The 217,792-nt window shown below is 53.5% G+C and overlaps 3 protein-coding genes and 2 long non-coding RNA genes across 23 annotated transcripts; 3 read left to right on the forward strand and 2 right to left on the reverse strand.

Annotated features, from left to right (window-relative positions):
* Positions 1-30,229: 30,229 nt before the first annotated feature.
* Positions 30,230-66,689, reverse strand: CLEC18C (C-type lectin domain family 18 member C). 2 transcript variants are annotated; one of them, XM_038368931.2, is made up of 12 exons: positions 66,234-66,683; positions 64,808-64,899; positions 56,534-56,767; positions 55,176-55,273; positions 45,733-45,854; positions 45,473-45,580; positions 42,031-42,123; positions 40,136-40,242; positions 38,119-38,248; positions 36,584-36,680; positions 33,733-33,824; positions 30,230-31,691 (listed from the first exon to the last, which is right to left on the reverse strand). In XM_038368931.2, exons 1-12 carry the CDS (start codon positions 66,361-66,363, stop codon positions 31,654-31,656), a joined length of 1,341 nt encoding a protein of 446 aa, XP_038224859.1. In that variant the 5' UTR covers positions 66,364-66,683; the 3' UTR covers positions 30,230-31,653. The 2 variants fall into 2 exon arrangements, with proteins under 2 accessions (XP_038224859.1, XP_043351132.1); XM_043495197.1 differs by lacking the exon at positions 45,473-45,580 and having other exon boundaries at positions 66,234-66,689.
* On the forward strand, positions 66,477-71,000 carry LOC122456333. The gene is made up of 3 exons (XR_006275197.1): positions 66,477-66,557; positions 67,645-68,005; positions 69,843-71,000. It is a non-coding gene; the product is annotated as an uncharacterized LOC122456333 (long non-coding RNA).
* Positions 71,001-92,426: 21,426 nt separating this feature from the next.
* LOC119841377 (fibulin-7-like) lies at positions 92,427-101,603 on the forward strand. The gene is given in 8 exon segments (XM_043495244.1): positions 92,427-92,601; positions 94,143-94,244; positions 94,247-94,324; positions 95,341-95,466; positions 97,023-97,145; positions 97,507-97,644; positions 98,253-98,391; positions 100,659-101,603. Coding segments are annotated over 8 exon segments (1,242 nt in total). The 3' UTR covers positions 101,020-101,603.
* Positions 101,604-124,275: 22,672 nt separating this feature from the next.
* Positions 124,276-217,538, reverse strand: MTSS2 (MTSS I-BAR domain containing 2). 17 transcript variants are annotated; one of them, XM_038367955.2, is made up of 16 exons: positions 216,942-217,520; positions 197,954-198,015; positions 196,384-196,457; positions 158,406-158,490; positions 157,972-158,063; positions 156,827-156,901; positions 155,300-155,308; positions 151,700-151,857; positions 150,050-150,157; positions 149,331-149,428; positions 147,264-147,474; positions 134,847-134,921; positions 134,384-134,449; positions 132,172-132,348; positions 131,612-131,777; positions 124,276-129,837 (listed from the first exon to the last, which is right to left on the reverse strand). In XM_038367955.2, the coding sequence occupies exons 1-16, from the start codon at positions 217,008-217,010 to the stop codon at positions 129,059-129,061; spliced, it is 2,304 nt and encodes a 767-aa protein (XP_038223883.1). In that variant the 5' UTR covers positions 217,011-217,520; the 3' UTR covers positions 124,276-129,058. The 17 variants fall into 17 exon arrangements, with proteins under 17 accessions (XP_038223883.1, XP_043351143.1, XP_038223884.1 ...); XM_043495208.1 differs by lacking the exon at positions 155,300-155,308 and having other exon boundaries at positions 147,264-147,390; positions 216,942-217,538; XM_038367956.2 differs by lacking the exon at positions 134,384-134,449 and having other exon boundaries at positions 134,802-134,921.
* On the forward strand, positions 146,460-167,912 carry LOC122456334. 2 transcript variants are annotated; one of them, XR_006275202.1, is made up of 3 exons: positions 146,460-146,593; positions 147,199-147,415; positions 167,812-167,912. It is a non-coding gene; the product is annotated as an uncharacterized LOC122456334 (long non-coding RNA). The 2 variants fall into 2 exon arrangements; XR_006275201.1 differs by lacking the exon at positions 167,812-167,912 and adding an exon at positions 158,353-158,486.
* Positions 217,539-217,792: the final 254 nt, after the last annotated feature.

The raw sequence follows: 217,792 nt of genomic DNA on the forward strand, positions 1-217,792 counted from the left end.
GCGAGTCAGCTGCTTGCTGAATCCAGCGTAAACCTTGTGGGGTACATGATGCAGCTCGTCTCCCTTTTACATTTTCCTACTCAGCATTTCTAAGCTGATTTATAGTTTAAGTTTCAGAGTAAGCAGCCGTGTTAGTCTGTATTCGCCAAAAGAAAAGGGGGACTTGTGGCACCTTAGAGACTAACACATTTATTTGAGCATAAGCTTCCGATGAAGTGAGCTGTAGCTCACGAAAGCTGATGCTCTAATAAATTTGTTAGTCTCTAAGGTGCCACAAGTCCCCTTTTCTTTATAGTTTAGTGTACGCTTAAGCCTTCATAAGGAATCATTCCAGATGACTTCCTATTTAACTCACTGAAACAAAGACATTATCTTACATGAATCAGTCGCAGAGGTTGAAAAGGTTCATAACAATGTTCACTGCTTTTAGAAAAAGGGCACACAAATTTACTTTGGGTGATCGCCATAGCAATAGACATGTTTATGAGAGTTCACCAACTTTGAAAAATGTTTCCAAAGATTTTACGCATAACAAAGGATTTTATGGCACCTTAGAGACTAACAAATTTATAGAGCATAGCTTTCGTGAGCTACAGCTCACTTCATCGGATGCATTTGGTGGAAAAAAACAAATAAATTGTTAGTCTCTAAGGTGCCACAAGTCCTCCTTTTCTTTTTGCGAATACAGACTAACACGGCTGCTACTCTGAAACCTGTCAAAGGATTTATAATCTTTCGAAGGTACTGATTTTGCTGGAGGGTTCTCTTAAAACCGTTCATCAGATAGAGTAAAGAAAGGGAAACTCTTTGTCCAGCTATCTGGAAGGAAAGGGACCTCTTCAACCTGGGGGGGCGGGAGGGGCGGAAAGGGATGGACAGGAAGACTTTGGAAGCAAGTTTTTTTACTATAGTAATTCAAGTGTGTATTTTAGATAATGGTAGTCTTTTGAAGGATTTATTTTAAAAACTCTATGTCTGAAGATCCAAGCAGTTAAGGCTAAAGATGATTGGGCATCTAAAAATCTATGCAAGGATTTTTTAGAGATGTGATTTTATATCTTCACCAACACACTACTAAATATTTTTAAAGCAAATTTTAAACTAAGGTCCTGTAGACCGATATGTTCTGAGTAAATATTACAGTAATGCACAACTGTTTTTGTCAGTAAATTCAGAACTGACAGTATATACCTGGGGTTTGGCAAATGCCTGTTAAGTGGCTTTCTTTACCCCTTGACTGCTCTTTAACAATTTCAATGTTGTGCTAAAAGAAAAGGAGTACTTGTGGCACCTTAGAGACTAACAAATTTATTAGAGCATAAGCTTTCGTGAGCTACAGCTCACTTCATCGGATGCATTTTGTTGTGCTAATAGGTCTGGCAGGCTGGAATGCTTTTTCACTTTTAACTACTAGATCCCCCTCCGAGGAAGACTCTGAGCCTGCAGGAAGGTTCAGAACAGGGATAGGAGCTGGATGGGTGGACACTAAGACTCAGTGGTGCCCCAAATTTTCAGGTGCCTATGCAGCTGCCTATATTGCCTATGCCTAAGAATGGCCCTGCCCCGCGGCTCCCCACAGCCGGTTGGATGGCTCCCCTGCCTAGAAGCCGACCTGGGGCTGACCGCTTCCAGGGCGCAGCCCGGTGTCAGAACAAGTAGGCCTGGTAGGCGTTGCAGATCAGAGCTGCTAAGGTTCACCTGGGTGCTGACCAAGTGCCTTCCACGCTACGACCTAGTCACTGGGTCGTGACCCAAACTTTGAAAACACTGCCCTACTGTCCCTCACCCGTGGTCCGTCTGGGAGAACTCCGGAAAACTGGGAATCGACGAGCTGCTGCTTGAGCCCATCCTCGGTGACTCGAACACCCCTAGCCAGGTCTCTGGGGTGGAAGGCTCATGAGCCAGGCCTGCCCACTAGGCCTGCTGGCCCCAAGTGCAACCTGCTACAGATTGCAGAAAAATTGCTCTTCAGTTGGACTAAAAAGTTACTGCAGCTAGTGGAAACCGCCATGCCCAGACACAGACACTCACGCATATCCCAAAACATCCACAGACACCAACCCACTCACAAAACACCAACAGCCACTCACACACCAGCTCTGGCAGACACATTCGCTCTGACACATACACAGCCCTTGGCAGATAAGCTGAGGTACAAGTGGGCCATGGAGACAGAGCTCCCCTCTGGTTCTGAAGGGCTGAGTCTGGCTGGGGCAGATTTGTCAGACTGGGCAAGGAACCTTGCCCTGTCCCTGCCATGCTGTACCTCTCCTGTGGTTAATGCAGCACCTTTCCCCAGCATTAAATCCACCTATTTAAATTAGAGCTGTCAAGTGATTAAAAAAATTAATCACGATTAATGGCACTGTTCACAATAATAGAATATCATTTATTTAAATATTTTTTGATACTTTCTACATTTTCAAATATATTGATTTCAATTACAGAATACAAAGTGTACAAATGCTCACTTTATATTTATTTTTATTACAAATTAGCCAGATGCGCTAAACATTCATGTGTCCTTCATGCTTCAACCAACATTCCAGAGACATAACATCCATGCTGATAACGGGTTCTGCTCGAAAACAATCCAAAGCAGAACGGACTGGCACATGTTCACTTTCATCATCTGAGTCAGATGCCACCAGCAGAGGCTGGTTTTTTTTGATGGTTTGGGTTCTGTAGTTTCCGCATCAGAGTGTTGCTCCTTTAAGATAATCTGAAACCATTCTCCACACCTTGTTCCTCTCAGATTTTGGAAGGTACTTCAGATTCTTAAACCTTAAATCAGTACTGTAGCTATCCTTAGAAATCTTCTTTGCGTTTTATCAACTCTGCTGTGAAAGTGTTCTTAAACAAAACATGTCCTGGGTCATCATCCGACACTGCTATCATTAAAATATGGCAGAATGCAGGTAAAACAGAACAGGAGACACACAATTCTCCCCCAAGGAGTTCCGTCACAAATTTAATAACACACTTGTTTTAACGAGCATCATCAGCATGGAAGCATGTCCTCTGGAATGGTGGCCAAAGCATTAAGGGGCATATGAATGCTTTGCATATCTGGCACGTAAATATCTTGCAACACTGGCTCACAAAGTGCACAAATGCAAATGTCCGTTCTCACTTTCAGGTGACATTGTAAATAAGCAGCAGGCAGCAGTACTCCCGTCAATGTAACAAACTTGTTTGTCTTAGTGATTGTGAACAAGAAGTAGGACTGAGTGGACTTGTAGGCTCTAAAGTTTTACATTGTTTATTTTTGAGTGCAGTAATGTAACAAAAATATGTACATTTGTAAGTTACACTTTCACGAAAGAGATTGCACTACAGTACTTGTATGAGGGCATTGAAAAATACTGTTTCTTTTGTTTATATTTTTTACAGCACAAATATTTGTAATCAAAATAATATAAAGCATAGACTTCTACTGTGGCCAGTGGGTGCTCAACCCCACTCTGCACCTGGCCCCACCCCAACTCCACCCATGCCCCTCCCCTTCCACCCTCATTCCAATCCCTTCCCCAAAGTCCACACCCCAACTCCACCCCTTCCCTGCCCCTATTCCGAATCCTTGCCCAAATCCCCACCCGGGGCCCCGCCTCTTCCCTGAGCGTATCATGTTCCCGCTCCTCCACCCTCCCTCCGGAGCTTGCACAGACTGTTTGGCGGCGGCAAGCGCTGGGAAATAGGTGGAGAAGGGGACGTGTGCGCGCTCAGGGAGGAGGTGGAGGAGCAGGTAAGGTGGGGTGGGGCGAGGAGCATGGCTGCCGGTGGGTGCAGAGCACCCACTAATTTTTCCCCGTGGCATGCTCCAGACCCAGAGCACCACATAGAATTGTTGCCTATTATATAAAGTGCAGTACGTCACTTTGTATTCTGTGTTGTAATAGAAATCAATATATTTGAAAATGTAGAAAAACATCCAAAATATTTAATAAATTTCAATTGGCATTCTGTTGTTAACCGTGCGATTACTGGCGATTCCTTTTTTTAATCACAGTTAATTTTTTTTTAGTTACTTGCATGAGATAACTGCGATTATCAACAGCCCTAATTTAATATATAAAGTACAAGGTTGGCCCCCAAGGGATTTCGAATCTTTGGGTCAGGGCAGTGAAGAAATCAGGGAATCTCCTATTCTTAGAGGAGGGAAGGAGAGTGCAGCAAACAATGGGACAATATGTGTCTTAGGCCTGTAGTGCTCCTCTGGGCAGAGCCAGCTGAGGTTCACCCTTCAGAGTAGGCCTCATGTAACAAGAGCATCAGTTTGGAGGCCCTTGGAGTTCCAACCTGGCAACTCAGAGCATGCACTGGGCCAGCCAGAACGCAGGTGATTTGGAGATCACATTCTTAATGAGCCCACCATGAGAATCAGCCACATCATGCAAAATTCCACAGAACCAACTAACAGGGGAACATCATTACAAACATTTGAGAGCCCGCTGCTTTTCTTGGGAAGCACAAGAGGACATGAGTGAGGGGAAGAGCTGGAGTTGACATCTTTTTTGCAGAATATCCGTTTTTAGGGGGATGGTCCTGTTATTATAATTATGACAGGAGCATGCCATAGTCAGGATCGGGGCCCTATCGTGCTAGGTGCTGTACAAACATAGGACAGTCCCTACCCTAAAGAGACCACAGTCTAATTTTCAAGCTAGGCGAAGGATTGGTTTGTAGGGCCCAGGATAGTCCCTTCTTCAGACCAGGCTTGCCGGGACATTGTAGTGTCTTGGAAATGATTTGGGATCAGTGCAGTATCCATGTGTTGTGGCATAAGAATCCAAATGAAACAGAGCACGGTAGTATGGAACATTGGTTCAATATATCACAATGTGAGAGATTCTGTGACCCTTTAGGAATTCACAGTTGTCACCATGCTGCACACAATGGCCCCTGAGAATGTCAGGATGCCTGTACTCTGGGGACAGAACTCTACACCTCCTGATCCATGCCATCTGAGCAGAAAAGGGGTGGGGGTCCTCTCTCTTTCCCTCTTTCTCAGACATCCACCCCCACAGTGGAATTCTGATTCCACCCAGTAAAGGGCACTGGAACATATATACACTAACCCAGTGGTTTCTCAAACTTTTTTTTTCGCAAACCACCGTGAAATTGCTGAGGGTCTCGGTTGGAGCACTTAATGATTTTTCACAATATTGTTTGTACCATTAGCTAATTATTGTAAAGCACTTTGGATAAAAGCACTATATTAAAAAAAAAGTAATTAAAAAAATGTTGTTCTACAAATAAAAGCACCCAACTCATATTTAATATCAGTAGTCTTACCTTTCTAATTGTGATGGATGTGCCCCCTCTCCCCGCCATGTCAGCCCCCGAGTTGGGGCTGGGAAGGAGGGGGGGTCTGTCCTGCACTGCAGCAAGCCACAGAGCTGAGGCTGGGAAGGAGGGCTGTCTCTCCTTGGCAGCCGCAGCCCTGGAGCAGGGGCAAGTCACCTCCTTCTCTGGCCGCCGCAGCGCTGCATGTCCCAAATTCCCCTCACCCCTCTTCTCACCCTACTGCCCCCTACCACCTACCCCCTATTTCCCCAAGGCCGCCACCTCACCTTACATGTGCGTCTTCTCCAGGGTCCAGGCACTTCATTAGTGGAGGCCACACCTGCGGGCCCTTCATTCTCTCATGTGTGGCCGCGCAGGTGCACGCCCTTAGAGGGAACTATCCATGGACCACCTGAATGGAGCTCGTGGACCACTGGTGGTCCGTGGACTACAGTTTGAGAACCTGTGCACTAACCAGAACTATACAAATAATGGTACAACATCATGACATTTTGATTATCTTGTAGAGTAAGCTGGCGGCCTAAGCATTCAGATCAAAGAGTGCAGGGTCCTGTCACTAGTATGTTGACTATACAGCCAAGCATGTGGATAGTGTAATGCAAAGAATTGACCAAAGTAGCTATGACAATTGGGGAGGCTAGGCAATACATGAGTTAGAAAACAGGGGGAAAGGAAGGAGTAATAAAGAAGAAGGCCGACTCATCATGAATTTGTTCTGCGATTGATATTACACTTTCCCGAGCGCTGCATGGCAGAGGGGTAATTTAGGAAGCATTATTGTTAACTGTTTAAGCAGAGCAGTGGAATTGATGAGCCACTAATCAGATATGTACACCCACATTTTGTTCTATTTAAGATGAACTGCAAAGCAAACTCGTGTTGTTTGTGCCTGTGATGGAGCGCACCTGGCCTTTGTGGTCCTGGGCTTGAGGCCTTGCAATGCTCCTGTACCATGCCCCAGGAAAGGAGCAGCAAAGGTAGGTCCTCCAGATATGCATGGATGTAGTCAATCAGAGCCCAGCAGGCTCAGAACAGGCGCTGCAGGGGCTAAGCAGGGTAAACCCTGGCTGGGACTGGAGCAGGAGGAAGGGAGCTCTGCTTGAGTGGTGTGCAATGATTAAAAACTGGGAGGGGGGGTGGAGCTGGGAGGGGGTGGACCTGAGAACTGCAACCTTAAGGTAATGGGTGAAGGTAAAGGAACCAGGTGGGACGAGGCCTAGGGAAAACAGTACAATTATTTAAACTAGGTGATACATGGGTGCTGGGTGTAGGGTCCCAGGGTTGGGATCCAGAGTAGGGGGTGGGCCCGGGTTCCCCCAGCAGCCGTGGGTAAAGTGGTCTAAGTCCCCAGAAGGGGCCAAGGTTCCTTTAGAAGCCTGAGCTGGACTTAAAGGGCTCAGAGAGAGGGCTGAAGACCTGGTGAGAGCTGGCAGTTTGGTGAACTCTCTGCTACCCTGGAAGGGGACTGCTCTGAATGTGTGACTTGGCCAGAGGGCTGAACCACTGAAGACCTGCCTAGCAAGTTGGCAACCTACAGTGGGTGCCAGAAATGGGGAAAAGGTTGCAGTACCACACCCAACCACTGGGAGGCACTCAGGAGGGGAGTGCCCCCAGTCATAGTGCCTTTTGCTGGTTTGTGTGATGTACAAAGACAATTTTTTGAGGGGGTTACATTTGTTTTCTGCTTGGTTTTTACATTAGAAATATCAGGGTTGATTTAGCATTGTCTCCTGGAGGGCTTTGGCAAACTGGGGAATCAGGAATAGGACTGTGACGGGATACCCGGGGTGCAGCCTGGGACTGTGGGACCGCTGTGCCCCCTGAACTTCTCCAGCCTGGGCTGTCTCTCACGGTGCCCTGCTAGTGACCCGCAGCAACAGCCAGGCGCTGTTACCACTTAGCACAACAGCATGTGGAGCTAGATACATGAGTGCTCCCAGAGCCACTCATGAATCACACAGAGAAAAGCACCATCCAAATTCCCCCAGTTTCCAGCACTGCACCTCAGGAATATAGCATCTAAACAAAATGAGCCATGCAAATATATTAATTGGTTCACCACTTCATCACTGAAAAGTGGATATACACCAGCCTTTGCAGCCCTGAGCAGATTTACCACACACTTCAGGCAAACTCACTGGTAAAGATAAACATTAAAAGAAGTTTATTGATAACAAAAGAGGCTTTTAAGTGACTATAAGTGACAGGCAAAAAGTCAGAAGTTACCAAAATAAAATAAAATATAAGCATGCAATTTAAACTCTCAACCTATTAGACTGGGCAAACATTTAAGGTAGTAAGCAGTTTTCTCACCCCACTGGATTTGCAGTCTTTAATATACAGGTTTGTCCAATAAACCTGGGCCAGTCTTCTCTGTTGGAGTCTCAGTCTTCGTCTCTGAGTGTCTTTGTTGCTTAAAGCATAAGTGGGGGCAGGAGAAAGACCAAGCATGAGGCCCCTGTGTTCGTTTTATACCCTCAGTCCCTTGTGCTTGGAGAACACAAGTCCAGGCATGTCTCGTGGGTATTGCTGAGTCCCCAGGCAAGGGTTGAGCAATTCCCTGGGCCTGGTGTGGCCTCATGCAGGTGAGTCATTGAATGTAGCTCCCTTGCTAGACAATGGCTGTTGATGGTTGTTTGACACCTGCTCTGGTGTTGGTTACTTTTCTTGCTGTTGTCTTGGGGAGCTAATATCTTCCCGATTCTCCAACTTACAGCATGTTTTACTGACAACCATACACACAATCTCATAACTTCATATGCACTAATGATACACATATTTAGATAGAACTGTGGATTTCAGCAGTTCATAACCTTCCCCTGATACCTCAACATGGCCTGCTGTATATGCAAGATCACAATCATATATAAATGAGAAATATGGGGGTTACAGGATGCTCCCCCAAGATATAGAATGTCACAGGGTCACTACAGAAGAACGTTGAAACTTGAACTGCATCTGTCCAAGGGAAGGAGGACACTGATTCTTTGGATTGTCTACACTACAGATACAACTATGACAAGGGACCCAGCTAGAGTCAGGCTGTTTCTTGACAATGCTAAGGAGTTGCTTCTTCTCCCAAAGTACCTCTCACCTTTGCTTCCATTTGTAAAGGCCATGAGCTTTCTCCAGTCCCCGTTGTTGGAGTCAATGGATGCTGTGTATTTTAGTGAGCACTTCTTTTCTTAGCGGTGCTGGAATGATCAATCTCTCGTTGAAGTACAAGTGGCCTCTTTATTAATTACTTCCCCAGATAGCCAACATGATCTCAATCTGTTGTCTCACTCTGCTGTCTCTGTGGGCAAACTGGGTCTCCATGTCTGTATGAATTGCTGCAAACTAGCCTTCAGGTCCCTCGGCAAGCTCCACTGCTTCCATGAGGTCTACAAGAAATTAGCCAGATAACAATAAATAGCTGGAGGGGCAGGATATGGAATATGATTTATTTAATAGTATTTTTTTTTAAAGCACAGTATATAAAAATTGTACATTTTTGGCCAGATCGTGCAAACACTTACACACATGCTTAACTTTATGTAGGTGAGCAGTCCAATAACGTTGGTGGGTTTTTTTTCCACCAAATGCATCCGATGAAGTGAGCTGTAGCTCACGAAGCTTATGCTCTAATAAATTTGTTAGTCTCTAAGGTGCCACAAGTACTCCTTTTCTTTTTGCCAATAAAGTCAATGGCACTACTCATATAAGTAAATGTAAGCACCTGTGTGTCTGCAGCATTGGGTTGTATCTCTTCCCCCACCCATTATAAGTTGCCTGTTTTCATAGGCACTGATCCTGCAATGGATGAAGTATGGGCAGACTGTTGTGCCATTGTGCTATCTGTTGTAGGATTGATACCTTTGGAGGTAAGCTCTTTGGATTGGGGAATGTCTCTTCCTCGGTGTGTCTGGCTGGTGTCTAGTACGTTGTGGGTGCTGCCAGAATTTATTTATTACCATTATCAAGAAAAGTCAGATATGTCACAATCACTTTGCGGTCATGTTGGTCTGACTGTCATGCCAAGGGCATTTTACTGTACCTTCATATTGAGATGTACTGGCTAAACAGCAAACTACTGTTCCCATCCAACCCTCTCTCTGCTGTGCTCTAACCCTCCAGGATGGATATGCTGAAACATGCCCTTTCCCTGACCAATAGGTGGAATGGGTAGAAATTCTGTGGAGGACCCAGACCCAGGAAATAACTTGGCACTTGGGGAAGCAGCAGCCCCATGGAAACCAGGAGCAACGGAGGAAGCTGAATGCAGGGGAGAGTGTGGGGAGGAAACCTGTTCAGAGCTGGCAGGAGCTGGGGAACAGACTGTGACTGGTGGTCACTGCAACCAGGCTGAGGTCCGGGCAGAATCTGTGGGGAAGCAGCACAGAGGGACCCAAAGGAGATATAACACAAGCCAAGTTTGGCCAAATTCCATTGTTATTCAGGAAAAATTCTTATTCTGGACTACGAGTGTTCACACTGAATTATTCTGGAATAGCAATTCCAGAATAACTCAGTGTAGACAAGCCCTACGTCTGTGTGAAGCAGCCAGACTCCGTTGCCAGCCTCTCTTTTATAATCTGGGCATGGTGTCACAGTGGGCATTTGGTAACTGGTTAAGTGAAATCATAATATTTAAAAATCGGTGATTACTGTTTTTATTAACTGCTCAAATGCAAGTCTGCACCTAGCTTCCCAGTGCCAGACAAGGTCATTTCCCAGCAATACCCTCTGGGAGGTGGGCCCTGATCCCACAAACACTTACACAAGTGCTGAACATTAAGCCTGTGAGGTGTCCTGTTGACTTCAGTGGGCTACTACAGGCTTAGAGGTAAGCATGTGCCCAAGTACTTGCAGGAGAAGAGACTCAAGTGACCACAGAGAATTGAAATGCATTTTGCCAAATAGCGTCTCTCCCTTAGAGCTCTGCAGTTCGGCTTTACATTGTGGAATGGGCATTTCAACAATGGTTTTCTATCTGGGTTGGCAATTAAACCATCTTTGTTCAATCTATTTCCCATGTAGATTATCAGCTCTTCAAGGCAGATCTTTAGTTGGTGTCAACTGTCATAGCGCCATCATGGATATAATCTGCCACTAGTCAGGAAGCTCTTTGGGGCCTGGGCCATATCTGGTGTGTGTGTACAGTGCCTGGTATAATGGAGCTAGAGCCCTCGGTGCTACCACAATAATAACAAGACCATAATATTTATTGTGCCAATATTTAACTAATTGAATGTTACGTCTCTTTCTCTTCTTTACACAATGTGCCTAAGTCTTTGACCGTGCTCTGTAATGTTCATAGTTAAAATTAAAATGTCGTCGGTTATAACTTCACAAGCTTGTAACCCATTCCAGATCTGTGCATCTACTCTTTCAAATACCTCCGGCTCAAAGCTAATGCCAAAAGGCATTCCTTTACATTTCTAACAACCCAGTGGTGGTGGGGTAAAAGTCATCAGCTTAGTGTTTGACTCCTCTCATTTAACTTAGTGTCAAAATGCACTAATACCAAAAATGTTTTGCCTCTGAGAGTTTAGCTGCCACTTCAAGAGTTTCCATGGGATAAAGTTCCTATTTGATGGCTTTACTGAAATCACATGGATCAATGACTCTCTGTCCTGTATTTGGCCCTTTGGTCATGAATGCTCCAAGATCCACTCATGAATCACACAGAGAAAGGCACCAGCCAAATCCCCCCAGCTCCGAGCACTCTACCTTGGGAATATGCTGTCTTGCAGTGCTCAAGATGAGCAATGCAAATTTATTAATTGGTTCACCACTTCATCAATGAAAAGTGGACATACACCTGCCTTTGCAAAGCATGAGCAGATTTGCCCCACACTTCATAGAAACTTACTGGTAAAGGATAAACAGTAAAACAAAGTTACTGACTACAAAAGATTTTAAGTGGCTATAAGTGATAGGCAAAAAGTCAGAGTTAGGTACCAACAGAAATAAAATATAAGCGCGCAGTCTAAACTCTCAACTCTATTAGACTGGGCAATAACTAGACTTAGCAGTTTTTCTCACCCCACTGGATATTGCAGTTCATAGTACACATATTTCACCCCTGACGCCAGTCCCCTCAATTCAGGTTTTATATCCTCAGTCCATGTGCTTAGAAAACACAAGTCCAGGCATGTCTGGGTGGGCATTGCTGAGTCTCCAGGCAAGGATGACCAATTCCCGTGGTGTGGCCTCTTGCAGGTGAGTCATTGCATTATAGCTCCCTTGCTGGACAATGATTGTTGATGGGTTGATTGACACCTTACCCGGGTGTTGGTTACTTTCCTTGCTGTTGCCTCTGGGGAACAAACATCTGGCTGGCCCAATTTACAGCATGATTTAGTGAATCATACAACATAATTCTCATAACTCCATATGCATTAATGGTACACATATATGAATAGAGAAATGACTTTCAGCAGGCCATAACCTTTCCCTGATATCTTACAAGGCATGCTTTATATGTAAGATCATGATTATATGAAAATGAGGAATATGGGAGTTACAGTATGTTCCCCAAAGGATAGAATGTCACACCTACCCCCTTAGTCTACTGCAAGACAGTTAGTGACTAACTTGAAGGCAGTCTGTGTAATAGTTCTCTTGGCATCCAGCCATCAAGGCCATGAGGCAGCGTGCCTCAGTTTCCCCCTTCACACACAGCAAACCAAGTTTGTTATGGTGTGATAAGCTTTAAATCTGTTTACATTTATTAACTGAGAAGTAGCATTATCACAAGGTTTAACATCAGTATCAAAATTCTTATCCCAAAACTTAACATTAATACCAAATTTTTTTTATCACAGATGGGTGTTTACAAGTAACTTTATGTTACGACGCCCTCTGTTCAGATAGTTTAGCTTTTGGTAGTTTGTTCATTACCCATGGTGTCCTTTGACTCTCTCCCATGAAATCAGTCACTGGCTTTTCTTTCCCTCCAGTGTTACCTTCTGTGTGGACTCTTAATTTAATCATGTTTCTGGCATTTTGGTACCTCAGTGTCTGGCAAGATAGGGGTCCAGGTGCACATTAGCTGGCTCCTTGGGAAGCTGTCACCCCACCCCAGGACTCTACATATGCAAAAAATCCAGCTCCCTTTTTGAGGTTACCTTGTGTTCCCCCTCCTGCACTGAGTCCTTCCTTGCCCCCTAGAGGGCTGTGATCTGTGCTCTCTGGGCTAGCTGTGTCTACCCTTTATCAGATGCACCTTTTCTAGCAGCTTTCCCATAACTGCTCTCTGTGTCTCACCAGCCTGGGAAGACACCCCCTCCCCCGTCAGTTGGGTCATTTGCACTCTCACAAACAACCACCTGGCACTTTTCTGATCCCAACTCCTCTGCTATCACAGGCGTTGGAGCTGCATCTTGATTTAAAGAGATACAGTTTCCAAAAACCTATCAGAAATAGCATCCTGAAAAACTGGGACCTGGATTGGGGTACCCTCCGCCACCCCCTTCTCTGTCGCTGAGAAGTCAGTGGTGTGTCGGCTCCCCTTCAGGAGGTCAGTTACACCATTCCTTCTCAAAACCTGGGTCACTGGCTGAGTCCCTGAGTGCACAGATGCTGACTCAGCCATTCTGTCCTGGGCATCCTACCCCAAGTGACTAGTGAGGAGACATTCTTGTACCCCCACTGTTCCTTCCCCAGTTCCCTCCTCTGGGCCCCCTCCTATACACATTTCTCTGTGCTCCCTAGGAAGGGTTCTTTCCCTTGTTCATCTCAAAAGCTCTGCCAGCTAGCAACTGGGACAGTTTCCTTGGTCACTGACTACACCTCTTCTGCCCCCAATCCCGAGGGCATGTTGCCTTCTGTGGGAAAGGATCTAGTCTCAGTCCCTCCAATACTTGGAAGCACCCTGCTTCCCTGTGTTACAGAGTCACAGGAACCCTCACCCACCTCAGTGGTTTCTGAGATCCCATCACCCTTCTCTGGGCTCCCCTCTGGGACACATCTCCCTATGCTCCTTAGAGCGGAGTCTGAGTCTCGTTCATTCGCAACTTGCTGGCAGCTAACAACTGGGACAATTCTCTCCCTGGCAGGCATTACACCCCCATCCCTTTCTGATGTGCTGTTGCCTCCAGCTGCAATGCAGGAGCTGGTCTCAACCAACGTCCCACCTGGAAGCATGTGGCTCCTCCCTGCTGCAGAAGAATCAAGGAGACTCTCCCATTCTCTCAGCAGTTCCTGAAACCTTACCTTTTCCCTTGGGGGTCCCAGCATAAAACTCCCCCCAGCTGCAGGCAAATACTTTAACCTGAGCTACACGGAAAAAAATCATTACCAAGAAGTAGGGCAGCTAGGAGGTGTTCCATTATTCCCACAGTCAAAACACTTTCCAAATCTTCCCATACCACATGGATTTTAGCTAGTGGTATGAGGAAGCTGCTTTCTCCCACCCCCACAATCTCTGCCATTTGGCCAGGTAACATACTGGCCTTTTCAGAGTAGCAGCCGTGTTAGTCTGTATTCACAAAAAGAAAAGGAGTACTTGTGGCACCTTTGGGATCACACTCTGCTTAACAGACAACCTTAACATGCTCCATATCTGGTTCTGCAGAGGCTAATCTCACAAAATCAATATGATAGGTTTTGATTGCCTGGGAGGGATAGGGGGGTTCTGTGTTGAGGACAGCAGAACTAACATGAGCTATTGATTGCCTGTTTCCTTCTAGCACGGGGCATCTATTTCTCAGGTGATCAATGGAATTACACTGATAGCACCTTTGGGGCTCTTCTGTTTTTACAGGAGGTTTGAGATGAGGGTTAGAGGAATGGTTTTGGGGAGATGAGTACTTGGCTTCCCAGCCACCCTCCTTCTTGAGAGGGATAAAATCACCAACTTTAAACCCCTGTTTTGGAGGTTTGCTTTCAATAGATACCTGGGTCTGTTCAAAGGTATCAGCTAGAGATGTCATCTCATCCCCAGACTTTACATCTTTGTCCCATAGACACTGCTTTACGTCAGCCTTACATACACCTAGGAAATGCTCTTGAGCCACAAGATCCAACATTCCCTCAAAGTTTCACCCATTTTCTGCCCCTCACCCATTTTTTCCATCAAATCTTTCATTTTATTCACATACTCATACCAATATCCCTTTTAAGATTCCTAATTTAACTCTATATGTTTCAGGAGTAATCTGAAACCTTTGTAAAACAGTGTTTTTGAATTTATAATAGTCTAAAGCATCCTCAATGGGTATTTCATTGAATACATTCAGAGCTTTACCAGTCAATTTTGCAATCAGGGTAGGAACTCTCTTGGCAGCAACTCTTTCAGCAGATCATAACCTTTCCCGATACCTTACAAGGCATGCTTTATATGTAAGATCACAATTACATGAAAATGAGGAATATGGGGGTTACAGTACGCTCCCCCAAGGTAGAGAATGTCACAGCCATTCTTGGCTGTAACTGGGCAATGCACCTTCTGCACACACCATTGTGTGTATGGCATATTTGACACAATGCTGGGCAGTTCCTCAGCTTGTGTCCTCAAGTACATTGGGGTCTAAGAGTCTTTGCCTCTCTTTTGTTTCCCCTCATTTCTAGTGTTCTGTTTTTTAACTGGTACCACATGGACTGGCTGCTCGCTCTGTCCCTGGTCACTTGGGGCCCAAATCTTCATCTCACCAATTGCACTGGCTCTGGCTCTGGTGCAGGTAATGGCTTAAATCAGCTTCCTGCAGCAGTCTGTCCCTTGCTTGGGCCCCAAATGATTCTGTTCAAGTTTTTATTCCGGGCACCATGATATGTGGGCACCTTCCAGGTGTGCATGAAGCAATGTGCTTAACACCTGTCATATATTGTTCTCTCTTTTCTCCCATCCTCTCCCCAGAGGGAAATTTATCTGATACATATTGTCAGGATAGTGGCCACCAGATGGTGCTGTCTTACAGTTCTTTTTCTTTACATAATAACAGGTTACAGAGTAGCAGCCGTGTTAGTCTGTATTCGCAAAAAGAAAAGGAGGACTTGTGGCACCTTAGAGACTAACAAATTTATTTGAGCATAAGCTTTCGTGAGCTACAGCTCACTTCATTGGATGCATTCATCGGATGCACCTGGTGAAGTGAGCTGTAGCACACGAAAGCTTATGCTCAAATAAATTTGTTAGTCTTTAGGGTGCCACAAGTCCTCCTTTTCTTTTTTTCTTTACATGTGAGATGTGAATAAGTTTTAGTCTTGGACAGAATACTGTGCTATTGTTAGTTTTGTGATGGGGCTTTTTTGGGGGGAGCTGTGGCAAGCAGCAGGGCAACTTGCTCTCTGCCTTAAGTGGACTAGAGTCAGTTCTTGAGACAGCGTTGCTCCCTGCTGACTAAGCACAGGTGTTATCATAGCTACATTCATGCCAGTATTGCATCATCTCATTTGCATAGCCTCTCCCATCCTGTTGATATGACACCAATTCTTACAAGCAACAGGAGAAGTGGGGGGCTATGAGCCATAGACCTGGGGTGGGGAGCTACTCTTGTTTTCCTGCCTCAGTAATAAATGCTCCTTGTGCAAGGAGCACATTGACCCTGAGGATCTTGCCCCCCCAGCTATCTGCCTGGATCTTGGCTTGCTGATTCCCAGGGAACCTGGTGACTCTGACACAGATAACTGCCCCAAGTCAGTTGTGTAGAGCCAGGGGATTGGATGGCAACAAATGAAACCATGCTGGGGTGGGGGGGAGGGGTTTCACACTCTGTGCATAGAAGGCTCAACTGAGCAAGACACAAAAAATAATACTGAAAAGGAAAAAGAAGAATAAATGAAAAGCTACTGGGGCTTTGTGAGGAAGAGGAGGGGCGGCGGCTGGGGGCCCATGCATCCTTCTTCATCAGGCGCAATCTGGGTTAATAATGCAAAGAGCTCTCAGCTGGCTTTTCAGGGCTAGCTTTCGGCAGCAGCATTCCTGGCTGGGTAGATGGGGCAGGGAAGGAACTGAATACTAAATGCAGCCAGAGAACTCTTGCTCTGCTAGGGAACTCTCAGGATCTCCCCCGCCAGATTTTCCAAGGTGAAAAGTTTATCAAGTTTGGAGAGCCACGAGAAGAAGGGGTGAGCAAAGAGGTCAGGGAGGCTGTGGGCAGGGACAGGCTGCCATGAAACTGGCCTGGTTTTGTTATCAGAAAAAAGATGGCTGTATCCCCTGGAAATCCACAGCCGTGAGACAAGCAGCGCGTGAAATGCTGCCTGGGTAGAAGGCTGGGTGCTGCGTCAGGCGATGGAAACTCCCCGCTCTAGGTCACCAGTTCCAAGTCAGCCTGCGCCAACCTCCCTGGAAACTGCTCATCATGTGATCACTACTTAATGACAAGAAGTTGCTGCCCTCAGTGCCGTTCTGGCTAAGTGAGACTGCAGGACAGGATTGGGACCGTGCCTTGTGTGGATCAAGGCTGAGAAAGCCAAATTCAGGACAGCCTGATAACACAAAGCAGGGCAGTTACCCCCAAAACTGGCAGTTATTCTATTCTAAGCCAGTAACAAAAGTGAACTCCTGTAGCACCACACTGGTTAACAAGGAGCTAAACCACAGTCTTCTTAGGCATTCCAGCCCCTGTCACCACCCAGAAAGCTGGTCTTTATGATGAGAGGTTAGTGAAAACCAGATTCATCATCCATAAAGTCCTTCTAATCCCAAAGGATCAGCCACTCCCCTAGGTCAATATATATACTTTAGATCAGCAGTTCTCAAGCCGTGGGTTGGGACCCCATTTTAATGGAGTCGCCAGGGCTGGCTTAGACTTGCTGGGGCTCAGGGCTGGGGCCAAAGCTGAAGCCCGAGCCCCACTGCCTGGGGCCAAAGACAAAACCCAAGGGCTTCAGCCCTGGGTGGTGGGGCTCAGATTACAGGCTCCCAGCCTGGGGCTGAAAACTTTGGGCTTTGGCTTTGCCTCCCCCACCCCCACACATCTGGGGTGGCAGGGCTCAGGCAAGCTTGGGTTTCATCCCCACTCCTGGGGTCGTGTAGTAATTTTTATTGTCAGAAGGGGGTTGTGGTGCAATGAAGTTTGGGACCCCTGCTTTAGATCTTACCAAATCCCAGGCTGCAGCCAATTCCTTTAGTAAAACTGTAACTAAAGGGTTATTAATAAAAAGAGAGTTATTAAATGGCTAAAGAAATCATGTATACTACAAGAGATTTCAGAGTCTGTAGGTCGGATAATAGCGGTAATGGTAAGTCTGCTAGCTTGTAACACGTCTCTCTGGTTCACCGATTAGATTGGGGGTCATCAGTGTTTTGTTCAAAGCTCTCCTTTGTTAGAAATTCTGTCCAGATATGTGGAGCAGGAATGAAGACAAAGCAGTGATGTCATAGTCTCCTTTTATACTTTCAGCCCAAGTGCCTGGAAAGTTACTGGCAAAAAGATCCCATGTCCTTACATGCCTCTGAGTCACGGGGCAGCCATTGGCTCTGTCTGTCTCCATGGGGGGCTCATGGGGTGAGCTGATTGTCCCTGATGGGCCAGCAAGCAAGCTGGCTAGTCTTGATGCAATTCTGTCCTGGGACATCACTCAAGAAAACAACACAGCCATATACACATATATACATAGCCAATATTCATTATGTCAGATTCAATGGTGATACATGAATATAAACAGGATAATCACTCTTAACAGACTATAACTTTTCCACCAAACCCTTTCATGATGCACTTTGTACAAGACTTACTGCAATTTTGTAACGAGGGTGATTGCATTAGTGTAACTAGTTCTTTTCCTTTGTATACAGCATGACAAGGTACCTGAGACACTTGTTTTGCTGCTGTCCTGGGATAGAAACTTTCACTCGTCCTCCCGGTTAGACTCACTCCGAGATGGTTAGAAAATAAATTGCTTGATGATCTGTGACTTCGTCATTAGAGCCAAAATGGGGTGGTGTGGCCTGGGGATCTGAGTGTGTTTTTCCCTGTCTCTGTATTCAGCGCCTCTGCCAGGGAAGTTGCTGAGGTGTGCCAGGTTTGATTGCAGCAGGTGGAAGCACCCGTCTGCAGCTGTCTCTTCTGCTGGCATGTGGTGCTTCCGAGGAGACAGCCAACTCTGGAAACAAGTTACAGCCTCTCTCTGAGCTCAGCAATTTGTTATTCCACTGAGGGAAAGTTGCTCAGTCACCTCTGAAGCCAGAGAGAAAACAGAAACAGAGCGGAATGGAAGCTGTGACTTGCAACACCGTTTTGCACCAAAATCCATTCTCCTAGGCACCTGGATGCTCCTTCGTGCAAGTCACTATCACAGGCACCATGGCGTGTGTGTGTGTGTGAGAGAGAGAGAGTTGTCTATATTCCTCTGATAAATACCACCTGTATAGTGTCACCTGCTGTTCAGCGTGTACTAACCCTCGACTGCCCATGGCTGATCTACAATGGGTATGAGTCTTCTAGATTTCCAAAGCACTGCACAATCACTAACTCCTTCGCCCTATCAGCCATTCCAGTGCGGTTGGTAAGGATCATTCTCACCATTTTACAGAAGGAGGAAACTGAGGCATGGAGGTGAAATGACTTGCTCAAGGCAGCCAGGAATGGAACCCTGGAGTCCTTGCTGCCAGGTCATGCTGATCTCCTTGCGTTAGGTTCAGCTGCACTTAGACTGAGGGGTGGGACAGGTCTCACCTTCACTCCAGCTCTACTTGGGGTCATTAAACCTTCCTGATTTCATGAAACCTTTCTTATTTTGACAGGACATCTAAAGACATGATGGTAAAAGCCACAGGGCCAAATCATATGGTCTTTGCTCAGGCAAAACCCCCATTCCCTGCCTTGTGATGCCCCCTCCATATGGCTGAGGGACTGGAATCTATCGCTGGTTTTATAGGGAGCCCAGTACCTGATTGGGCAGGACTCTGGGAGTCCAGACAGTGCTATGTGGATACCCAGGCCGTGCAGACATGGTGAAAGCCCGAAGCTCGGTGACCTGCTCCAGAGTCTCACTGCTTGGAATGAAGGAGCTCACGCTAATTGGATCCCAATGCAGTGAACTTCTTTCACAGAGGGGCAGGTGTGTTACAGAGCTAATCCTATAGACAGGGTGTTTATCTAGACGAGGGCAGTTTCCTACATCAGTGGAGTTACATAGCTGTAAACCCTTAATGTAGATGCTGTAGACCAGTGGTCCCCAACCTTTTTAAGCACAAGATCACTTTTTGAATTTAAATGCAACCCAGGATCTACCTCAAAGAAAATGTAGAAATAACAATAATCACACATACCCAAACACCCTTGCCCTGTCCCTGCCCGGGGGACATGCCCTGCCCTGCCCCTTCTCTGCAGCCCCACCCCACTCACTACATTCCCCCCACCTTCCCTCACTTTTACTGGGCTGGGGCAGGGGGTTGGGGTTCGGGAGGGGGTTTGGGCTCTGGGCTGGGGCTGAGGCATTTGGAGTGTGGGAGGGGCTCCAGGCTGAACCTGGGATAGGAGGCTGGGGTGCAGGAGGCGTTTCAGGGTGTGGGCTCTGGGAGAGAGTTTGGATGCAGGAGGGTGCTCACTCTGGGTGGGGGCTCAGGACTCTGACAATGGGTTGGGGTGCAGGCTGCAGGCTCTGGGAAGGGGCTGGGGCAGGGGGTTGGGATGCAGGAGAGGGTGCAGGATGCAGGCTCTGGGAGGGGGTGAGGTGAGGGAGGGGCTGTGGGGTGCAGGAAGGGGCTCAGGACTGAGGCTGGAAGTTGGGGTGCAGGAGGGGGTGCAGGTTCTGGGAGGGAGTTTGGGTGCAGGGGGACAGGGAGTTGGGGTGCAGGAGAGGGTTCAGGGCTGGGGCAGGGGTTGGGGTGCAGGAGGGGTTTGGGGTGTGGGCTCTGGCCAGGTGCCACTTACCTCAGGTGGCTCCTGGGAGGTGGTGTAGCTGGGCTAAGGCAGGCTCCCTGCCTGCCCTGACCCCATCCCGCTCCCAGAAGCAGCCGGCATGTCCAGCTGCAGCTCCTAGTGGGGGAGAGGCAGGTGGTTCCACATGCTGCCCCCATCCGCAGGCACCACCCCTGCAGCTCCCGTTGGCTGCAGTTCCCCATTCCCAGCCAATGGGAGCTGCAGAGGTGGTGCCTGTAGGCGAGGACAGCCCAGGAGGAGACCCCCTGCTGCCCCCCACTAGGAGCCAGATTGGCTGGGAAGATAGGACTCACTTTACACTTCCCTCTTCGGCAGTAATTTTGCAGGCTCTTTTTGCCTTGTGCACTGCTATAGGGGATGTGCAGGGAGGCAGACTCTGGGAACCTGCCTGTGGGCTCAGGTGATTCATCCTGTTATCAGGTGCTCAGGTGGCATGACGGTGCAGTATACTCATTGCTGAGATGGAGCCATTAGTATACTGCTAGCAAGCTCCATCCAAGATACAAGAGGGCCTGGAACTTCTCTCAGGGGCAGAGGGAACAAAGGTCTTGGACAGAGAGGTCCTGTAGGAGAACTGTATGATCAGCCAAGTTTTGGTGAATTTCATATGATGATATTATTATGTTATTATTACAGAGACTCTATGGATATGGGGAAAGCGATGGACGTGATATTCCTTGACTGTAGCAAAACTTTTGATACCGTCTCCCACAGTATTCTTGCCAGCAAGTTAAAGAAGTATGGGCTGGATGAATGGACTATACGGTGAATAGAAAGCTGACTAGATCGTCAGGCTCAAAGGCTAGTGATCAACGGCTCCATGTCTAGTTGGCAGCTGGTATGAAGCGAGTGCCCCAAGGGTCAGTCCTGGGGCCAGTTTTGTTCAACATCTTCATTAATGATCTGGAGGATGGTGTGGATTGCTCCCTCAACAAGTTTGCTGATGACACTCTACTGGGGGAAGAGGTAGATACGCTGGAGGGTAGGGATAGGGTCCAGAGTGACCTAGACAAATTGGAGGGTTGGGTTAAAAGAAATCTGATGAGGTTCAACAAGGGCAAGTGCACAGTTCTGCACTTAGGAAGGAAGAATCCCATGCACCGCTACAGGCTGGGGACCGACTGGCTAAGCAGCAGTTCTGCAGAAAAGGACCTGGGGTTACAATGGAGGAGAAGCTGGATATGAGTCAGCAGTGTGCCCTTGTTGCCAAGAAGGCTAACGGCATATTGGGCTGTATTAGTAGGAGCATTGCCAGCAGATCGAGGGAAGTGATTATTCCCCTCTATTCAGCACTCATGAGGCCACATCTGGAGTATTGTGCCCAGTTTTGGGTCCCCCTCCTCTGACTCTGAGCCAGTAACAGCGAGCAGGATACAGGCATCGTCATGATGCAGGGCCTAGTGGGTGAGAAGGAGCAAACATCCTGGAGAACAAGGGTGGGGAAAGTGATTGGTCATGGCAGGTTTCTTGATGGATCTTCCCAATGAGTGGCATGAATTATTTATTATTACTAGTTACAGTAGTGCCTGGAGCCCTGACCAGGCTCAAGGCCCGTAGTGCCAGGTGCTGCACAAAGAGACACACCCTGCCCTGAAGGGCTTAAAACTTAAATAGAGCAGTAGTGGGAGGGGATACTGAGGTATCGAGTGGGGCAGCGACTTGCCCAAGGTCACCCAGCAGATCAGTGACAAAGCTGGTCTCCTGTGTCCCAGTCCAGTGCCTTAATCACTAGCCAGCAGCTGTGTGGACTCTTGCACCAGCATGGCTGGTGAGGATGTCATTGAGTGTGGCTGGCGCTGCACGTGGCAGGCTGACTGTGCCTTCAGGTACTGCAGGATCATAGAATCATAGAATATCAGGGTTGGAAGGGACCTCAGGTGGTCATCTAATCCAACCCCCTGCTCAAAGCAGGACCAATCCCAACTAAATCATCCCAGCCAGGGCTTGGTCAAGCCAGGCCTTAAAAACCTCTAAGGATGGAGATTCCACCACCTCCCTAGGTAACCCATTGCAGTGCTTCACCACCCTCCTAGTGAAAAAGTTTTTCCTAATATCCAACCTAGACCTCCCCCACTGCAACTTGAGACCATTACTCCTTGTTCTCTCATCTGCCAGCACTGAGGACAGTCTAGACCCCTTGGTTAGTAATGTCAAGTCCTTCCCTACTGCCTCTTGCTAGACTTGCAGCTCAGATGCTGCTGCTGTAGTGCTGATGGAAGAGGCCTCTGGTAAGGGCAGAAGCCTGCTCACACTGGCCCTGGCTGTGCATGGAAATCACTAGACAAGCTCTAACCCACTAGCTCCTCTGCAAGGCCCCAGTGTGTGAAAGCGGAGGCCAGGCCAGGCATAACCAATGCAACAAACCCTTCCCTGCTCATGCACAGGAGTTGCAAGGACACAGAAGGAAGATAGGTTTCAGAGTAGCAGCCGTGTTAGTCTGTATTCGCAAAAAGAAAAGGAGTACCCGTGGCACCTTAGAGACTAACAAATTTATTAGAGCATAAGCTTTCGTGAGCTACAGCTCACTTCATCTTTGCTTTGGTCTGTCTCCAAGCCTAGGCAGCCAGCGTCTGAGCTGTCAGTCAGCCGCTGCTTGTTTCTACTGCATGTCCTTTCTACTACCGCCACAGGATAACTGAGCTGCCCCATGGCTGACAGTGGCAGCAGTGATCACCCGTCTAACCAGCTCCAGGCTGAACTCATTGGAGTGGCAGCAGGATTGCCCATCACCAGGGCCTCCAAGCATCCTGCCAACAGCAGATTGCCCCATGGCCCGCTTGCTATTTATTTCTGATTATAGAGCACCAAGGCTGCTCAGGGATCTTTATGACAGAGAGTCAGATACATCCCGTGCCCTGAAGATTTTATAGTCTCAGTGAAAATGAGAACAGCTGGAGCAGATAATAGTGCAGCAAGGCTGTGTGGGGGTGGGGGAAGGGCTGGGCTAAAGGACAGTGGGATTATTGTGCAGTTATTTGGGAGGCTAAATCACATGTCAAGAGAGTAACAAAGGTGGCGGTTGTTTGTTGCACAACTGTTTTAAATTATTTTGGGGGGGGGGTGTGCGTGTGCGCCCAGTTCCCTTGTAATGAATAGATTATTACTCAAGCCACATTTGAACTTAAATGGATAAATCTCCAAAACCCATGGCCTGAAAGCCAGCTGATTCCAACAGAATTCTCCTGGAGGAGAAAGTGTGTTCTGAGGGTCAGGCAGAGAGTTGGGAGCCTTGACTGGGAGGAACACCTCAGTGGTTTGAGCATTGGCCTGCTAAACCCAGGGTTGTCAGTTCAATCCTTGAGGGGGCCATTTAGGGATTTGGGGCAAAAATTGGGGATTGGTCCTGCTTTGAGCAAGGGGTTGGACTAGATGACCTCCCAAGGTCCCTTCCAACCCTCATATGATTCTATGACTTCTGTCACAGGCTTCCCGGTGACCCTGGCAAGTCACTGAATCTTCCTCCGTCTCAGTTTTGCCTTTGTAAATTGGAAGTGATAAAGCTGATGTGCTTTGCAGGAGTGCTGGCAATGAATGCCTGTAAAGAAATGCTTCTGGGCCCCATTTGTGCCTTGCTACCATAAGTAAGGTGCACACATGAGTTGGAATGTTTTCCCAAATTGAAATTAGGGAACTACAAAAGGTTTTTGAGGCCACTCCCTGCAGTGAGATCGTATGTTGCCCCTCACCATTCTAGAGATGCACACAATCTTTTAAACAAAGAGAATCTTATTTCCTTATCTTCTGTCCTCAGATCTGGAGGACCCTAGGCTCATGAGGGTTGGAAGATCCCTCTGACTTCCACAGCAGGATCTGGACATCTTGTTTCAGAGCCTGAAGCTGTGCCTATGAACAGCCTCAGGAGGGAAGAGATGACAGCACAGGAGGGAACGCTTCACAACCACTGCAGAACAAAGGACTGGAAAACAGTTGCCTGCACAGAGCATGATGCAAGGAGGAGCTAGAAGTACAAATGTACACAGTAAAGCTGGAGGTGGAGAATCAAGCCTTCTCCTGCAGGGCCCCAGCAGAGGTGTTTTCTCCAGACCCAAAGAGCAGCCATGTGCTTTCAGTCTGAATGACAGTTGTCACTGATAGGAAAGTCTCACTGAGAGAGCACAGTGTGTACATCTCCACTACCATGCTGCATTAACTCTGCCTCACTATATGGCAGGGAGGCAGACCCCCCCCCCCTTCCCACAGCAGATCAATGCAGTGAAAACAAAACCAGGACAGTTCCATGTGCTGCCATTAATGCTTTCACGGGCCTCAGCTTAGCCACTGTCCCAGGCAGGGCCTTGCTACGGCACCAGGGCCTGTCACTGCTCTTCACTACCACCCCTACCCCAGTCACATCCAGTGACTCTGCTTCCCTTCTATCTTCTCCACCCAGCTCCAATGACTCCCCCTCTGGTACTTTCCCAGCACACAGCTTCTTTCTCCTGCTGCCTTTCTGACCTTCCAGCGCTGAGCTGTATTCTTGTGCCTGGCTAATAAACATGCATGTTCCTAAAAGCAAGGGCTGGTGCCCTAGCTCATCCTTGTGCTACTGCTGACGTCCCAACGGGCCACGAGACAAGTAGGCCATGCTGGCTCGGCATGGCAGTATTCTTTTACTGACAAGACTCTAAAATAAGTAGAAATTTCTCAAGCCACAAACGCCTTTAATTCAGCTGCTTCTGCAAAAGGCAGAACAAAGCCATTCAGCCCATACTTACCATGTATTGACTGAGACAATGTCCCACCAATAGAAATGACCTGAGATTCATTAGCTACCCCCTCCAGCCTATAAAAATAACCCATAGATGTGATGAAACAGACTCTCCACTGCATAAAGCATGTCTGACTCTCTGGAGCAATGATGGGAGAGATGTACCGGGGCATCCCGTAGCACAGTGACTCAGTTTTCCCGTCTGCAAAAGGGAGATAATGAGATGCACCCTCCCTAATAAAGTGCTCAGGAATTTTCTGCTGCAAAGTGGTTGGTAATTCTTCCTGCCATGGCAGCTCCTGTCCATGCAGAGCCATGTCAGGCAATGGGCCTGCAGTCACCCTCATTCCCACAGCCTGCCCCCCGGGGAGCAGCCCCCTGGCTTGCACACATGCTGTGCTCCGTGCTACAGTCTCCTTGGAGATGGCCCTAATGTCATTGGCTTTGTGCCTCAGTAGACTGCGCCCCTCCCCCTCGCACCTTCCTCCCCCGTTTGCCTCCAAGTGAGATAGTTGAAATGTTGCCTCTTCTGTGACGAAGTTGAACAGTTCTTAATGTTTCCTCTGAATACTGTAGGGGTGCCTCAGTTTCCCCTATGCAGTTCTTAAGTCTCTAGGTGGTAGGATAAGGGGGTGTAATTGTTGCAGAGCAAAGGGCCAGGGTACATAAATGGCCGACACTCTGTCTCCTGGCAACTGATGGCCTGGGCCCTTCCCCCCTGCAAGGTGAGAGCTAAAGGGTTGGAGAACAAAAGGATCCGGTGCCCTCCTGGCCCGGGAGAGGGACAAAGCCCAGAGAAGGAGGGGGTGGAGGGTGAGTCAGTCTGGGGGCTGGCTGGGGATGTGGAGTGATGTGCAGACGTGGTTGTCTGGCTCACTGCCCCCCAGAATGCACCCGGCTGAGAGGTCCTGTTCTCTGCACCTACAAGCTCTGGTTTAGACCATGTTCCTGTCATCTAATAAACCTCTGTTTTACTGGCTGGCTGAGAGTCACGTCTGACTGTGAAGTTGGGGTGCAAGACCCTCTGGCTTCCCCAGGACCCCGCCTGGGTGGACTCGCTGTGGGAAGCGCACGGAGGGGCAGAGGATGCTGAATGCTCCAAGGTCAGACCCAGGAAGGTGGAAGCACAGGAAGGTGGGGGGTGGGATAGCTCAGTGGTTTGAGCATTGGCCTGCTAAACCCTGGGTTGTGAGTTCAATCCTTGAGGGGGGGCCATTTAGGGATCTGGGGCAAAAATTGGGGATTGGTCCTGCTTTGAGCAGGGGGTTGGACTAGATGACCTCCTGAGGTCCCTTCCAACCCTGATATTCTATGATTCTGTGAGCATCTTGCCCTGCAGACAGTCTGCTCACAATACTCCTTTTCTTTTTGCTCACAGAGAGGAGACTTCACCAAAAAGAAAAGGAGTACTTGTGGCACTTTAGAGACTAACAAATTTATTTGAGCATAAGCTTTCGTGAGCTACAGCTCACTTCATCGGATGCATTCGGTGGAAAATACAGTGGGGAGATTGATATACACACACAGAGAACATGAAACAATGGGTTTGTCATACACACTGTAAGGAGAGTGATTACTTAAGATGAGCTATTACCAGCAGCAGGGGGGGAAAGGAGGAAAACCTTTCATGGTGACAAGCAAGGTAGGCTATTTCCAGCAGTTAACAAGAACATCTGAGGAACAGTGGAGGGTGGGGCGGGGGGGGGGGGGAAGAAATAACATGGGGAAATAGTTTTACTTTGTGTAATGACTCATCCATTCCCAGTCTCTATTCAAGCCTAAATTAATTATATCCAGTTTGCAAATTAATTCCAATTCGGCAGTCTCTCGTTGGAGTCTGTTTTTGAAGTTTTTTTCTTGAAGGATAGCCACCCTCAGGTCTGTAATCGAGTGACCAGAGAGATTGAAGTGTTCTCCAACTGGTTTTTGAATGTTATAATTCTTGACGTCTGATTTGTGTCCATTTATTCTTTTACGTAGAGACTGTCCGGTTTGACCAATGTACATGGCAGAGGGGCATTGCTGGCACATGATGGCATATATCACACTTCACCAGAGTCCTGACTGGCTTCATAGGGAGCAGTTCCAGATCATCGCCCAGGGACTCCATGACATCTTCCCATCAGAGTTGGGTTTAATTACCCAGGGGAGCCGGGGTAAGCAGGGCCCCAGGAATCCCAGTGACCCCATCAACTTCTGGGGATTTGGAGAGTGGAAAGCATCCCATCCTTCCCATCACAGGGCAGAGGACTCCTGAAATGTCCTGACCTTGTGGCCAGCGCCCAGGGGGCTGACGTGAACATCTGGGCTCTGACATCAGCCCCTGGCCTGCAGGGCCATGGAGTGGCTATGTCTGTGAGTGTCAGATCAGGGAATGTGCTCCATCCTCAGGGCTACTGCACCATGACCTCCCTGCCCCCCAAGATGGACCTGACTAAGGGGTCCTGTTCTCTGTTCTCCTGTACCTACAAGCTGTGTTTTAGACCATGTTCCTGTCATCTAATAAACCTTCTGTTTTACTGGCTGACTAAGTCATGTCTGACTGCAGAATTGGGGTGCAGGACCCTCTGGCTTCCCCAGGACCCTGCCTGGGTGGACTCGCTGCAGGAAGCACATGGTGTGGAAGGGGATGCCGAATACTCCGAGGTTAGACCCAGGAAGGTCAAAGCTGTGGAAGCTTCTGCCCTGGAGACAGTCTGCTCAGAGAGAGGAGGCTCCCCCAGAGTCCTGATTGGCTTTGTAGGGAGTAGTTCCAGAGCATCACCCCGGGGACTCCATGACAGGGCCCAAGGATCTGGGAATGCAGCGTGGCTGTGAACACTGGGGAGCAGAGGTGCTGGCCCTGAAGAGGGGAATGGGAAGAACGGTTGTACCTTTATATGGTTACTGTGGGTTTGTTGAGAATGGTTTTACTGCCCAGGTTTGGGGAGATTCCTGCACTGGTGCATGTGAATAGATTATACCCCAAGGTGGGCTTTATATCCGGCACTGTGGACAGCCTGGGTGGCTGCACTGGGCCTCATGAATCCTTCCATAGCACCGGGAGTGTCAGCCAGGGGTGCGGGGAGAGAGGAAGAAGGCAGGGAGGAATGTGGATCAGGTTCACGGGTGACCCTGCCCCAGCCACACCCCCTCGGCATCCTGTGGTGTTTGGAGAGCCCAGGCTGTGCCGTGGGCAGTTGGGAGGGGGCAGCCTACGGCAGCCTCTGATGCTCAGTGTAGAAGAAGGACAAACAAGCTGGGCTGTTTCCATGATCCGGTGGCCCAGCTTCTCCTCGGGCAGCAGCTCCCACCCCAAACTACCCATAGCTTGTCAGAGCAGCGGTGGGCATAACCTCCCTGGGGCATCCCCCCACCTTGGGGCGCTCTGGGTGTTGCCCCCAGGCCATCGGTATGTCGCGCTCACACCGTCAGCCACTCCCTGCCCCTCCAGCTCAGTCGTGACCCCAGCTGGGCGAGGCCATGTCCCTGCCTGGAGAATCACTTCAGTTCTCATCATGGGGGCCAGGGGAACTGACAGCAAGGGCTATGGGAGGTTGAAGGTTGGCCATGCCAGCCCTTGTTCTCAATCTCCAAGGGCAGGGAGGAGCCTCTCCTCCCCCAAGCGTTCCCCAGAGATCCAGCGCCTGGGCCCAGCACTGCCTAGCTCCCTGCCCAGATGATGCAGCTTCATGGAAATGACAGAGAATGAATTGGTTAACGTTTGTGCGGCGCGTTCTGAATGGGGAAGTGCTGGTGTTCGCACCGAGTCCTTGCAGAGATGCAGGGGGCAGCCTGGTGCAGGGGGGGCTGGCACCTGCTGGAAGGGAGAAGAGCTGAGGGGCAGCCGCTGGCAATGAAGAAGGGGAAGAGCAGTACGGAAATGGTTCCTAAGTACTGGAGTGGGGGGCAGGTTGGGACTCCAGAGGCTGTCAGAGCCAGCCTCACAACTCCAGCTGTGCAAATAACTGATTTTCCTCTTTGCTGGCTGTCCCAAAAACTGGGGGGAGGGGGACCCAAAATGGAAAGTTTGGGAGGAGCAGCAGTTGTTTCAGACCAAACAAAATGTTTCATTTATTTCATGAACCTTTTCAAAGATTTTTAATTTTTTGTAATAACATTGAAGGAAATTTCATCTAAAAATCATGTTGACGTGGGGGAAATGCTGTGATGTTTTGGCAATCTTTGCCAAGGGCTTGGGGATTTTCCCCTGACTGATTCAGCAAGTTCACTGGGTATTTGCCAAATAGTTCGGTTGGCCTGAAGCTGCATTTTTCAGAGGGGGAAAAAGTTTCAGATGAAAAAAATTTCCCCTGACTCTATCCACAACATCATCATATACATGACCACCCCCCCCGGGATCCTAGCCCCGGGCAGTGAGCCAGGCACTGGACTGGCCTAATGCTGATGTCACAGTTAGCTCCCTTCACAGGGCCTGTAGCAGATGTTCTAACCCAGGGCTGGTGGCTCTTCGGTGCTTAGTTAGGCTAGAGAACGGGCTAGAGGGTTTAGTTTGGGGTTTTTTAATTGAGCTTTCGGCCCTTTCCTGCTTAGAAATAGCAGGGTGACAGGGTTAGCTTGGCTGGAGGAGCTGCTGGCTGTCCCTGGGGATATGCAGTGTGTGTGGGGCATCTCTCCCAAAACAGCTTCTCCAAAACGTTCCCGAGGCAGTGAGTGCAGTGGCTGGTGGCAAACACCAGTGGTTTTAAATCCTTCAACCATGAGCTCCTGGGGCTGAGGCTGTCTCAGTTGTGTGTATGTACAGCACCTTGCACCATGGCCGGATCCTAGACACCCCCACCCAGTGCTAATAATTAAAACTCGTCTCTCCCTCCCTCCCTCGTTTACACTAGTTGCCAGTTTACACTAGTTGCCAGTTGCCCGCGAGTCTTCCTGGCCAGACAGGCTCTGAATTTCCAGTACAGAACCCAAGTAGAGCCCCTCCATCCCACAGCAGCAGAAAATGGCCCAAGCCCCCTTGCTTTCTTTTACTTTGCAGGGCACTAACAATCTCCCAGCTGGACTGTTGAGCTGAGGTCTGCTGCGCTCTGGAGCCCTCCCATTCATCGGGGAGGCCCAGTTCTTACCCAAATATTCCCTGGGGCCCTGGCCACACACAGCTCTTTGCAGAGCGGTTCCTTGCCCATCTAGGACAGACATGGTACAGGACAGCAGCTTAGGGGGAAGGAGAGTGGACTGGGATGGCAGGCAGGAGAGGGAGCCCTGTCCCAGAGTAGGATGCCAGTGGGAAGTAGTAGGAGAGATGACTGCAGCAGGGAGGAGGCGACAGGCTGAGGAGGGCCCTTGGGTTTTGCTTTCACCACTCCCCATTTTTCTCCTCCTTTTGCCCCATGCCCAGGAGGGTGGCTCCTAGCCACTCACCCAGGACAGCCCCGCAGCTGGAGAAAGGGACATGAGCAGCAGGAGGGACAGACAGCTTTATTAGAACAGCCCCAGGTCTCAAACTGAGGGAAGAGTTCGTGTCACTGTCCTAGACAGAGCCCCGGGCCGGAGCGCATGCTACACAGGGTGAAAGGGGGTAGAGATAGCTCAGTGGTTTGAGCATTGGCCTGCTAAACCCTGGGTTGTGAGTTCAATCCTTGAGGGGGCCATTTAGGGATCTGGGACAAAAATTGGGGATTGGTCCTGCTTTGAGCAGGGGTTGGACTAGATGACCTCCTGAGGTCCCTTCCAACCCTGACATTCTATGATTCTATAAAAGAACAGGCCTGAACACTAGGCCTACAGGCGCTCAGAGCCCTGCTCTGCTAGGTTCACGGGTTGTTCCCAGAGCTAGACAGCTTCTTTAGTGCTGAGCCGTGGTGGCACTGACTGGCACAGCAAAGGGGCATGGGGCCGAGAACGACGCATGCTGCACCTGCCTGCCTGGGGAAGGCTGCCTCCTACAGCCAAGCCGCAGCGGGACAGCCCTGGCTAGCAACTGGACATCGAGTCCTAGACTAGGCAGTCACATCTGCCTTCTTCGCAGGGCATGTCTCAGTTGTGATTCCTGGGGCCCCAGCACCCCCCTTGTACCCCGCAACCCTGGCCGAGCACCGCCAGCTCTAGGTGGGACAGTCACCCTCTTGCTGTGCACCACTCAGCTCCCCAGCCCATGCCTGCCAGCGTGGATGCAGAGTCCACTAAGCAGGCCCTATTCCGTGTCAGGGCCGCAGAGCTACAGACTGGGGTTAACCACTGGGTGGGCCCTGCTACCTCTGGCACAGCCGGGAGAAGCGAGGGGCTCCCCGCGCTGATGTGCCATCCCACCCTGGAGGAAGGGAGTGGGGACATGAAGCAGCTGCCCCTGCCCCAGCGGTCACATGTGAGGGAGGGGCTATTTTACAGGAGCTTGGGGCTGTTCCGTGGACAAGGGGCTAGGATGCACCCCAGAGACCCCCACCTCGCTTGACTGCGATGGCTGTGGTGGAGTCAGGCCCTGGGGCAGCTGTGCAGGTTGATCTGGCCCTGCCACCCCCTGGCTCCAGCCTGGAAGGGCAGCCTAGGAAGTGCTCTCTCCCTGCGTGCTCAGCAGGTCCTGGTACCACCTCTGGGCCCCAGCCCTCAGGGAGGGGTGTCAGCGTGGCTGGGATGGGCAGAGCGCCCGGGGGTCCTGTAGAGCAGTGCTACTCAAAGTGGCGGTCCGTGGACTAGTGTTGGTCTGCAAGCCATCGGCTGCCGATGGGAAATGGGAAAAAATTGCCGGTCCCCCCCATCAGATAGCTTGAGAAGCTCTGGGCTAGAGGACCTGGCAGAACAGTAGCAGCAGATCTTTCTCTCAAGCCATATGTGGGCTGGAGGTGATGCTGCCCCCACAACTCAGCAGCAGGAAGTTGTGCAGGCTCAGGGCTCTGGCTGCCACAGGGAGATGTGCTTCTGAGCTGCAAAGGATCACAGCCAGCATTAGTGCTATCCAGACAGGCTCGGGCACCACAGCCCACTGCCAGCCAGCCAGGCCCCATAGGGACAAAATCCCCAGAGCAATACAGGGTGATCCACCCCGGCAGGTCATAAGCACCAAAACACAGATCCTTACTAGGTGAGCCAGAGGGCTAACTCCATGAGCTAACTGCAATAGTAAGCTGTTATCCTTTATGTGCACTAGCCACTAGAGGAGGCACAATGCACACATTACCTCTAGATCGGGGATTCTCAAACTTCATTGCACCATGACTCCCGTCTGACAACAAAAATTACTCATGACCCCAGGATGGGGGACCGAAGCCTAAGCCTGCCCGAGCCCTGCCGTGTCATCTGTGTGTGTGGGGGGGGGGACAAAGCCAAAGCCCGAGCCCCACCACCGCAGGGGGAAGGGGGATATAGCGGGGTGGTCACCCACTCCTCCCTAAAAGGGCTTAAAACAGCGCTAGGAGAGGGCTGGGGCAGGGGAAAAGCTGGGCTGATTGGGGGAGCAGCCTCAGCTGGGGCCACGCCCCAGACAGACCCAGTGGGCCCTATAAAAGCCAGAGAAGCCAGGAGCTGAGAGGACTCTCCCTCTGGCTTGCTGAGGAAGAAGGGCCTGGTTGCTTGGAAGCTGAGAGAGTACCTGACATGGAGCAGGGCTTGGGGAAGGCCAGAGGAACTGGGGAGCTCTGGCCTGGAAACCCCCCAGGCTGCAGGCCTAGTGGAAGGCCAAATAGGTACTGGGGGCAGCCCAAGGGGTAGGCAGAGGCAGCAGGTCCAAACCCCTCTTGCCTGTGATGAGTGGCGCTTACACTGCAGTTGGCCTCAGGGAATGGGAACTAGGGGTCAAGAAGGGACTTGGGGCCCAGCGGCAAGCGGGACACTGGCCTGCAGAGGGCACTCTGGAGGCTGGAACACTAATTCCCTGGACGACCAGCAGGAGGTGCCGTAGGGGTGAGTCTCGCACTGCTACAGGGGAAAAGCCAAAACTCAAGGGCTGCAGCCCCAGGCAGGGGGTCTGTAACCTGCGCCCCGCTGCCCAGGCCTGAAGCCCTCAAGCTTCGGTCCTGGGGAGCGGGGCTCAGGCTTTGGCCCTGGGCCCCAGCAAGTCTAAGTCAGCCCTGGTGATCCCATTACAATGGGGTCCCGACTCACAGTTTGAGAACCTCTGCCCTAGATAAAATGGCAATTGGGCACTATGTAGCTAGCGCACACAGGGTATGTAATGGGGACAGACCGGGTAGGTGTGTGCCAGCCGGCACCCGGCCATGCTCGCCCTCCTGTGAACCAGCCTTAGACCTGGGCAACATGCATCAGTTCCCATGGCACAAGTCAGATTCAGAAAAGGGTTGTTTTAAAACTTTGAAATGAATTGTTGGTGAATAAGGTTTTGGGCAGAGAGGCCCGGTGCCAGCCCCAGTGGGCCTGTTAACCAGACTGGGCACAGGAAGGGCAACAGCCATGCAAACTACTTCCATGCTGCCTGACCACCATGCCTCACCCTTATCGTGCAGGGACCAACTTTAAGGGTAAGAGACGGCTCATTCTCTGCTGAGATCACTAACCAGAGTGTAGCCCTTGGTTACCCAGGCCTCGAATAGCTGGGGGCTGCAGGTCAGGGATGAGGGGCATCAGCAGATCTGTGTGGGCTGGGAGCCCAGGATAGGGCCTGCATGTTGGGATGGGGGGCATCGGCGGAGCTGTGTGTGGGGAGCCCACGGCTGGCATTGCACAGTCTGTGCTTTCAGGCGGAAGGGCATCGGCAGAGCGGTATGTGTGGGAAGCCCAGCACAGGAACAGCAGGGGCTATATGTTGGGACTGAGGGGCATCGGTGGAGCTGCAGGTCAGGGCTAAAGTGCACTAGGAGAGCTCGCGCAGCACCTGCCCACACTAGGCCTGGCACCCTAGCACTAGCCAGCAGCTGGCCCAATGCCTGCATGCCCCTCCCCACACAGAGCAGGCATGAGGACTTCCCAGGTCACAGGGCGAGCAGAGAGGAGTGAAGCTGTGCCACTCACCAAACTGGCAAATGTAGCGGTTTCGGGTCTTGCAGCGCTGGTCATTCCAGTTGAAGGCGGCTGACGCCTGAAGCTCAACGCAGTTCCCAAACCTGAGACACAGAGCAGTGAGTACAGTGGTACCAGGCCTGGGAGGGGAGCAGGTGGTGCAGGAGTCCCAAAGCAGAGAGCAGTCCCAGGGCCAGTAGGGGAGTGTGACGTAGTGGGGATTTCCTGTTATGTTGTATGTGAATCTTACTGTTTTGCATGAATGCTTTGTGTGCCTCAGTTTCCCTGTGTATTGCACCAATGTCTAGGTGGTGGGAATAGGGGTGTGTGACTTTTGTGGGGGTTTCTCCAGCTGCCTCCACGGATGCTATGGCCACCTCTTTGTAACCTGAGACCCAGGAGGGGGATGTGACCAGGTGACTCTTGGCCCTAGAAGTGAGACAAAGGCTGGAGGAGGAGCAACGGGCAGAGCAGGGGCCAGGTGGCTGGCTGACTCGGCTGGCTTGGGGAAAAGGGGGAGGACCAGAGCCCTGGCTCTGGGCTCCCCTCCTCCAAGATGGACTTAGCTGAAAGTCACTGATGTCTATAATAGCAAGCTCTGTTCTACACTGTGTTCCTGTCGACTAATAAACCTTCTGTTTTACCGGCTGGCTGAGAGTCCCGTCTGACTGCGGAGTTGGGGTGCAGGGCCCTCTGGCTTCCCCAGGAGCCCCACCTGTGCGGACTGGCTGTGGGAAGTGCACGGAGGGGCAGAGGATGCTGAATGCTCCGAGGTCAGACCCAGGAAGGTGGAAGCTGTGGAAGCTTCTGCCCTGGTGACAGTCTGCTCAGAGAGAGGAGGCTCCCCCAGAGTCCTGCCTGGCTTCCTATGGAGCAGTTCCAGAGCATTGCCCGGGGACTCCGTGACAACAGGCAGGGGTTGCAGGAGTCCCAGAGCAGAAGACAGAGGCCCAAGGCCCAGTAGGGGTGCACGTAATGCAGGAATCCCCGAGGAGAGGAGAGCAGTTCCTGACCCAGAACAGGAGTATGGGGTGCAGGAGTCCCAGAGCAAAGTGGAAAGCGTTCCCAGGCCCGGGAGGGGTGTATGGGGAGTAGGAGTCCCAGAGCAGAGGACAGCTATCCCAAGCCTGGGGGGGGTGCAAGAGCCTAGAGCAGAGAAGCACAGCCCAAGAAGGGTGCAGAGGCAGAGCAGAGCGGAGAGTGGTTCCAGGCCTGGGAGGGAAGTATGGGGTGCAGAAGTCCCAGCGGAGAACAGCTCCAAGCCTGGGAGGGGAGTACAGGGTGCAGGAGTCCCAGAGCAGAGAGAGCAGTCTCTGGCCTGGGAACAATTGATAAAGTCGGGTATTTTCTTACGAGTTTTGCATGAATACTGTGTGGGTCTGTTTTCCCATGTGCTGCTTGTTTAACACGGTGGTGGGAGAGGGGTGGTTGTTACAGAGGAGCAGGTGTGACCTTGCCTAGCAGCCAGAACCCTGGACAACTGCCTGGAGATGGGGGACCCTAGCAACTGGTGACGTGGAGATCAGGAGGCCCACCACAGCTTGGCAGTCAGCCAGTTCTGGCCAGTGGAAGGACAAAGGGCTGAGGAGAGAGGACCCGGTGACCTGACCAGCCAGTGGGAACAAAGGACGGAGGAGAGAGGGCCCCAGTGACGGGAGACAAAGGAGGGGGGAGGAGCTGTTGAGGGAGATGATATAGGATGATCAGCTGGAAGGAGAGGGCTGCTGGACTGGGGAGAGAGGGCAGCTGAGCCCACCTGGATGCAGGATAGACTTAGATGTACTGTGCAGAAGGAGGCCAGGCCTGAGGCCTGGAGAGTTTCCTGTGCTGGGTTCAGATGCTCCATAAACCCTCCTGTTTTACGCTGGCTGAGATTGGGGTTGCATTATTCCCTCTGGGTGTGAAGGCCCTGGGGGTCCACAGTGAGTGCACTCTCTGAGGAGGTGCGCAGCGAGAGACAGGCGTGCTGAAGGCTCAGAGAGGTGAGGTTCCAGGAGACGGTTAACCCCCAAGAGAGACTGGACCCCTGAGAAGGGCTGTCGCACTGAAGCGGGTTCCTCCCAGGGAACATAGGAAGCCAAGAGAGAGCATGAGTCCTGTGAGTCTGTTATAGGGGTGCATGGGGTACAGGAGATGTGAGTTTTGAGGTAGGGGAACAGCCCTGGGCTGGAGGGCCTCACAACCAGGTTATGTCTACGTCTTGCAGATTCTTTCTGCATCACTTCTCCACAGCCCTTCCTTGACATTGCCAGTGCAACCTGCTATCCACGCTCGCACCATCTTTCGTCTGGATCACTGCGACCTCCTTTCTCTGGCTCTGACCAATGCAATCTTCCCTATTCAGATCCATTCCCAATGTGCTACAAAGATCCTTCTCCTAGCCCGGCGCTTAGCCCCTATCATCACGTCCCTCCCCTAGCTCCCCCTTCTCAAGCACATCCAATGTCAACTGCTTGTCTTCACTCTCAGGGCCCCTCCCGGCCTGGCCCCTCCCGCCCTGTCCTCTCTCATTTGCTGTAGAGCTGTCCATGCCTGCCTCTGATCAGACCGTGACACCAGCCTCCATTGCCCACCCGTGACAAACAAGCCCCTTTGTGCTTTCCCCAGGCTGCCCTGCCCCCTTGGGATGAGCTCCCTATACAAAGATGGTAAATCTGGGGGCAGGGACCAGCTGTTTGTTCTGTGTTCATACAGTACTTGGCACACTGGGGTCTTGGGCAATGACTGGCGCTTCTAGGTGCTCCTGCACTACAGCTAATCAATACTGACGGGTGCCACTGGTAGGCTCTGTGGTCTTTGGGCCTCGGGACCAAGCAGGAGTGGCATAACCAAGGGTCTCCATGCCACTGCCCTTGTCACTTACCGCTGGCTGTCTGGCTGGCCGAACGCGAAGCTGGTGAAGGAGCACTGGGCGCCTGTGTCCCAGCGGAACAAATCCTTGGACGTTTTATAGGTCAGACCTAAATGAGAGAGCATGGGTGATGTTCTGGGGCTCCAGTCCACATGGGCACAGCGGATGCCGCACACCACCACAGCGCTGGGTCTGAGTCTCATCACACAGGTCCTCATTGGCTGCATCTCTGCCAAGGAGCAGGGCTGGCCTTCCATGTGAGTCAGTGGCCACAGCAACTGCTGGGCCATAAACAGCAAGGGATCTGGGCCCCTGCTGCTGAGCTGTGTGTCATGAGCCTCATGCTGCTAGCAGCCATTCTCCATTAGCTCAGGTGACTTTGGAGCAGTGGGATCAGTTCTTTCCCTGTTGCCATCAGCAAGTTAAGATTGTATCACACGCCCAGTTCTGAACTTGCCCGCATTGCGAAGCTGCACGTGGGCTCCCCTGACTCAAACAGCTTGGGCCGCACGCTCAATGCCTCTTAGCGAGCGAAACACCTCGCTGTACATGGCAGCCTCTGAGCTAGGTACCAATGCCCTGTGTCCAGCCCCTAGAGAGATGGGGCCCATCCCCCCCATCTCGAGCCCCGACACAGTCCCGTTCCCTCACGCTCAGATGACTTTGCACTGTGAATGCCCCATAGGCCAGCCCCCACAGAGGGCACATTGTGGCAGCTGTAACTGGGTGGGCGTTCCCAGCCTCCCACCTGAGCCAAATTCCTGCAGCTGTCCCTGCTGCTCACACACCCTTTCCAATCCACCACCCCACTTCCCACTGAGTCACCATCTCCCTAGGCAGTCTGCGAGTAACTTCGACCCAGTCCCAAACAGCGAGGCAGCATAGTCTGGCCAGTGACTACAGGCTGAGGTGTCAAGATGTCCTGAGTTCTAATCCCAACTCCCGGTGTGACCCTTGGCAAGTCATGGCCCCGTTGTGCCTTGGTTTCCCCAATTGTGAAACACAGATACCTCCCTCCTGGGGGGATGGGGAGGGTTAAAGCTCTGCAAAAGAACTAAGTATTATCAGAACAGCAGCACTTCCATTAGCAGCCTGAGGAAGAACATTACTCTGCAGTACCCCGTGAGCAGCCCTGCACCTAGGAAACAACAGCAACCGAGTTCATTAATTAGCTCCTGTCTGCAGAGTACTTTGAAGATGACAAGCTCTATGGAAATGCCAGGACTGTGATCCTGAAAGCAGGGCTGAATTTTACTGTAACCTAGGTGCTGCTCTACAATCGGAGTGAGGACTTTTCAAAGCTGGAATGATGGGACCCCAGCACAGATCTCTGCGCCTGCCTCGCAACCCTGGGGCTGGCTGGGGAGTGCCAGGAGGACCTTACACTCTCTGCCGGCAGCACTAGGACAGACTGCATCGTCCTCCGGCTGGGACCCAGCCTGCAAGGTCTCTAGAGCCACGATCGCCTCCTCCTTGCCTCTGGAAAGTCCTGTACTGAGCCCTGGGGCTCCAGCTGTCCTTTGGCAGCAAAAACTGCAGTCACTCACCGATCCAGAAGTTCCGGGTCTCGAAATCCGGCTCTGTCACCTCATTGGTGGGTTCCAAATGCCCCAGGTAAAAGGCCAGAATATCCTGCACTTTCTGATTTGTGATCTGGGCCAGCATGGCTCCTTTCTCCTGCGGGGGATCAGAGCCAGACAGCCCAAATCAAGAAATCCAGCCAGCCAGCACAACAGGCTAACCCTTCCTTTCATCCACAATTTAATCCCTGCAACCCAGACGGGCCAGTCCCCCATCTGAGCACTTTCCCCATCCCCACCAAGATGTATCCTGAATCCATTCCAGGCAGGCAGAGGAGTCCAGTTCCCTGGCATCTTCTCTTCCACAGGGAACAAAGGGACTGAAAGCTCCCACCAGCTGCATGGGCATGAAAACGATGGGGCCCGTGTGACCCATGGGAGCCCAGAGCCTTTGTTCTTATGGAACGGACACTCGACTGAGTGACGCTTGCTATTCCAGTTGATCATCACCCTTGTGGGCAGATTAACTGCCCGGGGCTCCGAGCCAGTGCAGTCAGTCTGTCGCCTGCATCAGGTGCGCACGAATCGCTCTGGACATTGGCCTCAGGGATCAAAGCCAGGACCCAGCCTGCAAACGGAGAGGAAATTTCCAGCCACATACGAGGTGGCTTTCGGCTTCCAATGCTGTGGCAGGAGCTGGCCTGGGCTGTTTGCTCCCAAACCCCTGCCATGGAAGAGGGCTCAGGCTGCGACACATGGCATCCAAACAGGACTAGATGCTCCCCCTGGGGTGACTCGGGAGTGGAATGGCCCGCGGGGGCAAGGGCCTGAGGGGCGGGAAAGGGCTGGCATGTTGCGTCTTGCTGTGTGCTGCACCTGGCCGCCCTCACAGATCTTCTTTCCTACAGCCTGTCCCCTTGGTTTGCCAGGGTCGATGATCAGCTCTGAAATGCCAGGGGGCTCGTGACACCCAGACCTGCCTCCGGGGTGTGCTGTCCCCCCCACAGAAAGCCATTAACAAGCCAGCTCAAGGGGGGCTCTTTTAGCTACAGTGCAGAGGCTGTTTGAGCCAGAGGCCCCCGGTTCAAGCCCACGGGACTAGCACCAGGGTCTACAGAACCTGGGCCGGCTGCCACTCCCACACCAGTGGCAGGCCAGCCTGAGCCCAGTCCCAGAGCACTGCCGAGAGTAGGCACTGCAGGAAGTACCACCCAAGTGAGAGCACCCTGCAGCCTCTGATTGGCCCATGTGCACTGTGTAACCCGGGAGCGTGCCCCACAGGCCATCTGGCCTGCTGTGACTCCAGACCCCATCTCATTGCCTGCTCTCCAGTCTCTGACCCAGCTTCGCTCCGACCCTCGCTCTTACTGACCTTGGTGATTACTCCGATCCCTGCTTGCTGACTAGCGCCTTGTGACTGTCCTTAGCGTGTGGACACAGCCCAGCTGTGACCAGCAGGCCACACTGCCTGCACCCCAGTCTCTTTCATCCGCCCCGGAGCATCATGTAACATTTGCTCACAATTCGGCACTTCAGAAACCACAGTTTGTATCGTGCTCACCACGTGCTCGGCCCGTGCCATGCAGTGGTTCCGAGGAGCCGCTGGAGACCACCCGGGGTCCCAAGTGAATCCAGATCCCTGCGTTCCTTATAAAACGTGGGGCCTTGGGGACTGAAGAGACCCCAGGGCTGGTGGGAAAGAGGGAAACCCCCTCCCCAGAGGGTTTTAGCACACGCTCCAGTGCAGGGCAAGTGAATCCCAGCCTGGATTTCATTCCCCTGTCCCCAGACTGAAATATTATTAAATGTGGCTTCCTAAGCAATACACTGGCTCTGTGTGCATAAGTGAGTGAGGCTGCCCTCTACTGGACGCCCCACAGAAAAGGTAAGAGACCTACTCTCCTAGCAGCTCAGGAGCTCTCCTTTAGTTCAAGCAGTTACAGCCTGTGTTTTGGGACTGGAAAGAGTAGGGTCTAGCCCTGGTTTCTGGCTCTCTCTGTGAACTGGGTCTGTTGACTGCAGCACAAGGGCTGATGGGGGTTACCTGGCATTTTATTTTGGCTTCATAATACGTGTCTGCCTCAGAGGAAATCATGAAGCAGTCCCCGTCTATCCTCAGGTCGCAGGTGTGGAAAGGGAACTGAACCTTCGCTGTGAGAGGAGAGAGAGGGAAGGATCAGTCCCTGCTTTAGCCCCAGGGACTCTCTGCCTGCAGGAGAGGAAGCAGAGCCCTCTACACGCACGAGTCCAGTCACTCACCAGGCAGCCTATCACCTGTAACTAGGGTTGCCAACCCTCCAGGACTGGCCTGCAGTCCCCAGGAATTACAGATGAATCTTTAATGAAAGATGAAACCTACAGGAACATGTCCAACCAAAACTGGCCACCCTCCCTGTAACTCTCCTCAGCCCAGCAACCCAGGGGTGCAGGAAATGGAACCTGAAGGATTAAGATCATGCACTGCTTTGCTCTCCCCCCAGGGTGTCACTGTTACACCAGGCATTACTCCGGCTCAGCAGCCTTTGAGCCTCAGGCAGGTCAGCAACTCTTAAAGGAGCCCACACTGGCATTCACACGTTTGGGGGAAGTTTGTTTGGACGCCCCATAAGTGTGGCACCATTCAGTCCCTCCCCTTGGGCAGCCAGGGGGGTTCATTTAACAGCAGCACGTATCCCCTGGACTATTTTGTTCAGTTCTGCCCTCATCCCCAGTGCACAGAGGCCTGGGGTTTCCACAGGGCACTGCCCCAGTCTCGCTGGTTCCAAACATGCATTGAATGGCATCAAGATCTTCCGCCTCTGACCCAGCCAGTGATGGGCCAACTAGCCTGAGCAGATCCAGCCACAGCTGGAAAGCATCACATCTGCAACTTGGTCTCATTTCTAGCCAGTAGCTGGGACCGGGAAGGAGGCAGGAGGCGACACTGAGCAGCCGTCTCCAGAACTGGGAGGGATGGGTAGAAGAGCAACAGATTACAACCAACCAGCCCACCTTGTCATTTACACCTTTGCAAAGTGAGGGGCGAACCGGGCAAACCCCTGCCCCCAAGGGCATTTAACACTCACCCATGCAGCCATGCAAACTGGGACACAAGGTGCTGACCAGGGTGATCGGGCCCCAGGAGGGGCCCAAGCCTGGCAGTGCATTGATGCCAACAAGACAAGAGCAGCAAGGGCCCCTCCCTGGAGTAATTCTGTGCTCACCTGGCCACGCACTGGAGAGCACATGGCAATCCTGGGCTACGCCTCCCCACCAGCACCAGTGGGCTCCAACCAGGCCTTCCCCATTCTAGGGTCTGTTATCCTCGTAACCCTAGCCACGTAGGGAACCCATTGGAACCTCTCTCGCCTGGGCTGGGGGACTTCTGCCAGGATCCATGTCTGGCCCTGGCAGCTCTTGGGGCAGGGGCTGATTATAAACAGCAGCTGAAAATGAGTTTGAATTTGGGGGCAAAACAATGGCTAAAGCTGTATTTACCCGAAGTTGAATCTTGGCAGGCCCCCCACACCCTGCCAGCCCCGGACTCTGCCCAGCAGCCAGACAAAGGGTGCAATGGACTGTGGTGCCCCTTACTCAGGCTAGGATTAAAGAAGTATAAAGAACCACGCAGGGGCACAACTGATGCCACGACAAAGCTGCCTGGAGTCCCGGGCCCCTGGAGAGCTTGGGAGTCCCAGCAAAGGAGCTGAATGCTGAAAGCAGAGGCTGGGCTGAACTGCAGCCTCCCTTAGTGACCAGCTTGTGAAACAGGGTCAGCAACCACCTCTGAGGCCCCATGAGCGGCCTGTGCCCAGCTGGAAATGGCCTCTGAGCGCAGCCTGGGAGGAGAGGAGCCAAGCTGGCTTCCTGTGCCTGTTGGCAGGAAGTGTGGGGCTGCAGCTGTCCCTTTCCGGAGGCCATAGGGGGGAACCATCCACCCCCTGCAGAAGCTGAACTCACTGCCGCACTCTGCTCCGCCATAGCCGATGTCACAGAGGCAGGAACATTCCTCCGCCCTGAACCTCCCGTGGAGACACTGGATGCTGCACTTCACTGCAAGAAATCCAGGCAGTTAGTCTGCATCCTGGCCTGGCGCTGGCTCCCCAGTCCCTGCCAGCTTCCCAGTGGAGCCAACACAAGCTCTTAAACACCTCGGCAAGTACCACAGACACATAACTGCAGGGCTCCGCAATGCAGACAGGTGCATTATACTGACACCGCATGGGACATACACCCTGAAGGGGTCATGTCCGTGTACACATCCTGCATGGGTCACGCACGTCTGCACACATACACACACACACATTGTATGGGACACACAAGCACACTCTGCATGGTGGGAGGGACGGATAAACACACCTTCTGCATGGGTTACATGCGCACACACATTTCATGGGACACACACACACTGCATGAGCCATGTGCACATTCATACATACATACACACATGCGCCCTGCATGGGCCATGCACACACACACACACTGCAAGGGGGCACTCACACATACACACACACTGCAAGGGGGACACACGCAAACACACTGCAAGGGACACGTACACACACACTGCATGGGCCATGCACACACACAGCACTATGGAGGCAGTGGTGGCCACTCCATAGTCAAGGCTGAGCCTGGACTTCCATCCCAAGCCATATTTCCGTCCTTTGTGCCCACCGTGGATGGAAGCTGAGCCGATAGGTTTGCACACTGGGAAGCTTCAAACAGGGCCTGGGTGGGATTTTCTCTGGGAATTTGGGAGCTGCTGGGATCTAGGCGTGTATTTGCTGTGCATTCCTATGTTCCAGTGCAAATGCTATATTAGCCCTCATGTGGCCAGTGATGATGGCTCCCTGGGACCCAGCCCTCATGCTCAGATGCAGCCACTGGCATGGTGCGGTGTCACATTCCGAGCCATTCCAGGGGAGGGTTATTTAGGACTTGTCACCCACGTGCCGGGAGCCGCAGAGGGTAGATCTACACTGCAAGACAAGACCCAGAGCCACGAGTCCCAAGCCTGGGTCAACTGACTCAGGTTTGTGGGGCTCAGGCTGAAGGGCTAATAGCAGTATAGACGTGAGATGAAATTGGGGATTTTTGTAATGTTTTAGATGAATAGTGTGTGCGCACCTCCGTTTCCCTGTGTGCTGCATGTTTAGTGAGGTGGTGGGAGAGGGGTTGTTGTTACAGGGGACCAGGTGTGACCTCGTCTAGCAACTGGGACCCCTGGGCAACGGTCTGGAGATGGGGTACCCTAGCAACTGGTGACCTGGTGACCAAGAGATTCAGCCCATCTTGGGCCATAGGAGGACAAAGGGCTGAGGAGAGAGGACCCTTGTGTCCTGTTTACCTGGGACGGGAGACAAAGGAGGGGGGAGGAGCTGTTGGGGGAGATGATATTGGATGATCCGCTGGAAGGAGAGGGCTGCTGGACTGGGGAGAGAGAGCAGCTGAGCCCACTTGGATGCAGGGGAGACTTAAAGAAAAGGAGGACTTGTGGCACCTTAGAGACTAACAAATTTATTTGAGCATAAGCTTTCGTGAGTTACAGCTATATACTGTGCAGAATGAGGCCAAGCCAGAGGCCCTGAGAGTTTCCTGTGCTGGATTCAGAAGCTCAATAAACCCTCCTATTTTATGCTGGCTGAGAGTCGCTCCAGTCTAGAGATTGGGATTGAATTATTCCCTCTGGGTGTGGAGGCTCCAGGGGTCCAGAGTGAGTGGACTCCCTGAGGGAGCCCACAGCGAGAGACAGGTGTGCTGAGGGCTCAGAGAGGTACGGTTTCAGGAGAGGGAGGGGCCTATGGCTTAACCCCTGAGAAGGGCAGTCGCAGTGAAGCGGGTTCCTCCCAGGGACTGTACAGAGCCGAGAGACAGCACGAGTCCTGGGAGTCTGTGACAGGACGTGCCTGGCTGGACTGGAGCCTGGACTCACTTGGGGAGGATCTTGGAGCCTGGGCTCCAACCTGCATGGGGACAGCTACACTGCTGTTTTATCCCCCGCAGCCCAATCAGCTGACCCAGGCTTTGAGACTTGCTGCCGTGGGGTTTGTACTGCGGCAGGGACGTACCCAGAGAGCAGGAAGGGACTGGCCAGATAAGCCAGTTCCACAATTCCTGGGACGCCTTGGGCCTGATTGCTACTGCTCTCAAGGCTCCCTGCAGAAATCCTCAGGATGAGAAAACCTGGGCAATGTCCCAGGGTGACTGGCCCCTTTAAGAGGGAGCTGGTAAACCTGTGACTGGCCAGCTGCCTCCCAGTTGGGCTAGAGAGAAGAGGCCATAGCAAGGAGAAACTGAGGCAGCTGGTTGTCCGGGAAGGACAGGGGGCAGAAGCAGCAGAGAGATGCCGGAGGGAGGAAGCAGCAGGAGATCAGTAGCTGCGCGCTGCTGGCGATGAGAGCTGGGAAGGCCAGTGAGGTCTGGCTTGAGCTGGGAGCCTGGCCCAGTTGCAGGAAAGCTTGTGCAGTGGCCCCTATGAACAAGTGGAGGCTCCAGCTTGGTGAGGGTAAGCCGGATCCAGAAGCCAGGGGCTGCCTCTGCAGAAGGGTGCCCAGGAGCAGGGAGGGAGACTGGGCAGTAGGGTGCTCCAGGGAGCCTCTCCCAGGAACACTGACTTGGGGCTGGAGGAGAGACGTGGGGCTTGGGTGGGGCCCTGGAATGGGAGCTAAGGAACTGGGGCAGGGGGCTTGTGACTGTTGGGTGGGTGACCTTGGACAGCAACCCCTGAATGGGAGTGAAGGCTGCTGCATGGTAACCCTGGTCAGCACTGGGGTTGGGGAGGGCCTGTCTGTACCACGAGGGATCTGTGGACTGGCTCTGTATATGAATTAAAGGGGCTCAGTTTGCTGCTGAGAGACACAATATTTCTTTGCATGGCTGGATGAAGGGGAAACTGAGGCAGGCCCCTCCGCCATGCTGCAGCTTGTTGCTGCAGGGTGCTCAAGAGGCCACCTGACACAAGGGGAAGAGGCGAGACTGTAGCGGGTTCTTGGGCTGGCAAAGGATGAGGAGGCTAATAGGGCTTTTGGGTACAGGGGAGTGGGGCAGGAGTGTCTCCCTTCACCACATCAGGCTCTTCTGCTGGCCCCACGCAGAGGTTCCCTGCCCCATTCTCCCTGCAACATGGAAATAAGCCCTACAAGGATGTTGTTGCAGTTCTCAAGGCAAAGCCAATGTTAGCTACCCCCTGATACTTCTCAGGGGATGGTAAACTTAGAAGAAAGAAAACCAGTGGGAAGGAGCGAACTGAACAGATAGGGCAGGCAAAAGCCCCACAGCACTCCACATACAAGACCGTAATGCAACACAACAACCATGCAATGCAGGCGTCTCACCTTGCGTGCCGATGGCAAGAGGCATCCCTGTGCACCCTGCACACACCCATGCCAGCCAGCTGTCTCACCTTGGCAGTACCGGCCTGTATACCCGGGCAGGCAGTCACAGTGGCAGCTGCTCATGTTCAACCGCCCATCATTCCTGCAGCTCATCCGACAGGGGTTCCTGGGGACCTCTGATCAAACAAAAGACACAAGGCGGCTATAAGATGGCAGGTACCCAGGTGTGCCAGCCAGTGCTCAGGGCCCCACTGTGCCAGCAGGGCAGGGTGACTAGCATAATCTAAGTTAAGTGAAGGAGCAGGGCAGGGGGAGAACTGGCACTCACCACACAGTCCCCCGCTGTGATCCCATGACTTGAAGCATCCGGAGCATCCTGAGGTGCAGAGCGAACACCAGGCTCCTTTCTTGTAAGGGATGATCATCTTCCCATTCATCTCCCAGTTCCCCCTGGGGGCGGAACAGACAGGCCTGGAGCCGCAGGGCCAGGGCCCCCAGCGACTGTCACAGGTAGGCCCCGGGGCACTCTGCCTTTCCAGCCCTGCCCAGGGGCCATGTGGGTTATCCCCAGGCAGCTGGCCCTATGATATGCAAGGGCCCACATTGCAGTTGGAGGTTCAGCCACAATTTCCCACCTCCTCTGCTTCACCACTGGAGCTGGGCGACCAGCTTGTGAGCTGCAACCAGCCCCTAATGCTTAACAGAAGGGCGTATAGCATCTTCTGCCCAGGCAAGGCTGGACAGCTGATTAGCCCCACCTACTTTCTGCTCCCAAGGCCCGCCTACTTTAATTATAAGCCACACCCACCATCCTCTTCCCGGGGACCAAGTTTTATCTTCTTTCATTGTAAGCCCCACCCATCTTTTACTTCCTGAGTGCCATGCCCCACCTAGTATTATTTTAAGCCCCACCTATTTTCTACTTCCATTGACAGACCCTTCCACCCACCTTCTACTTCTGTAGGACAAAGCTCTGCCTATTATTATAAGCCCCACCCACTCTCTACTTCCATTGACAGATCCACCCACCTCTTTCATTGTAAACCCCACCCATCTTTTATTCCCTGGGACCAAGGTCCTCCCACTTTCTGGTGCAAAAGTTGCAGATCTCTCAAGACATCCAGATAGACTTATGTGTAGTGCTGGAGAAGAGCCGGCGGTTGTGGTACATGTAGGTACCAATGACATGGGAAAGATAGGAGAGAGGTCCTGGAGGCCAAATTTTAGCTTCTAGGTAAGAGATTAAAGTCCAGGACCTTCATGGTAGCATTCTCTGAGATGTTCCCAGTTCCACGTGCTGAGCCAGTTAGAGAGGCAGAACTGCAGAGTCTCAATGCATGGATGAGACGATGGTGTAGGGAGGAAGGGTTTAGATTTATTAGGAACTGGGAAACTTTTGGGAAAGGGGGAGCCTATACAGGAAGGATGGGCTCCATCTAAACCAAAATGGAACCAGATTGCTGGCACTTAACATTAAAAAGTTCATAGAGCAGTTTTTAAACTAAGAGCTGGGGGAAAGTCGATAGATGTGGAGGAGCATGTGGTTCAGTTAGAAACATCCCTTAGGGGAGGATCTACTAATGGAGATTCTCTATGTCCTAGTAAGGAGGAGAGGATGGAAGATGATAAATACAGGTAGGATCTGATAAGAAAGTCAAATGAAAAAAAATCCCATTCAATTACACCATGTAATGGCAGACAGCTAAAAAGGGACTTTTTAAAGTGCTTATATACCAATGCTAGAAGTCTAAATAATAAGATGGGTGAACTAGAGTGCCTCGTATTAAATGAGCATATTGATATGATAGGCATCACAGAAACTTGGTGGAGAGAGGATAATCAATGGCACACAGTAATATCAGGGTACAAAATATATTGGAAGGACAGAACAGGTCATGCTGGTGCGGGAGAGGCACTAAATGTGAAAGGAAGCTTAGAATCAAATGAAGTAAAAATCTTAAATGAACCAACCTGTACCACAGAATCTCTATGGATAGTAATTCCATGCTCTAATAATAAGAATATAGAGGTAGGGATATATTATTGACCACCTGACCAGGATGGTGATAGTGACTGGGAAATGCTCAGGGAGATTAGAGAGGCTATTAACATAAAAAACTCAATAATAATAATAATGGGGGATTTCAACTATCCCCATATTGACTGGGTACATGTTACCTCAGGGTGGGATGCAGAGATAAAAGTTTCTTGATACCTTAAATGACTGCTTCTTGGAGCAGCCAGTCCTGGAACCCACAAGGGAAGAGGCAATTCTTGATTTAGTCCTAAGTGGAGCATAGGATCTGGTCCAAGAGGTGAATAAAGCTGGATCCCTTGGTAATAGTGACCATAATATAATTAAATGTAACATCTTTGTGGTGGGGAAAACACCACAGTGGCCCAACACTGTAGCATTTAATTTCAGAAAGGGGAACTACACAAAAGTGAGGAGGTTAGTGAAACAGAAATTAAAAGGTACAGCGCCAAAAGTGAAATCCCTGCAAGCTGAATGGAAACCTTTTAAAGACACCATAATAGAGGCTCAACTTAAATATATACCCCAAATTTAAAAACACAGTAAGAAAACCAAAAAAGTGCCACTGTGGCTAAACAACAAAGTAAAAGAAGCAGTGAGAGGCAAAAAGGCATCCTTTAAAAAGTGGAAGTTAAACTAAATCAGAAAATGATTCCGGGGTGTACGCAAGACCCCAGGTGTCACTTACAAGGAGGTCACCAACCTGCTGGGGGAATATCTCCGTAAGTGGTGGAAGGGCACAGGGACATGCAGAGGACATGTATAACCTGGTGGGGTTGGAGCAGTTGTTTGACATCTGCCCTCCAGACCTTAAGATGTGGTTAGTGGACCGGAAGCCTAAAGATGTGCGCAGTGCAGGTGCACTGGCGGATGAATTTGTGGACAGCAGATTGGGGGGAGGAGGGAGATCCACATCAGGGACTCAGAAGGGGAGTCACCCAGAGACTTCTCAAAGGTGGGACTCCAGGAAGCCCAACTCAGGGGTGCCCATGAAGGCTGGGGCAGGCCCCCCTTGTGGGATTTGCGAGACCTGAAATGTAATCACTGTGACCAAAAAGGACACAAGGTGGCACAATGCCTGAAGATGAAGGAAATGTTGGCCAAGCCTGGGAGTGTCAACTGGTTGGTAGCGCACCCAGAGGGGGCACCACTAGTTCAGGGGACTGCAGTCGACATGGCAGGGCCAGGGGGAGGGGACCACCAGGCCAGGCCAGCAGGAGAAGGTGGGGCTCCAGTTTCAGGGCGTCGGTTCTCAATCCACCAGGTGAGTGTGGGACAGGCCCTGGGGGACAATTGCCACATCATCCCCATTGAGGTGGGAGGAAGGAGTGTCCAGGGGTTCTGGGACATGGGCCCAGAGGTGACACTGGCTCCGCCGGAGGTGGTGGACCCAGACCAGCTAGTGCCTGATTCATACCTGATCCTAAGGGGGGTATCGGGCCCCCCATCAAGGTGCCTGTATCAAGAATACATCTGAAATGGGGGGCTAAAGAGGGCCCCAATGAAGCTGGGGTGCACGATCAGCTACCCATGGAGGTACTAATGAGTAATGACTTGGAGGATTGGCCAGATGGCTCTCAGAGAGCCCTGGTCCTTACCTGGAGCCAGAGCCAGCAAGGGACACCCTGTCCCAATCCAGCAGTGTAGGGCTGAGGGAAGCGAAGCACTGAGGGTAGGGCTCGACAGGGCTGGGCCTGAACCTCTGTCCCAAGGTGGGGAAACTGAGGCACAGCCAGCCAGAGCTGTGGCCCCCAACCCTGCAGCAGAATTCCAGACGGAGCTGTAGGAGGATTCCTCCTTAGAGAAGCTGAGGGCCCTGGCTGGCCACAGCGCTGCCGGATCCCAGGGGGAGGACCACTGGGAGAGATTCCTGTGGGAGAAGGGATTCCTGTATGGGGAATGGGCTGTCCCAGGGCAAACTGAACCTTGGAAAGCCAGGAGACAGTTAGTGGTTTCCCAGAGGTACTGCCACAGGTTGTTGTATTTGGCCCATGATATTCCCCTTTCGGGGCATCAGGACATCCAGTGCACCAGGCAGAGGCTGCTGCAGAACTTTTACTGGTTTGGGGGTCTTTGGCGCAGTCTAACAGCATTGCAGGTCCTGTGACTCCTGCCAGAGGATGGGGAAGGTCCGGGATAAGTGTAAAGCAGCTCTGAGACCATTGCCCATCACAGAGGAGCCTTTTCAGAAGGTGGCCATGGACATAGTGGGGCTTCTCAGCAAGGCAACCTGGGCTGGGAAGAAATACATTCTGGTGCTGATGGATTTCGCTACGCACTACCCTGAGGCGGTGGCTCTGTCCTCGATCAAGGTTGTTTTTCGCAGGAGTGGGTGGATGAGATTCTGTGGCCTGCGCTGTGCAGGAGGTCGGACTAGATGATCAGAATGGTCCCTTCTAACCTTAGTATCTATGAATCTATGAATCTAAGGTAGCCACTGTGGCAGATGCGCTGCTGACCATTTTCAGCAGAGTGGGATTCCCCAAGGAAGTCCTTACAGATCAGGGGTCCAACTTCATGGCAGCCTTGCTCCAGTGCTTATGGGAGAAGTGTGGGGTCCAGCACACCTGGGCCTCAGTGTATCACCCTCAGTCCAATGGGCTGGTGGAGAGGTTCAATGGAACTCTAAAGATGATGCTGAAAACATTTATGGACCAGCACCCACAGGATTGAGACAAGTATTTACTCTACCTGCTGTTCTCATACAGGGAAGTGCCTCAGGAATCCAAAGAGTTCTCCTTGTTCGAGTTGAGAGGAGAGTGAGGGGACCCCTGGACTTGATGAGGGACGAATGGGAGGGGAAGGCCTCTCCCGATGGAGAATCGGTGTTGAAATATATTCTGACTTTCCGGGACAAGCTCACTGAGTTCATGGGCTTGACCAGGGGAAACCTAACCAGAGCCCATGGGAAGCAGAAGATCCGATATGACTGCTCAGAGCAGGCCCGCTCCTATGCCACCAGGGACCAGGTGATTCTTCTCATCCCCATGAGGAAGAACAAGCTGCAAGCTGCCTGGGACAGGCTCGTCAAGGTCATCAGACAGATAAATGAGGTGAACTATATGGTGGAACTGTCCAACCAGGCACACAGCCACCGGGTGTACCATGTCAACATGATGAAGCCGTACTGGGACAGGGAGAAGTTGGTACTGGTCATGTGTGGGCAGTGGGAGGAGAAGGGAGAAGATCGCCTGGTGGGCCTCTTCCCTGAGATGGGTGCCAGCCCCTCACTGGAATCAATTCCCCTCTCTGACCAGCTAACCCCTGCCGAGCAGGCTGAGATCAGAGAAGTGCTGCATTCATACCGGCAGCTATTCTCCAACAGGCCTGGGCTCACTAAACTCGCTGTTCACTGGCTGGAGACAGGAGCCAACCTTCCCATCAGGTGTTCACCATTCAGGGTCACTGGAAAAACAGCCCAGGACCTGGAGACAGAGGTCGGAGACATGTTGGCTTTAGGGGTGATCCAGCCGTCCTTCAGCCCCTGAGCCTCTCCCGTGGTGCTGGTCCCCAAGAAGGACGGGTCAATCTGGTTCTGTGTGGACTATCGGAAGCTCAATGCCATCACCGTGTCCGATGCCTACCCCATGCCTAGGATCGATGAGATCCTAGACAAGTTGGGGAGCACCCAGTACCTCACTACCATGGATCTCACCAAAGGCTACTGGCAGGTACCTTTGGACCCAGAGGCCAGGGCAAAGTCTGCTTTCACCACCCCAATAGAGCTCTTCAAGTTTCTGGTCCTGCCTTTCAGCCTCAGGGGGCCACATTCCAGCGTCTGGTGGATCAGTTCCTAAGGGGGATGGAGGACTTTGCTCTAGATTAGGGGAGGCCAACCTGTGGCTCCGGAGCCATATGCGGCTCTTCAGAGGTTAATACATGGCTCCTTGTACAGGCACCAACTCCGGGGCTGGAGCTACAGGTGCCAACTTTCCAATTTGCTACAGAGTGCTCACTGCTCAACCCCTGGCTCTGCCCCAGGCCCCGGCCCCACTCCACTCATTCCCCCAAGACCCCCGCCCCTTCCCTTGAGTCTGCTGCGCCCTTGCTCCTCCTCCTCCCCCAACCCGAGCCTCCTGCACGCCACAAAACAGCTGATTGTGGCGAGCGGGATGTGCAGGGATGGAGGGCTAGGTGCTGATCGGTGGTGCTGCTGGAGGGTGGGAGACACTGGGGGTAGGGTGGGGGGAGCTGATGAGGAGGCTGCTGACATATTACTGTGGCTCTTTGGCAATGCACATTGGTAAATTCTGGCTCCTTCTCAGGCTCAGGTTGGCTACCCCTGCTCTAGCGTATATTGATGATATCTGTTGTCTTTAGCCAGAAGTGGGAGGAGCATGTGTCCTAGGTGAAGGGGGTGCCGGGTTGCCTCCAGGATGCAAGTCTGACAATAAAAGCTGGAAAGTGCAAGGTGGGGATGGCAGAGGTGTCATACCTGGGCCACAAGGTGGGGGGCGGCCACCTAAATCCAGAGCTGGCCAAAATGGAGGCAATCACAGACTGGCCTGCTCCCCAGACTCAGAAACAAGTCCAGCCTTTCATTGAGATGGCGGGGCACTACTGGAGGTTTGTGCCACACTTTAGCTCCCTGGCAGCTCTCCTTATGGAGCTTTGTAGGAAGGGCAAGCTGGACAAGGTGGTCTGGACCGAGCAGTGCCAGGGGACTCTCTGTACACCGAAGGAGACAATCATCCAAGGCCCGGTGCTTTGACAAACCCAGACTTTGACAAACCTTTCCCGGTGTTCACTGACGCCTCAGACACCGGGCTGGATGCAGTGCTGATGCAAACCGATACTAAGTGGGAGATACCCCATCATGTATCTGAGCAGGAAGCTGCTGCCCTGGGAGCAGCACTATGTGGCCATAGAGAAGGAATGCCTGGTCATGGTGTGGGTCCTTAAAAAGCTGCAGCTGTATCTTTTTGGGAGGTGCTTCACTGTGAACACTGACCATTCGCCCCTGACGTGACTTCACCAAATGAAAGGGGCTAATGCCAAGCTCCTGAGATGGGGCCTGCTCCTCCAGGGTTATGACATGGAGGTGGTCCATGTGAGGGGCAGTGCCAATGTTATAGCCAATGCTTTATTACAGGGTGGGGGCCCTGAACTTCCCCAGGTCATGACTAAGTGACTCTGCTCAGTTCAGACTCGAAGGGGGGAAAGATGCGATGAAATGGGGGGTTTTCTTGTTGTTTTCAATGGTTTGCATGCAGAGGGGGTGGGACTCTGGGTGTTACTGGTTTAACGAGGTGGTGGGAGAGGGAGTTTGTTGTTACAGAGGGCCAGCAAACAGCCTGGAGAATGGATACCCCAGTGACTGGTGACCTGGTGACCGGGAGGCACCGCTGGGAAGTCTCAGCCAGTTCTGGCCAGTGGGAGGACAATGGGCTGTAGGGAGAGGACCCGGGTGACCTGATCAGCTGGTTCCAGCCAGAGGGGAAACAAAGGGCGGATGAGAGGAGAGGCTGAGAGGAGAGGAGACCCATGCGGCCTGTTTACCTGGGAGAGAAGACACAGGACAGAGGCGGGACTTGGGGGATGGTGATATCGGATGCCCAGCTGGAAGGAGGGGGTCTCAGGGCTGGGAGGGGAGAGTAGCCAGAGCCCACCTGGAGGCTGGAGAGACCAGATGTACTGTCCTGAAGGAGGCTAGGCCTGAGGCCCTGAGAGTCTCCCATGCTGTGTTCAGATGCTCAATAAACCCTCCTGTTTTACGCTGGCTGAAAGTCGATCGGTCTAGAGATCAGGGTCGCATTATTTCCTCTGGGTTTGGAGGCCCTGGAGTTCCAGAGTGAGAGGACTCCCTGAGGGGGCCCAGGGCAGAGACAGGCATACTGGAGGCTCAGAGAGGTGCGGTTCCAGAAGGTGGAGGAGCCTACGGCCTAACCCCCGAGAGAGGGTGGACCCCGAGAAGGGCTGTTGCACTGAAAGGGGTTCCTCCCAGGGACTGTACGGAGCTGAGAGAGGGCACAAGTCCTGTGAGTCCGTAACAGATGTCAATTTTTAAAAAGGGCATCAGAGGTGATCCCAGCAATTACAGGCTGGTAAGCCTGACTTCAGTACCAGGCAAACTGGTTGAAACTGTAGTGAAGGACAAAATTGTCAGACACATAGATGAACATAATTTGTTGAGGAAGAATCAACATGGTTTTTGTAAAGGGAAATCATGCCTCACCAATCTGCTAGAACTCTTTGAGGGGGTCAACAAGCATGTGGACCAGGGGAATGCAGTGGCTATAGTGTACTTAGATTTTCAGAAAGCCTTTGACAACGTCCCTCACCAAAGGCTCTTAAGCAAAGTAAGCTGTCATGGGATAAGAGGGAAGGTTCTCTTATGGATCAGTAACTGGTTAAAAGACAGGAAACAAAGGGTAGGAATAAATGGTCAGTTTTCAGAACGGAGGGAGGTAAATGGTGGTGGCCCCGAGGGGTCTGTACTGGGAACAGTCCTATTCAACATATTCATAAATTATCTGGAAAATTATCTGGAAAACAGTGAGGTGGCAAAATTTGCAGATGATACAAAACTACTCAAGATAGTTAAGTCCCAGGCAGACTGTGAAGAGCTCCAAAAGGATCTCACAAAACTGGGTGACTGGGCAACAAAATGGCAGATGAAATTCAATGTTGAAAAATGCAAAGTAATGCACATTGGAAAACATAATCCCAACTATACATATAAAATGATGGGGTCTAAATTAGCTGTTCCCACTCAAGAGAGATCTTGGCGTCATTGTGGATAGTTCTCTGAAAACATCCACTCAATGTGCAGCGGCAGCCAAAAAAGCGAACAGAATGTTGGGAATCATTAAGAAAGGGATAGGTAATAAGGCAGAAAATATCATAATGCCTTAATATAAACCCGTGGTACATCCACACTGTGCAGTGTGAATACTGTGTGCAGATGTGGTCGCTCCATCTCAAAAAAGATATATTGGAATTGGAAAAGGTTCAGAAAATGGCAACAAAAATGATGAGGGGTATGGAACGGCTGCTGTATGAGGAGAGATTAATCAGACTGGGACTTTTCAGCTTGGAAAAGAGACAACTAAGGGGGGATATGATAGAGGTCTATAAAATCATGACGGGTGTGGAGAAAGTAACTAAGGAAGTGTTATTTACTCCTTCCTGTAACACAAGAACTAGGGGTCACCCAATGAAATTCATAGGCAGTAGGTTGAAAACAAACAAAAGGAACGCACAGTCACCCCGTGGAACTCTTTGCCAGAGGATGTTGTGAAGGCCAAGACTATAACAGAGTTAAAAAAAACCTAGTTAAATTCATGGAGGACAGGTCCATCAATGGCTATTAGCCAGGATGGGCAGGGATGGTGTCCCTAGCCTCTGTTTGCCAGGAGCTGGGAATGGGGATGGATCACTTGATGATTCCCTGTTCTGTTCATTCCCTCTGGGGCACCTGGCACTGGCCACTGTCCGCAGACAGGAGTCTGGCTGTTCTGATGTTCCATTATAAGCCCCGTCTACTGTCTGCTGCCGTGCTGCAAAGCCCTGCCTACTTCCATTATAAGCCCCACCCACCAAGTTTCTATGGCATTCATATGGCCTGCAGCCCGGGCTGGGGTGAATGACATGGGGTGGGGGTGGGGGCTGTGGTGTGGGCTCACTGGGGCTGCTGGGGGAGATGAGGGGGGTGAGCACATGGCCTAGGTGCCTGCCAGGTGGGAAGGGTGGCAGGTCCCACCCAGGCTGCCCGTGCGCATGCCGAGGGGCCTTACCCCGGGGAGTAGGCGCAGACGAAAGCTTCTCTCCTCTCCTGGCCCTCGATGCAGGCATGCTTCCCGCAGCCCAGCCTGCTGGAGGTGGCCCAGACCAGCTGCAAGAGAGACACGGTGCAGGCCTCAGCACACCTGCCCAGCCTATGCCCACCACGACGGGGGTCACCCCTCCCCACGGCTGCAGGCACAGTGCCAGCTGTGTGGGGGTTGGCAGTTTGCTTCATTAAGTTGCCAGCTGTTGCTGGGTGGCTGTAAGGCTGGTGATCGCTGCCCACCGGGTCACATTGTGAAAGGCTGGGAAAGGCCTATGGGGAGATTCCCCCCACCACCACCCCCACTATTAAACTGGCAGGCCAAAGAGTCTCAGCCCAACGCTCTGCAGGGAGCCCAGATAGCCAGTGTGAACAATCGTCTCGGGACGGGATGGGGGATAATTGGTGTCTGTATAAGATGAAGCCCTGAATATCGGGCCCTCTGGTCACACTACTGGCATCCCATGGCCTGGTTGGATCCACCCCAGCCACAGCTTGTTCCACAGAGCACTGAGCTCCCCTCCCTTTAGGGTTGCCAGGGATTGTCTTGGAGTCTCCGGGAATTAAAGAGTAATCTTTAATTAAAGATTATGTCATATGATGAAATCTCCAGGAATTCGTCCAACCAAAGTTGGCAACCCTACCTCCCTTCCCTCCCCTGGCCTGGGAAAGCCCTGCTCACGCCCTGGCTGAGGAGGGGTAGGGCATTCTCAGGTATGGCCCAGCCTCTCCCCAGACCCCGCAGCTCTGGGCCCAGCCATCCCACACGAACAGTCCCATCTCTAGCTGCTTGCCGGAGGGTCGATTCCCTCCCCCTGCCTGCCTCAGGGATGATGTGGGCATATGCGGGGTCCAGGCCTCCCACAGGGCCTCACCCACATGGGCAGGGCTGGAGGCCTCTTTGTCAGGCCCAGCATTACCAGCGCCACCTGTCTCTGAGCAGCCAGGCCCTTCAGGCCCTGCTGGCTTTCCCCGTGACAGAGGACAGCAGGCGGTGATGGTTACTAGACAATGACAAACAGAGTTAGGTGCATTTTCATGACCCTGGCAGCCATGGGGCCGGATCTTGGGCAGCGATGAATCCCTGCAGCCAGCAGTGGCTCACCACACACAGCTGTGCCAGTGTGCCTCCATCCTGACCTGCAGGCCACCTGCTCCTCCAGCCCTGGGCTACCTGGAGTGGCCCAGTAGCACCCAGTCATGTGGTGGAAGTTCTGATCTACACACAGGGAACTGTTCTCACTGTACCAAAGTCTCACTGTGGGGCATTTGCTGGTGCCCGGCACTCCCGGGGAGGAGACAGAGCTGGGCCCATTGCTGGCTTACCTGGGTGTAGTGGCTGCAGGTGGCGTTCTCCATACACTGTGCTGCGTGATAGTTGTAGCTCTGTCCCTCATTGAACCACAGCTCCACCACAGTGGCAAAGCTGGCTACCCCTGCAGGGAGCAGCTGGGCATTCCAGCCCACATGCTGGGCGTGGTGCGGAGGGTGGGGTAGGGCCCCCACCAGGCAGCTGGCTGCTCGCTCCTGGGCCAGCTGGGCCAGCTTCTCGCTCCAGTCCTGTCAGTGCAGAAAGTGAGCGTTAGCGTGCAGAGCCTCCGGGGGCACCAGGGCCTGGCCAGTACGGTTTCCGCGGGGGCCTCGGGTGCTGGGTCCATGGGTGAAAGGAGATGGCCCAGATCTCTGCCCCACCACCACTTGGACCTCGGATCTGCTGCACTGAGGCTGGGTATCAGTCCTGTTCCACCACGAGCTGCTCCTTACAGCTGGCGGGAGAGCCCAGGCTCTTGCTGATCAGATCCGGGGGGAGGCAAAACCAGATCAGTGCGGCCACGTTTACAGAAGTGGGCACTGGTATGTTGGGCCCAGCTTGAAACACCTGAATCTCCCGCTGGCTGCACAGGGGAGTGCCCCCGGCAGGCTGTGAGGGGGAGCGCCCTCCCAGCTGGCTGCAAAGGGGGAGCACCGCTGGCTGGCTGCAAGAGGGAGCTGCAGGTTCATATCCCCTCTGCAGACCAGACCCTCAGTGGCTCAGGCCATGCTCCTTTCCAAACTGCTTGCCTCAGTCCATGCCACGAGGGGTGCCGTGTGCCTCATCTCCCTCTGCTGCAGCTGGCAGCACAGAGCAGCGTGACTCTTCAACACCAAGGTCAGGCCCTTGCCCACCTGAGACTGCCCACGATAGCCACTGAGCAGCAGGTTCTCCCGCAGGCTTCGGGCTCGCCAGCACTGCTGTGCCCCTGCAACTGCTGATGGCTCTGAGCACCAGGGGCGGGCAGGAGCTCAGGGCCAGAGCTCAGCAGGTGCCAGGCAGCTGAAATCCAACTGGGGCCTGCTGAGGATCTGACCCTCTATGCCCACGCGATGGGCAGGGGACACACCAGGGCCAGGACATGCATGTGGTGACTTTCCAGGGGCTGTTGTGGGCAGTGGGGCAGGGACGGCGTCTAGCCCTGGCATCAGTGAGTTCAATGTCCAACCCCTCAAGGTGGGCTGGATCCGGCGGCCCCTGCCTGCATGGGAGGAGGAGGATGGCACGCAGGGGTGGGAGGAAGACCAGGCAGTTGTTTGTTCCCAGGCAGAAAAACATCTTGTTCCAGATGGTTAAAATTGCAATTTCCATGGCTCTCAGGGAAGCCGAAGGGAGGAGGAAATGACAGAGCTCTCACAGGCCAGGAGCCAAGCGCCGTACATGGGAGCTGCGGTGAGTCACCCTCCCACACCACTGCCAGCAGAGATGCCAGGCTCCCAGCCCCGGGATGGGGAGTGGCACATGGGAAGCCCATGGGATCCTTCCACCTGACCCTGGGGGGTAGGAGGTGGGGTAAAAGGCCCTGCTGGGAAACACTCCTGCTCCTCAGCCCCAGAGCTGGGCATGGGCAGAGGGCTTGATGGAACACCCTCGAGGACAAGGGTGGCAAGCAGGAGAGTTCTTCAGGGACAGAGGGCAGGGCAGTGCTAGCGCATTGGAGTTAACTGCACCTGCTCAGTTCAGTCCTGGCCCTTTGAACCCCCTGCGGGCACAGTGCTAGTCAGTGGAGGTTGCCATGCAGAGCTACAGGAGTTTTAAAGGGCTAGCTGTGGACTAAATCCTGGGGAACCGCCATATTCTTCACCCCTCTCCTCAGCACTGGGAAGGCATGGCTCCCTGACACTCTCGCTTTTCCCTTTTCCATTTACCGAAAGCTGATCCTTGCCCCCTGCCCTGGCCCGTGTGCTCCTAATGCAGAAGGAGAGCCCAATGCTGCTGCCCCCTACAACTTCCTAGCGACTCTCCCGATGCCTGGGGGTTAGCTGAAAGCTCCAGCTCCTGGAGTCAGGGACTATATTGAGACTCTTGCTTTGCGTTAAAAAAACTATGTTTCCAGCCCAGCTGGCTGTGGGGAAAAGCTGGAAAACGGGAGGCGGGTGACCGCAAACGTCTCCAACACCAGACAGCAAAGAAACAGAACCTACCAGTTATTGCTTTTTAAAAAATCACTTGCCTTTTAAGCCAATTTCATGATTTTTTGAGGCTAGACTCCTGAGTCCGGAAAGCTAGGGGCTGGCAATGCTAAGAATCACCCAGATGTGCGTTAGCTTCCTGATTTGTGCATCCTAGATGACAGCGGATTTGGGCTCAGCATCCCCCCGGGCACAGCCAGAAGGGGAAGCAGCCCAGATGCTTGTTTTGGTAGGTCCCACAAAAATGGCAGCAATTTTCGTTTCTTAGCAACAGCTCGGTTAAATGACCGTTAGCAAACAGCCAAGCTATCCGCTGGTTTGCTCCTGCCAGCGTTGAGAGTAATGGCAAAACTCCCAGCTATTGCCATGCAAATAGGATCAAGCTGAACAAAGCCACCTATTAAACCTGCCTGGCTCCTGCTAGCTTGTCACCGGGCCATGAGACACCACCCCACATCCTTAAAGGGACCGCACCACTCCTGCCTGGGGCCCTTTGCCGTCCTGTTTCTATATGAAAAATGGACCCACCCATGCCCTATGTGCACAGACTGAGCAGAGTGGCCTGTGCAACATTGGAAACAGGCCATGGTTGCCTCCGGGTGCTCCGTGAATTTATGCAGAGCCATTCAGGATGACAAGGCCTGATCTGGAAGCCCAGGAGCAGCAGCCAGTGGGTCTGGCGCAGAAGCGAGCTGTGGGGAAAAGCTCCTGGCGCGCCAGGTGGAGAGGGGACCACCCGGGCTGGAGTGATGGCCCGTTTCCTCCCTAGACCCATGTGGAGAACTGGGGGAGTTTATTATCCTTGAAGAAACCAGCTGTAAAGCACCCCCACCCACTCACCACTCAAACTTCCCCTCTCCGCTGCCTGAGTTAAACCAACTCCATTAATTATTGCTAGCGAGGTGCCAGGCTGGGAGGACAAGGAGATTAATGGCCTTTTGTTCCTGAGTGCTGCCCTTGCCTGCCCAGCTGTGCCAGTCCCAGTGCCTGCAGCCCCCAGGCACTCCCTGCCCATTGCCCAGTCACCCCTGGCTGCCCCAATCAGCACACTGGCTGAGGAGCAGGGAGAGGTCAAGAATAGGGGGCTGGAGCCAGATTTCAGCCTCCCCAGAGGTTGGGTGTTCAGAGATGGGGGTTGCTTGGACCCATCATAGACCTAGGGACAGATTCACAAGCACTCAGCACCCAGCATGCTGGGCTCGTGAAAATCTGTCCCTTTGTGACCAGTGGCACCATTCAGACCCAGCCCCGCTGGGTCTCTGAACCCCTTCTAGATAAAACCATGGGCACTGGGCTCGGGCTCCTCTGCTCTCAGAAGTGACTCAGTGTCTCCAGGCAAAGGGCAGTGCTAGGATGCTGGCGAGGGGCCAAACCACCCTGCAGCTGCTGCTGCGGGACCTGCAATGCCCTGGTGCAGGCCTGCAGGGGGATGGAATATTTGCTTTTCAGTAAGGACAAATCAGCTGCCAGGCTGTGCCGGTGGCTGGGGGTGGCTGCCACTGTCCTGCCCCACTTTTTGGGGGTGGGACAATTCTGAGAATCAAGCTAAAGAAGAGGCTGGGAGTCCCCTGCTTGGGTCTGTCTCCCCCGCTAGACCCTGCAGTGCTGGCCAGCCAATGCTACTCCCTTGCACTGGCAGGCTCAGTCCAGGCACAGGCCTGCCCACACATCACCACCCCCTCCACCTGCCACCCCCTGCAGCATGCCTGGGGGGAGGAGAATGGGGAGCCAGTCTTGCTGCTAGGGGTCCCAAGAACTTCCCCCCAGTAAGAGCTCTCCTCCCTCATGGAGGAGTCTGCATTTAAAGATCGCCCCATGCCAGCCAGAGACGGGCAAGAGCTAACCCCAGCACCAGGCGGTGCAGCTGGTGGAGTCTGGAATCCAGATCGGCCCATCCTGCAATCCTGGAGCAACCAGGATCTGGAGTCATCCTGTGTGACTGAATCCCACTGTTCCCCCAGCCCAGTAGGATACAGACCAGAGCAGTGACCCACTTGCCCCTACCTTGGTTCAGACCCTCTGCCATGCACAGCAGCCCACCCAGCTTCGGTTCATGACTAGGATAGAGCTGCCTGGCGTGCTGCAGCCACAGTGACTGGATCCAGGGCTCTTTCCCCCCTCAGCCAGGGCCTTGTGGGCTCACCGTTTCTCTGCTGGTTCCCTCCCGCTGGTGGTGGTGGGTGGGCGCTATTGACCAGGCCAGGAAGGCTTCTGGTGCAGCGGGTAAGAGCCTTGGCGTGGGCCTGTGGCTCGACCTATGGAGAACCTTAGGCCATGCATGCAGAACGGCCTTTTACCATCATTCAGAGCCAGCCAAGCTCCGTCAGCCCCCGGCGGTTCTGGCCCCCGGTGCAGACAGGACCACGTCCTGGGACCAGGCTAAAGCAGCCCTGGGCTTTGGAAATGGGACCAGCTCTCGTTTGATATGTTACCATGGGACTATTATTAAATGTTACGGGCTGTGGCTGGGCTTGTCAGGGGCTTGGCATCCCCACTGGAGGCCAGGTTATCACACTTGCTGTGTGCCTGGGCTGCAGGCTGGGAAATCCAGCCCTTCCCTAGGTGCTGTCACAGGAGAGCTGGGGAGAGGCCAGTGCACCTGTGACTTGTCACTCACCTCCCAGCTGGGCTAAAGAGAGAGCACCTGGGCCTGAGACCAGGAGAGCCAGAGCAGAGACAGAGACAGCTGCAGAGAGCTGCCAGGGCTGCTTGGGAGGCCCTGGTGGAGAGAGCTGGGTTCAGCACAGAACCGCTGGGGAGAACTGCCCCAAGCTGGGGCCCTGCTGAGTGAACGGCCTGGGCAGTTGCCCCTGAGCAAAAGGGAGGATCCAGGTTGGTCAGGGGAAGCCAAGGCTGGGTGCAAAGGGATGGGCCTGTCCTGGCCAGGGATAGGACTCCCAGGCAGTGGGGGCTCGAGAGTAAAATTTGGGGAGCTCTCTTGTGGGATACCTGCCCTGGGAGCTGTGGTGGAGTCGGGAGACCGGTCACTGTCCGCAGGGAGGCCTGGAGAGCGGGGCCTGGATGGGGCTCAAGGAACTGGGAACGCAGCGTGGCTGTGAACACTGCGGAGTGGGAGGCACTGGCCCTGGGAGGGGAATGGGAAGAATGGTTGTACCCTTATATGGTTCCTGTGGGTTTATCGAGAATGGTTTTACTGCCTGGATTTGGGGGGATTCCTGCACTGGTGCATGTGAATAGATTATACCCTGAGGTGGGCTTTGTATCTGGCACTGAGAGACCGCTTCTTTCATGGGCAAACAGAAGGAGAAACTGAGGCAGGTGCAGGAGGGTACCCTGTGGGAGCTGAGCACTTGGAAGTCTGGCCCTGGTGTCTTCTGGAAATCTACCTGATAGGCCCAAAGCATGCTGGGGTACATGCTGTGAGGGACAGCTGGGTGTCCACAGGGGCATGGGCATGGGTGCGGCTCAGGCTGGCTGCCCAAATGCGCGTGCTGGGGTGGGGTAGGATTGCACTTGGGGCATTTAGGCCAAGTGGCAGACATGCTGCTGGTAGCTCAACATGGCATGACATGGCCCTCCCAGCTCCAGTGCCCATGTTCTCCCTGTGAGAGCAGGCAGGTGGGCCTGGGGTGCTGGTAGCAAGAGCTGGCTGCCTGAACCTGCCCCAGGCGGATGGCCGGGGGCAGGGCTACTGCTTGGATTTGCTTCCTGCTGTTGCTGAATTAGGTTGCCAAAGGTGGTGCCCTGCCTGGGTGACAGCCAAATGACCCCTTCCGTCTGAGGGCCCTATGCTGGGTGATTCTCCCCCTCCCCTTGTGGGACGTCTGCATCCCCTATGCCTCAGCCGAGCAACAAATGGGGCCGCAATGGGGGCAGAACACCTCCCAATAGGTGTCAACTATGGGTCTCCCCAGGGCCCATCAGCCAGGCCTGCAAGCATCCTCAGTGCCTGGCCAGGCAGATACTACCTCACCCTCGCCAGCCAGTGTCCCAGGCACCCAGCTCCCTGCCCCAGGGTTTGCAAGCAACATACTCAGCCTGTGTCAGTAGCAGCTGATGTACCATGGTTTCCCTCCTGCGGGCAGGGCCTTACCTCCCACTGAGTCACCCAGGGGTCCACCTGGGCCCACCTCCTGCCCCATCGGACCAGCCTGAGAGGCCCCTAGTCCCATGTTCCACCAGAGCGGGGATGGACCTGGTGCTGCAGAGGTAGGAGAAGGGAAGAGCGAGATGCACCAGGACAGTTCCCGTCCGCAGCGTCCCATGGAGGTGGATGTTAGACACTCCATTGAACCAGGCCCAACGTTCTGATCCCAGACGTACTGGTAGACAGGGACCATCATGGGGGCTAGACACAGGCAGCTGCTGCATGTTGTAGCAATCCAGCCCTGGGCCAGCGCTTGAACTTCCTCCGGGAGGCCAGCCCCACCTCGGGCAGACCTCTGGACCAGACTGTCCCCAGCCACACTCAAAGCCATGGGGGTGGGGAAGGGCTCTCTGCTTCCTAGCAGGGCATTGTCCCTGCTGGCCGAAGGGAGAGTGCTGTCCATAGAAAAGCCACCCCCAAAGTGAATGGCTCCCCCCAGGGCTCCCTGGGAGACCATAGCTAGCTGCAGCCCTGCCCTGATGCCCTGCTTCATTGGAGCTGCCCGAGCAGTGACAGCATCAGTAATCTCCTGTGCTGTCGGGGAAGGTGGGAGGGGAAGACAGAAAATGCTGCATACAGTTTGGTGCCCTCACGTAAGTGCTGCTGCCTGGACTAGGGCAATGAGCATACTCCTCGGCCCAGCTCCAGCGTCTCCACTGTGCAGTGAGCCCCACGCAGGAGCAGAGAGAGCAGCCTCAGCCCCCGGCCATGGGGAGGGGAGGAGAGGAGAGCCACAGCAGAGGGCCCAACACCTGACATCTTGCCCTTGAGATATGCCGGCTACATCTGCGTGGTTCTAGTCTGGCCAGTGCCTGCTCCCCAGGACCCAGAGTGAGAGCCCCCAACTGAGTGACTGAGACAGGTTTGCTGTTTTGTCCCATGGGGCCAGCCCAGCCACGGGAGGGAGCCTAGTCCATGGGGCTGGCTGTGACATGCAATTTATTCAGTCTGGGAATGAATCCAGCTTGAGTCTGTCAGGCTGCCAGGTGGAGAAAACGACCTCGCTAGCTGCTACCTGAGCTCGTTTGCTCTGGAGTCACTGTTAGTCTTTGTGTGTGTCTGTCTCTATGTGTGTCTGTCTGACTCTGTGTCTGTGAGGCTGTGTGTCTGTTTGTGTGTCCTGGTACCACTCTGAGCAGGGTCACCCCTCCAGGCTGCTCATGAATGCACCCGTGGTATCTGGCTGAACAACAGGCTGGTCTGAAATGTGCAGCTTTATTTCCAACTGTGCTGCCAGGAGCCGTGTGGGCCGGTGGCACTAGCTGGAGGTGACCGTGGGCAGGGAATCAGTTCAGAGAGCTGGTGCTGGCAAGGGGCTGCAGAGGGCAAGGCTGTGTGGGGCCCCCTAGGGAAGGTCACCCCTCCTGGCCAAGGGGCTAGACCTCTGGAGGGGGGTCTGTGGTAGCTGAAGGGAGCGGAGGGAGGGGGGGAGGGGACGGGACACCATGCAGCACAGAGACCCTCCCTCTTTCCGCTGTTGGCCCTGACTCTCTGCTGCCCTGCCTGCCCTGGAGCTGTGGGTTCAATGGGAGGTGAGCAGGCTGGGCAAGCCCTGGACCTTGTGCAGCTCAGCCACATCTCCGTGGAGTCCTGTGCAGGCTGGCACACGGTGGCAGAGGGGGGGATGTTTTTGATTCCTGTCTGTGCCCCACACCAGGGTTCAGCCATGCCCTGCCCGCCCCCACCCAGGCCCCAGACTGGCAGTCCCAGGTCCACTCTGCAGTTCTGTCTCATGCTCCTGGGCATAGCAGAGCCCGACAGAGCCTGGGGAGAGCGCAGGCGGGCATGGACAGCCAGGCCCTGGGACTCTGGGCGTGAGCACTAGCCAGAAGGGTTCAGCTGTTGCCCAGTGCCAGGAGCTGATCTGACTCCTGCATTCTCCAGAGGATCCCCCAAAGTGCAGTCGCACCCTCCCCTGAGGAGGTTGATGGGGTCCCCTGTTCAACCTCAGTGCGTCTCCATCACCAGCAGCCTGACCCCAGGACCCTGCTGGGCCCTGCTGCTCCTGACCCATGGGGCTGGGAGCGAGCAGGCAGAGTGGGACTCACCATCCTCTGCATGTTGGCAGCGGGCGGCTGGACTTTGCTCCGCAGTTTGTTGTGCAGCGAAAGCAGCAGGAAACGTTCCTTCACGCCTGGAGCTGGGCAGGGGGAGCAAAGCAGGGAGTCAGGGAACATGAGTTCGAGAGAAGCCCCCGGTCCCCAGCAGAGCATGGCTGGGCTGGGATCCTGCAGTCAACTCTGGGAGTTGCAGCCTCCTGGCCCAGGACACCTCCATCAGCAGCAGCTCACGAATCCAAGCCAAGCCCGGCCCCAGCCCCTGGCTGGAGGGTAACCCTGCAAACAGCCAAGGAAGGGATACGGGTCTCCATGGTGACACGGGGAGAGAAGAAAGCCTGGCTTTTAGTGGAAGACAAAGCAGTCAAGGCCTGCAAGCCACTGACACCAGCTCCAGAGCCAGCCCGAGCGTCTTGCTGCTTGGGTACAAATAGGGCGATCCACACCGGGCTCTGGCCCCCTGGCTTTAACTGACAAAGTGCTGGGGCTGGGCTGCGAACGCACAATGAAAGGGGCGGGGGCGGGAGAGAATAGCTAGAGAAAAGGGAGAACTAGTGGCGTCCTTGGGTGCTCTCGCAGCATGTTTGCTGGGGTGTTTCTGGGATCACCCACACGGTCCATGGGGGGCTGACAGGAAGGGCAGGGGGAGCTCTGTATCCCTGCTGTATCTCAGGCACAAAGCAGAGTCCTGGCAGGACAGCTCCACCTGGTTAGCAGCGCCCTTTAGAAAATCGTTCCCTTTTTCTTGGCACCTGCTGGGTAAAAAATCTGGCCCCAGTTGTGGCCCCCTTGACTGGGCCTGGCCATGTGGCTAACTGCCCTGCAATGTGGCAATCAGACCCTGCGAGCAAAGAGATTGCAAAATGAAAATAATATTTGATGCTAATGATTGAAACCCATGATCTGTTTGGGTACAGACAGGCTGGGGACTCTCCTCCAGCCCCGATAAACCCTGGCCGTGCCCTGACTCCCCCCACAAGGGAATGGATTTCCCCTGGCCTGAGGTTTGGACTCTCGTCAACGACCGATGTTACAATGTGCTGCTTCCCTCATTCAGCAGCTCCAAGACCTTCCCTCCCACCAACAAACCATCCATTAACCTCACTGTGCAACAGACCCTTCCCTGGTGTAAATAGGGGCCACCACAGCGGCGCCGATTTACTTCACCTGGCCCAGCAGAGTGAGGGTCTGATGCTGGAGAGTGCTGAGAGCCCTCAGCTCCCATCAGCTTCCGTAGAGGCGGAGGGTGCACCAGGAGGCATAGTGAGCACTGGGTCAGCACTGGCTGCAAGGATATATATTGATGGGTTTCCCAGGTCCAAGATCAGATATGTGCCCCCCCACAACCAATTTAGCTGGTGCTGGAAAATCTTGACCAGCCCCTTAGTCAGTTATTTCAGTGGAATTTGTCAGTTACCTTGCTGCAGCGGCACCAGGACGGGCAGCTTCTCAGGGTCTTGGTGTACCTGGAACTCCCCCAAAGCAGAGCCCAGCAAGCTGCAAGCCAGTGCCAAGAGCTGGCACGCCGACATCCGTTTATCCTTCATGCAGATGGCTCTGTGCTCGCTTCTCCCAGGTTAAGGGGCAGATCCCCATGAAACAGGAGTGTTGTGCCACGCAGTTATCCTGGGCTCCTGCAGCCCAGGCTCCGGGATGTGTCTCTCTCTAGCTGCTTCCAAGTTTTGCTCCTATTCAAAACTTCAGACAAGCACTGCTGGGCGGTTAAACAAAAGGGGGACTGGTGAGTAATGGTTCTGTCCAGATTCTTCCGCCAACTGCTTGCTAGCATGAAAGGAGAGACAGCTCCTGTGCAATCCTCCCACATAGGCCCCCCCGGCCTGAGCCCTGGCGCTGCACAGCCCCTGCTAATCATTGGAGCATTATTCTTCGTGTAGATCCGCACAGGGGCAGGCTGATTGGGCCGGGGAACATTCCAAAGGGGCGGATTAATGAATGGGAATCTCCTCTCCCTTTATGCTGCGCTGTTCTCAGCTCATGCAGCTTTGTTTACCACCAACCCGGCCCCCAGGGTGTATGTGCCTCCCCCTTCCCTTACCCCTCCTGTGCTCTAGTCAGTGGCTAGTTGGGTGACTCCAGGGAATGGGGTTTATCATGATCCTGCTAGGGGCTGAGGGCCCTCAACTCCCACCCGTGTAGGACCTGGTTTGTTTCCTGGGAGCCTCACCCCTGCCCTTGTTCTGCCCCATAAATTAACCTGCTGGAGCTAGCTGGAGCTCACGAAAGCTTATGCTCAAATAAATTTGTTAGTCTCTAAGGTGCCACAAGTACTCCTTTTCTTTTTGCGAATACACACTAACACGGCTGCTACTCTGAAACCGTTGGGAAAGTGACCCATGGCAAGGAGCCATGGCGATGCAGGGAGGTTACTAGGGAAAAGGCCGGTTGCAGACCAGGGGGACGTGCTCTGCTGGGACTAGACACGGGCGGGGAGGGGAGAATCTGTTAAAATAACATGCCCATTGTACAGATGCCCCAGGGACATGTCCCAGAGTGGCAGGGGGCTGCCAACCAGCAATTGGTTAGCACTCCACATGCAGTGGGGAATTCAGCCCATCCTTGGGAGTCTCATCCTGTGTGGCTCAGCACAGACGGGGTGCTGTAACACACACTGCCCACTGGAGTTACACTTACAAGTAAAATAAATAAGACAAAGCGTGGGAGGGGAAACTGAGACATGGAGAGGGGAAGGGGCATGCCCAAGATTGCCTAGCAGGTTGGCTGAGCTGGCATAGCATCTAGCCCAAGTCACTGGTCCACAGCACTGGCTCTTTGGAAGCAATAACTATCACCTCATCCTTTGCCTCCAGTGAGCTCGGCAGCCCACCCAAGCGTTGGAGAACGAAGCTGCCCAGCCACTGTGGGAGGGGGAATCTGCTGGAGAAATGGAGGCACAAGGACAGAAGGGGCCCAATGGGGCTACAATACCCCTGAGATTTCCACTGGCCGGGCGAGGAGACGCTGAGGGCCTGACTTCCCAGCGGTGCTCGTCAGCAGAGAGAGCTACTCAGCACCTCCAAAATCAAGTCCACGCTGCCATCAGTGAACTGGCGCCCCCAGAGTCAGAAGCCACCACTGAAGACGCTGGCCTCCGTGATCTCCCCAGCATCCCGTCGGCAGGCTACGCGGAGCCAGGCCTCCTGACTCCCAGCCTGGGGCCTCGATCACAAGGTTCTGTGATTATCAGAGAGCAGAGGGCTAGGAGAGACGCTGAGCCCCTGGGGCACCCCATCACCCACTACCACTGGGCCTTCAACACCCCGGCACCTGGGAACGTCAAAGCTGCTGCATCTGAACCCTGGACTCCCTTGGGCCAGCTTGTTGGCTCCTTGCAATTGTCCCTCGGCCACACAGCCACCATGCTCCCCTCCATCCTTACCACCTCCCTGTGAGTGAGGGGGGGCGGGAGCTGCGGGGGGTGGAGCAGGAGGCAGAGGACCGGCCTGAGAGGGAAGACGAGAGGTTCTGTGCTGGCTCTAAGGCGGTGGGACATGCAGGGCTTGCCACCTTCCCACCGGAAGGGAGGAAGCTGGTTTGGGGGAGGCTGCATGGAGGTTGGAGCTGGGGGGCAGAAGGGACGGGTTCAGTGCCTGCGGCCAAGGACAGAGCCCTGAGGGACACCAGCAGGGGCAGAGGTGCTGTGAAGGGAGACAATGGCCAGCAAGGTCGGAAGAGAGCCCAGAATCATGGGAGCCGGGAGAGCTGAGGAGGCCCCACGGCAGCGAGGGGCAGGTGGTGCTGCGTGCAGGGTGGTCAGTGTAACCGTGGCAAGGACTGACTCTTCCCCCAGGAGCCCAGATCTTTGCTGAGGCAGGACGTTCACGAGCACGGGGCAGCTGGGTGTTTCCAGGCAGGCAGGCTCTAGGCTAAGTTCATTGGAGGAGGGTCTTCACACAGGATTTTCCTTGCGTGATAAGGTCTCCTGCGTTGGCCTGGGAGCTGCACACCCCCCACCCCTCGTGTCCTCATCTACTGCCCATCAGCGCCTGCTGGGTCAGAGCCAGCTCCTACTGACAGGGCATCCCACAGAAAGACTGGCCCCCAGCAGCATGACAGAGCAAGGCTAATGGCCCACCGGAGGCCAGGGACTGAGAGGCAGCAAATGGCCCTGTGTCTCTGCCAAGCACGGGCAATCCCATGGCAGGCTTGGGAACGCAGTGTTGGCAGAGACGTGTGGGCATCCTGTTACAAAATGGGGCTTGGGGCCTACCCATTTCTGCTCCTCTTTATGGAGCTGCCCTCATGCTGCAGGGGGTTCCCCGCAGCACAGGATGAGGGGGCCACCAGTACACAGGAGGGCTGCCAATGGCTTGGCTCGGGATGGTGGGGTCTAGCCTCAGCTGCCCTACAGGTGCCCACGTGACAACCTGTTCTAAAATACACTCTGCACATCTCTCAGACTCAGAGCCATCATGGCCGGTCATCTCGGGGCTTTACTAACTTTGGGGTGGCTTCCGGGTTCCCGGCTCGCAAGAACGGCTACAAACGCCTAGTGAAAGGGTCATGAAGTGAGCAACCCTCCCAGGAGCCCCACATGGCTGCAATCCATGTCTAGCCAAAGAGAACCAGGCTGTCTGTCTGGGTCCCTGTAACATTCAGTGCAGCTGATCCCTGCCTCTTCTCTACCATAGGGAGAGCAATGGAGTTTTCCTATCAGACGCAGACCTTGCCTGCTGCATTGTTGCCCCTGGGCAGACAGCTGCATGACACCCTGCCTAGTGCCCGTCTACAAGGGAAGAATGTAGCTACCCTGGGTATTCCATTGCACCCTGGCACCCTGTGCCCACTGCAAGGACCATTGTGCCTTTCAGTTGAAGATCTAATGATAGGGAAACTGAGACAGAGAGAGCTCAGTGACTTGCCCAAGTCCATGCAGTCAGTCAATGGCACTGCTGGGAAAAGAATCCAGGAGTCCTATCCCTGGGTTCTACAACCTGTAGATGACACTCCTTCCAGATATGCCCTGCCCCACCTTGAATCACCAATTCCTTTCTCTTAATTCTCCCAGGGAAAACCAATTCCACTGCAGCAGCGGCTCCCAGCCACAGTGCTGTGTGAAGAGAAGGAAGACAGAAGCAGGCGCTGCCACACGTCCGTGTCCATATGGTGACCTGTTTTACCCAGGGCCCTAGACACTACAGGTCCCCGAAGCTGTAGCATTTGCCAAAGAATCCATCCCTTGCTGCAGAATTTGCCCCGGAAGCTACTGTCTCCTCTACAAGAAATGCTAGGCAGTTCTACAGCTGGTGTGATTGCCATGGCTCCATTGGTGCCAATGCTAGGCTGCTGTAGCCCAGCGGCGTGTCGGGCCTACCTTTCTAGCTCTTGTGGTTGATGCCAACACTGTTAGCTGTTTCCCTGTTGATCATTTTAGCAAACAATCCAGCCAATGTGTTTATCTCACAGTCCCAAAGGCCAGAGTCCAGACAAACTGTTTCCCTAAGCCTCCAGCTTACCCCTGTCGGCTTCCGGAAGGCCGTGGTGTGTTTTAATGCACAATTCTGCAGCCCCGGGCAAATTCAAACTCACAGGGCAGCGTGAAACCAGTCGACTCGAGTGGCAGATTAAACAACAGGAAGGAGACCCTGCTGACTGTAGCATTAACTTTCAGATGGAATCTAATTGACATTTTCCTCATTGGCTGGTGCAGAATGAGCATCACCCTTGCTGCACAGCGTACGGGGGGCCTTGCTTTTAGGTACCACGGCTAAGCCATGGAGACTGAAAACGTGAACACCAACACTGGCTTGTGTCCAGTTTGTGTTAGGCACTCTGGCACCTGCAGGGGGCACTATTCTCTCTCCTATACCACATGCAGCTGCCCAGACGCAACTTGAGCAGCCTGTGAATGTGTTAGTTATTTCCCATTGAATAGACAGTGAGCAGCACCCAGAGGGCATTGGGCAAGACACCCCAGCTGAATCCCTCCCATCCCATGTGGTGTCCAGTGCTCCTTGGCACTGAGATGAAGCTGGAATGTTTTCAGTCTGGGCTGCAGGGGGTCAGAAGCCACCAGTGTAATGATTGCCTGGACTCTGATCATGCAGGGATCCCCCAGCCTGGCTTGAGAGGTGTCAGATCCCAGAAACCCTCCAATTCATGCCCATAAGAGGCAGATACTTTCCTATTCATGTCCCTGTGTTTGGGCCTGGAGTAGTGCTTTATATGAACTGCACTTGGATACAGGTTTCAGAGTAGCAGCCGTGTTAGTCTGTACTCGCAAAAAAGAAAAGGAGGACTTGTGGCACCTTAGAGACTAACAAATTTATTGGATCATAAGCTTTTGTGAGCTACAGCTCACTTCATCGGATGCATTTGGTGGAAAATACAGTGGGGAGATTGATATACACACACAGAGAACATGAAACAATGGGTTTTATCATACACACTGTAAGGAGAGTGATCACTTAAGATGAGCTATTACCAGCAGGAAGGAGTGGGGGAAGGAGGAAAACCTTTTGTGGTGATAATCAAGGTGGGCCATTTCCAGCAGTTAAGAAGAATGTTAACTTAGGCTTGAATAGAGACTGGGAATGGATGAGTCATTACACAAAGTAAAACTATTTCCCCATGTTTCAGAGTAGCAGCCGTGTTAGTCTGTATTCACAAAAAGAAAAGGAGTACTTGTGGCACCTTAGAGACTAACAAATTTATTAGAGCATAAGCTTTCGTGAGCTACAGCTCACTTCATCGGATGCACGAAAGCTTATGCTCTAATAAATTTGTTAGTCTCTAAGGTGCCACAAGTTCTCCTTTTCTTTTTGCGAATACAGACTAACATGGCTGCTACTCTGAAACCTGTCAGATGTTCTTGTTAACTGCTGGAAATAGCCTACCTTGCTTGTCACCATGACAGGTTTTCCTCCCTCCCCCCCGCTGCTGGTGATGGCTCATTTTAAGTGATCACTCTCCTTACAGTGTGTATGATAAAACCCATTGTTTCATGTTCTCTGTGTGTGTATATCAATCTCCCCTCTGTATTTTCCACCAAATGCATCCGATGAAGTGAGCTGTAGCTCACGAAAGCTTATGCTCAAATAAATTTGTTAGTCTCTAAGGTGCCACAAGTACTCCTTTTCTTTTTAAGAATGTCTGAGGAACAGTGGGGGGTGGGGTGGGGGGAGAAATAACATGGGGAAATAGTGTTACTTTATGTAATAACTCATCCACTCCCAGTCTCTATTCAAGCCTAAATTAATTGTATCCAGTTTGCAAATTAATTCCAATTCAGCAGTCTCTCGTTGGAGTCAGTTTTTGAAGTTTTTTTGTTGAAGGATAGCCACCCTCAGGTCTGTAATCGTGTGACCGGAGAGATTGAAGTATTCTCCGACTGGATTTTGAATGTTATAATTCTTGATGTCTGATTTGTGTCCATTTATTCTTTTACGTAGACACTGTCCAGTTTGACCAATGTACATGGCAGAGGGGCATTGCTGGCACATGATGGCATATATCACATTGGTAGATGCGCAGGTGAACGAGCCTCTGATAGTGTGGCTGATGTGATTAGGCCCTATGATGGTGTCCCCTGAATAGATATGTGAACAGAGTTGGCAACGGGCTTTATTGCAAGGATAGATTCCTGGGTTAGTGGTTCTGTTGAGTGATGTGTGGTTGCTGGTGAGTATTTGCTTCAGGTTGGGGGACTGTCTGTAAGCAAGGACTGGCCTGTCTCCCAAGATCTGTGAGAGTGATGGGTCGTCCTTCAGGATAGGTTGTAGATCCTTGATGATGCATTGGACAGGTTTTAGTTGGGGGCTGAAGGTGATGGCTAGTGGCGTTCTGTTATTTTCTTTGTGGGGCCTGTCCTGTAGTAGGTGACTTCTGGGTACTCTTCTGGCTCTGTCAATCTGTTTCTTCACTTCAGCAGGTGCGTATTGTAGTTGTAAGAATGCATGATAGAGATCTTGTAGGTGTTTGTCTCTGTCTGAGGGGTTGGAGCAAATGCGGTTATATCGTACAGCTTGGTTGTAGACAATGGATTGTGTTGTGTGATCTGGATGAAAGCTAGAGGTATGTAGGTAGGAATAGCAGTCAGTAGGTTTCCGATATAGGGTGGTGTTTATGTGACCATCACTTATTAGCACTGTAGTGTCCAGGAAGTGGATCTCTTGTGTGGACAGGTCCAGGCTGAGGTTGATGGTGGGATGGAAATTGTTGAAATCATGGTGGAATTCCTCAAGGGCTTCTTTTCCATGGGTCCAGATGATGAAGATGTCATCAATGTAGCGCAGGTAGAGTAGGGGCATTAGGGGACGAGAGCTGAGGAAACGTTGTTCTAAGTCAGCCATAAAAATGTTGGCATACTGTGGGGCCATGCGGGCACCCATCGCAGTGCCGCTGATTTGAAGGTATACATGTGAAATAGTTATGGGTGAGGACAAAGTCACAAAGTTCAGCCACCAGGTTAGCCGTGACAGTATCGGGGGTGCTGTTCCTGACAGCTTGTAGCCCATCTTTGTGTGGAATGTTGGTGTAGAGGCTTCTACATCCATAGTGGCTAGGATGGTGTTTTCAGGAAGATCACTGATGGACTGTAGTTTCCTCAGGAAGTCAGTGGTGTCTCGAAGATAGCTAGGAATGCTGGTAGCGTAGGGCCTGAGGAGGAAGTCTACATAGCCAGACAATCCTGCTGTCAGGGTGCCAATGCCTGAGATGATGGGGTGTCCAGGATTTCCAGGTTTATGGATCTTGGGTAGCAGATAGAATACCCCTGGTTGAGTTCCAGGGGTGTGTCTGTGCGGATTTGTTCTTGTGCTTTTTCAGGGAGTTTCTTGAGAAATGCTGTAGTTTCTTTTGGTAACCCTCAGTGGGATCAGAGGGTAATGGCTTGTAGAAAGTGGTGTTGGAGAGCTGCCTAGTAGCCTCTTGTTCATATTCCGACCTATTCATGATGACGACAGCACCTCCTTTGTCAGCCTTTTTGATTATGATGTCAGAGTTGTTTCTGAGGCTGTGGATGGCATTGTGTTCTGCACGGCTGAGGTTATGGGGCAAGTGATTCTGCTTTTCCACAATTTCAACCCGTGCACGTCGGCGGAAGCACTCTATGTAGAAGTCCAATCTGTTATTTCGACCTTCAAGAGGATGCCTTCTTTTTGTAGTGTTGGTAGGAAGGTCCCTGTGGGTTAATACGTTGGTTAGAGGTATGTTGGAAATATTCCTTGAGTCGGAGTTGTCGAAAATAGGATTCTAGGTCACCACAGAACTGTATTATGTTCATGGGGGTGGAGGGGCAAAAGGAGAGGCCCCGAGATAGGACAGATTCTTCTGCTGGGCTAAGAGTATATTGGACAGATTAACAATATTGCTGGGTGGGTTAAGGGAACCACTGTGGTGGCCCCTTGTAGCATGTAGTAGTTTCGAGAGTTTAGGTTGACTGTGCGCTGTGTGAAGAACTTCCTTTTATTTGTTTTAAACCTGCTACCTTCTCTGAATCATTAAAAAAGGGATAGAGAATAAGACCGAGAATATCTTATTGCCCTTATATAATCCATGGTACGCCCACATCTTGAATACTGCATACAGATGTGGTCTCCTCATCTCAAAAAAGATATACTGGCATTAGAAAAGGTTCAGAGAAGGGCAACTAAAATGATTAGGGGTTTGGAATGGGTCCCATATGAGGAGAGATTAAAGAGACTAGGACTTTTCAGCTTGGAAAAGAGGAGACTAAGGGGGGATATGATAGAGGTCTATAAAATCATGAGTGGTGTGGAGAAAGTAAATAAATAAAAGTTATTTACTTGTTCCCATAATATAAGAACTAAGGGCCACCAAATGAAATTAATGGGAAGCAGGTTTAAAACAAACACAGCGCACAGTCAACCTGTGGAACTCCTTGCCTGAGGAGGTTGTGAAGGCTAGGACTATAACAGAGTTTAAAAGAGAACTAGATAAATTCATGGAGGCTAAGTCCATTAATGGCTATTAGCCAGGATGGGTAAGGAATGGTGTCCCTAGCCTGTGTTTGTCAGAGGGTGAAGATGGATGGCAGAAGAGAGATCACTTGATCATTACCTGTTAGGTTTGCTCCCTCTGGGGCACCTGGCGTTGGCTGCTGTTGGCAGAGAGGATACTGGGCTGGATGGACCTTTGGTCTGACCCAGTATGGCTGTTCTTATGTTCTTATTCCTAATATCCTGTTCGTTTTTTTGACTGCCGCTGCACACTGCGTGGACGTCTTCAGAGAACTATCCACGATGACTCCAAGATCTCTTTCCTGATTTCCCACTAGCCCTGTCAATCAGCCCCACCTCTGCTAATTAACAGAATCTTAGCTAGGAGCGGGGCAGGACTAACTGGGCTCAGGTGATGGCCTGATAAACCTCTGGGCAGAGACCGCAGTTTGGAGGGGAAGCCCAGGGAGTTCCTGTGGAAGGCCCTGCAGGAGGCCTGGAAGAAGCTGCCCTGTCCCAGAGGCTGGAAGCTGCAAAGGCAGCCCAGAGCGGCTGATATGGGGAAGGTCGCTAGGGAGTCAGCCTGCAAATCAGACCTTGAGAAACCGGGGGAAGCCAGGAGAGCAGCAGAGGGCATTTGCCTGTTGGCCTCTGGAGCTGGAGGTAGACAAGGCAGGCAGAGGCCTGTGAAAGGACTCCAGCTAGAAAGGGCCGGGAGTGGGTTCTCTGGGGATTGTGCCTGGAAGATTGTTTTGCCAATAAACCCCAAGTGAGGGGAGTTACAGGATGGAAAACTGCTGTGAACTGGGTGAGAGGAAACTGAGGCAGAGCCATACTCGGCCATCAGGGGTGCAATGGGGCAGCCAAGCCCTATGACACCATCCTGGTCACTTGACAAACCCAGCCCACCCTAGGGATATGCTGCTGAACGCTTGCTAAGCAGGCTCCAAGCTGGTTACTACATCGATGGGAGACACTCTGGAAAACCCACTGTGCCCTGGTCAATCAGCTGCAGAGGGGATGCTGGCATGCCAGAGAGCCAGCTGCCTGCAGGGGTGCTACCCAGCTATGGCTGTTGAATAGGCAGGAGTGCGTCTGCTGGAGGAAGGGTGTCAGTCGTGCCAAACGGCTGTTTGAGGGCCTCTATGCCCACTTCTTGAAGAGGCCTAATTAGTGGCTAAACTGGGGCTTCCATGCAGCCCATATGGTTTCCCACATGGCCAGTCCCTCCTTCACTCTGCTGCTGGGCCAGTCAGGGAATTCATGAAAGCTGTGACACTCTAGCTGGGGTTGGCCCCAGCTCGATAATGGGCTGAAGCCACCCCCTGCATCCAATGACCCTCCAGACTTCATATCAGGGTCTCCATGGAGACACCACTACAGGGAGGTTTGTTAGTGGTGTGTGGTACCAGAGGGTACCAGCAGCCATGGGGCTGCAATTGGTGATATCCTGCAGCTGGCAGCGTGACTGTACTTGGAGACCCTATCCTTGACTCCCCTGTTCCATGTACCATGAGTCCAAATGCCAGTGGTGGTGCCAACCCTAATGCTACCCACTGAGGCATTTGCCCCTTTAAACGGTGCCTGCCCTCATTTAAAGCGACTCCCCCTCCCCATCCTCACTCTGAGAGCCATTCACCACCCAGGGGTCTGAACTGGCAAATGCAGACTTTGCTACCCAAAATGGAGCTCCCTACCCCATTGAAGGGTGGGCTGGGTATCCACGCTGGTCAGGTGGAGAAATGATTGAGAAGTCAGGGGATGGCCCAGTGCAATTGGTCCAGGTTCCCATGAGCCAAGTGTCACAGCATGGCTGGCCCCTTTAAATAAAGCAGGCCCAGCTCCCCCTGCTATGCAGCTGCTCCCAGTTTGGCCAGGTAAGCAGGCAGGGCAGCACCTGGGCACTGAAGGATCAGGGTGAGGCAGAGAGGGAGGCCTCCAAAGGAAGCTGTAGGCAGTTCCTGGGTGAAAGGGCTGAAGGCAGCAGAGGGAGTTAGCTGCTGACTTTTGAGTTGGAGCCAAGGGCATCTGAGATGAGAGATGAATGGAGCAGGGAGTGAGGGGTGCTCCTGGGGGTCCATTCCTGCTGGGACGAGTGGGGTGGCACTCCAGTGCCAGGGCAGGCGTGGCTCTCCAGCAGCTAAGAGCCCAGGTGTGATGGCAACTGCTGGAGCGTGGTATGTACCATGGCAATGGACTAGAAGTAGGGGGACTATCCGGGTTCTGTGGGCGAGGGTGAGACGACTCTGCATTTTGCAATGAACTGGCCCCAAGGAGCGGTGTTATTGAGGCGGGGGAGCCTGGCGTAGAGGTCATAGGTGCCCGAGAGGGAAGGAGGGACAGTAACCCTGGCCTGAGGGTGCCTGGGCACAAGGGGGCACTCAGGGAGGAGGGGGAATTCTGCTGCAGGGGAGAGACAGCCACTCCTGTGTCTGCAGTTCTGCACCACCTGCTTGCCTGGCCTGCCCTGGCGAGTGAGTGGGGAGACTTGGTCTCTGCTCCCCCTATGGGCAGTACCTGGGCCAGCCCTCACACCATGGCAAGGAGGCCACGAGAGGGCATTACACGTCTGCTGGAGCACTCAGACTGGCAGCAATTTGGTTCTTTCTTCCGAGCTGAGCAGCTCAGGTGAATTATGCCAAGCAAAGCTTTCAAATGAGCCCAGCTTGGCACCTGCCCCTTTTTCCAGCAGATATGGCGGAGGGTGGCTTGGCATGGCACAGAGCAGCTCAGCCAGAGGGCAACGACCAACTTGGGTACGTGCCCTGCTGGGCACAAAGGGGGGTGGGGTGACCTGCATTTGTGTGCACCCCAGGCTGCTATCTCCATGGACCACATGCTGGTGTTAGACACACAGGCACCTCCGAAGGCTTCACAGAGATGTTCCTCCCCCTTCTGATGTAGCAGCTGTATGGAGAGACTACTGAAGGTCATTGGCAGTGCCAGGAACATTACAGTTGTGTGGGGTGTGCTCTCGTGGCCAGGCTGAGGGGGCATTTACCACACTGGCACCATCACACCCCTGCTGGGCACTGTCACAGCCCTCCCCATGGGGTCCTGATCCAGATATCCAAGCATGCCCTGTGGTCACAGCCCCTCCCACAACTCCACTAGAGCATTGATTTGGCCCATCATTGCTCTTCTCATTCATTGCTCCTAGTAGACAGGTTGCTGCCATGTTCCTGTGTGGGCAGCAGTGGGATCTCGAGCAGACTGACCGCTGGTAGTGCTGGGCTATACAGCCCACTCAGGAGCAGAGACACCAAATAGACTGACCCTCAGGGCCATGGGCGCTTTGGAGCATCACAGTCCTTGGGTTTCTGCTCATTGGGTGCTGAAATGAAATACTGGCACAAATACATTTCACAGCCAGTTCAGGACATTGAGTTTCTGGGCCACTGTCAGGCCCTTCCTCCCACTGGCCAGCCACCGCTGTGCCTCCCTACCCATGTGAGCAGCTGCTCCCTGTGGGGGTGTGGGGGGGAAGACAAGGGATCCCAGTGGGGTCCCAAAGAAGCAACCCATTCAAAGCCTCTAGAGCTGGAGAAGGTCTGTGAGGTCACATGCAGCCCCGCTGTCTCCCCAGACAGGGGCATTCTCATTGTACGTTTCCAGTGTTTGTCCAGTCTAGTGTTGACCATGTCCGGCATTCTACATCCCTAAGCGCTGGGGCTTTTACCGCTGCCCATGCAGACTGTTCCCCAGCCTGGCAGGAAAATGTCCCTGCTCCTAACCCTAGTTCTGTCCCCTTTTACTAAGTAATTCCTGTGCAATATCCTGCCTCCATCAGCCACCTCCTAGCAAACTTTAGCTCCTGCAATCTTCTATCTCAGCTGTTCTTCCTTGACCTCAATATACTGCTGGTGATGTGGGTCCCAGACCTGCACCTGAGGCTCCACAGGTGCTCGCTGCACAGCCATGTGGAGGGGAGCCTCCCTCCCATTCTACCCTTCATGTGGCCAGTCCAAAATTAGACTCAGCCTTTTTACTACCACATCTCACTGCAAACGTGCTCGCTCTTGTCACTTTCCGCCTCGCTGCTTCCCAGGGCTCTCCCTCCCCTGGGGTGTGAGGCCTGTAGGATTTCCCACTCCCCGAATGTACTGACATGTATTTTTCTAAACTGAATCAGGTTAATGTCATCTGGGAATTTCATTCAGCCTCTTCTGGATCATCAAGGACTGTACCTGAAACAGGTTCCTGCAGTAGCTCCGTAGAGACTTCCCTGCAAACTGGCCCTCTTCCTACCAGTTTGGTTATGGGCTGTCAGTCTTGTGAGACATTTGCTCACATGCCTGACATCTACTGCTCCACACTCCTCCACTAACTCTGTAGTTTTAAACATACAAAAGAAATCCATGAGCATTCAGCAGCATGGTCTTGTCAGACAAATGTATTTGCTTGCTTTATAAATCAAGGCTGCTGAATGCTCATGGTTATATTGTCCTCAAGAGGATAAAAATCACTGACCATCTAAATAGTTCTTCATTGTTTTCATGGGGATGGAGGTTAGATTTATGGGACAGTAATTGCCAGGATCTCTCTTCCTACCTTTCTGAAGCTTGGTACCACCTTTGCTTGTATTCTGTCTTCTAGCTCCTCCCTAGGGCTTTTCAGAAATAATTTCCAGTTGTATATTGAGTTCATTTGTTAATTCTCTTACTTGGGAATCCTGACTGATTGGCACATTCGTATTCCTATATTCCAAGTTTCCCCAGGCTTCCTCTTTATCAAGGCTGCATTCATAAGAACTTCCTTGGGCTCCAAGGCTCAGAAGAACTCAGTATGCTGAGTGCTGGACTCTCCTGCCTGTCGGGTCCAATGGGGGCTGCAGAGCCCTTCCAATAACCTGCCCATATTGAGATCCATACCTAAGAGCCAAGCTCTTTCCAAAATCTGGCCTGGATTGTGGGTTCTCGACACTCCCCCTCCTCCCCCCCGGTCCCTTTTTCTGTCTTGCTGGACAGAGTTTCGATCGGAGCTGGGTGCCTCCACCACCTCTGAGTCACTAACTTCACCCCCTTCATCATTTATTAAGTACCCAATCTCCTTTGACTGCGTCTCCCCGCCTCCACTTGGTATATTTGTAAAAGCCCTTTTTTGCATTCATTTGCTCTGTGTTTCTGCAGCCTGTATCGTTTCCCTGCAGTTCTCTAGTGGGTTCCCTGGGGACTCACAGCCTAGTGGGAGGTACTGTTGTTTAAGTCAGTTCTTCAATATTTATACAGCACTTTGTGTGCATGGCACTATACAGACAATAACAGGTGGTGTCCTTGCCTTGAAGACCTTGCGAGCTCAGAGTGTGATCCCAGTAGGGAGCTGGGGTGAGCTATTGGGCTAGGAAGTGGGAATTGCCACTGAAATCAAGGAGTGGGAAGGGGCAGCATGGGGAATGGCCCCAAAGAATGCCCCAGCCCAGGCACTGGTTTCTAGCTGCAAGTGCTGGTGTGAACAGCATCTTGCCCAGGGATCCTAGAGCACTGAGTCCCTCGGGGAAAGCCAGCATCTGCTGACTGCGTGACCAGCATTAGCAACAGACTGCAGATGAAAGGCCCAAAATGTCCTGATCTGGGGGAGGGAGAGAAAGGGGCTGGTGCCAAGGGAAAAGTTTCCTACCACTTGCTGCCCTCCCTCTGCCGGAGTCAGGGGAAAAACCAACAAACACATAGTTGGGGAGGATAAATTGCAGCCCGTGACGGGCAGGAGCGAGAGGAAGGGGTTGCAAGCCAGGAGCCTGCATCTTACAAACAACTTCTGCTTTTCTGCCCGCTGGCTGGCCTTCCCCTGTGCCCGGGAGAGGTCCCCGCTGCTGCAGCAGGAGCTCTCCCTTTTCAGAGAGCCCAGGGGCTGCAGGAGGTTCTGAGCCAGACCTTCCCGGAGACTCGACCACAGCTTGCTCGGTCTGTCTGCCTGTCACTGGCTAAAGCAGGGGTCTGCAGGGTCCCCAGACACAAGGGAAGGGAGCAGAGCACAGCATCTTCCTGCAGGGCTCTGAGAGAGAGAAGACAGGCCTCCTTGTGCAGGGGCCTCCTGGGCCTGCAGGGGCACTGGCCCAGTGGGGGGCAGCTCCTAGCCTGACTGGAGCCCGGGGAGCAATGCAGCGGGCATGGCCGCTGACAGGGGAGGGAGGCTGGGATCTTCCCCGTGCCGGCTCCTTCTAAGGAACAGAGCTGCTCCCATGCACTGGGATGCTGGCACCTCTGCCATATGCCAGCCCAGTCCAGTCCTCAAGAACTGCCCTGAAGACTCCCACAGGCCCTGGCGGCAGGGACAGCAGCAGGGGTGGGTGGAGGGCATGGAGCGAAAGGGCCACAGCTCCTCAAAGGCTGCTCTTGGCCACGTTCCTGGTTCACCAGGACGATGCCATCACAAGAGGTGGTTGCTGTGGGGGGGATGCCATCACAAGGGGTGGTTGCTGGGGGGGATGCCATGGCAAGGGTGAGATGCCAGGGGAATGCCATCACCAGGGAGTGGTTGCTGGGGGGGATGCCATCACAGGGCGATTGGCAGGGGGATATTATCACAGCGGGAATGCCAGAGAGATGCCATCGTGGTGGGGAGGTTGCTGGGGAGGGATGCCATCACAGGGGAGGGTTGCTGGGGGATGCCATCGTGGGGCAGGGTTGCCAGGGGATACTGTCATGAGGGGGATGGCTTGCGGATGCCATCTCAGGGTGGGCTGCTGGGCCAATGCCATCACAGGGTGCGGTTGCCTGGGGGGATGCCATTGCAAGGGGAATTGCTGGGGGATGCCATGCAGGGGGGGTTGCCAGGGGGGATGATGTTGTAGGGGGCATAGCTGGGGGATGCCATGAGAGGGAGGGTTTGCTGGGGGATGCCATCAGGGAGGGGGCAATGCTGCGTGAATGCTATCACAGGGGACAGTTGCTGGGTGGATGCCATCGCAGGGGTGGTAGCCAGGGGGGATGCCATCGCAGGAGGCGGTTGCCAGGGCAATGCCAGCACAGGGGGAATGCTGGGGGGGATGCCATCACAGGAGGGTTGCTATCACCAGGGGGAGGTTGTTGCTGAGGGGATGCCATTGCGGGGTGGGTTGTGGGGGGGATGCTATTGCAGGGGGAATTGCTGGGCTATGCAACTGCAAGGGGGGATGCCATCGCAGGTGGGGTTGCCCAGGTGGGATGCAATCATGGGAGGTGTTGCTGGGGGATGCCATGGAAAAGGGGGGATTGCTGGGGGTATGTAATCACTGGGGGGGTGATTGTCGGGGGCATTGTCAGGGGGATGCCATCATGGGGGAGATGCCGGAGGGATGCCATCACAGGGGATGTTGCTGGGGAGATGTGATCACGGGCGGTGTTGCCAGGGGGATGCCATCGCACGGGGTGGAGGATTGTCTTGGGGGTTGCTGTGGGGATGCCATTGCAAGAGGTATTGCCAGGGGGATGCCATCTCTGGGGGGCTTGCTGGAGGGATACCACCACAGGGGATTGCTGGGGGTATGTCATCACTGTGGGGGGTTGTCAGGGGCATTGTCGGGGGATGCCATCGCTGGGGTGGTTGCCGGGGGGGATGCCATTAGGGACTGGTTGGTTGGTCAATTCTGAGTGGTATTTGGGGGGGTTCTTGTAATCTTTCTGCCTCCAGCGGGTTATTTCTGAAGGCCCCTCTGGTGGGGAAGCCCCATGAAGGGTGCAGTGCTTGCAATGGGATGGGGATGATGGGTTGGGCACTGGGCAGCAGGTGACAATGCAAACCACAGGGAAACCTAGGGGAAAGACCAGGGCCCACCTCTCTCTCCTTCTCCAGCTTGGGGGTTGGTGCCTAGGCAGATGGGGCCAGTGGGACTGACCCTGGTCCACGAGCTGCTATCCGCATTACTATGTGTATTCCCTCATTACCATCTATGTAGTTGGTTGAGCCATTGCCAGGAAGGAGCCAGCCCTCAGCTGTCCCCGGGTGTCACAGGATCTTCACCCCCAGCCCAGCTCCTGTGTGATGTGGCTCCTTGCGGTGCAGGCCCTGGTGGCCCTGTGTCCTGCATCTGCCACTCAGCAGCACCCAGGTAAGGAGAACGATCAGAGAATTGCTAACAAAGCCCCGCTTTTTAAGAAAGGGGAAAAAGTGATCCGGGAAACTCCAGGCCCGTTAGTTTGACCTCAATTGTATGCAAGGTCTTGGAACAAATTTTGAAAGTGTAAGTAGTTAAGGACGTAGACGTGAAAGGTAATTGGAATAAAATATAACACAGGTCTACAAAAGGTAGATGGTGCCAGACCAACCTGCTTTGTTTTGAGAAGAGAATGGATGTTTTTAGATGAAGGAACTGCACTAGATCTAGTCTGTCTGGATTTCAGAACAGCACTGGATACAATTCCACTTTGGAAATTAATCCCAGTTTAACTAATAATCTGAGAATTGAAAGATGGGAAGGGAACTGGTTAAAGGGTAGACTACAACAAGTCACACTGAAGGGGGAACTGTCAGGCTGGAGGGAGGTTACCAGTGGAGTTCCTCAGGGATCCGTCTTAGGACCAGTCTTATTTACCATTTTTATTAACGATTTTGGCACAAAAAGTGGGAGTGTGCTAATAAAAATTGTGGCTGACACAAAGCTGGGAGGTATTGCCAATACGGAGGAGGACCGGAGTGTCATACAAGAAGATCTGGAGAACTTTGAAAACTGGAGTAATAGAAATGGGATGAAATTTAAGAGTGCAAAATGCAAAGTCATAGATTCATAGATACTAAGATCAGAAGGGACCATTCTGATCATCTAGTCCGACCTCCTGCACAACGCAGGCCACAGAATCTCACCCACCCACTCCTACGAAAAACCTCATCTATGTCTGAGCTATTGAAGTCCTCAAATCATGGTTTAAAGACTTCAAGGAGCAGAGAATCCTCCCTCAAGTGACCCGTGCCCCATGCTACAGAGGAAGGCGAAAAACCTCCAGGACCTCTTCCAATCTGCCCTGGAGGAAAATTCCTTCCCGACCCCAAATATGGCGATCAGCTAAACCCTGAGCATAAGGGCAAGATTCACCAGCCAGATATTAAAGAAAATTCTTTCCTGGGTAACTTGGATCCCACCCATCTAATATCCCATCTCAGGGGATTAGGCCTATTTACCATGAATATTTAAAGATCAATTAATTACCAAAATCACATTATCCCATCATACCATCTCCTCCATAAACTTATCTAGTTTAATCTTAAAGCCAGATAGATCTTTTGCCCCCACTGCTTCCCTCGGAAGGCTATTCCAAAACTTCACTCCTCTGATGGTTAGAAACCTTCGTCCGATTTCAAGTCTAAACTTCCTGGTGGCCAGTTTATACCCATTTGTTCTTGTGTCCACATTGGTACTGAGCTTAAATAATTCCTCTCCCTCTCTGGTATTTATCCCTCTGATATATTTATAGAGAGCAATCGTACCTCCCCTCCACCTTCTTTTGGTTAGGCTAAAGAAGCCAAGCTCCTTGAGTCTCCTTTCATAAGACAAGTTTTCCATTCCTCGGATCATCCTAGTAGCCCTTCTCTGTACCTGTTCCAGTTTGAATTCATCCTTTTTAAACATGGGAGACCAGAACTGCACACAGTATTCTAGGTGAGGTCTCACTAGTGCCTTGTATAACAGTACTAAAACCTCCTTATCCCTACTGGAAATACCTCTCCTGATGCATCCCAAAACCGCATTAGCTTTTTTCACAGCCATATCACATTGGCAGCTCATAGTCATCTTATGATCAACCAATACTCCAAGGTCCTTCTCCTCCTCTGTTAGTTCCAATTGATGTGTCCCCAGCTTATAACTAAAATTCTTGTTATTAATCCCTAAATGCATAACCTTACACTTCTCACTATTAAATTTCATCCTATTACTATTACTCCAGTTTACAAGGTCATCCAGATCCTCCTGTGTGATATCCTGATCCTTCTCTGAATTGGCAATACCTCCCAGCTTTGTATCATCTGCAAACTTTATTAGCATACTCCAACTTTTTGTGCCGAGGTCAGTAATAAAAAGATTAAATAAAATTGGTCATGCACTCAGAGACTCACAACAAACAAGCAGTTTTGCTTTAAGCTGGGGACTGATCAGTTGGAAGTGACAGAGGAGGAGAAAGACGTGGCTGTATTGGTTTATCACAGGAAGCGTCTGAGTCGCCAATATGATGCGGCCATGAAAAAGGCTAATGCAATCCTAGGACACACCCTGTCCCCTGCACTACAGTTCGCATACACCTCCCTCCACCTGGAGAATGGGCTGTGGAGCGGCTGTGCAGCAATTGTGGCCGCAGTATGCAGGAAGGGAGCAGGCTGCAGAAAGCCCATCCAAGGAAGGACCTCGCTGTGGAGCGGGGCTCTGTCTGCAGCAGTCCCAAGAGTGTTCTGCAGGCAGTGGGTCTGGAGAGCTGGGGATCCCTGGAGCACATGGGCCTGAAGCACAGTTGTAAAGTGTCTTAAATCTGATGTGGAAGAGAGAACAATCAGACGGAGGCAGCCGTGTGGGCTTTGTGCTAGTGATGAGGAGCACCAACCAGCAGCGTCCCCAAAGGGGCTCCCAGCTGCCCTGCAGCAAGCCTCGGCAGCCCTTGAAACAGACAGCCAAGCCCAGGCTTTGAATGCAGGGCGCGGGGGCTCTGGGCAATAGTTAACTGGCTGAAGTATCTGAGTGATCTCTGGAGTCGCCCTTCAGAAAACACAGCCTGCAGATTCCAGCTCTGCGTCAGCTACATCTGTGTCTCTTGCCCACAAACTCTAAGGTATAACCTGGCCCAAGGGCCCGCTCTTGCTGTCCTGCCTTTCAGCCCATCAAGGTTTTCACTAACAAGGTCAGCTCCCAGACTGCTGTGCTGGGCATCACAAAATGGGGAAGAGATGGCCAGCCCTCTGTAGAGATAGAGGTGGTTAGGGACTATTTAGAAAAGCTGGACATGCACAAGTCCATGGGGCCGGGCGAATTGCATCCGAGAGTGCTGAGGGAATTGGCGGCTGTGATTGCAGAGCCCTTGGCCATTATCTTTGAAAACTCGTGGCGAACGGGGGAAGTCCCGGATGACTGGAAAAAGGCTAATGTAGTGCCCATCTTTAAAAAAGGGAAGAAGGAGGATCCTGGGAACTACAGGCCGGTCAGCCTCACCTCAGTCCCTGGAAAAATCATGGAGCAGGTCCTCAAAGAATCAATCCTGAAGCACTTAGAGGAGAGGAAAGTGATCAGGAACAGTCAGCATGGATTCACCAAGGGAAGGTCATGCCTGACTAATCTAATCGCCTTTTATGATGAGATTACTGGTTCTGTGGATGAAGGGAAAGCAGTGGATGTATTGTTTCTTGACTTTAGCAAAGCTTTTGACACGGTCTCCCACAGCATTCTTGTCAGCAAGTTAAGGAAGTATGGGCTGGATGAATGCACTATAAGGTGGGTAGAAAGCTGGCTAGATTGTCGGACTCAACGGGTAGTGATCAATGGCTCCATGTCTAGTTGGCAGCCGGTGTCAAGTGGAGTGCCCCAGGGGTCGGTCCTGGGGCCCGTTTTGTTCAATATCTTCATAAATGATCTGGAGGATGGTGTGGATTGCACTCTCAGCAAATTTGCGGATGATACTAAACTGGGAGGAGTGGTAGATACGCTGGAGGGGAGGGATAGGATACAGAAGGACCTAGACAAATTGGAAGATTGGGCCAAAAGAAATCTAATGAGGTTCAATAAGGATAAGTGCAGGGTCCTGCACTTAGGATGGAAGAATCCAATGCACCGCTACAGACTAGGGACCGAATGGCTCGGCAGCAGTTCTGCGGAAAAGGACCTAGGGGTGACAGTGGACGAGAAGCTGGATATGAGTCAGCAGTGTGCCCTTGTTGCCAAGAAGGCCAATGGCATTTTGGGATGTATAAGTAGGGGCATAGCGAGCAGATCGAGGGACGTGATCGTTCCCCTCTATTCGACACTGGTGAGGCCTCATCTGGAGTACTGTGTCCAGTTTTGAGCCCCACACTACAAGAAGGATGTGGATAATTGGAAAGAGTACAGCGAAGGGCAACAAAATGATTAGGGGTCTAGAGCACATGACTTATGAGGAGAGGCTGAGGGAGCTGGGATTGTTTAGTCTGCAGAAGAGAAGAATGAGGGGGGATTTGATAGCTGCTTTCAACTACCTGAAAGGGGGTTTCAAAGAGGATGGCTCTAGACTGTTCTCAATGGTAGCAGATGACAGAACGAGGAGTAATGGTCTCAAGTTGCAATGGGGGAGGTTTAGATTGGATATTAGGAAAAACTTTTTCACTAAGAGGGTGGTGAAACACTGGAATGCGTTACCTAGGGAGGTGGTAGAATCTCCTTCCTTAGAGGTTTTTAAGGTCAGGCTTGACAAAGCCCTGGCTAGGATGATTTAACTGGGACTTGGTCCTGCTTTGAGCAGGGGGTTGGACTAGATGACCTTCTGGGGTCCCTTCCAACCCTGATATTCTATGATTCTATGATTCTATGATTCTAAGGTGCCCCCGGCACTCAATGCTGGTGCGTAAGGAGGTGTTAAGAGATGCTCAACTGCAGCCTGCTGAAATTGGGGCAGGAAATTTGCTGAGGCCTCTGCAGTGCCCCCGATCCTGCCCCACGTCCCTGTCTTTGCTCCCTGTGATGTTAGGGCAGAGGCTGAATCTCCTGGCTGCCTGCCTGGGCCAGAGCATTCTGACAGCCCTGCTGAAAATCTCGGTCACGGGCCTGGATCCTGCCCCAACGTTCTGCCTTTCCCTTGTTCATGGAAACATAGAATATCAGGGTTGGAAGGGACCTCAGGAGATCATCTAGTCCAACCCCCTGCTCAAAGCAGGACCAACCTTGAACTAAATTATCCCAGACAGGGCTTTGTCAAGCCTGACCTTAAAAACTTCTAAGGAAGGAGATTCCACCACCTCCCTAGGTAACGCTTTCCAGTGCTTCACCACCCTCCTAGTGAAAAAGTGTTTCCTCATATCCAGCCTAAACCTCCCCCACTGCAACTTGAGACCATTACTCCTTGTTCTGTCATCTGCTACCACTGAGAACAGTCTAGATCAATCCTCTTTGGAACCCCCCTTCAGGTAGTTGAAGGCTGCTATCAAATCCCCCCTCATTCTTCTCTTCTGCTGACTAAACAATCCCAGTTCCCTCAGCCTCTCCTCGTAAGTCATGTGTTCCAGTCCCCTAATCATTATTGTTACCCTCCGCTGGACTCTTTCCAATTTTTCACATCCTTCTTGTCGTGTGGGGCCCAAAACTGGACACAGTACTCCAGAAGAGGCCTCACCAATGTCGAATAGAGGGGAACGATCAAGTCCCTCGATCTGCTGGCAGTGCCCCTACTTATACATCCCAAAATGCTATTGGCCTTCTTGGCAACAAGTGCACACTGTTGACTCATATTCATCTTCTTGTCCACTGTAATCCCTAGGTCCTTTTCTGCAGAACTGCTGCCGAGCCATTCAGTCCCTAGTCTGTAGCGGTGCATGGGATTCTTCCATCCTAAGTGCAGGACTCTGCACTTGTCCTTGTTGAACCTCATCAGATTTCTTTTGGCCCAATCCTCTAATTTGTCTAGGTCCCTCTGTATCCTATTCCTACCCTCCAGCATATCTAGCTCTCCTCCCAGTTTAGTGTCATCTGCAAACTTGCTCAGGGTGCAATCCACACCATCCTCCAGATCGTTAATGAAGATATTGAACAAAACCGGCCCCAGGACTGACCCTTGGGGCACTCCACTTGATACCAGCTGCCAACTAGACATGGAGCCATTGATCACTACCCGTTGAGCCTGACAGTCTAGCCAGCTTTCTATCCACCTTGTAGTCCATTCATCCAGCCCATACTTCTTTAACTTGCTGGCAAGAATACTGTGGGAGACCGTGTCAAACGCTTTGCTAAAGTTAAGGAATAACATGTCCATTGCTTTCCCCTCATTCACAGAGCCAGTTATCTCGTCATAGAAGGCAATTAGATTAGTCAGGCATGACTTGCCCTTGGTGAATCCATGCTGACTGTTCCTGATCACTTTCCTCTCCTCGAAGTGCTTCAAAATTGATTCCTTGAGGACCTGCTCCATGATTTTTCCAGGGACTGAGTTGAGGCTGACTGGCCTGTAGTTCCTAGGATCCTCCTTCTTCCCTTTTTTAAAGATGGGCACTACATTAGCCTTTTTCCAGTCGTCCGGGACCTCCCCCGATCGCCATGAGATTTCAAAGATAATGGCCAATGGCTCTGCAATCACATCTGCCAACTCCTTTAGCACTCTCGGATGCAGTGCATCTGGCCCCATGGACTTGTGCTCGTCCAGCTTTTCTAAATAGTCCCGAACCAATTCTTTCTCCACAGAGGGCTGGTGACCTCCTCCCCATGCTGTGCTGCCCAGTGCAGTAGTCTGGGAGCTGACCTTATTTGTGAAGACAGAGGCCAAGAAAGCATTGAGTACATTAGCTTTTTCCACATCCTCTCTCACTAGGTTGCCTCCCCCATTCAATAAGGGGCCCACACTTTCCTTGACCTTCTTCTTGTTGCTAACTTACCTGAAGAAATCCTTCTTGTTACTCTTAACATCTCTTACTAGCTGCAACTCCAAGTGGAATTTGGCCTTCCTGATTTCACTCCTGCATGCCGGAGCAATATTTTTGTACCCCTCCCTAGTCATTTGTCCAATCTTCCAGTTTTTGTAAGCTTCTTTTTTGTGTTTAAGATCAACAAGGATTTCACTGTTAAGCCAAGCTGGTCACCTGCCATATTTACTATTCCTTCTACACATCGTAATGGTTTGTCCCTGTAACCTCAGTAAGGATTCTTTAAAATACAGCCAGCTCTCCTGGACTCCTTTCCCCCTCATGTTATTCTCCCAGGGGATCCTGCCCATCAGTTCCCTGAGGTTGTCAAAATCTGCTTTTCAGAAGTCCAGGGTCCTTATTCTGCTGCTCTCCTTTCTTCCTCGTGTCAGGATCCTGAACTCGACCATCTCATGGTCACTGCCTCCCAGGTTCTCATCCACTTTTGCTTCCCCTACTAATTCTTCCCGGTTTGTGAGCAGCAGGTCAAGAAGAGCTCTGCCCCTAGTTGGTTCCTCCAGCACTTGCACCAGGAAATTGTCCCCTACACTTTCCAAAATGTTCCTGGATTGTCTGTGCACTTCTGTATTGCTCTCCCAGCAGATACAGGGTGATTGAAGTCTCCCATGAGAACCAGGGCCTGCGATCTAGCAACTTCCATGAGTTGCCGGAAGAAAGCCTCGTCCACCTCATATCCCTGGTCCGGTGGTCTATAGCAGACTCCCACCACGACATCACCCTTGTTGCTCACACTTCTAAACTTAATCCAGAGACTCTCAGGTTTTTCTGCAGTTTCATACTGGAGCTCTGAGCAGTCATACTGCTCCCTTACATACAATGCAACTCCCCCACCTTTTCTGCCCTGCCTGTTCTTCCTGAACAGTTTATATCCATCCATGACAGTACTCCAATCATGTGAGTTATCCCACCAAGTCTCTGTTGTTCCAATCACATCATAATTCCTTGACTGTGCCAGGACTTGTTTCCCAGGCTTCTTGCCTCTGTGTATAGGCACTTGAGATAACTCACTGATCGATCCTCTTTCTCAGTATGAGGCAGGATCCTTCCCTGCTCGTGCTTCCTCCAGGTATCCCACGTCCCACCTCAGGGCTTGTTCTCCTTCCCCCACTGAACCTAGTTTAAAGCCCTCCTCACTAGGTTAGCCAGCCTGCTTGCGAAGATGCTCTTCCCTCTCTTCATTAGGTGGAGCCCATCTCTGCCAAGCACTCCTCCTTCTTGGAACGCCATCCCATGGTCAAAGAATCCAAAGTCTTCTCTCTGACACCACCTGCGTAGCCAGTCATTGACTTCCATGATTCAACAGTCCCTACCTAGGCATTTTCCTTCCACAGGAAGGATGGATGAGAACACCACTTGTGCCTCAAACTCCTTTATCCTTCTTCCCAGAGCCACGTAGTCTGCAGTGATCAGCTCAAGGTCATTCTTGGCAGTATCATTGGTGCCCACGTGGAGAAGCAGGAAGGGGTAGCGATCCGAGGACTTGATGAGTCTCGGCAGTCTCTCCATCACATCGTGAATTCTAGCTCCTGGCAAGCAGCAGACTTCTCGGTTTTCCAGGTCAGGACGGCAGATAGATGACTCAGACCCCTGAGGAGAGAGTCCCTAACCACTACCACCTGCCTCCTTCTCTTGGGAGCGGTGGTCTTGGAACCCCCAACCCTAGGACAGTGCATCTCATGCCTTCCAGTCGGCGGAGTCTCCTTCTGTTCCCTTCCCTCAGATGTATCATCTAGTCCACTCTCTGCATTAGTACCTGTAGAGAGAACATGAAAATGGTTGCTTACCTGTATCTGCATTGCTGGTACATGGACGCTCCCCTTTCTTCTTCTGGAGGTCACATGCTGCCAAATTTCTTCACCGTCCTTCTGTCCTTGCTGCGCAGCCTGCTCTGAATCTTCAGAACGTTGTGCCCATAGAAGCATATCCTGACGTCGGTCCAGGAAATCTTCAGTTTCTCTTATGCAACGCAGGGTCGATAGTTGTTTCTCAAGACCTTGAACGTTCTCTTCCAATATGGAGACCAGCTTGCACTTTGTACAGACAAAGTCGCTTCTGTCCTGTGGAAGAAAGACAAACATGGCACATCCAGTGTCCAGTGCAGGTCACAACAGCTGAACACTCCCCATCCATATTACCTTCCTTCTACAAGCTTCCTCAGGAGTTGTAGTAACTACTCAGAGAAGCCAGCAAGATTTAAGCCTCAGTGGGCTCTCCCCGGGCGAACTCCCTCTGTTAGTCTCTCTGCTTTTCGCCGCTCAGCTGGTCCGCAGCTGACTGGCTTTTTAGAGCAGTCAGGCCCACTCAGGGCTCACCTGGAACAAAGCACGCCCACTTTTCAAACAACCAATCAAGCACACGGTCAAACTGTCCCCACAACAGACACTCAGATACTCACCAACACAGCCTCCCTAATGCAGCCCTTAGCATACCTCCTCTCAGGCAGATCCCAGGCAAACTCCCTCTGTTCGTCTCTCCACTGTTCGCCGCTCCAATAAATGGGGTTTTCCAGGGTGTGAGGTGATGGGCCCTGGATGCCAGGGGCATCTCCCAGGACTCAGCAGCATTTGGCTTCAGCCTTCGGGGAGATTTCTGTGCACTCCGCTCAGGACTGGCCCTTAAGAGTACGTTTACACTGCACTATAAGCCTGGAGCTTGAACTCAGGCTTTATCCTTCTTCCGTCCACACACAAATCATGCTAAACCGGGGCTCAGACCAGGTTCCCAGAACCCCACGAGGATGAAGGGTCCAAACCTGAGTCAAATCAGGACCCAGGGTTCACACCCTCTTGCTTTGCAGTGTAGATGCAGCCGCACTGGACTCGTGTCCCGCAAACTTATCCCATAATCCCGTGGGCAGACTTTTGGTGACCTCTGGACTGTCATGTTTCCCGACATCGCACTGCGAGCAAAGGGCCCAGGGGCCATGTTTTGAGCGGGCGCTAGGAAGTCGGGGAGATGGGTGGCTGGATGTGGGCCCATGTAAGGCAGTGCCCCAGGTTGGGACCCAGGGTTCCACAGTTCCTCTGTGGGGTTACAAATGGGTGTAGCTGTTCACACCCTAGGTTAGCATGCCCAGGGCCTGCTGACTCGAGCTCTGTTACTCTGGCCTTGCACTGCAGCACAGCCAGACCCTGGGGGACATGTGCATTTGCCCCCAGGACTGCCTGAGCAAGCGCCAGGTGCTGAGCACCATTCAACAGATGCAGAAGCTGCTGTCCACGCAGGAGGCTGTCCAGCTGCAGGGGATGTGCAGCCTCAAGAAGCAGCTCACGGTCCTGCAAAGCAACATCCACAAGCAGGCCACGAAGCACAACGGTAATGCAAGCTACCTCTCCTGGCAGAGCCAGTGCAAACGCCTCTGGCTGGGTGGCACTGGGTGCTAGGGTTGCCAGGTGTCCGGTTTTCAACCGGAATGCCTGGTCGAAAAGGGACCCTGGCATCTCTGGTCAGCACTGCTGTTAAGAGTCCAGTCGGCGGTGCTGCAGGGCTAAGGCAGGCTAGTCCCTATCTGTCCTGGCACCGCGCTGTGCCCCGGAAGCAGCCAGCAGGTCCAGCTCCTCGGCAGAGGGGCGGGGGAAGAGCCACGGGGCTCTGTGCGCTGCCCCCACCCCAAAAACAGACTCCGCACTCCCATTGGCCAGGAACCGCGGCCAATGGGTGCTGGGGCGGGCAGCGCCTGCGGGTGAGAACAGTGTGCGGAGCCTCCTGTCCTCCCCTCACCCTGCCTAGGAGCTGGACCTGCTGTCTGCTTCCGGGGTGCAGCGCAGTGCCAGGACAGGCAGGGAGCCTGCCTTAGACCCGCTGCACCGCTGACTATGAGCCGCCCAAAGTAAGCCTGAGCCCCATCCCCCGCCCCAGCCCTGAGCCTCCCCAAACCCCTCGTCACGGGCCCCACCCCAGAGCCCGCACCCCCAGCCCAGAACCTGTACCCCCTCCTGCACCCCAAAGCCCTGCCTCAACCCGCAGCCCCCTCCCACACTCCAAATCCCTTGGCCACAGCCTGGAGTCCCCTCGTGCACCCCAAAGCTCTCATCCCCAGCGCAGAGCCTTCACCCCCTCCCACACCCCAACCCCAACCTACCTCAACCCGCAGCCCCCTCCCACATTCGGAATCCCTCGGCCCCAGCCTGCAGCCCCCTCCTGCACTCCAAACCCCTCATCCCAACCCTCTGCCCCAGCCCAGTGAAAGTGAGTGAGGGTTGGGGAGAGTGAGCCACCAAGGGAGGGGGAATGTATGGAGTGGGGTGGAGCCTTGGGGAAGGGGCGGGGCTAGAGTGTTCAGTTTTCCGCAATTAGAAAGTTGGCAACCTTGCTGGGTGCCCCGGTGCTGTACTGCAACCATTGGCTTTGTGGGGCTGCCCTGAGCAGGTTGCCTCCAGCACATCCCTGCATTGCACCTGGGGCATGGGTGTCCCTCGCTCTCTGCTGCACTGCCAGCTCCATCCCTACCTACTGCTTTGAGGCCTGGGCCACACCGAAAAATTAGGCCACCCTGGAGTGGGTAGAGCTCTCAAGGCTGTGAACACATCCTGCCCCATGGGATGTAGGTAAGTCGGCAAAGAATTCTCCAGACCAGGGGCGGCTGAGGCCAAAGAGGCCGTGGTGAGCCGCAGCCATCATTGGGATGGATCCTGCCTACCTTTCTGTGGGCTAGCCGGCCAGCTGGGGTTAGCTGCGCACCCAGATCTAAATGGGTGGAGCTGGTGGCGTGCCATGGGGCTCTGCTCACCCAGGATGGGTGGGATATATTGGGGAAGGGACAAGAGTCGGCCTGCGTTGTCTGATCCCTGCTACAGCATGCTGAAGGGCGCTGATGGGGGATTAACCCTAACCCTAACCCCGTTCCCCTTCCCCAGATAGCTGTCCCCACCTGACGGCACCCGTCAATGGCAGGAAGCTGGGCAAGAAGGCAATGGTGGGGCATGAGGCGCACTTCCTGTGCGAGGTCGGCTTCCGGCTGGTGGCTCAGAGTCCCGCACCTGCCTGCAGGACTGGACGTGCAGTGGCCAGCAGCCCTTCTGCCAGAGAGAGTATGGCTGTGGGGCCGCCACGGGCGGGCAGAGCACCACTCCGGGAGAGGGGCCGAGGGGCCACCAGGGACTGGCAACGGGACAGAGCCATGGCTAGGGACTGCGGCAGCCATCCTGGGCAGAGCTGCCAGCACCTTTTGTTCCAGAACCCACGCCCAGCCCGATCCCTGCCCCACCTCTGCCCCAATTCCTGCTCCCCGCCCGCCCCAATCCCTGCCTGCCCCGATCTCCGCCCACCCCGATTTCTGCCCCACCTCTGCCCCGCTCCCTGCTCCACGCTTGCCCTGATCTCCGCCCGACAGCCACCCCAATCCACGTCCGCCCCGATGTCCGTCCGTCCGCCCGCCCCAATCTCTGCTCCACCTCTGCCCCGATTTCCACTCCACACCTGCCCCAAGTCCCCACCCTGATCATTGCCCCATGCCCCTATCCACCCCAAGTCCCTACCCACACGCCCGCCCCAATCCAAGTCCACGCCTACATGCCTGCCCCGAGTCCCCACCCTGATCACTGCCCCACACCCCTATCCACCCCGATCCTCACAGACACTCTTGCCCTAATCTCCGCTCCATGCCTGCTCCGATCCCTGTAGCCCGCCTGTCCTGATCCCTCTCCATGCCCTGATCATCGCCCCATGCCCCTATCCACCCCGAGTCCCCACCCACATGCCTGCCCTGGTCCCTGCCCCCCGCCTATCCTGCTCCACGCCTGCCCCGATCCCTGCCCCGCCTCTGCACCAATCCCTGCCCCACACCTGCCCCAGTGGGAGGGGGGAGGCAGGACAGGTAGAGGCAGGGGATGGGGGAGGCAGAACAGCTAGAGGAAGGGGGGGAAGGGAGGAGGCAGGACGGGTGGAGGCGGGGGATGGGGGAGGCAGGATGGCAGGTGGGACAGCTGAGTAGCATGGTGAGTAGGAGTCAAAGATGATACTGAGCGATCCCAGGGTTTGTGCCTGAGTTCATTTATATGAACTTTGTCCTCACATTCCAGGTTATCGATAACAGCATCTCTCCTCTCCCCACAGCTATGAGCAACTGCGCCAGCAACCCTTGTGCCAACGGCGGGACCTGCGTGGAGGATGTGCAGCGGTTCACCGGCTTATGCCCCAGCAGCTGGTCAGGCAGTAACTGCCAGAGCCCCGTCTACTCCTGTAGGTACAGACCAGGCCCGGCCCCCTCGCACCTCTCAACTCCGGAAGGGGAATCTGCAGAGAGGATCAGTTGTGTGTGTGCGCACGTCTGCGGTGCAGAGAAGGGGGGTGTGTGTGCGCGCGTGTATGGTGCAGGGAAGGGTGTGTGTGTGTGTGTGCGCGTATGGTGCAGGGAAGAGGAGTGTTGCGGTGTGTGTGCAAACGGTGCAGGGAAGAGGGGGGTGTGTGTGTGCGTGCGCACGCGTCCATGTGCAGGGAAAAGGGGTGTGTGGGCATGCATGCTGCAGGGGAGAGCTGTGTGTGCGTGCATGTGTCACGGAGTCCCGGGGTGATGCTCTGGAACTGCTCCCTACAAAGCCAGGCAGGACTCTGGGGGAGCCTCCTCTCTCTGAGCAGACTGTCGCCAGGGCAGAAGCTTCCACAGCTTCCACCTTCCTGGGTCTGACCTCGGAGCATTCAGCATCCTCTGCCCCTCCGTGCGCTTCCCACAGCGAGTCCACCTGGGTGGGGCTCCTGGGGAAGGCAAAGGGCCCTGCACCCCAGCTCCGCAGTCAGACGCCACTCTCAGCCAGCTGGTAAAACAGAAGGTTTATTAGTCGACAGGAACACAGTGTAGGACAGAACTTGTTAGCACAGAAATCAGTGACTTTCAGCCAAGTCCATTTTGGGGGGAGCGGAACCCAGAGCCAGGGCTCTGGCCCTCCCCCTGTGCCCCAAGCCAGGGGAGACTGACTCCCTGCCCTGCCCGTAGCTCCTCTTCCAGCTTCCGGGGCCAAGAGTCACCTGGTCGCATCCCCCTCCTGGGTCTCAGGTTACGAAGGGGTGGCCATAGCATTGGTGCAGGCAGCTGGCTCAACCCCTGCAAAAGTCACCCACCCTTATTTCCACCACCTAGACCGGGGGGGGGGGGGGCAAACTTTTTGGCCTGAGGGCTGCATTGGGTTTCGGAAATTGTATGGAGGGCTGGTTAGGGGAGGGGGTCGTGGCCCAGCTCCCACCTCCTATCCACCCCCTCGACTCCTGCCCCATCCAACCTCCACTGTTCCCTGATGGCCCCCCGGGACCCTTGCCCCATCCACACACCCCCCACTCCCTGATCCCTGCCCCTAACTGCCCCCTGCCACCCCATCCAAACCCCTGTCTCCTTCCTGACTGCCCCCCCGGGACCCCTGCCCCATCCAACCACCCCTTCTTCCTGGCCCCTGACTGCCCCCCGCCGCCCCAACCAACCCCCCTCCCTTCCATTCCTGACTGCCCCCCCAGGACCCCTGCCCCCATTCAACCCCCTGTTTCTGCCCCGACCCCTATCCACACCCCCACCCTCTGACCACCACCCCAAAGTCCCATGCCCTCTATCCAACCCCACCGCTCCCTGCCCAACCTATGGCAGGGTGGTGCAGGAGGTGGGAGGCCACCTGCTACAGGAGCGGCTCCCACACAGTGCCCAGGGCTGTGGGACGCCCAGAGCATGTGAGCAAGCTCATGCCATGCCCCAGGCTGGGCTCCGCCTGCCGCCGACCAGGGGAGCTAACTGCTGCCTTCCTCTGCCACTGCAGCCTGGGTGACGCTGAGCACCTTGTCTTTCAGTCGCCAGCCCCGCTGCACAGACACCCGCCTGGGCTCGCGCCACTGCACCTGTGACACCGACTTCCAGCTGTGGGCCAGCGGCGTGTGCCAAGGTACCATGGCTCCCTTGCCTCTCTCTGCGAACTGGGCTGGGGCCCACCGAGGCCACCCCAGCACCGCCCTGCACTAGCTTTGCCCATGCCCCTCCCAAGAAGGGAGCCGCCCAGCATCAGCACCCTGGGACCCAGGGACGTGGCTTGGGAGAGCCATGAGGGAGTGGCCAGCACCAGCCAGGGAACCCAAGGGGGGCTCTTGCATGGCACTGGGGTACCCTGGACCACCCATGGTGGGGTGGAGGCTGGGGGGTTCCAGCACCAGCCAGGCTGTGAGTGCCCAAGGTTGGGGGGTGGTCTGGGTGTCACACTCTTCCTGACCCCTACTCCCCAGAATCTCCACTGTCTATTCCACGGCCAGATGTTGACGAGTGCCATCTCTTCCAGGCCAGCTGGCAGATCCGCCTCTATGTACAGGATTGTGTCAACCTGCCCGGCTCCTACCACTGTGTCTGCCCCCAGGGCTATCTGCTCCATGCCGATCAGAACATATGCACCGGTGAGCAGCACCTGCGTCAGGGGAGGGGAGAGAGACCTCACGCCCTGCAGGGTCACCGCATCACAGCTTGCAAATGGAACCCAGCTCTGAGCTCCTCTGCAGCCCTGCCCCTGCCCAGAGCCCCCCTGTGCACTCAGCTCAGCCACATGATGAGCCTGAAGCCCCTTTGGGTGCCCATGGGCGTGGGTCTGGCACCACTCATAGGTCTGGACCCTTCTGTGGCACCATCCCACTCTAAAGCCCCCTCAGTACCCATGGGCCCGGGATCAGCTCTGCCCCTCTGCCTGAGTGCCAGGCTGCTGCCAAAGCCCCCTAGGATACCCAGGCCTAGTGTTACCTGTGCCCCCCTTGGGACCCAGGGCTCCATAGGTATCTGGGCACCCCTTCCCTTGGCACCAACCTAATCCTGAAGAGGCAAATGTCCACTGGCCCCCATCTTTGCCCCTGCAGCAGACACTGGCTCAGCACACGGGGGTTAAACAGCCCAGGCAGGAACGACACTGGCAGGGTGTGTGGCCAAAGCTGGGTAGGCCGGGGAAGGGTGAGGCCCTGGAAGGGAACCAGTTGCGTTCACACCAGGATCTGGGGGATTTTGTTTGCTCTGCCAGATGTGGACGAATGCGCCGACAATCAGCACAACTGCAGCCATGGTGAGCTCTGCATCAATGTCTTCGGGGGCTACCGATGTGTGCGCTCCAAGTGCCCCCAGCCCAGGCTCAACACCAGCTATGTCAAGACCTCCATCTAGTAAGTGTTTCCATGTGTGCAGGCTGGCAGCCCACGGCTCCCCTGTGGCACCCAGGCTGGGAGGAGTGCTGAGTCCCTGCAAGCCCCTTTGGTAGGTGCTACCAACAAAAGTTGACAGTTGGCAGTTTTTCAGAGACATGATTAAGGGCACAAGAGCAAACTATCCCCCTGCGTAGGAAAGACAGGAAGTCTGGCCAGAGACCACCCTGGACTAACCAGGAGACCGTCAATGGTCTGAAACTCAAAAAAGAGTCCTACGAAAAGTGGAAACTTGGTCAAATGACAAAGGATGAATATAAACAAATAACACAAGTATGTAGGGACAAAATTAGAAAGGCAAAGGCACAAAACGAGATCAAACTATTTAGGGACATAAAAGGAAACAAGAAAACATTAGAAGCAAAAGGAAGACCAAGGATGGGGTAGGCCCATTACTCAGTGAGGCTTGGGGGAAGACAATAACAGAAAATGTGGAAATGGCAGAGGTGTTTAATGATTTTTTTGTTTCGGATTTCACCAAGAAGGTTTGTGGTGATTGGACGTCTAATATAGTGAATGGCAGTGAAAATGAGGTAGGATCAGAGGCTAAAATAGGGAAAGAACAAGTTAAAAATTACTTAGACAAGTTAGATGTCTTCAAGTCACCAAGGCCTGATGAAATACATCCTAGAATACTCAAAGGGGCGGACTGAGGAGATATCTGAGCCATTAGCGATTATCTTTGAAAATTCATGGAAGATGGGAGAGATTCCAGAAGAATGGAAAAGGGCAAATCTAGTGCCCAGCTATAGAAAGGAAAATAAGGACAAGCCGGGGAATTACAGACCAGTCATCTAAACTTCTGTACCTGTAAAGATAGTGGAGCAAATAATTAAGCAATTGATTTGCAAACATTTAGAAGACAATACGGTGAAAAGTAACAGTCAGCATGGATTTGTCAAGAACAAATCCTGTCAAACCAACCTGATAGCTTTCTTTGATAGGGTAACAAGCCTTGTGGATAGGGAGGAAGCAATAGATGTGGTATATCTTGACTTTAGTAAGGCTTTCGATAGTGTCTCGTTTCAGAGTAGCAGCCGTGTTAGTCTGTATTCGCAAAAAGAAAAGGAGTACCCGTGGCACCTTAGAGACTAACAAATTTATTAGAGCATAAGCTTTCGTGAGCTACAGCTCACTTCATCGGATGCATTTCGATAGTGTCTCGCGTGACCTTCTCAGAAACAAACTAGGGAAATGCAACCTAGATGGAGCTACTATAAGGTGGGTGCAAAACTGCTTGGAAAATCATTCCTAGAGAGTAGTTATCAGTGGTTCAGTCATGCCGGAAGGGTGTAACAGGTGGGGTCCCACAAGGATTGGTTCTGGTTCTGTTCAATATCTTCATCAATGATTTAGATAATGGCATAGAGAGTATACTTATAAAGCTTGTGGACGATACCAAGCTGAGAAGGGTGGCAAGTGCTTTGGAGGATAGGATTAAAATTCAAAAGGATCTGGACAAACTGGAGAAATGGTCTGAAGTAAATAGGATGAAATTCAATAAGGACAAATGCAAAGTACTTCACTTAGGAAGGAACAATCAGTTGCACACATACAAAATGGGAAATGACTGCCTAGGAAGGAATACTGCAGAAAGGAATCTGGGGGTCATAATGGACCATAAGCTAAATAAGAATCAATAGTGCATCTCTGTTGCAAAAAAAGCAAACATCATTCTGGGATTGTTGTAAGTGTTACAGGAGTGTTGTAAGCAAGACACGAGAAGTAATTCTTCCACTCTACTATGCACTGATTAGGCCTCAACTGGAGTATTGTGTCCAATTCTGGGTGCCACATTTCACGAAAGATGTGGACATATTGGAGAGAGTCCAGAGAAGAGCAACAAAAATGATTAAAGGTCTAGAAAACATGACCTACGAGGGAAGATTGAAAAAACTGGGGTTGTTTAGTTGTCAAGTACGTAAAAGGTTGTTACAAGGAGGGAGAAAAATTGTTCTTAACCTCTGAGGAAAGGACAAGAAGCAATTGGCTTAAATTGCAGCAAGGGAGGTTTAGGTTGGACATTAGGAAAAACTGTCAGGGTGGTTAAGCACTGGAATAAATTGCCTAGGGAGGTTGTGGAGATTTTTAAGACCAAGTTAGACAAACACCTGTCAGAGCTGGTCTAGATAATACTTAATCCTGCAAGGAGGACAGGGGACTGGATTAGATGACCTCTCGAGGTCCCTTCCAGTCCTACATGTCTATGATTCTGTCTCCCCCCCCAGTCAGTGTGAGCGCAACCCATGCCCCATGAACAGCAGAGCCTGTCGCTTGGCCGCCAACTCCATCTCCTTCCACTACCTGCCGCTCCAATCCAACCGCACTGTGTCCAGGGTGCTCTTCAAGATATCCACCACCCACCTGGTGGGTGAGAGCCTGCGCTTTGCCATCATGGGTGGCAGGGGCCAGGGCGTCTTCACCGTGCAGCGCTCCGACCGGCACACTGGCGAGCTGATCCTTACCAGCCCGGTGGCGGGGCCGGCCACCTTGGAGGTGGAGCTGGAAATGAGCAAATTCGCCCGGAAGGTTCTTCTTGGGAAGCACGTTTTCAGGGTCACGGCCTTCATCTCCCAGTACGAGTTCTGAGCCTCCCCCCTCCGCCCCGAGCTGCGAGCCTGACGCATTCCAGCAGAGATGCCTGCCTCAGAGCCGAGATGGGGCTTCCACGGCATCCAACCAAGCTAGCCGTCTAGGGCACCCCTGCTGGCTTCTCGCAAAATCTGGGGGAGCTGCCTCCTGGGAGACCCCTGTTCTTCGCCTGGCAAAGACCTCGCCCCTTATGTCCTGCCCATATAGCATGTCACGGCCTCACTGGGGCTGGCTGTGGATGGCAGCGAAATTGCAATGGCCAGTGCCTAGGAGCGTAGGGTCGAGGGTGGCTCCCTGAGCAGCTGAGCTGCTCCCCAGCCTGTGGTGAAACTGGCCAGCTGACACGCACACAGCCAGCGTGGACACGAGCCCACAGGGTGTCCCGTGTCAGCCGCCAGCTGCACTTCCCGTCCGCCCCTCCAGCTTGCATTCCCCTGCTCTCGTATGTGCCCCAAGCTTAGATGCCGCATCTGGCTAGGGCAGCACCAGCACAGTGAGCCCACCCGGGGCAGAAGAGCAGGACCTGCCAACTCGGGATTTGACTTCTCATATGTAGTAACATAAAATTGAACCGGCAACGTCTCCAGCAGGAGCCCTCTCGCTCATTGCTCCCCATCGCCGGCACGGGACCCAGAACTCCTAGTGAGCCAGCAGCAGATTGGTGTGCCACGCTCTGCCCTCCTGCCTATGGGCTGGCTGACTCCAGCCCCAAGGCCCCCGAATCGCTGCCTATCGACAGGGTAGTGCCCAAGACCCACCTCGGCACCCATCTGCTCTGATCACGCCCCCTTCGGCCCCTCACGGTGAGCGGGCTGTGTGCTTCCAGGCCAGGCCGACTGGGCCTTGACTGCCTGCAAACTGCGGCTGATGCTACCACCTGAGGGCCTGGCAAACAGGCCGCTAGCCCACGGTGCCAGGGGTCCATGCTGCCCTCCACGGCTGCACCCACACTGCCTGGCAGGCCCTGCGCTAATAGTTGGGCAAGGGTTAGCTGACTGCCCAGGCCGTGGCCTCTGCAAAACCAGGGCTGGAGGGGCTGTGGAGTGAGCCGTGGCCTAGGGGGGTGGGTGCATGTGCTGCCCTGAGGGGCTGGGTGCGTGTGCATGTGTGTTCCCTGAGACACCCTAACCCACCGCCCCAATGCATCAGGAGGCCCTGGGGGGACCTCTTGTAGTTACTGTCTGATCAGAAACCACCCAAAGAAGGTTAGGGGTCCTGCTACATCCCCAGACTCACCCCACGGAGCTGGGCTGGAGCCATGTGGGGCAGGGTGTAGGGCTGCGAGCCTGGCTCAGGAGCAGGAGGGAGCAGGCTGCTGTCAGCCCTCCCGAGTTCCACATCTCCCCACACAGCCTCTTTCAACCCACTCCCACCCCGGTACCCAGATCCTGACAGCTCAGGAGAGCCCAGGGACCATGGACAAGGAGCCTGTTCCAGCGACACCCCCCTGGGGTAACCATCCTACAAACCTGGCCTAGTAGCCCCTCTTTTCCCGCTGCGCCTGCACCCTATGGGGGGCTTTCCCACTGCAGCCTCCTCCCCAGGAGCCTGGCCCCCCGGCCCAACTGCTTGCACCATAGACACACCCAGGTGCAGCTCAGCAAAACGGCACGCGGGGCTGTCGGCGGCTGCTGACACTGCATGGAGAGCCAGCTGGCACGGCCACCCGCGCAAGGGGAGTGCATGGCTCTAGGCTCTGAGCACTGACTGGGGTCCCAGAAAAGTGCTGGGGTCTAAGCAGGGAGGCTGCAGGAGCACCATTTAGGGGAATTGGGGGGCCTCTAGCCCCCCCAGGGTTGCCCAGCATCTGGTTTGGACTGGAACACCCAGTCGAAAAGGGACCCTGGCGGCTCCGGTCAGAACTGCTGACCGGGCCGTTAAAAGTCTGGTCAGCGACGCAGTGGGGCTAAGGCAGGCTCCCTGCCTGCCCTGGCTCTGCGCAGCTCCTGGAAATGGCTGGCATGTCCCTGCGGCCCCTAGGCACAGGAGCGATCAGGGAACGTGGCCAATGGGAGCTGCGGGAGCGGCAGCACACAGAGCCCCCGGGCCCCTCTGCCTAGGGCTTGCAGGGACATGCTGGCTGCTTCCGGGAGCTGCGCAGAGCTAGGGTGCCTGCCTTAACTCCGCTGCACCACCCACTGGGAGTCACCTGAGGTAAGCGCTGCCCAGCTGGAGCCTGCACCCATATCCCCCTCCCGCACCCCAACCCACTGCCCCAGGTTGGAGCTCCCTCCTCGAGCCCACACCCTTGCCCCAGCCCTGAGCCCCCTCCTGGAGCCTTCTCCCACAGCCCAAGACCCTCCCCCATCCCAGTGAAAGTGAGAGAGGGTGGGGGAGAGTGAGCATCAGCAGGAGAGGGATGGAGTGAGTGGGGGCAGGGCCTCTGAGATTGGGGGAGGGGAGGCAGGGGTGTTCTGTTTTGTGTGATTAGAAAGTTGGCAACCCTCCCCGCACCCGAATTTCCTACTGGAGGTCTGCTCACCGCGCACGCCCTAGCCCCAGAGAGCTCATAACTGCCACACAGCTCAGGTGTGATCTGTGATGAGTTCTGTGCTGCTCCCTGGCTTTCCCCTTGGGGCAGGGAGTTTGTTTATACACAGAGGCTGGGTGATTAAGGTAACAAAAGGCTTGTCATTATATTAAATTAAGGCTCATTAGATGATCCTGAAAGCACTGCCAGGCACTCCAGTTAAAAGACAGGAAACAAAGGGTAGGAATAAATGGTGAGAAGGGAGAAAAGTAAATGGGGTCCCCTAGGGGGGCTGTTCTGGGACCAGTGCTGTTCAACATATTCATAAATGATCTGGAAAAACGGGTAAACAGGGAGGTGGCAAATTTTGCAGAAGATATAAAACTATTCAAGATAGTTAAGACCCAGGCAGACTGTGAAGAGCTCCAAAAGAATCTCTCAAAACTGGGTGACTGGGCAACAAAATGGCAGATGAAATTCAGTGTTGAAAAATGCAAAGTGATGCACATTGGAAAACGTCATCCCAGCTATGCGTATAAAATGATGGGGTCTACATTAGCTGTTCCCATTCAAGAAAGAGATCTTGGAATCATGGTGGCTAGTTCTGGGAGAACATCCACTCAATGTGCAGCACAGTCAAAAAAACAAACAGACTGTTGGGAATCATTAAGAAAGGGAGAAATAACAAGGCAGAAAATATCCTATTGCCTCTATACACTCCCACATCCTGAATACTGCGTGCAGATGTGGTCGCTTCATCTCAAAAAAGATGTATTGGATTTGGAAAAGGTTCAGAAAAGGGCAACAAAAATGATGAGGGGTATGGAATGGCTTCTGTTTGAGGAGAGATTAATAAGAGTGGGACTGTTCAGCTTGGAAGAGAGACGACTAAGGGGGGATATGATAGAGGTCTATAAAATCATGACGAGTGTGGAGAAAGTAACTAAGGAAGTGTTATTTACTCCTTCCTGTAACACAAGAACTAGGGGTCACCCAATGAAACTAACAGGCAGCAGATTTAAAACAAACAAAATAAAGTATTTCGTCACAGTCAACCTGTGGAACTCCTTGCCAGAGGATGTTGTGAAGGCCAAAACTATACCAGGGTTCAAAAAAGAACTAGATAAGTTCATGGAGGACAGGTCCATCAATGGCTATTAGCCAGGATGGGCAGGAATGGTGTCCTGTTTGCCAGAAGCTGGGAATGGGTGACAGGAGATGGATCACTTGATGATTCCTGTTCTGTTCATTCCCTCTGAAGCACCCAGCATTGCCACTGTCAGAAGACAGGAAACCGAGCTAGATGGACCTTTGGTCTGACCCAGTATGGCTGTTCTTATGTTCTTATATAGGACCCAGATCTATCTGCCCCCTGCTGTAACCCACTAGACCCCCCCTCCCCACTCTCCTCTCAGAGCTGAGATAGAACCCAGGAGTCCTGATGTGGGCTATCTCTCTCTTTCTCTCTGCAGAATTAGTAACAAAGTAAGAAAACACATTACAATTTTAAACCCAACCAGCGTCCCTTAAGTTACTTGCCACAAGATGTCAGAATATGTTAATATTAGAGCTGTGTGGGGCTAATAGTTATTTACCTTTCTTTCTTTTTGATAGGAATTAGATCCAGGGCTCCTGTCAGCTAATTGTTAAGTTATCTGCCAAAACACTAGAGTTTTCAAGTGTCTAAGTAGACCCTGGAATCACGGTTAAAGTCACCTCCCCCCCCAATTTATTTTTTTTAAATGGCGCCTCTGGGAGGCTACACCTCACCTGGTGAGCTCAGGTAGGCTGGGAACACAGCAATGGGTCTATCAGCACAGCCCCTTTGGGATCCCAGGGGGAGCAATGGGCGGCTGGGCCCCACACTCTGCCTGCCTCCCCATTGAGCTGGAGGCTGCAGGGGGTCAGGCCCCATTGGAAAATGGTCAATTCCCCTCCAAACAGGACCACTGCTCCTGGCAGCAGGCACCCAGGTGCTTCGAACACTGCCCAGGAGTCCCTCTACAACCCCCTGGGCACCAGCTCCAGGAAAGGCCCAAAGGAGGAAGCCCCTGGCTTGGCCCTTGCTGTAGTGTGTAACTGTCCATGGAAGAGGAATGGACAGCCCAACTCCGCACTGTGCCAGGGTCTGCGGAGCACAGGTGAGGCCTGCCCAGTCAGGGTGGGCAGCAGAGATGCTACCCTGCTGGGAAGCTGAGCCTTGGGCAAGGCAGAGGAGCAGCATGGCACTCTGGCCCTGCCAGCCCACATGGCCAAATGCATTTGCCTCAGATGCCTCCCTTCCAGAGAGGTTTTCTCCCCACCGCAACAGCCCTGTCTCTGCAATATTTCTTTTGGGGTGTCAGGAAGACAGAGTCTCCAGTTTAGGGGGCCAGCAGCTCCACAGGAGGCAGAGTTAGAGCATGCTCCTGCCCACAGAGATCCCACTGTTCCTCCCATTGGGACCCAAGATAGGACAGTGACTGAAGGGCGGGGAAACTGAGACACAGGCACATGGGGGGAGTGACGTCCCCAAAGACTCAGTGATGATGCTGGGATCAGGGCTAGCAGCTAGGATGACCAAATGTCCCGATTTTATAGGGACAGTCCCGATATTTGGGGCTTTGTCTTATATAGGCACCTATAACCCCCCATGCCCTGTCCTTATTTTTCACACTTGCTGTCTTGCAGTCACCCACTTGCGGTCACCCTACTAGTGACTTGTGACTTGCGGTCACCCTACTAGCGGGCTCCTATTAAGCCCTATGCTTAATGCAGGAGGCCACATGCCCGAGGTCCTAGCCTGAGAAAACCAAATCCCATGTTGGGCTGGAACAAACACATACACGCCCCTCTGTGCCCAGGGCTCTGGTACAACTCAGCCAGGCCTCCCTCCACAAGAGCCCAGCTCCCTGGCAGGAGCCAAGTGCTTGAGCCCTTAAAGCCACAGCACTACTAAGCACAACCCACAGCGGTTTCTCACGTGTCTTGAAAGTACACAGGCAGGAGGCTGCTGCCTCCGACGCCAGGGGGAGCCCAGAGCTACGGGGAGGGTGAAACCTAATGAGTGGATCAAGCTGGTGTTTGGGGGTGGGCACAGTGCCAGTGGAGCCCCCACTGTTCCCTGGTGCAGCATTACCCAATGATAACCACTGGCGAGAGCCAGGTGCCCTCGCTTTCCTCTGTCTGGGGCTGATGCTTAGAGGCAGCTGACTGCCCTCCTGCTCAGATAATGCCCCATGCCAGGTGGGCAACACTGAACATGGAGCAAGGGCCGACACTCCCTGCTGGCAAACGCCTGGGGCTCTGAAGGGTAAGAATTGACAACTGGGTCATGCTAGTCGAGAGCGTGGTGTCTGGGGTCACAGTCCAGCATTGCCTGCAGTGTGTGCCACTCCTGTTTTGCTCCTTTCTGAACAGGTCAGCAGGAAAGTCAGGCTCTGTTCTCAGGCCTGCCAGGCCCAGAGCCATCCAGTGCCCAGCTGTAGATCAGGGCATCTGGTTTCAGAGATCTATGGAAACCAGTGACTGCCTCGCCTGCAAAGTATATTTCTTTACACTTTACACTATTTCTATACACTGCTCCCACACTGACCTTGCCCTTTGCATCACTCGCCTTTGTGCCATGGACAGTCCCTGGAATCACAACAGAGCCCTGCTCCACCAAATGCATCCGATGAAGTGAGCTGTAGCTCACGAAAGCTTATGCTCTAATAAATTTGTTAGTCTCTAAGGTGCCACAAGTACTCCTTTTCTTTTTGCGAATACAGACTAACACGGCTGCTACTCTGAAACCTGCTCAGAACAGGCTCAGCCAGGAGGCTGGGAGTGATGTGCAGACTTAGGGGGAATCCCACAAGGATGTGGAGGGGACAGCCTCCTGCCTCACCTCACAGGCTGGGAGGGGGGAGCACCCTTCACACTCTGGGGCAGGTAGAGCTCCTGGCAGGTCCAGAGTGATGGGGTGAGAAAGGGCTCAGGACAGAGGGTGGGAGGGAGAATCCAAAATCACTGTGACACTCCACCCCATGCAGCCCCCTCCTCCTGTGCACACGCCACCTATTCTCTGCCTGTGTGGCTCCCTGGAGCTCGGTCTCCCCCAAACAGCCTGGTCAGCAACCCTGCTCACACCAGTCTGACCCAGCACATTCCCGCACCCCTCACACAAAGCTGCTCCTGTGTGCAGAGAGCACAGAAACCAGCCCACAGAGGTCTCCTTATATAACACAAAAAGAACAGGAGGACTTGTGGCACCTTAGAAACTAACACATTTATTTGAGCATAAGCTTTCGTGAGCTACTGCTCACTTCATCTGATGCATAGAATGGAACATATAGTAAGTTATATACCACGAAAGCTTATGCTAAAATAAATGTGTTAGTCTCTAAGGTGCCACAAGTCCTCCTGTTCTTTTTGCGGATACAGACTAACACGGCTGCTACTCTGAAACCTGTTATATAAAACAGAGCACTTTGCTTCAGGCCAGCAAGGTGCCCACCGTGGGCAGGCTCAGCCAGCGCACCTGCCAAGGACAGGGCATCTCATCCAGCGCGTAGCACAGTTTAATGACTGACCGGGAGCGGCCTGGCTCCAGGAAGAGCTGCACTGCTGACAGACACACAGATAACCGTTAGGCAGCCTTTCCTTCACACCCATGGCACAAGACTAGCCTGACCCATGGCTAGTCAGTTTCACTTCCTGCCCCTGAGATTGAATTAAATTCCCCACTCCTACAGAGAGAGATGGAAACAGTTGATGCATGATGGTTTAATAAGGCATTCAGTATTGCAGGGGTTCTCAAACTTCATTGCACCGTGACCCCCTTCTGACAATAAAAATTACTAAACAACCCCAGGATGAGGGACCGAAGCCTGAGCCCACCTGAGACCCATGCCCCAGGTAGGGTGGCCCAAGGACTTCAGCCCCAGTCAGGAGGCCTGTAAGCTGAGCCCCACCATGCAGAGCTGAAGCCCTCTGGCTTCAGCCCCAGGTCCCAGCAAGTCTAATGCCAGCCCTGGTGACCCCATTAAAACCAGATTGTGACCCACTTTGGGTTCCTGACCCAATTTGAGAACCGTAGCAGTATTGTCATCAGCCCCCCAAAAATCACAGGATTGGCTTAAAAACCAGGAGAGTTTTAAAAATAATAATACATGTTAGGTGCTTTTGATTTGCCTTCTGAGTTTTGAACCCCTAAGGTTGATGTTTTCCGGTTTTCTCTTCATCTGGGAGGGTTGAAAGGTACCTTGCTACTAATGAAAGCAGAGCTTCTCAGTTAACCACAGGACTCCAGGGGCTGAGGAGTTAAAAAAAATCACTAGTGTGAGACTCACACTCAAATCACATGAGTGTGCAATACTGTGCCTTGAGTGAGAGCACTTTGGGCATGATCAGGCCTAGAACCCTCTCACCAGCCTTCATAAACTGGCACCTGAGCACTGGGTTCAAAAAGCCACAGCCCTGCTGCTCTAACCCCCACTGCAGGCAACTCTAGGTAGACTGCTCAGTCCATTGTGGGGTTTTGGTTGCTTTGCTCCAGGTTCCTTTATTTGGGGCAATTCAGGAATCTGCAGCAAGAAAATCAGAACCCTGCAGCAGAGCAAGAGTTAGCCAGTGCAGTGCTGTTGCCCACTGCCAGGCTGGGGCACTTTCTGCTTGATCCAGCTCTTGTATGTGTAAGTGGGGGAATGGGCCCGCTCTTGTGGGGAACTTTCCTGGCTCATATATGACCCTGGTGAAATGGGCTAGCGAAAGGATCTGAGTCCTCGCTCCCACTTTCTTTACCCAGAGACCTGCCTGCCTCGAGGGCTCCCCTTCCACTCTCCTGTGTGGCAGAGTCCTCGTAACCCCCAATAGAGCTGGGCCCAGGATTCCTGGGGGGGCTCGACCCCCAACCTTGTCATGGTCACTTAGGACAGGGGCTAGGGTGTCCCCAATCTGGGTTGCTCTCTCTGCACTGGACACTTCCCTGACCCACTGATCATTACATACAGTTCAAAGCAAACAGAATTTATTAAACAGCAACTAATTAAAAAATAAGGCGAAAATGGGAAAGGTGAAAGGAAAACCCATCACCCAGCTCTGCGACCCGGGGACGTTACAACCAGCATCTCTGGGATGTCAGGGCAGTTCAGTCTGTTCCTCACACGTCCCAGGCCCCTTCTCAGGCCCTGGCTGTGCTGCAGGGATGCTGCAGGTCGGACACTCACTTTGGTGGTAGCCACACACCCTCAGGCTTTAGGTGGCAGGGCCCTGCTTCTCAGCATCACCCCCGCCCCGTCAGGGTTCTGATCCCCCAAGTCTGGCCTGTTCTGGGCCCGCTGCCCAGCGTCCTCTTCACTCTCCCCAGCTGCTCATCGCACCCAGCTCCGGACAGCTCCAGCCCCAGCCCCAGCTCCACCACTCTGCCTCAGTGCTGCTGCTGCTCTGCCTCCAGCTCCCTGGGCTGCTTCTCTGGCCCCTCTGGCTCTGGTTGCTGCAGCTCTGCTCCCAGGACAGGTCTGCTCTGTGGGCTGCTTCTGTGACTCTGCTCCCAGCACAGATCCACTCCCTGGGCTGCTTCTCTGGCCCCTCTGGCCAGCACAGCTCTGCTCCCCGGCTCAGCTCGGGCCCCTGCTCTCTCCTCAGTTCAGCCCCACTCTGTCTGACCCAGGCAATAGCTCACATGGAGGATGGGACCCCCCTGGCCTCCTGACTCCCTCATTAGCCTGCCCGCCCTGTCAATCAGGCTGACCTGGAGCATTGGCCTCTCCCTATCGCCCTGGGGACTGTCAGTCTCCGGGTCCTGATTTCCCATCGACCCTTCCCCTTTCTTTTGGGACTGTGAGCTAGCAACCAAACCCCCCCCACTGAGTTTTAGTAAGGGGCCAACAGTCCCCTTTCATATGCACAGCACTGGAAGTGGGTGCTGCCATGTGCTGTATCACCAGCCCTTCTAGAGCTGGGGGCTCCAAGCTGCAGGTGACAGACGCAGGGTCCCACACAAGGGACAATAGTATGCCCATCTCTAGTTCCTCCCATCAGAGAATCTCAGAGCACTTTATTGGCATAAATGACTGGACCTGCTTAGCCCCCCGGGCAGGTAGGTCAGTAGCATCATCTCCGTTGTACAGGTGGGAACCACAGCAAGTCAAAGGCAGAGCCAGGAGTAGCGCAGCACTCTCGGAGCCCCAGGCCGGTGCCTGGCCACTACAGGAGAGAGAGGGTCGCAGGTTTCAGAAGGGACCTAGTTTGGCGTGACGTGAAGGCCAGCTGGAGCCATGCTCTAGAGCCTCAGTGCATAGCCCTGGCCTCCTGGCGGACTCCATTCTGATCTCTTTCCTACAACTGGGCCTGCCAGCTGTGGCCCCTAGGAGACCATGCTGCCCCCGGCCTGTGTAGGGGTTTGCCTGTGCACGTCATACCCCACTGGCCACGCTGCCACAGCAGCTTCTCCCGGTTCGCTGTGGGAAGCCAGGCCCCATTTCAGCTGTGCAATGTGAGTCTCTGGGGCTGGACAAGGCAAAGCCCAGGAGACACACGCCTAGCTTGTGTGTGGCTGCTTTACACCCTAGCACATCCCTGACTAGGCTGGGCTCTGCCAGCCACGGTGTTTACATGGACACCAGCCTGGGCCTTTGCAGAGCCCACAACTCATTGCCACCTGTGCAGTGCGGCTGGGCTGGGGACGGGGGATTTCCTAGCTATTGCTTTGGGTGGCATTTGCAGCTCCATGGTGCCATCTGCTGGGCAGCAGAAGCTGTTGGAATAAGTCCATAATGTAACTGTGGCTAGAAATACCTGTTGTTAACTGTACAACAGTTTAAAGAGACCATCTCAGGTTCAAAAAGACCAGGCCAATCCTGCTCCCCGTTGCACAGGAATCATTCAGGATTGGCTCTGTTGCAGTCAATGGAATTATGTCACTTAACACCTAATATATGCAAATAATGCAAGTTCCCTGATCTCCATTGTTGACATCTTCCATTATTAGAAGGAGACATTTAACAATTGGATTCATTTTTTACTAGTGAGGCTGTTAATTCCCTTGTTCCATGTCTCTTGGCCTCCCCAGTGAAAACAGACTAGTCAGATTTTAGGCATGTTCTAGGGGCTAGCACAGTGCTGCAATGTTTGCATTGCAAACTGGAAAGGGGGGATATTTTTTTTAAAATGTCTAATTTGACTGTTGACAATAAATGCTGGAACCATTGCAAAACCAGCCTTTTGGAGTGTATTTCGTGTCCTTTACCCTCCACCCCACAAAGTAGCAGTTGTAACCTATTCAGGAAGGACTGAATGGGCAAAAGGGGAGGGGAAGTCACAGTCTCTCTCAAAAATGGCATTACTTATTTGCGTGACTGAGGCCTCCAATGCTTATGGCTCAATGTCCTAACTGATAAAGCACAAGGATGGGGCCTACCTGGTGTCTGTACTGACACCAGATCACACTAGGGATCAAGGCATGGTGCCAGAAACGGCTACCCAGCGGCCTGCCTTACATCAGCCATGTTCCATGAGATGAATGGGTCAGAGGTGATCAGGGCCAGCTACAGTGCTTGGGCAGGACCTTTTGCACATGAGGCAGACACGATAACTGCTACTCTCCAGAAACGGTGGGCATCTCTTACTGCCCCGTTCTTCACCTTCCCCCCTCCTAAATCTCCCCATTCCCTTTCTCAGCACAGCATCCAGCAACAGAAGAGCTCTGTGGTGCGGTGTGACATACCATCAACAATCCAGACCAATGAGTAGCTGTGTCAGCCCTGCCCTCTAACCCAGGGTGCCCTTGCTGATGTGGCCTCCGGCCTAGACTGCTCACAAACAGTCTCCAGCATGTAAGTCACTCCCAGCTACGTCTGGGTGTGCTGCAGCCAGCCCGCCACCCCTTGGCTCCTACCCAACTGGGTTATGCTGCAGGGTGACCCCAGCACACGCCAGTCCTAGATTTCCCCCCAAAATGTGTGTCCTGTCCTGCCCAGCCCTCCCCTGGACAATACAAGCTTGTACAGAGTCTGTTGTTTGATTAATAGAAATGCTATGCACATATCTTGTTACCCAAATGGAGTTTCCCAGCCACTTCAATTCAAACACACTGGATTAGATAAAACAATAAAACAAGTTTATTAACTAGAAAGAGAGAGATTTTAAGTGGGTCAAAGTAATGAGGCATAAGAGGCAGACATGGTTACAAGAAAAATAAAGATAAAACACAACTGGTGTCTAACTTAAACTATGTTAAATTCATAGGAGTGCGCGGTTTTTGTACCTTTCCCCAGACACAGCCATCTTGCAAGGAAAGAGAAAAGTCAGGCTGGGGCTGTAGGTGCAAGAGACCAACAAGGGCAGTACTCTGGGAAGCAAAAGTGCTCGCACTTTCTGTGATTTCTGTAGGAGTATCTGGCAGCAATGATTCCTGCCTTTCATCCAGCTGGCTTCTTCCCCACCCTGACCATAACAGCACTGAAGTGCCAGAGGGCTAGGGGCTCATTGATATCAGGTGGTGAGATTCAGCTGACTGGACCAGCTCAGCCTGCCCCAATTCACTGATGTCACAATCTGTATCTAATAGGTGTTGTGTAATGTGTCATTGGAAGACTAATATCTCACCGATCCTTACTGTTCTTGCATGATGTATGTACATGGGGCTATTAAGAGTTGGGGCTAGATGCTGGACTAAAGTGTGTTTAAACCAGGCAGCTCAGGGGAAGTGGCTAAACAACTGTGCCCTAGACAAAAGCATGTGTATTTCCTTCCCTGACCAGTGCAGTCATCAGGCAGAAACAATGAATATCAATTTACATATTAGGTAAACAAAGGTATCACGTGGGGGAGGGGTCAGCATGGCATCTACACTCCACTGAGAGCGAGAAGTTTGATCTGGGTTTTTACATTGCAAAGGTTTACTGCTCTATAGTGACGAGCAATTGACTCAACTGATTGTACACAACATTACTGTAGTATAAAAGCATGACGAGTGAAGTGTGTTCTGACAGCTTATGACACACTGGTGATTAATATCAGCATCAAATGTTTCTCTCAGTGCTATATACGGTGTAATGAGGCTGGTTCTGGCAGGACCCAAGTGAGAGTGCCAATTCAGGACAAATTGCTTAAAGCAGCGCAGTTACAGCCCAAGGCTGGGGTTCCTTTGCACATCAAGGCAAACCAAACCAGCCAAACAGAGAAGACTTCAGTTTTGCCCCACTGGCTAACCACAAGTCACACAAGCAATTCCCTTAGACACTCCAGTTTCCCAGTATCACCACCAGTGCCACTTGTTATGGGGACAAATGATTATGAATACCCCACTAAAAGAAAAAAAAAAAAGGTTCTCTCAATCCCAAAGGACCAAGCCCCAGACCCAGGACAATATACAAATCAGATCTTACTCACAAATCACGCTGTTGCCAATCCTTTGGAATCTAAAATCTAAAGGTTTATTCATAAAAGGAAAAGGTATAGGTGAGAGCTAGAATTGGTTAAATGGAATCAATTGCAAACAGTAATGGCAAAGTTCTTGGTTCAGGCTTGTAGCAGTGATGGAATAAACTGCAGGTTCAAATCAAGTCTGGAGTACATCCACAGCTGGGATGGGTCATCATTTCTTTGTTTAGAGCCAGGTCTCAAACATGTGGCCTGTGGGCCGCATGCAGCCTGTGGGGTTATTTTCTGCTGCCCGCCTGCTCCCCGCAGCACCCCCTCCCCCAGCATTTACCTAGAGCGGCTCTGGTCTAGTGTGCACTGGGGGCAGGGCAGACTCCCTGCCTGCCCTGCCCCCACACCACTCCAGGAAGCAGCCGGGACCTGGGGGGGCACAGGGGTTTGTGTGTTGCCCTGGCCACTCCTCCAGATACCTCCCCCGAAGCTCCCATTGGCCGGGAATGGGGAACTGCAGCCAATGGGAGCTTCGGGGGAGGTACCTGGAGGCGCGGCCAGGGCAACACAGAGACCCCTGTGTCCTCCCAGGTCCTGGCTGCTTCACGGAGCGGCACGGGGACAGGGCAGGCAGGCAGGGAGCCTGTCCTGCCCTTGGTGTGTGCTGGGCTGGACCCGCCCCCTGAATCCCTCCTGTAGCCAAACCCCCTGCCCTGAGCCCCCTGCTACACCCCACACCATGACCCCCTGCCCTGAGCCCCCTGCTGCACCCCACACACCTCCTGCACCCCAACCTCCTGCCCTGAGCCCCCTGCTGCACCCCACACCCCTCCTGCACCTCCTGGGGGCAGGGAGGGGCGGAGTTGGGGTGGGGATTTCAGGGAAGGGGTTGGAATGGGGGCAGGGGTGGGGGCATCATGGAAGGGGTGGAGTGGGGGCGGGGCCAGGGCAGTGGCGGGGGTGATCAGTGGTGTGGTCCTCGGGCCAATGTACTAGTCCTCATGTGGCCCTCATGGTCGAGTTTGAGACCCCTGGTTTAGAGCTTCCATTTGAAGCAAAGTCCTTCCAGAGGTAAGAAGCAGGATTGAAGACAAGATGGAGTAGCTGCAGCAGTTTTTTATATTCTCTTTCCATGTGGTCTTTCTTTCTTTGTCCCAAAGACAAGCTGTCCATCACATGGCCTGGAAAAACCTCAGAGTTCTGTCCATAGACACCTCCCTGCATACCTTGCTGAGTTGCAAGGCGTGTCTGCCTTCTCTCAATGGGTCAGTAGTATAGCTGATGGTCCTTAATGGGCCATCAAGCAGGCTCGGCAAGGCTGACACCAATTTGTCTGGGGTGTCACCCAGAAGCATAGCACAAGTTTGAACTACAGACAGTATAGAGCTAATACTTATAATTTTAAATACCAAAATGATACATGCATATAAATAGCATAATCATAACCAGCAAACCAGAACTTTGTCTTAGACACCTTGTTTGACCCTCTTTATACAAGATTTGGTGCCATTACAGGACCTTGGTTGCAACGATGATCTATACGGTCCCAGTTCATGGCAATAATGTCACATACGGATTCATGGCTACTTGGGGATATTAGGCTTTACACACAAAGGGTGACACAGTGTTTCCCAAAGAGGAGGGAATGTCACCTGCCTGGTGGCATCAAAACAATGGAAGTCCATTTACATACAGGGGGATGGGAAGCCCATTGAAACCAGGTCATTGAACTTTGGCAAACCTAAGCAAAGACCAAATCCATCTTTGGCACCCCTCACTAGCCAGACACAAGGGAACAGAGATCTCGCAAGCTGAGAAAGATGGGCCCTTCAACTAAGCGGGAGGGCTGAGGTTCCTGAATATTGAATCTAGGTGAGAAATCTGCCTAGGCCAAGATTGTTCACCATGAAGCCAAGGGAAGCCAGCGCCTTGTTCCTCTGTGGAAGGTCCTGACTGAGGAAAAGTCAGCCATGGCTGGGAAGAAGGACGATTGATAAGAAAGCTGCCATGAACAAAGCCTGTAGCTTGTTAAGTCTTAGTCAGTAGAAAGTGCATTTTGGTTTGTTTTACGTGTGACACTTCCTGGCTTCATTCCTGATACTTGAACTGACTTTATCTCCAGTATATTTTGGTATTACATTTGTTTTATGTTTACTATAACCAGCTCAGTGCTGGGTTTGAAAAGAAGGGGGTATTTACCCCAGGTACATTAACAAGCTGTAATGTGCGATTGTCTTGTTAAGGAGCAACCAACCCCATTATTTCTCCAAGTGTCCATGTGAGAACTAGACACTAGACACAGTTTGGGGGAAATTCAGGCCTGGGAGTGTGTTGGGGACACCCTGCTGGTGGTAGCCAGAGTGGCGCTGTAAACAGGCTGCTGACCCAGGGCTGTCTAGCACACACACACACCCAGCAGGCTGGGCTAGGAGCTACAGCAGCAGAGCATTGCTAGGCATCCAGGTTTGCTGGCCTGGATCGTGCCCCCAGAAGCATGACACCCACTCAGAAGCAGTTACTCTCCGCAGCTCCCCCGGGAAAGGGTACAGCTGTTGTCACATCAAAAGCCTTCCTTTGGCTAAGGGAGGTTCACAGGGCTGCCAACGCCAAGCACCGAACCACGGACCTTGGAGGTTGCAAGTTAGCAGTATCTCTGGCTGCTGTTGCCTTAGCTGTCCTGTGCTCCTCAGGGTGTTCCTTCAGGGCTCATGCAGACAAAGAACAATATTCAAGGCAGCTCTTGTGTAGCTGGGTTTATCAGAGCCAAGGAACGTTTTCTCCCTGGTCTGTGTCATGACCTCAGGTTTCCTGTACCCAGGACTGGGGGAAAACTGCTACCGCCACCACACTCTGCACTTGGAAACTTGATCTTGTGTCATCCCCTCACTCTGCTCCCTTTTGCAAGGACCCGGTCCCCGGAGTCGAGTGATTCCTGATGAATATGAAAAGTGCTCCTCAAAGGCCACTCCAGGAAAACCCTGTCAATCACAGCTCGCCTGACACACTGGCTGTATTAGTTACAATTAACCCTACAGATGAACTCCTGTATTGTTCATCTAGAGGTGCCCTCTTCACCTTCTCAAGTCCTGGAAAGCTTTACAATGGATCCCAGGTCAGATGTCCTCCTCAGAAGCTTCTGGGTCCTACGCCCCCAGCCCTGGTCTCAGTGCCGCTTTCCCTGATGGACAAGTTTCTGGTGTCCTGAGCATCCCACTCAGGATCTTCAGCCAGGTCCTGGGAAAACCCACTTCTAGTCAATCAGCCGCAACTCCCCCTCCCCCGGGCCTCCCCTGACAGCCAGCATTTGAACAAGCAGTCGATGGTGGCTCCTAGCAACCGAACAGGTCTTGATAGAGCCCTCAAATGTCAGGCTGTGGGCTGATGGCCAATCCTGGCTTTAGTTCCCACAGGCTCATGCAAAAACCAGCAGTAACTCCCTGTCACGCAACTGGGATGGGTGGTTGGAACAGGAGTCAGGTCTAAAGACTGGAGCAGGACTCAGTGGCCAGGACTAGAGGCCCAGGGACAGAGCTGGAGTCTGATACCAGCGCTGAGGGTCAGAGCCAGTTACCTGGAGTGAGGCAAGGCAGGGGAAGATTGCACCAAGGTAGGCACAGGCATGGTCCTAGCTGGGCTAAATGCTTTGACCAGCTGCTGAACTGCTGGTTTAAGAGTCAGTCTGCTGACTCCTCCAACCAATCAGATGGCATAGCCAATTAGGCAACCTACAATAGGCTAGCTGTGCTCCTTAGGTTGCCCAGAGATGGTTCTGCTGCAGGCCCTGAGGCCTGACACTGAATCACCATATTACCTAACCATAGGCTGTATTTGCTCTAGCAAACAATTTCTGTAATTCTCCCCCAGGGCTAGCAACAGTGGAAGCTGCAGCATAGATGGAGTCCGGGTACTTATATCTCCATGCTGTGTAGCTTATCCAGAGCAGCTGTAGAGACACAGTGACAAAACCGTCTGAGAGCTCTCTGTGCTGCAGTTTCTAGTGGTGGTATTGATGCCTTGGTGGAGAATTACGACTTCAACTTTGCTAGACCAGGCCAGCAAGGAAGGACGGCGAGGTTGCAGAACAGATACACATTTTAAGAAAGCTGTGGCCAGACTAGTTAGTTTTCAGAGGAGAAGCTGCAACAATGGTCAAAGGGTTAGAAAACCTGAACTGTGAGGAAAGGGTAAAAGACCTGGGCATGTTTAGTGTTGAGAAAAGACAACTCGGGGTGGGGGTGGGGTGGATAACACTCTTCAAATATGATAAGAACTGTTACAAAGAACATAAAAATATAAGACTGGCCATACTGGGTCAGACCAAAGGTCCATCCAGCCCAGTATCCTGTCTGCCGACAGTGGCCAATGCCAGGTGGCCCAGAGGGAGTGAACCTAACAGGTAATGATCAAGTGATCTCTCTCCTTCCATCCATCTCACCCTCTGACAAACAGAGGCTAGGGACACCATTCCTTACCCATCCTGGCTAATAGCCATTAATGGACTTAACCTCCATGATTTTATCTAGTTCTCTTTTAAACCCTGTTATAGTCCTAGCCGTCACAACCTCCTCAGGCAAGGAGTTCCACAGGTTGACTGTGCGCTGAATGAAGAAGAACTTCCTTTTATTTGTTTTAAACCTGCTGCCCATTAATTTCATTTGGTGGCCCTTAGTTCTTATATTATGGGAACAAGTAAATAACTTTTCCTTATTCACTTTCTCCATACCACTCATGATTTTATAGACCTCTATTATATCCCCCTTTAGTCTCCTCTTTTCAAGATGAAAAGTCCTAGCCTCTTTAATCTCTCCTCATATGGGATCCGTTCCAAACCCCTAATCATTTTAGTTGCCCTTCTCTGAACCTTTTTTAATGCCAGTATATCTTTTTTGAGATGAGGGGACCAAAGAGGACAGTGATCTATTGTTCTCCAAGTCTATTGAAGATAGGACATGAAGTAATGAGCTTAATCTGCAGCAAGGGAGATGGAGGTTCGATATTAGAAAAACTTTCTAACTCTAAGGGTGGCTAAGCTCTGGAACAGGTGTCCAAGGGTGGGTGTGGAATCCCCGTCACGGGAGGTTTTGAAGAACAGGTTGGACAAACACCTGTCAGGGCTGGTCTAGGTTTAATGATCCTGCCTTTGTGCAGGGGGCTGGACTAGATGCCCTCTTGTGGTCCTGTCCAGCATGGGCAGCAGTGAAGGACAAGGAAGAAGCGAAAGCAGGATGAAGAATTAAGGTACGTGAGAGAGAGAGAGGAACTAGGGCAGGTCGTTTCTCTATTTTACAGATATTTTACAATTCTGTGTTTTGCTCTCTATGGTTTGCAATGTCCACCTGGAACTGAGACCTGGTTCTTTATTGCACTCTATTCCCCTGCCCTGCCACATGCACCCATTGGTTCGTATCGAGAATGGGGCTGTGGCTTATCTATCGGATAGCAATATAGCAGTGCACAGACAATCCAGGAAGTTTTTGGAAAGTGTAGGAGACAATTTCCTGGCGCAAGTGCTGGAGGAACCAACTAGGGGCAGAGCTCTTCTTGACCTGCTGCTCACAATCCGGGAAGAATTAGAAGGGGAAGCAAAATGGATGGGAACCGGGGAGGCAGTGACCATGAGATGGTCGAGTTCAGGATCCTAACAAAAGGAAGAAAGGAGAGCAGCAGAATATGGACCCTGGACTTCAGAAAAGCAGACTTTGACTCCCTCAGGGAACTGATGGGCAGGATCCCCTGGGAGAAATAACATGAGGGGGAAAGGAGTCAAGGAGAACTGGTTGTATTTTAAAGAATCCTTATTGAGGTTCAAGGAACAAACCATCCTGTTGTGTTGAAAGAATAGTAAATACGGCAGGCAACCAACTTGACTTAACAGTGAAATCCTTGCTGATTTTAAACACAAAAAAGAAGCTTACAAGAAGTGCAAGATTGGACAAATGACCAGGGAGGAGTATAAAAATATTGCTCAGGCATGCAGGAGTGAAATCAGAAAGGCCAAATCACACTTGTAGTTGCAGCTAGTAAGAGATGTTAAGAGTAACAAGAAGGATTTCTTCAGGTAAGTTAGCAACAAGAAGAAAGTCAAGGAAAGTGTGGGCCCCTTACTGAATGAGGGAGGCAACCTTGTGAGAGAGGATGAGGAAAAAGCTAATGTACTCAATGCTTTCTTGGCCTCTGTCTTCACAAATAAGGTCAGCTCCCAGACTACTGCACTGGGCAGCACAGCATGGGGAAGAGATGACCATCCCTCTGTGGAGAAAGAAGTGGTTTGGGGCTATTTAGAAAAGCTGGATGAGCACAAGTCCATGGTGCCGGATGCACTGCATCTGAGAGTGCTAAATGAGTTGGCGGATGTGATTCCAGAGCCATTGGTCATTATCTTTGAAAACTCATGGCGATCAGGGGAGGTCCCGGACGACTGGAAAAAGGCTAATGTAGTGCCCATCTTTAAAAAAGGGAAGAAGGAGGATCCTGGGACCTACAGGCCAGTCAGCCTCACCTCAGTCCCTGGAAAAATCATGGAGCAGGTCCTCAAGGAATCAATTCTGAAGCACTTCGATGAGAGGAAAGTAATCAGGAACAGTCAGCATGGATTCACCAAGGGCAAGTCATGCCTGACTAATCTAATTGACTTCTATGACATAATAATTGGCTTTGTGGATGAGGGGAAAGCAGTGGATATGTTATTCCTTGACTTTAGCAAAGCTTTTGATACATCTCCCACAGTATTCTTGCCAGCAAGTTAAAGAAGTATGGGCTGGATGAATGGACTATAAGGTGGATAGAAAGCTGGCTAGATCATCGGGCTCAACGGGTAGTGATCAATGGCTCCATGTCTAGTTGGCAGCCGAAATCAAGTGGAGTGCCCCAAGGGTCGGTCCTGAGGCTGGTTTTGTCCAATATCTTCATTAATGATCTGGAGGATGGTGTGGATTGCACCCTGAGTTTGTAGATGACACTAAATTGGGAGGAGAGGTAGATACACTGGAGGGTAGGGATAGGATACAGAGGGATTGAGACAAATTAGAGGATTGAGCCAAAAGAAATCTGATGAGGTTCCACAAGGACAAGTGCAGAGTCCTTGCATTTAGGACGGAAGAATCCCATGCACTGCTACAGACTAGGGACCAAGCGGCTAGGCGGCAGTTCTGCAAAAAAGGTCCTAGGGGTTACGGTGGACAAGAAGCTGGATATGAGTCAGCAGTGTGCCCTTGTTGCCAAGAAGGCCAATGGCATTTGGGGATGTATAAGTAGGGGCATTGCCAGCAGATCAAGGGACGTGATCATTCCCCTCTATTTGGCATTGGTGAGGCCTCATCCAGAGTACTGTATCCAGTTTTGGTCCCCACACTACAAGGATGTGGAAAAATTGAAAAGAGTCCAGCAAAGGGCAACAGAAATGATTAGGGGGCTGGAGCACATGATTTACGAGGAGAGGCTGAGGGAACTGGGATTATTTAGTCCACAGAAGAGAAGAATGAGGGGGGATTTGATAGCTGCTTTCAACTACCTGAAAGGGGGTTCCAAATAGGATGGATCTAGACTGTTCTCAGTGGTAGCAGATGACAGAACAAGGAGTAACCATCTCAAGTTGCAGTGGAGAAGATTTAGGTTGGATATTAGGAAAAACTTTTTCTCTAGGAGGGTGGCGAAGCACTGGAATGGGTTACCTAGGGAGGTGGTGGAATCTCCATCCTTTGAGGTTTTTAAGGTCAGGCTTGACAAAGCCCTGGTTGGGATGGTTTAGTTGGGGCTTGGTCCTGCTTTGAGCAGGGGGTTGGACTAGATGACCTCCCGAGGTCCCTTCCAACCCTGATATTCTATGATTCTATGATTGGTTCATTTGTAAGTGTGGGGCGACACAGCCTGCATTGTTCCTGTGGGGCTGCTCACGAACGCCGGCTCTGCCCAGCCTAGTTTGATATTGGAGGGCTGAGTGGCTGTATTTGTACCCTCCCATCCCCAAAGGAGTGCTGGCCTCTTCCCAAAGCAGCGAAGGTTGTGGCCAGTGACCTGGTTGCGTCTCTTTAAGAAACCAATGAACTGTCCAGCCTGCCTGAGCACAGGGCAGCGGTCTGACAGGAAGTTTGTTGTGGTCCATGGAATCCCAGGCATGACTGGGGGAGTTCAGAGGCCTGCCTGCAGATGTAGGTGCCCATTGGGGCTTGGCACAGGGAGCTCGACTCACCTCGAGGCTGGCGTCTCCTCCTGGTAGCTCTGGGGATTCGCTTCGCAAGGTCCACACCCCTTCCTGTGGTTGCAGGCTGACTCTCCAGCCATTTCTCTGGGTCTACAGCTCCCTGCCAGGACTCAGCCCCTGGCCTGGTCACGCTCCATGCTTTCCTCTTCTGTGCCACCAAAGTCTTGTTTCTGCAGCCCTAGGCAGGCCTCCCATTCACTGCACCAGGTGCCACCCCCTCAGCAATGGGCAGGGAACCCGGGCCCACCCTCTGCTCTGGGCTCTGACTCAGGGACCCTTCAGGCAGCAGCCAAGGTCTGTTTCCTCTGGGCCCTCACTGCCTTTCCCTGAGCCCTTTCCTTAATGCCTGGCGCTCTGGGCTTGCCAGTCTCCTAACGCCCTCTTCCCTGTCTGCCTCTGCAGCCTCCAAACCCTGTTCCCAGGGAGTGACTGCAGCCTTCCCCAGCAACCTCCTCAGCTGCCAGGCTCCCTCCCTCCCTCAGGGGATTGCTGAGCCACCTGCTTCCCCAGTGGTGCCCTACTGGGTTAATTAGCCCCTTTCTCAATCTACATTTACTCCTTCAGGGCAAGTGTGGGGAGCGTCCTACTTCTGCCCTAGTCCTGGTTTAGCCTGCAGCCAGACTGGAGCAAGAGACAGATACCAATCTCCTCGAAGATAGGGGCACTCAGCTGTTTGCACGACCCCCCCCTTTCACTGAGCACCTGGGTCTGGGCTGTTTGGTCCATTGTGTTTGGTGATTCAACAGCCTGGAGGCCTCCCCAAGGAAGTGGGGTCCAAGTTCTCCCCGGGGGGGGGGGGGCTGCTCCCCTGGTGAGGACGCTGTCAAAGCTGCTGCGGCCGCCACCCCATGAGGAATCATAGCAAGGCCCTGGCCTGTGTGGCTGGAGAGGTGAAGGGGGATTCTACCTGGAAGAGACCAGAGTCTCCCATTTCAGACCTGAAATTCACAGAGCTGTTGAGCTGAAACCGTCACAAGCTGTGACATGCTGCATGTCTATTGTCCCCTTCCAGGCCTCACTGATGGCAAGCTGCTGCTGGCTCTGTGCAGAGACCCGGCTCCACGGGAGCGCCAGGCCGGGGGGCTCTACGGGGCAAGCAGGCTGGGTTCTTTGCACTCCCTCTGGGAACTGCGCTTCTTTTCTGAGAGGTGGCTGTGGGGTGCAGGCACGTGCCGGTCTCAGCTTTCCTCATGCATCTCACTGCTGACCTGCCTCACCCCCAGTTCTGTCAGCATTTCCCATCCACTAGAGCTGCTGTTCTCCAGTGTGCACCACAGGCCTGCCAACCCCTTTTCCTCCAACCTGATCTGCAGCATCACCCTATTATCCCAGTGATGGGACCTCCACCCACACTGCCTGGTCAGCATGTTAGCCTGCAACATCCACCCCAGCTAGGGACAATGGGCATTAGCCAGTCATCCTCCACACCGCAAAATAGGCTTGTCTCTGTTTCGACCATATCCATGGCATGAGCATGGTGCATTTCATCCCCATTTTGAGGCTGAGCACCCCCTGGTCATTGAAATTATCACATTAAAAAGTAAGTCTGAGGAGAAGGCGAGACCCAAAGAACCCAGTGGCCCTGGGCGAGAAACGAGGAGAAGGAAAGTGTGCCCTAATGGAACTAGAAGAGAGGCAGGCCCAGGAATAAGTAGTTATGGATTGTGTGGACTATGTCCTAATGATCATGCCAATACAGATAGGAGAGGGGCAGCTCCCAATATCCTATGCATATGAGCAAGTCTGCCGCTAGTTACGCATCCAAACCACTTTATGTCCCACAATATTTTTGGTGTTTCAAGTTCAGAGACAAAGCCAATTAAAAAAAAAAGGCCTCAAAAGTTTTAAAATAGAATATTGCAGCAGTTAAAAATACAAAAATAAAAATAATGCTAATTACATCATTTAACATCTTTTAATGTTTGAAAGGCAACTCTTGCATGAATAGACCATAATTAAATTTTAGAATTTCTTAATCCCTGGCTTCCCATCACTTAACCACTCAGCACTAGCAAAATGAGAGATTTGTTTGGTAATACCATCCCAACTAAGGTTCGGGCACTATCATAGGCCAGAACCAATTTGCTGTTAAGCCTTTGAAAAGAACAGTCACCCCAATGAAGCATGTCCAGATCAAGTGACACATTGTCTCCTGTTCGCTAACAAGAATCAGCCACCTCTCCATGGAGCGAGGAAGTGGGACAGGTGAAAGAACAGGTGAGACACAAGAACACACGTGAGTCCCAAGTATTAATTACAGTACAACTTTTATTAATACTGGAATCTTCACAGTGCATTCGTTACTTGTAGCAGTGACTATTTAAATCAAGGGCGGGGTGGGGAACAGGATAATTGTCCGAAAAAGAAAAGAAACAGAGAGGGTGAGGAAAGGGTAGCGGGGGTGGGGGGGAAAAATAAATTAAAAAAAAGGAACAAGTTAACAACAGCACCAGAAAAGTTACTTCAGTCGAAAGACATTTTTTTAAAGGAAATTTTTTTCTCTGTACAAAATGAAAAATAAAACCAAAAAACAAACAGTTGTCACGCGTCATCATCAGCTCTGGTCACAATAAGAGGGGTGGGAGAGACGGGACGGAGAGAGGTTATAACTAATCTTTATTACACAGTGTAAGAGTAACAGGGTTGAGATGCGACACACACACACACACACACATCCCTGGGGTGGTGGAGCGGGCTGGGAACTCCCATTTGGAGTTATGTACATCGTGGTGATCTGCTGTGCTTTGCATGAGGAGCGGGAGAGAGAAGGCGAAAGAAAAGGCCAGGGAGGGAGGAAGGAGAGGTTGTGCTTTCTTAAAGGCCTTTTACAGATCCTTAAAATAACCATTTTCAAAGACTGACTAAGACCTTCGGAGCCCAGGGACGCGGATCCTTGGCTGCAGTTCAGAAACCTTTGCTTTTCACATCAGAGGTGGATGGTGCATGCTACTAGTTTGGCCTTTATTCTTAATGCAATCCCCCCTCTCCACCCCGCCCATCACACATCTGCTTCAGAGAGGCAGAGGGCTGCTCTGCTTGGCTGAAATGTTTCTCAAGGAACAGGAGAGCCAACCCCCAGCATGCTGTTGAAAGCCTGGCAGGCTACAGGAGAGATGAACAGTAAGATCAAAACCATGGGAGTAAACTACAGTGCGACTCCACCAAAATCAAAGGGCCCTGCTCACCTCTGGTGCAACTCACCAAAATCAATGGAGATCCCCAATCACTGGGCCATTCTATTCATAGTAGCTCAGTCTGCTTATCCAGGGTCTGACACGGCTCCCATCGCTGTAGGATCCCCTCTGCTCAGCTACTGTTCAGTGCAAAATATACCAGGCCAAGGGTAGCCCTCGTGTGGCTCCCTTCTCCTGTAATAGCCAAATGGTGGTTCTCTGTCCCCATCCCACTGCTGTCGGCCACCTGGTGATGATGATACCTCTAAGCTATCGGTCCTTTGGAGGGATCCTGGGTATAAGGCCAGTGCTTCTGGCTTCTTAAGGTTAAGGGGTGAGGAAGGGAGGGGGTTGACTAGACACGCTCTCAACCAATCATAACTCATCATTTCTCTAGCAAGCTGGTTGAGTACTATTCATTCCTATCCAATCAGATGCAGGGAAAGACCAGATCTCCCCTTTCCAAACCCAAACCCTACAGATCACATAGCCACTGCCGTTCAACCAGGACACCCTGCCCCTAACTTCCGCCCCTCCAGTCACACACTCACTCATCACAAATTGCTCCTCCTTCCCAACCCTCACCTTCTGTCAGCCAGTACAGATGTTGTAGGTTGGGGAGGGGGGAGGAAGGCAGGGAAGAGCAAGAGGCAGAGAGCTTGAGCACCCTCACACTCTACCAGCTCAACATGCATGGCATGGAGGAGGCCAGGCATAGATTCAGATTCCAAGGCCAGAAGGGCCCACTGGGATCACCTGGTCTGACCCCCCCAACATGGCACCAGCCATAGGACTTCCCCACAGTAATCCCTAGAGCAGAGCTTTTTAAGAAACAGCCATTGATTTTAACATTGCCACTGATGAAGAATCCACCTCGACCCTTGCTAAATCGCTCCAAGGGCTACTTACTCTACCCATGAAACATGTACACCTCCTTTCCAGTCTGAATGAGACTAGCTTCAACTGCCAGCCACTGGCTTATGTTAGACCTTCATCTGCTAGACGGAAGCACCCATTATTCAATGATTGCTCCCCATGAACACAGTCTATAAGTATCTACAAGTCACCCCTGAACCTTTTCTTTGTTAGCTAAATAGACTGAGCTCCAAGGCAGGGTTTCTAATCCTTTAATCAGTCTTGTGGCTCTTCTCTGACCCTTCTCCAATTTACCCACATCCTTCTGGAACGGTGAGCACTAGACCTGGACACAGGATTCCAGCAGTGGTCGCACCAGTGCCAAATACAGAGACAAAAGAACCTCTCTGCTTCTACTCAACATTCCCATTGATGCATCCCAGGTTGGCATTAGCTCTTTTGGCCAGAGTTGCACTGGGAACTCACGTTCACTGATTATCCATCCACTGCCCCAAATCTCTTTCAGTCCCTGCGTGCTAGGAGAGTGTCCCCCAGGCTGCAAGCATGGCCTATGTTCTTTGTTACCAGATGTGTACATGGACATTTACCCTTATTAAAATGTGTATTGTTTGCTTGCACCCAGTTTACCAAGCGATCCAGATCATGCTGAATCAGTGAACCCTTCCTTTGGCACGGCTGCTGCAAGGTCTTTATGGGAGCGCACTGGCCTGCAGCAGCTCCCCGATCTTGTTCTCTCACCGTATTTATCCAACCACCATGGCAAAGCCCAGATTATAAGCAATGAGGGAGGTGTGTCCATCAGACCAGGTTATGAACAGAACACAGACAGTCATCTCTAAATCTGTCCCCACCCTCCCGCCTCCAAAATTAACCCTTCGGTGGCTCTACTGCCTCTAACTCAAAATCCAGTTAATAGGGGGACAGTGATTGTGCCACAGTCTGTGTTTCACCATTGACTTCTGAGGAAGGATACAGCACCTCATCAGGTTGGCAGTAGTGGGAAAGCAGGTGCCCAGTAACCTGGTGCTGGGAGATGCCCCGAGGCCATGATTATTGGGATGCTCATGATCATTATTAGCCCCAGGAGGCCTTGGGCTAAGCAGCATTAAATGTACCATCAGAGCTCAATGACAAGGAGCTGTGATCTAGGGCCCCCATGTGCCCCAATGAGAACCATGTCCTCACTGAGACAGAACTCCAGCGGGGCTCGTGGGCTCTGGCCCACCAGCTCTGCCCATCTTGCATCCAGTCGGTCCTTTCGCAGGCCAAGGCCATTGAGGCTAATGGATGGTTTGTAAAAGAGGCAGGTCCGACTCTGCTACCTTTACTCCCACTGAGTAACACCTTCCTGAGTGGGGAGTTCCCATGCTTTTCAATGAGACTGTGTGTGGAGTAGGTGAGACTGGCTGTGAGTCTGGAAGGGGCGGGGGGAGAATGGCCGCTGAGCAAGACCTGAGATTCCCATTCTTCATGGGATGGCATCTTACTGGGAAAGGGAAGGCACAGGGCACTGAGTCCCCGTGGCACAGCCCTGTGTAGCATAATGCCAGGGATGGGCCTCCCAGCTCCAGGGCACTTCACCATGACAAATCCACTGGGGCCTGGTACTGGCTGTCCTGTTCCATGTCAGCGTTCTGTGTTTGTGCTGATCTGGCGGCTACGACTGTTAGGGGAGAGCAGGAGTAAGTGTGGGAAGATGCACCCCCCACCGTGCTGCAAAACCCTGCATCCATCCACAGCCAGGCACATGAGCAACCCCCCAGCTTGACACACACTCGTGCAGACAAACATCTAGATAGGACTATGCTGCACGAACAGCCCCCGGACACCCAACCCCAGATCCCCCTGCACACTCAGAGGCACACCTAGCAGAAGCCTGCTGGATTCCTAGCTGTCTGGCAACCCCTTTACCTTGTACTTCGGTAACCAGTCCTAGGGCAAATGCGGGCTGTGAAGCTGGATGCGGGAAAAGGTAACTCTTGAGCAGGCCAGTTCCTTTAAACTACCAATGCTGCTGGTTGCTAGCAGAGCTGTGGCTGGGCACCCCTACCCCTGCCTTGTCACTATATATCTAGAGACCCACACAAGCAGTCCAACCTCCTGAGAAACACATGTACCCAAGGCCCCTGGCCTGAGGTCTGGACAGAGTCAGGGAAGTCCTTCCACATCTCAGCTAATCAGGAGGGGAAGAGAGCCTGGCTTTTGGTACAGTGCCAAGTTTTCAACAGGAGACTATGAAGTGTTAGCCCCCAAATCTGCTCCCAGGGAGCACATGTATGGGCAGCTGCTCCCCCAGCAAAGGCATATTGGGGAGGCAGTGACACCCAAAGAACCTCAGGGGATAGGGCCGCATATGCCAGGACCTCTATCCACTCCTCTGATGCTTTGGTGGGCCATTTCACTGCAGCCCACGAGGGAGGGAGGGAGGGAGGAGAGAGGAGGGGGATGGTCGGATGCTCAGCACAGGACTAACAGTGCATCTTGCATCCAGAGGAAGAGGAGGGAGGTGGCTTGTGGGGGAACAGCAGCCAGCGGTCCTTGGCGTTGTGTGTGTGTGTCTATCTGTGTGTGTTCTTTATACTTATTATGTAGCTGCTTATTTGAGTCCAGGTTCGTGCTTCCCCCCTCCCCCACAACACACAGTGGGAGTGGCCTCCTCTTGTAGCGCTGCCTCCTGCTGGCCGCGAGGAGTCTTTAACAGCCAGGAGCAAGATGTGGGAAGGGGATGGGGAGCTAGGAGGAGCAGAAGGGTGTGAGAAATGAAATATAAAATAGGCTCCAAAACCAGTTCAGTGCCTCCTAGGCAGCGCCTTGCAAGTTTGTTAGCGAAGACTTAATTTCCATTTAAATCTAAACTCGTCTCTAGCTCCATAAAGTGGCTTTGCCTCTGTGATTCTTTACTGGATTGATTTCTCTTCTGTGCTCAGTCCAGACCCGGTATTTGCTCTCTTCCCATGGGGTGCGGTGGGTGGGGGAGTGTCATCACAATATCCGGGGGGCAGATCTGTCGTTGGTGATGGTCCTGCGCAGGCGCACCCCGCGCCGGATGGCTACCAGCATGTCTTCAGCAGGGGGGTTGCTGGAAGCAGCTGGGGGCAGAGTGGGCATCTCCTCTCCAGGGCCAGGGCCAGGGCCAGGGACAGCAGTGGGGAAGGGGAATTGGCCCTCACCCAGGGCATGGGCACTGGCCACCAGCTCGCCAATCTTCTCCACCAGGCTGTGCCGGTTGGCGGCCAGTTGCTGGTCCTCTTCTTCCTCCGCAGAGAGGTGCTGCCCTGCACCCGGGTACACCGAGATCTCCATGGTGTTGCTACCCCAGGCTGTGTTGGGGAGGCTGAGCCTCTTGGGTGAGGCTTTGGCGAAGTCCATGGCGTTTGGTGAGGCGTCGTCAGCGTAAAATACACACTCTTCACTGCCCACCCGAGTGGGCCCAGTGTAGCCAGGGGAGTCTGGAACCGTGGGGGTCTTCACCGGGACGATAGGGGGCCGGATGGGGATGGGCCCGGCATTGGAGAGGGTGCGGCGCACTGAGGGCTTGGTGGAGGGCGTGCGGCGGATGGTGGCCACGCCGGGGGGGGCACTAGCCGGCAGGGGGGTCCCGGTGGGCAGCCCAGCAGTGGAGGCGGGGCGCTTGGTCTGGATCATGCGGCGGTAGTTCTGGGCGATGTTGCTGTTGCGCGGGATGGTGGAGGATTTGTCAAACTCGCTCTGGCTGTCGCACTCCACATCTCCGTTCACCGAGTAGCAGTCGTAATCCGAGCCTGGGGGCAACACACAGCGTCAGCGTGACACAGATACAACCAACACATGCAACACAATCACCAACACACAGTGTCAGTGCAACACACATACAATGCAATCACCAAAAACATGTAGCGTCAGTGTGACACACCACCAAATGCAACACAATCACAACCAACATGCAGCGTCAGCACAACACAGGGACAACCAACACATGCAACACAATCACCATCAACATGCAGCGTCAGCACGACACAGGCCCAATCACCACAACCAACACATGCAACGCAATCACCAACACGCAGCGTCAGTGCAACCCACCACCACAACCAAACACCACATAGCATTAGCATGGCATACACACACACACACACACCACAAAACCACCAGCAGTAACAACCAAAATCACAACAGGTGCAACATGACCACCAGTAACACAACCACATCCACAACACATGCAACACAATCAACACCACATATCAGCGTGGCACCCACACACCACAATGACACCACCAGCAACAAACACAACCACATGTGCAACACAATCAACACAGCATCAGCATGACACCCCCCCCCCCCCACAAGCACCACACCACCACCAGCAGGAACACAACCGGAGCCACAACACAATCAATACATAGTATCAGCATGACACACACATGCCCCAACCACACCAGCAGCAACACAACCAGAGCCATAATACATGCACCACAATCACCAATGTCAGCATGACACACAAACCACAACCTCCAGCTACACAACCACCAGCCACAGCATGCACAACACAACGACAAAACATGAACCAGCAAGACAACCAAAACTGCATTACATACACAGAACCACCAGCAACAAAGCCATTCCACACACAATGACCACCAGCAACCCACACCAGAGCCAAAACGCTAGCACCTATAATTAGCATGATCCAAAATACACATAATCACACATAATACAGCCACAACATACTATAAAAAACACAATACAAACATAACAACCTGACTACACACCACACAATCAAAACATCACATCACACACCAACCATCACATTACACGCAACACAAACACAACACAACACAGGAATAAGCAAATAAAGCACAACACAAAAATCATACAATACACACACACACACACACACACACACACCACTTACAACATAGCCACAACACCCCACACCACAGTCATGGGTGCAAACGTGACCAAAGCCCACCCACCACACCACAAACCATCATGCAAACACAAGCTGGTGGACAAATGGAAAACCACATTTTGCAACAGACGTTGAAAAAGCTGACGTCATTGTCTCCTCCAGGTTGTGACAAGGAACCGTTTTTTATTTATTCAGTACCAAGGTCACCAAGGAAACCCCACCTCTGGAGGTTTTAAGAGCAAGTAGGACAAACCCCTGTGCGGGCTGGTCTCAGTGTACCCGGTCCTGCCTCCGCGCAGGGGAGACGCACTCTCGAGGTCCCTTCCAGCCCCATAGTTCTATGACTCTAAAATACTGTTTGCAAAACTGGATGTAGAGAATGCCCTGCGGCATGATGGGAACTCCTGGCTCCCTTCCAGCCCCCAGCTCAGCCCCATCCTGCAGCTCCACAGCAGCTCCTGATTTATTCTGCCCCATTTGATCCCTTCGGCAGAAGGAACCCAGTAGCTTCATCCTGAGATCCCTGCAGCAGGACCTGCCATGTGAGCAGTGGATCTCAGTGAGTCCTGGGCATCAGCCCTGGCTGAGCACGTCGCTCCAAGGCCTGGAAAGCCCAGCCCCTGCCAGCCTGGCTGCATGGAGGCTACCTTGAGACGGGATGGTGTCTTCTGAGCAGGACGGTGTAGTGGTCTGTGTGCTGTAGCCACTGGAGTACTGCAGGGAGTCCCGGCTGCTCTTCTGGTGTTCGAGGCTCAGGCCACGGGTGAGCACCATGGCTAGGTCACTGGCAGCAGGGGACACCTCCTCACCATGCTGTTGGAGAACCAGAGAGACCCATCACAATCTGCCTTAGCTTCCAGTCAGAGGAGTTTGCTCCTCTGACCCTGGTCTCTGGGCACGATTGGGAGTCAGGAGCAGCTGACATGAACATTGCAAGTCAGGCCGGGTTCACCAGCAGAGCGGGGCAGGACCGATTCCCAGCCAGCAGGTCTGTGCACACAGATGGGTTTGTAAGCACACAGCCATCCCAGCGAGGGGGAGGGCAGCAAACAAGCCCTGGGGCAGGAGGGCAGGATCTGGACATCCAGGCACTCCCAGGGAACCACGAAGTGAACTGTGCAGGAGCAGCGCTCAAACCCAGCACTCAGTGCTGCAAACAGTCTCCATGGTCCCACGTTGCCCTCCCCTTGCTCCTTGACAGCTGTACCTTGGCGGCAATGGTAGCTGGGGACATCCTGGGTCTGGGCACGTCCTCCAGGTTAATTCCTGGGTGCCCCACGCTGGCAGAGCCCATCTCGGCCTCCCGCAGATGCTCCACGCGGTCCTTCCTCCGCTGCAGGGTGGTGACCACTGGCTGGTCGTAAGGACTGGCCTTGGACCAATCCTGCAAAAGGCAAGGCAGGCCTGGTAAGACAGGGGGCTTGGCCACAGGGGGACAAGAACGTAGCAAAGGGTTAGTGAGCATGGAAAGAAATAGAGGGGAGAGTGCAGGGGTGGGAGGGAGGGAAGGGTCCTGGTGGTAACACAGAAATGACTGGCTGGCTGCTTTGGAGTGACCACTGCAAATCAGCAGAGGTAGCGGCTGTGTGAACCGTCCTGCGCCACCCTGGATGGATGGGCTGGTATGCCAGGCTCTCGCTTCTTGGTGTACCAAAGCCTCTGTCCGTGGCCACATGTAGAGTATGAAGGCCGTGTGTGCGCGCAAATGTATGTAGGTATGTGTGTGCGTGCGTGCATGTGTGTGTGTGTACAGGGAGTCCCAAGGGGGATCTAGCCTGGATCATTCAGCCCAATGCCTAGTAATAACCTCCAGCCACAATCACACCATCATCTGGGCAAGATACCAACTCCACCCATTCCTTCCCCACCCATCCTTGCCTATTCCCCTTCCTGCCTATCCCCGCCCATCTCCCTCCTCACCTATCCCCACCCATTCTCCTCCCTGCGAATCCCCACCCATCCCCCTCCCTGGTTTTCTTCCCCCGCACCCCATCTATCTCCCTCCTGGCCACATTTCTATCCATTTTTTGCATTCTTCACCCCCTATTCCTTTCTTGTGTCCCATCTGACCCACATGTCTGCTCAGTCCCTTGTGCTAGCCCCCATTCTATGTGCCCCCTTCCTTGGCACCACAGAGCCTTTGTTTCAGTCTCCCGGCACTCAGGGAAATGACTGGCTCTCCCGCAACTCCGCTCGTCTCGGGATCACACTCAAGCCAGGGCTGGGCCCATTTCGGGGAAGTCCCAGGTGCCCCCTACGTCTCTGCTTCCCTCTGAGGTTGGCCTACGGAACGGCCTGTGACATCCTGCCAAGGCCAAGCTCAGCAGGGGTGGAAAGAAAGGAGGCATGTGGTGGCTAGAGAAAGGAGGAAGGGGCTGAGCGAAGGGGTGGCTGGAAGGAGGGAATTCCTCCCCTCCCACAGCAGCAAGTCTCAGAGCCCGGACTTACAGACTTGGGCTCAGGCCCCAGAGCTCGAACTAGCCATGTGGGTGTTTGGCCGGGCTGGAGCCCTGGGGAAGGGGTGGGTTTGCGAGCCCCGGCCCTAAGGTCTGTACAGCTATTTGCAGTGCCATAGCATGAGCCCCGGTCGGCAGAGCTGGGCTCCAAGACTCGCTGCCATTGCTCCTGGAAGGCCAATGTGCCCTGGAGCTCCAGGTGGAGCCAGCACCCCCAGCCCTGCAGGAGCTGGAGAAGACGTGCAGAAAGGATGGCCTGACCCCCCCAGGCACCAGGGGTGCTGAGCAGCCGAGTGACAGGGCCTGGGCTGGGGATCCCAGGGTAAGGGCTGGGAGGCGACTCAAGGGGAATGCAGCCTCGCTCCCTGTCATACAGGAAGCCGTGGAGTGGCCAACTCTGCTGTTGCAGCCAAGGAGCACAGAGGGTGAAGCCCCCAGGCCAGTGGGCCAAGCAGTAGGTTTGTTGGCCTGGCTGCTTGGCAAGTGCTGGAGTAGCTCGGGAAGCGGGAGAGACAGACACGGTGTGTCAAGCCAATAATCAACACCTACCGTGGCTCTGCTCATTCCTTACTGGCCCACCAGCACAGAAGCTGCACAGCTCCAGCAGCATTGGAGATACGGCTGCATACAGCCTGCTTTGCTTTAGAGCCACCGGCTAGCTGCGGGTCACGTAGTGCCGGGCTGCCCCAGTGCCCAGGTACGGCAAGGACCCGTCCCACTGGTCCACCATCTGGCCTGCCAGCCTCACCCCAGCTGGGCTCAATGCGGGCAGCATAGCACAGCCCAGTTCCAGCCCAGGGGCAAAGAGCCATCTCTCCATAAGCAAAGTACCAGAGAGTCTACCGCAGCCGCAGGGGAAGGCTCTGCCCTAGCCCCCTGTGGGGAGGAGAGACGTGATCCAATGTCTCCCATTTCCAGACCTCTGACAGGGCCTTGCCCACAGACACGCTGGGAAATACACACCAGGCTCAGGCTTCTTCGGGAGCTTCCTTCAGTCCTGGCCACATGAGCTACATTCATAGGTTTCAGCTGAAACACAGCAAGAAACCGGTGGTGAAGAAAACCCTGCACTCAGTTCTGTGCCATGTCCCCCCGCAGCCTGGGAGCTGAGCAGCATGGCAGGCAGGGGAAGGGAAGCCAGATGCACACCAGGGCTTCAGAGCCCGTGACAAAGCACAAAGCTAGTCGAGAGCCAGGGCAGCCCAGGAGTGGAGATGGAGGGGGAGGAAGGGGAGATTAATGGGATGGGAGGGGTGTGTCTCCCAAGAGGCCCCCAGGTGCCGTGCATTGTGCTGCCCCTGGGGTATCTGCATGGGAAACGTAACCCCAGTGATGCGAGACAGACAGACAGAGAAGGGGATGTTGCTGATGAAGGCTTCACCTTTTCACCGCCTGAGCACGCCCCTGCGGTAGAGCTAGAACTAACCGAGGTGGGGGAGCTGCATTCACTAACTGACTGGCCGGTTTCCGAGGCCTCGGAGGATGCGGAGCTGGAGGACTTCTGCCATGCCCAGAGTCCGTCAGTGGGAGCGTCAAACAAACACACAGAGAAGGAAGACAAGAAACCTGGTTACAAAGCCAAAGGCATGCAGCAGGGGAGGAGAGAAATGCACCCCCCAAGCCCGGGAGCATCTGGGCCAGCCCCACAGCCAGCAGTGCAGACACAGTTGGAGTGTCCCGGTGAATGTTAGGTACAGACAGACAGCCTCCAGGCACGCACACACATATCCTCCTTCCCTGTACATACACCCCCCCTTCCCTGTACGGATGTACGTGTACACACACACACACGCACACACACCCCTCCTTCCCTCTGTATGCACACCCCCCATTCCCTGTAGGTACATACACACACACACACACACACACACACACGCACACCCTCCTTCCCTGTATGTACACACACATGCACACACACACACACACACACCCTCCTTCCCTCTGTATGCACACACACCCCTCCTTCCCTGTACGGATGTATGTGTACACACATATGCACCCCCCCCCCCGTATGGATGTACGTATACACACATACACACACACACACCCTCCTTCCCTGTATGTACATACACACACACCCTCCTTCCCTGTATGTACACACCCATGAACACACACACCCTCCTTCCCTCTGTATGCACCCCCCCCCTCCTTCCATGTATGTACATACACATACACACACATGCACACCCTTCTTCCCTCTGTATGCACACACACCCACCAACCCCACACGCAAACACACATCCCTCCTTCCCTGTACATATGTGCACACACACACTGTCCTTCTCTGTACATACACACCCACACACTCCCTCCTTCCCTGTACATAAATATGTACGCAAACACATATCCTCCTTCCCTGTACATACATATACACACAAACACCCTCCTTCCCTGTGTACGTGCGCACACACACACACACTCTCCCTGACTACGCATACATACTGTGACAAAGTTCCAAGCCTGTAATTGTGGGCACCGTGCTTCCTGGCAGATCCAGGGGCCTCAGAAACTCACTGAGGCCCCAACGTGACCTTCCTTTCACAGTGCAGTGGCCAGAGTCACGGCCTATTGAGTTACTTTCATCACAGGCTAGTACGGGAGATGGGAAGGGGAAATGCCCCACAGTCTGTGTTGCTCCGTAGAGCCCAGTAGGCACAGTTCGCCCTCCTGAATGGACCGAGTCTGGCTTCCCCTCTCAAGGGGATCTCTGTAGAGTATGGGGGTGGGGGAGGTGGGGCGACCCAGGCCCACCCTCTACTCTGGGTTCCAGCCCAGGGACTCTAAGGATAGCAGCTGTTGGTGGCTTTCCCTCCACCACTAAACGCTGCTTTGATTCCGTGGGCCTCTTCCCCCGTAGTCCCCTCTTCCTAGCTTCACCCCTACCTCAGGATACAGCAATGCTTCCTCCTCCAGCTCCCTTCACTTGGGCTCTCTCTAGGGAACTGGAAAGGAGAGCTTTTAAGCAGTCTGAGGGAGACCTTCATTGGTTCCACCTGTCTCCATTAGCCTAATGACCTTAATTGGTTAGTTGGCTTCAGGTGTCTTGATTGGCCTGGAGTCGCCTTTGTTTGGCTATCCAGGGAGCAGGGACCTGCTCATCCTGAGGCTGATATACCTGCCTTCCACCACTCTCCTGCCCCTTTTGCGGCATGAGGGAAACCCTGGCACACATATATCTGGAGTGTATCAGGCTGCAGCCCCTATTCTGGCTCCTCACCAATATTTTATTACGTTTTTGGTTGCACTTCTCCCCTCACCTTCTCATTTATGCACTCCCTATCCGTGGCCCCACAAAGTCACGGGATGTCCTGGTCAACCTCCTCCTGGCCCTAGCTAAAATGGCCATCTATAAAACCAGAGTGAGGAGGTTGGCTGATGGAGTCTCCTGTGACTGTGGGGCCTATTTCCGATCCTCGGTCCGTTCACGTATCCGGGCAGAGTTCCTCTGGGCGGCGTCCTCTGACTCCCTTGACGCCTTTGAGGAGCAGTGGGCTCTGTCCGGGGTTCTCTGCTCGGTGTCCCCGTCCGGTTCCCTTCTTTTGACCCTTTGACCGCACTCCTGTCCCTGTTCTTTTATTAGTTGTCCCCCGGAATTATTTGGGCATCTAGGTCCTGTGGATCCCCCTTTTAGGCTGAGGGGGATCCTTTAGCAGTGGACGGGCTTCGCCCGCCCACTTCCCGGATCCCAATAAGACCACTCTCCTGCCCCTTTTGCGGCATGAGGGAAACCCTGGCACACATATATCTGGAGTGTATCAGGCTGCAGCCCCTATTCTGGCTCCTCACCAATATTTTATTACGTTTTTGGTTGCACTTCTCCCCTCACCTTCTCATTTATGCACTCCCTATCCGTGGCCCCACAAAGTCACGGGATGTCCTGGTCAACCTCCTCCTGGCCCTAGCTAAAATGGCCATCTATAAAACCAGAGTGAGGAGGTTGGCTGATGGAGTCTCCTGTGACTGTAGGGCCTATTTCCGATCCTCCGTCCGTTCACGTATCCGGGCAGAGTTCCTCTGGGCAGCGTCCTCTGACTCCCTTGACGCCTTCGAGGAGCAGTGGGCGCTGTCCGGGGTTCTCTGCTCGGTGTCCCCGTCCGGTTCCCTTCTTTTGACCCTTTGACCGCACTCCTGTCCCTGTTATTTTATTAGTTGTCCCCCGGAATTTTTTGGGTATCTAGGTCCTGTGGATCCCCCTTTTAGGCTGGGGGGGATCCTTTAGCAGTGGACGGGCTTTGCCCGCCCACTTCCCGGATCCCAATAAGACCACTCTCCTGCCCCTTTTGTGGCGTGAGGGAAACCCTGGCACACATATATCTGGAGTGTATCAGGCTGCAGCCCCTATTCTGGCTCCTCACCAATATTTTATTACGTTTTTGGTTGCACTTCTCCCCTCACCTTCTCATTTATGCACTCCCTATCCGTGGCCCCACAAAGTCACGGGATCTCCTGGTCAACCTCCTCCTGGCCCTAGCTAAAATGGCCATCTATAAAATCAGAGTGAGGAGGTTGGCCGATGGAGTCTCCTGTGACTGTGGGGTCTATTTCCGATCCTCTGTCCGTTCTCGTCTCCTGGCAGAGTTCCTCTGGGCGGCGTCCACTGACTCCCTTGACACCTTGCAGGAACAGTGGGCATTGTCCGGGGTTCTCTGCTCAGTGTCCCCATCCGGTTTCAGAGTAGCAGCCGTGTTAGTCTGTATTCGCAAAAAAGAAAAGGAGGACTTGTGGCACCTTAGAGACTAACAAATTTATTTGAGCATAAGCTTTCATGAGCTACAGCCCATGAAGCCGTGAGCTTCATCACATCCGATGAAGCGAGCTGTAGCTCACGAAAGCTTATGCTCAAATAAATTTGTTAGTTTCTAAGGTGCCACAAGTACTCCTTTTCTTTTTTGTCCCCATCCGGTTCCCTTCGTTTGACCCTTTGACCGCACTCTTGTCCCTGTTGTTCATTAGTTGTCCCCCGTAATTATTTGGCTTTCCAGGTCCTGTGGACCCCCCTCTTAGGCTGGGGGGGGATCCTTTAGCAGTGGACGGGCTTTGCCCACCCACTTCCTGGATCCCAATACGACCACTCTCCTGCCCCTTTTGCGGCATGAGGGAAACTCTGGCACACATATATCTGGAGTGTATCGGCTGCAGCCCCTATTCCAGCTCCTCACCAATATTTTATTATGTTTTTGGTTGCACTTTTCCCCTCACCTTCTTATTTATGCACTCCCTATCCGTGGCCCCACAAAGTCACAGGATCTCCTTGTCAACCTCCTCCTGGCCCTAGCTAAAATGGCCATCTATAAAACCAGAGTGAGGAGGTTGGCCGATGGAGTCGCCTGTGACTGTGGGGCCTATTTCCGATCCTCCGTCCATTCACGCCTCCGGGCAGAGTTCCTCTGGGCGGCAACCACTGACTCCCTTGATGCCTTTGAGGAGCAGTGGGTGCTGTCCAGGGTTCTCTGCTCGGTGTCCCCGTCCGGTTCCCTTCGTTTGACCCTTTGACCACACTCCTGTCCCTGTTATTTCATTAGTTGTCCCCCGGATTTATTTGGTGTCCAGGTCCTGTGTATCCCCCTCTTAGCCTGGGGAGGGAATGCTTCGGCTGCTCACTTCCCGGATCCCAATAGGACCACTCTCTTATATCCTTCTGGTCTGATTCTGTCACATATCCCTCCCCCCTGCTCAACACTAAGGGACTGGGCAACTTGGGTCGTCGTGCAATGCACCCGCGACTGGCCGTCCGCATTGCCGTGGCAACTTCTGGCTCTGTGCTGTACGCGGAACTGGAAGGGTTGGAGGGATAAGAACCATCTGGTCACCCTCGCATTTTTCTCCTTATTCTGTTGCATCCACTGAAGAGGGGCATGGTTGGTCATGAGGATAAACTGCCTTCCTAGCAGGTAGTATTGCAGTGTTTCCATTGCCCACTTAACTGCAAGGCATTCCCTCTCGACCACCGCATACTTCTGTTCCCTTGGGAGGAGTTTCCTACTAAGATAGAGGATTGGGTGTTCTTCTTCTCCAGCCATCTGGGATAGGATAGCCTCTAGTCCTACTTCGGATGTGTCTGTCTGCAAGATGAATTCCTTAGTGAAGTCTGGGGCTATAAGTACAGGGTCACTGCAAAGGGCTGTCCATAGATCTGGAAATGCCCTCTCTGCTGTATCTGTCAATCATACCATCTCAGGTCCCCGAGCTTTTATTAGGTCCGTCAGTGCACTTGCCCTGGTGGCAAAATGGGGAATAAAGTGTCGATAGTACCCCACTACCTCCAAAAATGCCCGGACTCGTTTCTTGAGTACCGGTCGGGGCCAGTTTTGGATGGCCTCTAGTTTATTGAGTTGGGATTTCACTACACCTCAACCCACAGTGTAGCCCAGATATCTAGCCTCTGTTAATCCTATGGCACACTTAGCGGGGTTTGCAGTAAAGCCAGCGTGCCTTAGGGTATCTAGGACAGCTTCCACCTTTTCCAGGTGAGTTCCTCAGTCTGAGATATGAATAATCATCCAGGTAGGTAGCTGCATAACTGGCAATGGGGTGCAATAGCTTATCCATGAGCCGCTGAAGGGTAGCTGGGACCCCATGCAGACCGAATGGGAGGACTTTATATTGAAAAAGACCCTCTGGGGTGGAGAAAGCAGTCTTCTCTTTTGCATCTTCAGCAAGGGGGATCTGCCAATACCCTTTCGTTAAGTCTAGAGTGATCAGGAAACCGGGCATTTCTTAGTTGGTCCACTAACTCGTCTATCCAGGGTATAGGATATGCGTTGAACTGGGATGCCTCATTCAGCTGACAGAAGTCATTGCAAAACCTTGTGGAGCCATCTGGTTTGGGTACTAGCATGATCAGGCTAGACCACTGACTGTGGGACTCTTCAATTACCCCTAACTCCAGCATTTTCTTTACTTCTGCTCTGATTTCTTCTCTTTTGGCTGCTGGCACCTGGTAAGGCCTCATCATTACCTTGGCCCCGGGGTTTATAATGAAGTGGTGATATGTCTCAGTTGTTCGACCTGGCCGAGATGAGAATATGTCTTGGTTCGGTTGATCATCTTGACCACCTCCTCTCTTTGGGCTGGTGTTAAATTGGGAGACACCTTCACCTCCTCAGGGTTTTTGTTCTCCTGCAGTGGGTCCTTTTGGGCAACTACACATGCTTCTTGGGTACGCCAGGGTTTTAGAAGGTTGATGTGGTACACTTGTTCTTGTTTTCTACGTCCTGGTTGTTGTACCTTATAATTTACCTCTCCTATAGATTCAACTATTTCATAGGGCCCCTGCCACTGGGCCAAGAGTTTACACTCTGCCGTGGGTACTAACACCATTACTCGATTTCCAGGTTGGAACTGCCGAACCTTTGCTTGGCGGTTGTAGTGAATTTGTTCGGCTTTTTGGGCCTTCTCCAGGTGCTCCCAAACTATAGGAGTGACTTGGGTTATATGGTCTCTCATTTGCAATACATGCTCAACTGTATTCTTCCCTGTATTGGGTTCCTCTTCTCAGATCTCCCTAGCTATATCTAGTATGCCCTGGGGGTGGCGGCCATATAATAGCTCAAAGGGAGAGAATCCAGTGGAGACTTGAAGAACTTCACGGATGGCGAACATAAGCTAGGGCAACAGGGTATCCCAGTCTTTTCCATCCCTACTTACCATTTTTCTGATCATGGCCTTGAGGGTCCGGTTGAATCTCTCTACCAAGCCATCAGTCTGCTGGCAGTAAACCAAGGTTCGCAGAGTCTGGACATGGAGCAGAGAGCAGAGGTCCTTCATCAGTTTAGACATGAAAGGCGTTCCTTGATCCGTTAGAATTTCTTTCAGTAGCCCTACTCGGGCAAAAATTTCCACCAGTGCCTTCGCTATGGACTTGGATGCCATATTTTGTAGGGGAATGGCCTCTAAATACCTGGTTGCATAGTCCAAGATGACAAGCACATATTGGTGACCTCGAGTTGTCTTCTCTACAGGCCCCACCAGGTCCATGGCCACCCGCTCAAAAGGGATCTCGATGAATGGTAGGGGTACCAACGGGGCTCTTAGATGTGGGTGAGGGCTGTGCAACTGACACTTGGGGCAGGAGGCGCAGTACCGCCGGACATCCTCATGTACCCCTAGCCAAAAGAATCTGCACAAGATCCGTCCCTGAGGCTTCTCTGCCCTCAAGTGTCCCCCAGAGAGATGACTGTGAGCGACACTTAATATTGCCCTCTGATGTTTTTGTGGTACCAGGAGCTGGTTTACCAATTGTTCCTGCATTTGTACCACCCGATACAGGAGGTTCTTCTTGATAATGAAATAGGGCGCTGGCCCTCGGTCCTGTCCCTCCATGGGCTCCCCATCTATCTCAGCCACCTCTTTTCTGACATTACCATATCTGGGGTCTTCTGCCTGGTCTTGCCTGAAAGTCTCTCTTTCGGGACCTATCGACCTGAACTCCAAGGGACTGGCCTCCACCTCCTCGGTCAGTTCGGTGGCATTGGGGCTGGGACCAGACTCTGCTTCCTCTTCTTCCCTTCCAGGGTCTCTCCCTCAGCTCCCCGTGCCCGTCGGCCTACCAGGGCCATGTTCTGGCCCTGAAGCAGAATCCAGGTGCCCAAAGACTTCGTCGCCTTCCTTTCCTTCTTGGTTTTTCTGCCCTTCCTGGGGGCGGGGAACAACTCTGAAGATAGTTCAACAAAGAAGTGTGGGGGGGTGACTTTCTGTTAGGGATGACTCCTTCACTTCGGAGTCTTCTCCTCTGTCCCGCCCCTCTGGCGGGAGCAAATTTCCAAATCCTGGGAAATCCCTTCCAATGAGCATTGGGTATAGGAGTTTTGGGACCACCCCTGCTTTTACCCTTGTGATGGTTCCCTGGATTTCTATCCTTACTGGGATGACAGGATAATAACTAACAGTCTCGTGTACACATGTTATTTCCGTACGCTTGGACTGTATTAACTGGCTACGTTTCACTAGTGTCCCTGAAATCAGGGTGACAGCGCTGCCAGAGTCCACGAGCGCCATCGTCTCTACCCCATTCAGTTTTACTGGGTTTGTATATTGGTATGGGGTGACTGCGACCTCCATAAGGTTGATTAGGGTGCATGGGTCTGCCCAATCCCCCAGGTTACACTGCATGGGCTCCTCAATATTGGGACATTGTGCCACTAGGTGTCCCCATTCTCCACATGCATAACATCTATAAGGGGCTCTAGATACTCCTTTGTCTCTTGAGTTAGGGTTCTTTGCCCCATGGTTCCCCCTGCTCAGGCTATTCCCCCCTTTCTGGGTTCCCAGCTGTTCTGTGGCCACAACTTTCTTCCACCTGGGACTCCCTGGATGCCTGGTTATCTGACCTTCTAGGGTCAGGCCTGGATACTTGTTTCGGAAGGGGGCTTCTCTGGGTAGTCGGGACAGCTCTTGGGCCACTATCTGTTTCTCCACCAAAGTGATCACGAAGATCTGGAGGCAATCCCTTCATATAGCGGACTATGACCAACGTTTCCAACATTTCCTCTGGGTTGTATGCCTCAGGTCGTAACCATTTTCGTGCGAGGTGGATGAGGTTGAACAATTGGGACCTCGGAGGCTTGCGCTCCTGGTATCTCCATTCATGGTATTTCCAGGCCCGTACTGCGGTCATTACCCCTGATCACGCTAGGATCTCCGCTTTCAGCTGAGGGTAGTCACAGGCAGCTTCAGTGGGCATGTCATGTTAGGCTTTCTGGGCTTCTCCACATAAGAAGGGAGTGAGGATGCTGGACCATTGGTCCTGGGGCCATGCCTCTCGCAAGGCGGTCCTCTCAAAGGATAGGAGATATGCCTCTATGTCATCATTGGCAGACAACCAGCAGCCCTCCATACTTGTGACCCTTCAGACCCTTGTTTTTTGGCAGAGAGGGCTTTCAGCTGGTCTACCACTTCCTGTAAAAGGGCTCGATCCTGGGAGGCCTGCCCTATCAATAATTGGTTAGTCTCTTGTTATAGCCGCATGGATTCTTGTTGTGCCATCGCATGGACTTGGGTGGCCTCCTGCTGGGCTGCAGTGGCTTATATCAGTGATTTTATTACATCTTCCATTGTGGTGAGGACACCTAAACCTTGTGCACTTTTTTTTTTTTAATTCTCCCCTTCTTCTGCTGCGCGGTGAAGGATAAGCCAACTATCCCACCTCTCACACCAGTTGTGACAAAGTTCCAAGCCTGTAATTGTGGGCACCGTGCTTCCTGGCAGATCCAGGGGCCTCAGAAACTCACTAAGGCCCCAACGTGACCTTCCTTTCACAGTGCAGTGGCCAGAGTCACGGCCTATTGAGTTACTTTCATCACAGGCTAGTACGGGAGATGGGAAGGGGAAATGCCCCACAGTCTGTGTTGCTCCGTAGAGCCCAGTAGGCACAGTTCGCCCTCCTGAATGGACCGAGTCTGGCTTCCCCTCTCAAGGGGATCTCTGTAGAGTATGGGGGTGGGGGAGGTGGGGCGACCCGGGCCCACCCTCTACTCTGGGTTCCAGCCCAGGGACTCTAAGGATAGCAGCTGTTGGTGGCTTTCCCTCCACCACTAAACGCTGCTTTGATTCCGTGGGCCTCTTCCCCTGTGGTCCCCTCTTCCTAGCTTCACCCCTACCTCAGGATACAGCAATGCTTCCTCCTCCAGCTCCCTTCACTTGGGCTCTCTCTAGGGAACTGGAAAAGAGAGCTTTTAAGCAGTCTGAGACCTTGATTGGTTCCACCTGTACCAATTAGCCTAATGACCTTAATTGGTTAATTGGCATCAGGTGTCTTGATTGGCCTGGAGTCGCCTTTGTTTGGCTATCCAGGGAGCAGGGACCTGCTCATCCTGAGGCTGATATACCTGCCTTCCACCACTCTCTTATATCCCGGATCCCAGTAAGACCACTCTCTTATATCCTTCTGGTCTGACTCCATCACAATACACACACACACACAAACACACACACACATTTATCCTCCTTCCCTGTACATATGTATACCTACACACTTTCCTTCCCTGTGTACACACACACATGCAGACACACTCCCTGTGGATGCACACATGTACATGCTCACTACTTATGAACCCCCACCCACCACGTCATACACCCAACACACAGAGATATAAACACCATAAATACACTCCTGCATACGTACCCAACTGCACTCCATATACACTTCTCAGACAGGTACACCCTCCATGTACCATCCAGACACACCAATGCCATCCCCACACAATCATATAGTACAACCCCCCCATTTACCCATTGAATACCACACTGGATACACTCATGCCATGCACACACTGCATGCACTCCCCCAGCGCACATCATACTCACACACACATTCCCTATACACACTCCCCATGCCTGACACACACAGACAACACACCATACGCACCACCCTGTACCCTGTTGCTGCGTCACCCCCAGACCAAGGCATGATGACACAGTCACAGCATTGGCTGAAGGGTGTGCACGGTCCAGGGGCCATAGTCTCTTTCTGAAGAGCCTCTCCTGCTACCCTCTCATGAGAGGGAGGGACAGAGCAGCCCTGCTGCCACTCCAGACCGCCCCTCCCTCTGCCCCCGGGGAGTACACCCTGCTCTGGCTGGCCCCCAGCCCCATCTCCCAGGGACAGAAATAGAGTGTGGGGTGCTGTGCACTACCCCTCCATTCAGCCCCTCTCCCCAGCTTCAGTTGCCTTCCCTCTGGGCTGGCCTAGCCTAGGATTCCTGAGGGACAGCTGAGTATGCCACACCCCAGTCATGGCACTGCCTGTCGCAATGGCCATGCCTTGGCTGAGAGCAGACTCATGGAAAGGATGAAGGCCAGGTCCCCTACCCCAACAGTAACCCGGGGTGGACCCTGCTCCTGGACATTACCCAGTCTTGTTCACTCAGCCGGCGTCCAGTCCCCAGCCAGACCAGCAGGAAAGCTGCCCAGTGTTAGTGAGACTGGCTTAGCGCATCCACATCACACGTTACCTCCCCAGTTATGAACTCAGCCGCACCAAGCTGCGTTAGGGTTAGAGCCAGAGCCAGGGGTGTGAGCAGCCGTCTGAGTCGTGCATGCAGCCTGTGGACGCTTTGCCCTTTGCCCACAGTGTCCCGATCATCCTGTGGGAGCCATGTCCCTGCCACAGCCAGGGCCGTCAGAGAGAGAGCCAAACAACGGGCCAGCCACCGCCACATGTGGAAACTCATCACAACGCCAATCCTGGCTGCCCTAAACGGGGTGCAGGGACAGCTCTGCAATGTGGGCCTCATGCTGCTGACAACGTGCACTGCCCTTAGCAGTGCTTTCCAGACCTACCATGCCCAAGCAATCCAAGCGCTAGGGCCTGCTGGTCGGTGCTACAGACTGAGGGCTTCTGGCTTTCACGCGTCAGACTTGAAAAATTAGAGGGAGGGTAACTACTGGCAAATAAAATGAGTGGAGGGCAAGCCCAGCTTCCCAGGGGCTGCTCCTGATGCCAGCAGCCCCGTGTGAAGCCGATGATGGGTGGGGAAGAGAGCAGGAGCTATGCTGTATCTGAATACCGTGCACCACTGGAATTCCATGCTGAGAGCCTGGAGCCTGAAGGCACAGCAGGGCAGTTGCCTAAGCCATCTCATCCCTCCCTGCTGCTGGCTTTTGCGAGTCCTTTGCAGTTCCATGCTAAAGGCAGGATGCCTGTGGCATGGGTCACTCTGAATATTTCAGTGCATGTCACGGTGAAGTGTGGATACTCTCCAGAAAATGTCATTCCAGGGTTCCAGGCTTCCCGTCTCTCCCTGATGCAGACAGAAAGTGCTCAGCTTAACAGTCAAAAGACGGTTCTTGTCTACGCCCAAATTTGCACTGGGGTAGTTAAACCAGTGCAAACCCGTGTGTACACTCTCACTCTGGTTTAATGGCAGTTTATTTAGGTTATACTTAAACTTGTTTCTGGGTGACTTCTGCTAACAAAGATAAGCCTGGTTCCAACCAAAACAAGGGCATCCACACAGCCCTGGGCACCTACGTCAGTTAAAAATCGTACCAAGAGGCCTATTGCCCTGCCCTGCCGAGTCACCCTGGGCTGGGACACAGCTCGGCAGTGTCTCCAGCAGTACAATCTGCCCATGGCTGGGGGATGTTCTGGGGATCGTGCAGAAACCCAGCCGCTCTCTCAGAGCTGGGCTGGCTCTGCAGGTCCAATACCAACGGCTCAGGTCTGTCACTAAGGTGAGCAGGTTGGTCTGGGGCACACAGGGAATAAGAAGGGGCCACGTTTTCTGACCATAATGCAAGGATGATTCTGTCTATTTCCCCTCCCAAGGCCCCTGAGATTGTGTGGCAGTGGTTTCCCCCCTAAATCTTACGGCTGGGGCTTTGAAATGGCTTGTTGGGCCAGCTGACAAGAGAGGCGCTGGGGTGAAGAGACCGCGCAGAAATCTGCCCCGTTATCCCATATGGATTCAATGCCATGCTGTAAGCTTCCACCTCCCTAGTGGGAACCGGGTCAGTGTGAATTAAAGCCATGTCCCCGCCTCATCTGAATTAATCCTCGCTGTGCCCCACAATGCGGTCAGTGAATGTTGCCCCTCTCTGAAAAGATGGGGAACCTCAGGCACTGACCACCGGACGCAGTTTGCCCAGGATTACACGGCAAATCAGTGGCAGAGGCGGGATTAGAAACCAGGAGTCTCTGGGTCCCCGCGCTCTACCCACTACACCCTGCTGCTTTGCTTGCAGACATAAGCATATGTGATCCGATGTGGATCACTGAAGCGGCGCCTTTCCCTTTCTTTTTTTTTCTTTTTTCTTTTTCTTTTCCCCCTTTTTTAAAGGGGTGTGTAGAATCCAGAGGGCATTCACCCATGTCAGCTCAGCGATCGCACCATGGCCCCCTTACCTGGCTGGTGATGTCAGACGGCATCGGAGAAGGCGGCTTGGAGTACGTGGCATCCTGGGAGATGAAGCCAGAGTCGTGGGAGGAGACGCTGGACAGGCGGGTGTTGGCATTAACCGGCTGCGCCAGGCTGCGGTAGCGATAGGTGGAACCTGGTGAGTATGTTTGGGACCCGCCGGACCAAGCGGTACCACCCTTTGTACTGTTAACACTGCTGCGGGGATGGCGGGGAGGAGGGATGAGAGGGGAGTGGGAAGAGGTGTGGCAATCAGGAGAGAGATGCATGTTATCAGGGTGAGAGGGGTTACGAGGAGGGCAAAGGAAGGAAAAGACAGTTTCAGACAAAGGTCTGCCATACAGATTTATACACGATAGGACTAGAGTTACAGACCAGGGGGGAGGGAGGGAGGGGGAGAGACGGAAAGGAGGGCACACTCCTGCATTTCTGTCTCTGGGGCAGGCTCAGTTTCTGCCCCCATGCAGCATGCACCCTCCAGCACACACTCATTCTGTGGGTCCCACCTTGTCCCACTGGCCCCTATCTAGCCCTGTCCACACCAAAGCACATTCCAGGGCGAAGGGGAAGAGCCAGCAGTGGAGGTGCTACAGAAAGCCAGAGGTTCAGTTCAGATGTGCACCCACAACAGTCGGGAAGCTGTTCTTCCCTAGATCTCATAGCACCTTCCTGGGGGAGCCTAGATCTGCTCTAGGAATTATTTCGGGGAAGTTCTGCGCACTGTGCTCTAAAGGAGGCCAGACCAGGTGAGCACAAGGGTCACTTCTGGCCTTAGAATCTATGAATGAAAAGGTGGGTCGGTATCGTTACCCCCATGTTTACAGATGGGGAAACTGAGGAAGAGGGACACACCCATGGCCGAAGACTCTCTTAAAGCACATGCAAAGTATCTGTGCAACCTGGCTGGGGTGCTATGGATCCAGGAGACTTCATTTCCTCTTCAGCAACTCTTGAGCACTCCTTTAGTGTGTGCTGGTGCCTGGGAGAGCTGGTGCATCTGTGATGTACCCAGCCTGGCTCCATTCCAGTACATGATTCTAAAGACTTGAATATTGACCAGCACTGGCCCCAAAAGCTGCAGGATCAGGGATCACCGCTGGCAGGCCCCACACACACTTGCCCCTCTACATTCTGCAGTGCCACACGGGAAATCCTGCAGCCGTTTCAGACATGTTTTTAAAATGCAGGTTTTCATTGTGTTCAGTATTAAGATGAGCAAGACATTGAGTGTCCAGGAGCCCTGGGGAGGCTGATTGGGAATTCAGTTCTATTTATTGTAGGCTGCACCCATATTTTCATTTTTCCCGTGGCACAGGTGCCCATCTTTAGGTTCCAGGGCCAGATGATGGGGCTGGTTCATACCTGGCAGACCTATCGCTTCAGGTTGTCAGCAAACATCTCTGAATGGGTGACTCTCAGGTCAAGTTTTCAAGCTTTTCTTTGCAACCACCAGGGCTAGAAACATATTCATCTTTAAGAAAGCTGAGATTCTGGATCCCAACTTGGTGGCAAAGGAAGAATTCCAGGGAAATTCCTAGTTCACAGAATGGTGGAATACATGGGGCCTGACCTTATACTTCTGATAAAGGCTCCAAGCTTAGGGACTTTTCAGGTGTGTAAGTGAGTCGGGTCCAATCACATACTCCAGAAGGGAGAGAAGAGACAGACAGTTCAATTAACTTTGTAACCATTCTTTGACCCCATGTGTTCCACAAATCCTCCTCCACCAGGGGCCCTTCATATTAAGTATTACTGAGTATTAAGATTCTCACGTAAGCATCTCCTCTGGGGTTACACAAGCATGGTCTGGGCATGAAAAGCACTGATTGTGAAAAGCAGTTCATCCGATGGAGGATTAAGCCCCATGCCGCAGATACTGATCTATGCTAACCCTCAGTGCAATGCTTTAATGATCAATTAGCATCTGATCCACACAGAGTCTTAGTGACATTTCACCATGCATTCTTCTCCCTGTGCCTGAGGACCTGAGCTGAAACTCCTTCACCCCCAGCCCGAGTATGTTTGTGAAGTCCCCTGCTACAGTCTGCACATACCTGCACATGCTGGACTTGCGGGAGCCAGAGCTGCTGGGGGAGGATGGAGGAGTCTGATAGGACCAGCTGTAGTCAGAGCCTTTCAGGTCTTTGATCACCTGCCGGAGGAAGGAGCCAGGTCACATTAGCAATGTAGCTTATCAAAGAGCAGGCGAAGGGGTGACTCGCTCACCATCTGTAAGTACCTCCATGGGGAATAACTATGGAATAGTGGGCTCTTCATCTAGCAGGGAAAGGACTCACACAATCCAATGGCTGGAAGTTGAAGCTAGACAAATTGAGCCTGAAAATACGGCATTAAAGGTCTAATAGGGAGCGTAATTAGTCATGGGAACAACTTCCCAAGGGTCACGTGGATTCTCCATCACTGGCCACTTGTCAGTCCAGATGGGCTGTTTCTCTCAAAGCTCCACTCTGGGAATGATTGTGGGGCTGGCCTCTGGCCCCTTCCATGCAGGAGGTCAGGCTAGGTGATTGCAATGGTCCCTTCCAGCCTTGGCATCTCCAAATCGACAAAACTGCTCATTTATAACTAAGTGCTTCCATCCCCCTCCCCTCCCTCCCTCCAGCAAGACCCTTGATGGACATCTGGGTTAGTGCTGTAGGGGCCAGCTGCTCTCTGCTGCCAGTGGACACATGCTGCTGTCTCTCCTCCCGGAAATATTCCCCCCCTTGCACTCCCTCCCTCCCCCTGCACAACCAGTCCTTGTGCTCCTCACCTGCTCGCTGGCAGGGGGCAGCTTGTGCGGCTCTGCGGTCAGCACCACCAGGTCCTCCATGATGCCCTGAAGGTGAGTGATCTCTCCCAGCATGGTGATCTCCCCAGTCTGAGCGGCAGGAGGAGGAAGCATCAGCAGTCACTGAAGTTGGAACCAGGGCTTTCCCCTTCCCTTCCTGCTCTGCTTGGCTTCCTCCAAGTCAGCAGTGTCTTACGCGGTGTGTGAAACTCGCTCTGCCTGCCAACTGGCTGGCCCTGACTGTTCTGCCAGCCCCCCAGCAGAACACCTGCAAGACCTTGCCTGAAGCCATGTCAGCATCAGAGGGGTGGGGCAGCCAGAGTAGCTCATCAGCCCCTACTTGGCACAACCCCAGCGAAGTAAAGAGAATCCAAATCCCAGCCCCACTCTGCAAAGCCAAGGAAGGGACATTGATTTACATCAGTGGAGGATCTGGCTCTGGAAGTGTAACTGGAAGCTGCCACTGCACCATCCCGAGTGAAGTGGTACTGGCTAGCCTCCTGGGGAGAAGCAGGACCATCGAGGGCTGTGATTGGCAAATTCCCAGCCATTCCATGGAGCAACTGTCCTTTCCCCTGCCACAAGAACCTCCCTGGCAGCACAGCTCCAGGAGATCCGCAACCTGATTCCCTGTGACCTTCACAGGGAGGTGCTAATGTCAATCCCTCCAGCATTCACCTCCTTAGAATTTCACCTCAGAGCCCTGCAGCTGGGGACAGAGTTCTATCCATCAATCACCATACATCCAACACAGCCAAAAGTTACTGTATGTTCTAATCCAGGACACGTGACAATGAAACTGATCGGTATAGCCACTGCAATGAGCGGCTCCTGGGAATCTGAGAAAGGTTGCTGGAAGGGGCCAGGACACGGACTAACTTCCCTGTTCTTGGGAAACATCTCCTAGCATCTTTAATGCCCCACACCGTCCCAATTTTTCACATGTGCTAGCTGGTCACCCTAACTGTAGCGCTCCCCTCCCAACAGTCCCAGCTTTCATGGGACTCTCCCACTTTGACCCCCAAAGACCCTGTCCTGGTTGAAGGCAGTTTTTCCTGAAAACAAAAGGAGTACTTGTGGCACCTTAGAGACTAACAAATTTATTTGAGCATAAGCTTTCCTGAGCTACAGCTCACTTCATCGGATGTAGCTCACAAAAGCTAATGCTCAAATAAATTTGTTAGTCTCTAAGGTGCCACAAGTACTCCATTTGTTTTTGCGAATACAGACTAACACGGCTGCTACTCTGAAACCAGTTTTTCCTGAGACACCCATTTGAGAGGCCCCCCTAAACTGAGCGGTGAAGATGGTCTGGCTTGGCTGCCTCTCTGTCTCCCTCTATGGAGGGCAGGATGAGCCAAACCTGAGTGGCACCACGTCCTGTTGGGAGGGATACCTTAGAGACACAAAATCCTGCCTCCTCGAATCTCTAGGATGAGACTGCAGGTTCCTCCACACTTGTGAGAGGGTTTGTTGCTGGGGAGATGGTTGGAGGCAATGGGGAAGTGGCTGTTGGGAGATCCAGAGCAGGAGCTGGTTGGCTTGTAGCTTGCTTGGCTGGTGGGTTTGAAAACCATCCCACTGGGCTCTAACACACCTCTCCCCAGAAGGGTCTGGGGCAGCAGCACTTACCACCACTGGCTGCAAGAAGGTGATGAAGGTGCAGAAGCGGCCCCGCTCCTCAATGAGGGCCTTGCGGACAGCCTGCTTCTCAGTCTCTTCCAGAAGGAGGTACATGTCATTGACGTCTTGGAGAGCACTGTCCAGCTGGGGCTGTAGGTCCCCCTTCCCTGAAAGGAGACAAGGACACGGAGACATCATCCACTCTCCACTCACCGGTCCCGAACCAGCGATCTTCCCTCTTCCATGCTCTGCTGCTGTGAAACTGAGCAGGCAGTGGGGGATGTCAGTCCTTGGGCAAAACACTGCAGAATTTCACATGAGCAGCCACCAGCACAGCATCTCACAGAGTGTTTAGGGCTACTGCTACTGAATTGCGGATAATTACATCCTACGAACTGTGGCACGAGCTCCCCCGTTGCAATCCCAGGCCGTAGGCTCTAAACTGCTGAACACCCAACGCCAGGTCACTTGTGGGAAAGTAATGTAACTCCAACAAGCCTCCTGCCAGCATGTCAACGGCTTTCCTGAGACATAGGGTGCTGTGAGAATTTCCCTCTGCTGGGATGCTCTGAGCTCGCTGAGGGATGCACGTCCGTCCACGTAAGGGGAATCAGCACAGAAAAAAGCCAGTGGCTGGCTTTGCTTAGGATCTCCACGGGGCAATACAGCTCTGGAGTCCTTCCCGAGGCCTATGGAGGAGGCCTTCTGCCCAAACTACGAGGACAGAGAAGCAAGGCTGAAGGTTAGCTCCTGGGCTAATCGTCCACCATGACAGACACAATGGGTCATGTGTCATCTGGCCGGTCAGTGGATCTGCGCCAGGGAAGGACGTGGCTCAGCCTGTTCCTAGTGACAGTGCTATAAAAGAACCGCAGGACACGGAAAGGTGCTCTCTCCATCTGCTGGGTTCAGAGATCTCCATTGGCCCCTCCACTGGCTTCTTTCTGTTGTGGATTCCACAGTGGAGGCAGCAGCTGACTAGTATCCCAGCTGCAGCGTGACCCCAGCCTTGCCTTCACCAGCTCAGCGCTCTGAACCTCTCTCTGCGTGGGCCCCGGCAGGGGTCGGTCGAGCTGATCCAGAGGCTGGGTCATGTAGCAGAAAGCCTCGTCCTCTCCTGGGTGGTCTGATCCCCACTTCAGGCTTCAGCCCTATCAAACCAACCCAGGGGTTTTGCTTCAGGATGGCAGATGCAGAGCCCTGCTTTGTCCAGCTGGACAGAGCAACCGGACCAGTGTCATAACCCGGCACACTGGCTCTGCAAACGGATCAACTATCCTCCTCCTCCCTGTCCCACCCTCGCCTCCCCAGTCCATGTCCGCTTCACACTCACCTTGCAGAAGTTTCCCCAGGTGGATCCACCCCGCCCCATCCCCCTCAACATCACATTTAACAACATGAGTTTAAATTCATCCTTGGGGCAGCCCCACCAAAGCCCTGACATTGCACCAGGGAGGAATTTCCTCATCTTGTGGCTGAAGGAAGGCACAAGCCAGCAGAATACGGAGAGCTGAGAGGTTTGGGTGAATTGGTTCGTCCAATGGAGGCAGAATGTGACCCATGCAGTGTGCACAGGAGTGCCCATGTGTTAGTCCAGGGTGGGAAGATGAAACACACATGCATGGACAGAGCAAGCAAAGCGAAGAGGAGCCGAGGAATGAGTGCTTTAGGTTGGCGGGGACCCCAACTGTCCTGCTCAGGAGCCACAGTGCCGCCTGCATGAAACAGAGCAGATGGCATCTGCCCCAGCTTCACTCTGGAGATGACCAATCCCAGCATGCAGCGCTCAAAGTGCTTGATTCAAGCACTCCAGGCTGACCACTGGATGTGGGAGGGTTCCCCCAGCGTTGGGGACATGAGGACATGAACTCCATGGAGTCTCAACAAGGCTCCCTCCCTGCCCAGTGATCCCCATGCACAGAAGGTAAAGCCGGACGACTGAGAGGCTTGGCAGGTGGAAAGACCAGGGGAACGGAGGAGAAAGATGGCGACACGAGGAGTTCCCAGGATGAAACAGTCAAGAGACTAATCAGGCCAGGAGGTGGAGACACCCAAACTTGTGGTGGGCGAGTGCTGAGACGTGCTGCACAAAGGGGGGCACCAGAAAAGTAGGCAGAGTGCCAGAGAGGGCCTGCCTTGGCATAGGAGAGACAAGTCTGAATCAACCCCCTGGCCAAGTCTGTGGCAGTCTGGAATCTGGACCTGGATCCCAGTCTGAATTTCCCATCTGGCCAGCCCCCAATCCCAGAGCTAAGCCACCGGGGTGAGCAAATCCAGATTGGAAGATGTGCGGCGTGGACCCGACCCACTTCCCAGGAACGTGGGCACAATGGCTGGAGTGAAGAGCCAGTCTGGGATGTTGTAGTGGGGATCCCCAGAACAGACCTATGGCTGGGAGGGTTGGGCATTATCTGATAAAACAACAGTTTAGAGACATCCTGTTTTTCCAGCCCAGCGGGAGGGACTCACAAGCCAGTCTGGCTGGTACAAGCAATGTAGGTCAGGTGTTACTGGAAGGATTACTCGTGGAAAAACTCCTGCCCCCTTGACATCAAAAGCCCAGCGAGGGTGAAAAGAGGCTGCAATCAGAGACCCTGCTAGTGGCAGCAGGCACCAGGAAGAGAGCCAGATGGGAGTTGGAGTGCAGGACAAGGGGAAATAGCTTCCCCCAGGCCCAACTGGGGCTGGAAATCCATGTCGCTCTCCAGGAGGGAGCCGGGCCTCCGGCAGGGAGATCTCAGCGTTCACCACATGGCTTACAGCATGCAAACCCTGGAGGAACAGGGCAGAGAGAGAGAGAGAGGAGGAGAAAGCCAGGGCGGGAGGGCTTGAAATGAAACCCAGGCTTGCTGGGTGTAGATGGAGGTTCTGACCCCCTAGAGGGGCTGCCATGTCCTCCGCGTTTCCAATGCACCGCAGGGAGGTTAGGCCTGATCACCTGGCAGAGGGACGTACGCGCAGATGGGGCTGTAGCCAGCACAGGGGGCAGGATTCCAGAGGCTGGGGCATGAGGGGGACCTCGCTATCTGTGGGTGCTGTTTCTTGCCTGCACACGAGCAGGGCACTCCCTCCTCACAGCCTTTGGGGGTGGCGTGGCTGGATGTGGAGATGGGGATTCCCCAAGACCCCCCAGCTCTCACCTGGAACCCATCACGGCACCATTGCAGTGGACAGCCCATGGGAGGCAGAAGGAGCTCAGCACGGCGGAGGTGCCACAGGAAGGAAGGGGCCAACCCACAGCCCGGGAACCAAGCTGAATGCCTGGGCCACCCCTGGACCGGGTTCTGGACCGAGCGCACGGCACGTGTCAAAGCAGCCTGCTGTGCCTTGCTGCAGCCACCCATAGATGGAGGCCCCACTGGGGCGAAGCTAGCCTGGCCTGGAGCTCCATGCCCACCCCACAGAGAAGGGGCACCGGCCCAGAGAGGCAGGCTGGGAAGGCCTGGGATGGTCCCTTGCCGGGTGTGGCAGCCGCCCGGGCCAGGGCAGTCTGACTCGGGTTCGTTTCATTTCGAGCTCAGCCAGAGGGGAGACAGAGATAAATGAAGCACAGGACAGGGGAGGGCTGTGGGGAGCGGGACGGGGCTGGCTCGACAACGATTGACTTACCAAGTAGCTCTACAGGAAGGATGTGGAAGGGAGGAAAGAGGAGAGAGAGAGACAGAGAGAGAATGTGTGAAAGACAGGCTGATGTACGGACACTCCGCCCCCCCGCCCCTCAGGGCCGGCAGGTCAGTCACCCTCTTCCCCATGCCCTGACTCACCCTGGGGGCTGCTCCCAGACATGGCTCAGACACGTGTGGGCCCCCTGCACACCCCCATCCTGCCCTGCGGGAGAGGGTTAACTCCTTGTGTGTTGGGTTGGAGCGTGAGGAACTGAAGGGAGCTGGGGGGTGTGGCTGAACTGTGTGATCCACCACCACCCCTGGGTGTCTGGGGATAAGGGAAACCGGACAAAGGGAGGGCTCCCTGAAGGGAGCGAATTGGGCCTTCTTTCCCTGCAGGGAGTCTCCGGAGAGAGCATTTTAAGGGCTCTGTTTGTTCTTATCATTGAAGTAGAGCCACAGGCCCCAACTGGGGGTCGGTTTCCAAAGAGCCTGCGTACCACTGATCTGCTATTGAACCCTGTGCTGAGCAATGCTCTGTCAAGCCCAGCAAAATTCTTTGGACAACGTCCTCATGCAGTGCCCTGCGAGTGCCCGGCTGCGACTCCCCAGCCTGAACTTCCTCACAAGCAGTGATCATCAGTGCCAGCTGAATCCCCAGTGCCAGAGCCGCCTTTGCTCCCTGCCCTTTCCGGCCCTCCTGGAACCCTCCCAGCACAGATTTGGCACAAAAACAGCATCCTACTTCATTTTCAACTGCTCCCCAGTGCCATCTCCACAGCAGGATTCCTCTGATGGGGTCCAGGGGCAGAGATTGTTCTGGGGTCACGGCCACAGGGCGCAGTAAATGCAGCAGGCTTGTTCACCCACTGAACCTTGTCGCTGAGCTCCACAAACCCCCCAAGATGGATCCCCATTGTCAGCATCAAAGCCACCTTCCCAACACCTAGAGGTGAAGAACTAGGCTGCTCTGCTACCCTCTGCCCCAGCATGGCTAATGGCGACAGCATTTGTTAAGTAAACCTCCCCACTGCTCTGTGAGCTACAACAGAATGCAGCCAACTCTGGGATGGAGCAGACTGCCTGCTTCATAGCACACATCCTGTAAGCCTGGGGCAGGAGGGGGAAGAGTTCAAGCTGCAGAGGGAACCGAGGGAGGCAGGTGTCACAGTCTGAGCTGGAACATGGTTAGCAGGACGAGGAGCTCGCTTGTATGCTCAACCCCAAGCCAGGATGCCCAGGTGGCACTGGGGTCTCTGTCTTGCCTTGGAGGAGAGACTGTGAACTGGGGCCCCGACTACTTTCTCCCTATCAGAATCTCCAGCCTCAGGGAAGGTCTCAAGTCAAAGGCAGCACAGTGACCCCTAGAGCCAAGGGGCACCAGGGCCTCTCTAGCCACACCTGACCCAGCCCAGCCCTGCTTGGGTGTGAAAGCAGGTGAGATCCCCCACAAGGGGGCAAGCCCATAGCTCCTGGAGGGGCAGGCTTCCCTCCCTGGTGTGGGCACTGCAGGGTCAGGCAGGGCTCTTACCTTTGCGGGCCTTCTTCTGCAGCTTCAGCGTATCAGAGGATTTCTTCTTTATCTCATGGCGGGCTCGCTTGTACTCTGAGGACATGGAACAGACCATGAGACGTGTCATGGCCTCCAGGAGGGGACACCCCCTCCACTCAGCTGGCACACGATTCCTCCTACCCTGACCCAGGATGCCCCCCCCAACCCGCCTCTCCCAGCCGCTCCGTGGTCCCCCCTCACCCTGTTGCTATACGGTCCCCACCTTGAACCCCTCCCCCCGTTGTGGCATAGTCCCCCCCATGCCCCTTTCCTCCCAGAGTACAGTCTGTCTCCCCTCCCACGGCCGGCCTTGCGCAGGGAGGCACTATGCTCACTGGAGGGTATGACATGTTGCCCCATGGCCCCCACCTCCATGAGCACAGGACATTCCCTCCCACTTGTTACTGCAGCTTCCTCCCCCCACCTGTCCTCCTCAGATATACAGTGAGCCCCTCCCCCCGGGATACCATGTTCCTCCCCCCGGGTACTGGCATTAGAGATGTAAATACCGTTTAAAAAGTTAACCGTTTAAACGATTAAAAATATGTCGTTTAAACGGCTAACTGATTAAATGGCTGGGGCCAATCCTGGCAGCCGGTGGAGCTGGGGCTGATCTCCCAAGGCCGGCACGGCTGGGGTTGTTCCAGCTTGGGGTTGCTCCAGCATGGAGCTGCCCAGCACAGCTGGGCCCGCCCCGGGTGGCACACGATTGCTGGGGTTGGCGGGCTGGCCAGCTGGCCAGCCCGGAGTTAACGGTTAAGGTGGGTTAACCGGTAAGACGAATTCTTACCAGTTAACTGGTTAACTTTTTACATCCCTAACAGGCATCCCCCCCTTCCTGCTCAGGGCTATCCTGCCCCCTCCGCTCTCTCAGGAACCGCGCGTTCTCCCTCATCCCTTAGGGACAGGGTCCCCTGGTGGATATGGCACCCCCCCAGTGGATACGGTGTGTCCCCCTCCATCCCCCGGGCACAGTGCATCCTCCCCGGTGGACATGGCATGCCCCCTTGCTTCCTGGGCACAGTGCATCTCCCCAGTAGATACGGCATGCCCCCTTGTCCCCCGGGCACAATGCATCTCCCCTGAGAATAGCAAATCCCCCCCGCCTGTCACCTGGGCTTTACCTTTTGCATGGTCCTTATCCAGTTGGTTGGCTGTTTTCTTCCAGTCCTCAATCCTGTCCTGCAGGGGGTTGACGAGACTCTCCATCAGGGCACTGCACCAAGGAGAGGCCAGAGGGAGCCTGGTTAAAGAGGCCGGTGGGAATGAGGTGGCTAAAATACCTTTGCAGACCCGGGTGTTGGCCTTGCAGTACTGAGCAGCGCAACCCCTAAATATGTTTATAGATGTGGGCCTAAGTCATCTCAGAAATGCGGCACTCCCAGCTGCACCCAAGGACTGCACTGGGGGCTCAGCACCTCCCTGATCAGGTCCCGGGAGGGACAAAGCTGTCTGGGTGCCTGGCACAGTGTGAAGAAACTTATTGCCACTTCCTTCATCCTTAGGGCGGGGAGGTTGAGGTTGGCAAACTCGTGTCACTCATGTCCATCAGACTTACTTGGTGAACTGCCTCAGCTTGGCCTCGATGCTGCGGTGCCGCATGCACATCCGGGTCAGTGCCGAACCAATGTCTCTTGTGGCCCCTGCAGGGAGAGAAAAGCTTTGTCACTGGAAGGTGACACCATCTGAGCATCTTCACTGAACCACAACGCAGCCCCTTGAACCTGGGCACCAGCCTGGCACTATGGCAGCAAGCCGTGGGGCAGAACATGCACCTGAACCAGGCGCCCAGGGGAAACAGTCCATTCCTGTTGGAACATCAGAGTCCAGGGCAGGATTTCCACGTGGCTGCCCCAAGTGAGGCATGACAAAGGCCGAGTGCACTGGAGTCTGATGGGAATCAAGGTGGGGGGACATAAGTACCAGAGCTGGATTATCCTTTCCCGCTGGAAGGGACTCGGTGCAGGCACTTCCCCTCAGCCCCAGAAGGAACCCCCCCGACCTGGATTGCGCTGTCCAGCTGCAGAACTCTCTGGGTGCAGCCCCGCTTTGCTGAATCAGCGCACAGGATACACATCATAAAAAAGCAGCAGGGAGGCTCTGGCTTTGGGGATTTTGCAGTGACTAAGGCCATGGGCTGGGCTGGGAGCACCCTGGCATTTGAGTCCAGAGCCCATCCCATTCTCACGGTAGCCTTAGCTGGCAATGCCCCTGAAATCTGTCACAAAGGGCCTGGCATTCACCGGAGGAAGATCAGGACAGATGGGAAGTCTCACCTGTTAAGCATTCCGTGCGCCCTACTGTAAGCCAGTCAGTACAAACCCTCGCATGTAACCATGTCTGGAGCCAAACCCCTGACTGAGGTAGGAGGTCTCCAGAGCCTCAAGACCCATGGCGAGCTCAGGGCTGAGCCCATCAGGGGCACTGGTGTCATAGGGATGGATGGCCTTACACCAGGGATGGATTTGGCCCAGGGAGTCTACCTTATGGGCCAAGACAGAAGCGCCTTACTTCCGCCTGCTTTATCCCAGCCTGCCTCACCAGAGATCCTGTCCATGGCCATCAGGGGACAGCCCAGGCCCGGAGATGGCTGGCGGCCCCCCCAAACATCCAGCATCCCCAGGTCCACGCAGAGAGCTCGGGAGAGACCAGGAGAACAGGCGAGGGGAGAGCAAAGCGCCTCACAGGTTGACTGGCAGAGACTGCTGGGGGAGGCTGCTTGGGAAGGAGCTGGGACAGGGCAATGTGATCCCAGGCTGCTCTCCATTCCACTGCGGCAACCAGGGGTGTGTGGGGAGGGGCTCCCCTGCTCAGCCTCAGGGACGGAGCAGGCACCAGGGGCTCCCACTTCTCCTTGTGCACCCAGATGGGAGAGCTGAAGTGCCCCAGCAATTGGGGGTTAAACCCCTGCTTGATTCCCCATCCCCAAGTCTCTCTGGCCCACCCTGCCGGGGGGGGGGAGTGCGCTCAGCTACACTGACCCACCTAGGCCTCCGCCCACCAGGGAATCAGTGTTTCTCCCTTGAACTCCCTTTTCTGGCCAGCGCCTAACTGTCCCCAACCAGACTCTGTCTCCTGGTGGCCTTTGCTCCTTCCAGTGAGGTTTAATAGCCCTGCCTCAGCACAGGGGAGTGGACTAGCTGGCCTCTCAGGTCCCTTCCAGCCTGACATTTTTATGATTCTGGCATCAATCCCTAGCCACCAGGGATTTCTCAGCCACTGTTGTGCTTCACCCCACATCTACCCAGGCCTTTCCAGCAGACCAAACTCAGATACTCATGCTCCAAACAGCCCCCTTCCTGCTCGTGGAAAAGCACCGTCAGGTAGGAGCAGTATCAGGCCTATGGCACACAGCTGACAAGTCTCCAGTACAGGACAGCGTCATCCATTGTAGCACACTGTCTTTTCTAAACAAAACCTCCCACCAGGGCATGTTCATCCCAAAGCACACCATGCGCATGCTCCTTCCCTAGCTGGAGTCCCCCCCCCATCTTAGTTTGCCATCCCCCGCTGGCTTGCATCTAACTAGACTGTGGGCTTGTGTGTAAAGCACCCCTGGCACTCCATAAATAACCATTCTGCCAGCCCCAGACACTCCCAGCTTCTGCTTCCCATTGCCCGAGCCACCAATCCTGTCCCAGTCAATGCCTCTGAAATAATCCACTGCCTGTGAGCCAAGGCCAGCTGGGGTTATGCGCCATTCAACCTGGCCCTTTTACCCTGGGAATGTCCCCACAACACATGCTCAAGGCCAGAGATTTATCCCACAGTATTTTTTCCAGCAAGTTAAAGAAGTATGGGCTGGATGAATGGACTATAAGGTGGACAGAAAGCTGGCTAGATCGTCAGGCTCAACGGGTAGTGATCAATGGCTCCATAGAATCATAGAATAACAGGGTTGGAAGGGATCTCAGGAGGTCATCTAGTCCAACCCCTTGCTCAAAGCAGGACCAAATCCCCAACTAAATCAACCCTCCATGTCTAGTTGGCAGCCAGTATCAAGTGGAGTGCCCCAAGGGTCGGTCCTGGGGCCAGTTTTGTTCAATATCTTCATTAATGATCTGGAGGATGGTGTGGATTGCACCCTCAGCAAGTTTGCAGGTGACTCTAAGCTGGGGAGAGAGGTAGATACTCTGGAGGGTAGGAATAGGATACAGAGGGACCTAAACAAATTAGAGGATTGGGCCAAAAGAAATCTGATGCGGTTCCACAAGGATAAGTGTAGAGTCCTGCACTTAGGACGGAAGAATCCCATGCACTGCTACAGACTAGGGACCAAGTGGCTCAGCAGCAGTTCTGCAGAAAAGGACTTAGGGGTTACAGTGGAGGAGAAGCTGGATATGAGTCAACAGTTTGCCCTTGTTGCCAAGAAGGCTAACGGCATTTTGGGCTGTATAAATAGGGGCATTGCCAGCAGATCGAGGAATGTGATCATTCCCCTCTATTCAGCATTGGTGAGGCCTCATCTGGAGTACTGTGTCCAGTTTTGGGCCTCACACTACAAGGAGGATGTGGAAAAATTGAAGAGAGTCCAGCGGAGGGTAACAAAAATGAGTAGGGGACTGGAACACATGACTTATGAGGAGAGGCTGAGGGAATTGGGATTGTTTAGTCCGCAGAAGAGAAGCGTGAGGGGGGATTTGATAGCTGCTTTCAACTACCTGAAAGGGGGTTCCAAATAGGATGGATCTAGACTGTTCTCAGTGGTAGCAGATGACAAAACAAGGAGTAATGGTCTCAAGTTGCAGTGCGGGAGGTTTAGGTTGAATATTAGGAAAAACTTTTTTACTAGGAGGAGGATGAAGCACTGGAATGGGTTACCTAGGGAGGTAATGGAGTCTCCTTCCTTAGAGCCCTGGCTGGGATGATTTAGTTGGGGATTGGTCCTGCTTTGAGCAGGGGGTTGGACTAGATGACTTCTGAGATCCCTTCCAACCCTGATATTCTATGATCCCTGACATTCTGCCGTGGGGGAAGGTGTGTGTGGCGGGGATAGGTGAGAGCCACACAAAGATCTCATCCCACAGCTGCAGCAGGAGGTTAAACAACGAGTTGCAATAAACAGATCTAGCAAAGGATCAGGCAGGCCTCAGAGAAGCAGAGAGAAGCACAGGAGAGAAATGTAGCTGCTTAGATCAGTGTGGGGAGAGACAGTTTGGAGTGTGGGCCTTTCCTTGCTATGGGACAGCTAGGGCGTGGGTCCCCCTAGGCCTGCAAAGGGCCAATGTCTTGTGTGTGGCATCTCTAGGGGTGGGGTGGGGTGGGCAGCATGGGTCCTCCTGCTCTTCCCCATCCTCGATCAATTCAGCAGCAGGCATAAGGTTGCCAACTTTCTAATCGCACAAAACCAAAAACCCTAACCCTACCCCTTCCCCGAGGCCCTGCCCCTGCTCACTACATTTCTCCCTCCCTCGGTGGCTCACTCCCCCGCCCTTCACTCACTTTAACTGGGTTGGGGCAGGGGCTTGGGGTGAGGGAGAGGGTAAAGGCTCTAGCTGGGGGTGTGGGCTCTGGGGTGGGGCTGAGGATGAGGGGTTTGGGGTGTAGGAGAGGGCTCCAGGCTGGGGGTGGGGCCTAGGGATTTGGAATGTGGGAGGGGGCTGCGGGTTAAGGCAGGGGGTTGGGGTGTGGGAGGGGGTACAGGCTCTGGACTGTGGGTGCGGGATGAGGGGTTTAGGGAGCAGGAAGGGGCTCCAGGCTGGGGGGTGGGGCCGTGGGTTGAGGCAGGGAGTTGGAGTGTGGAAGGGAGCTCTGGGCTGGGGCAGGGAGTTGAAGTGCAGGGGGGTGAGGGCTCTGGGGTGGGGCCGGAGATGAGGGGTTTGGGGTGCAGCTGGACCTGTTGGCTGCTTCGCTTCTGGGGCGCAGTGTGTGACGAAGTGGAACTGTTCTTAATGTTTCCTCTGAATACTGTAGGGGTGCCTCAGTTTCCCCTATGCAGTTCTTAAGTCTCTAGGTGGTAGGATAAGGGGGTGTAATTGTTGCAGAGCAAAGGGCCAGGGTACATAAATGGCCGACACTCTGTCTCCTGGCAACTGATGGCCTGGGCCCTTCCCCCCTGCAAGGTGAGAGCTAAAGGGTTGGAGAACAAAAGGATCCGGTGCCCTCCTGGCCCGGGAGAGGGACAAAGCCCAGAGAAGGAGGGGGTGGAGGGTGAGTCAGTCTGGGGGCTGGCTGGGGATGTGGAGTGATGTGCAGACGTGGTTGTCTGGCTCACTGCCCCCCAGAATGCACCCGGCTGAGAGGTCCTGTTCTCTGCACCTACAAGCTCTGGTTTAGACCATGTTCCTGTCATCTAATAAACCTCTGTTTTACTGGCTGGCTGAGAGTCACGTCTGACTGCGAAGTTGTGGGGCAGGACCCTCTGGCTTCCCCGAGACCCTGCCTGGGCAGACTTGCTGTGGGAAGCGCACGGAGGGGCAGAGGATGCTGAATGCTCCGAGGTCAGACCCAGGAAGGTAGAAGCCGTGTGAGCTTTTTGCCCTGGTGACAGTCTGCTCACAGAGAGGAGACTTCACCAGAGTCCTGCCTGGCTTCGTAGGGAGCAGTTCCAGAGCATCGCCTGAGGACTCCGTGACATATGGTGGCAGAGATGGGATGTACTGCACCCCAAGAGTGGCACTTCTTGCAGTAAGTGACTGGGGAGCAGTAAAACGAAGGGGGATTGACAAGGACCAGGCGTGCTGTAGACTCAGAGAGGAGCGGTTTTGGGGGAGCGGTTAACCGCTGGGAGTGTGTGACCAGCGAGAAGGACTTTTTGCTGTAACAGGGTCCCCCTGGGGATTGCAGTGAGTGGTCCTAGGGGCAGAGGAGTCTGCGGCTCAACCCTGGCAAAGAGGTGGTGACCTTGCGAAGGGCTGGCACACTAGGGGTTCTCCCTGGAAACCATGGGGAGCTGAGAGCACACAGGCCTGTGAGTCCACAACAACTTGGGAACAGTGAAATGATGGCCTGTCACCATCTCCTTAAGAAGGACATTGTAACCCTGTGCAAAAAGAGAGGGTTACACATTGGAAAATTCACCAAAGCAGTTAATCGTGCAGCTGGAGGATGATGACCACTCTAAGGAACAGATTCCTGACTCAAATGGGGCTACAGCAGAATCTGGGAGCAGCTGGAGTGGCAGCGAGGCACCCCCAAGACTCCTGACCCCAACCAATATGTCTGTGTGGAGTCTCCTGGGTTCAGGCCCCTCGGACCCCCAGTGGGAGCGGAAGGTGATGGTCAATGGGGAGACATTCTTGGGGTGGCGAGACCCTGGAACAGAGAGAACTGTTGTCAGGCCCTGGGTGGTGCAGTCTCAGATGCTGAGGGGCTGTGTGACCTGGGTGAAGGTCCCAGGGATGAAGCCCCTCGCCCTGCCTATGGCCCAGATCCCTGTGCAGACCCAGGAGGGGTCTGGCTGGCTGGTCGTTGGGGTTCTCCAGGATATCAGCTGTGAGACCCTGTTGGGGGTGATAACATTCAAAAACCAATTGGAGAACACTTCAATCTCTCTGGTCACTCGATCACAGACCTAAGAGTGGCTATCCTTCAACAAAAAAGCTTCAAAAACAGACTCCAACGAGAGACTGCTGAATTGGAATTAATTTGCAAACTGGATGCAATTAATTTAGGCTTGAATAGAGACTGGGAATGGATGAGTCATTACACAAAGTAAAACTATTTCCCCATGTTATTTCTCCCCCCCATCCCACCCCACCCTACCCCACCCCACACTGTTCCTCAGATATTCTTGCTAACTGCTGGAAATAGCCTACCTTGCTTGTCACCATGAAAGGTTTTCCTCCTTCCCCCCCCCCCCCCCCCCCCCCCCCCGCTGCTGGTGATGGCTTATCTTAAGTGATCACTCTCCTTACAGTGTGTATGATAAACCCATTGTTTCATGTTCTCTGTGTGTGTATATCAATCTCCCCTCTGTTTTTTCCACCAAATGCATCCGATGAAGTGAGCTGTAGCTCACGAAAGCTTATGCTCTAATAAATTTGTTAGTCTCTAAGGTGCCACAAGTACTCCTTTTCTTTTTGTGTCTCTTTGGGACAGGATCCAGGCCCTGCTCCTGTAACGGCGGAGGGTTTGAATTTGCATCCAGGGAATCAATGGGCTGAGATGGAAATGGTCAGTGAAAATGCAGATGACCTAGGCTTAGGCTACCTGCCTGCCTGTAATCAGATCCCTGGGGCTGGGTGGGACAAAGAGATGTTCCCTGCCCCTCTGCACACCGGAGTGGGGGCTCATGTTGGCTCTGATGCTGTAAGGAGAGCAGAGAGCTTGCTGTCTGCTCTCACTGGGACAGCAAGGGCAGCGCTGAGCAAGAGGGGAGCTGAGACTCCAGCTGAGTGGGGGGACCGACAGGCAGGGCAGGACAGCTGCCAACCAGGTTTGCCTTGTCCAGAGGCACTGCTGGGAAGTGAGTCCACGGCAGGGAGGGAGCGATCAGGGACAGGGCTCAGCGGGCTGTGCCAGCGAGAAGGAACAGATCCCACTCCCTTCCCTAGCAGTTGAATTCCAGACCGAGCTGCAGAAGGATCCCTCCTTGGAGGAGCGGACGGAACTTGCTGACCACAGCACTGCAAACCCCCTTGGGGAAGGCTGCAGGGAAAGATTCACATGGGAAAAGGGATTCCTGTACTGGGAATGGGCTCCCCCAGGGGAAGTGGAACTGTGGGGGATCAGGAGGCGCTGGAGGTGCCCCAGAAGTGTCGCCACCGGCTGTCGTACCTGGCCCCCGATGTCCCTCTCTCGGGACACCAGGGGATCCAGGGCCCCAGGCAGCGGCTGCTGCAGAACTTTGACTGGCCCGGAGTCTGAGATGCAGCCAAAGGCACTGCAGGTCCTGCGACCCCGGCCAGAGGGTGGGGAAGGCCAGGACAAGGGTGAAGCTCCCTTGAGACCCCTGCCCATCAGAGAGGAACCTTTCCAGAAGGGGGCTCTGGATATAGTGGGGCCCCTCAGCAAGGCGACCCGTGTAGGGAAGAAATACATCCTGGTAGTGATGGATCTCGCCACCCCCTACCCGGGGCGGGGGCTCCATCCTCCACTGAGGCAGACACCATGGCAGATGCGCTGCTGACCATCTTCAGCAGAGAGGGGGTCCCCTGCGAGGTCCTTACAGACCAGAGGTCCAATTTCATGTCAGCCCTGCTCCGGGGCTTGTGGGAGAAATGTGCGGTCTGGCCCACCTGGACCTCTGCATGTCACCCTCCATCCCATGGGCTGGTGGAGAGATTTTCTGGGACCCTGAGGATGACGCTGAGGACTTTTATGAATCAGCATCTGCAGGACTGGGACAAGAACCAGCCCCACCTGTGGCAATCCAGGTTCTTCCCTTTTGAGCTGCTGTATGGGAGGAAAGTGAGGTGACCCCTGGAACTGGTAATGGACGGTTGGGAGGAGAAGGGGAAAAGACCCCCTGGTGGATCTCTTCCCTGAGATGGGAGCTGTCATAAAAATAAAGGGAAGGGTAACCACCTTTCTGTATACAGTGCTGTAAAATCCCTCCTGGCCAGAGGCAAAACCCTTTCACCTGTAAAGGGTTAAGAAGCTAAGATAACCTCACTGGCACCTGACCAAAATACCTGACCAAACCAAACCTGACCAACGAGGAGACAAGATACTTTCAAAGCTGGAGGGGTGGGGGGAACAAAGGGTCTGTCTGTCTGTGTGATGCTTTTGCTGGGGACAGATCAGGAATGTAGTCTCAGAAACTCTGTTAAGTTAGTAAGTAATCTAGCTAGAAATGCGTTAGATTTCCTTTTGTTAAATGGCTGGTAAAATAAGCTGTGCTGGAGGGAATGGATATTCCTGCTCTTGTGTCTTTTTGTAATTTAAGGTTTTGCCTAGAGGGATTCTCGATGTTTTGAATCTGATTACCCTGTAAGGTATTTACCATCCTGATTTTACAGAGGTGATTCTTTTACCTTTTCTTTAATTAAAATGCTTCTTTTAAGAACCTGATTGATTTTCATTGTTCTTAAGACCCAGGGGTTTGGGTCTGTGCTCGCCTGTACAAATTGGTGAGGATTTTTATCAAGCCTTCCCCAGGAAAGGGGGTGTAGGGCTTGGGGGGATATTTTGGGGGAAGATGTCTCCAAGTGGGCTCTTTCCCTGTTGTTTGTTTAACATCTCCTGGGGACTCTGTGACACAGCACGGTGCCAGGACAGGTAGGGACTTGCCTGCCTTAGCCCTGCAGCACCGCCAACCGGACTCTTAACAACCCGGTCGGCAGTGCTGACCGGAGCCACCAGGGTCCCTTTTCGAGCGGGTGTTCCAGTTGAAAACCAGACACCTGGTCACCATAGGCAGTGGAAACCGTGAATGGCAGCTCCTTTGAATCTAACCCACAGCCCCCACTCCTCCCCATGCCAGAGCAGGCACCCAGGACAGAGGCTCCATGGTTCTGTTCCCACCTAGGCAAGGGAGTGTGGCCTAGGAGTCGGAGCAAAGGATTGGGAATCACAGTTCTGGGGTTATACCCCAGTTTAACAAGGAAGTATGGACTAGCAGCTAGAGCAGATGACTAGGCGTCAGAACTCCTGGGGTCTGTTCCTACCCCTGGAGGGGAGTCTCGTCTAGTGGTTAGAGCAGGGGACAGGGAGTCAGAACTTCTGGGTTCTCTCTGTCACCTTGCCTCAATTTCCTCCCCCTGCCAAGTGGGTAATAACCACTACTTCACAGGGATCTGCGTAAAGGACAAAACATTGTTTTCCGCCCTCCACAGCTCTGTGGGGTACAGCTCCCGTGGCTGTGGAAGCAGACCGCCTGCCCTTCCTCCCTACAAGGCTGGTTTGCCTTCCGTTGTGAGAAACAGGGACCCTCCCCACCCCCAGCCATGGGCCACTGTACCCCCTTTCCTTTTGCTGCAGGTCGTTACCGTCCCAGAGGGCCCAGCCCCAGCAGCACCTGCTATGCAGCTGCACTGAGGGCACAGGGCTGGGTTAACTCATTTCCTTTGCTCTCCCCTTAGCTCATTGGCAGCCTCAGCTCCACAACCATGCCAAGAAAGAATTTATTTCCACTGGCTCCCCCTCCCCACGCCCAAGAGCATCACCTTGCTCAGCTGCTCCTAACTCAACTTCCCACCGGTAACCCCCCCAACTCCTCTCTCCTGCACGGTGCAGGAGGGCACCTGCCCCCAGTTCTCTGTTGCCCCACGTGGAACAGGCGGGCGCCATCCCAGAATCCCCACTGCCCCACACCAGCTGAGAGGGGACCCTGGTTCACACCAGGCAGGAAGGGGATAGCTCAGCATTCTCTCTGTCTCACTGCGGGCATGATGGAGCAACCCCAGAAGTTCCCCCATCCCGGCACAGGAGGGAGGAACATTTCCCAGAGGCCTCCTGGGGCAGGACATTTCCCAGTTCCACCTGTCCTGTCATTGCTCTGCAATGGAGGCTCATGGCCTTAGCACTTTAGGTCAAACTCAAAGCCCCTGTTGGCCAGGCAGGGTCACGTCTGCTCTGGACATCAGCCCACCTGTATTTATTTATGTTCCCAGATATGGATGAAGGAGCTTGACTTTATGCACCAAGTCTGGAGATGTTGCTCTTCGCCACTCTGTGCCTCAGTTTCCCCATCTGTAAAATGGGGAAAACACTCCATCTCTCCCTCCCAGAGGGGCAGGGATAGCGAAGGAGGATTGTAGCAGGAGAATCCCAGAGGGGTTGCTGAGGGCAGAGCCAGAACTCCCCATAACACATCACTCTGGGGATTCTGGAGAACTTCAGGTTGCAGAGCTTCTCTGAGGCAGCTCTGGGCCAGGTAGCCATGCTGTAGAGGAGCTGCTGGCCACAAAGAGCAGCCCCAAAGAGAGAGGGCACAGAGGTGGCTTAATGCGACTTGCACCTACTGGAGGTGCAGCCCTGATTTCAACCTTGGCGTTTGTGAAGTGCTACAGCTGTGCTAAAACCCACCAGCATGCACAACCCCCTGGGCCCCAGCCTGTTGGGACAACTCCTCCCTGCAAAGCTTTTTGGGATGTCTCAAGCCTATGCCCAGACCTTCCCACCCCATGGGGGCACCTCTTCTGCAGCAGGACACTGCTGGCGAGACAAGACTCAGAGAGCCTCCTTCTCCCACCCTGCTTGTACAAAAATGGAGTCAGTTAAGAAGGGGGGATGCCAAAGAATCATCCTGTGGACTCTCTCTGTCCTCCAGCTGGTCCTGGGCACACAGGAGTGACTTTTTTGGATCAGAATCACCAATCCCAAGGACTCAGCAATCATGGGTCTGTCCCCCAAAATCACAAGATTGGGCTCGAAATCATGAGATTTCAAAATACAATCAATGTTGGGTTCTCTATCAGCCTTCTGCTGTTGGGGATTTTAGGGATCCCATCATAGATTTCAAGGCCAGATGGGTGCATCAGGTCATCAGTCTGACCTCCTATATCTCAAAGGCCACCTGCACCCGCGCACTGACCCAACAACTGAAAGTAAACCGAGTACCACAGCTCTCAGGAGACTAAACTGCTGCCTGCCACAGGCAGAGAACAGGAGGGAGTGAGGCGCACCAGTGCCCATGGTCCCTGTAATGCCTGGGAATAGATCAGCTGAGATACACCGTGACGCTGATGATCCCAGCAAACAACCCACACTTCATGCTGCAGGGGAAAGCAAAACACCTGAAGGTCCCAGATAATCTGACATGGGGGAAAAATTCTTTCCCATCCCCAAATATGTTTTCAAGCTTTTCTCTGAAACCATGGGGACTAGAAAAATTTCCCTTTTTCTGTGAAATGAAAGCTGAGGTGATGGCTACACATAAAATAAGACAGTGGTATCACTGCTTAACTACTGCTCTTCGGGGGGAGAGGGTATTTTCCTGCCCCAGGGAGATGTAGCTAGGCTGGTCTCTTTTCAGTGGAGGCCAGCCCTGAAATTCTCCCCATCTCACGTGGGGCCTTGAGAAAAACACCAAATCTTACACGACTCATGATAAAACGGACAAAGTTGGCAGTACTGCTGTGGGGAGTGAACAAAACTGCTCTGTAAGGCCACACAACACCGCCAAGGCTGGCTCTGGCCAAACCGATCTCAGCCTACTCTGCCGACCGGAAGTGGAGCTCTGCAGAAGCAAGACAGACGACACCTCCTCACTGCGAGAGAACCTTGGTGGGCAGTGAATGCAGCAGGCGGCTGTGCTGCACTTTCCCTTGCCTGTCCCTGTCGCCCCTGCAGTATGCAGCTTTCTGCAGTTTAGCCTGACGAAGACTTGCCCGAGGTCATCCATGAGTCGAGAGAGACTCGGACTTGCAATGCGGTCCACAGCACAGGGTGCTCTGAGAGATGACTGCGCACGCACAAAGCCCAGCCAGAAGGTCCCTGGGACACACTGTGAGGCTACAAATCTTGTCCAGCGTTGGAGACAGTCTTCCTGTTTAAAACTAAGCAGGGTCTGTTTACAGGGACACACTTCTCCCATCGGAGGAGGGCTGCTAGGGGGTGGTTGGAGTAGCGCAGTGGCTCTCAAACGTTTGTCCTGGTGACCCCTTTCACATAGCAAGCCTCTGACTGCGACCCCCCTTATAAACTAAAAACACTTTTAAATATATTTAACACCATTATAAATGCTGGAGGCAAAGCGGGGTTTGGGCTGGAGGCTGACAGCTCGCAACCCACCATGTAATCACCTCCCAACCCCACAGTTTGAGAACCCCTGGAGTACAGGGCAGGAAGGTGAACAAAGGTTTGTCAGCAGGGAGGACGAGAGGAGAGAGAGCTAGCTGCTCATTCCATTCTCCTCTTTTCTCTTTACTTTGCCTCCCTTTCTCTTCTCTCCTCTGCCCTTCCTGCCATCCTCTTCCACTCTTAGGCACCGATCCTGTGTATGCTAGGACTCTCTGCAAGCAGAAAGCCACCCAGGGCTGCATTCCCTCTCAGTCCCTAGCTTCCTTCTAGTTCCCAGCCAACACCCCGCCGCAATCCATTGGGGCAGAAGAGGGGAGCAGAAAGGAGACCACTAGCTTCCAGGCCTGCTCAATAGCCCCTTGCATGGGCTAGCCATAGACTCGCCACCTGCAGCCTCCCCATGGACCTGGTGCTATGGAGCCGTCTCCATTTGAGAGAGGAGGGCTGATTCCCAGTTCACTTAGACGTTCCCACGCTAGCTCTGCTCAAGCTGGCATGCTAAAAATGGCAGGTTAGCTGAGATAGCACAGGCAGAGCTCAGGCTAGCCCCTCTGAGTCCAGACCTGCCCAGACTCTGGGTACACACCTGGGCAGCTAGCCAGACCTGCTGCCACAGCCACACTGCTAGCACGGATCCTGCTGCATAAGCTGGGAATCACAGAGCCCAGCTCATATGCAGGCCTCCCTGACACACAGGGAAGGGCTGGCGGGAGGGAGGAGCTCGCATCCTGGCAGAGCAGCCGCAGGGCTGGGTGGCAACATTACTGTGTGGTTGATTTGGGGGGTTTCTTCTGATGCAGCCTACTAGCAGTGGCACCAGCTGAGCTACCGGAGGCCCCTGTGCGGGGGCCAGGCTGCTGGGCTTTGCAGCCAGCTAGGGTGAAACCCTCTTCTCTGTACAATAACCAGCGACCCGGGCCACAGACGGGCCTTGAAATAAGGGACATGTAGTTCTCGGATCCATCCATAAAGGCCAGAGATGGGATTCCCTCCTCCACTGGGCCCTAGCTGCTGCAACAGGGAGAGAGGAGTGAGGACTGTGGATATACACCTGCTCAGTTCCCCCAAAGCCAAGGGAAATGCCGGCTGGTTGGCCTTGGTGCAAGATATGCAAGGGCTGGGTGGAAAGGACAGCCCGGGCTGTAACTTCAGGAGGCAGCCAGGCACAAATGGATCTTTGTACCTGCCGGATGCTGCTCTACACAGCGCATACGCTACAAAGGGAGAATTCATCACAGCATGGCTTAGGGGAGGTAGGAACTCCTGTATCCAATCCTGGCCCTGACTCCCGACTCGCTGCATAACTGTAGGCTAGTCATAGAAACATAGACTATCAGGGTTGGAAGGGACCTCAGGAGGTCATCTAGTCCAATCCCCTGCTCAAAGCAGGACCAATCCCCAGTTTTTGCCCCAGATCCCTAAATGGTTCAAGGGTTGAACTCACAACCCTGAGTTTAGCAGGCCAATGCTCAAACCACTGAGCTATCCCTCCCCTGTCACTTTAACCGCTCTGGGGGCCAGCTTCCCTACCTGTATAACAGCTAAATACTGACCTCGGGGAGACTGAGAGCCTTACAGGAGAAAACAACCAGGTTGCCTCCTTCTGACAGAGAAAGCAGGCCTGAAGAAAGGGTTTTGTCCCACAGAAAAGTGCTTGTTTTTTTAACCCTTGGAAATTCAGGGTCTGTCTAGGCTGGGAGCTTCCCCAGTGACATGAGAACTCGTGAAGAGCCAAGAGAGAAGGTGAGAAGCTGAACGGAGAAACTATTTTCCATCGGACTGTTTAAAACTCTCCAGACCTGGTTCTCCTCTGACTCACGCTGGCATAAATCAGGAGTAACTGCATTGAATTCAGTGGAGTTACACAGGGTAAAACTGGTATCAGTGAGAAGATACTCAGAGCCTTTGCGTTCAGTTTGTTTTTGTTAAAACAATGCCTAGTGCACACTTGGGAGGAAGAGCGTCTTTGCTAAAACACAGCTCTTGGAGGGAGCCCCGGCTGTGGGACATTCAGGGGCATCGAGCAAAGCCAGACTGGAATTCCTGAGATCCTGAAGGTAGAAAAACAAGCAGGAATGATTTTATTTTCCTACCAAGACCAGTCAGGCTTTCCTTCTTCATTATAAAGGAGTAAGCAAAAGGGCATAAGCTCATTTGCACAAACCCATATGCAGGCTCCCGTTGGTTAACGAATGTTCCAAAGGGGCTTTGAGATCTGGGGCTGAAAGGTGCTGGGGTTATTACTGGGAAGTGTCCTGGTAGCATGGGACAGATCGCCAAACAGGCTCGCCTACCTGTGCACTGAAAGCATGGAGGGATTTGCAAAACTGCCTCCTGCTTCCCACATTCCCCTAGCCATCTAGGAAGCCAACCCCTGCAGCCGTGCACCCAGCCCCTTCCAGGCTGACTGGCTTAAATGCTCTGTTTCCAGGCAAAAAGAAAAGGAGTACTTGTGGCACCTTAGAGACTAACAAATTTATTGGAGCATAAGCTTTCGTGAGCTACAGCTCACTTCATCGGATGTTTCCAGGCAAGTTGCCATCTTAAACCATGGTATTTCTTCTGATTCGACAGTGACAGGTGCCCCAGAAATGCCCATCAATAGATCAGATCCCCACAGAGTTGGCTTCTCTATGGATATTGGAGAGGTCCCCAGACCTCTAGTCCTAGAGACACCACAACAGGCAGTGATGATGTCCTGAAGCATGGTGCCCTTCCTGGGGTGGAGATCTGGTGCATCTTGGTTTCCTGGGTTTCAGCCAGGACATGGGCTCCTTTCACAATTGGTTCTACATGATCTCCTTTGTGCAGCCTCTCTCTCCCCCACATAGTTGGGGATTTCATCATGTGACAAAGCAGGCAGTGTGTAGGGGGTGACTGGAAGAGGGGGAGTCCAGGATGTCTGGTCCAGGACTCCCAACATGGCCTTGGCTGAAAGTCACTGATGTCTGTAATAGCAAGCTCTGTTCTACACTGTGTTCCTGTCGACTAATAAACCTTCTGTTTTACTGGCTGGCTGAGAGTCGCATCTGACTGCGGAGTTGGGGTGCAGGGCCCTCTGGCTTCCCCAGGAGCCCCGCCTGGGAGGACTCACTGCGGGAAGCGCACGGAGGGGCAGGGGATGCTGAATGCTCCGAGGTCAGACCTAGAAAGGTGGAAGCTGTGGAAGCTTCTGCCCTGGCGACAGTCTGCTCAGAGAGAGGAGGCTCCCCTAGAGTCCTGCCTGGCTTCGTATGGAATAGTTCCAGAGCAGCGCCCTGGTGACTCTGTGACAACTGGTGGCAAAGGTGGGATCAACTGCACCCCGTGAACAGCACAGCCTGCAATAAGTGACTGGGGAGCAGTAGAACAAAGGGGGATTAGCAGGTGTGCTGAAGGCTCCGAGAGGTGCAGTTCCACGAGGCAGAGGAGCTGATGGCTTAATCCTGAGAGAGAGTGGACCCCCGAGAAGGGCTGTCACACTGAAGGAGTTCCTCCCTTGGACTCAGGGGAGCTGAGACCACAGGCCTGTGAGTCCGTGAGCACTTGTGAACAGCGTGAAGATGGCCTATAACCATGTCTTTAAGGAGGACATTGTAGACCTGTGCAGAGAGAGAGGGCTGCACATTGGGAGATTCACCAAGGCACAGCTGATTGCTTGGTTGGAAGAGAATGATTGCTCTAAGGAGCTGGTTCCTGACCCAGCTGGGGCCGCGAGAGAGGCTGGGAGAGTCAGGAAGCCCCAGGGGTCACCCCAGCCACCGATCCAACTGGGGACGCGGGAGGGGCTAAAAGCAGCTAGGCAGCCCCATGATCCACCTTCCCGACCAGCAGTGGATCTTCACGGCCGAGTTCCCCGTTGGTGGAGCTGAGACGGTTGGAGTTGGAAATAGAACTGAAACAGAAGGAGCAGGAGGACCGTGAGAGACAGAGGCAGCATGAACTGGCGATGGCAGAGCTGAGAAGCAGAGAAACCCCTACCGTGCTGAGTGGGGATGGTCCCAGGGTGGCTAAGCCCACAGGGAACTCCAATACCAAAGTACTGCCTCAGTTTAAGGAAGGGAATGATAGATGTCTTCCTCACTGCCTTTGAGAAGGCCTGCAGTGTGCACCAGGTTGACCCTGCAGACAGGCTTTGGCATCTCGCCCCCTTACTGGGTCTCAAAGCCATAGAGATGTTCAGCCAGATGGATGGGGTGGAAGCAGGGGACTATGAACTGTTCAAACAAGCCCTGCTGCGCAAGTTTGAGCTGACCCCGAGGCGTACAGGAAAACGTTCCGGAGTATGCAGAAGACCCAGGGGATGACCTATCTGGAACTGATCACGCTGATGGGGGAATACACACGCAAGTGGGTGAATGGGGCCGGGGCCCAGACCAAGGAGGATGTGATTGAACTGATGGGGCTGGAGTGACTATATGAATTCTGTCCCTCTGACCTGAGGATGTGGCTGGTGGACAAGAGGCTGAAGGACCTATACCACGTGGGGCTTCTGGCTGATGAGTTTGTAGACAGCAGGTCAGGATATGGAATGGAATCCCAGGTGGACAGGCCTACATCAGTGCAGAAGGGGGGTCACCCAGGGGATTCCCAGAAAGGAGTCTTGGATAAATCCCTTCTGAGAGGCACAGCCAATACCCGAGCTGACCAACTGGTCCCAGGGGACCAATGGAACCTGAGGTGTAATTACTGAGGGCAGAGGGGCCACCCGGAGGAGGGGCTGGCTCCCCAGGCAGAAGGGGCTGGCAGTTTAGCAATGGCCCAAGAGGGAGGAGTCTCCCAGGCCAGCTCCTGGGGGGGCCTGATACTCTGGATTCAAACTTCTCAGTCTACAGGGTGGGTGTGGGGCAGCCCCTGAGGAGCGAGTGCCTCATTCCCCTGGAAGTGAATGGGAAGCAGGTCACTGGGTACTGGGAAATGGGCGCTGAGGTGATGCTGGCCCGCCCCAAGGTGGTGGCCCCAGACTGGGTAGTGCCCAACACTACCTGACCCTGACTGGCGTATGCAGGCCCCCATTTAAGGTACCCATGGCGAGAGAACATCTGAAATGGGTGGCCAAGGAGGGGCCCAAAGACATGGGGGTGCACCATCAGTTGCCAACCGAGGTGCTGATGGGGGGTGACCTGCTGTATTGGCCTGTTGACCCCCAGAGCACCCTAGTTATCAACTGCAGCCAGGGCCAGCGAAGGACATTCTGCCTGTAACCCCTGCCAGAGGGTGGGGAAGGACCTGGACAAGGGGAAAGCAGCTTTGAGGCCTCTGCCCATCATAGAAGAGCCTTTCCAGAAGGTGGCTGTGGACATAGTGGGACCCCTCAGCAAGGCAACTCAGACAGGGAAAAAATACATTCTGGTGGTGGTAGATTTCGCTACTCACTATCCTGAGGCAATGGCCTTGTCCTCTATCGAGGCAGACACTGTGGCAGACATGCTGCTGATCATTTTCAGCAGAATGGGGTTTCCCATGGAGGTCCTTACAGAATAGGGCTCCAATTTCACGTTAACTCTGCTCCAGTGCTTGTGGGAGAAGTGTGAGGTCCGACACACCTGGGCCTCAGCATATCACCCTCAGTCCAACAGGCTGGTGGAGAGGTTCAATGGGACCCTAAAGATGATGCTGAAAACATTTATGGACCAGCACCCTCAGAATTGGGACAAGTATTTACCCCACCTGTTGTTTGCATACTGGGAAGTGCCTGTGGAAGTAGATAAAGGGAATTTGGATGCAGGCCTCTATATTGAACAGGAGTTGGGCTAACTCTAGCTTTAATGACGCGAGATTTATAGAAGCGGGGATAGTGTGAAGCGAGTGGGAAATAACTGTGAAAGAGGCTGGTGTGGCCTTGTATGAGATAAGAAGAGAATGCCGAGGACAAGAGAAATGATAAGAAAAATAAGAGATCATGAAGGAATATGTATAACCTGTTGCTTATTATTGTCTGTAATAAAGGTAGAAATACTCGCTCTAATTGTTTATCTTGGAGAGACCTGCCTAGGTGGGGGAAACCCTGTGTCCTAGTGCACTCTCTTCCTCTGTGCAATTGCTTGAGATAATAAAGTGTATCTGACTTGCTGCACCCAACCTGAAAGTGAGAACTGTGTTTTTCTCCGACATGCCCCAAGAATCAACCGGGTTCTCTCCTTTACAGTTGCTGTATGGGAAGAGAGTGAAGAGACCCTTGGACTTAATGAGGGACGAATGGAAGGGGAAGGCCTCCCCCGATGAAGAATCAGTGGTGCAATATGTACTGACTTTCCGGGAAAAGCTCGCTGAGCTCATGGACTTGGCCAGGGAGAATCTAGCCAAGGCCCAAGGGAAGCAGAAGGTCTGGTACAGCTGCTCAGCATGGGCCAGCTCCTATGCCACCGGGGACCAGGTGATGGCTCTCATTCCCGTGAGAAAGAACAAACTACAGGCTCCCTGGGACAGGCCCTTTAAGGTCATCAAGCAGCTGAATGAGGTGAACTATGTAGTGGAACTATCTAAGCAGGTGCACAGCCTGGGTGAACCATGTCAACATGATGAAGCCGTACTTTGACAGGAAGAATTTGGTACTGGCCGTGTGTGGCCAGTGGGAGGAGCAGGGAGATGATCCCTTGGTGGATCTATTCCTTGAGACGTGGTCGGGCCTTCACTGGAATCAGTTCATAGGCATGGACTTCCCCTCTGCCCAGTGGGTGCTTGACCCCCCCCGCCTCCCTGCCCCGCCCCCACCCCATTCCAAACCCTTCCCCCAAGTCCCCACCTCCCCCACCTCTTCTCTACCTCCTCCTCTGAGCGTGCTGTTTCCCCACTCTTTCCACTCCCTCCCGGAAAGTCCTAAATGCCACCAAACAGCTGTTAGGCAATGGGGGTGGTGGTGGAGGGGGAGCAGGAAGCACTGGGAGGGGAGGAGTAGGGACACGGCGTGCTCAGTGGTGGGGGAAAAGGAGGGGGGAGCTTGGATGCCGGTGGGTGCAGAGCACCCACTAATTTTTCCCTGTGGGTGCTCCAGCCCCAGAGCACCCACAGAGTCAGCGCCTATGAATCAGTTCCCCTCTCTGACCAGCTAACCCCTGACCAGCAAGCAGAGATCCCAGAGGTGCTGGGTTCCTACCAGCAGCAGTTCTCCAACCGTCCTGGACTCACTAACCTGGCTGTCCACCAGGTGCAGACAGGAGCCAGCCCCCCTGTAAGATGCTCCCTGCTCCCGGTCACTGGGAAAACAGCCCAGAACCTGAAGAGAGAGGTCAAGGACATGCTGGCTTTAGGGGGTGATTCAGCCGTCCTACAGCCCTTGGGCCTCTCCCGTGGTGTTGGTCCCCAAGAAGGACGGGTCAATCCGGTTTTGTATGGATTACTGAAGGCTTAATGCCATCACCAAGTTTGATGCCTACCCCATGCCTAGTCCTGACGAGCTCCTAGACAAGCTGGGGGGGCTCGTTATCTCACTACTATGGATCTCACCAAGGGCTATTGGCAAGTACCTTTGGATCCAAATGCCAGGCTGAAATCTGCTTTTATCACCCCTCTAGTGTTATATGAGTTCCTGGTCTTACCTTTTGGTCTAAAGGGGGCACGTGCCACCTTCCAGAGCCTGGTGGACTAGTTACTCAAGGGGATGGAGAATTTTGCCCTGGCATATATTGATTATATCTGTGTTTTTAGCCAGACCTAGGAGGACCATGTGTCCCAGGTTAAACAAGTGCTGGACCAGCTCTGGGATGCAGGTCTGACTATAAAAGCAGGGAAGTACAAAGTCGGGATGTCAGAGGTGTCATACCTGGACCACAAGGTGGGGAGCGGCTGCCTAAAGCCAGAGCCAGGCAAGATGGCGGTGATCAGAGATTGGTCCACTCCCCAGACTAAGAAGCATGTCCAGGCTTTCACTGGGATGGCCGGCTGCTACCGGAGGTTCGTGCCCCAGTTTAGCTTCATACCCGCCCCATCACTGAGCTATGTAAGAAGGATAAGTCAGATAAGGTGGTCTATACTGAGCAGTTCCAGAGAGCTCTCTGTGCCCTGAAGAAGGCTCTGATCAAGGGCCCGGTGCTGGTAAACCCAGACTTTCACAAGCCCTTTATGGTGTTCACCAACACCTCAGACACAGGGCTGGATGCGGTGCTAATGCAGGTTGACGGAAAGGGGGAGAGAAACTCCATCATGTACCTGAGCAGGAAGCTGCTGCCCCGGCAGCAGAACTATGTGGCCATAGAGAAGGAATGCCTGGCCATGGTATGAGCCGTTAAAAAGCTGCAGCCATATCTACTTGGGTGGCGCTTCAGCGTGTACACTGACCATTCGCCCCTGACATGGCCACACCATATGAAAGGGGCCAATGCCAAGCTCCTGAGGTGGAGTCTCCAGCTTCAGGATTATGACATGGAGGTGGTCCATGTTAAGGGGAGTGCCAATGTTATAGCCGATGGTTTGTCCCGGAGAGGAGGGCCAGAACTTCCCAAAGCCACTACCTAAAGTGGCCCCGCTCAGTTCAGTCTCGGAGGGGGGAAAGATGTGACTAAGCAGGCAGTCTGTGTGGGGGGACTGGAAGAGGGAGAGTCCAAGATGTCTGGCCCAGGACTTCCAAGATGGACTTGGCTGAAAGTCACTGATGTCTGTAATAGCAAGCTCTGTTCTACACCGTGTTCCTGTCAACTAATAACCCTTCTGTTTTACCGACTGGCTGAGAGTCCCATCTGACTGTGGAGTTGAGGTGCAGGGCCCTCTGGCTTTCCCAGGAGCCCCACCCGGGAAGCGCTCGCTGTGGAAGGGGATGCTGAATGCTCCAACATCAGACCCAGGAAGGTCGAAGCTGTGGAAGCTTCTCGCCCTGGAGACAGTCTGCTCACAGAGGGGAGGCTCCCCCAGAGTCCTGACTGGCTTCATATGGAGTAGTTCCAGAGCATCACCGGGTGACTCCGTGACACACCGTACTGCCAATGGATAGAAAAGGTGAGTCTAGGTCAGAGAGATGGCCTGAAGGCACTATGGATGGGTGATAACCCAGCCAGTAGCATGCTGAAGTTCATGAGAGCTGAGTCATTGACTTAAATTAGGTCAGGTGGGGTACTAAGCAAACACCCGTGCAATCTGCCTCATAGAAGCAGTCTCAGTGGGACCTAGTCACATGTGTGGAACTGGGCACACATGTGGCTGTTTGCAGGCTCAGGGCCCATGTCAGGTCCTCTCTCTTTGCAGCCCCATGCACAGCACTGTATCAGGTCCCCTCATATACAGCCCCATGCACAGCTAGTGCTAAGTGCTACGGAAGCAGTGATGCACACATTCACCTGCTGCCACAGAATTCACACCCAGAATCTCTACTCTGTCTAAAAAGAGGTTGCAGCCCTAACGGTTGCTGAGCAAATCCTGACAGCCTGAATCAAATGTAACCAATGCAAAGTTGTCTTCCTGAGTCTACATACAGCCAGAAACAAGAGCTCATAGAGAGAGAGATGAACTGGTCCCATTAGCTTAATGGATGTTTCAGAGTAGCAGTCGTATTAGTCTGTATTCGCAAAAAGAAAAGGAGTACTTGTGGCACCCTAGAGACTAACAAATTTATTTGAGCATAAGCTTTCGTGAGCTACATCCGATGAAGTTAGCTGTAGCTCACGAAAGCTTATGCTCAAATAAATTTGTTAGTCTCTAAGGTGCCACAAGTACTCCTTTTCTTTTTAATGGATGTTGTCTCTGAAACCTAATGATGATCACAGCATGCCAATATAGTTCATTATTTCACTCCCGATCAGTTAGCAAACATATCCAGCTGGTGCACTGTGTGGGGAGCTGTTTGTTGTCCAGGATTGCTGAGGCAGTGGGCTAGGAATTTCAGGCTCTGAGCCTTTTTGGGAAGGACAGAGATCCACCACATCCCCCAGGGACCAAAAGCTCCCAGCATCTTCTCGGTACCAAAACTTCAAACTGACTGCTGAACCCTTCTGGATACCAAATGCTCCAGCTACCAACAAGTCCAGCTTTCCCGACAACTTCCCCAGCACAGCTGTGTGCTGTCAATCCAATACCCTGTGGCACACCAGCAACTTACACTGAATGTAGTAAACACGGGGCCACCACAAGGCAGGATGGTGAGGATTGCATGGCTCCATTTCCCCACAGCGGATGATAAAAGCCCGTGATTTGGAATGGAGTCCCAGCTGCTGTGGGGGCTCCTGTGCGCTGCCAAGTTCAGTGCCCTGATGGCACAGAGCTCAAAGACTCTGCTGCATAGCTGAGGTCTGGTTGTGGCAGAGTGCAGATGCCCCAGACATACACAGCAATAATGAGTGCACCTGAGCCTCTTGAGAGTTACAAAGCACAAAAGTAACAAACCCCTGCATCAATCGTAGGGGCTGAGGCATCCCCCATTGACTTCCATGGAAATTAAATCAGGCCCTTCATTTCCATAGCATCTTTCAGCGCAAAGTGCTTTTTAATGTGCATACAGCACCACTGAAATGCAGTCACCCCTGGAGAGGAGGACAGCAGCCACCCAGGCAGAACAATGCACAACATTGGGGGAATAAGGGTATTGGTCAAGCATGGTTGGGCAAGTTCCTCCTTTACAGACAGTGCTGCAGGATCTTTGATATGCACACCACTCAATCATGAACTCAGTTTTTAAGCCCCACGTGTGGTGTGGTAAAGCACATATAAAATGCCCTGCAAAGCCTCTGAGCACGTGTTACAAATATCAAGTACACTGGCTGGATCTGCACTGTTTTAAATACATTTTACATGCAGTTACATATTTCAGACACATGCAAAGCCAAGAAATAAACCCATGTACGGAGACAGCATTGTTTCTGCATCTCCCCTCCCGCTCTGCGAGTCTTTTCGCTTGTGCTCCTTATTTCTGAGCCAGCCCAGACTCTGCAGATGCCATCGGTAGAGCCCTGTGCCGCTCTCCTAGTGACCTAATAATGGGGCATTGGGATCCATTGTGCCATGCAGCAGCAGGACTGCATAGGGAATCGTTTCCATAATTCAGCACAGCCTAGCTCCCTGGCTGGCTTTCTGTTTGATGAAATGGCCGGAGGACTGAGGGGTGGGGGTCCCAGGCAGGAGCACATAGACTACAGGGGTGAGGGGAAGAACATGAACTAGGGAATGGGGGAAAAGGGCTTATCATATTTTCCACCCCCGAAGAACCGAAATACCCCGAGGAGACCAGATCTCACATTAATCCAGCTACATCCATTTGGCATTAAAACCAGCCAGTGAAAAATGCAAACACTGTTACAAACCCCCAGACATCTAGGTACAGGCACTGTGGGGCTGGGGAGACATGCTCCCCTTAAGACTTTTTAAAATATATTTCTTTACTGAAATGGGCATCCAAGGCATATCGAAGATTCCTGCTCCAGTTAGCTGGACTTTGCTTTTCCAAGCACAAGCCCTGCTCCTACCTTGCCAGCACTGGGATAACCCAACATTTGTTCATCTCTGGTACAGGTTTCAGTTTCTGTTTTATTGGAGTCCAATACAGCTCACAAATCAAGAATGAATGTGGTACAATTATTTTTCATTATGATTATTTCTTGGTATGTTTTGCTTTAGTATACAAGAGCCTCCCATTCATCCAGCCCCAGTTAGGTTTCCCAGACATGGTTTCAGGGTCATGCTATTTAACCCATTCCAGCAAAAATTGCACGAAAACATGAGTAACGAGTATAGATACAGCTGATGCATTTAGCTGAAAGGATCATAGCCCAAGAGTGAGAGGTGCTTTCTGATCCCTAGCAACAGAAAGGCCCCTGTGCTAGGAAAAGAAAATTGGGACTTGAATTATATAGAGATTTAGGACTGTCAGGGAGCTCCTGGGTCATGAAGTCCAGTCCCCTGCTGTCACAGGCAACCCATCAGTTCTTCCCCTTCATATGTTTATCAAGCTCCATCTTTATACTGTTTGGACTCTTAGCCCCACTACTCTGTTTGGGATGCTGCTCCAGCACCTCACTCCTCTGACGGTGAGAAACCTTCTATTTTCCAGTCTACATTTATTCCTGGCCAGTTTATCCTGGTTTTTCTGGCACCAACACTGTCCTTTAGCTTAAGCAGCTCTTCTCCCTCCCAGCACAGAGCATGCTGAGCTTGGCCTCCCAGCTTGGGCCCCCAGCTCTGTCCAAGCTCTCCCCACACACCAGGCCCTGGAAAATTGGAATCCCATGTGGACAGGGTAACAAGCCAGCAAGTATTTGAACCGCTGCCCCCTACTGGGCAGGATCAGGGCTGCGCCAGTGTGTTAATGGGAAGGGACGGAATGGACACTGGCCTTCGAGGACCCTGCTGAAAGCACAGGGTGCTCTGACCTGAAGTTTGTGGTGCAACAAGAGGGTGATGGGCACTGGGAATTACAGACTCAATGCTCAGACTCCATGCTCCAATAATGGCAAATGTCCCAAACTTTGGTGGAGCTCCATGTGCAAGTCATGGAGGGGGGGAAAAGGGACACACAAGCAACGGAGCCTCTGCGTGTGTGCAAATCCTCTAGAGAGCACCCGAATGCAGCTGCATAAGGTGGGTCTGTGCCCTCTGGGTGCCAGCCAGCCCTCAGACGCTTTGCATGGTGAACCCTGACCATCCCCAGCATTCAGCAGCCTGGGAGGAATGTGCCTGTTTGTACAGGATCCGTTTGAGCTTCTGAGATGCACTGTAGATGCCACATGGACCGATGGGAGATGTAGGTGCTCAGCCTCTGCTCCACAGCTGGCCAGAGCTCTGCTCCAAACTGTGACTACAGCCACGTCTCTCCCGCAACCTGGGCCTTCTGCCTGCCGGGCCTGCTACTGGGCCCAGCACAGAAGCAGCTGAGCTACAGTTGCCTTAATGGTGGGCAGGGACGGCTGGAAGCGGAGGGGAGCTGCAGGCACAGTGACAGCATTCCAGGCACCTAGCAAAGCAGACAAACTGAGGCAAGGAATAAAAGCCTGGTTTCAGTCGGGGTTGCTGATGTGCAGAGACTGCCCTTCCCACCTGCCTTCTGACTGGGCTGAGGACTCACCAGAACAGCTCCTCTGGGGGGTAAATACAAGTGGCAGCCCCTCTTTTCCATTCAGGGCTTAGAACCCAGGCAACATCCAGCTCAATCATCATGAGTAACGTGGCCATCCCCAGCTAGGCCCCATCACCTCCACCATTCCAGCTGGGAATCACAACCACGCCTCCTGGTCCCCACTTTCCCCGGAGCTCTGGGAATTAAGATCAGGGTTGGAATGGAGTTTGGGTTCAATAACCCCCATGCGCAACAGTCCAAGTACAGTAGCATGCATTTAGGAGAGGCTGAGCCATATCTAACCCCATAACTAGCTTCTTTCTCAGAGCTTCCAAAGGCTGCAGGAATGCAGCAACGGCTGTCACAACTGAGCCTCTGAAGGCAGCTGAATATGTTGCTCTGGCCCCTGCCATCCCAACCTCTCCCTCCCCAGGCTGGCAGGGAGGCGGGTCAGGTGCGGGGTCTGCAGCGAGGTTCCCTCCCCCATCCCAGACAGATGCTGCAGAGGGAAGCGGGGAGAGGAAGTGGAGTCAGCGTCCCCCCTCCTGTGAAAATGGAGAGCCCACCCTCAGTGACCGGGCTCCCTTCTCAGCCCTTGGCTCAGGGGGCTGTGAGGCAGCACTGTGTGAACCCTGCCTCTCATGGGCTGCCCCATGTAGGCATGACACGCTCGTCCTCATCGGCCCCCATGCCCAGCCAGTTGCCGTGTTCACACAAGGGTATTACTACCCCACCCCCTCCAGGGCCAGCTCCGCAGGGCACAAGCCCCCTTCCCCCTCATTCTTCTGTGCCCTTCATCCCTGTCACTGGGACCTCCCCACCCAGCCCACGCCCCCATGACTTCACTCTCCACCTCTGCTTCCTCTCCAGAGCAGCTCGGCCCCTGCCACCTTCCCTTGTTGCCTCTCCCCAGGGCTGTGCCGGGGGCTCCATGGCAGGTTGCTGGTTAAGAGCAGCCCGCTGCGTCTCTGAGAGGTGGTGAGGGAATGATTGATGGGCTGTCAGACAAAGCTCCCCCACTCCCCCGCCACTGCTGAGTGGCAGGTCTGAGCTGGGGCCGGCCCTTCCCATGGTACCCGAATCTGCCCCATTGGTTCTGATGTTCGTCTGGTGTCTCTTCTCCATCCCTTGGCCCCCCACCCTTAGTCACTTGCTCCTCACTCTCCTCACCCTTGTCCTGACACTCCTCTTTCTGTCTCTGCTCCCACACTGCAATGCGGGTCACTCGCTCAGACCTGGTGCTGGGTTCAATGCCTAGACTCTGCCTAAGTCCCCATGCTGTGTGCCTGGGTTTCCAGCTGTGTCCTGGCAGCCAGTCTGCGGGGAGCAGCAGGCAGCAGCTGGCATCCTGCAGGGCATTCCGAGCTACGGCAGGCTCAGAGAGGGCCAGTCTCATGCCGCCGAGAGGAGTTAACTGATCTAATCCATAACAGTGAAGTAGGCTAGTGTGTTTGTAGACAAATCTGATTCCATCTAAAGCTGCCTGCCTGCACAGCTCCAGATGGCCTGGATACCGAATGTCTGGAAAACAGGCTGGGACCATCTGCTGTTAACAAGCCAAGCAGTGGAAAGCGGGGCTCTGAGCTGCCAAAGTGGGAACTGGGCGCTGGGTAGCTGACAGCAGAGGGAGGTGTGGGCAGTTTGGAGCACTGGGGTTTATGCTTTTCACAGGGGTTTCACTGTCTTCGGGAGACATTTCTGGGGTGGACTGATGTGAGAGCTGGTCTCCTCACAGCATTTCAGTGTCTGGGCGGAGGATTCATAGATTCATAGATACTAAGGTCAGAAGGGACCATTCTGATCATCTAGTCTGACCACCTGCACAACACAAGCCACAGAATCTCACCCACCCACTCCTACGAAAAACCTCACCTATGTCTGAGCTATTGAAGTCCTCAAATCGTGGTTTAAAGACTTCAAGGAGCAGAGAATCCTCCCTCAAGTGACCCGTGCCCCATGCTACAGAGGAAGGCGAAAAACCTCCAGGTCCTCTTCCAATCTGCCCTGGAGGAAAATTCCTTCCCGACCCCAAATATGGCGATCAGCTAAACCCTGAGCATATGGGCAAGATTCACCAGCCAGATACTACAGAAAATTCTTTCCTGGGTAACTCAGATCCCACCCATCTAATATCCCATCTCAGGGGATTAGGTCTATTTACCATGAATATTTAAAGATCAATTAATTACCAAAATCACATTATCCCATCATACCATCTCCTCCATAAACTTATCGAGTTTAATCTTAAAGCCAGATAGATCTTTTGCCCCCACTGCTTCGCTTGAAAGGCTATTCCAAAACTTCACTCCTCTGATGGTTAGCAACCTTCATCTAATTTCAAGTCTAAACTTCCTGGTGGCCAGTTTATACCCATTTGTTCTTGTGTCCACATTGGTACTGAGCTTAAATAATTCCTCTCCCTCTCTGGTATTTATCCCTCTGATATATTTATAGAGAGCAATCGTATCTCCCCTCCACCTTCTTTAGGTTAGGCTAAAGAAGCCAAGCTCCTTGAGTCTCCTTTCATAAGACAGGTTTTCCATTCCTCGGATCATCCTAGTAGCCCTTCTCTATACCTGTTCCAGTTTGAATTCATCCTTTTTAAACATGGGAGACCAGAACTGCACACAGTACTCCAGGTGAGGTCTCACTAGTGCCTTGTATAACAGTACTAAAACCTCCTTATTCCTACTGGAAATGCCTCTCCTGATGCATCCCAAAACCACATTTAGCTTTTTTCACAGCCATATCACATTGGCAGCTCATAGTCATCCTATGATCAACCAATACTCCAAGGTCCTTCTCTTCCGTTACTTCTAATTGATGCATCCCCAGCTTATAACTAAAATTCTTGTTATTAATCCCTAAATGCATAACCTTATACTTCTCACTATTAAATTTCATCCTATTACTATTACTGCAGTTTACAAGGTCATCCAGATCCTCCTGTATGATATCCTGATCCTTCTCTGAATTGGCAATACCTCCCAGCTTTGTATCATCCGCAAACTTTATTAGCACACTCCCACTTTTTGTGCCGAGGTCAGTAATAAAAAGATTAAATAAGACGGGTCCCAAAACTGATCCCTGAGGAACTCCACTAGTAACCTCCCTCAAGCCTGACAGTTCGCCTTTCAGTAGGACCCGTTGTAGTCTTCCCTTTAACCAATTCCTTATCCATCTTTCGATGTTCATATTGATCCCCATCTTTTCCAATGTAACTAATAATTCCCCATGTGGCACGGTATCAAATGCCTTACTGAAATCTAGGTAAATTAGATCCACTGCGTTTCCTTTGTCTAAAAAATCTCCTTTTTTGAGAAAGTAACAGATCAGGTTGGTTTGGCATGATCTACCTTTTGTAAAACCATGTTGTATTTTATCCCATTTACCATTGACTTCAATGTCCTTAACTATTTTCTCCTTCAAAATTTTTTCCAGGACCTTGCATACTACAGATGTCAAACTAACAGGCCTGTAGTTACCCAGATCACTTTTTTTTCCTTTCTTAAAAATAGGAACTATATTAGCAATTCTCCAATCATACGGTACAACTCCTGAATTTACAGATTCATTAAAAATTCTTGCTAATGGGCTTGCAATTTCAGGTGCCAATTCCTTTAATATTCTTGGATGAAGATTATCTGGGCCCCCTGATTTAGTCCCATTAAGCTGTTTGAGTTTCACTTCTACCTCAGATATGGTAATATCTACCTCCATATCCTCATTCCCATTTGTCATGCTACTATTATCCCTAAGATCCTCTTTAGCCTTATTAAAGACTGAGGCAAAGTATTTGTTTAGATATTGGGCCATGCCTAGTTTATCTTTAACCTCCATTCCATCCTCAGTGTTTAGCGGCCCCACTTCTTCTTTCTTAGTGTTCTTCTTATTTATATGGCTATAGAACCTTTTACTATTGGTTTTAATTCCCTTTGCAAGGTCCATCTCTACTCGACTTTTAGCCTGTCTCACTTTATCCCTACATGTTCTGATCTCAATTAGGTAGCTTTCCTTGTTGATCCCTCCCATCTTCCACTCCTTGCAGGCCTTTTGCTTTTCCTTAATCACCTCTCTGAGATGCTTGCTCATCCAGCTTGGTCTACAACTCCTGCCTATGAATTTTTTCCTCTTTCTTGGGATGCAGGCTTCCGATAGCTTCTGCAGCTTTGATTTAAAGTAATCCCAGGCCTCCTCTACCTTTAGATCCATAAATTCTTCAGTACAATCCACTTCCCTAACTAATTTCCTTAATTTTTGAAAGTCAGCCCTTTTGAAATCAAAAACCCTAGTTGCAGATTTATTTTTGTTAATCTTTCCGTTCAGTTTGAACTGAATTAGCTCATGATCACTTGAACCAAGATTATCCCCTACAACCATTTCTTCTATGAGGTCCTCACTACTCACCAAAACCAAATCTAAAGTGGCATCCCCTCTAGTCGGTTCAGCAATTACTTGATGAAGGAATCCATCAGCTATTGCATCTAGGAAAATCTGAGCCCTATTATTATTACTAGCACTCGTCTTCCAGTCTATATCTGGGAAGTTAAAGTCTCCCATGATCACATAGTTTCCATTAGGAGGAGGTCCCAGAAGGAGGTTGGATCCCACAGGCAGCCCCCAGGAGGCAAAAAGCTCATAAGGACAATCAGCTACTGACCTACAGAGACCAGTCACAGATTATTATGGGACCATGATGATCATCCAGTCTGAGCTTCTGCACAACACAGACCACACACAGTTGGGAAGCCAAACCTTGGACCTTGGTTCTTCTGCTCCAAACTACAAGCCTCTACCCCCTCACCAGGATCTCCATGCCCTGCCCGTGCCAAAGGCAGGAGTGTGTGTTAATTAGGTAGTAGCAGCACCTGGTCCACGTGCCCAGCACCTCCTGTCTGGCACCCCCACAGCAGCCCCAAGCCAGCACTGAGCCCTCCAAAGGCAAACATCAGCCCTCCCCATAGCCCCAATCCCATGATCCTTTGTGTCCCCAAAGGACTGCTGGATTCGGCTGGGCTCGGCAAGCCAGCAGAGATGGTTTGGATTCTAGGTTGCCAGAGGTGGAGAACCACCACCCTATCCTATGCTACTAATCCACGGCTTAATCCTGCCTGGTGCAGAGCGCCTGCAGTGCCAGTGAAGTGGGACATACTCGCTCTCTCAGCATCTGGCCTCCAGGCAACCGGCAGGCTAATGCCTGGGAAGGCCAGAGCCTCGCTGCCATCCATGGGTTTGAACAGCCACACGAGAGAGGGAGGAAGAGAGCGAAAGACAGTAGCTCCAGCAGGGTTGGGAAATAAGAGAGTCAGGGAAGTGACTGCTGCCTCTTGCGAGCAGATCACTTGAGGTGACGGGAAGCCGTGTAAGGAGACACAGGGCGTCGAGAGACGCAAGGCCCTGCTGTCTGGTAATGTGGGGCACGTCAGCAGCATCCGCAGAGTTCAGATCTCCTGGGCTGTGCCACATGCCACTAACCCAGCTCCTGAGATTCTGTGCTGCCCACTGCATGCCCGCGGGGTAGGAGGGAGCAGAGCCCTACAGCTCCACATGGCTGGGGCTGGGCGGGAGGAACGCTGACTCCATTATACCAACCCTCTGCGATCAGAGGCGGGAGCCCTGCGAGGGGTGTCTGGCTCACCTTGTCATGGGTCTCTATGGAGGGTCACACTTCAGATGGTGCTTTCTGTGTGGCTAGGGAGCCAGAAACGGGGCTGTGCGACCTTTCCCCTCTGAGCGCTGGCTCAGATCCAGGCCAGGCCTGGCCACCCACTGTCACCATCCTGATGGATGGTGGCCTGTGTGAAACAAGCAGGAACCTGCTTCCAGGGGCCGGGTGTCCCATGCCAAGCAGCAGCCTCAGCAGAGAGGCCTGAATGGGCCAAGCAGCAGGGCCGGGCTTCAGCAGGGCGGTGGGGGCGTCTTTCTGCGACAGCGTGTGCTGCACCTGTTGTGTGGCTATGTGATTGGGTGCTCTACTCACTGTGGGATAGCGCCTCCTCCTGGCTGTTCTGGGGATTAGCTCTGGAAAGGGTCCAGAATGACCTAGATAAATTGGAGGATTGGGCCAAAAGAAATCTGATGAGGTTCAACAAGGACAAGTGCAGAGTCCTGCACTTAGCAAGGAAGAATCCCATGCACCGCTACAGGCTGGGGACCGACTGGCTAAGCACCAGTTCTTCAGAAAAGGACCTGGGGATTACAGTGGACGAGAAGCTGGATATGAGTCAGCAGTGTGCCTCATTGCCAAGAAGGCCAATGGCATATTGGGCTGCATTAGTAGGAGCATTGCCAGCAGATCGAGGGAAGTGATTATTCCCCTCTATTTGGCACTTGTGAGGCCACACCTGGAGTATTGCGCCCAGTTTTGGTCCCCCCACTACAGAAGGGATGTGGACAAATTGGAGAGTCCAGTGGGAGGCAATGAAAATGATTAGGGAGTTGGGGCACATGACTTACGAGGAGAGGCTGAGGGAACTGGGGTTTAGTTGCAGAAGAGAAGAGTGAGGGAGGATTTGATAGCAGCCTTCAACTACCTGAAGGGGGGTTCCAAAGAGGATGGAGCTCGGCTCTTCTCAGTGGTGGCAGATGACAGAACAAGAAGCAATGGTCTCAAGTTGCAGTAGGGGAGGTCTAGGTTGGATATTAGGAAACACTATTTCACTAGGAGGGTGGTGAAGCACGGGAATGGGTTACCTAGGGAGGTGGTAGAATCTCCATCCTTAGAGGTTTTTAAGGCCCGACTTGACAAAGTCCTGGCTGGGATGATTTAGTCGGTGTTGCTTTGAGCAGGGGATTGGACTACATGACCTCCTGAGAGCTCTTCCAACCCTAATCTTCTATGATTCTATTCTATGCTTCTGCATGGCCAACGCCCCGTCCAGCAGTTGTGCTCCAGCTCTTCCTCCCTCTGTGCCCCTCTCATTCCAGGAACTGCAGCACCCTCCGCCCAGGTCACTGTGATTCGAAGGCTGGCAGTCCTCCCATCCCACGCACTGCCCCAGGTGCTGCTCTCTCAGCAGATGGCTGGAAACCCGGGCCCAGCCTCTACTCTGGGTTCCAGCTCAGTGATCCTCCAAACAGCAGCCAAGGTGAGGTCTGCACCCTGCCTAGGGTTCTCAACTTTCTAATGACACAAAAACAAATACCCCTGCCCCATGCCCTGCCCCTTTCCCGATGCCCCATCCCCGCTTGCTCCATCTCCTCCCTCCATCGCTTGCTCTCCCCCACCCTCATTCACTTTCACCAGCCTGGGGCAGGGGGTTCGGGTGTGGGAGGGGGGTGAGGGCTACAGCTGGGGGTACAGGCTCTGGGGTGGAGCTGGTGATGAGTGGCTTGGGCTTGGAGGATTGGGCTTCAGGAGAGGGCTCCAGGCTGGGGCACAGGGTTGGGATGTGGGAGGGAGTATGGGCTCTAGGCTGGGTGTGCGGGATCCAGGATGTGGCAGGGGGTTGGGGTGCAGGGGGAAGTGAGGGCTCCGGTTGCGGGTACAGGCTCTTGGGTGGGGCCGGAGATGAGGATTTTGGGGTGCAGGAGAGGGATGCGGGCTGGGGCAGGGGGTTGGGGTGAGGGCTCCGTCTGGGGTCATAGGCTCTGGGTGGGGCCACGGATTGGGGTGCAGGATGGGGTGTTGGGTAGGGGCTCCAGGCTGTGCTTATCTCAGGAGGTTCCTGGGAAGTTACCGACATCTCCCTCCAGCTCCTAAGCGGAGGCATGACCACATGGCTCTCTGTACTGCCCACACCTGCAGGCACCGCCCCCTCGGCTCCCACTGGCCACGGTTCCTGGCCAATGGGAGCAGCTGAGCTGGTGCTGGGGATGAGGGCAGCACATATAGCCCCCATGGCTGTCCCCCCACCTAGGAGCCAGAGGGAGATGCTGGCAGCTTCCTGGAAGCCACACGGAGCTGGGTAGGGAGCCTGCCTGCGCCACTGACTGGATTTTTAATAGCCTGGTCAGCAGTGCTGACCAGTGCTGCCAGGGTCCCTTAACCCTGCCGCCTTTCCATGAGCCACTTCCTCCCCTCCTGCCCTCCCCTCCCTTCTCCCCAGAGTAACCGTGGGTTCCTTGTCTCTATAGCCCCCAACTCACCCCCCTTCCCCCAGGGAGTGACTGCAGCCCCCTCTGCTTCCACTCTCCTGTCTAGACAAACCCTGCCTGCTCCCCACAGGTGAGCTCCCCTAATCAGGGCTTTCCTCCAGGCCGGATTTTCCCAGATTGCAGCCAACTGGCCCAATTCAGCTCTTGCAGGGCGAGCGTGGGGAGCTCACCCCGTCACAAGCTAGTGCAGTTTCCCACGCTGGCACGTTTCACTAGCTCTGCACTGAGACGAGAAGGGGGCTTAACAGAATAAATGTACACTGCTCTCTTTAGGGGAAGGAAGTGGAGGTAGGCAGCCCCAGCGTGTGTAGAGTGTGTTATACTGGTTATAGTCAGGGGTGAAAGTAACTTAAAGGACTTACCAGTACTCTGGAGTCCTGAGCAGGGAGCGTGGCCTCAACCAGAAGAGGCGGGGCCTTTAAATACCTGGGCCCTTTAAATCAAGATTTAAAGGCCCCAGGGTTCCGGCTGTGGCTGGGAGCCCCAGGGCCTTTAAATCACCCCCGGAGCTACCAGCTGCAGAGACAGCTGGGAGCTCCAGGGCGATTTAAAGGGCCCTGGGCTGTGGCTGCCGCTTCCGCAGTGGAGATCGGGGCCCTTTAAAGCGCCACCCAAGCCCCACTGCCGGAGCCCCGGGGTAGCGGTGGCAGGGCTCCGGCAGTGATTTAAAGGGCCCGGAGCTCTGCTGTGGGGAGCCCAGGGCCCTTTAAAGCGCCAACCTGGGGAAGCCAGTCCGGTCTGACATAGCGTACTGGCTCTTGCTGGTACGCCGTACTGGACCTGACCGGCTTACTTTCACCTCTGGTTATAGTGCAGGGGAACGTGTCTCCTTCATCCCTAACTCACACACTGGTGCTGAGAGAGACTCTGCTCCCTGGGCAGGTGACTCCATCTTTCACCTAACACCAGTATCTGGCCTCAGAGATTTCTGCTTTTCTGCTCGAGACCTCTGTCACTGCAGAGGATCGGGCAAAGGCAGAGTCCATTACATGCCAGCCCAGTGAGCCAGTTCATGGTCTTCTCCTCTCAAAGGCTGCCCCGCAACCCATTCCAGCTGAGCACCAACATTCAGGTTCTGCTCCTCTTCATGGCAATACCCAGAGTTCATTCCAGGCAGAGGTCCAAACCCATTTCTGGATCTTTTTCCAATTGTGTGGGAGTGAGACACACATGAACTGACTAGTGAACTGCTTTCACAGATGATTCTCACAAGTGAACCTGGTCTGGATTTTCTTCTCCTCTTAGAAGAGACTCCAGGGAGCCAGATGTCATACTGATCAGTGAGAGCCAGACAACACAACGGGCCAAACTCAGCCCTGCTGCAACTGCGGAGCTCCATGGCAGACCAAATCCGAGCTCCAAGTGCCACCTCTGTGCCTTGGTTGACAAAGACAGGGGCCAGATTCAGGCCTGGTGAAGGGCTGCCTTGGGCCCATAGCCTGAATCCAAGCAAGGTGCAGCGTCCCACAGCTGGCATGAGCAGTGTCTTGTGCGGTCCGAATGTGTCAGAACCACACTGTCCCCAGAAAGCAATCTGCCCTGTTCCCTACAGTCTCCGTCTGGCATTGCAGCTCTTCCCTGCCCCATAGAGAAGCATCTGTGCTCCGAGAGCCTGCAAACAAGGGTCCTGCTATGTTCAGGAGGAAAGCTAGTGAACTACGGGGAAAAAACACACTATTGGCCCCAGCTGCCAGCACAGCCTGGCCATGCTGCTCGTCAACCCTGCCCAACCGAGTCTAGCGCTCTGGGAGGAGAAGCTGCCCCACGCAGTCATGGTCCACACTGCTTCCCTTCGGCTGGGCTGGGAGACAGCCCCACCGCATGGAACTGCATTGTAGCCCTAGTGACCCAGTCTGGAACCCACGCCTCAGCCCTGGGCCCCAGCCCTGCTCCCCGTTCATGCTTGAGAGACTGGGGTCCTGGCCCAAGGAGGCGAGACAACTTGGGTCCGCAGACTGGTTACGAACGAGGGTTTTTAACTGGTCTGACAATCCCAGTCCTTGGCACACCATGTCCAGGGGTCCTGTTCTCCTCAGCTCACCCCAAACTGCAGTGCCTGAGCTGGTCAGAGTGCTGAGCGTATTGTAGGTTAAGCCCCGATTGTATTATCTCTCTTCAGTCTGGGTTTGCTGCCTACACAGAGGGTAGCCGCTGTCATTGGGCCAGGCGCCATCAGACACAGATCAAATCCAATCAGATCTGGAGAGTTCAGTGCTGTAGCCACCTAGTTTCCCCACTGGGGGAAAAAAAGGATAGATCTCATTTGCACATACAAATAATGACCCATAATGCATTCTGCCAGGCCCACTCCCACCACACACAGATAGGTGTGTCAGGGAGTGCACGTCACTCATAAGGGTCCCCTCCCCACAGCCTGCTTCCTCAGGGTTTCCACTGATTAACCCTCAGTGGTATCACTGGGCAGAGACACAGTGAGCCGGAGGCCAGTTGGGTGTGAGGATGTGTAGGAGGTAAACACTCAGGGATGTCACAGGAGATTAGTGATGTCATCTTACTACTGGCCTCTCCCCTCCTGGTCCAAAACCAAATTAACCCATGGATCAGGTGCCAATGAGCTCATGCACCCAGGCTATCCAGGAGAGAAACCCTGGGATAACTCAGAACAACACGCGCTCTGTGAAGAAAACAACAGTTGCTGTGTTTTGGGTTGTTCCCCCACCCAAACCTCAGGGTCCAGCTAGGAGCTGCTGGAGCCAGCAGCCTTGGCCTGAGCCCTCCCTCCAGTCCTCAGTGGCATCTGACCTCCTTTGTAAATCCTAGCCTTGCTTTGCTGACTTTTCTATTTCCTGTGCCCCAGTCTCCAGTAATCACACTGCACATCTGTCCACAGCTTCCCTTCATGCCCCTTCGCAGGGGATCCTGAACCTTGGCTGCAGCCGGGGATGGGGGGAAGGAGGCGGTGAGGCAATGCACGGGGGAACAAGACACACAAACACATCTGTACTGGCCATCTGCAGCATAGTGCAGCCCAACCCTTGTTAGCACTGCCAAGAGGCCAGGCTTGGTACAGGGCTTCTAAAGGTGAAGGAGCATCAAGAGTGGGGCCAGTGGGGATCAAGGCAAACTGGGCCCAGCTTCCAGCTGGGCTCCTGGGAGTGGGTCAGTAACTCACAGGGGGCTGGCTAACCCCCTGCCCAGCGACATCCTGACACTGGCTTCCACTCTTTGCTTCTTAAGATTGAAGTGAGTTCCCAGGTGAGAGAGACAGGAGAATGGGGATGCTGCAAACATCTCATCAGCAGAAGGGCACTGCCCTTCCGGCCCCCGCTGCCCTCATCACCAGGCAACACCACTGCCATTGCTCTGGCTGAGGATCCCAAAGCACCTTGCGAACATGAACAAATTCACGTTGTAGGCGGGTACCATTGTGCCCATTTTACAGATGGGGAAACTGAAGCACAGTGATGCTCAGTCCTGAAGCCATCAGTCAGGAGGAGAAGGCAGGAGTCCTGGCTCTCCTGCTCTAAGCATACAGCACTAGCTCTCTCAAACACGGGTGGGGAATCCTTTGCATGTCCTAATGCAGTTGCTTCTCCCACCTCTCCCTTCAACAACCATTAGGCATGAAATGATGGAGCAGGTGTCTGAAGTTCACGCTTGTCCTCAGTGATGCGCTCTAGGATGTGCAACTAGAGCAACACAGAGAAAGAAACTCACTTAAAGCCAGGCATGATACAACACATGCCAGGCACAGTTTGTCCACTCACCCTGTTCACTGCATTGTATTTGTACTGTGACATTAGTTCTAAATGGTCATTCAAGCGACCAACAAAAACCCATTGCCCAGTAGCTGGTCTTTACCCAAATTGAGGTGTTCAAGCTCCGTTTACGCTAGGAAATTGATGCACTGCTAAAGGCAGATGTCAGCAACAGGCCCCCCTGAACCAGTGTTGGAAACATTGAAATTGCTCATTTGGAGGGAACAAAAGCCTCCCAGCACCACCACAGAACATGTGACTGAGACTTGGTCTATCAGTCGAGGGCCTGAGTTTCAGGGGTGCTGAGCATTCGCAGCTCCCGGGGTTGTTATGGGTGTTCAGCACGTCTGAAAATCAGGCCCTACATTCCTGTGGCGAAAATGTCCAAAGTTATTGCTCCAGCTCTCAAAGGAGTGACTCGGCATTGAACCTGCGCAGTCTGTGGCACCTCACAGTAACATCCAGGGACAGCCCCACCAGCTTCCTGAGCAAGAGGTGCTGAGATACTACCAGAGAGAATTCAGGCTGGGTTCACAGGAAGCCGCAAGCATATCAGATTTCAGAGCACAGACAGTGCTGTGTGCACGCCCGTGCAGAGCAGCCAGCATCGCCAGAACTCACAATGGTCAGGTGCCACGGGCGGGCGAGGCTCATTGCCTTGGGCGAAGGAACCTCGGACACACCTACCTCTACCTGCTCTTCTTTTCAGCCCTGCCTTTGGCTCCTGTCTTGGTCTTTCTCCTTCCTCTCCCATCCTCCTGTTTATTGCAATCTTCCCAAACCCATGTCCCCATTCTCCCCTCATCTGTCCATCCACTTCCTCTCTTCACTTTGCCCATCCTTTCCATCTGATCTCCTCTCTTTTCCCTCCCTACTGAGGTACAAAGTTGCTCTGTCTGGGCTCCCTTCACACAGTAGCTTCAGAGTTCTGTGCCCCGAAGACCAACACTTCATACCAGGTGATGGACCAGCTTCAAGACCAGTCTTCCACGGACAATACTGCTCCCCACCGCCCCCCCCCCTACACACACACAGAAAAACCCTGTGAAAGCAAATCTCTGGGCAGGGAGTCTGCTATGGGCGTGCCAGTCCTGTTGGCTTTGAGTGTCTGTCTGCAGGGGGGTTCCGAGTAGTAGTTCTACCTCGTGTGTTGGTGGCCATGTCTGCCACTTTCTGGAAGGCATCCAGGAAGGCGACTGCTGCCAGCACTGTAGTCCTGAGACACAAAGAGATGGATACATAAGTCAGCTGGGAGTCCAAAGGACTAATGTAGTGCACCTTCTACTGATCCCTACACACAGGAACACCCACACTCTCAAATCACAATGGGCCATACCACAGTATCCTGTCTCCAGCACTGGCTATTTATCTGACGCTTCAAAGGAAGCATAAATAACATCCCTTAACAAGTTGTCCAGTATTGTACATAGGGGAAATACCTGCCTGACCCCTGCTGTGATCATCCTTTGCTCTGAAGCATGAGATTAGCTCATCCCTACCCTAGCCAGCACAGTAGCTACCTTTATTACTAACAGCCATGCCGTTATGCAGCCCCAACCTTTAGCACAATGTTCTGATGCAGCAGTGAGTTCCACAGGGTTGCTTGTCAAAAGAATGGGTGTGACCCTAGGAACCCCTGTATTCACATCCTATGCACTACTGCAGTAATATCTGAACAAAATACGCCCTGTGAGATCTCATATGAAAGCTTATAACATGTTGTTATTAATATAATTGTAAAATGCATGTTAAAGTTTTATGTGAAGTTATGGATTCCCTCTGTATGATGTGATTAGAACATGTTTAAGATCAGCCAGCCTAGCCTCGGTAAAGGTGATAAACAGGTCAGTCCTAGACACAGGAATGTCTCACACACCTCAATTAATCTATTAGCAGTAAACAGAGCCCTCAAGCTAAACAAGTGAGGGTTATCCTCTTCCTGAACTCCAGCAACAAGGAATTAACAGGGCTCCAGCACCCACGAGACACAGGAGGCTGAATTCCCAGCAGGCCTTCCTGACTTGTAAGACAAAGAGCTAGTCTACACTAGAATGGCTACAGCGGTGCAGCTAATCAGAAAGGGGGAGCTCCCGACCAACGCTCACAGCACCTGCGTCTGTGCTGGTGGTGCCAGCATGGCGCTGGGCCGGCAGTCAGCTAAGGGGCTTTATGGCCACAGTACAGCACAGGGGCCTAAAGCGGCCATAGTGGGGGAAATCCTTGGCTTCTAAGCCTGCTGCTGCAACTGCCTTGCTCTGTATCCTTGGCCAGCTCCCTTATCTTCTCTGCACCTCCATTTTGCCATCTATTGATACTGGTCCCCTTAGTGAAGCTCTTTGAGCTCTCGCTTTTGAAAGTCACTAGTTTAGTCTCTGAGTCGCACGCCCAGCACATGGGGGTTCAAATGGCAAGTGCCTGGCTCCTGTTTGGATCCTCAAGCAGCTTCCTCCTGCTGCCTGGTGTGTTGGGCTGCAGAGCAGCAGCCAGCCCCTGTGCTGGGGCTGGAGCTCGACTCAGCAATGCCCGGGGGAGCCTTTGCCAGCTCTCTTCTTACATTCATCACCCAAATTCCCTAGCAGCTGACACTGGCCTGGCTGGAGAGCAGAGCTGCTCTGCACGGTCTCCTTCAGTCAGCTTTGTGGGACTGCAAGGTCCTTCCCAGGAGCATTCAAACCTCCCTGGGAGCCTGGTGCAGATCCCAGGATGACTCACCTGAGCTGGGAGTGCAGCTTAGTTGCCTTGGAGTTGAAATCTTCCCAGATGGGGTAGGAGCTCTGAAACAATAGGAAGCAGAGAAAGATGAAGAACCAGAGGAGAGCTCTCAGATCACAGGGTGTGTCCTCTCACACTGTTTCTCAGGGATGTCCCATACAACCCCAGGCACTTTTAAATGCACTTTTAAATCCCACAGCCCAGCGCGACCTGCTCCTCCCTTGCACACCAGCCTAGCCATGCAGAGTGCAATGCAGGAGTGATACGAGAGAGACCGCTCATCTGGCCCCCTGCCCCATAGGAGCAGAGCTGCTCACACATCACTGGGAGCAGAGCAGGGTTGTTCTCCCATGGAAGCCGAGGCACAGAGAGACCAAGTGACTTGCCCACAGTAACACGCAAAATCCATGACAGTGCGAGGAACTGAAGTCAGGTCTCACAAGGCCAAGGCTCTTGCCCTGACCAGTAGCCCCCCAGCCCCACAGCAGAGAGCTGACCTCCCATCAGGTATCTGGCTCACAGGATTCGCTCCCAAGGGGCCCTGGCAGGCTGCCCTCTCGCTAGCTGGACAGCAAGCTAGATTTGTGGCGAAGATGGCCAGTCTGAGGCTATTTTCCTTCCCCACCCCCGTTCAGAATCCGAGGGTCTCCTCTGTGCAGTGCAACCCCCATATCACTGGTGGTTCTGTCACCCCAGAATCATCCCACTGCACTCCATGGAGTTACCCCAGGAAGGACATTTATACCAGAATTTGATTTCACAAAGAGCCCCGACTCCCGGGTGCTGCAGAGCTAATACAAGCTCAGGATTTCTGCACAGCCCCCTGAGGCCAGAGAACCAAACAGACCATACAGGAGAGCTCAGGGCTAGACCATAGCAGGGGCTGTTTTACGGTAGCCAAAGGCAGGGATGCAGGAGAGACAGGGTCTGAAACTGGAATGACCCATGATTTTCCATTCAGGAAGGTCCATCTCAGGGTTTGAATTTCTGCAGTGAGTATGACAAAGCAACCAGCCTCTCACTTCCCCCCACCTGCCCAGCAAACCCAGTCTAATCCAGCTGAGCAGCCTGGCCAGCTGCAGGGTCGCTCCACCAATGCGGCAGTGCGCAGGGTGAAAGCGGACAGCAGGTGCAGTGATTTACAAGCGGGTTCCCCAGACCTCATAAGAGCAAAGCCCCCTCCTCTGGCTGCAGCTGGCCAGTCAGCCCCCGTGTAGGGCAGGTCTTAGAGTGCAGGGAGCTGAGAGGGGCTTGGGTGTTTTAAAACAACTCACACAAGCAGACACACTTGGTGCAGCACAAAAGTGCAGCTGGCTGATTAACGCTGCAGTCAGATTACAGCGCACTAAACACAGGTAGCGCTGGGTGGGAAAACCTTTCCCCAGCCCACTGACATTTTCCCATGTTTGAACGTTTTTCCCATTGTGAATTAGCAGGAAAAGGTGAAATCTCAACATTTGTTGGACACTGAATATCTCCCCCACCCTTCCTCCTCCCCAACCCCCGCCAAAGACTTTTTTAGTTCAGGTCAATTGAAACATTTTGCTTCAGTTATGATCATGTTAAAAAGTGATTTTTATTCCCATTCACGCACATTTGGACATGGAAAGTCATTGTGAATTGGAAACCTATTCTGAACGGGTCCAAAGGACATGCTGACCATTTCAGAACTTGGTTCCGAGTTGAGACCTTTGGCCAAACCGACCCTTTCCCGCAAAACGGTTCACTGTCTACAAACGGGTGTTCTCAATGAAAAGGTATTTTGGGTGAACAATTTCCCAGGCTCACAATTCATGGGACCAAAGTGCCTCCCCCGTGCTGAGCACACACAGCTCCGATTGCAATCATCGGACACTGCGGGGGCTCAGTTCCTCTGAGAGCCAGGCCAGGCCAGGCACCGCAGGGAGAGGCAGGGCTGGGATAGCGAAAGGCCTTTTGTCGCCAGGTCACTGAGTCCAATCTGGCCCACATCAATTCCAATGGGCCGGCTCTCTCCTGGCCTATCACCTCTGTGCCTGGAGCCTGTCTGTTGGGATGGACTGATTCCCTGATCCGGACCTGTAATGCAAACCATTCTAGCCGGCCCAGTCCTGGCAGATCTCCAGCTTCTGCAGTCAGGAATGAGGGGTAGGTGGGTTCCCAGAAGGCCTGATCCTCATGCCCCATGAGGCCCCTCCTGCAGCAGAATGACTCAGCATGAGCTGGTGTATCAGAGCGTGGCTGGAGAACATAAGCAAGAGTGGACTGGCACCATGCCGGTAGGGGCAGCTCCTGGGAACAGGGCTGGGCGCAAGGAGAGACTGAGTTTATTCCTTGGCCCCGGGCACATGACCCAGGTAGGGGTTACAGCCACGGATGGACACAACAAAAAGCCCAAGGAAGACTGGGGTGGTGGGAGGCTTCTTTCCTTGACTTCAGCTCAGCAGTTCCAGCCTGAGCCATTGACAGCAACAAGCCGTGCCCAGCTGGTGGGTCAGCATGGGACAGAGATGCTTTTGGGTCTGTGTGAGTGACGCCCAGAGACACCCGGTCGAAAAGGACTCCTGACAGCTCCAGTCAGCACCACTGACTGAGCTGTTGCATGTCCTGTTCATGGTGCCACAGTGGGGCTGGAGGGCTCCCTGCTAGTGCCGCGCCATGGCCCGCGCAGCTGCCAGGTCCGGAAGCAGCCAGCACGTCCAGCTCGTAGCCTTAGGGGCTGCCGGGGGGGTCTGCATGCTGCCCCGCCCCCAGGCGCAGCTCCCATTGGCTGGGTCAGGGCAGGGGAGGAACTAGCACCACTCGCCAGTGCTGAGCAGGTGGCTGTTGAGGGGTCTCCTGCTGCTGCCCGGCCTCCTCTCCTGGCGCTCATCGTGTGCCTGGGCTCCAGTGCCCCATCTGTCTGTTTGTCTCTCACCCTGTCGCCAGCACCCAGGAGTTGGAGGTGTGTGTAACCCCATCTCCCAGTGCTGGGAATGGGGCTGCACCCCCATTCCCCTCACTGCATCCTTCCCGCCCCAACTCCCCAAACCCATCCCCCATCACTGCATCCCTCTGCATCCCAACCCCCCCGCACCCCTGTCCCTGCATCCCTCCCCATCCCAACCCCCCTGCACCTCAATCCCCATCCCATCCCGCCCCCCCACACCTACCTATCCCAGCCCTGTAACCCTTACAGTGCTCTCCCACCCATCCTTTCCACCCCCATGTCCCTCACCCCCTGCACCTCCGTACACTGCTGCACTCCCATTATGTCCCTATACACCTGTGCCCCACACACCCTCATGCCTTCTGTCTCCCCATCCACCCCACATACCCCACCAGACCCCCTCCTCTCTCCTTTACTGCTCCCTCTCACCCCCTAACCTGCTCTCATCCTTGGCCTCTTTCCCTCCCCATCCCCTCTCCCCCAGCCCCACCCGCATCTTTTCCCCTCCAGCTGGCTAGGGGTGATTTAGGCAGCCCCTAGCATATGAAAACGTGTCTCTGTGTAGGCAAGTGTGTGCATCCATGCACTGTATGTGTGTAAGAGACTGTGTGTCTTTGTGTAGGGAGGTGTGTGTATTGCCGCATGTGTGTATATACCTAATGCTGACTTTTATTCCTTTTGCTGGCTTGCACACACAAAAATGGATGACATAAAATAAGTGTGTATTCATTTCATAACAAGTTTTTAAAAGAGAAGGGAAATCTAAAAGCAATGTATTATTTCTTAAAAAGTGAATGTTGTTGACTAGTAATTGCAGAAGAGCCAATGGATCATACATTTCTCCCCACCTTTGTCTAGCTACATTATAAACTCTTTATTGAAGACTCTCTCTTTTTATGTGTATGTCAAGCACCTACCACCCTGGAGCCCTGATCTTAGTTGGGGTCTCTAGGCACTAAACAAGAATTGTAATAATAAATCATGTGGAAGTATGTGTTAGTGCATGTTAGATGTGTACACACGACTACACATGTGTATCTGCATGTAGGTGTGGGGGTCAGTTTCTACAGATTTATTTATATAGGTATCTGGACAGGTGCATTTCTGTGGTTGTGCTCTCTGGGTTTGTATTTAGGCTTCAGGAGTGGGCCTTTAATGGACCCATAGCAGCTATGATAATGTGTGGTCCTAATTCCACACATAAAATTACAGTAACTTTAGTGAACAAAAAACATGGAGCTGGTTACGAAGAATGGGAAACGGGGAGCGAAAGAATCATGAAAACCTTTGTGAAATTTCATTTTTTAAAAATTACCCTTTTTGATTATTTTGCTGCCAGCTCTAGCGTCCTGTAACCAATAAAACCTGAATTTAGCATAATACAGCTGTCAGAACACGAACTACGCCTGCTTGGGCCTTGCAGTGAAAATGAGCATGTGAGAGAGGGTGGGGAAGAGCAAGCGATGGAGGGAGGGGGGATGGAGTGAGCGGGGGCAGGGCCTCAGGCATTGGGAGGGGCAAGGGTGTCCAGTTTTCTGGAATTAGAAAGATGGCAACCCTAGTGACGCCATGGTTAAGCGGGGAGAGTTAAGAGGAGCAGTGGGCACCTGGCCAGCCCTTGTGAAGAAGCCTGCAGGTTACTGAACTGCAGCGAAGACACACGATGACTTGGCAATGGTGAGAAGGATGGCATATGCAACAGGGAAAGTTCCTTGTCTCTCGTCACCTTCACAAGCACTTTATGTCCAATGGCTCCGTTGTGGGGCAGGCATTAGCCCCATTTTACAGCTGAGTAAACTGAGGCAGAGAGGGGTTAAGCCACTAGCCCTGTGGCACAGAGATGGTCACTATCAGAGCTGGGATTAGAACTCACGACCCTCCTGGCTCAGGCAACTCTTCTCATGGTGCCATGTCCCCCTATGCTATGTTGATGTAAGCATCATTGACTTCAAGGGAGCTACTGTTGTTCACACCAGCTGATGATCTGGCCCCAAATATACCAGCTGAGAAAAGGGTCTTTTGAAAATCCTAAGAAACCTTCCACCCAGGGGGCTGGCTGGTTCAGACATGGGATTGCTGGTAGGTCATGGGGCCTTCCCCCTCTCTCTGGATCTAATCCAGTCTAGATTAGCAGTGAGTGAGCACAGGAAGGCCTCTGTGAAACACTCATGGGAGTCTCCATTCAGATCCGTGTGGGCAAGGGTACACATCATAGATAGCCCTGCCACAGTGGGCCCCAATTGGGACCCTTGTTGCCAGTCTCTCCGGAGAGCCAAGGGTTGAATGGGCCATGGAGACAGAACCATTCTCTCCCACTGTAAGAAGTGACCCTCCTGGGCAGGACTGAAGCCCCGCAGTGATGCCACGTGCAGAAGCCTGCCTCCTCTGATCACTGCACAGGCCGGGTCCTGCTGTGAGCTGGGTCCAGCTTTCCAAGCCCTGTCATTTTGCAGTGTGGACACAGCTCAAACAGCAGCCCCCAGTCAGGTCTGTGCTGTGCAGTGTAGATATGTCCGCATGGCGATGAATTTCCAGCTTCTCAGTTGTAAACCCATTGCATGCCGAATGGCCTTGAGGATCAGGGCCTAAGGCTCCCGTGTGAGCTGTTACTGAGATTGGATGCTCTTCAGGGCAAGGCCGATCTCTATTCTGTGTCTGTACAGCACCTGGTGCCGTGGGGTCCTGGGTACTTACTCTGATAATGTACTACAAATAATAGTGGTGATTCTGCCCAGTGCTGCCAGCTCTTGCCTGATGGTTGCTGTGCTCTTAAATCCCCAGCTCCTGGGTTCATGAGAACCACAGCTTTCATATTGTAGCCCTGCTGGCTGCAGGGGCAGGCTGGGAAATGTGCCCCAAGTCCCCCAACAGGCTCCTAGGACTGGAGTCCTGAGTAATTGCTGATCTGAGTCAGACTGATTTGTGCGTGGACAGAAGGGAGGCTTGGGCTCAAACCTGAGTCAGGGCCCGAGTTTGGCATGCAACATGGACATATTCTTGGGTGCCTAACTGCCCCGGATTTCCATGGGAGTTCACTGCCTCAATACCTCTGAGAATCTGGGTCCTAGCTCCTCAACTTCCCCACATGAGCTAAAGGAGAACTCCCCCAGGGGCAGCGGTAGTGAATCCTTTATCTCACAGGGGGGCCCAAGCAAACACAGTCACCTACGCAAGCACACCACCAGTGCATTATACTACCATGGCCCTTCCATGGAGATAGACATGTCAGGAGCAAAATCCAGCTTGTTTTCTGTACCCAGACCAAGCTATCCAATCTATCCAGCTGGGTCCCTGGGTACTTCCAGAGCCGCTGAAGGGACGTTGATAGGATTACTTTCTTGAATACAGGATTTGGCTCATCTAATTTAAAAATATAGAGGGAAGGAAAATAAGCAAGAATATAGAGAATTTCTCTCTTGCCCGCAGTGCCGCCAATGAAAATATTTTCCAAGCCTTTCCATGGAGAGTCAGCGGCTCTTTATGCGTCTCATGGAATATTCGACCAATTCACTGATTATTAGGTTTTTTAAAATCAATCTAATTAAGGTAAAAGCAAAAAATAAACAACTCTGTCTCCTAGTGACAGCCACAAGGTTGGCAATGCAGTGGTGCCGGGGAAAAGCAATCGAGTGTGTTCTTCAGCGATGGTCTAACATAAAGCCAGCTCTCCTTGGAAAATGGAATCATGGGCAGCTCTGATGCATGCCAGAACGCGAAAGCGCCAGAGACCAGCTCTGACGTCTGGTGGGCGTCTGCGCGATATTTGGAAAAAGGGAGCTTGTGCCAGCCAGGAAACTGAGCTCTGCCGAAATGCTGGGTTTTGTAAAAAACATCTAATAGTACGTTCAAAACCCTGAAGCACTAAGACGTGTGAAAGCAATTCTATCAGTTTTAAGGGCTCAGGAAGCTAGGCCGGAGTCTGACAAGAGCTATTAATTATAGCATTATTAGATCTCTTTGTCTCTGCAACTCAGAGCCTTTCACAGAGTCACATTCCTGTTTTACCAAGGGGGAAATCGAGGCATGGAGCAGGGACGTGATTTGCTCCAGGTTGCACAGGAAGCCAATGGGAGAGCTGGAAAAAGAACCCAGGTGTCCTGAGTCGTAGTGCAGAGCCTGATCTATGCTGCCACTCACATGGCAGCTGCCACCACTAGGTGCCAAAGGACTTGTTTAAAAAACAAAATAAGGAAAAAACTAAAAGAAAAGAAATCCAATCCAATCCAGATGGAGCAATGGGTTGGCGGGCTGCTCACCACCCCAGCCAGGCGCAGCCCCTCTGCACGGAGGAAGAGATTGCAGGGCACTGGGGAGGGCTCACACCAATGCCCTTTATTGCCACTGAACTCAAACAGGAGGATACACCTTGGGGGGAGGGTGCTGTCTAACAGCTTGGACTCCATGCCAAGACACCTCCTTGGCGAGCTCGTAACCCTCCTCTCAGCAGAAGGGGGGAGGGCAGAGCAGGGCTGTGGGCTCTCCCCATTCCTACAGGCCCTTTTCTTTGTGCATTCCCAGACTTTGGGGCACCCTCCCCCTGACCGGCAATACACTGGAGTGGGGTTTGTTCTCTCTCCTTTCCAGGTCCAAGAGGCTGTGGTTTTCCAAAGGCTCATTCAGCCAGCCTGCGCCGGGCCCGCGGGCACACTGAGCTGCCTACTCCTGAATGAGGCAGCTGTGCAGGGCAGAGAGACATCTCTCTGCACAGTCCTTTCCTCGGTGCCAGGGGCAAACAGGGACTCTTTCATCCGCAGCCCCCTGGTGGGTCTTGAATCCAGAGCCAGCCTGATGGAGCGTGTGAACATGTCCCCTGGGGAGTGGAGAGTCATGCAGAGCTCACCCCTCCCCGCAGGCTGGCGGCCCTGGGCCGCAGCACCTGCCATAGGCCAAGGAAAGGCCAGCAGGGTGGCAGGATGAGACCCGGCCTATGTGGGGTCAGAGGAGGGGGGATTTCACTCCAGTACTGGAGGTCAGAGTTCCCAGCAGGGTGGGAAATGGGCCTACGAGTTAAACCAGGGGGTTGGACTTTTCCCTCTGCCCAGGGATTAGAGGCCGTGGGCCTGGTTTGCTGAGACTCGTTAGCCTTCTCTGACTGTGAACGAATTCCACCCTGCCAGGCGCCCTCCCGGGAGCTGAGCACGCAACCCCTAACACAGGTCCTGCTCAGTTTGCTTTCTCCTTCTCTATTAATCCCATAAGTGTGAAAATGGGAAGCACTCAGCTGTGCAGCTAATCCCTTGCCCTGGGGCAGGTCGAGGGTCGGACCCCGGGGACCTTCCTGGTCTGTGTGTTCTGGGACCCAAAGCGTGGGTCAGCACACGAGGGACTGAGGGCAGCTGCCCCCTGACAGCTGGTCAGTGACTTGCACCATGGAGGCTGGTTTGGTTTCTAGTTGGACAAGTGTCCCCATCTCTTTGAAGGCACCGCATGGGCCATGAAGACTGAAGCTCTGCAGCCCTTCTCAAAGGGGTTCCCTCGGTGCCAGGGTGAGGTGCTCGCTGGGGAAAGCTCACCCTTCCATTGCCTGTGCAGAGCTGCCACAGTCTGTGCTCACTCAGTAATTAGCTAGTTTGCAGTCTTGCAGATAATTTGTATTTAACCATATGGGGCACTGCACCCCGCCCCAAGCAGTGGTGGGACACGGAGCTGCCAAAACTTGGCAGCAGCAGCTGGGTGGGACCTGGAGCGTATCTAAGGTAGCTGGGTGCTTGGCAAGCTGAGGGGTGCAACAGTGCCGAGGGTGCTTGGGTTGGAGGGTGCATTGTGAGGGTGTCTGAAGGATGTGGAGGTAGCTGGGTGGCTAGGGGTACTGGTATGTCTAGGGGCTGCTGGGGGCTACCTGGGGTGCTTGGGCAGATGGGGGCTGTCAGGAAGGTTCCTGGGAGGCAGATGGGTGTTGTCTGGTGGATGTGTGTTGCTATGGTTGGGTGCTATCTGGGGGATGGATGCTGGCTGCGGGGTGCTACCCGGGGTGGGGGTGGGGGTGCTGGTGCAGCAAGGTAAAGGGTGAATGCTGTCTGGGGAGTGCTGAGGGGCCTAGTGGTCTCTCTGCAGAGCTGGGGTCTGGGGAGGACAGCCCCCTCGCCTGTCCCTGCCAGCCTGCTCAGCTCTGGCAAGGTCAGCACAGAGAGGAGACACGCAGGCCACACCGCTGCCCACTGGCAGTAGGAGAAGCCACCACAGACCCTGCCTCCTTCCCGGCGTGGTGCGCGAGGATCCAGCCAAGCTGCAGGGATGGTGACAGACTGCGAGGCGCGTGAGTCTGACACAAGCTGTAGCCCTGCCTGTGCTACGCCTGGAAAGATGGAGCTGCAAGCTGGCACCTTCCATGAGCACTGACTGTGCACAGCCCGCTTCAGAAAAATCCCCCCAAGGCTGCACGTGGCCCTGGGAACTGGCTGAAGGAATGGCATGGCAAGGGTTAACCAGGACAGCATCCCCGACTCAGGTCAGAGGGGATTCAGCCTCCAGGTCCCCTCAGCCCCTCTGACAAACCCTCCAGCAGGGCTGCTAACCAGGACAGGCAATGGGCACACCGCTACAAGCTGGGCTGAGACTCAGCAAGCTTAGCCCCCCACCACCCGGCTCCCATGGAGCCGACAACGGAGCCGAGGCCAGACCCTCAGCTGCTGTATAGGAAGGTTACTGGAGCTTCCCTGACTCACACCAGCCAAGGGCCCAGCTCAACCGAGTTCGGTCACTCTAGGGACGGGCGAAGCCTGAACTGCCCGATCAAGGTCAGCAGTCACCCAGCCCCACAACTCTCCACAGCTCACAACGCCCTGCCTGCGAGCAGCTTGAGCACAAAGCCAGGCTTGTGCCCTGCCTTTTGGCCAGGTTGGATATTTCCTCCGTCTGAGGAGAACACAGATCTGTTCCTTTGTACCCTCCTTTGTGCGTCAGCCCTGCACCAGCACCGCTCTGGGCAGAACGTTTCACTTCGGAGGCTTGGAATTTCCCAGCAAGTGTTCTGGGGTTTGGGGCCTTTTTTAGAATCAGGACGACGATTGCTCTGCCCCGGATTCCTAACAGTTTCGAGGCAGGTCAGACGCTGAGCTGCATGCCAGCGTTCACCCTACAGAGCATGTCCCTCCAGAACGAGAGAAGGTACAGCAAAGCCCCTCCCGCTCCGCTCGCCTGGCTGGGGCTGCAGCAAAGATGTGAATAATGCAGAGACTGACGACACATGCCAGATAGCCTGCAAAAGACATTGCTCCTGAACACAAGCCATGAGCGTGGGACATTGCATTTACATGGGATTTGGGATCTTCTTGTTACTAAGGGAACAGGCCTCAAGGTTTGCTACAAACAATCCGCTCTGCTGTGTTTTCCCATTCCCCTTCCTGCTAGCCCCCAAAGCTGCTTTCTCCACGAAGAAGTGTCATAATTTAATCTTCTGCTAAAGGGAACTCCAATCGCTATGGGCCAGATCCTGCCGCACTTGTGGGATGGTGCAAAGTGACCTTAATGCTGCCCTACAGAGCAGGCGAGGATTCCCTGGTATGTGGAGACTTATCGCTGGCATAGCTGACCAGCCCCTCCTGGACAAATCCCATCCCATGAAGGAGGCATGTTGGTGGCAGGGCCAGTGTGCACAGCACTCCGGTGCACATCACCAGTGGAAGTTAGAGCAGCCCACAGGTGGCTCTGACTTGCCTGGAGTGGGGCGAGAGGGTGGCACAGTTTGGCCACACAGCTATCCCCAGGATTGGGGAAGACCTACAGGCAGCTTAGAGCCACCATCGTGGCCAATGGCCTGTCAGCAATGCCGAGCCAGGGCAACGCCCCACGTGAATGTGTGAAGGCCCATGGAAGAAAGCCAAATGGCCCAGCACTTGAGGCTCCAGGGGTGCATGAGGCTGCTGGACAGACAAGCACTAAAGGGCGAATTTAACGGCTCCGTGCGTGAGAGGAATCCCAGGAGGGGAGTGCGCTACAGAGAGTGGCGAGAGGGGCAGGGATGCTGGGGGAGGGGGTGGTGTCAATAAACATGCATGAAATTAAGCAAGACTTTGGCTTACTACAGCAGTCAGGTTTGCAGCCATTCCAGCACCCTCTGTGCGGCTGAGGTGGGGAATGGTCACTTGGTCCCTCAAGGGTTTACTTGCAGAATGTGTGGCTGGGCTTTGCCTCCTCTGGCCTTAGACCAGAAAGTTTAAAATACAACATTTACATCTTTAACCAGCACAGAGCTCCAAAGGGCAGATGAGCCATCACAGCTGAGCTCCCGCTGGGCCCTCTCCCAAAGCTTGGACCGAACCTCTCTGCAGGTTCTCAACTGGCTTATTTCCTCAGCTTTCCATTCCCCCCTGCTGCTTGTACAAGAGGGAGGGAGTAAAGTGAGGAGCAGTGGGACAAGATTAAGCCAAGGACAATTGCAGATGTACAGCTATGACAGTCTGTGAGGGTCTGGCCCCAAATGCCCCACCAGGCGGATCTAGCCCACTCAGTCAGGTCTCCAAAAGGAAGTGGTGGGAGCGACATCATGTGGGGCATTTCAGAGAGAGCTGGGGGAATAGGAGGTTGTGGGGCTGTACAAAGCCTTGGCCAGGGTGGGGCTGCTCCCTGCAGGAGATCTCCTCATGCTCTCTTCAACTGAGCTGCACCTCCCAAACGATGGGGCTTCCGTCCCTGTCTCGCCCCGTAAAGCTGCCAGGCCTCAGGTACACACCATGGTGAGCAGGTCCCCCCACTTAGCCTGTGCTCAGCTGAGCTGGGCACATTGCCTTCTTTTAATCCCTTAACCCCTTTTATAGGTCTTTCCTATTGCCCACGCCCACCACAATGCCAGGCAGGCTGTTCCTGGGGCATGGCTGACCTGGCTAGACGCAGCAAGGACCTGAGTGGTAGCCCTGGGGTGTGCAAAGACATTCAGAGAAGAAGCCTAGTTTGGGGGTGTAGTGGGGCGGCTGCCCCACTCCAAGTTAAAAGGGATTAAGAGCAGCTGAGGGAGGTTGGCCAGGCAGTTGGCCCCAGGTGAGGCTGGCTTAATCAGGCCACAGCTGGCCTGGATAAAAGGGCTGTGAGGCCAGGAAACAGAGGAGTCTTGCTCTAGCCTTGGAGTAAGGTACCTGAAGTGAAGCAGAGCTGGGGAGCTCCAGCCTGGTAAACCCCCAGGCTGCAGGTCTTGAAGGCTTGCAGAGGTACTGGGGCTGCAGAGGAGCAGCCTGGGGATAGATAAAGGTTACAGGTCCTACCCCCTTGCCAGTGATGTGTGGCCATTACAGACTGCAGTCTGCCCCAGGGAGAGGGGGCTAGATGACTGTCAATAGCTACTGAGGCAAGGTGGGCTTAGAGGGTTGTGGGTTTCCCTGGAAGGGGAGACTCAGAGAGTGGGGGTACTGCTGGGGCAGAACCCTGAGGTAAAGGGGCACCAGGTCTGCAAGGGACATGGGGCCTGAGGCAGGCAAGGCACTGGCCAGAAGAAGGTGCTCTGGAGCTGAAAAAGAGCTAATTTCCAGGATGACCAGCAGGAGGTGCTGCACCAGTGAGTTGTTGCTTTGCTATGGGGGGCTCTTTCACAGACTTGCTGAGCCTCACCCACTGCTTCCCCACCAGCATGGCCCGGGGACTAGGGAATGGAGTCAGGGGGGCTGGGTTAATTTGCAGTGCTGCCACTGACTTACTGTGGGCCTTACATGGCCACCCTGTGCCTCCCAGGCCAATGAACCTCAATGTTAAACGCCACAGAAGTCAATAGCCACATACTAAGCAGAAATGGCCTGGCTCGGCAAATCAGAGCCGGGGAAGTTGGACATTCACTGACTTTCATCCAGCTGTCCCAGCTTGAATCAGTTCTTGGTGACTGTACGAGATGCAAACTCTTGCACTGTGATTGTTGGCAGTGTGCAGCTAGCTAATCAGAGTGCTGAGACTTGCATCTCAGATGGTTGTTAATCGGAATGCAGTTAGCAATTGTATAATATGCAAATCCCAGTGCACTTGCTATTAAGTGCACTAATTGCAGTCTGCAAATCCTGGTACTCTTGCCTTTACCCATATGCCCACAACAAACATGGCCACCGTAATGCCTCATCCCATCCAGCTGACAGTGGAGAGAACATCTAATTTGAAATGATGGGTCTCCAGAAAAATGTAATCCTGGAGACTTTTTGAGATGCAATAACATGAGCAATGTTCCCTGGGTACATCCTGTCTACAGGTGTTCATATAGCCCCAGTTCAGTTATCATGCTGTAAACAGGAAGCTCCTGGCACTTATCACTCGCTTAGTACAGCTCTCTGGCTTCACACCTGCTCTCCTATCGTGAGGATGGCAGCAGAACACTTCACGATGAGAGAGGGGCAGTGCTCAGAAGGGGACAGCTTGTTTTAAAACTCTCCGCCCACATGGAGCAATAATACCTGCAGCCTCCATGCAAAAGCCAGGGAAGTGGCATCAATTTTGCATAGCAGGCCTACTGGAGATGTTGACATGGGGTTGATGATACATGAACCATCAGCATGATCCAGGGGAGAGGGTACTGGAGAGGCCTGTGAAGACCTGGGTTCTATTCCAGGCAAGTCAGGTCACCGCTCGGTACCTCAGTTTCCCTCCCCGGCCTTTGACTGTCCATTTAGCTAATATGAGATAGACCCTGCCCCAAAGAGCCTGCAGCACCTAGCACGACACAGCCTTGGTCTCAGTTAGAGCCTCTAGTAGCTATTATAACAGCAACCCTAACAAGAGCCTGGACCTCTCTGAGCTGGGTATGAAACCTATGTGCTCCCTATGAGGGCTTAGAGTGGGAAGGCCTAGAGGAGATCCCAATTCTCACGGTCTGTCCTAGTGTGTGTGTCTGCTCCAAAGGCTGGCTGGGAACTCGCCTGCAGGAGTGGTAGGCTGAGGAATGGTAGCAGAGCTGCACTGGCTTTGGGATACACAGACAGGGAGGGGATTTTCCATTATCTCACATGCAGCCTGCGTGTCCCATAGCTAAATATATCCCTCCGGGGGGGTAGGGTGCAGAGGATATTTAGGGGTGTGCACATGCAGCTGGAAAGCTGTCATGAGACCAGTCTTGCTTTCTCTGGGTGGAGCTGATACCACTGCTGGGTGTGGCAGGGATGCTACCATGTGGTCTCTATGGGGTGTGTACGTACAGAGCATCCATATTGGACCTGAGGGGTGCATATGTGCTTGTGCTATTGCACACACAAAGCACCAGATGTGCATGTGCGGATACCAACATTGGGCAGTCTTTGCATTCTGTTTGCCTCCCAGGTGTGGGGAAAGTCTGGCACAGTGTGTACCTGTCTGTTCACAAGGCATAAGAACCTCCCTCACTAAAGCAACCAGCCAGTCACAGCCTTTGGTCAGCTAAAGACTCCAAAGAGCAGCTGACTTGCAGAACTACAGGAATTAGAACTGGAAAACAGCCATTAAATCAGGGCGTCTGTTCCCTTTGAGCCAATGCACTTCTGTCCCTAGCATCCAGTGCTCTGCCCGGTCTGGCTTGAAGTGACTCAGGCAATGAATCTTCCACCACTCCCCTAACAGACCGTCGCACGCTCTGCTAGACAGTAGGGGCTTTGTTGGGCAAAGCTCTTCAAACATTGTTTCCAGACCTTCAGCCAGTTTTCCTGTGCGCCGTCTCGTCCCAGGGTCCTGAGTGACATCCCTTGGTCCAGCCCAGTCAAGTCCTCTCGTTCCTTGGGGAGAACAGCAGCCAGGTAGCCGCATGGATACGCCTTTAATCCAGATACACTTGGGTAGTTCTTCTAATCACCTTCCCCAGCTCTGGGGTGCTCTGAGCTCCTTCTAGTCAGTCCACACCTAGGAGCGCCCCCCTACACCTGATGTCCAGGGCTGGGCCAGTCCACAGAAGAGAGAGACTCTCCATTCAAGCTCTGTGCCAAGCCCGCCATGTGCCACAGAAAGCCCTGCCCAGGAAATGTTATTTCAAGCCTCTGAGACCATGATGCCAGCCCCACCCCGACAGGTACACCCCTGTGCCACCCCAAATAAGCAGGGGGCAGCAGCCCTTGAGTCGGGAGAATTGCCTCCCAGAGAGGGGATTCACCACAGCTGGACCTTGGCCACCCCGGGCCCTGCAGCCAAACTACTTGGCACGCCGCCCCACCACTGGCACTGGTCAGTGCCCAGAAGGGGAGCAGGTGCCCCCAGGAGGGCAGGATGGGGGCAGGGCCCACTGGAGGCTGGCAGTGCTGCTGTTCCGGGGGACACTGAGCATTCTGCCTGGGACTGCACACAAAGTGAGGCCGTGGCGCGAGGCCGGGCCTTGGGGGCCACGGGGATCCCGTACAGAGAGACAGATGAGCAGCTGAATTCCTCCCCAGGGCAATGCTGCTGCTGACCTGTGAGTGAACACCCCTCGGTGCCCTGGGGGAAGGTGAGAGGAGGGGCACCTGCAGTGCTGTGCTGACACCCCCCCACACACACAGATCCCTCGCTCTCTACCCCTGCCCCCAGGGCCCGTCATCCACCCTGCCCTGGGCTATGCAGGCAGCCAGCAGCAGCCCCGTGCGATCCCTGCTCTTTGGCTGGCACCATCCCCTGCTCGGGTGCCCGGGCAAAGGGGTGGCCAGACCCTGCTGGAAGGTGGCTGCTTCTCCCAGACATGGGCAGGGTGGGCCCTGGGCAGGCTGGGCCATGCTCCCACCAGTGGTGGGACGGGGTGAGGAGGCAGGGCCAGTGCTGGAGGAGCGGGTGGCAGCTGTGACTCATGGGTTGTGACAGTGTGAAGCCCAGCAGAGCCCAGCGGCTGGGCTGCCAAGATCCAGGCTGCAGGGAGCTGGAGGCCCCACAGCAGAGCTCCCTCTCTACAGTGCTCTCCCCACGCCCTGCCCTGCTTCAGACCTTCCTTTGGCCTCTCTCCCCGGCCACTGTGCTCCATCAGGGCCTCCCTCTGCCCACCTGGAGTCCCAGCACAGCCAGGGCTCCACTGGAGGCTGGGGGGCTCTGAGCCCCGTAGGTCGCTCTCCTGGCTCAGTCAGGCCCCAGCAGTTCACTGGGAAGCCAGGTCATTTCCCCACAGAGGATTCTGGCTCTTGAGGGGCCAGATTCTGCCACGTTGCAAGCAGGCCACAGAGCGTAATGGAGGGGCATCAGCTTTGGCACAGCGTCTCCCGAGCAGGAGAGCTGCCTTTCTCCCTGCCCTGGCCTCCAGGGGGCTCTCGGAGCCCGAGAGAGAGAAGGGAGTGAGTCCCTCTGTGCAGGAATGATGCATTCCCTGCTCCATTGCCTCAAATCCCCTTGGGAAGGTGGCTCCTTCCAGTTATTCACCACCAGCCACCTTTCTGGCACTAGCCTGGAGGAGAACTCCAGGGGCATCTCCCTTCACAGGCTGCACATGAGCCATTCTAGCTAGAAATACCCAGGGGCCCCGGTGATGGAGGAGAGCTGGCCTGGCTGGCTCCAGGGGTCCTACCTCACTTCCCTGCACTCGTAGGCTCCATCTACCTTTGGAAAGCCTTCCCTCTGCTCCCCCAGAGTGTATAGCTCCTGAGGGCAGGTACCATGCTGGCCTGCCCTGGCTCCGGGGCCTGGCTAGTCTGTTCTGCAAGGAGAGGTGTGAACAGCTCCCAGGGTTCCATGTTCATTGCCTCTTGCTGCCTGCTGCTCAGATGATACCAAAGAAGCTGGCTCTCCCAGTGATCAGCCCTGCCAGCTCACCGTGGGACTTTTCCTGCTCACCCAGGAGCACCTGCAGACTTATTATCCCCTCTGGGCCAGCCAGGCCAGCTCAGGGCTGTGCAGATGGGTACCCAGGTATAACCAAACAGCACTCAGCAGACAGCTCTGGTGCTGCTGCAGTCCAGCCTGGAACCCAGCTGCTCGCCTGCTGCAGAGTTGGCTGGAGTCACACAATGGCACTCAGCAAAGCGATCCACACTGCACAGGGCCCAGTGCAGAGACAGCCAGTGCTACATGGCTGGTCTTCAGGGCAGAGCTGCACTTGCAGCATTGGAACAAGCCTGGTGCCCCTCACACCCACTCCTCAACTGAGCTCGAGCTTCCTGTGGAGCATGGGCTACTCCAACGTCCAGCCCCATGGCCAGCATGGGGAAGGGCACAGTGGAGTGGGAGGGAGAAGCAGACAGTGGCTGGCCCAACGCAGATCTTAGCATATTCGGTAGGTATAGAAGAGACCAGCCTTATGGGTCTAAACCTGGACCTCTTCCAAAGTGAACTGACCTAGGGGTGCAGCCAATTCCTCATCCCTGACAGGCAGCTGAGCCGGCCTGTGGCACTGCAATTCATCCATTCCCTGCTGGAGAGCAGGGAGCCCAGTGGGGCTATGAGGCCCGGAGGCAGACAAAATACACCCAGGTTAGGGACTGCCAGGGGAAAGAGAGATGGACTCTCAAGGCCAGGGAGCATCTCAAAAGCTGGCAGGGAGGATGCACAGGAACCAGCAGGCTCCAGCTCCCCAGCTAGCACCTCTCTCTCTCTCGACCCCAGAATCCTTCCAGCAGCTACAGGCAGCCCTGGGGAGACACCAAGGATGACTTGTCAGGTCTCTCCCGATCCAGCAGCACTTGGTAACAAAGTGCCTCTGAACCAATGGCTGCATCTGTCCAGGCGGCCCAGAACTCTGCACAGCAGGGGACAGAGAGACAGGCATGTGGGGTAGGGGGCCAAGGTGGCAGCTGGCCAGCCGTACTGCTCACCAGGCTAGTGGGACAGAGGAGCCCTGACAGCACCTGGGTGAGGGTGGAGGGTGTGCGAGAAGGAAGAGAGCACACAGTCCAAGCTTGCAGAACCTCTGTTCCATAAATGCAGTGGGAAAATATGCCAGCCAATTGCTCAGCCCATCCACCCCCTGCCCACAGAAGCCCCATAGCAAAGCAAGCAGGGGAAAGGGATGGAGACAACCAGTGCAGGGCTGTGCCCCTTCCTCAATCAGCTAGTTGTGGCCACTGAGGCAGGAGCCTGCCCTACTTGGACTGTGTTCTGAGCTAGGCCAGCCATTCTACCTGCCTAGGTTTGAAAGTGGCCAGATCCCAGGCTGGCCTGCCCTGGGGGGCAGTAGCTGGGCATGGGAATGGTTGAGACTTTTATAGGCAGTTGTGACTATCTGGCTTCTGAAAGCCCCCTGTTCTCAGCGTGGGAATTAACCACCCTTTGGTTAACGTCCCCCTTCACCACCACTCCTGGCCAGGTGACGGTGACCTCGCACGGGGCTCTCTGTGCCCAGCACAAGCCATGGGAGCAGGTGTGGGGAGCTGCAGTCCTCAGCATTGCAGGCCTGAGTGGGGCTCTCCCTGCTAGCTACTCTCTGGTGCCCCAGGGTGATCCCTTCAGCATCTGGCGCCCTGCACCCCGAGGGCAGGGAAACTCCAGCCAGTCCTGAAGCAGTTAATCCCCTTCTCCTCCAGGCTTTATAGCTTTATTCCCCCTGCCTTGGCAGTGACAGCATTGGCTGGGCTCAGGGCTGCAGCGAGGCGGGAGGGGAGCCGCTCCTCCAAACACCCCAAGTGGATGATCCCAGAGCCACAATCAGCCCTCCCCTCGCAGGGAAACCAGAGCCAGGTCGGGCTGGCAGGACCTGGAGAACCCACCAGGCCAGCCCCCGGCTGAGGCAGGACCAAGGAAACCCAGCAATGTTGCGCCTTGAGAAAATTCAGCCCATTCAGTCTTTTCACCCCCAACCAGCTCCCAGCCCGATGTCAAATGTCCCCCCGATTTCCTCTCGAGGCCACGTCACAAAACAAGCGCTCAGGTGAGTGTCTGGCCGCAGCCCGTTACGCGGTAACTCGAGCTGCGGGGAGTTCAGGGTGTTTTAAAGGGAGCCCTGCGGGCGGTGGAGGAGTCGCCGCCCCACCGAGGCAGTGCGCGGAGCGGGGCGCAAGCCCCAGCTGGCAGCGGTGCCGCGCGCTGCCCTATGGCCCTTTCTGCGGGGGACTAAACCCCAAAGGTGCCGAGCTGGGTGGCGGCGGAGGGTGCGCCAGAGGAAAGAGCGCACGGTCCATGGCTGCAGATTTTGTTTTTCACTCAATATTGTTTACTGGGCTCCCGACACCGCAGACCCACCCGCCTCCATCTTCTCCGCGAGGGAGCTCCGCGGCGGAGGAGTTGTCGTGCTGGATATTTTTGACTGGGTGCTGGGGCTCTTACCTTCATGTCATTGACGATGGCTTGGAAAAGGCCCCCCAGGGCTCCGCACTCCTTTTCTACCGTCTCCATGATCAGCAAATCCCAGCGCGACCAAGCCAGAGGGAAAAGCGAGAGCGATGTTGCAATCCGCGGGGGGGGGAGGAGGAATCCACCAGGAAATAACCAGAAACCCGGGCAAATTTCAGGAGCGTTTCCGCTTCCAGCTCCTCTTCTTGGGATCGCGCCTGGGACTAGACCAGAACAAAAAGCCCCCGCGGCGCGCTGCAGCCAGACGGCAGCGCTGCCACGCGATCCGCGGGCTCGGAGCGGAGCTCTCTCAGCCGCGTCCTTTTGTCAGTGTCACTCCGGGGGCTTTCGGACGGCAAGGGGCAGCTTCACCGCCGGGCAGCGGCTGCTTGCCCCAGCGCCCAGGCGAGCCCACCTTCCACGGCCATGGCGTGCCAGGGATCCGCGCTCGCCCCGCACGACCACGCACCGCCCGCCGCCCGCCCAGGCTGCCCGGAGCCGGCGTGTAGCGATGCAAAATGGATCCGCCGCTCCGTGCGCCGCGCCGGGCTCGGCTCGGGGGGAAGCCGCCGCGCGGGCAGCGAGCGCTGTAACCCGAGCGGCGCCGCTGTCACATGGCGCGGGGGGAGGGCCGGGGGGGGGGCGGGGGCTGGGGGACACGGCCCGGGCTACGCGCTCGGCGAGCCCAGCGGGGCTGGGGCTCAGGCCAGCGCGAGCGTTCCCCCGCCCGGGCAAGGGTTGCTCCGAGGCCATCTCATCGCTCGGGCCTTCAGTAGCTCGGAAGTGTTGCGACCTACGAGGTGCGGTGGGGGCAGGGGCCCAGGTTATTCTTTAAACTTTAGATC

This window comes from Dermochelys coriacea, chromosome 12, assembly GCF_009764565.3.
Source record: "Dermochelys coriacea isolate rDerCor1 chromosome 12, rDerCor1.pri.v4, whole genome shotgun sequence".
NCBI classification, from domain to species: Eukaryota; Metazoa; Chordata; order Testudines; family Dermochelyidae; genus Dermochelys; species Dermochelys coriacea.

Excerpts from the sequence above, each read along its gene's own strand:
- CLEC18C (XM_038368931.2), bottom strand. The coding sequence starts at position 66,363 with ATGAAGGATAAACGGATGTCGGCGTGCCAGCTCTTGGCACTGGCTTGC. Across the intron at positions 55,274-56,533 it reads CCTGCAGCCACTACACCCAG|CTGGTCTGGGCCACCTCCAG; the intron begins GTAAGCCAGCAA and ends TCTCTCTTGCAG. Across the intron at positions 40,243-42,030 it reads TGGCGGAGCAGAGTGCGGCA|CGAAGGTTCAGTTCCCTTTC; the intron begins GTGAGTTCAGCT and ends CTCCTCTCACAG.
- MTSS2 (XM_038367955.2), bottom strand. The coding sequence starts at position 217,010 with ATGGAGACGGTAGAAAAGGAGTGCGGAGCCCTGGGGGGCCTTTTCCAA. Across the intron at positions 132,349-134,383 it reads CCCGAAGAAGCCTGAGCCTG|GATTGGTCCAAGGCCAGTCC; the intron begins GTGTGTATTTCC and ends TGCCTTTTGCAG. Across the intron at positions 129,838-131,611 it reads AGACACCATCCCGTCTCAAG|GCTCGGATTACGACTGCTAC; the intron begins GTAGCCTCCATG and ends TGTTGCCCCCAG.